Source organism: Castor canadensis, chromosome 7 (assembly GCF_047511655.1).
Source record: "Castor canadensis chromosome 7, mCasCan1.hap1v2, whole genome shotgun sequence".
In the NCBI taxonomy this organism is placed as follows: Eukaryota; Metazoa; Chordata; class Mammalia; order Rodentia; family Castoridae; genus Castor; species Castor canadensis.
The window spans coordinates 123,439,078-123,681,677 of NC_133392.1; the positions used below are offsets into that span (position 1 = coordinate 123,439,078).

Here is a 242,600-nt window from a genome sequence, read left to right on the forward strand (position 1 = left end):
TGAAATAGACAAATATTTACCATCCTCCAGACAAAGTTGTCAGCCCTGCTAAAGGCCTCCAGGGCCTAGAATTAAAGTGAACATTAAATTTTTTTTTTACTGGAATAGAAATGTATTAGTGTTCTTTATATCAAACAATGTGAAATCTCCTGCCCGTGAGCACCTACTATGTGCTGAGGCTTTCACCCAAATTCACCACAACCCTTAGGGTAGGGGTTGTGACCACCATTTTACAGATGAGAAAACTGAGACTTGTATGAGTGAAGTGACTTGCCAAAGGCCACAGGATGATGGTGGAGATGAGATTTGAACCTGATTCCCAGTGTAGGTTCTGGGTTGGAATCTCCTGTAGCCAGTGTGTCAGGATCCTCAGCTTAGTGGAAGAGACAGAAGTAGGAAGACAAACTTCTCTCCCCAGAGAACCTTGGGGACATTTTTACTTCATGAAATAGATACATGGGGCCCAGGCAGGGCTTGCACCTGAGTGAGTGGGACCCAGGAGTCTGGAGAAAGTGGTTTGAGTTGTAAGATTGCAGAGTGTCAGAGCTGGGTTGGGAGAGGTCCTAGAGTTCCTTGTTCAGATGGAGACCATGATCTGGCCCAATCCTGATATATCAGCTTGTACTGTGTATACAGGAGTCACATGACTTTGAACCCATTTTATAGATCAGGAAACTAAGGCTAGGAAGACTGACTTGTCCAACTACATGGCATGGAATGGCAGCCCCAGGACTTCAATAGAGCATCTCCAGGTCACACAGGTGAAGTGAATGCCATATTTCTGAGGCAGACCAAGATTCAGTCCTGGTGCTGTCAATGATTATTATATGACCTTGGGCAAGTTACTTAGAGTTCTGTACTTCTGTTTGTACCTCTGAAAAATTAATGTCATAATAACTTACCTTGAAGGGTTATTAGGTGGATGAAAAGAGTTAGTAGACATAAAGTACTCAGACTGTGCCTGACATAGAGCAAATGACAAATACTAGTAATCATTACTATCATTGTTGAGTTGTTTGTGTGCCAGTCACTTGTTCAGTAAAATTTCTGAAGCAGATGCTGCCAGTTCCATCCACCTGTGTCTGTGTTTACTGTTTCTGAGCATAATGGGCAGGCCAGAGGGACCAGGATATTAACATCACCACCACCGTCACCAAACCTGGGCCCTTTTCCCAGATCAGCTCTCAGCTGGTGGTGCTGGGCTGAGGGAGAGTACCCTAGCTTCCTTTCCCCCTTGGCTGGAATAACTGAGGGGCAGGAGTTCTAGACTGGATCCCAGAATGAGGTTCTAGTTACAGATGGCAGTAACTTATTGTTATTTTTTTTAATGCAAGCTTATTGGTGCCTTCTCACTTCTCCACGTGTTCTAGTGTTAACTGGGATAATTTTTCAAATCACCACCTGCACTTGACTCTTTGTTTTAGAATGTCCTTCCAGGGAAACCAAAACTAAGCCACTTCTTAATGTGTATCAGATCCTACTCATGGACTAATATGTATCAGATCCTATGTTGGATGGACTAGGCAGATGAGGTGGGGATGGGGAGATGATGGGAGTTTCTGGTGGGTAAATAGCATCTGCAAAGGCCCAGAGATGTGAGCAAACTATGCTTAGCAAAGGGTGAGGAGAGCAGTAAGCTGATCCCCAGGCCTCACCACCTCACAATTTCAATCTGTTTGGCCATGATGTGGACAGGCTTAGGAAAGATTCCTCCAATGCCAAGAGGAAGTCTCTGCCCAGTCAAACACCCAACTTAAATCATAGGACTTCCTGGCAAAGGGTGGGGTGTCTATTTGATTTTTTTCTGGAAGTCCCAAAGATATTCACCAATTTGAGGTTTTAACTAGTTGAACGTGATTATAAAACATTGCTTATTGCTGATGAGCCCCATTGTAGTGCCTGAAAGTTGTGAAGCTGCTGAAATTCTCTGGAATCAGGATGGAAGAAGGTTCAGCTGAGATCTAGAAATGATCTCTGCTCTGTGCCAAGGGTCAGGTTCCAGTCCAATTTCCTTTTCTCTCTGAACAAAACATTTCTTCCCTTATGTCCTTCCTCCAGGAAGAATCTCTTACTCTCTCTTTCATTCTTCCCAGGCCTCTGCAGCTCTTTTGGATGTTCATTCCCTTTGTCATTTTGTTCAGCAAACAGTCCTTGACCTTGTACTAAAGCTGGATTCTGTGCCAGGCCCTGTGGACTCAGAGATACCTCAGATGTATAGGTCTGTGCTCCATAGACTATTTCACTCTGGACAATGAGAAAGATGCATAAATGGGCAGTGGGTATGGGGTAAGGAAGATATCACAACAGAAAGTCAGAGGGATTGGTCAAATCTAGGGAAGAGGTCATGGAAAACATCTCAGAGCCAATAAAGTCTAATCCTTGGTCACCATGACTCCAATAAGACTTTGCATTTTAACTCTCTTGTACCTCAGGCAGAGCTTCTACCCTGGTCCACCATCCTGGGTGGAGACAGCCTTTGTTTACTCTTACATGGGCATCATTCCCAAACTTCCCTGTATCATTTCTCCCAAAGTTGTTCAAACCCCACTGCAGGAAGACTCCTGTTATTCCAGAATTTGAAGGTGGGTGTGCAGATTATATTCCCACAGTGACACTCACCAGACTTTAAGCCTAGAGCGGGACACACAGGCTTTACCCTTACTGAGCCATTGCATTAATTCTATACCCGCCACTCCTTTGCCAATGACTATAGGCAAGTCACCAACTTCTCTGAGCTTCATTATCTTCTTGTGTAAATTAGAGACATATTAACATATCTTTTAGCTCACTTAAAAGGTTAAGCTTAGTGCCTCTCAGGAATGCAGAAGGAAAAGGTGGCCCCATACCTGTCAACACCCAAATAGCTGTCTACCTCTGGCTTGGGATCCTCCCCGTAGAACTGTGTGGAAGCCTATTTTATCTGTTTTTTTGGTCTTCTCTCTCTAGACTGTCAGAGCCTTGATAGACCCCAAATTCATTGTGTGATATATTTTATACTCAGAATGTAAGATGGGTCCAGAGAAGTAGAGTGAAAGGCTCAGGGTCATACAGACGGGTGTCTGCGTGGTCCTTGCACCTGGTCTGATTAGGTCCCGGCTCAAATTTGTTAAAGCCTGGCAGACACTGACACATTCTAAAGCAACTGAATATTTCAATCAACCAATCTAATTCGAATCTCAGCTTCTCTTCACTAACTCTCACAAATTGTGATAATTTAGAATTTGTGAGCTGGCTGAACTTTACTTTTGCATTTTCCATGTAAAATCTTAGCAAAGGCAATTATTTCTGAAGGAAAAATTTCCATGGGGATGGTTAATTGATATTAACTATATTAACGTGATGCACCCATGGCAAAGATTAATATTGATTATTAGAAGTAAGTTATTCTAAGCATATCTTTGATAAGCAGCAGCAATAGGCACTTGTAGAGAATGGGGGCAGAACATATTTCCTCACTTCTATCCTGTAATTCACTATTTTATCTGTCAACTGGAATCTTTGAGCCCCTCCCCATAGCCTACTCATTCTAGTTGTTCCTTTCTCATGTGCTTTTAAATGGGACAGCCCCCTGCCTCTGCCAATTGCTGTGCCATTACTCATGTTGATGATTAAGGCAGAGAGGTGAGGAGAGATCTAGAGCCCAATCTTAGATTCCTTCACTGAATCTTTAGGTCCTTGGGCAGGTTATTGACCCTTTTCAAGCATTTCAGTGTCATTCAAGTCTCTTTTTACTCTGGCCCCACTTGCTTTCATAACCTCAGATCCCATATAAATTGCACACATCCCCTCAGCTCTAATCAAACATACTTACTTTCCATCCCAGGAACAAGCTGCATGCTCTCCTTCTTCCTTCTTTGCTATTAAAACCCCATGTATCTTACAAGATCCAAGTGAGAAACTCTTTTTCCTATAAAATTGGTTGTGAGTCTTCCCTTACCATCATTTTGGGGGCTTTTAATCACATTCTGTCTGACTTTAGAATTCCTGTAGACATGTCTTTTTTTCTAATACTAGATTGTAAGTGCTTTGAAGGCAGAGTCAGTGCTGTTTATACCCACATAAATTCACAGTGTAGACTCCAATCTACATAAATTCTCCACTGAAAGTGGAGGAGCTGAAATTCTTAATTGGGGGTTCTGAGGCAAAGCCCTCATGTGATGATTGATTTTATGTGTAAACTTGAATAGATTAATGATATTCATATAGCTAGTAACACATTGTTTCTGGATGTGTCTGTGAGGGTGTTTCTGGAAGAGATTAGCATTCGAATCAATAGACTGAAAAAGAAGGATCTTCCTTCAGTAATGTGCATGAGTATCAATCAATCTGTTGAGGGCGTAGAATAACAAAAGGGAGAAGAAGGGGAAATTCACTCTTTTTGAGTGGGACACCCATCTTCTCCTGCTCAAGGATATCAGAGCTCCCATTCTCAAGCTTTCAGACTCTGAATTACACCACCATCTTTCTGGCTTTCCAGTTTCCAGCAGCAGATCATGGGACTTCTTGGCTACCATAATCATGTGAGCCTATTCCCACCCATCTCACTCTACCTCTATATATCATCTCCATGTCTATATCTATGTCTATGTCTATGTCTGTCTCCTACTAGTTCTGTTTCTCTGTAGAATATTAACAGAGCCTGTCTGCATCCTATGAAATAGAAGAAAGAACCTCAGTTCCCCTGGATTTTAAATGCAGATAATATCCTGGGCTTTGTGTTATCTAGGAGGGTGAATCATAAACTGAAGAGTTATGAGATGGTTCTGGCCTTCTTGGGTGAAAAGGCAGGAAATTTGACAGTTTGGTAGCAGGCTTTTTTTTTAGGGACTTTCCCATGGAGTCTAACTCTGGATCTTGTGGATGTCTTGTCTCAGGAAAGCCCATTCCTGTACTTTAGAGATGGGCAGGGTTCTGAGGCTGTGTGGGGCCTCAGCTGGTTCCCAGTCAGCCTTTCATCCCATTGACATCCATTTTCCCAATCTTTTCATCCAGTGTCTACTTGGGAAATATCTATTGAATCCTACTATGTATGTTTCATGCACTGGGCTAGGCACCAGACACCAGTTTTGCCCTCCAGGAAGAGGCAGGCACTGAAACAGACAATAGCCCAGGGGATCTGAGAAATCACACTTCCTGCTTCTTGCTCTGTCTTGACAATGGATAGCATTAACTTATGGTAATATCTAAGGTCACATTTATTCTCTGGCCTTAGTTTTTGTTCTATACACAAAGTCATTGAGCTGGGTTAAATGGTCCTCTAGAAGTTATCTCCCAATACTCACCTCTTGATGACTTCATGCTCATGCTGCTGGTCATCATGCCAGTCCTCATAATATTTTCCATGTTCCCCAAAATGGCAGTCTTCCCTAGAGCACTAAGCTCCAACAGGCCGAGGCTTTGGCACTGGCAGGGGTTGACTCTGAAACTTCTACAGAGGTTCTAGGCCTTCTAGTAGTGTCTTAGTCCATGCAGGGCATGGCCAGGCCTGTGCTGGCCCCATTGCTTGCCTTCTTGTCTAATCATGGTGGAGCTGCTTCCTGTGAGCATTGTGCCAGGACCTGGGAGGACAATGGTGAGCAAGACCAGATACAGTTCATCCTGAGATAAGAGCTCAAGAGCAAGAAACATAGTCCTAGGAGAGCAAGTATAATGAGGATTGAAAAATGAGTTAAGCAGCATGAGATGATTATTGAGAGTTGTTTCTCAGAGAGCAATGAGTCTGGAAGCCACGTGGAAGTGGACTGAGGAACAAATAGGAATTGAAGAAGTAGAGGTGGCCAATGTGTATATCTTTTGTTCAGTGAGCAAGGTTAGAAGGAAACTTTTATTATTAGTTTTTTAACTGTACTGGGGTTTGAACTCAGGACTTTGCTTTTGCTAGGCAGGAGCTCTACCACTCCAGCAACATCACACATCCAGCTCTTTTTTTTGCTTTAAATATGTTTTGAATAGGGCCTCATATTTTTGCTGGGGCTGGTATGGACTGTGATCTTCCTCTTTACGCTTCCTGTGTAGCTGAGATTGCAGGCATTACCCACAGTTCCTGGCCCTACCTTTGAGGTCTATTATGGTAGGTGTTTTAAGAGAGGTTACAGTGCTTGCTTTGGCAGCACATATACTAAAATTGGAACGATACAGAGAAGATTAGCATGGCCCCTGAGCAAGGATGACATGCAAATTTGTGAAGGGTTCCATACTTTTAGCAATGCTAGGACTCTCCCTGTATAGCTATCCTTATCTCAACTATCAAAAATGCTTTGTCTTTCTTATTATTGTTTATACTCTCTCTTCAACAAAATTAGAGATAAGGGCAGAACAGTTTCAGCCTAGAAGTGAGGGGGTGGGGGGGAGAAATGGCCCAAACATTGTATGCACAGATGAATAAACAACAAAAAAGAAAGATTACAAAAAAGACCCACAGACATCATTTTTTTGGAATCCTTAGAACACTCTTGTGAGATAGGAGGGCCAGGTTTTACTCCCATTTGGCAGAGGAAAAAATATGGAGATCTAGAAAGATGCCATATCTTGAGTATTCACAATACAGCCAAGACTGGAACTGAAGTTCTAGAATCCTTGTCCTCCTTTGTTCCCAAAAGCCTGGCTGTTAATGGTTATCTGAATAAATAAGGATTGTTCTCAAGACTTCTTTAGTTCTTAGTTCTCTACGCAGTACTTTAAGATTCAGGACCATGGTCAGCACCCACACACCCTTCCATAAATGCTGAAGTGTGCCTAGAGCCTTAGCTTTTTTATACGTTGGTTTTCTCAATAAATATCAACTGAATATCTATTAAGTTTAAAGCACTCTGAGAGGTCCTGGAGAAACATACTGGAAAATGCCCTTAAGGAGCTCACAGACATGGACATGGAGTGACGCAGACATGGAAGACACAGACATGTGATATGTACCCAGGGGGAGTGAAATCATAAAAGGAAGGGGGAAAGGCAAAGGTTTCCTGGAGGAGACCCTGTCTGGGGTGAGTCTTGCAGAGAGCAGATGGCAGGCACTGAGGAATTACTGAAAGTTTTAAGCAGGAACATGACAAGGTCACATGTGTATTTAAGAATGGGTGGGGGGAGAGAGAAGAGACAGGCAATGATTCAGGAGACTGAGTAAGAAGGTGCTACCCCCAGCACATTCTAAGAGACATAGCTAAGTTTTAATCTTACCTGCAAGAGTGAATGGAAATATTTTGGACTTTACATGTTTGGGCATAGGCAATTTTAACTATCTTGACCAGCTGAAGCTGATATTGTGAGGGAATGTAGTTGCTGGTGGACAGGAAGAAAATGAAATGCAGAGAAAGAAGGAAGGAGGAGAATTTGATTTTGTTAAACAATCACCATGCATCAGCACCATGCTAGGTGCTTTCCCCATACTCTCATTTAATTCTCCATTATCGCAGGAAGTAAGTAGGTCCCCAGTTTTCACAAAAGGAAACTGAGGATCAGAGAGGTTAATGAACCCAAGACTGCGTGGCTCCAAATGCCTCCTGTTGCTTCCTTATGCATATGTTGTTTTGGTGAAGAATGCAGTGGAGACTCAGCTGACAAAGGAGGAGAAAAATGGCTCCTGGGCACCCACCTCATAAGTCCCCTGTTCACATATGAATGAATAATCACATTAAGCATTCTTTTCTCAGCTCTTAAGTCCAGGACCTTTAGAAGGCCACAGAAGGACTCGGTATCGGTGACATACTTCTGGCAGTGTGGGTTTTGCTTTTTCTTTACTAGTCCATGGTACCCTGTCTTGCAGAAAAGAGTGCTTCTCTGTTCAGGGATAAGAAGATAAGAGGTTGTATATTGGTGCCAATTGCTTGCTTTGACACCCCTGAGGTGCCCTTGGCCCCCAAGTTTTGGAGGCTGTGTCATTCTCGTTGGGGTTTTTGTAGCGGCTGTGGTGGCGTCTGCCGCAGAGCCTGAGGAAGCTTTATGGAGATGGTCACACTCCAGTGCCCAGCCTACTTGTTGGAACTTTCCAGAAATATTGCACTGCAGACATTTTCCACGCCGTTATGCTAATGGAATCGGGAAAAATCAATTGTCCTTAAGGAACAGGGGAATGAGACGTGCTGTAAATGCCACGGGATGAGTGATTGGTTGATTGCTTGCCGGCGATCGGGGCGCATCTCATCCCTACGTTATTCTGATGAATTTTTATGGCATGCCTCCTTTCTTGCTTGCTTTCTCCCTCCACTCCCCCCTTAGCTGGGGAAGGTTTATGGCTTGCAGCTTCTCAGTTGATTGAATGCAGCTGGCATTGTTGCAGCAGAGGACAAATAGGTACATTTGCTTTACAGGCTGAGAAAGTGGGTTTGGAGAAATTGCACCACCACAGTCCCTCTGCAACAAAGGCACTCTTAAAAATGCAGATATTTTTTATGAAATGACTTTACTCTCCTTCTTAGCTATCCCTAATCTTCCTATCAGAGGAAAGGGTCAAAAAAAAGAAAGAAAGAAAAGGTTGGGGGAAAGAAATGTATGGCTTGTGATTCTGCAGAAATCCATTTTTCATTCTTATCACAAAGGAAGCTAATGAAGCCATTTCATTAGTATTCATTTTAGGCCGATGTGATTTTCTCCTCTTTGTTACTACAAAAATAAATAAATAAACAGTCAATCTATGTCTGGGAAACTATCCATAAGGCAGCTTGGAGCAGAGGTCAGCGTTTTCTGGAGTGAGTGTGTACCGCATTCAGCAAGGGCCAAGAAAATGGATCCAGCTCAGCTAAGGGGCACCTGGGGTCGGGATGAGACCAGGTTTGTGTAGAGACAGGTCCCTTGGGTTTCAAAGCTGGTGTCCGGCTTGGCCGTGTCAGTTTATGGACTGGAGAAAGCAATCAGACAGTTTTCCACTGGGAGTTAGTTGCAGCTGGTACTCCCAGTGCCTAGCTGTTGGTCTGATGCTGGGGATTTCGGTTCTAACCAGGGCATCGGGGAGTTCCTTCATCGTTTTGTTCTTTCCTGTTTCTTCCTCAAGGTCAGCTAAGTCTTATTGAAGATTGGGAAATCTGATTGGTTGACAATCTGGGAGTGTTTGGGAAGAGGAGATTTGGGGACATTTGGGGACACAACTGTTATCTTCGTCCATCCAAAGGGGCACTGTGGACAGAGGAGTAGGCTTATTGTATTGGGCTCTGGAGGGCTGAATTAGGATTGGTGGGTCGAAGTGACAGAAAAGCAGAGAAATCTGTCAGATTTGTGATAAAATTTCAGATCAAGCATGTGCTGAATGTGTCCATAGGCAAGTTATTGATGTCTCTGAGCTTCTGCATCCACATTTGGAAGAGGAAGCAAATTAGAAAAAAAATCAAACTATTATTAGGTACCATAACTTACAGTGCTAAGAAATGGATATTAGTGATTCCTTTGCAGAGAAGAGGAAACCTCAATTCAGAGAGACAGAAGTAGTGCAACCTCTGGGAAACAGGGTTTCTGAGACCAGAGCTCTTTCCCTCCCCCAGTCAAGGGACTCTTTATTCAGCTGCTTCTTGGAACTGCTGTGAGGAGGAGGAAAGATATACCAGCCATAAACTTTTTGTTCCTGAATAATAATTTTTACCCAGTTCCCCTCAAATAACAAGTCCTTGGACATATTTCCATCTCCCTCCTTTACCATTCACAGAGGCAATGCCCCTTTTTACTCTCTGCACTTATTTCAGATGTTTCAGCAATTCCAGACTTGCCTTAACGTGCCAAGTCCTTTGATACTTTCTGTCTCTGGCTTGCACTACTGCCCCTCTGTGGAACATTCTCCTTTATCTTTTTCATTTGGAGAGTTCTTACTTACACTTTGACTCAGATGCCACCACCTCTGGGAGGACTTCCTGGACTCTGCACAGGACTTTTGTTCTCTTTGTGCTCTTCTTGGGTCACTGTGTACTTGTTTCTAGGTACTAGCAATACAAAGAACAGTGGGAATCATGGTGTCAGGCTGACCTGTATTCAGATCCCAGCACGTGTATGATTATGAGCAAGTTACCTAAACTCTTGAGGCTTGATTTCCTCTTTGATCAATGATGATAATGATAGTACTTGCCTCAGAAGGGTATTTGGAGACTCAGTGAAACTGTTTGTATTTTGCTCACTGCCTGGCATATAGGTGACCTTAAATAATATAAAAATAAATGAATGAAGTTTCTTTTTTGTTGGCTGGAAATCTTGAGAGAGACAATTGAGGACGCCCCCCGCCCTCTTTTTTTTCAGTTCCTTTACCCCTGTCCAGTTTCTCCTAGCTTTAGGTTTCCTCAGGTGTTCTGTGCATGATAATACCCAAATGTGCCAGGCAATTGGAGGCAAACCCAGGATAGAACCAGAGTGTCTGAGGCCCAGTACAGGGCTCTTTTTAATCCTTTCTCAACTAGTCAGGACAGGTAGCTTCCCAAGGACAGGGTTTACATTTTCTCCATTGATCTCCCTTGCTTTGCCTCCTATGGATCAGACCCTGCAGTGAGGTCTGTGAGGTGTCATGGGCTCACTGGAAGAATATCTGGAGTCCACTTCAATCCCTGCCTGTTGGTGTGACTTTAAGGCCTTTTCTCATCCATCATGGACTGATAACACTCCTGGTAGACCTACTGCACTGCGCTATGGTTAATGAGAGAGGAAGAGGAGGTTGCCTCATGATATGTGTGCATGAAGAGATTGCCTGCTTGTTGTGGTAGTTGTCGTTATTGCTTCTCAAAATAATAATAATAATAATAAAAAAGTCCCCATGGCCAAGGTCCTGGAGCCAGTCTGTTAGAGGAGATGGCTCTGCCCTTGAAAGCCACTCTCCTGGTCTGGCGTTTCCTGTGGGTAATTTGAAACTGGGGCTCAGAGAACTGAACTCCAGTTAATGGTTTTCAATAAAGAATTAAGTGCTACTCATCAGGCTGGCGCTGGGACCGGTTTCCCGGAAGGGGGAACATGGCGGGGGAGCAGTCGCATGCGTTTAGGGATGCGTTTGCGTTTTCCGGTCAGTTAAGCAGCCTGATGAAAAAGGGATAAGATCAGGCCACAGCAGCCAGAGGGCAGAGGGGGTGGGCCAAACCCTCTCCCTTCCCTCCCCCACAATCCCCGGGCTGCAGGGAGGGACTAATGGTTGCCATTAGCGCTAGATCAGCTGTTTCCACAGAAAGCCTGTCAGGCACCTGGCTAGCACCCCCTCCCTTGCAGCAGCCCCCAGGGAAAGGAATGCTGAAGCTTTTCTGACCGTGCTGCCTCCCACACCAGACACCACCATTAGAACAACCAAAGCTCTTGCTATCCGCTTTCTGACTAAAATGACTCCTTCAAGCTTTATCCACACCTCCAAAAGATTGCAATTTCTTTTATCACTTTTTTTTTCTTTTTCATGTGAGGTACATAGAAGTTAGGAAGGCTGCCCAGGGTCACACAGCTCCTGAGTACCATCTGAGCTTGAAGCACAGGCTCCAAAAGTCAGCAGGGGAGTCAGCAGGGGAGGGCCATTGGTGCCACCTCACAAACGAGGCTAGGGGCTTGTTGTACTGATGCCAGGTATTTGGCAGCAGGTATCAAAAGGCTTAAAAATGTTCATTCTGCATGCCCTCCTACTTCCTTTTCTAGGAACTTGCCCTAATTCTGCCAAAAGAAGACAATTTTAATTAAAGGAAAAGATTGATTATTTACATTATCAAGTGATAGGAAACATTTTCAGCATCTAACCTAACCATGGGAAAGGGTAAGTAAAGGCTGGTATTTACATTTGACACAGTCAGCAGCCATGAAAACTAAAGTTTATTTATTTATTTATTTTTGTGGTACTGGGGCTTGAACTCAGGGCCTATACCTTCAGTTACTCCATCAGCCCCCACCCTGCTTTTTGTGTGACGTGTTTTTTGAGATAGTGTCTTGCAGACTATATGCCCAAGCTGGCTTCCAACCACGATCCTCCTGACCTCTGCCTTCTGACTGGCTAGGATTATAGGCATGAGCCACCAGTGCCCAGCAAAACTAAAGTTTTTGAACGCAACATGGTAACCTGGAAAAATGCCTGTGATAAAATGACAAATAAGAAAAGAAGTAAGACCCAACTGTGTGAATCATAAAATCTCAAGTATGTTCCAAACTTGCAGGAAATATGCAAAATAATAGTTGTTATGTTAGGATGATGAAATTGTAGGTGTTTTCCTTTGTTTTTCTAAATTTCCACAATGTGTTGCTTCATTATAGTTAAACTGATGGACTTGTTCCATGATATTATTGGATGATCTAGGAAAGCTACACACTCTGTATGACTCTTAATCTTAATTAATTCTTAATCAGTATAATGTAGATAAACCTTTTTTTAGGATTGCTATATTTGATAAAATAAGAGACATAATGTACCTAGTCCAGTACCTGTGCCCTTTGATTAAGTGACATTAATTACTCCCTTGAGGCTTATTCCATTTCTCATATCTTGTTTTCTGACTTATTGAAGTTTGCACAGTGAGGATGAGACAGCCAGGTCCAAATCTGTAATCCAAGGTGGGAGAGATCTCAGAGTCAAGTGTAGATAAGTACATCTTCTATTGCCTGACACCATCCAAAAGAATGAAGGCCAGCACTTCCAAGGAAGGTCAACTGGACCCCAAGTCCTGAGACAGCTCTGAGATATGCTTTCTCCCAGGCCATGTCTGGGAAACATACCCAACTCAGCTATCCTCCGGAGGGCATCTCCCCAGAACTTTGGTGGGACATGGAGACTTGTGGATCTGATGCTGTCTGCTGGGCCCACCAGTCATCAATTTCCTCATCCATTTGTCTCATTTGCTCACTCACTCACACACTAAGTGAGTTGAGAGTCTGCTGTAGTAGATTCTTACTGGTGTTGACTCTGTGTTTACGGGGGTTGGGAGTGGGTTCTGTACCAGGGGCTTTCACTTCTCTTAGCTTACTGAATTCTCACATCTGCTCAGGAAGAGGTTCACTGAGCAGGCATAATTGCAAAAAGCAAGGGACACAGGATTGTCTCCTCCTATAGTCAATCAGTTAGTCCCCTCACCCTGCCAGACACCCTTCGTGTGTCTCTATAGAATTCTGCTCCAGCCTTCAGTGTCAGTCACTCTCTCTGCCAGAGACCTCAGCAGAGCATCCCTGCTCTCCAGCCATCATTGCTTTCTTGTTGTTAGATTGCCCACCATGCACCCAACACACGGCCACTTCTTTCTGCTCCCCAGTGCTACTTTCTAACTTATGTTTGCATGCTCTTCCTGCTTCCTAGGATGCCCTCTCCTGCACAGCAAACTCTGACCTGTTCTCCAAAACCAGTTCAAATTCTCTCCTCTTTTGTTCTCTAGAAGATTTGCTGCCCTCCTCTGTGCTCACTCACTACAGCACTGCAGTAATTTCCCAGTTTGCTTCCTCTCAGGTCCACATATCCCTTAAGGGCAGCCCATGTCTTTTCATTTCTGTGCATCCAAAGCTCAGCTCAGAGAGCCTGGCTTAGGCAGGAGCCTGATGAGTGTTTGTTGAGTGAATTATGAATGACAGTGTGATCTCAGGGCCTCCACCTGGGAGAAACAACAGGGCTCTTTGACCTCTTGGGAATGGGAAGTTTTCTCAGCTGAATTCTCCTGACAGACACTTTTCAGCATTGCCAGCTGCTCATTCCCCAGAGGCTCTGTCTACTCAACTCCCTGACTGGTATAAGAACATTTGAACAAAAACCCAGCTAGCTGTGGGATTGCAGCCATCACTTAACAGAAAACTCACTCTGACAAAGCTTTGACCTGGCACCTGGGCCTACAGGAAGTCTGATGGTCTGGCCAAGCCACCTTATAACTCCATACCATGCTCTGCACCCTCAGACTCCTGGCTCCAGCCAGACTGAAATGTTCCCTGAAGGCATGTCATGATTCTTTTATGATTGCTTCTGCCTGAACTGTTGTCCACCTACCCACTCTTCTTTCTCTACACAGGGATTTCTCACTGGTTCTTCTGCCTGGTTCAGGTGTCACCTCTCTTTTGGGGGCCTCCCAGCCTCTGTGGTACCTCTGTCATTGAACTGTTCATGTTGGGTTACCATTATCTGTTTATTTTCCTACAAGCCTATGGGCTTTCTGATATAAGAGCTTGGTTAATCCACTTTGGTGTCTCTCATACCTGTGCTGGGTAAATTGATGGTTGGATACATATGTGGGTAAATTGTGCTGGGACCCTTCCTTCTTGCCTGAGTCAAAGCTAGGCCCTGACCCTGTGGATGAGGTGTAAGGGTGAGTGAGGGTCACAGTACAGTAGAAGACACTCCCAGTCCTCAGCCTGGCAGGGTAAGTCAAGCACACTATCCGTGCAGGGGAGCTAGGAACACTCTCCAGAGCAGTGATGGGTTGGAGACAGAACTGGGCTTCAGGACCAGCTGTGCTTCATACTGGCTCTGAGCTCTCTCTACACTTGTTGCCTGACCTCTAAATTGGGAACCACACTCCTGCCCAGTCTACTTAACAGAGTTATTATGAGGATCAAGAAATTCTGAAATTCTCTGTAAACTGTTTTTACTCTCCAGGGGAGAAAACTACAGTGTAGCATGGCAGTGCCCACTCAGAGGGGTGACAAAGCAGTCCAGGCCCTCCTTGTTAGAGGTGGCAGAATGGAGGTACCCGTTCTGGGTTAGATCCTGGGCTGGTCCAGAAAGAGGGGATACAGGGTCCAGGATGCATTGTATGAGGTTTCAGGCTCTCCTTTTCTCAGTATTTCTCTCTAGACTTAAATGACATTCTGGATTATCTTTAAAGTGCTAAAGAAAGAAAGAAATGAGAAAAAGCCCAGCTTGATAGAAGAGGGACAGCACTTAATTCTCTACCTTATCTATACAGTAGAGCAGGGTGAGAGCATACCTTTAAGCACTGATGTCTCTGTTCAGCTCAGAATCCTGCATTCCAGGACTCCAAGGCCATTGTCTGGCTAGTGTAGGGCTTATAGGATGCCATGTTAGTGGGACAGGGCCTACATCTGTGCTTGAAACCTGCATACTTGGCCTCACAGTTGATTAGCATCCTCTTTGCTGGGGTGGGTCAGACCAGACAGGGAGGCCAGCTGGAGAAGAGCTCCATAACCCAATTTGTTGTGCGGAGAAGCCAGTCTGTCTGGCAGGAGCTAATTGGAAAGCTGCTTCCTCTAAGCCTGGACCCAGGAGGGCTCTAGGCCTGGCTGGGCGGGGGCCCCTCAGCTAGTCCAACATCACTTAGTGCTTTGTGGGAGCCACTCCCAGCGGGAGAGCACTTAGCCCTGGTAATTGGCCAGGCAGGCTCATCATTAATTCATGCCAAATTGTATTTCTTGAGGAGGGGGGGAGAAAAAGAGAGAAGAGTGGGAGTAGATGGGAATAAATGGGTTTCTGAGGGAGGAGTCTATTTCAAGGGCTTGGTGAAGCAGCTTTGACTTGAGATAGAGAAGATCAGGGATTCATTTGCTAACATGCTCAAGTCACCTTAGGGGGTCGTGGTTTCCTAATCCATGCTAAGAGGCAATAACCCTCAACCTATCTATCTCAGAGGATGGCTGAGAGTCGAATCCAGATATGAGGCATGTGAGGTCTTCAGCTGTCATTTCGACAGGCTCAGGGGACAGTGAGCCATTTACATTTAATGTAATTTTTGATGTGGGTAGGTTTCAGTCTATCATCACTTGGATCAACAGAGTTTTTTAATGATTCCATTTTTACCTCTTTTGTTGGCTTATTGGCTCTTTGTTGTGTTATTTTGGTGGTTATTTTAGAGCTTATAGTATACATTTTCAAAGCCACATCTACCTTCAAGTGGTAGTGTAACATTTCACATATAGTATAAGAACTTTACAATAATATACCTCCATTTCTTCCTTCTTGATCTTTTTGACAGTTTTGTAACTTTAAAGTCAGCATAGTATTATTATTTTTTAAGGAGATTAATTTTCTTTAAGGAGATTTAAATAATAATTTTAAATTCATATACATTTGCCTATGTAGTTGCTGTTCCTGGTGTTCTTTATTCTATTATGAGGATTCATATTTCCATCTGGTTGTATTTTCTTTCTGACTGAAGGAAGGAAGGACTTCCTTCCATATTGTTTGTGGTTCTGCTGGTGATGGTTTCTTTTCACTTTTGCATGTTAGAAAAAGATTTATTCTGTCTTAATCTTGGAAAGATATTTTCACTGGGTATAGAATTCTAGATAGTCAGAGTTTCCTTTTTAGTCTTTAAAAATGCTGTTCCACTCTCTTCTGCCTTCTGTCATTTCTGACTAGAATTCTGTCAAAGATAAAAACCTTATCTTCATTTCTCTGGATATAATACTTCTTTTTTTTTTTTTTTTGATGGCTTTTAAGATTTTCTTTTTTCTTCTTGGTGGTACTGGAGTTTGAACTCAGGGCCTCACACTTCCTAGGTATTTTTGAGATGAGACCTCACAAACTATTTGCCCTGGCTAGCCTGAAACTGCAATCTTCCTGTCTCTACTTCCTGAGTAGTTTGGATTATAGGCATGAACCTGATTTTCTTTTATCATTAGTTTTGAGAAATTTATGATATACCTTTCTTTAATTTTTCTTGTGTTTGAGGCTCACTGAGCTTCCTGGATATATAAGTTTATAGTTTTCATCAGACTTAGAAAAAATTTCAGCCATATTTCTTCAAATGATTTTTCTGGCCCTCTCTTTTTTCAGTCTCTCTCTCTCTCTCTCTCCCTCTCATTTTGAACTCAGGGCCTTGTGCTTGCTAGGCAAGAGCGCTATCACTTGAGCCACTTACCGTTTTTGCTTTAGTTTTTTTCAGATAGGGTCTTGCATTTTTGCCTGGGCTAGCCTCAGACCATGATCCTCTTACCTGTGCCTTCTGAGTAGCTGGGATGACAGATGTGCATCATCATGCCTGGCTGGAAGGCAAGCCCTATTCTTGTTACTATTTTGCTGTAAGTAAACGTTCCCAGGGAGGCAAGAAATGGGGACCTCTTAAAGAAAGTAGCTTGTATCTCTAAGCCTATGGGATACAATGGTGTGGGATTCCCAGAGCAGGGTACAGCAAGGTTTGGTAGGCAGAGTAGAGGCCAAAAATGAAGAAGCCAAGGTTCCAAGCCCTAAAATGTCCTTGATTCTCCTGCTCTTCATAATCATTAGGACAGAGTCCAAAACTACTGTCATGTTGTTCAGAACTCTTCCAAATGCAGGCACCTTCAGATGGCTCCCCAGAGAAGAGAAAGGCACTCAGGAAAGAAGAAGATGAAGAGGGAAAGTCACACCTTGCCTAGAGTGCCATTGAATCTGAGGAGAGGAGAGCCTGATTTCTTAAACATTTTACCAACTGGAATCAGATATTAGTACAGGTACTTTGAGTATATTATTTAATTTAAAGATTTAGTTGATTTGGAACTCACTGATTCCAGACACAAACCTTAGCCCTGTTCTTAGACTGGGCTGCTTCTGTTTAGTGACTGAACCCTAACAGTAGTTCCAGATTAAGCTCTGATGCTAGGATGCATTGGTTCACATAAATAAAAGTAAAACTCATTCCATACATCCCATTCTCACTATAGTACATGTCTGAAGAGGTTTTGTGACTAGCAGGTTGGGGGGGGTCCCTTCTTTCTCTAGGTCTCAGTTTTCCCTTTTAAAATTTGAGCTGGACTAGTATAGGTGACTATATCACCTCCCTAAACTCTTAAACCAGTTCTGACTTCTGTATAAACTGGCTTGGATATCTCCAGTTCTCTCAGAGTCACAATGAGTTTGGATCTGGAAGGGATAAGAAATATGGGTAAGAAATCATTTTGCCCAGTTCCTTATAAATGAAATGCAATTAAAATGTTCTTTATGAAGAAATTCAAATGGCCAAAAACACATGAAAAAATGCTCACCATCTCTAGCCAGAAAGGAAATACACTAAGATTCCATCTCACCCCTGTTAGAATAGCCATCATCAAAAACACCACCAACAACATGTGTTGGCAAGGATGTGGGGAAAAAGGAACCCTCGTACACTGCTGGTGGGAATGCAAGCTGGTGCAACCACTCTGGAAAAAAATTTGAGGCTCCTTAAAAATCTTAACATAGACCTGCCATATGGTCCAGCAATCCCACTCCTGGAGATATACCCAAAGGAAAGCAGCACAGGTTACTCCAGAGGCACCTGCACACCCATGTTTATTGCAGTGTTATTCACAATAGCCAAGTTATGGAAATAACCAAGATGCCCCACTACTGATGAATAAATCAAGAAAATGTGGTATTTATACACAATGGAATTTTACTCAGCCATGAAGAAGAATGAAATGTTATCATTTGCAGGTAAATGGATGGAACTGGAGAACATCATTCTGAGCGAGGTTAGCCAGGCTCAGAAGACCAAAAATCGTATGTTCTCCCTCAAATGTAGACTTTAGATCTAGGGCAAATACAGCGATGTGGTTAGACTTGGATCACATGGCAAGGGGAGAGCACATACGGGAGATATAAGAATAGGTAGAAAACCCAAAACATGAAAGCGTTTGATGTCCCCACTCCAGAGGAACTAATACAGAAACCTTAAAGTGACAGAGGTTAAAATAATAAGGGGATCAGGAACCAGTGTAAAGTTCAGTTAGAGATGAATCAACATGGGTTGTAACATATGTGTACTTGAAAGCAATGCTAGGAATCTTTCTGTATAACGATCCTTAACAGCTAGCAAAAATGCTTTGTCTTTCTTATTATGCTTATGTCTTTTCTTCAACAAAATTACAGATAAGGGCAGAACAGGTTCTGCCTGGAAGTGAGGGGGGAGAGATTGAAGGAGGGGGGTAGGGGGACGAAATGACCCAAACAATGTATGCACATGTGAATAAATGAATAATAAAATAAAATAAAATGTTCTTTATGTTATATTGTTGTTTGTATATAATTTGGTAATTTATTTAATCATTCAACAAATGTTTAATGCCCACCTACCCTTTGCCAGGCACTATTCTAGTTATTAGGGATAAATAAGTATAAAGATAATAATCCCCACCTTTGTGGACCTTACAAATCCTAATATCACTAGGAATAAATAAAATAATTAATTATAACAAATAATATTGATATGTGGTGTATGAAAGTAATCACTATTGTGCCTGACATATAGTAGATGCCCAAGTCCTCTTTCTGAGAAAGCCAAAGAAGCCATTTTGGGAAGCCCAATGAGGAGAATTTCATCAGATCCCTGATAGGGGAGTATATGGAATAGGAAAGACAAAGTTCAAGGTTGAAGATGGGGGAGATGCTTGGGAAAGGGCCAAGGCCTCCTCACTGACAAACCTATGCAGTGGCTACGGGGAGAACCCACAGAATTTCAGGGCAGGCAGAGAGAAGTTGTATCAGTACCATGGAGAGGTCCAGGGAGGCCAACCTCTGAACAGGCTTCCTGAAGCAAAGGAGGGCCCTGGCTGATTTACCTGGCCAACTCAACTCCAAGCCAGATGATGACTCTGTCCTAAATTTAAGCAAAGCTGCTATCTGAATATGATTCTTAAAATTATAAGTTAAGCCACCCTGCTTCACCTCTTTTGCTTTTGGAGTAGTTGTCAGAATCTTGTAACAAGGAAATATCTAGAATTCTTATATGAAGACCTCGGTTTGAATTTTAATTCTATCACTAACTAGTTGTGTGTCTTTGAACAGACTGGTTAGTTTATCATTTATACAGTGAGGACAATGATTCTTATTCATAGTGGTGTTGTAAGGACTAAGTAGGATAGAGTAGTGCCTGCCTGCAACATAGAAGCTGTCTTGCAACCCTTTGTTGAGGGGTGAGCAACATCTCTGGCAATATCAGGGCCTTTCTGGAGGGATTAAAGCATTAGACTTCAGCCTAGAAAAGGAAGAGAGGACATTCTAGGTAGAAAGAACAGCAGGAATAAAGGCATGGAGGCAGGAAAGTGGATGGCTTGGCCAGGAAATAGAGAATAGTTTAATGAGACTGAAGCTAGTCAGCTGCCACTTTTGCTCTGAGGCCTCATGCACCGCTATTTTCAGTGCAGAGCACCCTGTTGAACCTCTAGACTTTATTTCTAGCCAGCCTATTGTGCATCTCAGTTGAAAATTCTACCCACATCTCTCACCTACCTTTCCAAAACAGAATCCATCACTTTTCCTCCTTGCACAGCATGTCAGAGGAAGAAGGGAGCCCTGTGAATGGTATTAAATTGGTGAAAGTTTTCCCAGAGATCATGGTGACCTTATTCTTCTTTCCAACTAAGCAGAAAATAAGAATGGCTTAACTTTTTTTTTTCCATTTTTCTTTTATTATTCATATGTGCATACAAGGCTTGGGTCATTTCTCCCCCCTGCCCCCACCCCCTCCCTTACCACCCACTCGGCCCCCTCCCTCTCCCCCCCACCCCCTCAATACCCAGCAGAAACTATTTTGCCCTTATCTCTAATTTTGTTGAAGAGAGAGTATAAGCAATAATAGGAAGGAACAAGGGTTTTTGCTGGTTGAGATAAGGATAGCTATACAGGGCATTGACTCACATTGATTTCCTGTGCGTGGGTGTTACCTTCTAGGTTAATTCTTTTTGATCTAACCTTTTCTCTAGTTCCTGTTCCCCTTTTCCTATTGGCCTCAGTTGCTTTAAGGTATCTGCTTTAGTTTCTCTGCGTTGAGGGCAACAAATGCTAGCTAGTTTTTTAGGTGTCTTACCTATCCTCACCCCTCCCTTGTGTGCTCTCGCTTTTATCATGTGCTCAAAGTCCAATCCCATTGTTGTGTTTGCCCTTGATCTAATGTCCACATATGAGGGAGAACATACGATTTTTGGTCTTTTGAGCCAGGCTAACCTCACTCAGAATGATGTTCTCCAATTCCATCCATTTACCAGCGAATGATAACATTTCGTTCTTCTTCATGGCTGCATAAAATTCCATTGTGTATAGATACCACATTTTCTTAATCCATTCGTCAGTGCTGGGGCATCTTGGCTGTTTCCATAACTTGGCTATTGTGAATAGTGCCGCAATAAACATGGATGTGCAGGTGCCTCTGGAGTAACAGTCTTTTGGGTATATCCCCAAGAGTGGTATTGCTGGATCAAATGGTAGATCGATGTCCAGCTTTTTAAGTAGCCTCCAAATTTTTTTCCAGAGTGGTTGTACTAGTCTACATTCCCACCAACAGTGTAAGAGGGTTCCTTTTTCCCCGCATCCTCGCCAACACCTGTTGTTGGTGGTGTTGCTGATGATGGCTATTCTAACAGGGGTGAGGTGGAATCTTAGCGTGGTTTTAATTTGCATTTCCTTTATTGCTAGAGATGGTGAGCATTTTTTCATGTGTTTTCTGGCCATTTGAATTTCTCCTTTTGAGAAAGTTCTGTTTAGTTCACGTGCCCATTTCTTTATTGGTTCATTAGTTTTGGGAGAATTTAGTTTTTTAAGTTCCCTGTATATTCTGGTTATCAGTCCTTTGTCTGATATATAGTTGGCAAATATTTTCTCCCACTCTGTGGGTGTTCTCTTCAGTTTAGATACCATTTCTTTTGATGAACAGAAGCTTTTTAGTTTTATGAGGTCCCGTTTATCTATGCTATCTCTTAGTTGCTGTGCTGCTGGGGTTTCATTGAGAAAGTTCTTACCTATACCTACTAACTCCAGAGTATTTCCTACTCTTTCTTGTATCAACTTAAGAGTTTGGGGTCTGATATTAAGATCCTTGATCCATTTTGAGTTAATCTTGGTATAGGGTGATAAACATGGATCTAGTTTCAGTTTTTTGCAGACTGCTAACCAGTTTTCCCAGCAGTTTTTGTTGAAGAGGCTGCTATTTCTCCATCGTATATTTTTAGCTCCTTTGTCAAAGATAAGTTGCTTATAGTTGTGTGGCTTCATATCTGGATCCTCTAAGGAATGGCTTAACTTAAAGCATGAGATAATTGGGTTAGAGAAGGAAGGACTTCCAAGATCATAGACAGTAAGGGACCCATGAGGACTGTTCAAAGGAGATCATCCAATTCTCTCCAGCTGGAATATTCTTTTGCTTTGTCACTATTTAGTCACTATTGTAATAACTGAATTATTAATATCCTTTTAACAACACTTTACATTTGTTTTACAGCTTGTAAAAGTTCCTAATTTGATCTTAATCACCATTCTAGGATGTTATCAAGGTAAGGATTATTAACTCATTCTCCCTTTTTCCCTTATTTTAAACTTGGAGAAACTAAAATTGCCAGCCAGCCATGGAAGTGATGCAATTGGCAAGAAATCAAATGTGTAACTAGGAACAAAACTCTGTCTCCAGCTTTTTCTGAGACCTATGCTTTTTTCTAGTACAACACCAGCTATCAGTGGAGAACAATGGTGGTGGCAGCAGCAACAGGAGTTGAATATATGACTAAATGTCTATAGAGTCCTCCTTCACGGTGTTAGTTGTCAGAGGCAGTGGGAGAATAAAGACCTGACCTCATGGAATACAAGAGTTTCAGTTCAAAGTTCCAGGGCTAAGCCATTAGAAGGGAGCAAGGGCCCGATGCTATATCAGTGCCAATCAAGAGAACTGGAAATAGGTTTCTCACATGGTCTAGGACTTGGCAGTTTACAAAGCCGTTTTGTGCCCCCTCCCTCATTTGATATGCTCCCACCACCCTGGGAGGAGAGATGACCATGAGGAGACTCAGAGAGGCTTGTGGATGTGCCTGAAGCCACTCATCGATGATTAAGGTGGGGTCTGAATTGGCTTCTCTGGTCTTTTGGTCTAAACTCTTTCTCTCTTTCTGCTATATCCCAGCTGCCTCTGTGTCTGGCCAGACCCGAAAAACAAATCTTGTAATTGAGTTGGAATGTGGGTGCTGGGCCCCGGAGACAATGTTTCCTGCTTTTCAATCTGTTCTTAATTTATTAAAGTGATGAAATAAGGAAGAGGCCCAGAAGGGGTGGATGTTTTCCATCAGTGAGTCAGGGGAACGTGCAGAGGCAGAAGGTCAGGAGGAAGCCGCCGTTGCTCCAGCAGCTTCACCACCCTGGCAAAGCCCACGCAGACATGCTGGGTGGGGTGGATCTTCTTTGAGCTCCTCTAAAAGAGAAATAAGCCAAGCAACAACAGTCTATAGGGGACTCTCCCCCTCTCTGTAATGTTACCTCTGCCTGCCTGAACACTTTCCTCTTGTCTGACAAATGTCCAGAGTCCTGAAAAGAGCTCTAGGGAGGATGGGAAAGGCTTAGCTCAGCCCAAGGGGCAGAGGGAAGGCTTTTTAGAGGAGGAGGCATTGAAACCTGAGACTTGAAGGTGAAGAGACATTACTTGGGAAAAGGGAGGAGAGGAGAGGAAAGCACTTTCTAGGTTGAGGAAACAGCAGGCTAAAGGTCTAGAGGTGTGTGAGAGAGTGGCTAGAACCAGCGGGGTAGAGAAATGAGGCTGGACAGTTGTGGGGTTGGCAGTGTTTATGGCCTGGAGGGTCTTCCGAGTCAGATAGACAGGTCAGGTTTCTTTTGAGGAAGGGGTTTAGTTGTTAGCTTAATTTCTTTAGCTATACATAGAAAATGGATTGCAGGGGGGAGTGACAGCCCAAGACAAGGAGTAATGGAAATGCTGGAGAGTCGATGAAGCCTGAGAGGGGCAGTGGGAGTGGGGATATCGAGGCAGAGAGATGGAGGTTGGGGGCTGTACCCTGCTAAGCAACTGGACAATTTAATACATGATGATTAGATGGTGAGTGTGGTAAGGAATAGGAAGGAGCTGGCTTGGCCCAGGCCTTGGTGGACTTGGCTCAGGTGGCCACTACTGACCCAGTTATCTGTGTACAGAATATTTAAGGACTACATTCTGTAATTGTCATTGCTACCCAAACTGTTTGCTTTTCATCTGTGTTAGGATTCTCTAAAGAAACAACCAAATGGGATATGTAGCAAGCCATCTATCTATCTATCTATCTATCTATCTATCTATCTATCTATCTATCTATATCTATCTATCATCTATCTATCTACTTATCTAAATATACACACATATGGAATTGGCTAATGCATTTATGGAGGCTGCAAGCTGGAGACCCAGGAAAGCCAGTATTGACATTCCAGTCCAAGTTCAAAGGCCTGAGGATCGTGGGAGCCATAGTGAAAATCCTAGTCCAATGGGAGGAGAAGTCTGATGTCCTACCTGACGCAGGCAAGCAGGAAGGGGGCAAATCCTTCCTTCCTCTGCTTTTTGCAGAGGCCATCAACAGATTAAATGATGCCTGCCCACACTGGGGAGGGCAATCTATTGTTCTGAGTCCACTGATTCAAAAGCTAATCTCATACAGAAACACTTTCACACCAAAACCATTTTCACCTCCAGAAATAACATTTCATTTGGGCCCAATTCAGTAGACACATAAAATTAAACATCATAACCTCTATTAGGCAAAATCTTTTCTGTATCAGGCACAGTGATGATTCAGAACAAGACCTTGTCTTTTGAGTGAGGTGACATCACATAAGCAGTGATGACCACATCGTGACAAGGCTGGGACAAAGGGGTTACAGAAGCCCAGAGAGGGCACTTGAAGAGGTTGAGAATCAGGGGATGTTTCCTGAAGGAGTTGACTACTGAATGAATTATTGAAACCTATTGGGAGTTATCCAGGCGGTTATGGGAGAACAGACTATTCCAAGGACAGAAAGAGGAGAGAGCATGGTATGATCAGAAGGAGGTATACAGGTGGAGCCAGATATGGGAAGAAGGAGAAAGGCAGGGCTGGGCTCTCCTGGCCTGGCTCTTTGCGCATTCTGTTCTTCCAATTTAGATGCTTTCTCTTGTTCACTTTAAATTTGCAAGCTTCAAATTTGATTTGAGACCCCCTGCCTGGTCACAAGTAATTTGTTAAGGACCTACTAAGTGCTCTTTACACAATTCATTTCATCAATTCATCAAGATATGCCTGTTATGTCAGCAGTTCAGTTCAGGTCTATATATGTCTTGTCCCTGAAAATATGGAGATAAGTCAAATATTGTCCTTTTCTTGGGTAGCTTACATTGTAGTGGGAAGGTACATGGATCAATAGGTATTTTCAATAAAAGTAATATTGGATGCTATTATCTCAATTTTGCAGAAAAGGAATTCAGACCTTCATTTATTAACTGACTTCCCAGTGTCATGGGCATAGTGAGCAGAATTCACCTCTGTTGGAGTTGAAGTCAGTCCTCTGCTCTTTGCTCTGGTCAACCCCCAGAACCCTTTTCATGGGTGTAGAAGTAAGGAGATGCTGGTTGATTTGACTTATCCTGGTACTTGGATACTAGCTCAGTGAAAAAAAGATCCATATTGTGAAGTAGTACTGCAGAGACAGAGAGCTTGGGCAGGGGATGGGGACTAGCATTTAGGAAGTGCCTGCCATGTGTCTGCCTGGTTCTGATGCAGTTCCACTTCCCAGCTGGGTGCCCTTGCCTCTGTTCTTCCCACACCCTTCCATTACCCTGGCTCCTTTCGGCCATTGAATACTCACTTGTCTGCTTTCCTGTGCTTGATTGATTTGGAATCTTCAGAGCTCAGAATGGTGTATGAATAGTAATCAGAGTTTAGTAACCTTGAATTGGATTAATCACATTCTTATTAATTTCCACATGCTCTTACACAGGGTGTACAGTTGTCTCTGTGAGGTTTCTATGTGTTAAGTCTGTGATTAGCCATGCAAGTTCACCATAGTTAGCCTGGTGCGTGTGTATTTGATGTACAGGGCCTGGTATTGACTTTTTGCACATTTCATATAAGGCCATTCCCACTCCTCTGAGCCCTAGATGTCCTTGCCACACCAGCACCTTACTGCAAACAGCCCTCTTTCTCTCTCCTAGAAATACATTTCTGGGTAACTCATGTCATTTAGCCATGATTAACACACTTCTGAACACCCTGGGGTTGGAGTCTGGTCTCTTGATGCATATCTAGTGTCTGCATTTGCCAGCTGAGCTCCCCAGCTCTGTAACTACTGACAATGACAATGGCTCCACCTTGGCTCTGAAGGTGAGTGGGCAGTAAACTGTCAAACTGCACTCAAACTCCTGCATTGGCCCTAGCCCCCAAATACTCCAGCTTGTTTACAGGTTCTTTAAGGGGCTAGACATATGGGGGAAAGAGATGGAAAGGTGGGGGTTCAGAAATCATGATCTTCAGAGTTAGTGATTTCTGAGTGTATACAAAAGTCTTTCCCTCAACCCCAAGCTGATCATGGTGTTTTAATGACTCAAAATCATGAATATTAAACTGAGGGAAAGTTGACAGTATTTAAATGAGCATCATTAAGAGACACATAAATTAACAGGATTTTTAGTTCTTGTGGAACTGCCGTTTCAATGTTAATTAAACAACCGGAGTGCTCGGGCGCTTTTGCAACAAACTGTCCCCAAAGTGTGCTGCAGAATATCATTATGGGTGGCTGCCTTGCTGTTTAATTATTTCCAAGTTGATTTTTTTCCATTGCTGCAGTAGTTTTGTGCTTGTCTTGCATTTGGAAAAGGTGATGAGGCTGAACCTCTGAGGAGGTTGCCAGTGTGATCTCTGTCAGTCCCATGGTGAAGCAATGTTGTCTTTTCATGCTGGCCTTCTGGGAAGGAAGCCTCAAATGAACCCTTGGGTTCCTTAACAGACTACTCCATGGCTGTTAGGAGGTAGATGAGGTCACTTAGTTGCAGATAAGGTCACTTTTAGAAAGTTGGGAGATTGAAACTATTCCAGGAATGGGGTAGGAGGGATAAAAGAGAATGATGTAGTGTGTGAATTCATCTGTGATATATTGCAAGACTTTTGTAAATGTCACAATGTACTCCCAGTATAACAATAAAAAAATAAATAGGAGAGAAAGTTGGGGGAGGTTCTGAGTTTGAATGGAGCCCTGAGATGTAGAGGGAAAGGCAAAAGTCCTCAGAGTAGGTGAGGACAGCCTCTGTAGCTACGCTCAGTAGTTTGAGGGTGGAGGAGCAGGCTGCCTGCAATCTGCTCTGTATTTCTTTGGCCCTAGGTAAGTAACCTTGGGGAATTCCCTTCCCCTCTGATGTCAGTCTCTTTAACTACAGACTAGATTATGTACTATCAAAGGGGGCAAGATTGCCCCAAAAGGGTGAAAAGTGGTTTTGGGGTGTCTTTATGAAAAACACTTACATTTTTTAAATGTGCAAAATACAGGTATGCATAGAGTACATAAATGGATACATAGTGTGTGTGTGTGTTACATAAGCAGACAGTATATTTGTCATATTAAAATTTCATAAGGGGGAGAATTGGCAGGAAAAATAAAAGATTCTTTAGGTAGGCAACAATGAAAAAAGATCGAGAGACATTGAATGAGTGAACTCTAGGAGCTTCATGTGTGAAGAAAATATACTGTGTGGTAGCTGGATGGTCACAACCCAGGAATACAGATGTGGTCTCCATTATCACCAGTATGAACTTGGCTGGGCTCTTACTTCTCCTGGGCCTCAGGGACTAGATCAAATGGAACTCAGAAGCCAGTGAAGCAGCCTGATAGAGGAGGATGAAGTCTTGGGTCTATAGTGGGTGACAAATGCCAAGAGTGTAGCTTCTGGAACAAGCCTGCTGGCATCAAAATTCGACTCAAGCACTTATAAGCTATGTAAATGTGGGTGAGTTTTTAACCCCATTAGTACAGTGGGGTTAGGAACAGTACCTCATAAAGTTTTTGTGAGGACTAAGGTAGTAGGAATGAAGAAAAAATTAATAAGGCCTCATAGATAGTAAGTTCTTAGCACTGAAATACTCACTGGTCTTGATATTTGTTTTATTGTTACTGAGTGGGTCAGTGAGGTGCTTTGGGTTGAGGTTTCATGGTTCACACCTGACATATTTCTGGGCTCCATAATGTTCTGTACATATTTTTTTTCTCTGCTAGAATGTCTTTCTGCCTGTGCCTGATGGTAAACTCCTACTCATCCCTGAAGTCCTTTCTCATTGATCACTTCTCTGTATAGCCTTCCTTGACCTCCTTGATAAGCTTGCGTGATCTCCCCTGAGCTCCCACATGGTGTACCTCCCTTGCAGTGGTCTTCCTCCTTCATTTCTGCTCTTTATTTTTGCATTGTTTTCCTGCATTTGTCCCTCCTTCACCTCTAGGTGTTTGCCCAAACGAAACTTTTTTCATGAGATCTTCTCTGACCATCCAATTTAAAATTACTCCCCAAGACATTGGCTGTCCCTCCTTTATTTTTTTCTTATACATGTTGTTTGTGGTCTACACCCTCACTAGAATAGCATGCATTCAGATCTGTTTTGGTCACTGTTGCAACCCCAACATGTAGAAGAGCAATGCACATAGGAGACAATGTTTATTAAACAAATAAATGAATGAAGTGGGCTTCTTTCTTACAGCATCTCATGCTATGTATGGAAATATTGGTGAGACCAGCTTGCTACCAGATGGTGCTTTGATGAGTGACCTAAGACTAGCTGAATACTACTAGGACAAATTCTCCCTTTCTCCCCCTGTTCCCCTGAATGTTTCCAGGGATATTCTTGCACAGGGTGAGGACTGGAAAATCAACCAGAAGATCAAGATAAGCTTTACTTTCAATTAAGGTTTTCATTTCAAGCCCCAACATCTAGAACATGAAGGAGCTGAGATGGACCACTGGATACATTTCTTGCTCCCAGGCACGAGAGGGCTGCATTTCCCCAGACTACAACAGGCCACTGATGCTCAAATCCAGATCTCATATCTTCCTGCTGATTCAAGGAGATACTAAGCTAATGCCCAGGAAAGTGGAGGAAAAGGAAGAGAGTGAGTGCTTTCTCCTATGCCTAGGGCTAAGCTGACCCACTTGCCTGGAGAGACCCTTCAAGGAGAGGTATGTGGACAAACAGCTTTTCTTTTATGATACTTTAAGATTACTTTATTCATTCTACAATCCCAAGAGTGGATTTAGAGTAATGTTCCTAATACAATGTGAAATGGAAAAAAGGGAAAAGATATAAAACTATTTATCCATAGCTATCTATGTGTGTCTGTATGTGTGTGCACTAGAATGAAAGCCAATCAAATGCTTCTCAGAGTTGTACTTGTCCACTGAGTTGTGCATCAAGGCACCTGTGGTGGGGCCCACAGGAGATTTAGCCACAGAAAATCACATGGAACTGGTAAGTTGATATCAAGCTTTGGCTGATGGAGTAGAGCCTCTAACGTCTTTAGAATGGTGTCCACCTGAGGAGGGAACACAGTGTGAAGAGACAATAGCGCTGGTCTTTTCTAGGAAGGGTCAAAGTCTGGGTCTGGAGAGGAACTGGGATTTCCTTTCTTTTGTTCTTGACCTTTTGACTGGGCCCAGGTTTGCCCACTGGGGATCCCAAGTTCAGAGAGCTTCCTGTCAGGGGTGCAACTGTCATCTTTCAAAAATACTTTTAGATCAATTGATATTTACTTAACCTTAGGGCTTGGGAAGCCTTTGAAAGTCAGAACCCCAAAGACAAAAAATCATAAAGGAATAGATTAATAATGCTACAAAAATTTTAGACATAATTCTTATCAAACTGTTCAAATTACTTGTTTAAGATGTTTTCTGTATTAGACTGTAAAAGCCTTTGGGCCAAGTGCTGTGTGTACTTTTTCCACTGTTATTTGATCTCTGCTATGTAGGAGAAGGTGCTCAGTAAATAATAACACATAATAAATCAAGTGAGTGTACCATGTTTCCAGGTTTATTATGGTTATGAGGAATAATTTAATTAACAAAAATAACAAAAATGTTCTTTGGAATGTTCTTCATTCTTTCTTTCTTGCACATGCTAGGACTAGAAAAATGTTCATAGCCTTAGAGTAGATTGGAAGAATGGCAGCAATACTTTATAAATTCAACCATCAAGAGGTAAGAGGTGGAGTGCATTTTAGGTTGGCTTTATGATTTGCTTTGACCACTAAATAAGTGATTTTTTTCTCTTCTCTCTTTTTTTGCAGTGCTGGGGATCAAACCTAGGACTTTGCACATAGTAGGCAATCACTACCACTGAGCTACTACAAACTACCACAAGCACATCCTCAACTCAATTATATAATATATATATATTATATAATTTGGCAGTACTAGAATTTGAATTTAGGGTCTTGCACTTGCTAGGCAGATGCTCTATCTCTTGAGCCATGCTTCTAGCCCTGTTTGCATTGGTTATTTTTGAGATAGTATCACTGTATGCCTGGGCTGGCCTGGACTATGGTCTTCCTATTTATGCCTCCTGCCTAGCTGGGATGATAGGTGCCTGACACTGCACCTAGCTTTTATTGATCGAGATGGGGTCTTGAGAACTTTTTCTTGGGCTGTCCCAATCCTCCCCTTTTCCACCTCCAGAATAGCTAGGATTACAGGTGTGAGCTATCATGCCAGGCCAATAAGTGATATTTCTAAGTCTAGGTCAAGAGACCTTGCAACTTCCTCTTTTGTTTTTCCTGTAACAATGAAATTACCACATGTGACAAAGCCCAGGTCAGCCTGTTAGATGACAAAAGACACATGGGTCATCTGATCCCTATCACTTCCAGCTGACAATCAGTAGAGCTTCCTAGCTGAACTATAGCTGTACATAGACATGATCCCAGCCAAGGTCAGCAGGAGGACCACCCACCTGAGGGAAACTTAAATTACCAATCTACAGAATCATGAGTTAAATAAGTGGTTGTGTTAAGCCACTGAGTTTTGGATGAACTGTTGCACAGAAATAGAAGACTAGTAAAGATGTTCAGGAGTATATTCAGTACTAATTAGAAGGTGTTTCATCGTATACCTTGCCAATAAAGACACAATTAAAATAACCAAACAAAGCTCACCAGAAAATGTTGTGTAATGTCTGTCATGGTGTAGGAGCAACATTTTCAAGAACCATGCTGAGTAGGTATTTCCACACCGGTAGCTGTCCAAGGGAGAGATTGCTGAAACTTGGTGGTGGTGGTTCTGTGTTGGTGGTAATGTCTGTCAAGGTCCAAAAGTTTCTCCAGTTCTTAAGGTGACATCTGCACAACTCTTTTTCATTGGCTTCAAACGGGCTTTGCTAACATCTTAATGTCATTGCAACTCTCATGGCAAAAAAGAATTCCCAATACATGAAAAATATTCAGGATTCTTCTTCGTGATTTGATCCCAGTATATTTTCTTGTTCTCTCATGTCATACCACCATCTCATACATACTATACTATATAGACCATTCCTAGTGGTCCAAACACCCTGCTCTTTCATGCTTCTGTGTCTTCATATATGTGCTGTCTACCTGGAGCCCTTCTGTATTGGGTGAAACCCCTCTAAAGCACAATTGGACAAATTCTATCTTCTTGGGAAACTTCCTTCATTAGATGACCATGCTCAGGTTGTGTCTGAGCTCCCAGATCTGGATGACAACATGTTGGTGCAATATGAACACTCTTCTCATTATCTCCTCTCCTAAACTTGCCTCCTCTCCACTTGCAAACAGAGTCTCCATCTAATTCTTATTTGGAGGTCAAATCCCCAGTTCATGACTTGTAACAGAGAGTAGGAACTCAAAACTATTTTTTAAATACATAAATAACAAATAGTGATATTTGAATAGGGGTTTGCATCATTGTCTCATATTAGATAGTCTCATTAGCACTACTTTCCAAATAAGGAATGTGAGGCTCAGAACAATTAAATGACTTGTTGGAGGTTTCAGTGAGAAACAAGGAGACAAAAATCAGGTCTTTTGAATTTCAAAGCTCAGAATGTGTAATACCTGAATAGTAATACATTCATGCATTCACTGTGCAATATTTACTTGTGACCTCCTTTGCAAGGCCTGTTCTTGGATTCCCCCACTTTCCCAAGCAGGTTGCAAACCTCCATTTTTCTGCCTTTTTCTTAACTTACTGTCCTTGGGAAGTCTTCATTGAATACAGGTTGGGTTAAGAACTTTATCTCTCTGTTCCTACCAACTCCTATCTTCCCACTGTGCTGTGAGCAATTTGAGGGTTACTCATAGTCTTTTTGTAATCCCCATAAGATTAAATTCATATCTGGTTGGGGCTGAGTGAGGGGCCATGTGAATGAAGGAGCTTGGTCAGCAGAGGACAGATTATGAAGGGACTTCTTAAGTCTATGAAGGGACTTGTGCTTTGTCCTGAAGACAGCCAGGATCCAGAGAAGGGTCTTAAGTAGGCTTAAAAGAAAATGAGAATAGATAGTCAATGAGGCTCAGGAAACAACACACAAAAGGACCATCTAGCAGAGTGTGTTGATGCTCCACACGTGTTCCCTTAGATGCCCACCTCCACTCCATGTGCTTCCAGTGGCACCATGATTTTTCCTTTATGGACAGTCCTTGGGATATTGGACACTAGCACAGGCAGCCAGAGTGTCCAGGAATTTTCTAATGACTGACTGTGAGGTGGTTGGAAGGGAGAGTGAAAGCTTAGCTTCATGACCTATACTACAGAGTTCCTGTTCAGGCCAGGTTTAAGCCCGCTTTCTGTGGGACTTTTGCCTAAGGTCATACCCTTGTTTGGCTCCTCCCTCTTCCTGTCCTGCTTTCTCTAGTCACTAACTGCTTTTTTCTGGAATCATTTTCTTAATAAATCACTTGCATGTGAATCTCCATCTTGGGGATTGCTCTGAAGAGACCAAACTTAGACACATACATGGAGACAAACCGTGATGTACAAATGAGATACAAACTGTGCTCATACCCCCAAACAGTGACTGGGATACACATATTATTTCTTCTCCACATTCTTGGGTTGTGAACTGACCCAGGGGCTAAAGACCCCAGTGAGAATTGATCAGTCCCATGAAGCTGAGTCAAACTCATTCATTCTCCTTTATCCATGAGAGATTTTTGTGATCCTTCCCATCTCCTGTTGTCCTGTATCACAACACTTTTGTTTCCTCAAGCACATAGACACACATACATGTGTGCATGCAAACAGACATACATACACATCCCAGGTGATGAAGTCTGGAATTGATTTAAGAACTTTTCATTTTGGGTGAAATCATGAGTCTCCAGATTTCGTCTATCACAACTCTTAATAATTGGTAGAGTAGCCAGGTGCTGGTGGCTCATGCCTGCAATTCCATCTACTTGGGAGACTGAGATTGGGAAGATCGCTGGTCCAGACCAGCCCAAGCAGAAAAAGTTCATGAGACCCCATTTCAACAGAAAAAAGATTGGCATGGTTGTGTATGCTGTGTAATCCCAGCTATGGAGAGAAGCATAAAATAGGATTGTGGTCCAGGCTGGCCTGGGCAAAATGTGAGACCCTATCTCCAAAATAACCAGAGCAGAAAGGGTTGGAGGTGTGGCTCAAGTGGTAGAGTACATGCCTAGCAAGCATGATGCCTTTATTTCAAACACCAGTAATACCAAAAAAAAAAAAAAAAGGTAATTTCAGTTTATTATTTCTTTGACTAGATTATGGAATATTTCAGTAGAGACTAAGTCTAAAACATGAATCCCATTGCCACAAAAATAAACTGAGTCATAATCCGGACCACAACTTAGCCTGGTTCTGGATAGAGGCTAGTCCTGGACTTCAGATCTCAACTGAGTCCTCATCTTGGCCATAAGACTGAGTGATCCTGTTCTCAGTCAGAGCTCTGATCCTAGCCACAGACGGAGATTGCACCTTGACCCTGGTCTGAATCTTGATTACATCCCTGATCCCTGAACTTGGTCCCAGGCTGAGGTCTGATCTTAGTCATATATTGGATGGTAAATCTGACCCTATACTGAGTCCTAATTTGGATTATAGACTAGGCCTGGATCCATCTAATATGCCTATTAGTTCACAAGGGGCTCAGTCCAGATAACATTTCTGCTATTTAAATGACACGTTGTCCACATGCTTACCTCTTTTTCTTTTATGTTTTTCAGCTTCATGCCTCTATTAGAGCTGAAATATTTCTAGGGCATTGATGCTCCTTCATCTGGAACAGGGTGGAGCCTCCATAGGCTGCTGACTAGAGCTGGCTTACCAAGTGACCATGCTCCATTGAGGATGCTGAACCAGTAAGATCAGATCATAGATTGACTTCCCAACTTCCTCTACTCTGGCCACCTCTGTGATCAAAGGATATTTGAGAAAAGATTTGTCTTTATACATGAAACAGAATCCCAGGTACATGAATCTTCTTGTCTTTAACCAGAAGTTGGAGAAGTTAAGAAGATGAGGACAAAGAAACCAGGAAAGAGAACTTTTGCTTTTCCAGGCAGAAAATTAATTATAAAATCAGATTGTGTTGCCAGAATTGTTTATATCTGTGTTTTAAGGAATTTGCCATTTTCTGAATCTAATAGACGGAGCAGTCAGAGCTTGACTGCTACAACAGTTTTTAACTTGTTTGGAAATTAGTCCAAATAATGAAGAAATGCTTTTCAATACAACGTGAAGGTAATACAATTGGCACATCTTCTTTTAAACACCACCACCGCACTTCTCAATGTTGAATAATTAAAGAAACACATCTGTCAGAAACAGGTTGTGCACCTCTGGTTTGGGGGAATGCCACTTTTAAGGGTATACTACTAGTACCTAATGAGACTTCATACTCCAACACTCTGGTGTCTTTGTCACTTTTGCCCTTCAAAATAGACCTGGAAGTCAAGCAGGTAACCTTATCTTCCATTTCTGAGGGGGAAGTGAGTCAGGTTCAAGAGCCTGCGGTAACTTACCAAGCACACAGCTGAGCTGGTGCTCTCTGCACCCCCCCTATGCTGCCTTTCTGGGCTTGGTAAACCAGACAGTTTCTGCCTTAACAAAAAATAGGCAAATGGCTTTGCCTGGCAACTCATGGGTTTTGGACAAAGCAATCTGAAGTGTTAATGGTGATTAATGAGGTGGACCAAGTCCATACATTATAACTGAATAGTCTGTTTTCATCTGCCTATCTGCCCCCGTTTCACCATCACTGGCTGATCTTGTACATATTGCTTTTCCTCCTCAGCAAATAGGGATAATATCTGCCTCACTGATTGCATTGAAAATTAAGTGTGTTGTTAGTGTGTTAACAAGTAGTTATGAATTAGTGAATTAGTGGTTGTGAAGTGTGAAGACTGGTGAAAACCAAGATGCTGTTAGATACCTATGACCATGCTGGGTGTCCTGTAAGTCCCTGAGCTGTGCCTTCTGTTGTCATCTTCAGGATGAGATATAGCTCTGAGGGTGGAGGAGTCCCAGAATAATGGTCCTCAGTGAGTGTCTGAGCTTTGAGAAGTTGCATCATAAAGTTTGAAAAGGTGTCTTAAGCTCACTATGAAGGAACGAGGGTCACTTCTTGTTCTGCTCTTTCTTCCATGGGAAATTTCAATGGATTGAGGATGATGTGGTAGGACAGGCTTGCTTATTGAAGGTAAGTTTTTTTTTTTTTTTTAAGAGAGAGACAGGGTCTGGCCCCAAATTCAAGTAGCTGAGACTGTGGGAGTATACTACTGGGCCTGGTGATGTTGAATTTTAATTTTTTTCTCCAAATCTTGAGAGGTGGAGCAGATTTTAGAAATCAAAGAGCAGAGGGAAGGACTTCTAGAGAGAATCAGCAGCCCAAGCAAAGGTGCAGAGGTGCTAAGGTTGGAGTGGGGGGGTGAGACCAGGTTGGACTAAGGAAGTTAACTTATCCTTCTGACACTCAGGAGCCATTGAAGAGTTCAGAGAGGAAGAGTGGCATCTGTTGATTTTCTGTTAAGCACTTTACATATTTTAGCCATTTAAACCCATAAGGTAGATTTCATCATGCCCATTTTATATATTGAAAAGCTGAAATTCAGAAAGGCAGAAGTTGCTATAGTCACACATCTGGGAAGGATGACGGCCAGGACTTAAGGCCAGTTCTAAATAATTTCAGAACCTTTGCTCTTTATAGCATGAGCTGCCTCCCAGTGCAAACTGGTGTATGCCCAAGTGGGCAATTGTGAGGTCAAGTTCCTGGGGGTGAGTACCTTAGTGTGAGGCAGAATGGGAGACCGGAACTGCCATCTCCAAATTTCCTCTGATCTTCCTAGCAGAAGGCTCACAAGCCTTCAATCCTAGGTGTGCAAGACAGAATTCACCCTTACTTTCTCTTATCTTCTCATTCCTGCTGCTCTACTGGCTTCCCCCAAAACTTCCAGTCTATTATACAGTCTTTTTATGGTCCTCCAAGACATCTAAGGACAGCCCCTTCAATGACTGGGACTGTCCTGGTAAATGATTTGCATGTATCGCTCACAGTTGAGCAGTGGTGGAGCTGGGCTAGAATCCAGAAAGTTAGTGATTTTTACAATGTCCTGTTCTCATGCCTAGCACCATCCCTAGCACTTAGTAAGTGCTCAGTGAGTAGTACTCTTTCCTTTTTCTGCAAAAGCCAATGTCTACCCCTCTGGGGTTTGAAAGGGCATTCATTCTCCCTTCCCTTTGGAGACAGCTCTTGTCACTAGCCAGATTTTGTCCTTTTCTGGAGTAGGAGGGTTTAGGCTACTCCATATGTGCCTTTTAAGCTCTGGAGACTATGATCCAAGGGTCTGGCCCCAATAGGAAGAGAGTGGCCCAGCCTCAGTTCCAGTAGCCTCTTTGAAGAGGGAGGCCCTGGCTGCTTTGCATGTGGGATGAGGGCTCCTCTGGTCAATTTGCTTTCACTAATGTCAGGTCCCGCAGCATGGTCGTTGGTTGCGTAGCAACTGGCTGAGCAGCGCAGCAGAGGTGGCCATGCATAAAAGATGACACATGATGGTGGGGTGCAGGGTGACGATTTGCAAATTTAGATACAGTCACAGCAGGAATATGAACTGGGCACTCGACAGGCATGGGGGTAGGTGGCTTTCTTTGTCTCCTCCCATCTCATTCAGAAAGCCAGCTTTCCACTGTAATTGATAGAAGTCTGGGGAACCAAGCAGAAGTGGGGGAGGGGAGGCATGGCTACAGTCCGCGGAAAATTAGGGGCAGGGCTGGTGGGGGATGAAAGGGGTAAAGGAAAGAAACATGTATGGACAACAATGCCAACATTGACAAACAGAAGCCTCAAGGCACCCTAAGGATCCTTCTCAGACAGCTTGGCTCTCCATGGTTTCCTGTCCCCTGGGAGGAAGGCTGATGAAAGCAGTAGTCTGAACATCCTTTTGTGCCATAGGGTCTTCTCTATGTCACTCCTTACAGTTGCAGGGAGATGAAGTGTGCTGGGTGTCTCCAGGTCTGGGTTCAAGTCCTAGTTTTTTTGTTTGTTTGTTTGTTTGTTTTTGAGGCTGAGAGTCCTGAGAGTCATGATGCAACCTGGGCTGGCCTCAAACTCTCTATGTAGCCCAGGTTGGCCTTGAATTGCTATCTTCCTCGCTTAGCCTCTCAAGTACTGGAATTACAATAGTGTACCCACCATGCCTGGCTTCAAGTCCTACTTTTGCTACTTCCTGATACTGGAGACTTTGACAAGTGACTTTAAAATACGTTCAGTTCAATCCATCTAATACCAACTGAGCACCCACTGGGAGCCAAGTACTGACCTAGGGGCTGGGGACATAATGTTATAAAATACACTCCCTGATCCTGAAACACTCTTGGTGTGGTAGGAGAAACAGATGTTGACATGGTGAAATTATTATCTGATGCACTAAGTGCAGAGATAGACAGACTAGGTGACTTCTGCTCTGAGTTTGAAAGGTAATGAGATGACTGGCCAGGAAAGCAATTGATCCCAAATGCTTATTTCACAGAGGAGAGGCAGACAGAAAAGAGGGGCAGCAATGAATAGGGCAATCAGGATTCTGAGGTTCTGATGAGACAGGCGGTGTCATGGTGGTCTCATGAACAGAGAAAGACTCCTTCAGGAAGAGCTGGTCTGAGAAAAACTCCTGTACAAATATCACTTTTAATTATGAACTCTACAAGGGCAGGGACTTTTTGTCCTGAGTGGTAGCAAGAGTGCCTGGTACAGGCAGATCCCTGTTGAATAGTTGCTGAATGAATGAATTCTCACTTGCTCAGGGGTTTGAGACTCCATTTTATTTGCTGCTCCCAAAGTGTCTGATATGAATATTATATTCCCATTTTTCAGATAAGAAAAGCTCAGAGTGGAGCAGAAATTTGTTTGAATCACTCTCAGCATCAGATCTTATATCATGTTTTGATTAGGCCTGCCACGCCCTTGTGCCTTCATATGTAGGACTTCTGTTCTGGAGTAAATTGTAGGTAACTCTGACAATGACAAGAGACAGCATTACTGATGTAGGAAAAGTGGTTTCCCTAATGCTCCATCACACTGTATCATCATTCTTGAGGACCATATAGGAATTCAAATCCCAAATCTGCCACTTATTTGCTAGATGACCTTGAGTAAATAATTCTTGTCTCCATTTCTCAGTTTCCTTCTCTGTAAAACAAGGTCACTAATAGTATTCACTTTATGGAACTATTGTGAGAACTAAGTAAATTAATACATGAGAAATGCTTAGGATAGTGCATGACATATGGTAAGTGCTCGGTAAAGGTTTGATGTTATTAGAAGAGCACAATAATTATTATTGGTTCAGAGAAGAGGAACATAATCCAGGCTGGGATAGGAGTTAGAAGATGGAAGGTGGGAAAAGCCTCCTAAAGGATTCCGTAATGTGAGTTGAGTGTAGAAAGATGCAGGAGGTAGTCAGGTCTGTTCCAGACAAAGTGGAGCAATAGGTACTAAACTTTGACGGCTCTAATCCTTACTTAGCAGGTGAGGAATCCAAGGTGCAGAGAGGGTAACTTCCCCGCTGAAGGCTGAGCAGCAGCAGCAGCAGGGCTAGGCGGGTCTCCAGGACCATTGCTTGAGGAGAGAGGAAAGCTCTGACACCTCAGGGTGTAGGGCTGATGACGAACATGGCCTCATGTCTTCTGGGTTGGGCTCTGTCTGGAGGGCATAAGGAAGGAAAAAGGTGGGAAGACAAGGGGGGTCCTTTCCATTGTCCAGGGGATCAAAGAGGAAGCTGGGTTCTATTTGACCTTTGAACTTCCATTGGGGGAAAGGGGAGCAGTGACCCTCGGGGGAGTTAGTAAAGCTGGTACTTTGAACCTCTGGCAGCTGAGGGGCTCACTGAGCTACTGAGCAAATGAGTTAAGCCCTGGCCTCTGAAGAGGATGAGCCATGTGCATTATTTATTGAGCTGGAATCTGAATATAGTAGTTCAGGCTGGATCTGTTTTAGGTCTGACAGGTTTCCAGAAGAGACAGGCACCTCCACAGGCTACCCCCCTGCCCCAGCACCAAGGCCGGGCCTTGGTGTACTTCCAATAGCCTTTATATCTTTATGTGCTCTGGCACCTGTGATAGGCTGAGTAAGGGGGGCCCTCATCCAGGGTGAGGCCTTGACTGACTAAAGCCTAAGAAAGTTGGTCCTGGACTTTTTCCTAAGGTAGTCTCTGGTTGCTTCTGGGAGATGTGAATCAGAGGCCAAGGAGCCTGGTAGCTTTGTGGGGCCAATTGCTGCAATCCTACGTCTGAGGATTCAAATCCCTACTCCGGGACTGGAAGTTTGGCTCAGGTGGTAGTGCTCCTGTTTTGCAAGTGTGAAGTCCTGAGTTCAAACTCTAGTCCCACCCCCAAAAAACAAACAAACAAACAAACAAAACAAAGACAAAAAGCAAGATTGTATTAGTGGGTCTGTCTGAGGGGACTACAGGAGATGGGAGAGGGAAAGAAAATGTTAGAGAGAATGAAAATATAGAAAAACCCATCTATATGTGAATATAATATAATTCAACACGGGAAGCTGTTGAATATTAGGGGAACATGGAGATAGAGAAAGAGTAAGTAATGGGGAGTTAATTTGATTAAAGCATGATATATAAAGGCCTGAAGTGCCAAGGTGAAGCCCCCTTGGACTATCAGTACACACTTAAAAAACTGAAGGACAGGAGGACAAAACAGGTCTTTTCTGGGTAGGTATCGGTGGGAGGGAGGTAGGCATAAAGAAAGAGTGGATGAGGGTAAATGGATGAGATGTATTTCATATTCATATATGAAAATAGAAGTTGAAATTGTTTTAAGAATGGAGGAGGGGAAGGAGGGAGAACGATGGAGGGGGTAAATCTAACTAAGATATATTGTAAGTACATATGTAAATATCACAATATATCTCCCTGTACAACTATTGTATGCTAATAATAAAAAAACCAAAAATCTTGCTCTGCCTCCTCCTGGGTGTGTGACTTTGTCTAAGTTACTTAGCCTTTCTTCTTTTCTTCATCAGTAAAATGGGGGTGGTAATGGCAGCAACTTCAGGATTATTTAGAACGTTAAATGAGTCCGTGCATGCAAAACATTTGGCAAATGAATGAGCTGACATAAGGAAATGTTCGACAAATGTTTACTACTTAGTAGGGTCTCAACCTCCAACCCAAATCTGTAAAAAGAATGTTATGCTTTCTGCTGATGATCTGACCTTCCTTCTAAGCCTCTTCTCCTCCCCTTACTCATTAGTGGGAGAAATAGTTCTGGCCACGATAAAATTCTGGCTATTTTTAAGTGTCAGAGGCTACACATTACTCCATCTTTCTCTTGGAATTCCTTCTGGAAGATTCTCAACTTTAGTCAGACTGGGCAAAGCTCATTCACTTGGAGAAGTAAAAGAGATACCTTCCAATTTCCAAAATATTGCCTCTGTTACTCTTTTATTATAATGGCAATGTAGGCATCTCCCTACAGGTTGCAGTTTGCCTCATGCTCAGAGGCCAGAACAAGGTATGGACTATGCTGGAGTGGGCTCCTCAAGAGCACCTGCCTACATTTGCAAAGGCAGCTGGTCCCAAAAGCCCTCCAGAGAGCACCTCTCATCCCTCCACTGGTCTCAGGGGCACACATCACTGCTGTGCCCTGTGCCAGGTGAACCTCTGCCCCCTCAGATCCCAGCCACCTGATTTCAATGGCAGCTCTGTGTAGTCTGCAAAGCATTATTCAGGGACTTCTGCCAAAAATAGTTAGCAGAGAAAAGCTGCAGCTCCAGAGGCTTGTGTTATATTTCTTTATTGAAAAAAAAGCACAGACCAAGAAAACCACTCTCTTCTCCTTCTGGAGACTCCTCTGATTAGCATCCACATGTCTCTTTCCTCCCACCCATAGATCCAGACTTGCTGTCATATGGACAGCACCAGGGCCCCTGCAAGAATAGCTTCAAGGGTGTTACTCACAGGTGCCACCTCTGGCCCTGGCCTGGACTCTGAGGAATCAGTGTGCAGCTACCTGGGACTCCCAGCCTGAACACTGTCCCTGAATCTGTGCTTACAGCTCTGGCCTGGACAGTGGCTGGAGGAGCTCTGGACCACCAAAGGACAGAATGATTGGCACAAGAGTTTAGGTGGATATGTAAGCTGGTTTGAGGTGCCCTCTAGCAAGTTACTAAACCTCTGTGCCTCAGTTTCCCTGCCCTAAAATGGGAATCATGCTAGACCACATACAGTAATTATAGGAATTAAATGGATTGAACAGTTTGATTTTTAAAAAGCTTTCAGAACAGTCTCTGACATGTAGCACATGCTATGTAAATGTTTGTTAAATAAATAAAATTTGAAGGTCATAACATTAAGTAGTACTGACTCACAGAGCAGGAAAGTGGTTTCCATTGAATTCCTCTTTAATTCTACCTGATGGCATCAGGAGGTGCCTACCATTTGCTTTTGCAATGTATGTCTTGACTTCCTCTCTGTCTCTTGCTTTTTTCTTGAATAAGGGAAGGCTCAGACACTGAATCCTCAAAGAAAAGAGCTCCTTGAAAGGCAATTTTCAGAATTTCTTTGGGGAGTTTCTCTCCCAGTTTGTGTCCTACATGGGCCTAGCCTAGCCAAAGCCACCTGCACAGTACCCAGTACATGTGGTCCAGCTCTCTAGACACCCCCAGACTGGTGCCTTTTATGATTCTGCCACCATATAGGTCTCTCTCCCCTTACTCTCTCTTTCTTCCTCTTTTAATCTTCCTGCCTGGCAGAGTGGCTGTAAATTACCACATTAATTTTTAAATCAAGCCAAGTTGCATAGTAACACAACAGCTTCCATCCAGACCTGAAAAGATTCATTAGGAAGTTGATTCGCTAAGTGCCCTCAACTTACTCCTTCAAAAGAACAGCTGCATTTACCCAATTCTGATAGCTCTCCAGGGGCAGAGCTGCAAGTAGCTGTGATCCTGATGCTGGGGCTGCCAGAGTAAGTCCTTGAGCAGGTGGGGTGGTCAAGTTGGGAAATTCCAGGCACAGTAGAGAGTAGCATTTGAGAGGACATCAGAAGCCTGTGAACATCAGTGAGGGGATGCTGGTCTGCCTGTCTCCCTTGAGAACTCCTGGGTGCTGATTCTGTTTGTTCTACTTGTGATCTGACTGTTTAAATCTTCTGGGAGAGGTAACTGTAATGGTTTAAGATTGACTGTTTATGCTGAATTGTGCCTCTAAGGACAAAAGGCAGGGGACACAGGGTGACCTAACTTCTTTATGTCAAGGAAAACACTGAGAACCAGGGAGAATATTTCATGGGTGAAAGGTTTCAGTAAATATTTATTTATAAGGCTCAAGTAATTTTCAATGTAAATTCTCTCCAATAGGGTATTGCTTAGAAGCCTCTATATTCTCACGTAAAGAATGCAGGCAATAATGCCTTCTCTCAGGGTTACTGCGAGGCCTGGATGGTATAATGGATATAGAGGATTTATCATAGGGCCTGGCATTAAGTTAGTTCTCTGTGTCCATCATGATGGTTGTGATGATTCAGTGACCACATTTCTGTCAACAGCACCACTATTCTTCCATCCACTTCCCCGCCCCCGACCTTAGTACTCCCTCATTCAGCTAGCAAGCACCTCTGTCACCACCTCATCTTCTTCCCTTTGTCCTAGTGAGGCTGTTGTTACCTTTCATTTGAACACCTGAAGCAGCTTCCTAATTGATGTTTCTACCCCAACCAAAACCGAGGAGGGCAAGTGACTCCATTTCCTCTCCTGCTTCTCTCACTTCCCTGTAAGTAGTAGTGATTAAGGTTGAGGCTCTGGGGTGGTTAAAACTCCATGGAAGACAGACGTAGAGTCTGATCAGGACCTGTTGCTCACTAGCCATGTGGTATTAGGCAAGGGATTTGACTTCTCTTAGCCTGTGTTTCCTCATCTGTAAAGTAGTGCTATGCTTCTCACCACATGCAAGATTATATATGAGGTTAAATAAGATTATGTTTGTAAATGTTTAGCTCATGCCTCACTCAGAGGATATGCTTGGTAAGTGTAGCTGTTCCATTAATTTTCCTGGACCTTGTGCTGGGCTTTGAGGCCCTGAGCTGAGCAAGACTCAAGCCATGCCCTCGAAGTGCTCACTATAGATGGGAGAGATGGCTGGCTGAACAAACAGCTATAACTGAAGGTTCCACAGGAGGATGTAAGGAGCGTTTCAAGAAGGCTTCCTGGAGGAAGCTGCACAGTGACCAGCAACCTGGGCCATGTGGCATTGCAAGATGGCCACAATCAGAGGTACTTACTCCTCTTCTAAATACACCCTGATGCTGAGACCCAAGCCCAAGTTTCCTGCAGAAATCTGAAGAGTTATGTAGCCAGAAGTCAGTGGCCCTGCCAGTTATACCCATGAAATCTTGGGAGAAGATTTAAAAATTTTATTTTTTGGAATATTAGCCTACATTAATAATATGAAAGGATTTCATTGTGATAACTCCATACATGCATACAGTGCACTTTGAACAAGTTCACCTCCTCCATTACATTTTTTTATTTGAGAAAATATTTTGAGTAGACATGTATTTATTTCTTTTATGTACTTTGCATGATTTAATTTAAATGAGAAAAGCAGTACTAACAATAGCTGACATCCTTAAAGACCTACTACGTGCCAGGCTCTAATTTCTTTTTATATATTATCTATGTGATCCTCAGATAATCTTGTGAGGTTTATATGACTGTTTTTTCCCCCTGTGTGCCCTTAAGTGTGACTGTTGATTTTCCATTTGCTAATGAAACAGAAGCTCAGAGAGGTCATGGAACTCAGGATCATCCTGACTCCACAAGATCTGTCTAATGCCACATTCTCAAGGTCACCACCATACTAGGTCTCCTGGTACCTGGAGATCCAGTTTGCAGATGGGAAAACCAAGGCTCAACGAGGTGGCTATTGTTTGGAAAGGGAGTTGCAGGGTGGGCAGTGCTGCAGGACTTGCAGTGTCTCTGGGGAAAATCGAGGAAGTGGCAGGTAGGGAGGGTCACCCTCCCAGGAAGAGCACCAAGGTGCTGCCTGTCCTGCAAGAGCATCCTCCTCAACCTGCCTTTTGGTAATGCCTAATTGTGGGGTAGCAATTTCCTAGCAGTTTTCTGTGTCTGTTAAAACCACATCAGGGCTGTGTGAAGCCTCTCCTAGCAGTTGCCCAAAGGCAAAGTCCTCTTAACGGCATTTGTATTTGCATTACACACTCCTGCAGCCTGAGGTGATGAAGGCACCCTCATTTTAATTTGGCAGAAATTAATAAGTCTGAGTGGAGAGACATCACACATTGGCTGAACATGGCATTGTCACCCCATCTAATTTGTTAGACAATACAGTCCTACTGCAGCTTCCAGTGTCGCCAAGGAAAAGTAAACACATGTATATTAATGACTTTAAAAGATTTCCGTTTACCCATGCATGGCTCTTTCTTTTTATTCTGCATATCATCAGATCAATAATTAATCCCCATACATTTTAATGACTGGAGTTTTCACTTACAATTGTTTTTCATAATTTTGCATTTATGTTTGACAAGTTCAGGAACTTGTTCCATTTGAAAAGGGAGAAGGAAAGTTAGAGATGGTTCTTCTTGGGCTGTGGTGTTCCACATATACAAGAGCAGTGGAGAGATCAGCTGAGGGGAGCTCACTGAAAATCTAGGTGGGGTAGTCTCTTGACCTGCTGTGGTCTAAGGATTCAAAACTCAGGGATGTGTGTGTTGGGGTTTGGAGCAGGGGGTTGGATTCTTCATTATTTATTGTTTAACAATTTTTGTAATTAGCAATAGTCCCTGTTAGAAAGGTGGACTACTGGGGAACTGTTTCACATGCTGATACCAAAGTGTCTTCAAGAGGTATTTTGCCAATGATGAAATAGCCATTGTTATCAATGACAACACTAACGCAAGGCCATAGTAACTGGGGGAAATGTGTGTGGAGGTGGGGATAACATATGAGAACTCTGTATTTTCTACTCACTTTTCTATAAACCTGAATAAAATCTTTGAAAAAGAGATATTTCAGTCTTACACACTTTTATCTGAGCCTTTTTTGGTCCTTCAGGACAAGCTATTGTCACAGTAGTGGTGGGAGGGCACCTGCTTTACACCAGGTCCTTTCTATGTTGGCATTATACCCACGATGATGTCCAGCTGATATCATGCCATTTTATAGAAGAGCATCTATAGGTCACCCTGGCACACAGCCAAGAAGGCCCTGAGCTGTGATTTGCCTGACTAAGTTGTCTCAGAACCTGTCTCTGTGCCTTTTGACCCTTGCCCTTTCACACCCATGAAAGTCTTTCCGTTTGACTCAGCCATGAGTAATTTCTTCCAGGAAGCCTCCCCTGGCTCCTCAGGTTTCCTCTCTGGTCTCTACAGCACTGTGCTCCCTTCTGTCATGGTACTGAACTATATACTCACTATGGGTGTGCTTGTCAATGCGCCATCTATACACCAGTGGGCTGTCATCATCTGTTTTCATGCTGTCTCCCCCTTTGGAATCTGGGCTTCTCAGGGTGAGGTTGCTATCTTATTTATCTTGTGTTTTCAGGCCTGAAAAATAAATATTTGCAGGAGAAAGGAAGGGAGGGAAGGAGGAGAGATGTGGGGAAAGAATAAAATACACGAAAATAAAGCACATTCTAAAGTTTTAGTCTTTCTCAATAGAACATATTCAGGGTGAGTGGAGAAGCTTCATTTCTCTTCCCCATCTTCTTATTTTTAAGATTGTGAAGGTTTATTTGTTATTAAATACATGTTATTTTAAAATAAACTAGATGCTCTGAGCAAAACAAAGAAGGCTATGACATGGCTTTTGTTTTCTTAGACTTTATAATGGAGCTTGAGAGACAGAAATACTGGGTGTGTTAAATCACTAAAAGAAAGAGCTTATGATTCAGAAGGGTGGAGAATGGGAAACTTAGTTATTAAGCATCTGCCGCAGGCCAGGAGCTGAATTATGTGTTTTACATACATTACTTTGTCCAATCCTCACACATGTGTGTTGGGTACAACAGCACCCCTCAGGAGAATGAGGCTCAGGTTGGGAGGAACAAAAGAACTAGCTGTAAAGGAATATGGACTCAGGTTTTTCAGATTACCAAAGTTTGTTCTCAGTCAAGTTTCCAAATGAATACTCAACACAAAGTTTATGAGTTCCTAAGGGTTATAAAGGCAGGAAAAAGATACTCTGTTGGTTGCATCTTTGGGCCATGAACTACCTTGAAGCCGGTTGAGGGCTTTTGGGCTCAGCTTATAGTGAGTGGGCTCTGGAATTAAGCTCAAAGCTGAGCCTTACACATTGGATGACTGCTGAGAGCCCTTTGCCTCATAGCCTCCTTTTTGGTATTGGTCCAATAGATACTTGTTTCAGTTTCTCTGATGGATTTTTGGTGTCCTAGAAAGGCCTCAGCCTTGCCTTCAGCCTCTTTGGCTGACACCTTGATCCTATAACTGGGAATTGCTTTGAGCAGAAAGAGCAATGTTGTGTCAGTCAGTGTTCAATTGTGAAGTGCGCCCTCAGTATTTCAGAGAGACTTAGCTACAAAGCTATCAGTTGGGCAGGAGAGCAAATGGGTAAAAAAAGAAAGGGGGGGGTGCTCCCCAGAGATTAGTTACTGCACAGAAGTCATTATTGCAGAAGTAAAAGGGGAGAATGTAGGCTGCACCTCTAGAGATATCCTTGGAATTGATGTTAGTACAGTTCCTAGAATCCAAGAGTCTACACTCCTGCAGATGACAGAAGCCTAACATGGGTTTAGTTTTCTTCCTGCCATCTATGGCTCATGTGTTTTCCAACTGCAAAATCAGACTGAAACCCAGATGGCATGAAAGTCTGTGAAATGTAGTTCTTAGGTTTCTAACCCTGATTGCACATGGAGAACAATCAACCACATCCAGCTCAGGATGGAAAGAGCAGAAGCTTGACAATCAGATAGCTTCAGGTTCAAATCTTGGCTTTGCCTTAATGGGTATTTCAGAAAATTAATTAACTCCTTCTGACTTAATTTTCTCATCTGTAAAATGGGAGTAACACCACCTTCATTGAGTGCTGTGAGGCTTGAGCTGATCCATACAAAGAAATACGGTTCTATCCACAGTAAGTAAGGTATTGGTGTCAGTCATGTTTTACACAGTTCACTGCCCATTCTTATACACACAAATCATTTGTTTCTTGAACTGTTCATCTTTTTTCTTAACCATCATGTGTCAATGCCTAGGTTACTAGCTTTTAAAAATGACCCAAATCCTGGAATAGTTTCCCACCTACTCTGCTCTGAAGTGGGATCCTACCCAAGCTGTTTTTTTTCCTGACTCTTCACCTCAGTTCCCTGGTGATTCCAAGAAAGTTAACAAGATTTGAGTAGAAGTAGAATGTGTCCATTATGTGCTCACACTTGTGATTTCCTTGGCAACCATTAAGGTTGGGATTTTTGATTCTATTTCTTAGATGAGCAAACTGAGGCCTAAAGCTGTTTTAGATTCAGGCAACCTACCTTCTGTTGGCTACCGTCTCCTGTGTCTGGTGCCCCACGGTACAAGTTGGATGGCAGGATGGCTTGGGTGGTGCTCAGCTCCTTTCAGCATGTTTCCTGTGTGCCCACGACATGTGGGCATGTAGCCAGTAGCCAGGCAGCCATTGCCAAGCCCATGCAGTCTGGAGTTGGCTCACGAGACTCACGCAGCTAGGAGGGGGCTGGTAGCAGGAAGAGGATGGTGTGAGAAAAGAACATCTCATGCTCCCCTTGCCCACGCATGAGCCGCTCCTGGAGAAGTTGGATCCAGCCACTTTATTCTACTTTCTGGCTCTTAAAATGGGTTGGTCCCAATCCAATCCTATTTCACATGGGTTTATCAAATATCTGCACAGATGGGTCAGGCCCAGGGGCTGGCCTGGAGGAGCTCACAGTCTGGGGAGGGAGATACAGAACTGCAAAGATGACACTGTTGGGTCAGTGCCATGTCAAGGAGGCATAGGAGTTGTAGGAACACAGAAAAGGAGCTTGCTTGGGGATCTTGGAAGGCATCTGAGGAGAAGTAACTACTGAGTAAGTCTTGAAGAAAGTGGAGGAGCTGGACTGATGAAGTTGGGGATGGTGATTCAGAAGAGGGATCAGACTATGCAAAAGCCATTTAGGAAACTAGAAAGGCTCAGGCAGCTGACATATGAGGGCAAAAGCAATTGTGGCAAATATTAAGGTTGTGGTAGGTAGGAAAGGGCTGAATTATATAGGTCTTCTGAGTTATGTCTAAGAGCCTTGACTTCATTCTGGGGACAATGGACAGCCACTGATGTTTTTTAAGCAGGGAAGTGATATTCTAGGTCTAATGTTCAGAAAGAGCATTTTGGGGCCAGAGTGGAGCAAGAGAGGACTCAACAGAAGATATAGAGGCCACTGAGGAGGGGGCTATTGCTATGTCTGGAGAGAATGATGATGGCCTGGACTGAGATAGTGGTACAAGGAATGGAGAAATGGTGAATAGTTCATTCACCAGGCATTTAGGAAGTCGAAGCAACCAATGCAATAAGAGTAATTATGCAGATAACACAAAAGAACTCTTGTCATATACCACAAGAGTTAAGTGAATGAATGAATGAATTTTGAAAAAAATCATTCTCTGTAGAGAGGTTAGCCTGTGTAGAGAGAAGAGCCCTGAGGCATTATTTAAAAAACAAAACAAAACTATATCCTGGTGTAAAAGCGTATAACATTCAAGGTTATATAACTTGTAAGTGGTGGAGTTAGGATTTGAACTTGAGTGTAGCTCCAGAGTCTGAGCTTTCACACTGCCTCTTTAGGTCATAGTGCTTGGTGACTGATTAAGTATGGAGGGCAAAGCTCAGGAAGAAGGCTAGCAGGACTACCAGTTTCCACAGAAGCTCATATTATGCTGCGCATTTCAGCAGGGCCAGGGAAAAGCTGCAGGAAGATGAAGGAAACACAGCTGTATTCACTGCAGCTGATGGCTGCCTGAGCTGCTTCCGACCAGCTTTTTGTCCTCACCTTTTCTGGAATCCCGTGGAAGCCTTCCTCAGGACCATCAGACCTGGGAGTTTAGGTTAGCAAAATTTCTTCCCCACGGAGTACCGAGGACACACCGATGCTTCAGACATGGCCCCTGTCATTGACAGTTTGCTGGGAGCATCCCTGTTTCCTCTCTCTTTCATATCTAATATGGCCTATTCATTAGCATTCTTTAAACTATCCATAGCGAAGGACCTTTTATTTTTTCATTTGTATCTCGTGGACCAATAGTTTTGTAGAACACAGTAAAATGTCTCAGCAATATCAAATTGCTATAAAGGTTTCTATGTCCTTGCTTCCCTCTCTTCCTTTTTGTACTTGCCTTGCTGTGGACTGGTGGCTCATAGGTCAACCCCAATTCCCACTCCCTGTTGAGCACTGCTCAACTCTCTCCAATTTCACTGCCACCATTCTGGACCAAGCCAGGACTTGTGTAGAAGTCTCCTAAATGGTCCACACTTATCCACTCTGGTCTTCCCCATCCCATCCTGGGTTAGAGGGCTGAAGGCATTCTCTAACTCATAAACCTTTGTCATGTCCTCTTCAAGGACTTCCTATTATCTTCGTGGTGGCTTATGAGAGGCTTACTCCTACTTTTTACTTCCTATTTCAACTCACTTTCCTCCTCATTTGCACACACCAGGATTTTACTCATGTGAATGACTTTTTGTTTTTTGACTTGGGGCCTCACTATGTAATTTACACCCTCAAACTTAGGATTCTCCTACCTTTACCTCACAGGTGCTGGGATTATAGACCAGTGCCACCATACCAGGATATAGTTTTGTTTTGTTTTTAAAATAATGAACATGCACTCTCATGCCTCAGGGCTCTTACAAGGCTGTCCTCTCCATTTTAGAATGCATTTAAAAAAATTAATTAGTTCATTCATTCATTCATTTGTTCACTTAACCGTCGCAGTACATCCATTGTAAGGGAAAAATCGTGCTAAGCATGGAACTGCACAGATGAAGATCTAGCTGCTCTCACTTAGGATAAAGAGAAAGAGACAAAGTAAATTGACAAAGACCACATAGTGGAGCAGAGCAGTTACAAACGGAAGCACAGGGATGGTATGACTCTGCTGGGCTCAGGACAGGCTGGTTGGAGTAGACAACACTCGAACAAACCACTAAGGAATCATTCAGAGTTACAGGCAACTGTAAAGATGGGCTGAAGAATGGTGATCTGGGACAAGGAATTGCCTTTGTCGGGAAGGGGAGAAAGGAAGAGTAGGAGTTTCCCTCATTGCCCAGCTAGGTTTATCAGTCTATAGACCAAGTCTTAGGCACACAGCGGTGGTGTTAGACATCCCATACATAAGTACATACCTAGAGACTTACATATACACAGATGTAAAAGCATACATGGAGAACTTCCAAAGCATTATGCTGAGTGATGGGATTCAAACACAAAAGATCATACATTATGTATTCCATTTATATAAAATATCCAGAATAGGTAAATTCATAGAGGCAGGAGGCAGATTAGTGGTCACCAGGAATGGGGGCAGGAAGAGGAATGAGGAGTGACTCCTTAGTGGGGCCACAGCTTCCTTCTGGGAAGATGAAAATGTCTTGAAACTAGATGGAAGTGATAGTTGTAAAACATTGTGAATGTATAAGTGCTACTGAACTGTGTACATAAAATGGTTAATTTATGTAAAATTACCTTAGTTAAAAATATGGAAACCCATAGATATATTTGTTTAGCAAATATCTACTGAGTGCCTGGCATGTTTAAGCCCTGTATAAACACCAAAGATTCAGAGGTAGTTCCTGCCCCTAAATGTCCCATCCCTCTGAATAGAAAGATATATGTCTACACAAATACAACACAAGATGTTGCCTCATGAAAATTATTCATTTATTTATTCATTAAAGCAATATCTATTGGGCACCTACTATGTGTCAAGCAGTAGGTCAGATGCTGGAACTCTAAGAATGAACAAATAGACATAATTAGTGCTCTTATGGTTTGTGAGTACAAACACACAATCACCTACAGATGCAAGCCCAGACTGAAGTACATAAACACACACATACTAAAACAAGGGCACAGCCAGACTCCACCAGGTAACTATGTGTTGAGTGAAAGAAATGAGCAATAACACACAGACAAGCAAGCATAGCCTCTGATTCTCCTGCCACATATGTACACTTCCTCACACAATCAGTGGGAATTCCAGTAAAAGTCAGATTAAAACTGGTTTGGGGTTTCAGTGCCTTCTCAGGAGAGGGGAATAAATAGGTCTCAGTAGAAAGGCCTGGAGCATTGAGGAAAAAAAAAGTCTCCAAGTCTCACTTAAGTGATTTTTGGCAGAAATCAAATTAACGGCAAGACTATGGACTGCTGACAAGGTGCTCCATCATACTCTGCTGTGTGAATGTGTTTCTTCTACATGTTGTTTTCATTAGCACTTCATTTGATAATGATAAATGGCATTTTCATTTGAAAGGAAAATATTAAAAAGTTCTGATTTGCAAGAGCAAGTTAGAATAAATGATATTATTATGTCCTGTCACTTGTTCAGCTCAGAGAAAAATAGTAATAATGATAATAAAAAACCCCAACAGCTTTCCCTGCTGAAGAAACACAAGCATTTTATTTCTCCAGTGGGCCATTTTCTCGCCATCAAATCTGTCCTTGACACAGAGACTGCTGAAAGGCAATGGTTTTGGAAGGTGGAGGAGAAATTGTAGAGACGTCAAAGACCATCAGGAGAGAAAGACCTTGGGAAGTCTTGTGGGCTAGCAGGGGGAAGAATTAATCACTGGCTGAAACTCTGGTGGGGCCTGGTAAGTGCTTTCTTGCCTTTGGGTGGAATTTTAGATTTTTCCATAGTTTATAGGAGTCTGGCCTCTTATGAGCTTACTTTAAGGACTCCAGGATTATTATGATAGTTGATGATGTCACTGCTTAAGAGCTATTAAAGGATTCCCCATCACCTACAGGATAAAATCCCAACTCCTTATCCTGGCATCCAGGTGACTTTGTTTCTGCCTCCATCCTCAACTACACCCCCACCCTTACCTTAGGCTCCAGTTATGCTGAACTTTGTACTTGAATATGCTTCCTCTTTTACCCAAGTGCTATGCAGAACCCCTTGATCACTCCTTGGGTGAACTACTCATTCCAAGATCTGGGTCAAGCTGGATGAGATCTTGTTTGAATCATCCTCTGGAAGGGCTTTCCTTCATTGGTTTCCAAATCTTATTTTTACTTACCCATCATGGACATAAATACATGGAATAACCTGATGCAAACAAAAGACTGCAAATCATTGACAGACTAGGGCAGATGGTGTGAGCAGGTGCCACAAAAGGGAACATGAGGGCTATAGCTGGCTCCAGGGGCTACCTTATCCTATGACCCATCACACTTTTTTGTTCAGGTCTAAATTTCTACCCATTTCCTGACTTTAGACTTCAAGATTCTGTAGCTTAAGGAGTGGTCTGTATTCTCTCAGTGCTTCCAGGTCCACCACAGGATCTGCTCAAAGTAAACACTAACCAGAACTAACAAGCGGGTGAATGATGGCACAATGATCTCTCTGAGAAGGATGGTCGTCCAAACTCATACAGAAGTTGTGAAGGCTCAGGCCTGGGGAGAGTGGATGTTTGAATGACTTTTTAACTAGTATTTCTTCATATCAATAATGTAACCTTTCTTTTCCCTAAAGGTGAATCAGAGTCAAATAAGCTTATTTGAAAGCCTGGCACATCTCAGCAAGGGTCGATGGCATTAGCATGCATTGGGAGATTTCCAATGTCTGGCCTTACCCCAGGTGATTGATGAATCTCCCTCCTGTCTCCTTTGCTGCAGCAGGAACATGGTGTGAAAGGAAAGGGATGAGTGTCTGCTGCCTCTGGAGTGACAGTGTGTCAAGGTCAGTGACCATGGCAATAATTCAAGACTTTGAGGCTGTCCTTTTTTCCTAATCACTGGACCGTTTGCCCATCTACTGCCTCATTAGATGCCCAACAAGAACATCAGAAGGAGGCAATTCAACTACCATGAGTTGGGCACCTACTAAGTGTCAAACACCTTATTGGGTGCTACTGGTAGGAGAATTATGTTTTTTCCCATTTTATAGATGAAGAGAATGAGTTTCAGAGCAGGTAAGGGCCTTGCCTAAGGTCACACAGATGACTAGTAGATGAAGTAAATTCTGTCTTGCTTTGATCTAGGTTAATGGTCTCCCTTCCTTAGAGCAAGACATCCTTGAACATCGTAGGGCAGTCAGACCTGGAATGGGTGCTGGTGGAGAGAAAGGGCTGAATGAATTGTGAAAATTGGGATGGAGGGTGCAGTGTGCTTCCTGTCTGACACTGAAGCCCAGTTATTTTGACTTTAGCCTCCTCCCCGCTCATTGCACACTCTAGGCATGCCATTCCTAAGGCAGGCTCTGCACATGCTTCGCCTCAGTAAACCCTCTTGTGTGACAGACCATCTCTTGATTCTGTCAAGATTCCCACTATCCTTTAGGATCCAGCTCTATCCAAGCTCCTCGAAGAAAGCTGCCAGCTGCATTCGTTTGTTGTCCCCACAGCCTTGTGAACCCTCAGGATATGGACCTCTAATTCCATCTTGGATTATGCCCCTCACATAACAGGTACTGAGTAAGTGTGTATGTAATTACAACCATCATGGCATATTCATCATGATTAACATTGTAATTCTTAAATTATTTGTCTGAAGTGGTGTTTCCCTACTGACTTTGAATTGCCTTCTCCTTTGAGAATCCACTGCTGGAAGCCATGGACTCTTCTGCCACAAATGCACAGAGAGAAGTCACATTTTATGCAGGAATTATGTTCTAAAGATAGTGTGTGAAGCAAAAATCACACAGAGTCAATTACCTTTGAAGATCCTTTGTTCTCCTGCAAGTTCAGAGTACATAGTTCTGCATCTACATAGTAGTTAGTTGGTTTACATTTAAGACCACATTGTATGAAAAAGGCTTTCTTTAAATAATAGAAGATTTCAGCACAGCATAAAGCTTACCTATAAGAGGTGGGAGGGCACTCATATTGAAGGCTCAGTAGATCTCTACCTGGACATAGACTTAGAATCATCTTCAAAGGGCTCATGATCTCAAAGCTCAGGTATGGGACTCAATATTTAATAATTACAAAGTCCTTAGCATACTTATGCTCATTTAAATGCTCAAAATTGAAATGGGTACCCTACTTTATAGAGGAAATTGAGACTCAGGTAAAATGACTTTCGGTTCAAAGAGCTGACTTTCTCATCTGATGATTTTGTCCAAAGCCTCCCCTACTCCACAGTCTTTGATGACTGCTGTGAGGAGCTGGACTGATCCTTTATCTACTTGCTGATGGAGTAAGAGGGTGTATGACCTTAAATTAGTTACCTCATCTCATCTGAAACTCAGAAGGTCTTTTTTTCAAAATAAAGATAATACTATTTACCTGACAGTGTCCTTGTAGGATTAAATTGTAGGATTAAATGAGCTATTATATGTGAAACTGCCTGGCAGGGTGCCTGGGACATTACAGGGGCTCCTCAGGGTTAACTTTTCTTCCACCTTTCTGCTGACACTGACACTCTCCCAGGAAATCAAACCAAGAAAAGTCTTTCTCTGCATTATTGTTGAAGTCCTCTCAATGGCAACTGGGCCTGCTCAGCGTCATCTCTGACCTCCAATGGTCTTCACAGTGCTGAAGTCTTGGACAAAACTGCTTACAAAGATGCAAACACCTTTCCTTGTGTCTGAAATTTCTGAGGTCTTCAATGCCATTTATTGAAAGAGAGTGGAGAACAGAGGAGCAAGAACCACCAGGTCTTTCCCATGGCAAATTTTGTGTGACTTTGGACAATTTAAGATATGTTTATGGAGACACAAAGGTTTTCCATTCATTTCTTCCAGTCTTCCCAAGCTGTTCACAAGTCTGTATTCAAACTAGATGCTCATTTTACTTAAAGCAAAATCACAAATATTCTAGGGCCTTTGAAGCCCTATCACTTAGTCCAGCTGGGTAACCATCACCAGGTAATTCAGTAGACATTTAATACAGGAAACTAGTTATGAAGATGTTAGAAGAGCTGAAAGTGTAACCAAGACAAGGCGACCCTGAGATTAGAAAACACAGGGGTCTCTGCTTCCCCTAGGAATGCAAGAATAAGGAGAGGAGACCATGCTACTAGAGCCCAAAAGTAGGAACTGTCCTATCAGAGTTGCTCCAGTTGGAACTGGAGCTACAGAGAACTGTGGCCCCTGTGGAAGATACCCCTGGGAACAAGGAGAGAGAAGATATGCCTGCTTTTCTGTAATCTACTGTTAGTACGTCCGTTGGTCAAACCTAGACAGAAGCCAGAGAGCAAGAGAGCAGTACAGAGAAAGGGAGAATGAATGTGAGAGGAAAGTAGTCAATGGGGGTGCAAAGACTTTCAGGATATTGTGCATCCAGTCCCCCATTATCTCTCTGGACTCAGGTCCAACAAATCACTTCTCACTCACTTGGCCCCAGAACAGTGGCCTCCTCTTTGGCCCCTGCAGGCCTTTCTATTTGCTATTTTTTCCATCTGGAGTTCATCCACCATATTTTCACATGGCTTCTTTCTCTGCTTGTATCTCTTTCTGAATGATACCTTCTCTGCTCATCTTACTCAAAGTTGCACGTGCTTCTCCAAGGCCCTCCTTCCCACTTTATTCTTCTCTCTAGCTTTGTGACTATTGGACAGTCTATGCTGTCTACTCCGTTTCGCTAGAATTTGAGCTCCAGGAGGGCAGAAATCTTTGTCTGCTTTGTTTATTGCTGTAGCCCCAGTGCTTAGAACAGTGTCTGGCAAATAGTAGATACTCAACAAACATTTCTTTTTAAAATTTTATTCATATGTACATACAATGTTTGGGTCATTTCTCCCCCCTTCCCCCCACCCCCTCCCTTAACCACCCCACCTCCACCCTCCCCCCACCCCCTAGCTTCCAGGTAGAAACTATTTTGCCCTTATCTTTAATTTTGTTGAAGGGAGAGTATAAGCAATAATAGGAAGGACCAAGGGTTTTTGCTAGTTGAGATAAGGATAGCTATACAGGGCGTTGACTCACATTGCTTTCCTGTACATGTGTGTTACCTTCTAAATTAATTCTTCTCGAATTAACCTTTTCTCTAGTTCCTGGTCCCCTTCTCCTATTGGCCTCTGTCAATTTAAAGTATCTGCATTAGTTTCTCTGTGTTGAGGGCAACAAATGCTATCTAGTTTTTTGGGTGTCTTACCTATCCCCATACCTCCCTTGTGTTCTCTCGCTTTATCATCAACAAACATTTCTTGAATAAATAAATAGCTGAATCAAGATCCAAACACCCTCTTCACTTTTGTTCATTTGTTCATTCAACAAACACAAGTGTGAAGGATGGATTGAAGGAGGCAGTGTAAGGAGACATGTTGAATTAGGATACCCTTCTCATCTCTGGGCCTCTCTTTCCCTTCCAGCCCCAGCATTCTGTAAATCAATAGCATTTTTCTGGCAGAACTACATAGAAGGTAACATTAATCTTTTTCTTAATCAGAGATTCCTATTTCTGCACATGACTTGTCAGGGGAACTTTCCTCTGATGATCACACGATGCGGGAACTTGTCACATCTTCCATCTCCAGGAACGTCCTCATCTGAAACTGAAAGGTAAATATTTCAGTTGTGAGTCTCTTTGTCATGACTCAAATAATTTTAAAATTGCTTAGATGTCTTTGCCTAACAATGTTCAGATTGTTCTAATGCAGGGGAAAACGGTAGTTTTAGACATAGTAATATTGATAGCAGCTAGTAATTTCCATGTACTTTGCACAGTTATTGGCTGTGCGAAGATTATCAAGGAGAACTCTTCACTGTCTAAAAAGGCACTATATGTCGAGGGCCTAGCATGGTGCCGGGTAGTACACAATCCTCACTGGATGATGACTTTTGCTATAATTATTGTCATGGAGTTGAGTTGGAAAATAGTCACACTTCTTTCCTGGATAATGTCATCAGGGATTTCAACTCAAAGGGATTTTCTTCTCAGTAGATCTCTTTGGACACCAGGACATTGAAAGAGTATCAGGAACTTTGTAAGGCAGAAAAGAGGAGAAGGATTGGAAAACTGTCAAGGAGGGTTTACAATTGGGAGACAATGGACAGATAGGCCAGAGTTGGTACAATACCTCCCCATTCATCTATGGTGTCTTCAGGAGAATCACCCTCCACCCCTGTTCACAATCAATTCCCTATAGAGCTGGAAAGGCAATATTTTATGCTGTAAATGGGAGTCAACACAATGGTAAGAGAAGGAACAGGGTATTTCCATGAGTCTTTAAAAGGTCAAAGAAAGATGTTTTAAAAAACTACATATTGAATCAAGCACACATTTTATTTTTCTATCATTATTATTCAGTCCCAAATAAAAGAAACTAATATAATAAGCAATTATTAGCGTCTAAAAGACTATAGTTTATGTAATTATTTTTATTGTCTCCTTGAGGCCAGGGAGTTTTGTTTTGTTAATTGCTTAACCACAACATCTAGAACCGTGTTGAGTAAGTAGTAAGTCCCTCCATAGTATTTGTTGAGTGGGCGACTAGACCAATCTAGTCTGGGTAAAGGACAGGAGAACAAATGAACTCTGGTCAAGAGAAAAGCTAGAATAGCCCTGAGGTCTGGAAAGTGGGTGCAATAGTGGTAGGGGTGGCAACGGGAAAGAAGTGGGACAAGGTTGCAGAGATTGGAGGAGTGGACAGATCTTGGAAGATTTGCATGGCAGGCCAGGCATTTTGGCCAAGGGCCTGAGGCCCTGAAGAGACACTGAAGATTTTAAGCTGGAATGAGGGTTGCTTGGATATCTTTTATAAGTCTCTTTCTCTTTGGAGACTTTCCAAGTTTCTTTTGTGTCTTTTTATTTGATGAGCCCAATCTTCCTTGAGAGTTCTCTGGCTAGCAAGAGTCTTTCAGCAAGTGAAAGGGTCCCTGTTATCTGCTCTTCCCGTCTTCAAATTCAACTCAACCTAATTTAAGTCCACATTCCTTTTGTAATTAAACCCAAACTCCAGCTAAATTAGGCAAATATTTAAACATGACAACTCAAGAAGATTTTAGTAATTGCGTGATGAAGATGTCAGATCTTTGTCATTGTAGCATGAAGGCCAGCAGGAAGTCACTTCAAGAGATTTTAATAATGTGTGTAATTCTAGATATGCATAAAGATGATGACACCTGGATGCCAGTCTTAGAGAGGATTGGTTTGGTGTGCATAGATACAAACACATATATGTATATTAATAAAACACTTTATATGTAATAACAACTATTTATTAAGCCCCTGTTAATTTCAGGCAATGCCCTAGATGCTGGGGCCAGGGCGTCAGTGTTTATAGTCCAAGTTCTCACATCAAGTGCTCTTCAGTTTAGTAAGGAAGAGTTGACATATGCCCATGAAATCATCACAACAAAGACTGATGTCTTTATAGAACATTTTCTCATTTAACTGTCAACAGCAATCTATTGAGGTTAATATTTTAATTTCCATTTTTCAAGACAAGGAAATCTGCTGTTGTGTGGTCAGTAAGTGGTGAAGTCAGGATTTGAGCTCTTTCCACAGTTTTTGTATCTGTGTATGTGTGGGGTGGGGTTAGGAGAAGAGAAGGCACATGGAGTATCAGGCAGGAGTTCTTAGAAAAGATGAAGGAGCAACTGGAAAATTGAAAACAGGCTAAGATGGAGAATGGGCAAATTGGAGGGGTAGAATTGATGGTCTGCTATAAAAGCAGGCAGATCACCAAATTCCAGGAGTGTAGGGCCTTTATTTTAATGAAAGCAGAGCTTAGGTGTTGAGTTGCAGTGGAACTCCAGCCTGTCTATCCAGTCAAGGGAGCACCTTAAAAATAGCATTGCCCAGGAGGAGGTCCTTATGAAACTAGTCCAGATGTCAGGCAAGAGTTAGACAAGAGAAGGAAAGACCATAAATAACAACTGTACCCCTGTAAGCATTTAATGATTCCATGGGAGCTGCACACAGATCCATTCCACTATCACTGGCACTAACCGCATGTCACACCCATACCTCTCCATGGGTATAATCCATTCACTCTGTTATCTACAGAGATGCCCCTTACCTTCTCCTTTCAGGTTCCTTCCTGCACCCTTATATTTGGCCATATGACTTGCTTTAATTAGTTACACAAGTGGAAGTAATACATGCTGTGGTGAAAGTAAAACAGAATCTCTATAATCTTGGGCTTCTTGTGAATACAATGAGCAAGACCTCCTTAGTGATACACAATGGATATCTAATGAGAAATAAACTTTCATTGTTTTAAGTCATTAAGACTTTAGATTTTTTTGTTACTGAACCATAGCTGAGCTAATACTAACTGATGCAAACTTCAAGTTGTGGACAAACCCGCTCCTATGTCAGGTACAGTCTCTCTGGTTCACCCAATTACCCATCTATCAATTTACCCATTCATTTATTTAGTAAAGATTTATTAAGCCTCAACTGTGTACCAGCATTTTTTTTTTTAACTAGTTCCTGGGGATATAGCAATGAACAAGGTCAGTCTCCTACCCTGGTAAATTTTACTTTCTGCTGTGACAAACAGAAATTCTCTCTTTGTCTCTCTAAATATGTCTATACCTACAGATATGACAATGGTAGTAGGAGAGGTGTTGAGAGGTGGTCAGATTTGGGGTTACCTTCGAAAGTAGTTTGCTGATTGACTGATGGACTAGATGTGGGAAATAAAAGAAAAATCACTAATTCTGGGATCATATCACTGTCTCTGATGCCCATGCCCAAACCATCTTCATGATCGCCAACCCCAGTCACAAGGCTGAGGAGCCTGCCACCTTAGCTCTTGCTGTCCTTCTTAGGGAGCTGCTGCATCCATACCCCTTTTTTCTTTGCTGTCCTTGATTTTCTGGGTTTTGGGTGGTTTATGTCTGCTGTTACCTCTTCCCTTATTTGTAGACTCCCTCACACTTTTCCCAAGATGTCATTCTTCTTGGGCTTCTGATGAGAACCCATACTGATGCCAGTGAAGAGGGACAGTACAGACACCACTGCAAACCTAGAGAAAACTTCTAGAAAGAATCCCTAGGGAGAATTTCTAAGAAAGCTCTCAGCAAGGAGCAAGTGCTTGTGAGCAGTTGACTCTCCTGGCTCTCAAGCTCCCAGGAACTTCTGGATGACCAATTTATCCTTTAAAGAATTTGGGAGCCCATTGCTGGTGGCTCACATCTGTAATTCTAGCTACTTGGGAAGCTGAGATTGGGAGGATTGCAGTTTCAGGCCAGCCCAGGCAAAACAAAGTTCATGAAACCCCATCTCAATGAAGTGTGGGGGGGGAGAAGTTTGGCATGGTGGTACATGCCTGTTAACCCAGCTCCAGTGGGAAGTGTAAAATAGGAGTATTAGAGTCCAGGCCGGCCTGGGAAAAAAACAAGACCCTATCTCCAAAATAACCAGAGTAAAAAGGGTTGGAATTATGGCTCAAGTGGTAGAGTGCCTGCTCAGCAAGCCCTGAATTCAAACTCCTACAGTACTTAATCCCGGGACTCAACTGATCCTCCTGGGACTTCAGGTGCACACTGCCACGCCCACCTCTAGAGAGTCTTACTGTTTGATTGGATGTGGGTGGTAAGTGAAACGAGGAGTCAAGAGTAATACCCAGGTAAGTGGGATAATCCAAGGTGTCACTCCCTGAAATGAGAATACAAAAGGAAGCAAAGATTGTAGAGGGAAGATATGGGGTTCTGTTTGGACCTAGTGAGTCTACAATACTTGTTTCCATCCAGTTGAAGAGATCTAATGGGTACCTGGATACACAGCTCCAAAGGTCCAGGTTGGAGCTATAGATTTGTCCTTCAGAATATAAATTATATTTAAAGTCATGGGCTTGGGTAAAATCCCTCAGGGATTTTATACCCAAGAATTTGTCTTGAGGGAACATGGGAGTTTAGAGGGAAGAGGATGGGGATCCAGGGAGGTGGATTTGTTTTTGAGACGGAAGAGGTCTGAGCACACTGTAAGAAGAAAGACAAATGGGAGAGGCTGAAGGATTTCATTCATTCCCATATTCAGTTACCTGTGCACCTCTCACTAATGCAGAATAAATTCCTCCCTTTTATTTAACTAAGCAGACATTTTTGGGCACCCACCAAGTGCCCTGTCATAGACTCTGATTCCTGTTCTAAACTCTGAAGGTAGGGAAACAGCCCACTATGCTGCAAGTTCTGTATCAGAACCCAGGGCTTACAGTGTGTGAGGAGCTTCTTCTGAGGTCATCTTCTGAGGTTTTGGTTGGCAGAAGTAAGTCTTGCTAAGTCTTGGCATAGGACTATGGTTGATAGAGGGAGGCTTGTTCCAACCACAGTGTCTGCTCTCTGGGTCACCTATTGAGAGACAGTTACACTATGTTATATGAGGCCAAATACAAGTAGTTACTAGAACGTTAAATTAGAATAACCCATCCACTTTATTTAGTTTGTTTTGTTCAACCCAGAGTAAAACCCTGGATTGGACCAAGAGAGTGGACCTCTTTAGTTCTTGGCTTCGTTTAAAGGTGCAGACTTTACAATCTGGAGGAGTATCTGTTCCCTCAAAATGTAAGACTCCCTGTGGTCATTCTTGTTTAGTTTTTTTATAACCTGAAGGTCCATTTGAAAATAGGCCCTGAGCAGGTCTCTGTAGTATCACCTGACTTTCAAATCCTTCATAACAGTTCAGAATCATTCATGGCAATTAACTTTATTCACCTGATTCTGATCAACATCTGATCCACCTGGCTACTTGTTCATCTTTTCTAATCTTCAATGTGAAACTTCCCATTTTCCCACATAGGTACTTTGCTCAATGCCCCTCATTTAGTTCCCTGAAGACTTGGAACCTCTCATTCCTGTTGCCTTCATGGGTAGGCCTCTCCCTGGCTTTGACCTGGTCCTAAAAGAGGAAATAGGTGGCTTGTGAGAGGAAATTAGACAAGAAGCCAGAAACATATTCAGTAGCTTAAACACTGAGAAAGATCAGATATTAGAGCTTTCTTATTAGAATAAGGCTTAAAAATTATACTTTATTATTCATAGAGTATTTAATTCCTTATTGCTAGAACCTGGCACAGTTTCAGTCAGTGTTTATAGCTCAAGGATCTTAGTTCCTTTTCCCTTTCTTGGACTTCTCTTTAATTTCTAGGACCAATCCTCACTTGTAGAGAGACTTGAGATACTTTATCCATCCATATCTGTCCCTCCCTCCATCCATCTACCATTTACTAAATATTTTTTTAGTATGTCTATGTGCCTAGCACATTTCTTGGGCTTTAATGATAGATTAAAAAAAAAAAAACATAGCTCCTACTCTCATGGAGCTTAGTTTTGTGGAGAAGTCAGTGTTAACTAATACTCCTCTGTGGTAGGCACTCCAACCTAGTTGTCACAGGTCCACATGGTCTGGAAAGAGCACTAAGTATTCCTTGTTTGGAGGGGAGGTCTGGATTGAATGCCCACCTCTGCTAATCAGGCTTCAATGTGGGGTCTTGTTTGCCCCATCCTGTTTGGTAACCATCATGATGCACCAGTCCCTTCCCAGTCATGGGTCCTCCCCTATTCTTGGCTTCCTCTTTTCAGAGACCTATCTTGATCATTAGAGGAAGGCCTGGGGTCCTGTTTCCAGCTGCCAGTTCTCCCAAATGACCAAGTTCCACTGGGAGATTCTCTGACCCCTCCCACTAGCTACATCTCACATTTCTGACTCCTTTATCCCACCGTTGCCATTCCCCTTGACTCCTAAGAGTTCTACATCTGTCACTGGTGTCACCTCAGCATACATCTCTTAAACATCTCAAAGTGGACAGCTCTAGCTGCGGCCTGTACTCATGAAAGGCAGTCATAATTATTGCTACTTCTCTGAGCTCCCAGACCTATTCCTGGGCCAGGCCTGACCACATTAACATGTAAAAATCTATTATTTTTCCTCAGCTGCCTCAACATCCTTTTAGCAGCCCTAAGCAGCTGTATGAAGATGGAAGAAGAGCTGCCACTACTGTCCTGACCACCCTGAGTAGATGGTGCTGGCTTGGAACTCCAGTGTGGCTCATGTTAGTCACCCAGGTAGATGGGCCAGCTGCCTAATTCAGACCCCTAATCCTTTTACAACCCTTTTTGGAGCCTGACTGCTGAGCAGCAATGATTGAAATTTCACTAAGGTTTATTTTAACTCTCCTTGCATATAGCAATGAGGGCCAGAAAGTCTCAACAGAAGGAGGAGATGGGGTGAGAGTTAATGACAGAGGCAGGAGTGAGGATGGGCAGAGCCTTGGTGGATTTAGCAGGCCAGAACTCTGAGTTACGCTTAGCACTTTAGTATTTAGCACTTAGTGCTTTCCTGTTAATAGGTTACTTCTCAACCTTCCTTCTCAAACACCAGTAACTTAGCTAGAATCTTGGCTGGAAACCCTCAGGCATCACTAGGATGTGACAGTGAATCAGCTATTGGCCATGCTAACCATTTTAACATTTTTACAAGCAAACTATTTCTAGCTTTTCTTTTTGCTTGGTCCTTGTCTTTAACAATCTAAAACAACTTTCAAATTTTGGCAATGACACCTCTGAAGGTCCCTGACTAAGTTCATTTGAACCTCAAGACTGCATCAGGAAAAAATGGTTATCTTCCATTGTAGGTGTGGAGTTCAGAAAGGGAGCAATACTTGCTAAAGATCACATAGCTTAAACCTGGCAGAAGAGGGATCCAAACCCTCAGCTTTTAGCACTACTCCACATTCTTTATTTAGAAAGTTGACATCACAAATGAAGCCAGTGACCTTACAATAACATACATACTTCTTCCTAGGGTCCACAAAAGCTGGCATGATCTGGTCCCTGAACCACTCTCCATCATCAGTGCCCCTCTTCTCTCATTCTTCTTTTGTCTCTCTGGCCATTTTTGTTGTTGTTGTTGTTGTTTTGTTTTCTAGAACACCCGAAGTTCTTAGCTACCTCTGGGATTTTGCATCAACATTTTTTTCCTGGCACTTTTCATGATGGCTTCTTCTGATCTTTCAATCTGATTTCAAGGTTATTTTCTCAGGATAGGACTATACCCTGTTTAAGTAGAGCCCTGTTATTTTCTTCCATAGCAGCTTCCTAGCCTTTATCACAGTCAGCAATTATTTTACTTATTAAATGAGTATAAATGATGAATGACTTGATACCCAGGTAATTCAATTAATGTAATGATTCCTTTATTCAACAAGCATTTATCGAATATCTACTGAATGCAGGCACTCTTCCCAGGAGCTAAGGTTATAGCAGTGAGCAAAACAGACACAAATCTCTTCACCATGCAGTCTTTTTAGGGGATAGAATTAAAAGTGGAGTTAAGTGGAGTTCCAAGGGTTTTGGCTTGAACAATTGGAAGGATGGGAGACATGAGAGACCAAAAAAGATTTTTTTTGGCAAGTTAAGAGTGAGATGCCCTTTAGACAGTCAGTTAGAGATGTCAACTAAGCAATAGAATATATTGGTCTCCAGAGTTCAGGAGAGAGGTCTGGGATGTAATATATATTTGGGAGACATCTGAGCATTAATTATATTAATGAGAGAGACGTAGTTATATAAAAGGTCTAAGAACTCAGCCCCCAACATTTAGAGAGAGGAGGAAACTGAGGGATGGCCAGAAAGGCAGGAAGGATATAAGGAGACCTGGAATCAGGGAGAGAGGCTTTTTCAGGAGAAGAGAGTGATTGGGTGAATCGGATGCTGCTATAATGTTGAGTATGAAACTTGGCCTTTGGATATAGAAGTGGGAGGATCACTGGTGATCTTGACAATATCAGTTTGGGGAGAGAAGGATAGCAGTAAATCTCATCAGAAAGAGTTCAAAGTAGAATGGTGAAGAAAAACTGAACAGTGATGATCGCTATACTTCTAAAAAGTTACCTTGTTGAGGGAGGTGAGAAATGGGATATTAGTCAGAACTATGGTAAACAGTTTTTTTTTAATATGGGAGAATAAGAGTAGGTATGTTTATGGGAATGACCTAGTAGAGAGGGAAAATCTGATGATGTGGGTTCTTGAGTAGATGAGGGAGTGAGTTCTAATACACAGGTGGAAGAATTGGCAATGAATGCTTATCCATAGTAATAGAGAAGGTAGATGTGTGGGCTAGTGAGAGTTCTCTTCTGCTTGCTTTGATTTTCTCAGTGAAAGAAGAAACAGAGTCTTCAGTTGAGAACTAAGATGAGGAAGTGTGGGAGGATATAAATAAGACAGGAAAATAAGAGAGAAGAAGAGGGAATTAACTAGAAAAATATGGTGTGAGCTTCAGGCAATTTCACGGCCCATGTGAAGCTTGTGGTCACTAATTTAAAGAGAGCGTGAAGCTGGTAACTGAGGCTCGTGCTTTTAATCCCAGCTACTTGGGAGGCAGAGATCAGGAGGATCAAGGTTTGAGACCAGCTGGGGAAAAAAGTTAGCAAGGCTCCATCTTAACCAATAAACTGGGCATGGTGGTATATGTCTGTAGTCCCAGGTAATTAGGAGTCACAAGTAGGAGGATCGTAGTCCAAGGCCTACTCAGACAAAAATGTGAGACCCTACTTAAAAAATAACTAAAGCAAGAAGGGCTGGGGATTTGGCTTAAATGGTAGAGTGGTTAGCAAGTGCAAGGCCCTGAGTTCACACCTGAGTACTGAGTACTACCAAAAAAAATAAAGGAAGTGTGGTCAGCATGACTTTTTTTTCCATGTGTGTTCAGCTGAGGTGCAGGCACAGAGAAGGAGACTGAGCTTTGTTTAGACAAACCAGTACAGCAAAGCAAGGGAAGACTGAGATATGTATGTTTTATATAAAATTTTAACTGGGGGAAGGGAGGTGAGGACACAGTGTGTGAAAGAGGCAGTAAAAAGGGAGTTGAAGATCACAGGGGTGTTGAAGGTTGTTTTGTGATAGGAAGTAGGCAGTGACAAGGGGCTGCTTGAAATTGAAAGTAAAGTGTTAAGGAGTAACTGAGGTGGAAGGAGGACTAAATGTTGGGAAACTTTGATGTTGGAAGAAGCACCTATGTGCACACTGAAACCATCAAGAATTATGACTGATGTAGTTTGGGAGAGAATCTTAGTGTGGGGTGTATTTATGGGAAATAAGGTATGTATCTGGCACACAGTGGGTTCTCAATCAACACTGTTTAGTCATTTACTTGCTTAATATTTGGTCAGGACTCTGGGGCTTCTCCCTTGGTTACTTCCCAAGCAGAGCTTCTTGGAGTGTTGTGGGTTGCATTAGGGGTTGGGTGGGAGGCAAATCTGGAGGATGAGCCAGGCCCCAAGGGCATGTGCAGGTTCCTATTGCTGCTGCTGCCCCATAGCCAAAGGCCAGGTCCTTTATCAGACTAATGGCTGGCCTTCCACCAGAGCCACATGCCTTTAGTTCAGAAGTGGCAGTGGCAGATGGCAAAAAGTAGGTGGATGGAGGCATCTGCAACTGATCCCACAATCGCTGTATTAATGAGGTCCCATGCCCACTTTCTTTTCTGGGGCATGTCAGACAACAGTAGCTTCTTTTGCTGGGATAGTGTGTGTGTATGTGTGTGTGTGTGTGTGTGTGTGTGTGTGTGTGTGTGTGTGTGTGTATGTGAGGGGGGGGTGTATTTTTTTGGCAATGAAAGCTCAGAACCTGATGGAAAACTTCCCCTGCCTTCCAGTCCTCCCTCCCCTGGCTCCTGTACTAGTTCTGATGCACTCTGGAGTCTCGAGCTGTCCTGGCATCTCTTCTAGGGTTAGACTAATGAAGTAAATCTAAAGCGGTCCTTCTCTTGCATTTATGGGTGGGAAAACTGAGGCCTGGAGAATTTAGTCATTGTGAAGTAGGAAGCTCAGGACTCCATACACATTCCATGCCCTCCTGGTGTCTAGCTGCATTTCTGGGTTGACATAGACCCCATGAATAAGAACTTGGATTATTCATATTTCAGGTTCAGACATACATAAACATATCTTTTAGGCATTGAGGTTATGGGGTTATAGGCTGTTGGAAGCCAGACTATAATGAGGACCAGGAGTCTCCTGAGAGAAACATCACCATAAGTGAGAAAAGAGTAGGGTACAGAGGACCAGAGTAATCAATAGGTTTGACATTAAAGAGCACTAGTTGTGGAAGGAGGAGGAGGAGGCAGCTGTAGGTAAAGCTCTTCTTAGCCTGCTCTGCCCTGGTCCTGCTGGTGAATCCAAAAAACTATTTCACTAAATCTTTATGGATCCAAGCACCATGTGGTAGGACTATTTCTCATCCATGAAAGTTAGATAAAAGGGAGTGCATCCTTAATGGTGAGCAAGAGTGGGAAAGCAAGCAAGGGAGTGGGAGAGAGACACAGAAGCTGCTGAGATGGTCTAGTAGTGTGACAAGCAGGGGCCAAGATGCCAAGGAGCACTGAGTCAGGAGGTCAGGGTTTCTGGATGGGGGCTCCCAAGGAGCCTTAGGTGTATGGCGGCTCCCAAGGAGCCTTAGGTGTATGGCAGACTGATGCAGGCAGTGGTAAGGCAATGACAGTCTGGAGTCAGGTGAAGTGAAGCTCCTGGAAGTGGAGACACATGGAGGGCATTGGACAACTGAGGGCACAGGCAATGGCTAAGCAGGACAGAGTAATAATCGGACTTAAATCAGTGAGGCAAATTTGTGTAAACTTTTACATACAGCAGCACACATACGAGAGCATTCATATGGAACAAGGGAGAGAGACGGACTGTTGGGGGTCAGAGACAAATGCCTTGGGAGGTCTGTAAGCCTGGGGCCCCACCTGACTTGCTCTGAGAGTAAAGGAAATAAAGTGAGCACATCAATTAAAAATGTATTTATTGTTTAGCAAGTTCTAGAGTAAGGAGTATATTCTTCTCATGTAATAGGAGATCCAAAGGATACAACACAGGCCTTCTGTAGCAGCTTAGAGATGCCATTGAGGATGTTGGCTCCTCATGTATTTCAACTCTGCATCAATGCTTTTTGGCTGTTGTCTTCATGGCTGCAATATGACACCTACAGCTCTAGATGTTGCATCAGCATTCCAGGTGAGAAGGGAGAGGGAATGGATGGCAATGGCAAAGGGAAAACAGTGTGTCAGCTAAGTTTGCTCCCTTTTCAAGAACTTTCCAGGAAGACTCATCAGGGACTTCTTACATCTCACTGCCAGAGTTGTGTGATGTGGTCATTTCTAGGGAATCCAAAAGATGTTTTGTAGCTAGGCAGTAAGGAAGGAGGAGGATGGAATGAATTTGAGAAATTTTTAAGGAGATAAAGTTGGCAGGATTTGGTAATTGATTGGATGATTGGGAGGGAGAGGGGAGGATAGGGGCAGTTTAGGAAGAGTCCTGAGTTTCCCACTGTTAGTTGAGATATGGAACACAAGAGAAGGAACAGGTACAAAGGTTACAACTTATTTAAACCACACAGGAAATTGGTGGGACTTGAACCCAGGAACTGGGACTTAAATTCAGTTTTCCTGGGCCACTCCTATTTCCATTACCCTAGGTACACTTCAACCTCTTCCCTCTGGAGCCCAGAATTATAGGTCACTGATAGTGATTTTCCTCCCCAGGGATAATGGTAATATGATGATGGCATTTTGCCATCATTCTGAAGGTCCCTATGTGATCAGGGTGTATAAGGGACCCATGTTTTCACTGTTTCCAGGTGGTAAGGGAGGGCCTGGACTGAATATTAGCTTCTCCCCACAAGTATTCTTTCTCTAACCCTTGTTGTATGTTGATATATTAGTTTCTTGTTGCTGCTGTAACAAACCACCACAAATTAAGTGATTTAAAACAGCACAACTTTATCCCTTTCACAGTTCTAGAGGTAAGAAGCCTAAAATCAAGGTGTTAACAGATCTGAATTCGTTCTGGACTTTTCAGGGGGAAATCTATTTCCTTGATCTTTTCAGTTTCTAGAGGCAGCCTGCATTCTTTGCTCATGGACTCTTCCTCACATACTATACCTTTGTTTTCAGCATCTCCTGCTTCTGACACTGATCCTCTCACTTCCTTATAAGGATCCTTGTAGCTACCTTGGGTCCACCCAGGTAATTCATGATCATCTCTCCATTTCCAGAATCCTTAACTGAATCACATTTGCAAAGTTCCTTTAGCCATTTAAGGTAATAACAGGGTCCAAATGACTGTGCTCTCCCCAAATCCATAAATTCAGTCTAATCCCTAATGTGGTGGTACTAAGAAGTGGAGATTTAAGGAGGTGATTGTGTCATGAGGGATCGACCCTTAGGAGTGGGATGAGTGCCTTTAAAAAAGAGGCCTGAGGAAGCTTGTTTACCTTTTCACCAAGAAGGTACCATCTATGAGGCAGACAGCAGGGCCTCACCAGATAGTGAATCTACTGGCACCTTGATCTGAGACTTCCTGGCCTCCAGAAATGTGAGCAGTAAATTTCTGTTATTTATTAATTACCCAATCTAAAATATTTTGTTATGGCAGCCCAAATAGTCTAAAGCAAGTAACATATTCACAGGTTCAGGGAGTAGAATACGATAATCTTTAGGGGGTATTATTTAGACTACCATAACTAAGCACTTTCATTGACATGCTTTATGTGCCCAGCCTTCTGCTGCTGATGAGTAGAACACAGTTCTTGCTCTTGATGAATTTACAATTTAGGAGAGAAGGCATAGAAGTAGAGAAGTAGGAAGCAAATTACTCTATAGGGTAAGAGAGGCATTTAGAACCCAAGAGTGGTGGTGTCACCTGGTCTTGAAAGAGAGAGAGAGAGAGAGAGAGAGAACACAGACACATTGGGGTCCTATTATTTCCTTCAAGGGAATATTCCTAATGACCTAAAGACCTCTCACCAGGTCCAGTAGCATTTCTCTGTTGACTAAAACTCCAAAAACATGGGTCTTTGGGGGATGTTTAAAATCAAAACTAGGTCCATGGCATCAGTAGGATACAGACCCTGGAGTCAGGCACTTGGGTTCCAGTCCTAGCCAGCTCCTCAGTAGCTGTGGGAACTTGAAAGCTCCTAGTTTGCCAAATACCCTTGGGGAACTTTGAAGACCTCATTCACCTCTGCGTCAGCCATGGCTGTAAGAACCATTATCCCTAAACATGGGTTGGACATTTTGAAAGTTGGCCTGTCCAGCTTCAATGAGACTCAGATGGCCTTGTCAAGCATCATGGACTGTATCTTGTGCAAGGAGAACCCTGGCCTCAGCTATGCCTAGAGGCACATGAACCTGAGCATTGATATTTGCCACTCTGACACCTTCATCTACCCCCACAGAGCATAGCTGCATTCTCAACTGGGAGGACATGGAGAACATCTGGTGCTTCATCTTGGAGAAACACAGTAGGAGCAGGAATCTCTTCCCCTGTCACCCCTACCTCCTCCTGATGGTCACAGAGTGCCCTCTGTGGGTTCCTGGATTATGTTAGAGTTACTTAATGTTCCCTCATTGCTCCTGGTTGACTAGATGAAGATGTCCTGTATGCCTCAGGTCTGCTGACCGGTGAGATAGTCGACTCTGGCTATGGCCCAATCTGCATGCAGCCCTTCTGCCTTGGCCACCCCTTGCCCTTCAGTGGGAAGACGCTGGAGTTCACCAGCCAGGATCTCTCCTCCTATCTTGTCAAGAGTCTCTTTAAGGAGGATTGTAACTGGCACAATCTGTTCCAGCTGGAGCTGGTCCCAGAGACTCAGGTGAGCTAGTGCTATGTGCTTCATAACCTGCTCTAGGCCCTGGACTTCCACCAGAACCTGCCCAAAGGCTCAGATGAGAGCAACACCTCCATGGAGTTGACAACTATGCAGCGGTAGGCCCCTGATGTGTTCTTCATACCTGCAAAAGGCCCAGTATCTCCCAGGCCAGTGAGGCCTTCAGGCAATAGCTGCTCATGTCCCATGTGATGACCTGTGTGTGGGGGGGGACAGCCTCCACCCCCCACTTCACCAAGCACCTGTATAAGAGGCTGACCTCAGGTCACTTCTCCACTAAGGCTACCATATGGGTGACCAGCAACCGAAGCTTCAGTATCCTGCTAGATGCACCTGTTGTGGGTCACCTACAGGTCTGAGTAGATGCCCAGAGAGAAGTATGTTGAGGGCATGTGGAATCTATCAGCGGGCTCCTAGCTCCTGAACCCAGGTGGATTAATTTCAGTGAATGGCTTGGGCAGGAATGGTAGTGGATAGTTATTAGCCTTGGAATTCTGAGGTCAGCAGGGATTGTTTTGTGTTTTATGGTTTTTATCTTGTGTCAAGAGTGGGATCCAATCCAAGGGAAGACCAGCTTTCATTCCTGGAAACATTGCAGGGAACACTTTTTCTAGGGTGCTGTGTCATTGGGGTAGGAGTGACCCTCTGCCATATCCTTGCCTAATATTCTCTAGTTTTCAAGATCTTTGGGATATTCATTTTCAGTTGAGTGGATTTTAACTGGGGCCAGAAAACCTGGGCATAGCAGCTCATGACTGAACTCCCAGTTATCTGGGAAGTGGAGATAGGAGGATGATGGTTTGAGGACAACCAAGACAAAGTTAGTGCAAGGCACAATCTGAAAAACAAACTAAAAAGGACTGTGGATGTGGCTCAAGTGGTGGGGGACTTGCTTCAAATGTGTGAGTCCTCTACAGCAAAGAAAAAAAAAGGATGGAACCTCCTGATAGGCTCCCAGTTAGTTTGATTGGGAGATTGGGAGGGAAGATATGGGGACAGTTGAAGTTTCTGGTCCTATAGGCCTTTCCTGGCCAGGGAAGTCCTTTTTGTTGCAAGAGATCCTGGAGCACCGCCCCATCCGTGCCAGGGGATTGTTTTATATGTGCAAAAAGCCCACTTGTTTGGAATTAAAAAAAACTCAAGCTATAGCAACCACTATTTGTATATAACTTCACTAAAATTAACCATCATCATGATTAAGAGAAGATTTACTGGCTGGGACACACACCATTCCCATTACTCTTTTTTATGTTTAGGTTTTTTTTTTGAGATAGGGTGACTACGTAGCGTAGCCCAGGTTGACCTAGAACTCACTATGCAGCTTAGGCTGACCTTGAATTTGTGCATCACCATGCCTGGCTCCCATTACTTTTTTCCCCCACTGCTTTTAATTATGGTAAAGATCAAAATCCTTTCTGTGGCTTACAAGAGACTTGATGGTCTGTTCCCTGCTACCCTCTCACTCCAGCACCATTTCCTCCCTCTACAGCTGAGTCACAGTTCCTTCCAGCATCTCAGTTGGGCCTCGTTCTCCCCTTCACTCTGGCTCTTTGCACATGCTGTTGTCCCTGAGGTAGGACACTGTCTTCAGCCTTCAGAGATCAGCTCAGATGCCACAGTCTCAAAATAATGGCTACATTATTTTCCACATGCCTTGTCTTTGTAATAAAATGCTACATTTCCATTTTGTTTGTGTATGGTATTACAACCCACTACACAGTGTTACATACAAAAAAGGTGCAAGGAAAAAAACCCAGCAAACTGGTCATGTCTAATACCATGTCACTAGCTCAGTGCCTGGCATATGGCAGGCGTTGGATTGGAACTAGACTTCTTCGTGCCTGTTTCTGTTAGATGTGAGATGGGGTTTATGTTATGTGCCTGTTAGGATTGTTCTGAGAACTCAGGGGCAATAAAAGGTGTGAAAAGGATGCTCAGAGGTGCCATCATCTCTTGGGGACACCCATGGGGCTAGATCCAAGGGCAGCTTACCTTCCTGTCTTATCCTCACTTCTTTAAATCTCCGTGACTTTTTAGACCTGTCAACGATCTAATTTTATTTTTAAACACTGTTGGGCAACAGTGTTTAAAAACCATCACTGTTAGTTTTTCTTTGTCAATTCCCTTCTAAAACAATGTTATTGGTTCTGTCTTCTCATTTAAGATTTGGGGAGGGGTTTAGCCCCAGGCATAAGACATTAAAGTAATTTCCCTCTTTCCTTATATAACAGGACTCATATTCACCTTAAATTGAAGTGAGGACAGTTTGGTAATTGTTTTGGTTTTAGTTATGAACGAATTGGCTGGTCTCAGGGGTCAGACAGCCTTACGTTTGAATTCTTGCTTTGCCACCAACTTTCTTGCACAAAATACTGAGTGTCTTTTTGTGCAGTGTAAAAGATGGATGATACCTCTCTCTCAGTAGGATTAAATACATGTATAGTGTGCAGACTTTCACATGCTAGTGCTGTCCCTAGAAACAATTTCTTACATTTCAAGGGCTTTGCTGGAAACTCTTTGAAATAATTACACGGCATACTGGTGTGGCATCTAAGTCCACTTTGCATTTGAACCACTAGTAGATTAAGCTGAACTTGCGTAGGAAAACCTTCTGGTAATTAACCTGGGGTTGGGTGATTTTAAGCCAATTTTCATTCTGCAGCAGAAACAAAAAAGATGACACCACAGCAATGCTATCTCTTTAATTGAAAGAACACTTTTATGTTCTCAGGTCTATTTTAGTCTTAAGTGCCGATTATGCATCATTCTCTCCTGTTAACAGACACTTCTGTAAGTGATCTACACAGAAAGAAATATGATTCTTACATAAATACTGTACCACGAGAAATTATCTTATTACCTAATATGCCAAAAAGCTAATAAGATTAAGAAACAGTACAAGTCATTTTTGGACAATATTAAAACTTGATTTTAGCTTGTGGAAATAAAATGTAATTTCCTTTTATTATTCTCTTCCTCAGGTAGAACAAAAGCAGTGAAGGGTGTAAGGATATTATACAGTTGTATTCTATGAGCTCTTGTTAAGGATGTAGGAAGGATCCAGGTAGGATGGCCTCGAATTAAGATTTTAATGACACCCATTTAGAAAACACATTCTTTCTATTAATGATATTCTGTCATGTATGGTTGTTGAATAACATGTGAAAGTAAAAGAAGTTTCTTACTCAGTTGTACAAATATTGACTTCTGTGTATTTGCGTGTATATGACCATTAAGGAATAAATGCATATATAGTAACTATAGAACTAAGGAAAAAAATTTAAAGGGATAACCATTTCCTGAATTATGTACTGTAAAAAGTGACTGTGCCAAATTTTGACAAGGTTAAGATATTCACAAAGTATCAGCCCCACAAACTGTGTGAGTTTCAAATGTAGTTTTAAACCTTGTTCTCTGGGGGCTAAATGTCTTATTTACAAATGAACAAATAAGGATTGATTTTGATGAAAGAAATTGGAACAACTCAAGTTGACAATACTTTGGGCTGTAATTATCATTTGATCAGTGTTTAATCTTTCGTAATAGAGGTAAGTAAGGGTTTTGATGCTGGTTTTGATGGTTATAGACACAAGCACTTTTTTTTACACTTTTCTTTCTCATCACTGTTGACAGAAATAACACTAAGAAAATGCTGTCAGCCTTCTATGACACACAATTTTTCATCCAAGCAAAACAGAATGTACCTAGGACCTCAAAGAAATTTAATAATATTTGCATTCTTGTGATTTGCTAATCTTTCCTACAAACACCTACAGAAACTATATGTGCTTGTCTGGAGATTAAAGATAACAGGCTATGCTTGCAACAAGATGACTTTTTTTTTATTAGATGTTAGGCAGACACATTGTGGCAATATTGGGAACTGTGTCATGAGTGTGTATGTAGAATATTCTTTTATGGATATTTTAAGGACTTATTTAAAGACTTAAATCTATTTGTGAAACTTTCCAGATAGATCTGTTGGAAGATGGGAATGAACAAGATGAACTAGAAAGAGTCCAACAACTTCTAATGTTCCAAAATAATGTATCCGTCCACATAAAGTCCACTGAGATGATCCTTATCAGGAGCAGAGGTAGTGGTGAGTGGTAACCATCACAGGTTTGGCAGCAATGGTTTTAGGCTCTACAAACATGTTTGTGAAACTGTATTGTCCCTGGGGGTGACTGTTTGAATGCTCATTTTTCTGTAGAAAAGAAATGCAGGGGCTTGTCTTTAAGAGGAAACTAAAAGAAGAACCTCTGAGTTTCAATATGTGAGGTTCAGGCTGACTTAGAGGTTTAATATTTAGCTTGGTTAATTAAATCCCATTCTATGCCTTGAATTTAATTATCCCAACCAATGTGGTAATTTAATATAATAATAAAAAAGGGGTTAATGAGAAATGGAAATATTCATCTGGATCAGTGGGGGCATTTCTTCTTGAAGTGTCAGTTTATAGATGGTGATGTTTTATAGGGTATTATGAATTTTCAATTAGTGAGAAAATGAAAACCAAAGACAGACAGTAGATCATCAATGAGAGATTGCATTAGGAAATCACTAAAAAGCTCGTTCTGTAAAGTTCAGGGCATATTTTAATATGACTTCATGATAAGGTAGGCAGCTTTCTCCTTCCTAGGTTGAGCTTAAATCATGTTCTGTCTACACTGTGTGAATAAATCCTTGTTTAGGTTTATTACTCAGATGTAAGAAAGTCAAATATCTGTGACTTCTAAACAACAGCAAGTGCAACAATAAAAAGGTGACCTTTCTTATTTTACTGTCACTTTTCAATACAAATCTTCTGCTTCCTTCAAACTGCACATATTCTGCAATCTCAACACTGAGGAGCTGTGCAGTGGAATCAGACTCAGATTTAAGTCCAGCTGGAAACTTGTGGGTTGTTTTAAGGTACTTAATCGCACTGAGCCTTGGTCTTGTCGTCTGTGAAATGAGGATAATGCTATCTGCTTTTCTCAGATTGCTTAGAGGATAAAGTAAGAATGTAGGGGACACCACGCAGCCTGCCTGATACATAATAGATACTTTACAAATGGTGACTCCTTGTCCTCTGAATAAATCACAAGTATACTTATAAATGAATAACAGACACTAACATGTCATAACACCACAAGGAATGCCAAGTGTTCTGGCTTATCAACCAGGACAGTGCTCCTCAAACTTGAAAGCACCAGTGACTCACCTGGGGAATCTGGTTAAATATAGATTTGCATTCAGCCTGAGATTCAGCATTTCTCACAGGCTTCCAAATGAGGCCACACTTTCAGTAGCATGGAGCTAGAGCAATGACATCTGGGTACTGAGTTGACTTTGAGAGACTGGGTTAAGTTGCAAAACAGAATTTTACTCTCTTTTTTTTTTTTCCTGGTTTAATGATAAAAATGTCAGGGAAATCTGCAGATGATACAGAAAAAAAGTTTGAATGAAAATTTGGGAAGCTCAAATTCATTCTACACACTTTCATTTATTGTCTGGACAGATAAAGTACAAATAATTCAAACACAACAAGATTATGAAAAAAACCATTTACAATACTTTCCCTCAGAAATCATCTAAACTAGCAAGATTAACATGAAGTCATTCATTTATAACTAAAGTATACAACTGCCTGGTCCTAAGATTTTTTTTTTCCTTTTTTTTTCCCCCAGATTGAACACATTATAGAGAAGATTTTTTTGGTGTGCCTTTCCCATTAATGCTTAGCAAATGCATCAAAACTTTGCCAGCAAACTGCATTCATTATTAGCAGGTGACATAAAAAGTTTTCCCTGAATGTTGAACGAGTGTTCTCTGAACTGAAATCTGGTGTTTTTTTTTTTTTTTTCCAAAACCAAAAAGAAGAAAAAAAAAAAAACCAGAAAAAAATTTAAAGGAGGAGTCTATGATGCAGCCTTGGTTTTCATTATCTGTCTACCACTACAACGACTACCACAAAGTTTGCCTCTTCGGTGTGAAAACAACAGTCCTGTCTACATGCACTTAATGGGTTCAGCATGGGAAAAAACGCACAAAATAAGCACAAGTTATAAATAACCATAACGTTTTATTACCATTAAGACTAAACTTGTATTGAAAAGATTTTTATAACAAGACAAGAAAAGCAATAGCAAATTTAACTATCAACTAGATTATGCATAGCGAGTAACTGTTTCTATTACCCAGGGAAGAGCATGAACTCTTGTATTTTTTTTGTTTTGTTTTTGTTTTAAATATATAACCATACAAAGCACAAACATACTAAAATGATCAGTGCACTGGACGTGGGAGAGTGCTCCCGCAGTCATTTTGTTCCCTTAGCTCAGTTTTGTTTTCCCCAATCTGAATTACATTAAAAATAAAGACCCAGTTGTTTTTATTTTTCTACTGTGCAGTAAGAAAAAATATTCACAACAAACATGACAATATTTCAAACAATAGTTCTACACAAGTTACCTTGATACCTCTTTAACTGTCACTTAAATATCATAAGAAAACATTTTAAGACATATACAAACAAAACTAGCCAAGTGTTACAACTTAATAATAAATTAACCCAAAGGAAAAAATAACTTTATATATATATATATATTTATATTATATATACACATACACACACAACAGAATGACACAATAATATGCTTCTTCCCATAGTTTAAGTAAACAAATAAGTAGTCTAGCCAATCTAGCTATATTTGATCTCGGCCATAGGCATCATCACATCGGCGATTAAATAAATAAGTGTTTCAAGCAACATAAACAGTGTTTCAAATGTACCAACACAGCCCAATTCTATCAGCATGGGCTACAAAGTGAATTTGAAAATTGCTTAATGAATTTAAAGCAAATGTATCTTTTGTTTTCCTCTCCTAAACACATTACATTTAACTATGATACTAAGATATGTAAATAATTTCGTAGCACCTACTGCTCAAACTAAGGAAGTTTTAGATCAAAAGGAAAATTAATCTTTTAAATTTTTGTTCTGCTGACATCCCATACTGATGACTTAAAGAAAAACTGTCTTTCAACTCATCTCCTTGCTTTTGGGTTTTGACTGTGGGGAACTGTGGTACCCTGGGTAGAACGAACACTCCTTTCCCCTAGTAATTAATAATTTTTATTATTATTACATGCTATGAAAAGATATGAAGATCATCTGTTTATAGCCCATCCTTCAAAAAACAGTCTACGAATCCAGTTTAAAACACACATCTTGATCTCTAAAAAGTTACCAGTGCAGTATGAACGCGACAAAGTTGTCAATTTCCCCTAAATTAGCCAGTCAAAATATTTTTTTCTCAAATCCAGATTCTCTTGTAAAAATTCTTTATATTTTATAAAAATAGATTTTTCTTGAAACCCATTTTCAGCAAAGAGACCACCTCTTTGGCAACAATGTTAATGTTATTAAATTGTTAATGTCATCAGGTATCCCCCTTTCCCCCATCCCCTAACAGAAGACTGTTTTAGTTCACATGTTATAAAAGAAAAAAGGAAAAATAAAAAACTTTGCAAAAGTTTTTTTTTTCATTTTTACAATTTTTTAATTTTCCTCTTTAATTTGTGTGGGGTTTTCTTTTTTTAAACCAATCTGATTGGATCAACACTTTGACAAAAAAGAAAAATCTTTTTTTCCTTTCTTTGAATCCCATTACTTTGTAAAAATTGTTTTTATTATTTTTTTTTTGTTTTTTGTTTTTCTTCTTCAAATGAGCGAATGGTCATCTTAAAAAGACCCACCTTCAAGGAAGGTAGTAAAGTTAGCTGGCTGGGTAAAAATCCCTGCACATCGCTATCTATGTATATTATATTCAACAACAACAGCTATGAAAGAACATTCAATGCATCAAAGGTATTTTTTTTCTTTTTTTCTAAGCATTATAAAATCCTTTCCTGGTACACCTCAGGATAATCCAATGTTTTAATACTTAGGCAACACTGGCTTATAAAGTCCATGGTTGTATATAAGCCTCGAAAGGTTTGTTTCTCTCTCTTTTGTGTATGGGTGTGTGCGCGCGTGTGTTTTGTTCGTATATATTTATATATATATTTTAATCAGTAAGGACGGGAAATTCAGGACTTGTGGGCTTTGTTGGTTTTAAAGGAAACTTGCAACACTCTGTCTCCCAGGCGATACCCATTGAGGCTGGCGATGGCCATGGCTGCCTCGTCGTAGTTGGTCATGGTGACAAAGCCAAATCCCTTGCACTTATTGGTGTTGAAGTCACGAATGACCTTGACGTTGTTCACTGCGCCAAAGGGGCCAAAGAGCTGCCAGAGGACACTCTCGTCGGAATCAGGAGACAGGTTGTAGACGAAGATGCACCAGCCTGTTCCTGTGTGACCAGGGATGTTCATTCCCACAAGGCTTGTCATCCCATCAATGGTGATCGGGGAGAACCTGGCGGGACAAGCAGAAGGGGGGACTGGTCCAGACATCAGTCTGACCACGGATGACACACAGATGCACAGACACAGACATGGGGCAAAGGGCTGAGTGAGTGTTTGCAGGAGAGTCTTCAGGGTTTAAAAACCAAAATGCAAAAGCTAACATCTGTGGCATTTCTTCTGATGGGAATGGCTAGACAGTTGAGGCATGTACATGCCAAGAGAAAGGCTAGGTCAATTCCTAAAAGCCACGAGGGATTCCCAAAGCAAGATTTTATCATGGTTCTGTCACAGTATCTGCTCATCTGCTATCTCACCTTGACCCTACCCCACCTCCACAAGAGACTGAGCTTTTGGGGGAAGGGACTCTTCTGTTTATTCATTCAGCAGAGTACATACAGGAATCTCATGGACATAGTGACACAGAAAACACTCGATAAATATTCACTGATGGAGTAAGTGAGTAACTAGTTGATGTGAATGCTTGGAAAATGTCATCTGATTTTTTTCTTGGGCAGGTTAGGGGAGGGTTCTAGAATTTCTCAAGTGTACCATCTTTGCAGTCCCTTGACTTAAAGAGCTCTCAATATTACTAAGGATGGAGACACATGAGAATGGACAGACATGTCTTGTTATTATTCAGGTGAGTGGTTCATGTTCACTTAGCCTTTATTCAAAAGGGTTCCCCCACAAAACTTGAGCGACAATGATAGAGATACACAACTTCTTGATTCTATATTATCTGGAATTTATTTCTAAGCATCACTGGAACAAAATTTCAAGTGGTCTGTACATTTATATGTCTTGAACTGCTGTGCATTAGAAAAGCATAAAAATGCTATTTGCCCTGTTATAACAACTCAGAAGTCTTCTGTTTTTGTGTAATTTTGAAAGGAAAAAAAATAATCCTTCAGGTTCTATTCACTATCTGATAAAATAATGTGCTATCTGTGATAGATGCATCAAAAGAATTAATTAGGATACCAGTACCTACAACAGAACTAAATTTGTTAGTATTCTGTTTAGGACTGAATTTAAACAGGGATTTTTGACCCTATACACTGATTAGTAGCTTGCTTTTCATTTAGTTGAGTTTTTTTGGGGGGAAAAAGAGAAAGCAAAAACTCAGGAAGAACATGGGATAAAGTGTAAGCTAGGATCCTTTAAAAAAAATAAGCAAACATTCTTAGGGATTTGGAAACTTATTAAAGAATAGTTCTGTATCTAGCTAAAATTTAGATTATTAAATTGCTGCTAAAGATACGACATGTAACAACTCAAAACACATTACTTTTGCTACTATTCACTAAGTCCATCTTTCCTCTTGTTTAAAACCAACCAAACCAAAACAAAAAGTAATCATAGAACATATTCTTAGAAGGGCAAATGCAAGTTTAATTGCTATTTTTATTATTTCTAAAGACTGCCTTCCCAATGATTTCTCCCATTGGGAACTCATATACATAGAGAAATGTTAAGTATTTACTATAAGGCCAAGGTCAGAGCCAGCAAAGAGGTTTTAAACAGGATTTCCACTCTAATTGATGATGATTACCTAGAGCACTTAGGCAGAAAGGATTCCAGACCCAAATCTGAGTTCAATATGAAAAGAGAATCCTATTATCATCTAGTGCTGTCTACTCTGTGTCAGGCAGTAGAGGAGGTAGCAGCTTGCATGCCGAAGCTACGCCTTCCTGGTCTCACCTGTGTTATAAGTGTCACTCTTTTTGTAACACTTGAGGCTACCTCACTAGTCAGAGAGCAGCAAGGGATGGGACAGAGCTAGGAAAGATGTAGAATGCCTGGAAACAGGCAAGCAGTGTGTTAGACATGTGAAGATAATTCACAGTTGTCGTCACTGGTGCTGGGATTGAGATTCAAGAGGCTGGTGCTCTGCTAGTAAAGTCTGCAGTCAAGTTACTCCCTCCACTGTGCACTAGTTTGCAGAGTGAGGGTCCTTACCATGCATGCCTAGGAGGTGAAAGAATTGCCTAGACTCGGGAGTTTATGAGGACTATTAAAGACCACATCTCTTTCCCTCTTTCTCTTGGAAGAAGGGGAATTAAAGTATGCAGCTCCACTGAGCAAGAAGATGAAGACGCAACATTCCTAGCAGCGTAGTGGAGCTTACCAAAAGCGCATATGGGAATCTAACAGACACAGTGACATAGCACACCGAACTTCCTGAGATTCAGATTTCAGATTGGGTCTGGAATACCCTTGTGATTGTACTCACAAAGTCCCTGAACCCTTGACCCTGTTTGAGCCCCCAGCCCCATGAAAAGGCTTTAAATGAAAGAAACTGCAAGTTTATAGCCCACATACATATGTAACCAAGGGAAGAGTTATAATAACTGTCAAAACCTGTAACAAAAGAAACCCCTGGTTGAGGTGCACACAGATGTATGTTATTCTCGGAGGTGTGCTCAGAGATGCACACCAAAGTAGTGACCAGAGTCAGAAAGCCATCCATGCATTAATTCATGCTTTGGCCAGGGCTGGTAGTCCAAAATCTAATTTTTCCACTGAAAATTGCAAGATTGTCAGCCACGATTAGCAAAATGTTCTAATTTTGATTTGTTGGAATCTGCCCTCTTATCTGATTCTTGGCATTGCTAATGTAAAACAGTTGCTCTGCAACTTTGCAAAATCAGCCAGCAGAGAGTCAGAGCTTTCTCCCTCAGGGAAGCCATTCAGAGAACTACATTATCAAGGGCTTGGTAGCTGTGGCACCTGAACCATAGGAGAAGCCCACCTGCAAATAAAAGAAAAAGTGAAACACACAAATACATTTGTGTGCCCTAAAAGAAACAAAATTAACTGAGGTCTAAAATTAAAATTAAGAATTTGACATGCTGGTGGAAGAAAAAGGAAGAATTTAAAAAAAAAGTAAAGTTAGTGAATTAAAAAAAAAAATCTAGCCCCAGTCTGTGCCAACACGGACATCTGGCAATCTGTGGAGTTTTAATTACCTCTTTACGCCATAGGCCATATTAAGCAAATTGTCCAGCCTGCAAAGAGAAGGAGGGTCTCTGGGTTAATGCCTCACAGATGGCAAGATCACTCAATGGAACTATTAATAAGAATGCTCCATTTTCAGAGAAGAAAAGCTCCACAACTTTCCCCACTGCTAGGAAGTCTATCCACCGGTAGTTCCCCCTTTCCTGCCTCCAACTGCAAGTAATTCATGTTCAGGTCAATGCTAGAGTTTAAAGCAAGTGTCTAATGAATCCCCCTCATTCTTTCAAGGTCTGAATTAATTCCACTCCCCCCCACCCGACCTCTCAGAACATTTGTGTGGGTTTTATTTTATATTGTGTGTGAAATTGTTAAAGGGGGGGAGCTTCTTAAATTGTTCACCTTTTACTATAATTGAACTTGTGAATAAAGGTCTCTGTTCCAGATTAAAACACATGAGCACACAATATGCATCAGAACGGATCTTTTCTGTTAGTCTCGTTACATTAACTAAATCTTACCACACACATTTTGGGGGGGCGGGCAGGGAGTGTTTGTGGGTTAAAAAAATTTTTTTTTAAAAACGTCTTACTATTTACAGCTCCAAAGCACCTCCTGGCAAACTGTCATTATGTTATAATCTTCCTCACGTTCACTACCTTACTTGGGGCCAAGCTAGTCACACCATGGGGCAGCAGTAACCATAGTTTCCACCATTAGCAACCTGCTGGAGAGGCTTTTTACATAAATACTGCATGTGCTTTCACACAAAATAAAAATTAGATGACTTGGACTCTTCATGAAGTTATTAACCATTTCAGAGTCACCGGGCATAGGAGGACAAATGACGATTTTTCTCCTCACTGTAGCCAGATGGACCGTTACTATTCTAGATAGAAAGGCCTACTATTTTCCATGTGAAATCTGACACAGAGAAAAGCCCTTTCATTAAAGGGAAGCTGGGATGTGGGTGGAATAAAATAATTGTTTATAATTTACTACAGGTAGGTCAAGACTGTGCTTATCTTTAGCACAACAGAGGACAGTTAAGGTTGTATTGCCTTCATGGGAGAAACCTGCCTTTCAGAAATGTCCCAGAAGGGACATGCCCCACTGTACCAGGGGCTTCCTGGGGGGGTGGGTACCTGAAGATAACACTAGCGAGGCTTGAATTAAATCTTCCTCCTTGTCTTCCCAGAATGTGCTGACTTAAGAGCGCAAAGTTAAGATTACTCTTTTGGGTTCCCTCCCCTGGAACCCAAAAGAACTACCTGGGAAAAAAGCTACTTCCTCTGATAAGAATCTGCCTCCTGGTCTACTCTTTATACTAAAAGCCACTGTCCAGCCTAAAGTCTAAGCTGCTAAATGTAGTCACTTATTTGCGATTAACTCTTGTGAAACAGAACCTTCTTGTTTGGTTAAATATAGAAATTTTGTTTCTACCAAAGAATCACAAGTTTAACCAAACAGTCACAGTAGTAAGCTGGAAGGGAGCTTGGAAGAGCTTCTGGTTGACCCTCTCCTTTCATAGGAGGGGAACCTGAGGCTCCAGGCGAGTTTCACACAGAAGTTACTGGGGACAGCGGCTCTAAGCCTTGCTCCATCCTTCAGAGCCATGGGCTTCCCTGGTCCTTGCCCTGCTCTGTACTCATGGAACAGGCTCCCTCCTCTGCAGGTGTGCCTACCTGAACCTCTGGGCCTGGTGGTGTAGTGGACCAGGGTAACGCCGGTTGGGGGACTGGTACAACTGGGAAAGCAGGGCCTGGCTGGACTTCTGGCTGGGGTTGTTGGCAAACTTCACAGTAATCGGTTCTGTAGCACCGCTAGGCTTCTGGCCATTCAGCCCTTTGATGGCTTCTTCTGCCTCGATCCTCTTATCGAATCGGATGAATCCCACCCCTCTAGACACTCCTGGGGAAAGAGAAAGAGGCTTTGTAAAGAGTGAACAAACCAAACTGGTAAATATCTCTGGGAAAGATGAGTGGGGTCTCATGAGTATTTTGTGAAGAATTAGCCCACCTCTGGGGCCGGGGCTGATCCTGGCTCCCTGAATATCTCTCACCCCCCAAAATGTACCTGCAAGCATTTCTGTCAACGTGACTCTGGACGGATTCATCCCACATACAGAGAACGGGGACCTCTTGTACTTGTCCCCTCCAGCCCTCCACTACTGCTCTGCTCAGCCCTCATCTCTCTTAAATTACTGTGACTGATCACCTACCATCCAGTTTCTAGTTCTTCAGTGTATCTCCACACCTAGAAAATTACCTCTGACCACATTGCACCCTTGGAAACATCTTCTATACCTCTTTTGTACCTTGTAAATATAACTTGTGCCTCATACCTATTCTTCACTGTCTCAAACAGATTAAGAAACAAGCAAACAAAACTCACAAAATATCTTTCCCTAGCTCTTTGTTATATGCAAAGACTTCTTGGCACAGCATTCAAAGTCCTTGGTAATCTGGCCTCATCCCCACATACGAATCACCCTGACATGCCTGACATTCCTTGAACAGGCTGTGTTCTACCTCAACTCTGCCTTGGGATGTGCTGTCCTCTCTACCCTCCATTTTGCCAGGTAAATTTGAGTCATCCTCTAAACTCCTGTTTAGACATTTCTTCCTCCATGGAACCTTTCCAACAATCACAACCAGGCATGGTGTGCCTTCTCCCGAGCTCTCATAGGGCACTAGATAGTCTCTATGAGGTATCTGGCACATTGGAGCCCTGTAAGGGCAAGGACTGTGTTTTCTTCATTCTTGGTCCTTAATGCACAGTGTCTGCACAGTGTCTAGGGCAGACCCAAGTTCAGTGAGAGCTGAACTTTGCATGAATCAAATGATAAACATGTGTGTGCTAAAATACTCTTAGGGAATGAGTTGTAAATTGGGGGTAGGCAAACACACCTTGTCATTACAAATGCAACCCCAGGTACCTTACATTTTTTACTGAGATGTAGTGTTTGGCTGTCTTTATTATGGACAGAGAACTCCAGTACCAGAGCCTCGGTTTGTATCCCTGCCCTGTGACTAGCTAGCTGGTGGGAAGTCAGATATCTCACTTTGGATCCATTTCCTGATGTGTGGAATAAGATCATTTGAAGTTCCTTCTAACTCTATAATGCTATGAACTGGAGCTAGAGCTATATATCTAGGTTTTCACATAGAAAAATGATGTTACTGGTTGAAGGCTGAACGAGACTTTGAATGTCATATAGTCCCACTCTCAAGCTGATCCCCAAATCCTCTGTTGCAACCCTGACAAGTAGTTTGTCTGCTGCTGGAGCAATTCCCATGGTGGAGAACTCTGACTTCTCAAGATGGCCCATTTTAAACTGGGGCAGTTGACTGATAAGAAATCTTTCTCTCAAGTCAGAAATCTACCTATTTGTGGCCCATATCCACCACCTTCAGCAACCACTAGCCTACTCCTGTGGGTAACAGGGCCCTGATACTCGAGGAAAGAAATTACAGAGAAACACTTAACCTGTGACTTGATCAACCAGGATTCGTGAGGTGATGATACGACCATATTGCGAGAAAAGCTGCTCCAGCTCCTTCTGGGTCATGGTTTTGGGAAGGCCGCTAACATAGAGGTTAGCATCCCTGATTGAGGCCGAGCTTGGACGGGCATATGAGACCTAGGAGAAGGTAAGAGGAGCTAAATGTATTACAGGTACTCATGCTCCGAGTAGAGACTGAGGCAACCATAAGATGACAGCCCCTTGTCTGTCCTTATGACTCATGGTGTCAGTTTAAGTCACTCAATAGTTCATAGTTTGAACTACTCTTGTAATAGTATAAGAACTAGGAGAACAGCAATAGAGGGACAAAAGGAGAGTTGATGATAACTTAAAACAAACATAGAGATAAGGGTCTCCAAGTGCAGAACAAAATAGCTACTGTGTGGCAGCTGTTAAATGCAGAACTACCCACGCATGAAGTTCTGAAGATTTACCTCCTGAATGTGGGTGTATAGATGATTTACTGTATCCAACACATAATAATCTTTGAATAAATCAAAAAAAACCCCTATGCTATGAAATTCTGTTCTGCACATTTCTCTCCTTGCCACCCTTCCTACCCTCATTCCATTCTTGAAAACATAAAAGTGATCAGGTTCTCTGCAAGATTTTTTATGTCCCTCCTTTGTATTGCTCCAATCTGTTCCTATAAGGTCTGTTCTCACTGAACGACAAAGTGCTGATGAAATGGGGCTGAATGAACATCTGCTTGAAAACTGGATATGTGACCTTATCGTCACATCTACAAGGACCAGTTGACTCTAACTTTGAGACAGTACAGGTAAAACCACAAGAAACAAAATGGAGGCCTGGTGGACAGGAGGTAGGGGTTGGGCAGTTGGGAGAGAGAAGAGCGCCTCACCGATGGTTATAATAAGTTCGACTTTGTAAATTTGTCCTCTCAGATCTCTCAATGCTTTTTTTCTCCCCAAAAAGCTAACACAGAAGTGTAAACAGATCTGAAATTCCATCTGCAAGAAGCCAAATCTTTAGCAGTATACATAAGCAAAGCAAACCCCAGCAGTCATTAATTTTAGACTTTCATTTACTTATTTATTTATTTTTTTAAAGAAAATAACATCAGACGTTTGAAATATAATTTACAGCTAGTCTAACAAAAGCACTTTCCTGCAAAAGCTATTTCTGGGGCAGTTAGGGCTCAGAATAGATGATGAAAACAGTCATTTCAGAGCACATCTGACAACGTTGGACAGAAAGGACCTATATGCCTTAGTATTTTTCTGTAGGGAGTTTTATTTAATCTATATAACCAATTTACAAGATTTGGTAAGGCTGGGAAAGGGGCAGCAGGGAGAGAGAAAAAAGAGAGGAAGTGGGGTGGGGAATGCATGTGCGTGTATGCAAAAGGAATTACATGTTAAACTGCACCTTTGGCATTAACAACTAAACATTCAATAGCAAAGTGGGCCTTGCTTCTGGGACCTTCAGAGGAGAGAATGGGTGTAGCAAAGTGGTTGAAGGATGAATAGACCCCTCACTCATGGCCCACTCTTCCTTTGTATGACAGAACGCCAGGTCCCTTTATGAGTCTCACACCTAAAAATAGATGTTGACTCGACAGAAAATGATGTGAATGACTAATCTGCCTCCCTGGCCTCCCTCCTGCTGATGGAGTGAGGCAGCTGCCTACCATGTCTACATCTTCTGGAGACCCACGGGCATCCTGGGAGGCCTCTGTAGACTCCACTTCTTCTCAGCACACAGCTAAGAGGCAGAGGGGGCTCTGTGTGTGCTTTTGGGGCGTGGATCTGAGGGGCCAAGAACCCCACTGACTGCCTGGGCAGGGCTTTACTCCATAGAAGATTCTCCTTCTCTTGTGCTCTAAAGGACAAAGTCTTTCAGGTTATAATCTAGCAGAACTATTTTTCAGGCAAGGGAAGGAGTGGTAGAGAGAAGGAAATACCACAGTGACAGTTCCATAATAATGAGGGTCACTTATTTTACTCTGCCAATTATTGACAAATTACATGAACGACATTTGTGTTTCCCCAAAACATGTCTTCCCACCTGTATGCCTTTGCTCATGGGAAGATTTTTTCCACCTACTTATTCAGGTCCAAATCTTACTCCTATGGCTCAAATGCCACCATCTCTTGATAGCCTTCTCTGACATTGCCTCCTCCTAAAAATCTCCTTAGCATTAAGCTCAATGAAGCAATGAACCATGGTACTTAACCCATTCTGACCTTAACTCACCACCTCTCTATCTGCCTCCTTAAGGTCAGGGTTGTATGCGTGTGTATGTGTGTGTGTGTGACTCATCTCTGTGGCTCTAGCTCTCAGCACAGAGCCTGATACCTGGCTCTGAAAAAAAAAAGAATGAACACCCACAGCTCATGATGAATGATGCTGGCATTAATGGCTCTTTGGAGTTAACTATAGCTTGGTTCTTCCACTAATGTGGATCACTGAGAACCAAGTACCCAGAGTCATACTTGTGTCTCTCTGCTAAGCTAAGAGTTGAGGAACAGGATGCCTCCTCCCTCCAGTGTCTGGGGTTGGAAGGACTGCAAGAAGATTGTTCTAGAATTAGAAATCTCTCCTCTCAGTAGACATTTCCTGAGAATCTGCTAGGAATCGGGCATAGTGCTGTATGCTGTGGACACAGCAAGAGCCAGACATGGTCTTTTGCTCTAAAGAACCTCAAAGATCAACAGAGACCTCATAGGAGCTCAATAAATATAGGTTGAGGTGGAAGAATGGATGGGTAGGTATATAGATCAATTATCACAAAGCTACAAGATGTGTGCTTTGCCAGGGATATGTATGGGTGTGACTCCAACACAGAGCAGAGATGCATCAAGGGTTAATAGGACCAGGAAGAAGACAGAGCTGAAATGAGACTGGTGGTGAGACAGGTGGTGGTGTCATCAGGGAATAGTGCATGGTTAATTATCTTACCATGTTGTAAGGACAAATGAGGTGACAAAGGTCAAAGGGTTTGAGGAAGTGCCTGGCATTGGGAATTTATTACTATCCAATAAATGCATAATACATAGTAATGACTTCAATTTCCATTAGTTCTGGGCAGCCAGAGCTGGGGTACGGAGATGAGCAGATTGAGGGCAGTGCCTGCTAGTGAAAAGGAGCTGGCATTGGAAAGTCAATGACACAACCAAAACCATTTCCCCAAAACATAATTCTGACAGAAGCAGAATCTCAGCCAAGAGAGATACTGTGACAGATTCCCAGAGACAGACTCTAGCCACAGGGCTGTAAAACTCCCAACGACAAATAGTATCTCAGTCATTCTATCCCAAGACTGATTCCTGCATAGTTTTTCTCCTCTATTTGAATTCTTAAGCCATTTCTCTTTTAGTCCCCATGTATAAGAAGCCTGTAAGGGTAGGAGTGGGCAAGAAATGACAAAAGAGAACTTTTTCCACATTCAATATAAACATGCTCATCCCTGTATCTAAAATTTTCAAGTTTCCATATACATTTATTAATTCCAATTGAAGGACTGTAGGTGTCATGCCCTTTGTTAGACTGAAAAGTTTCCAAAAAATTGCCAACTTTCAGCCCCTGCAAAGGGTCTGGCATTGCTGGCATTTTAACACTCCCTGAGTCAGTAGCCTAGAGCCCACGGCTCCCAGTGCTACGACCAGTGCCTGGAGAATTATCTTGCTTTGGACCATCAGGCTCCAGCTCATTTCATTCACCCAGAATCTCTGATGACAAGATTGGCATTTCTAGGCCAGCACAGATCTTGGTGTGGATTTCAGAATCAGTTGAGAGTTAAGAAACCACTCTTCTCTCTGAGCAAAGGTGGCCCAAAGGCAGGTGACTGTGAATGGCTGGCTTTACAGATGATCTTGACAAAATTTTCAGTTCTCCCCATCCCTGTCAGCTCTCAGTCTCCCCACTCCCTATAAGAATGACATTATAGCAACAAGCTTATAAACCTTAACTGTGAGTGGGCTCCAGTACACACTAGCTATGAAACCTTGGGCAAGTAATTTGATCTCAATAAGTCTCAATTCCTTTTCTGGTAAAAAGGGGAAGGCAATTCTCCTTTGATTGGCTATCATAAAGAATTTAGAAAATGTTTTGATGTATCTTGCACACATCTATAACTTAGTAGACTCCTAGTAAATATTATCATGTGATGAGTCATATAGGCATTTGTGGGCCAGTCTGGGAATCTAGCTTCCTTTGGGATATACCCTCCAATTTTACCAAACAAACATACAAACTTCTGGAATGCTGCCAGCAGACATCTGTAGAGACATTGTCCTTTGCCACTCTGGTGGGGTCTGGACCATCTTTCAACACTTCACTGTCACGAGAGTCCTCTAACATATTCTCACAGATCCCATTGTCTCACATTCACAAAGTACATGGTGTTTTCCAAAGTGACGTCCCAAGGGATTCTTACAAGATGGGTAAGGTAGCCAATGTCATTCTTCGCAGACGGGGGAACAAGACCAGGGCTGGGGGCTGCCTCTCCCCACACAACACCCACATGTGCCTTTACCTGGTCGTAGCATGTGGGGGTCACAGCATGGCCTAGGGAACGATGTTTCCTGAATCATCTAGCAATACCTCCTGCCCCTTCTCTGACCACCATGACAGTGAGAAAGGAGAGGGCAAGGAAAACAAGGTTAAGTCATGATCTTAGAGCTACGTAGATAAAATGAGAGGAAAAGGCATCCTTCTTAGTTCTGGAAAGGTGCTCCCTTAGGAAACCTAGTCTCATCTCAGGGGTCAGATGACAGCTCATTCCTTTGTCCCTTTCCTGAACACTTGCTGTGTGCCAGGGCAGGATGAGTGCTGGGAGTGTCTCTGTTTCAAGGATCCCACATTCTAGTGAGGGAAGCAAGCAAGGAAATGAAGTGTGAAATACAGAAGGCTATTGCTTGGGGAGTGAAGGTGTGTGGAACACTCATTTCTCACTTCTGGTGTTTTCCTCCATATGGAGGGAGACCCTGGAGTAAGGCCTTTTTCTAGTTCTTTTCTTGGGGAGATGGAGTAACCACACTAAATGGAGGCTTCAATGAAAGAAATGGGCAGGTGAGGCTCAGATGTTGCCTGTTCCTCCCTTTTGGGAGCCAAATACCAGCCAGAAGCACAAACTCTGTCCCAGGTTCTAAGGTCTATGAGAACAGGCCTTGCTCTAATTTAGAAAGGCCTGTGGGGTCCAGAGCACTTGTGAGAGGATGTGTCAGTCTGTCAAAGTGTGGAGTTTAGTGTAGGAAGCTCATTGAGTCCATATAATTAATCTAAGCCTTAATTAGTAATAAAGATGACTATAGGATTCCACAAATTTTTTTCTTTTGTCTTACCTCTTGATTGGTTTATAACTTAAGATATGGACAATAGTGATGTCATTTGTTGGGCCCCTTTGGATTACAATAATGACATGACCTTTGGACATCTTTATGAGCTAGGTTTTACATTCACAAAACCACCAAGGTCTATAACCACATTTCATAGTAACTGGAGCCAAAGGTGACAAACATAACATTGATGATCCCAGTAGTACTATCTCTAAAATCTACTTCACAAAACTTAGTGCTAGAAGTAGCCTCAAAAGTTTAGGGCAGGATCAAGATAGCCAGCTGTCTAACTTCTACATTTCCAAGGATAGGAAACTCATTACCACATAAGGCATCCTACACTATTACTAGTCATCACTGATTGCTGGAACATTCTTTCTTCTACATCTCAGGAACATCTTTCCTGTTATTTTCACCCTTTGTATTGTGGGTCTCTTTGACAGGTGCTAGAGTATCAGATAACTGTATTTTGAAACAGACCACCTCAAAGTAGTTCTTGTTTATGCTACTTTAACTTAAATTGAGATCTCCTTCTAGAACAGAATAGGATATGGAGGTTAAGAGGGAGGGTTTTGGGGTTGGAGAGATGTGGGTGTGAATCCTGTCCATTTTCTAGGTGTGTGACCTTGGGGTAGGTCACTTAAACTTCTGAGCTCCATCACTTGAATAACAGAGTTTAGAAACTCTCTAAAAGAGCTGATTGTATGTAGGATTCCTAGACACAATGTCTGGTGCAAGTGCTCAATGAACAGTGGTTTTGACATGGTTGCTATGCAATCAGGCCTTATGCTAGACATGGGGTGCAGAGATGAATACAACAATCCCTGACATGTAGGACTATTAGTCTAGCAGAGGAGATACATACAAACCCATTATTTCAGGATATTAGGCTGCATATTTCTCCCAGTCTGTTGTGACACCCTACTCTCTAAGTGAATACAAACTCCCCAGAGCAGGCTGGTTCCTGGGGAACACTCATTCTAAAGAGACCAGGAGAGTGGGAGCAGAAATCAGACTCTGGCTTCTAGGAGCAAGCCCTCCCAGGGACCTATAATCCCACCTCTGGGAGAAGAGAGAGCAGAAAGCCAGCTGGCTCCTGGAAACAAAGCTTTGATTGCGAGGATTGGTTTACCTCTATGCCTGTGGCTGCAGCCCTACCCATAGGCAGGACAGGTGTCTGCTTTTGAGGCCTCACTCTTTATACTCCTCCTCACCTGCCACCCGATACCTGCTATTCTAAAGGAAAATTGGGCAAAACCTGAAGGTAATATTTCTAATACATTTGAATTGTGCCACTTTTCCTTGTTCAGAACTTTCCAATGGTTCTTTAACACCATGAAGTAGAAGTCCAAACCTGGGCATTCAAAGTCCTCTGGTACCTGGTCCAACCTCTTACCTCCTGATAACCTCTTTGAGTACCCTATGCTTCAGTTCAAACAAAAATAATCAAACTTTTCTGAGCAAGTGCTGAAGTTTTCTACTTCCACCTCTTTGTTCTTGCTGTTTATCATGATGGCAAAATGAATTTCTGACCATCCTCCCAGACCTAGTTGTCTCCTCCATTAGGCCCAGGTACAAATAACTGCTCTTTTCTTGGACTCTCCTAGAGAGGCATGTCTCAATGGCAGCAGGTCTCACACTTTGCCTCCCACGATAGTCATCTGTCCTAATACTTCACCTGCCCTATTGGGCTGCATATCCTTACCATCTCCACACACCTACTCTGGCATCTAGTCTTAAAGCCTTACTAGAGCAGCAGCTTATAAATGTTCTTTGAATTGAAATGAAATGTATAATACACATTATGCAGTGGATTTTAGTTTCTTTCCTAGCAGCTGACTCTGATGTAGAAAATAAACTAGAAAGAACCATGGAGTTAAAGACTATCCAAGAGTATCACAAGAGAATCTGATACATAGAAGGCCTGGTGGGCATTTTTTTTTTAAGAAAAAAATGTGGTGATAGACTTATATGCCTTGTACTTTGTTTTTGTCACAAAATCCACCAAATTATCAAAAGAGCTTGATAGTGTGAGGCTCTTGTCACACTAGTGGCCCCCGAATAGAAGAGAGGTGCTAAAGATTTCATGTCCTGATCTTAGACACAGAGCCCCATTCAGAATTCACTAAACACTCATGGCTCCTGCTTTTAGAAAGACTGGTAAGACTATTGTGACCACCTTACAGCACCATAATACTTCCAGCATGCCGAGTTTTTGTACATGTTGTCTTAGTAAGACTCAAATTCATTCTTTACTCTCCTGTGCATCTCTGAAACATGTGGATGGAAAGTCTTCCCCTCTCTTCATGTAGTTTTCCCCTTAGGGGTTCATCTTCATCCTGGGAGAATTTCTTGAGCACTTACTACAAGCCATGATTACCTACAGATGAGGTATCATTTGTTTCATTTTTCAGATGACAAACTCAGGCTCAGTGAGATCAACTACTTGCTCAAGGTCACACGGCTGAACTGAGAGACAAACCGAGATATGACTCAAAGTTCTGGGATCTTTCCACTGTGCCACAGTAACCTGGGGCAGTGAAACAAAAACTATATTCTTGGCACAAATTCTTACTTTTTTTGGAAAGGTACCCAGTTGGAATGATCATGCTGTAATGCTTTATTATACTTTTAGAGCAGGAAAGAACCATATTGCAGATGAAGAAATGCATCTAGAGAAGTAAAGTTGCCCAAGGTCATTCATAGTAGTTTTTGACAGAGCTGGGCCTTGACTCTCCACTTTAACTTAGAGCTCTTTTTTGGGGTTGGTGGTGGAACTGGGGTTTGAACTCAGGACTTCATGTGCAAAGCAGACACTCTACTATTTGAACCCTATCTCCAGTCCCTTAGAGCTCTTTTGAATGGACAAAAGGAGGGAAGGTGAGAGGGGAGTGGTACTCAATGATAGACCAGACATCCTGCCCCGAGGCTGCAGGAGAACTGATTCTTTAATACCCAGGGCCACTGATGTTCTAAGCCAGCACCGTCCCACAGAACTTTCTGAGATCAGGAAAATGTTCTATATCTGTACTGATAAATAGCTACATGTGACTACTGACTAAACGTGCTTAGTGTAACCATGGAATTGAATTTTTATTAAATTTTAATTAATTCAAATTCAAATATAAGTAACCACATGGGGCTAGTGGCTATCACACCCAACAGAGCAGCTCTAGATCCAGAAACACCACAAAGTTAGAGCATCTCAGAGCTAGAAAGGATATTTAGGATCATTTAGTTAGAATTCATTCTGGGACAGGAATTCCTTCTACATCATCCCTAGTGATTCTTTCTGAATGGCTCTGGTGAGGAGGGAATCACTGTCATCCAAGGAAAACATTTTACTTTGATGGTTCCATAGGTTTTCTTCCCAGATTCCTGAGATATAGGACTGAACTAATGCCTAGTGTCACTGCAGAATTTTCTTTTCAAGAGAATGGAAAAACAACCACTGTAGAGTATATGGATGCTGAATCCACTTTGCCATCCTTGTCACTTGCCTTTTTTTTTTAAACATGGAGCTGAGAATGGGACTCAAGACACAAGGCTGACCAGAGTGGAAAAGAAAGGATCTATTTCTTGTGGTCTGGAGTCATAATCTTAAGATAGCTAAGGGGGTGTTGATTTTTTTTTTAAAGGAGCTCATATCATACTGTTGGCTTCTTTTATGCTTGCAGATGGCTAAAGCCCCCAGGCCCCATTCCGTGCATGTATGAAAATCCAAGTGTCCTCCTAGCCTGTACCTGTCCAGTTTTCTTTTGTAATACAGATATAGGATACTGAGATGACCTTTAAGTACTGGTATCCTGTCAACTTCACTGGGCTGAGGGAGCAGGAAAACTGTATTTCTATCTCTCCAAGGCTTGACCCGTATATATTTGAGATTATTCACCCAAAGTTAACAGGGCACTGGGAAACAGAGTAGCCAAACACAGTTCTCACAAAACAGAAAGAGAGAGCACTTGGTATAATTGCAGTAAATGGATCTCCAGTTTCTGGGAATTCAGCGATCCAGTTGCCCCTGCTGACCTTGGCAGGAAGAGCTGCTGCACTGGCTGTGTGTGTGTGTGTGTGTATGTAAAGGGGGGGAGAATACCTTTTTATTATTAATAAGGTGGAGGGAGGCAGGTCATTATTTCTGGGTGGGGTGATATCCGTCAGCAAAAAATGATCTGTTAACTCTCCGGGAAGCATTAAGAGCTGTGATAGGAGAAATAATTGCTTATACCAAGTGCAAAGAAAAGATACTTCAGCGGAATGGATGCCTTTAGCAAGGCAGGTGGACAGCGGGAGAAGAAGGGGGAGGGAGGAAGCCTGGCTGTCCATGACCCCTGGCAAAAGAAAGAACTGGGAGGGGCAAACTGGAACTTGCAAAGCTCAAATGTGGAGAGATCTCCCTGAGGCATTGTTAGTGCTAGAAGAATAATAAAGTGAAAATAGAGAAATGAATAAGCAGCACTATAACAAGAAAGGTGGAATAAACTGTGAAGGAGGGTTTTCCTTCTGAAAAGCCTTCACTCACACACCTTCCCCTTCTCTAGTCCTGCTTCCTGGAGGATTGGGCTGTGCCTAATGATAAAGTGTCTTTCTCATGCTCCCACCCCATTACCTGACCAAGTGGTAGGCACTCTGGGAACAGGGGAGAGGGTTACTCAGAGTGGCAGAGACCTAGTCTGGAAATCACTCACACCCCTAGTTTGCACAAGGGCTGTGCTTTGGATGTGTTTTACATCATCATATTTCTATCATTTGAGTAATAGCTTAATGCAATTATTAGAAAAAGAAAAGTCAAAAAAATTTGTATAATTTTTATACTGGCTGATAATACCTTACAATAAGTATTTGGTTTATTCCAAACCATTTAGAAATAAGCATGTCTTGCCTTACTTTTAAAATGAGCAAAACAGCTCTTAAGAGAGTTGATGGAAACCAATGTCAGAGGCTGACAAAGCTTGCAATAGTAGCCTGCAATCTGCTAGATTCATTGTCAAACACTCTACATGGCAAGCCATCGACAGATGAACCTTCTTGGAAACTTACCTCAACCAGACTGCTCCCCCACTCATATCTTGCACAGCTCCCTATCTCCCTGGCAACATCAGTGGGAACCTCTGCAGCCCCTTGGCTACCCCCATTAAATTCTTTGCATGTCTGTGTTCCCCCTGAGGAGGAGCTTCCAGAGGTAGAGCAAGTGAGACCACTTCCCCAATCCTGCTGTTCACACTTAGGTTGAAACCCAAACCAGGTGTTCTATCACTCTGAAAGGCTTAGTGGGAGTGATATCAAGCCTTCACATTCCACTTGGACCATTTTTTTCTGAAAGTTCTCAGTGTAGGTTGAGCATCAATCCAACCAAACCTTTGATAAACATACTCCTCTTTTGAAAGCCTCACCAAACCTAATTTCTTTTCTTTTTTTTCATTCTTCTTCTTCTTTTTAAGCCCAAGGTTGGGTCTTGCTATGTTGCCTAGGCTGACCTCAAACTCACAATCCTCCTGCCTCAGCCTCCCAAGCGGATACCTGGGATTATAGTAATGCAACACAAAACCCTGTACTAGGTTTTTTTTTTTTTGTCCTTAATTAATATGGCAACAAGCTGAACCAAAGGTAACTGGATTCAACAGACTGCTTCTTAGTAAGAGGCTAAAATTACAGTGTAAATTCAGAAGCTGCTCTTTTAGAGCCCAGGAGAGGGTCAGAGCTGGAATAGGCATTGGGTGTGAGGTCAAGGAGAATCACAGAAACATTTTCCAGAATCCATAACCTTTTTCCCCAATGCTTCTAAGAGTGTAAAGTGATCCTTTTTGGAAACAACAACAACAACAAAACCGAAAAAGGTAACAAACAGCTCCCCAAAGCCCTTAATGGGGCAAATCATCTCCACTGGGCTTAGGGTTGAAACATTAAGAAATGACCCACTTTCCTAAATGGGGCTCTAGTCTTCTGTGTCAGGCCCATGGTCCATACCCTATGGCACTCTGACACATGGATGGGAGAATTTCCAGGGCACTGCCATCTCTGGTTCACCTAAATCCTAGGAATTAGCACAGAGCCTAGAAGTAAAGGCCCAAGAAGAATTTATTTGAAGTCAGATGTGTTGCCAAGTTAATGGCAGAAGCCCTGAACCATAAGTTTGTTCACTGATAAATCTAGAGGAACCAGGTAATTAATTTGTTTGCCTTTTATATCTCCTACCCATGCCAGGGAGTGTAACCTCTGTGTGTGTGAGATTCCCTCCAACTACATACCCCTCACAGAATGCATGTGTCACTGAACAAACAGGTAGTATGACATTCCAACACTTAAGATCTACTGCCAGGGAGTTATTTTTAAAACTTATTTTAAACTCCAAATATTACTTACCAACCATGTGATCCTGGGTATATGCCTCTTAATTTCTTTGGGCCTCAGTTTTCTCATTAATATAAAGGAGCTAAGAGCACCTTCTTATAGGGCTATTTAGGAATCAAAGCTGATGTGTGTAAAGCACTAAGTCCCAGGAATAGTTCAAAGATTAAACAATAACAAGCACGTAGAAGGATTACAGTAGTATTGGACACAGTGTATATATACTCAATGTAATATTACTAATTATTATTATTGTTTCCTGTCAAGCTTATGCTTACATATTAAGCAGCTCTTTTCTGGTAGAATCATTTACAGGCCCTTTGTATCCTAATTCCACCTCAGCTCCTAGCCAGCTGTTGACTCTGGACAAGTCACATCACCTGTCTAAGCCTGATCTCCAAGATTAGGGATAGGAATCTTCTTCCACTAAAGAGGTTATAATGCAAAGAACAACTCCTCTGGAGTCACATTTACAAGTACTCACTGGGGGTGTGGAGATGCATCATGCCCTTTCTTTGTTTTGTTTGGTCTTGCCCTCCACATGCCCTCAGTATTCATATACTGTCACCTTATATCCTCCTTAATAAAGATAAATGGATTTTTTTGTTGACAGGAAACCATCTTTCATGGAGAACTCCTGCTAGTCACAGGGTAATGAGCCATTCACTGCCAATTGGCAAATCAATGTTTGCATATTCAAATTTGAGTTCAAGATTTGCAAACTGACTGCACAAAGCTCTACTATTAAGTTTTGTTTGGTCTTCCTTTATAATGTTTTAAATTTTTTGAGTTAGTTTCCAGCATTGAAAAATTGGGAGACTTATTAAAAAAAATTCTAGATTGCAGTTTCTATTGAACAAATGGAAGGTATGGTGACAATCTTAATTTAAACAATCCTCCTCCTCCTTCTCCCATTCCACTTCTTTTTTGTCAGTAGCAGCAGCCACAGTAGAAGAGCTGCCTTCTTTACCCCAGTCACCACCACATTCACAGGGCTTTCCAGAACCATCCCGAACCTAACTATTAATCATTAGCCTTCACAGTTTAGGAATTAACTCTTGATTTGCCTGCATCTGTTTTGTGCATCACACTTAAAGTAGTGTGTTTTGTAGGAAGCACTCCTGAAATGTTTCAGGAATGTGCAAAGGAGGGTCAAACTTGATCAAAGTTTGCAAATATGTACTAGATGGTTCCAAAGACATCTCTGTAATGCATGCGTTCAAAAAAGATTTTTTTTTTACAGATTGGCAAGTTATCTATTCCTTCATGGGAGTAAGAGCAAAGAGATAAATCTCATGTCACTTATCAAAGCAAACTGAAGCAGAAGAAGTAAACACTGGCCTGAAAGGCAAAAAAGCAATTTTAAGAAATTAATAAATGATGAGACTATTAACAGCACAAGAAAAGGGTTTGCTTTTTCTTCCTTTTAATATGATTTTTACCTTAAACACTGTGTCCCTTTAGGAAAGGAAAGAAAAGTTAATAAAGGAACCTATCACTCAAACTTAATTTTTAGTATGGCAAATAAACTGCTTTAATGAAAGGGCTAAAATCCCCACGTTTGCACATTAAATTTTCATTCGTAGTAGAGAATAGAAATTATTGATTCAGCCACGGCATCATGCATTTTGAATCCTACAGTGCCTCAGAAGCCCACATTTCCGCTGGGTACAAATGTGTTGGCAGCATTTTGATGCAGGGGGAGCCCAGGGTGGGTGGAAGGGTGCAGAAAGGGATATAGATAAGGGAAGGAGGCATGCTGGCTCTTCACAGAACAGAAATAATCAATGTTCCTTGTCTCTAAGAGCCACTTAGATAAAGCATCTGATGGTATGATGGCCAGGAGTTGCATTCTGAGACCAGAAAAACTAGGTCCTGTCAGTCTTGTGGGAAACCCTGGGGGCCTTATGGAATACTCAAAAAAAAAAAAAAAAGGCAGAATTGATGGCTAATGTTTTCATCTCAAACCCTTGGAGAAGAGTTTGGGTTTCAAGAAAACTGTAGCAGAAATAAAAGTATCTCAGTTCAAGGTCAGTGTGTTCGTCAAGGGAAGAATAAACGTCTGACATTCTAATGCTGAACTGGTTAGCAAAGAAAAATCAATCGAACACACTATCTCAACCTGGTATGTCCTTATCAAACAGTCAGGTGACAGGAGAAACCTTTCTTTACTTAAAGCATGAAAATAGGTATGTTTTTCCTTTAAAAGAAATTAATCTTCCTTGTCTCTCAGAGGGCTACCCCATAATTAAACAACTCTTATTTCCCCCTTAGAGAATTCGTAGGAACTGATTCTAAGCTTAGATAGAGGCAGCTTGAGTCAGGCCCATTTTGGGGTCTCTGTATTCCATAGACTGTAGGAGATCAGGCAAAGCTAAACTCAACTGCAAAAGTAAAGGTGCTTAAACAAGAATGATAATCACCCATATATTCCAAAAAGAGAAAGGTTTTATTTTGTTTCTTTTGTTTTTGTTTTGATTACCTTCCAGCTAAATTATCTTATACCTGCAGTCTTTTCTGTTAGTCTGGATGTTGGAAAAGTAGCTTTGTTGCACTAAAAAGTTCTGATTTTGTGTTTTCAGATGCTGAAAGCTGGTGCCATCTATAGATTTCCATTCTGGGAGAGGTTTCTCTTTTGTCCTACTTTGCGTCAGACCTGCTGTTGTGAAGATAAGAGCGCCCAGGAGACACTTCCCTGTGGCTTAATAGGCTATGAAGGATGGGACTCATTAATCTGCTGGCAGCCACCCCTAAACAGGACGCTGCCTGGAGGTGGGGGAAGAAGGGGAAGGGAGCAGGCAGCTCCATCCAGGGGACCACCTTCTTCTAAAGGAGCTCATACATGAGATTTGAAGGAAAACACGACAATCCAGCCACAGAAACCTACATCTCTTGGAGGAGAAGGCTCTGGGCTACTGTTTTCATTTTTGACTTAAAATGATTACTCCTGAGATATTACCTGCCCACCTGATTATTTTCAAATTGCTAGAATGACTATTTCTTTCACTCCTGTCCCTTTTAGATTAGTGTGTTTATTTATAATTGGCTTTCCCTTTTCAATTCTCCACTAGGAGGCTTCTTACTACCTTTAGGTAAAGCCAAGCTACTCAACCTGGCACTTAAGGTCTCCTGACTTGGCCTTGCCTACCTCCCCATCCTCATCTCCTCATCACCTGCCATGCACACTTAGGCTACACTGGAACAGTGTTTTCTTGCCTCAGCTTTTTCCCTTGGCTTGCTTGCTTCTGGTCATCTTTGCAGAATCAGGATGACAGGCCCTCTTTGTGAGGTTTTAAATCCCAGACATCATATCTGCCTTCTAGGTTGTCTCTGGGTCCCTTTCCTCCACTCACCCTCACCCCAGTGTTTTGTAATAATCTGTATCTCCTACTTAGTACAACGGATGGTAAATGTTCTTTGAATAAATACAGAAACCCACTTCTGGCTCCCACATTGCCTATTTATATTAGATTCAAGGAATGAAATTTAACCAGGGCCTCCTGAATCAGAAGCCAATATATCACCTCTTACCTTTATGGTTTTGGTCTGGAGTCTGAGTCCATTTAAAGTGTTGATGGCTTTCTCTGCATCCTTTGGATCAATATAGTTAACAAATCCATACCCTAAACTCTGTCCTGTGGAAACATTAAAAAAAGAGAGAGAAAGAAAGAGACAGAAAGAGAGAGAAAGTTCTCAGTATTTTTATAGAGGCAACACTCCCCATTGTAGTGAGTCAAAACCCCACTTTACACCAGGGTTTATCCCTGGGTGAGAGGTTTTCAATTTTTCCATCTCTCACTGGGTGGCCTTTAAATTCACAGGAACTGCCTGGCTAGGTGCCCCTGTACATCCACACTAGGTATTCACTTATCCACATAATCAGGAAGAGGCAGGACAGGGTAGTAGGAAGAGAGCAGGTGTACTTTGTTAGAAGATACTTGAATTGGAGTTGTGGGACATTTCCTATTGGCCATGTGACTTTAGAGAGAAGTAATTTATTAATTGCTTTTGCATTGCTGGGGGTCACACCCAGGGCTGTGCACATGCTAGGCAAGTGTTCTACTACTGAGCCACATCCCCGGCCTTGAGAGAAATCATTTATTGTTCTGCTCCCCCAGATCTCTTCCCTGGAGATAACACTTTCCTCAAACAGGTTTGAGAGAGTTAGTGAGATATGGAATATAAAATGCCTAACCAAGTACATTGCCTAGAACATAGTAGGTGCCCAACATAAAACAGTTACACTCTGCTCGGTCCTGTAAAACTGGGGCAAGCACTGGATGCAATAGCTGTGTCTCCTGTCTTGGCCATGTCAGCCACACCCACACTCAGAGGGATGTAGCAGGAGCTGAGCAGCAAACAGTAGACACATTTATAGTGAAGATGCAAGCATGGGCAGAATTTAAAGCAGTTGTTCAGATAATTCTTTGCCCTCATCATTTCCGGGAGCCAATAACAATGAAAAAGAAGGGTGGGGTTTTTATTGGAAAGAGCTGTGGAGCTCCTAACACCAAGAGGGAGTGCAAACATATTCTGCAAAGAGGATTTAACTATTTTGGGTGGAGATAGTCAACTTGTCTGCAAAGAGAGGGTAGCAAGTGACAGGGCTCCCCCCTAAGTGAAATAAAAATAATGTGCTTGCGATCATGCCACTGATTATAAATAGTCCATCAGCTCTGCCATGTGTCATCAGCCAGAAATATCATTAGGAAACTTTACATTTTTTGACGTACCCTTTAAGAAATACAGAGCTGTGATGGCTGTAAAACCACAAACTTTCCAGGCAGTATTATTGATTTGTGGGTGGCAGCAGAGCCGATGGGAAGGAAAATGACAGGACGTCACATGTCAGGATAGACTGATTACATAAAGCTGTCTTTGGAGTACTGGGGCCAGGACTGGGAGACAATACAGCAAAAAGCCTGCCATGTCCTGGTGACAGGAGTGCATTTCTGCAGCCAAAAAATCTTTCCAACAGCTTCTGTTTTGCTGGTAAATGTCTGTGTTTGTGTTGGTTGTAGGAGGGAACCTGGGAAAACAAGTGGGGTTCTGGATCAGAAAATGGGTGACTCTGTTATCCTTTATAGGATGGAAGCAAAGAGAATCAAGGTGAAACTTAACAGCATTTGTACCCCAAATGTATATTCTTTGTGTTTTGGAAGAACAAGGTTAGAATAGGAAAGACAGGCAAATTTTGCTAGACAGTCCTTTCACTGGACAGAATTAGTAACTGGAGAGGCAAGAGTACTGGGCACACTCCAACTTTTCTTTCCATCTCACTGTGTATGATGTGTGCGTGTGTGTGTGTGTGTCTGTGTGTGTGTGTGTGTGTGTGTGAGAGAGAGAGAGAGAGAGAGAGAGACAGAGAGAGAGAGAGAGAGAGAGAGAGATGCATGTATTATAAAACCCTGCCACATGTTCCAAGAAATTTCATTTTGCAAATATAAAAATACAAGAGACTAATTTCATTGGTTTAAAAATATCATTTATCCTAAATTTGGCTCCACCTCATCAAGCCTAACTAAATTCATCTAATTAAATCCATTTTCATCATGCAAATTTCTCATATTTACCTTGCACATAGGAGAAGTCTAAAAAATTGCTGTACTAAAATATTCTTATAATCACTTTTTAAAACAGTCATGCACCAAGTTGAACTGCTTAAAGGGCATTTTTTAAAGCAATTATGTCAATGATAAACCTTATGGATGAATTCTAGGAAACTGGTCACATGACCCATTTTCCAGCCCAACTTAATTTGTGCAAAATTAAAATAGAATATGAAAAATATAAGCAAAACATTACTTAACTGCAAATATTAGGCACTGAAAAAATTCCTTATTCATCATGGTGATGGGATATATGTGGAGGCATTTATCATGCAGAAGTGCATGTTCCCAATACCCTATCCTTCTCTCTAAAATTATTCATACATTGATGGAAATATAAAGTAAATATAGTGGGTATAATTTTTGCATTGCAAATTTTATCTGTTTGAGATCTTTGCTTTTGGAGGAAGGAAAACACATTCAGGCTCAGGGCCTAGGAATGTTCTGAAGGTCAGGTGAGGGAAAGGATCTGCCCAGCAAGATGTGTCATATCAACCAACTTGCCCAATCAGTCCCAAATCCACCAGTACCTCAGCTCCTGGCTATAATTAGCACTGCTGTGTTATCATCACTTGTCCTAGGTTTAGAGAGACTTCCTTTGGTATCAAGAATGAAGGTGCTTTTGGAAAAACTGAAAACCAAATGAATTTCAGAAAGAAGGAAAAAATGGAGATTCTCCTTGACACAAAATAATGAACTCTAAAACAGAACACTGCATTGTACAGGAGGACAGATATGGAAAAACCTGTCTGTGAATTGAAACATATGAGATAAACTAACTGCATAATGAAAGTACCTGTGGTTGGCCCAGTTCACAGACAGGCTTTCTTCAATGCTTCTTACCATCATAGGAGGAGTCCAGCTATGTCTAATAAAAAATACTCTGTGGATCCAAGTATTTTATTTTAAAGTGCTCTAGAGAAGATTGAATCCCTGGGTAGAAAGTATAAAAACCAAAACGTCATTTCTCTTAAGAACTGTTTTAGTTAGTGGGAGAGAGAAAAAGGAGGAAGAATTGTATGCTTTAATTTTGGTGGCCATATATTGATGGTGGGTTTTGGATCAGCAGTTTTGTATTTAAGTGTGCATGGAGAAATAGAGATGGAACACATTCACAAAGAATACCAATACTTTTTTGGGAGGACTGAGAGAGTTGCCATGCTGGGTGGGCCCAGGGGACTCAGTCTGAAGCCTAGAACTAAGTGTGTATGTATCCAAAATCCAGAAATACTAATTCTTTATCAGCAGTAATGAGATTTGAACATATATAGATATAGCCACAGCATTTTAAGAACAGAAAATGAAAACAAACTTAATTTTTCTTCCCAATTTATAAGTTTATTTTGATGGCAATTTGAACAAATAAAAAATGAAATCATCAAAATTATTTTTATTGAATTATCTTTGTTGAAGAAATAAGATATTATGAAATGAAGACTATTTTCAAAATTTTAAACTATGATAACTATCTGACTTCTTGAGTCCCACATGACCTACAGGCTTTAGAGCTGATCAGTCCCTAATAGTACTGTTCAGCTGGCAGGAGTGAGGGGTCCCCACTTATTACCATATACTGGCAGGGAAGAAAATGCATTGTTGGCAATTTGGGATAGAAACTTATAATTCAGAATGTAGTTTCCAAGAGAAAACTGTTATACATAATGGTTACATTTTAAAGCACTTCAGTATATTTTAGATTAAACAGGTTCTTGTTTTGAACAAGCTGTTCTTGAATCTGAACTTGAGTATTTTTGTTTATATAAAGCAAAGGCATGTGCACACACATACAAACATACAATGTGTCTTCCTACTATGATATGGCAACATCTCTATTCTGTTGTAATAAATTTTCTGTCTAATTTATCCCTTAGAAACAAAATGCTTCTGTTCACAAGAAGTAGCTTACAAGAGTTTGCATCCCTGCATACAGTAGGTACTCAACAAGTGCTCCATAAGGAAAAGAATCAATAAAAGCATTTGTACTAGTGCTCCGTTTCTGGGCAAATATGGCCAGATTGTTTTGTATATTTGGAGGAAGAAGGGGCAAAGTGGGAAGTATCTGAGGAATTTTGCATTTGTGAAGGAGGAGAACAGGACAGCAGTTGCCACTACAGACTGGGAAAGGAGATACAAAGGGGTGAGTTTGCCTCTAAACAGATCAGGTGAACAAAATCAGCCCTGCCCAAATTCCACAGTGACTCTGAGTTTACAAAATGCTTTCCCACTCATTCTTTTTACAACAACCCTGTGAGAGGAGATAATAATTTATAGATAAGCTCAGAAAAAATTGTAATTTTCACACTATCACAGGACTGAATCTCACTTTAGAACAGGGATAGACAACCTTTTAAAAAAATGTATAGGGTATGATAGTAAATAATTTAGGCTTCGTGGGTCCTACAGTCTGTCATGACAACTTTGCCATTGTGTGTCAGTCAGAGACTATATGAGAAAACAAGGAGTGTGGCTGTGGTCCAAGAAAGGTTTGTCTAAAAATCAGGAAATACAGCCAACTTGGCTCTTGGGCTATAGTTCAAGATCTCCTGGGCTAGCTCTTTTGGCTCCAAATTCTGTACTGTTTGCTATAATCATAGTTATCCCATTTAAACTAACATGTTATTAACAACTATTTTGAATACCTTGGAGACTTTTTTGAATCACTTAAAAAAAAGTAAATTATCTTGAGTAGTTCGTGATCAGCATTTTTGTTGTTTTCAATCTCTAAAAAATGTCCAGATCATAGCTGATTATATGCCCTCATTTTCCCAGGATTTTGGGTAGAAGTGTTTTCTCCCTTGCTATTAAGGTCCTGGGGATTATTCTCATGTTGACATCCTCATGGCCGACTGAAGCACCAGCAGAGAAGTAGGCTGGAAGGAACCTCGAATGTCTGCACTGCCAACCTGCACACTTGGCTCTTTCTCTCTTTAAAAACCACCATTCTCCAGAAACCTAACAGTTATTCCTTTCCTCTGCAAAGCCCCTGAGGGGGCAACCAGATGGGTAGTTGCTGTTGATGAAAACTCTTGAGTTGAGTAAGGAATTTTTTGGATGTTAGAATCCCTAGCTCAGGCTGAAATCCTGTTCTCAAAGCACATGATAAAATCCCCAGTCACCTCAAGATCACCTGCTTGTGATAAGTCATATACTAGTTCAACCCCAGCAACTCCAAATTCCAGGATGCACTCAATGCCATTCCCTGACTTCAATTGCCTCAAATCTGTCTACACACACCCAAAAGAGGACAGAGCGATCTGTGGTTGTGACTACTTATATAAATGTGTGTGGGGGTCAAAACTATACTCGCTGTATAACCTTGGTTAAGTCATTTAAGCTTCATCAGCCTGTTCCCTTATTTGGAAACCAGGGATAATCCTGTAATCCTCACAATCAAAGGATCACTATGAGGATTATTGTAACATGGGGACTAATAGCAGCTATAATTTATTCAGTGCCAATTTGTGCCAGGCACTGTGCTAAGTGGCTTAGTCATGTTACCTCATTTAATACTGTGTGAAATGGATATCAGTGGACCCACTGTGCAGATATAGAAAGTGGGATTTAAGAAATGGTAAAAGAACCTGCCCAAAGTCAACTAGCAAGTGGGCTCCAGGGTTAGGACTTGAATGAAGCCAGGTCTGAGTGCTAGCTCAGCTCAGGCTCCCACTCCACAGGGGCTGGTTCCAGTGCAAGTGCTCAGCAGAGTTCAGTGCAAGTTCAGCTCAGCAGGGTGAAAACACACTCACCCTGCATTGTGGGGTTCTAACCCTGACTGGAGTGCATTGGACTTCTGGAGCCGCCCCTATGGCTCTGCTCCCTCCCATCTTCTGGGGGTTTGACAGTGTTTTTGTTAATCTGAATCTTGGCTTTTCTCATGAAAGCCCAGTGTTTCTACCTGCCAATAGTTAGAAGACTTATTTTCTTTTGGTAGTTTACACAATTGTCTCAAACTAAGAATGGTTGAAAACCTTGAGACTCCAAATGTGTTCCTATACTAGCCACCTAGGGACTTGTAAAATATGCAGATTCTCAGGTCCCATCCCGGATCTTTTGAATCAGATTTTTTCAACAAGATCCCCTGGTGATTCAGATGCATGTAAAAGAGAAGAACTGCCGACCGAGAGTGGGTCAGATGGGAATCTAAATCTCAGTGCTTTTGCTTATTGCATATGACTGTGGCTAAGTGAAATTAACCTCCCTGAGCCTTGGGTTGGGGGAAGAGAACACATCCAACACATAGTAATGGAGAAGGGAAGCTCTGATGGGAAAGTCTCAGGCTTTCTTAACATCTGCTATTTCTTTTTGCTTCCACATTTTGCATTCCTACTTTGTCTCTTTCTGCTTCAGTATTCTCATCTGTAAAATGGCATTAATGTTACTTTCTTCAAGAGATTGTTAGGACTTTTAAACGTGATAATGCAGATAAAGTGTCTGGCCTATAACAGGTGCCCAGTAGGTGTTTGTTGGTTCCTTTTCCTTCTTCCTTCACTCCCATTAGATGCAGCCTTCCATTACTGTCTGGGTGGATGTTATCTCTTCTATGAAGCCTCAACCTCCTTGCAAGTGGAGAATGTTTCTGATACTTTTCTTTTACATCAGAGCACACGATATGCAATAGGTACATAGAACTGCCATCTGCTACATGCTAGACATATGGGCATGCTCCAAAATATTCCTGCCTTCAGGAGGCTTATTGTGTAAAAGGAAAAGACAGGTCTAAGAACTAATTATAGCCCAGAAAAACCAATAAACACATAGCAGAGATTTTTTTAAAAAGCTATATATAAGGACAGAGAGGTGTTGGAGACTGATTCTGACCAAGTAGAGCAAGGAAGGCTTCCTGTAAGAGGGGACATTTGAACTGAGCTTTGAAGAAGTAGTAGGACTTTAATAGAGTTCTACTATCAAAGTGATGACATTCCAACTTGAAGACTAAATCCAAGCACTAAATTTATTCTACAGATATTTATTGGTTATCTATTATATGCAAGGCATGGTTCTGCCCACTGGAAATGTAGAAGAAAACAAAACATACTTGGCTTTTGCCATCACCTAATTTGCCTTCTGACTGAGGGTAGAGGAGACAAGAACTATAGAAATGAAAGATATGGTTGTTAGACGATGGTGAGTTTTAGGGAGAAAATAAAGCAGAGATCAAGGAAACAACAGTGAGGAGTAGGGTTGCAAATTATTTTTGGGGGTGGGTCAGGTAAGGCCTCACTGCTAAGGTGACATGAAAGCAGAGGCCTGAGGGAAAGGAAGTAGACAGTCACCCTTATTTGAGGGAAAGGCATTCCAAGCAGAGGGAAACTCATGTGCAAAGGCCCTAAGGCACGAACATGCTTGTGCATTGAAGATATGGCACAAATAAATATAAGGGTCGTCCATCATCACAGTTGTCAAATTACTGAAAAGAGAAATGAGGCACCATGGTTTCTTTGAGTTGATTCTATAGTGTTACTGAGTAAGACACAAGGGAAGTGACTGCTCTCCTTCATTCAGTCTTGTGGGTCAGTTGAACACTCTTGCTAATACAACCTTTTAAAACTACCTGTTTATGTGTCTCTTTTTCTCAACAGACTGGAAGCAGCTTGATAACAAGATGATGTCTCATTGACTCGAAAGCGTAATGACATTGCTGGATATATGGCAAATGTGTGATGGGTGAATGAATGAACGAACATTATCGGTTCACACGCATATTTACAGACTGCTAACCAATCATGGTCTCCTATCTAGCAAACATAAAGGGACCATGGGGGAATAGCATTTTTTTTTTACCAGAGCCCCACTTTACCAGAAAAAGTAGGTAAGAGATATGGAACCAGAACCCATAAGACACACTCAAAAGATCTGTGGGCATTTAGTCCGAAAGGAGAGAAGATGCAAAGCCCATACTAATATTTGAAAGGCTGTCATGGGAAGGCATGGTGCACTTGCTCTGTGGCACCCTAAAGGAGAGAATAAGGATCAGGCAGAGGAAGAAAATGGACAAAATTTTGTCTTGATAAAATGAAGAACTTTCTAATAATGACTTTATAAGGGGATGAGCTACCTTGTGAAGTGTTAATGGCCCTTGACTTGAAATAGGCAAACAGAAGCCAGACCTATCATTTGTCAGGAGATGCTGGTGTGTTCAGCAAGATCGACCCATAAAATCACCTCCAATGGGAGGATTCAAAGGTTCTAATTTATATTTATCTTAGACCCAATGATCATAGCTAGTGTCAGTTTATTCTGATTTCTGAGAAAACAAAAATAGTAGGGAATATTTATTGAGTACTTACTTATTTACATCATTACTCAAATCTTTATAACTTTCTGAAGCAGGCATATTTTATCTGTACTTTACAGAGGGGGTGAGGAAACTAAGGCCCAGAAGAAGGCATACTTACTCTAGGGTGCATGGTTAGAGAATAGGAGCAAGTCCTATCTGATTTCAGAGTCAGTGTGCACTTTCTACTATGCATGGGATTCTTGAATATGTTCTAATTTGTAAGCACAATACCTGTTCTGACATAGCACAGCATGCCTGAGACTTTGAGAGAGCCTGGGTTTTCTAGTACTAAGTCCAAGTCCTTGTTCTTCCCATTTAATTCCAACGCATATCCTGAATGTCACACTCCCATCTTCCAGCTTGGTTGTGCATGTCAAACTGGATCTGATGCATTATAGATGCCAGTCTTGGAAAAGACCTTAGTATCAATCATCTTCAAATCCCTTCTACAGAACTGAGGACCAAGGAAGAAGCAAGGAGTTCATGGTCTAGCAGAAGTCAAATCCATGAATTAATAACGATAATAGGGTATTGTTTGGTATTATGATAGAAGGAAAGAGAGTTTTCTGGAGGATGTGATACTTGAATTGAGACTAATCTGAAAAGACTGACAAGAGCTAGCTAGGTAATAGGCAGACAAGGGCATAGGCAAACAAGCATACTCCAGAAGGAGGGGGAAGCTCGAGCACCTACCCTGTGAGGGGAGAGAACTATCCTGAAATTTACAGCATCACTTCCACAAGGCCACTGGTTATTGCTGTTAACCTGTACTGTCACTACCTTTTCTAAGTTGAACTATCTGAGATGTGTATACAAGATCTCCCCAAATCTCTGGCAAAGACTCAGGAATTTTTTAGGAATCTGAAATTTTGAGTGTCTCTATTTTCTATCAGCAACACTAGTGAAAAAACAAGACCTTGCCTTCCTTATTATACATTTCCAAAGTATATAAAATTATCTTGAGCCAGTCTTTTGTTATTTCCAGAGGCCACATTCTGGCTTCCTAAGAAGATGTCATTACTACTTACCATGTGGCATCAAGACTGCAACAAGCAAAGTGCCTGGCCCACAGCAGGTGTTCAATATAAGCTTGTTGAACTAAACATGCCTCTTAATGGACTGGGAAGTTCCTTAAAGGTGGAGGTATGGGTCTTATTAATCTTAGTGTGACCCATGCCTGGCATATAGTAGACTTTCAATAAATCTATGTTGAATGGATAAATGAATGAATTCAATAAACGAATGAATACTAACAAAAAAGGCCATCATTTTTGAATGTCAGTTACTATGCATGGTGCTTTAATACTATCATCTTATTCATTCCCTAAAATAACCCTTTAAGGTAGGCATTATTACTGGCATTTAAAATCAAGGGGACCAATGCCCAGAGGCTTAAGGTCTTCAAATGAGGCCACTCAGCTCCAAAGCCCACACAGGCTTTTAAATAGCATTTCCTGATTGCAGAGAGGATATCAACCAACTGCTCACACAGATGCCTCCCTACTAGGGTAGGGCACATGGAAATTCACAGAGTATATACACTCATTTCCTGAAAACAGAAAGGTACATTATGCAATAAAAAAAGCCAACTAACTAATTCTCAAAGAAGGTTTCTTTTTTTTTTTGAACTCCTTTTGGCTTGTCCCATAAAATAAGTTGCTCGAAATGACAGTTCTTCAAATATAAATTTCAATAATAAACCTCAACAAATGAAAAACTAAACCAATCCAAGACCTATTTTTCCTCTGTTGTACAAGAAAAGAATGGGAATTTATAAGATAAAAAGCCAATATCAAGTGCTTAGTTAAAAAAAAAAAACTGAAAGGAAAAAAAAATTCTAGGTAATGTCCTGGGGACAATAGAAGCCTTGGTGACAACTATCTCACCTTCAGTATTTATTGTACAAAAAGAAGGAATGTTCAGACTGATGACCCTGGGGCAATGAACAATTCTTAATTGAAGCAACATTAAATTAAGTTATGTTCAGAATACTCTTACAAGACAGGAAAGAATAGTCACACATTTAAAAATATTTTTAATGAGGGTTGAAACAAAAAGAGGAGGATTTTGGCAAACTCCCAGCTAGCCATAAAAAAATGAACCAGAATTTTTAATTCTTGGCTGCTTTATTCTCACATGGAATAAAAGTTTGGATGTCAGACAGAAAGATTTTCTACTCAGAGTAGATGCAAACCAACAGGTGATCCCAGAAATGCAGCTGACGTTAAAGACAACTGTTTAGCAACAAAGGAAGAAGAGATAGAAAAAACTATCAGGTTAATATTATTTATGTGCACTGTAATTAGCTTTTAGGCAAAATGAAATTTTCTGTGGGTGAAAAGAACTTCTGTAGTTAATACTAAGACAATGACTTCCAAATTCTTCCACCAGACAACGTTCTTATAAGGGGCATGTAGAGGCTCCTGCCACCATGTTGGGACCCAGATTAAATGAAATAAGTTACATGAGAGGCCTTGGCACAAAGTAATACTTCATAAATATTAACTGAATAGAAACCTATTAAAACTGCCTCTATTCAAAATAAGAGAAGATTCATAGTTCTTGTTGAAGGAGATGAGATAAATAATTTGTCTGTGCAGAGATAAATCAGGATGTCAAATGTTAGCTGAAGCAGGACTTTGAGAACCTCTGAAGTAAGAGCTTGGGGTTCTCTGGCTTTGAAACTGCCACTCACAGCTGTGTGAATTCAGAGACACATTCCTCTGTCCCTAGCATCAAGGAATTCATTAATAGTAAGATGCCAGGCATGAAGCTCACCATCACAATCTGATAGCTTAGTTCAATTCCAATAAATTTTAAGAAAGAAATCCTTCACCTCATGAAAAAGAAAAGAAAAAAAAACAAACTTAAAAAAAAAATCACCATTTATCTTGCAGGTAGGAACTGAGGTAAAAGAAGTAAAAACCCAAGAGCAAAAAGTACTTTCACAGAAATAGGTCTGCAGGGTAGGAACTGAGGAGGAAAGCCTTCTTTGATTTTCTGAAAAGCTAAAGGAATGTCAGGGAATAGGTACACCAACTAAGTATGCGTGGCCTCATTATGCTAGCCAAATACTTGATAGACATGAAAGTAAAGGATTGCCCAGAAATATGTGTGAGATCACAAGCTGAGAACACCTTCCAATGGCTCAGCTCTTGTAGGCAATGGAAAATGAAAAGCCATCATGATCATCAGGATACCAAATGACCCATGGGTTGAATCAGGCCTAGAATGTGCTCAATGCTCAATAACCTGCCAAAAAATGCCTAGTTTGTAATGGAACTCTGCTGAGCTAGAGAGAAGGATCCAAGTGATGCCATTTTGTTTCTCCTAGGAGTAGGTGAGACTTTCTCAGCACACCAAGGACTCCATTTACTCACCCATGAGCAGTAGGGGATCCTACCTCATTCTTAATAAAAGATAGTCAAGTAGGAACTGTCCCAAACTGCTTCCTTCTCACCCACCACCAAACATATCCCTCCTGGCTTGGAAAATGTAGTTTTCAAAAGGCCAGAAGAAAAAAGATTCCTTGGGGGAATGCTACAAATTCTACCATTTCCTCTAAGTTTCATAATGCATGTTAGCACAGACTCAGAGAAATAGTGAAAAAACAAACCCTATTTTGATTGGTTCACTTCATTTTCCAAACTCATTTTGTCACAGCATGTCCTTTAAAAATATATTACAGGTTAAACACTTTTGGGAAGGATTTTTTGATGGGATTCCCAAACAAATACTACTGAAACAGAACTGAATACTGTCTCAAAATGTAATTACCATAAGGTGACAGACCTGGTTCCTAGTGCTGAGCTACAGTTTCTGAGATAACAGAGGGGCCAGTAGAAAGTGAGGAGACAAAACAGAAAATACTTCTAAGTCTCTTCACTGGGACAGTCTGTGACTGTTTCTCAGAAGACATTACACAGTCTGGCTTCTGAGATAATCTAGACACAGGACAGTGACGCAGAGTGGGGAGGGGGGTCAGACATCCAAAGACATGTTTACATGTTGGTATAGGTTTACAAGTCTGTTTCTAGCTTACTAAATATCAGTGATCAGCATGCAATGAGCTGAAGAAGACTAAAGACCCAAGGGGAAAAATAAAACATAATTGTGTGTGGTTGAGCAGATACAGGAGCACACTCTTGTAGGTACACACATACAGACACACTTATGCACAGTATCTATACTGACATATGACTCTGGGAGGTAGTAGATAAAAATAAGGCTTTGGAGTCAACCAAGCATGGTTTCATGTTTGTTGTGCTATTTAGAACTGTGTGCCTTAACAAGTTACTTAACTTATCTGAACACATTTCCTCACTTGTAAAATAGGGCTAATAATATTTACACCACACAGAACTGCTATAAGAATTATATCACTACATGGTAGACGATTTTTCTGTGTACTTTAATATATTGATTCACAATAATTCTATCAATATTCCTATTTTAGGAATAAGAAAGCGCAGAGAGGGCAAGAATTTACCTGTTGCACAGCTAGTAAGTGGTAAGGCTTGGGTGCAGATGCAGGCAGTCTAGTTCTTAATCACTAGGGTGTCCTGCCTAGCACAGTGCTGGATTCCAGCCAATCCATGATATTCCTCTGGAAGAGACAGACACACTTACACAAATACACAGACACCCTACACCTTCTTTTCCTCTCTAGTTTTAAGAATCTGCTGCTTTTGCTATTAGTTTATTACATGGTGCAGTTCAAGTGGGCAGCACACGGAAATCAGCTTCACAAACACAAGGATCTTCTGTGGCTGCTCAAGGAACAGAAGAATAAATTCAACCCTGAGAAATGTTAGTTCACTCTGAACGATGACTCACAACCGCTATTTTCACAAACAGCCTGCTAATTAAACTTTCTTATGAACTCGGCTAACCATTTTTCCAATGCATGGAGGAAAAATTATTCATTATAGACCGGAATCCAAAATCTAATATTAACAGCACAAGCAGGATCTGTGGCATTGTAATTTGATCAGCTTGAGCATTAATAACAGTTAGACATTGATGTCTGAGAGAGTTAATCAGCTTTTGCTGAGATGTGCGTAGATAACTGAACAAAACATCTGGAAGTCAGACTAGAAAGCAAAAGGCAACTCACCACAGAGGGCTGACTGTTTGCCTTTCCCTCAAAAGTCCCCTGCTTACAATGTCCTATCTTCTGGGTGACCACAGAAATATCCTAAATTGGTGCATCATGTTAGAAACAGCTCATCTCATCTAATAACACTCAGGAAGGTGGGAAGAGCCAGTATTATTTATTATGCCCATTTTATTGGCAACAAACAGAGGCACAGAACAAATTGATCTGAAAGTCCTGCAGTTAGAGCTAGAATAAGAACCTGGTAGATCCTTCCATGTTATCATGTTGTCACTCACAAAAGGGTCTAGTATTAAAACAAACTTGAAAAGTATACTGACTTTTTCAAATATAGAATTAATGGCTCTCATATACAAGCTGCAACAAATACTAAAACTGGGACTTACTGTTGCTGTGAAGGGCCTTCACAGTATCACCAAGTTTGAACTCAGAACTACCATTTGAAGAAAGTAGGAGTAGGAGTTACCTTCTCCATGAACTATTGAGGAAATGGAGGTCCAAAAGAAATAAACTGACTTATATATTACTTAGGTAAATAAGTAATAGTACTTAGGTAAGTCTAAGTCATCTATTGAGCAGGGTAGGTGGGAGGGGACTTTCATTGACATCAGTCTCACTTCTGGCTAGTTCAAGACCTTGTGCTGGGTATTTATGACCAGAAAGTGTTTGGGGTGTGAGTGTGCTTTGTGAGTGTGGAGCTCTTGGGCACTGCTCTCTCCGTTTGGTGTGTCTCATTGGAAAGGCTCCATTGACTGGTGAGGGATACTGAGAAGAGCAAAGGTGGCTGGAAATTAGTTCTCATTTCCACTGTCAGGACCAGGAAATTACAGTGACATTTGAGGTTATGTTGGTCATCCACCTCAGGGTCCTGGGTCAGAACTCACTGTGGAAACCATCATCAGAAATATGGAAGCTGAGGACTGAATGAAATTCCTGCATGCCCAACCCTATTAGGAGAGGGACAACGGGAAGGGAAGACTGAAGAAATTCAAGCCAGTAATCACTTAGTTCAGGACAGCAGGCAAGGAAGATCTGCTTTGGAACCCCTCTTTTGGCACACTGTTTATAGATTACGCTAATAAAAACAGGGACTCCACTCTGGCAGCTTCTCTGTGTTACTATCTAATCTGTCCATAAAATCTAAGCCAATTAATCAAAAATGGATCTAGGTAGGAAAGAAGAAGAAAACTCCATGTATGTGTTTCAGGCTTCATAGCCCATCCTGTATTACATAGCTGCAATGTCTCCACAATCTGAGACTATTTATCCAGAAAAAGAGCTATGGTGAGGGTGGTAGGAAGTGGGGCAGTGGGGCTAAGCTCCTAGGTGCCATGTGAGAAAGAGATGAAGATTGTCATTATTCAATTTTCCTTCCTGTAAAGAAAACTCAGGCTAACTGGTCTGTTACTTCTCAGACAAGTTGCATTTAATTTACTAATTTTTATCTGGTCTCTTTTTACCATTGTAATCCATTTTCCTCTACCTTGTTCTTTAAAAATATATGAACCATTTTAACATTAGCTTGTTTCATATTATCTTATAAGCCAGCTCAGATCCTTTTTGGATAAAAGGCATGTAAGTAAATAAGAAGGAGAAAGCAAGACAGGAAATAAGCAGAGAAAAAAGAGAAGAAGAAAGAACAAGGAAAATAAGAAGTCACGTGTTCATGATTCTAACGATCTTTGGGCTGCCTCAACATGATGAAAGAAGTACTGAATAGAAAAGCCTCTGAAAACAAACACTAAGGGAAAATATCTGGGATTACTAAGTGTGTATTTCATACTTATACCAGCAGTAAAATGAGATGATGTCTGTGATGAGAATTACAGACTTTACCCTAACTAGCTGTATCCATTTTGCGTTGATGGGCCTTGCCTCTCACCAGACATTCAACTATAAAACAAGAGCCAAACAGAAAATCAAACTTATAAATCAGCAACAAATTGAAGTACATAGAAAGAGAGTCATTAAGCAAACCTCAGTGAGACAATGATTCTCAGATCATAGAGATCATGGGAAGTCTGCAAACTGCCAACTTCTTTCTGAGTTGGGTAGGGTTATTTATTAGCAAAGTAGAGGGAACACAGGCTTTAACATCCAGCAAACTTGGGTTCAAATCCCAGCGTCACCACTTATTAGCACGTATTCATTAGTCCTTGACAAGGTCCGTATTAGTCAGCATGGACTGCTCATAACAAAATATCTTGGTTGGACAGCTTAAAAAACAGAAATTAATTTTCTTACAGTCTGGAGACTGGAAGTCTGAGGTTAGGGTACTGGTATGGTTGGGTTCTGGTGTAGGCTGGTGTTCTGGTTTGTACATGGCTGCCTTCTTGTTTGGTATGTGCATGTAGAAAGAGAGTTCTGGTCTCTTCTTATATGGAAACTAGTTTTATTAGCTTCTACCCTTACGTGCTCAATTAACCATAATTACTTCTGCAGAGGCCCTGTTTCCAGTTACTTTGGGAGTTAAAATTTCAACATATGAATTTTGGGGAAACATAAACATTCACTCCTTAACAATGTTTCTAAAACTTGGCTCAGCTGCCTCCTCATCACAAACTTGTCTCCTACAGTCTAATTTCTGTCATGTTCAAGGTTCGTTCTTTAATATTTTCATTTCATCCTTTTTTCCTTTGAACATTCATAACTGATGTATATTTCACTTTCATTCAGAAGTCAGAGTGGCAAGGTAATAAAAAGACCATAGTCTGCAGTCAGACAGACCTAATCCCTCTGATTAATTCCAGCTGATTAATTCTAGACTTGGCTTCCTCATCTGCAAAATGGGGTAATAACCACTGATCAAGCAAAATTTAAAGCTGCAATGAAATTATATGTTTAATAGCCCTAGTAGTGTAGCTGACACACAGTAGGAATTCCATCCAATCTCCAACCTCACTGTATTTTTATGAATCCTTCTTTATGTTAGTTAGATTGTTTTAATCTGCTTATCTAGATATCAACATTACATAGTATACTATGTATTTTTTTCTTTGCCAATTTCCAAGAAGATAAGAATAGAAAGGTACTTCCTCAACTTAATAAAAGACATCTATGAAAAACTCACAGTTAACATCATAGTTAATGGTAAAAGAGAACTCAGAACATGTTGTTATGAATCCTTTTGTTCTATCTTTTCAATGACTTTAATAGCCAGAGACAGAGTTGGGCTTGGTGGTTCATGCTTATAATCCCAGCACTAGGATGGCTAAGGCAGGAGGACCGTGGGTCTGAGGCCAGCCCAGGCTGCATAGCAAGGTAAAGGCCAACCTAAGCTACATAGTTTGAGACCCATCTCAAAGAAAGCAACCAAACAAAAAAATAGCCAGGACCAACAAGGGTGGGATTCGGCCTTGGTGAAAAACAAAACAGAACAGCAAAGGTGGGTATGTTGTGATATGCATCATGAGCAGGTTACCTTTCCCTTCCAGACCTGTGGGTTGATGGAAGGTGCTATAATCTGTCCTGCCTTTCCTCACTCATTGCCCTTGTAGTAAGATATGGGCACAAACTTTGCCATATCTTTTTTTGGCTTCTTCACAGACCCTGACATAAACCTTAAGAAAGGGAGGAAAAGGAATATCATGTATTTGGTCTGAGAGAGTAGGCACTAAATAAATACCATTGGTTGAATGAAAATGTTTCACAAATGTAAAGGCCTCATACAAATATATGGTCTCTACCTGAATTTTACCTTTTCTCCAAACTAGGAATATCTTTTTCCATCAAAAATCAATTTTGGTACTGTAAAAAAAATGAAAAGGCAACATAACAGTCTTCAGTTCTTAGAAGGATAAAGACAGACACAGAGTTCATCAGTTAAGAGCAGTAAGGGGGATGCAGAATGGGGGGGTAGACTGAAGAAAGAAAGAAATAACCACTATCATACCTCTCAAAAGACAAGAAAAAAAATGAACTTCCCATTAACACATTTCAGAAAGCACTTTCCTCCTACCCTGAAGCTGATGAGTTACATTTTTAGATAATGTGTGGAAATTTCAATTTGACATTACCTTCCTGCTTAGTTCCTACACTCAATCAACCAGGCCATTCTACAGAGAAGGGGGGAGTATGCATGTGTGTGTGTGTGTGTGTGTGTGTGTGTGTGTGTGTGTGTGTGTTAAGGGAAAGAGTGGAGGCTGGGTGAACAGGGAATTGGTCTTATGAACCAAATAGTCAGCTAAAGCACAGAAATAGAAAATCCTTAAAATACCCAACCCTGATTCACATCCTAGGTAAAAATCCTTTGAGACATCTCTCCAGGGATATGAGAATACTTTCCTATGGTTATCCAAGTTCGGAAGCAGGTCAGAACCATCAGATTTGGAAGGAAAGATAAAAGGGAAGACAGCCAGGAGGCAAATGGAAAGTATACCTGGTCTATAATCCTGACTATTACTATCCTGGGAAAAACTTGTGTCAAAAGATGCATAATGTACCTGCACAAACCCTAAACCCCACAGCTCCACTCAACTCCCAAGTCCTAATTAGAAAGGATGGAAGGTCTCTGATTGCCCTTGATGGGTATGTAAGAGGCACATGATTACATGGTTTATTGTCTGCACTTAATGTTCTAACATTCTTCAAGTTCCCCTTAATAAGGCAGACCCCTATTCTACTATTTTGTAACTGCTGAATTTTCTCCACACCTAAAAGTTTTTAATTCACTTCCCCTACCAGTAACCAACCCCCTTCCTAAGTCAACAAGTCAAAACTCTTTTATTCATTGTGAAATATGTGTAACTGTGAGGAGGTGATAAACAAAATGACAGATGCAAATATGCCTGATTTTCCTCTGAATTCAGGAGACATATCACTGCACCAGCACATTTTCCAAATCAGAGCAAAATATGCTTTTACATGTTACTATTTCTTCTATTCTTTCTATTACTAACAAATACATGTCTAATATATAAGAAAGAAAAGTTCATTTGGCTAATTGATATCTTGGGATTTTCTTGGATATGCTTAATCTTGGCTAGGTTTTAACTATGCTTAAATCTAGCAGCTTCCATTCCAATACTGTGCTTGTAAAATAAAGAAAAGGTGAACATAGTGAAGGATATTTCAAGAAAGGAGAAAACTAGAAGCTAAAACCACTCCAAGCCTAGTCTTCCTTGTAATCAGTGATCTGTTTAATTAAAAATTTATTGTTTTAGCATTCTATTTTCTAAAACAAAAGATTTTGAGCTCTATGTTTTCCCTGTACTAAAAGTTTCATTCCCTTGGAATAGAATCTGAATATTAAGCTGAGAGAAGTCAGCTTAATATTTTTGGTGAAACTGCTATATATATAAAGAATACATCATACAATTCTCAATTGGTGAGACAGTGCTGGGTTCAAGACCTTCCTCCCACACTTGTAAGCTAAGTCACCTTGTGCAAGTCACTCAGTTGCTCCTATATTCAAATTTCTCCTGATCTCAGCACAATGCTTAGCATACTATAAGTGCTCATTAACACTGACTATTTTTATGATTCTTTAAGAAATCCCGATTCACAATTTAAAAGAGCTACTATATTTACGACATTTAATGTAGTGTCCAGAACACACATTAAGGCACACAAAACATACAAAAGTTTCTATTATTACTCTTATTTGTCTTTGCTAGATTCTATAAAAATTATGCTAATTAACTCATCTTATGACTGACTTCATATTTCAAGAGTGAATTCAAAGCATTTTTATATTAGGATTTTTCATCATTTATGGTTGTCTCAGAAGTACAACCAAATTCCCATAGTGCTCTTTTCAGTTCAGTTCCCTGAAAGTGTAGAGGTAACATAAAACAACTCACAACCGTCACCCTCCTGTCCTTCTTCCATCCAGCAGACTGTACTGTACACTGTGTCAACTCTCCTAGCCTGGAAGCTTTAATAGACACTCATCACTGTTGTGGTCCATGTTCCACATCTCACCAAGTGAGAGACACACAGGACGATTAGCACTTTTACAAATCTGAGAAAGAACAGAAGCTACCCCATGTCACCACATCAAAACTGAGTTGGTTTCTTTTTTAATTAGAGATGCAGATCCAGATACAAAAGTGGTGGCAAAGTACTCATGCTAACGTCCAGAGTGGTGGGTTTTTGTGTTTTTTTCTCCTTGTTTTCCTTTTTCTACTAAATGATGATATTAATTAAGCCAAAGACATATTATAAAGGGAAGAAAATGAAGAGATGGATTAGAAGTAGTGTTTAGGAAATGTCTTTGTCCATTGAAGTGTAACTCTAAGCAACATTTTAATTTGGGCATACTTAACTTCATCTGGCAATGCTGCTTCATATAGATCACTACTTTGAAGGAGGCACATTCCAGCTCTGTTTCCTTTGTCCAAAGCACAGAGGAATAAAAAATGCTTTTGTTCTTCAGCAGGAATTTTAGCTCTATTCCTTTGTCTTTCCTCTATCTAAATCTTAACCCCATCTTTCTAACCTTTTGCAATAGCTCCACAGATGCTACATTTCCCAACCACCCACGGCTCTCACGCCTGTCCATATACTGGTCTCTTGATATATTCAGTTGTGTTATCAACTCAAATCTCCCTTTAGAGCTCTCACTTGACCAAAATGGACAGAAAGCTATTCTTAAAAAACTACACTGAACAGGCACATGGAGAGTGACACCAAGTAAAAATGAGTTTCTTTTTTTTTTTTTATCACTGTGATATAAGTAATCACATAATGTGAATAGGCAGATCAAAACTGTTTATTGTCTTACACTGATTTTATTCTTTCTAGGAACTTTTCTCTGTCACTTCCCCCCTTTCTTTATTCCTTTTGGGGTGTGGTGGCAACAAGATAGACATTTATATAAAGGCAATTTAGCATTCCAGCTCAGCTGGTTTCAAAACATACCCTGAACCACCTAATCACGTCCTGGCTAAGTCATATGTTTCTTCCCCTAAAACACTAATGATACAGAAGTTTGGATTCAGTAAGGCAATCTCGTTGCTTACAAAACAAAAACAAAACGCAACAGGACAAGCAAAAATGGGAACCTATATCAATTCTCTGAAGTCCATGGGAACAATATAATTTCTACTAAGGGTTTAATGCTCTTTGCCTGAGTTTTTAGGTTGCAAGAATCCTATGGGCCACATGCCATTTCTCTCTTTCTAGCAGCAGAACCTGCAGGTGGATGAGGGAGAAAACCAAAGGACTTCACTTCTAATGCCATTGTGTGCCCATGGCTGCACACAGAAGCAACCTGGGATATGTGTTTTCTCTACTAGGCAGCCAGATTATTCTGATAAGCATCTTTTCCCAAATGGAAAATGAAAATTGAATGTCTCTGAGAAAATATTACTTAATAAGTAGAGAGATGTCCAAAAGCACTATAAGGGAATCTTAAACCTGGCACTTTCAGTAAATTTGCCTGTACCTGGAAGGAAGCTGCGGGTTGAGTTATGTCTCAATGGATGACAAATATTGTTATCTTTGCTTCCCTTTATACACAGGAGTCTCGCGTAAAGCCATGTGCATTAGGTAGACTCTCCAGAGGGCAGCCAGCAACCTCTACTCAGAGGAATGTGGTGTTGCTTTGAGTTTTAGGGAGAAGATTAAGTAGGAGTCTTCACCTTGTATGTGCTTCTGAATAAAATCATGGTTTTGAAAACTAGGGGTGACCCCTAAACTCCACAACCTGCTAATAACTGTTGCCTGTGAAGGTTACTTAGGCTTGATTAATTTCAGTTTCCTCATCTAAGAAAATGGATACTGTTCTCTGTGGTGAATGAAACAACAAGCACAACTAGCACAGAGCAAGTGCTTGCTAAATGGTGGTAATTATGTACCACATCACTTAAATCCATGCTCAGATTTCTTCTATGTATTCTCAAATGGAGTTCATCAACAACCTGCAGCCAGCGGGTGAGTCCAGCCTGCTGGCAACACAATCAACAGAGTCACTTCCTCTTAAGGGATCCGAACTTTGCAGAAGCTAGACCCATTATACTCTCTTAAGGGAGTGGTTTGGGGCTGGAAAATCTTAATCTTGAATTCTTATCTCTTTGTCACCTCCCACACCCCCAATCCTCCCACTGGATATTTAGAACTTCTTGTAAACTTCACAAGATCGAAATTCATTGAGATCTGTGGGAGGTGTTGGAGGAAAAGGGGGGAATGGGATGTTAAAAATCAGGGCAGCAAAAATACCTATGATGTCATTTACCCTGACTTCTGAACCACCAGCTGCAGGCTTTCCACTTGCCTGGTGTGATACCTCACCTTTCTCAGCCTGTGTTATGACTTAACCCCTCAATCAGACTTCAGAGGGTGTTCGTTAGTGCGATTCCCACTCCTTCCCCACCTCCCCACAACCGTCTCTCCCTCCTTCTCTGACTTTGAGTGCAGCCAATTAAACCTGAACAACGGGTGGATGGAGGAAATACTCTGCATCTATGGAATGGTACAGCAGGGACCAGTTTCACTGTTAATTTAAAATGCAAGAATTAATTAGGTAGTGTAAATGAAGAATTTAATAAGCACTCTTTACAACCACAAGTTCTACTTTTATTAAACACTGCTATCAATGAGGGCAAATATCTCTAGTCTTTCTATATTTCCCTGGCTCATTCCCATAAGTTCTCTCCAAATAAATTTTTTTGCCTGAATTAAAAAAATGCATAATTATAAATTTATGCCTGAATTGTATTTCTGCCTTCATCTCATAAACTTCTTCTTTAAGCTCAGATGTTACTGTATATCTCTGCTTGTGCTGGAGAGGGTACTAAACAAACCAAAGTTGACAATTTTGGTTTTGTATACCAAATTAAAGGCTGTCTTCGAAGCTGTCACTCCTATTCAAATCTACTCGGTGAACTACCAAATTAACATTCTTTCAGTAAAGGAATCTGCTTGTTTAAACATGTGTCTTTAGAAAACAAGGAACAACACCATGAATCAGTATTTCTTAAAAATCTCACTACCATTCTAAGAGAATACTTCTGAAAAGGTGATTAATAACATTCACTAACATAGCTGGCAGAATCCCTATTTAGAAGGTGAGACTAAACCCAGAATACATTTCCTATATAGGAGTGGGAGGAAGAACCATACTGTTGGCTGGTTTTAATTTGAGCTGAATTATCACCCCATTATAACAAAATTATTCAGGAATCTAAACATTGGCTCTCTGAAAGTATGGGCAATTCCGTTAAAGGATAGATGATTCAGTACTCTGGGATAAAATCATTAATGCCTGTCCCTATTTGGAGACCTTTATATAATTTTTCTGTCCTGGCCACTCTCCTTGAAACATGTTAGATGTACGTACAAAAATAACAAACTCCAGTTACTGAGAGATTCCTACCCAACTGGGCTGGGTGCAATACAGCTTATCTCTCATTTCACCCTAACAACACACCCTTTAGGATAAATATTATTTTCCAATTTTAAAGATGAGGAAATTGTGTTTGGAGGCTTATGTGACTACATTGTAGAGCAGTGTATTTTAGTTTTATGATTTTGCAAAGTATTTAACTTATAATTTACATATGAATTATGAGACTTAGAGAATGCATATATTTATATACATACATACACATTTTGGTCTCTGATTTAAAGTCAAAATAATGTATCTCCCTATTTTAATCATAGAGTTTCTTTTTCACAGATATAGGCCAGTCGTTTGTCAATTAAACCGTCCAGGGAAAGGGAAACCAAAGTCAACATTCTTTACTTATGAGCACTCAAATTTGATGTGAACGATTTCAGGAATGGAGTATCAGAGACAGCCAGCAGCCTTATTATGTGGCCCAACATTTTTCTAAGAAATATTCTCCCTTCCAATAAGCTCACAGGGAAATTTCCCTCTATAGAATTACTGTATCATTATCAGGCAACTATTAGGTCTTTAATGAACAGTTGCCAATTAGGAAACAATTAGAAGGTAAAAATCTTGAATATGTTGTATAGGGCATTGGCTCACTTTCAAGTAAAAAGTCCCTAACTTCTCAAAGAGTACCTTCAACACAAAGAAAATGAAACACCTCAAAGGCAGATCTTCATTAAGCATCTCCCTTCAATTGCAAAGTTGTTGTATTCTACAATAATCTACTATGTTTAGGGCATGTTTCTCCAATGAGTCATTGTGCCACATTCCACGAGTCCACCTGGGCTCCCTTTCAAACACTTGTCAAAACATGAGGAAGAATACTGGACACATACAAACCAGTGTTTGAGAGGAGAAGAAATGAATAAGAATTGGCATGGAGTATAGGGAGGGCAGAGGGAAGAACTGGGAACGTACAAGCAATAGGCACTGTGGCTGATTAAGAATGAATGAGGATAAAAATCAAAGCATCATTTCACATTAAGGTGAAGAACCTTGGAAATATTCATCTGCTTCCCAGTCCTCCCAGCTGTACTATGGCTTTATATGGTGCACACACATAGGTAATGTGAGTTTATGACTGTGTATCCATGCCATCCTTACATGATAGATACAAAATGAAGACATTCAGACACACCATCATGCATCTACATTTCAACTAAGTCTGCACATCCAATGGAACACTGTGAATCCCAAGACTGGAATACTGAAGAAGAGCATACCTGTAATTTTGTCTCTCACGAGTTTGCAGGATTCTATTTCACCAATGCTCCCAAAAAGACTCCTGAATTCCTCTTGGGTCATATTTTGGGGTAAATAGTTGACGATGAGGTTGGTTTTGCTATCATCTGTGGCTGCCCCTGTCTGCATGGGAGAAGGACAGTTTCTGTTGTTGCTGGAGGGTCCATTGCTTGTATTGGATGTTGGGCCATTTGACACCTGAGGCTCCATGGTGCTAATTATCTAAATAAAAAAATATAAAAAGAAGTCTTTTGAAATCTCAAAGACACAATGAATGTATCTTTTAATATTTTATTTTTTAAAGAAAGAGAACAAGATGAAGCAAGATGGAGTAAAAGAGACTAGGTTGTGAACACAGCCAATTTAGAAGCATGTTTTTAACCAAAATGTTAAACTCCCCTTGCTATTTTTAGGCCAGCCTGTAGATTTTGAACACAGACTAGAATGCAGTGGGAACTCTCCCATTATTTTGTTAATGAAAAGCTAATTCCTGTTTTCATTACACAATCACTCTCAGAAATGTATACTTAAGCCACACCAAATTATAATTAAAATGTAAAGTAATAATCATGATTAAAATTATAGTTCCATTAAAGCTGAAAAAGCTAAATATAGAGGGCTACAATCACATGATCAAATACAGTACCTGTTTATTAACTATCTCATAAAGTAAAATGACATTAAATTAAGTGGGACTGTTCCATATGAGAAGTGTTTAGATTTTCACCAATGCTTAAACACTGATCAAACTTCCAACTTCATAAGTACATTTTTGGGAGCTGCAAAAGTCATCTCATACTTTTATTTTTTTATCCAGCCATTCTGTTACTGTTTTTCCCAGACCTCTAATAAAACAAAAAAATATGAAGAAAAAGGTTTTCTAGGTTTCTACCTTAGGTCCAGTACAGCTGGAGGCTGTCTTCTTGGACACTATTCAAAAAGGATTTTCTCTGGATTTAAATTATTTAATTAACCAAAGATTTTCTCAGATGTGTGAACTGTCCCAGGCAGCATGCAGAGAAATTAAAAAAAAAAAAAGTGATTTTCTATCCTCAAGAGCATAAATCTAAAGAGGACCCAGATGGTGAAGAGTTGGTGGTAGAACAACAGGCATGTAAGAAGAGGAACAATTACTTCTGTCTACAGGACAAAGGGATTCAGGGAAAGTAGTGAGGACATGATACTAGAGTAAGATTTTAGAAGGAAAATCAGTGTTTAAGCATCATGAAGTCAGGTCACAAAGATACCTTATATGGGCTGACAAAACTGGAAAGTAAGAAAATCAAAGAGCTTGAGGTCACTTAAGGGAATAAAATCTAGTTAATTCGCTAATGTTTGAGATGAGGTCCAGAGATACCCAGTGACTTTGTTATTGCAGGAAAGTGAAGCAGAGTCTGGGCCTACACACAGGTTTCTTGGCCCCAGATGCAGCCCATCAGTCTCCCTTTTCCATTCTGTCTTGTTACTGTTCCCTAGTTGTCCAACATGACATGGCTTCCATCTCTTCTCAAACTATCATCAACTCCTTGGAAATAGATCCATGCTGTCCCACTCATTAGCTGTGGTGTCTGGCAAGAATTTAAACTCCAGGAGCCTCAATTTTCTTCATTAGAAAAGTGGGAATAATGCCACCCGCCTTGCAAAATGGTGAGATGGATCAGTGACATGACATATGTACAGGGGCTGAACAGTGGTGAAACATAACCACAATCACTGATATTTGTCACCTTCTATGATTTTTCTTACCTACTCCTCTGATAATAATTTTAGCTTCCATATTATTACCATTTGGTTGCTAAGAGAACTTTTTGATGGTAAGCATTTTCATTGAATATAACATGCATGTAGTAAAGTATATAAATCTTAAAGCTACAATTCAAAGTGAACACCCGAGTAACCGCTTTTCAAAACACAACACACAACATGACTAGCACCACAGAAATCTCCCCCTTGTCCTCTCACCTGTCATTTAAATCACCCTGCCCCACCAAAGTAGCCAATATTCTGACTTCTAACCCATAAATTTGCTTTATCTATTTTTGAACTTTATATATACAGAATTACACCATATGTACTCTTTGGTGCCTTTTAACAGCTATGAAGTGTAATCTATGTTGTTATATGTAATAATATGTTGTTCTCCACTGCTATAGAGAATTTCATTGTATAGAAGTACAGCATTTTATTTCATGGCGAACATCTCTTTTTTTCTAGTTTTGAACTATTATAGCTATTGCTGCTATGAGCATTATGTGTGTGTTTTGATACATACACGCATCTTGGCATCTTCCTAGGATTCTAGTGGTTGGGTCACAGGGTATATGTATGTTCAGCTTAAGCAGATACTGTCAACAGTTTTTCAAAATGGTTGTACCAATTTAAACTCCCACCAGCAGAGAATGAAAGTTGCAGCTGGTCCATATTCTCATCAATGTTGGGTTTTGTTTGTGCTTATTTTTTCATCGGCAGCAGAGTGATATGGGGGACAGTTTTTGAGTCAGGACAGCATCTACCTTAGAATTCCAGTTCTACCACTTATTAGCTATATGATCTCAGGCAGGTTGCTTCAATACTCTCAGCTTCACTGTCTTCTTTTGCAAAACTAGAATAAAGCTTGACATATAGTATTATCTTCAGGATGAGAGCACATGTATATGAAGTGTCCAGAAGATGGAGTGCCTAGAGGTGTCATACTATTTTCCTCATCGTACCCCACACAGGTGAGTGTTACTCTGCTTCTTCTTTTGATGGTCACACAAGGAAAATGAAACCAAAAGAAAAACTTGAAGTCTTGAGAAGAGCCAGGGAAATAAAGCAGATTGAGGAAGGTGGGGCATGTCCAAGGTTCTTTACCGTGATGTAAGTAACTTAAGTGGTTCCACTTTTCACATCACCAGCACTTTCTTCTTGGCTTCAGGTCAAACTGTAGGATTCCAGATGGCTGGTCCAGACAACAAGGAGAAAGCAGAAAGCTTATGAGAAGAATCTTAAATCAATCTCTCCTCAGGATTGATAGAAACTATACTCAGAAGGTCTATTCAGCTGCTCTGCTCTGCTCTGAAGGCAAAGGTCCAGGAAAAGAATGGGGGAGGGGGCATGCTAATGGAGATGAAGTTCCAGTGCATCAGCACAACTCTTGGCTGGGATGCAGGTTCCTGCTGGGCCAAGCCCTAGGTCCTCCTGGACCTGTGCTGCACCTCCCTTTGCTGTCCTCTTACTGCTTCTCTGAGTCAGGTGTCCAGACAACAATCACAGGAAGCACTGCCAACTCAGTAAGGAACTTGAAAATCAGAATTTACCCATTTCGGAGGACTGACCATCAGAATCTCTGAGCTGCCTAATCACTGCATTTTGATTTAGTGGCACCCTCCCTCCTAGCCACTCCCCCAACCAAAAAACCTGACCCACAATCTGTACAGCCTCTTTCTTGTTTGCCACATTTCTCATATTTCCTGTCATATAGCTCAATTCCCCACAGATACCTAGAAAATATCCTCTACTGAGGCAATGTTTTTTGTGCTAATGATGGAATATATAGAAGAATGTATGTCACACCTAAGGATGCTGAGATTCTGTGGGACTGAAGCTATTGAAAGTCATCTAACAGGTTCATCTTTTGTTCATTGAATGCTCACTTCAGACATGTGGTAAAAACCAGCCCTTGTCCATGTGAACATTTTACAGCTCTACCTGCTCCAGGTAGGAAGGCCTACAAAGTATCAAGGCTGCAGCAAAATAATTTCATTTCCCCCATCAGTTCTGGATTGCCTTATATCCCATGTGGGTTTCCTAATTTATGTTGACACCTTGAGTACAGCCCTATCTGTAGATTAGACAGCCCCAACTTGGTTCCATCCTTTGAGAAAGAGCATTAGATGCAATGTTTACCATTGAGCTACTTCAACAGACCATACCTATAAATCAGGTCGTGTCACTCTTGTGTAGTGGAGATGAAGCTCTCTCCTGTGCACATACATTGCATAGTTATCCTTTCATGTAGCCACAAAAAAACTCATGAAAATATATGCACCCAGAGTTTTCTCAATAAAAAAATGTACAGTCTGAAAGCTGACAAACGCTCATGAATGCATATATCACAAACATCATGTAATAAGATCCCTCACTGCTCTGAATGACCAGTCTTATGAATTCCAGAACGCAACACATGCTATAAAAAAACAATCAGAAGTTTAAAATTTCAGGATCTAATCTGACATGGAATGAACCAAGAGGATTTAAAAACATAACCTGCAAAATAAGAGAAGCTGCTAAGACATAAAGACACTGAATGCATGAGTCTGAAACTGCAACATTTTAAGGTTGCTAAAGACAGGACACCTGTGTTCTCTACTTGGGAACCAGAGCAGAGGAAGAGGAAGAGAAAATAAATGTTGGTGAAAAACACACCCTCCAATAAGCACAGAGGCTGGCTCAGCAAAATCAGAACACTTGCTTCCTCAGGCTAACGCCTTTGATATTCTAACAGCACTTTTTTTTTTTTGCAAATAAATATATCAGTTACTCAAGTGTGCATATGTACTTCAATGAAACATTCTGTGTGGGTCTCACAGCCAGCTTTGTAGCTGACCAGATTCCAAACTCCAAACTTGCCCTCTTTCCCTTTCCTGAGCAGCAATTAAGAAGAGAATTACAGCTGGCATCCAGGCTAGAGCATTGAGGTGGTTCAGTTGACTGCAAACTCTAATGGCTGCACAAACCGTTACATTAAATCTTCTATGCTCTCGTGATATATTTTAAGAAACATTGTACAGGCAGAAAATTTCAGGGATAAACTATTAGAGCAGTGCACAATTTGAGGCACTCAAATCCTGTCATTGTAAATGTCAATGGTTTGAATAACTAATTACTCACATTCAACACATTAACCTCACCCCTCCCACCTTTTTTCCAAAATATATAACAAAAGCAAGAGGGAAGGGCTCAGACATGCAGCTGCCAGATCATCACCAGGGCTGTTTATCTCTGCAGAGGGCTATATAGAGCACAGGCTGCACCAGCCTCTTTCTCATGGCACTCCTGGGGAGGGAGCCAACTTTCTCTGCCATGGCACTTCCCTCGCCACAATCCAGGTCTTTATGTCCACTCATGGTATCTGTAACTCTTCTTCCTTGATATGCTATGCCATATGCATATACAAAAGGGTTTATTTCCACCATGGCTAGATATGGGTATGTTAGATGAGTACAGATGGAAACCAAATGTGCCAGAAACTGTGCTATGACCTGAGAATATAGTTTATCTCACTGGGTCCACAGTGTGGGTACACAATAGGTATCAGAGGACATTAGGAGCTGAGAACCCAATCCCATAATATTAATGATGAGAAAACTGAGGACCAGAAGAAGAAAATGACTTGCCCAAGGAGTACATGCCCAAGTACATACTGCTCAGTAGAAGTAGACAGCCCTGGAGCCCAGGTCTACAGATTATCTCCCTTGGGTACTCTTGTGTCTTGGATAAAGATTTACTTTTTGGGGAGAAAGTTCTGAGGCATGGCCATATCACAGAAATGCACTTGAACAGATGTGTGGAGACATGTCTACCTTTAAAGCTTTTTATGGTTAGCACTTTGTAGCTTACAAATAATGGCTACTTGAGCTGTGAGATCCATGGTACAGAGATCACATCTCTTTTGTTTATTATAGTATCTATCCACTGCATGTAAAACAGGCCTCACAATCAGTAGCTGTGGATGAAAGATTGTTGAATGAATAAAAGTCCTTGCATGTCTAATAGCTTAGTGGATCATGTGAAATATAAGCCAATAAAATATTGATATCATCCCCATTTTTTGGAGATACTTGGATTTGAATTCAGGGCCTCATGTTTGCTAGGCAGGCACTCTACCACTTGAGCTGTGCCCCAAGCTATTTTGTAGCTAGGATCTCATGTTTTTGTTCAAACCTGGCCTCAGACTGTGATCCTTGAACTTATAACTCCCACATAGCTGGGATTAGAGACTTGAACAAATAAACCCATTTTGTTTGTTGAGATGCAGTCTTGCTAACTTTTTGCCTGGGCTAGCCTCAAACCTTGAGTAGCCACTGTGGCTGGCCCCCATTTTGTATATAACAAAAGAGGACAGAATAGGTAAGCCACCAGTCACTTATTGAGCAGCTATTATATACCAGGCGTACGTTTAGATATTATTTCAAAGACATATTTAAATTTTTTATTGTGGCAAAATATACAAACTATGAAATTTATCATATTAACTATTTTTAAGCATTATATTATTATTTTGGGCATTAAAAACAGCCATATTGTACAACTACTACTACCATCTAGCTCCAGAAATGTTTTCGTCTTACAAATCTGGCACTGTATACCCATTAAACAATAACTCACCACTCCCTCAACTCCCGGCTCCTGGCAACTAGCATTCCACTTTTTGTCTCTATTTCAAATTCATTCAAGCAGGAGGCTGACATTCTGGTCATCACGGACCCAGTCAGAGAATCTGTTGGATGCCTTGGCCCTTTCTCTCCAGAAGAACCAATCTATTGTCTCCAGATTGAAAGCCCTCAAACTAATCCTTCCCATTTAAGCCCATGATATTTTTGGAGCACTTCTGTGAAGATTACCACTCTTTCAACTTCTTGATAGGAACTTCTAGTACCCTGTCGTCTCACCCTACCTCCCGTCCACCCTATTTCCTATACCAATGTGGATGAGAACTGTGAGTGAAGCATGCTGATATCATGTAGCACCCATGGCCCTACAGGGTCCCTCCACCCTCACCTCAATTCCATTTAATAAATCATCAGGAGAAAGAGAATAGAACCTGGTGGTTCAGGGAAGCCTTTGGTCTTACTGGTATAAAAATGGTACCTGCCCTCACAGAACTGTTATGAAGACTGGGAGAGACAATATACATGAACACTCAGTACTACCTTCATTAGTAATCCCTCCACAGACATTGGTGATGACTGATAAATATTATTAGAAGAAAACAGGGAAAAAAGACTAAAACCCAATAAGTTGGAAACTAGATTGGGAGTTAATAAGAAAAGCCAAGAGTAGCAATATAATCAAAGGGCAAAAACTTTCCTTTTTTCCCAAATCACTTTTTATGTAATGTTTTACACTAAGAATTCATTCATTCATTAATTAAACAAACATTTGTTGCTGAAGGGTCCATATGTTAGAGGAAAAAGCACATCCTGTGGTCAGGAAACTCCTTAAAGTATATTAAGCAAGACCACTCTAAAATTGTAAAAGTGTACTTAATGACTAAAATACAAAAAGTGTACTTACAGCCCCTCTAACATTTCTTCCATCAGTTCATGAATTCCTTAAACCTCCCTCTATCTTTTACTCTTCGTAAGGCTTTAATTTGCCCACTTTTGAGGGAAAATCAGGCTAGAGTTACAAGACTGATGCTCCTTTTCACAAACGAGGACAGTCATTGTCTGAGGCTCCAGAGAGCCACATCAGAGTGATGCTGTAGTCACCTCATCAATCCTGCCAGTCATACCATATTGTGTCCCTGCTCCAATATTGTCCATAAAACAGCAGCCTGACAATAAACTATTGTTTTGCATTTCTGTATTTTAACCTAGTTTACACTATCAGTGTTTACTTCACAGGGGAAATAAAAGATTACAACCTGAGGTCATAGGAACCTGTACTGATGTAGAACTCACTACTGCCATTTGTCATTCAAGAGCCCAGTACAGGGCTTGTAGACCTATCACTGTGCTCTCAGAAATTTCAGCTTCTGGCTTTCTGGAAGAGGTGTGGTCTCACTGTTTAATTTATGCAAAAGGATCAAGCAGGAAGAACCATAGAAGGTTCCTTTTCCAAATACTCCCTGTCTTCTGTTTTCAAACCCCTTTACATGTCAACAGTCCCAGAAACTAGAAAGATGCTAAAGAAAGTGTACTGATTGCAGACATGTTTCATATGCATACATTTGACACATACACGTGTATCTTATTAAAAATTTTAAAGATGTTTTCTTTTACCATGTTGGAAGGACTTTTGAAAATTTATATATGAAAGCTAACCTTTATGTAATAAACAAGTGCTCCCAAGAGCATGAAGAATTATGTTTACTGAGGGCAGTCACTGAATTGAACATTAAAGAAATAGATTTAAATTATTCATGAGAACAAAAATAAAAGTCATAATTCTCTTTGTAGGCATTTCCCACTTAACCCTTATAAAATTCTGACATGTAGAATGTTAGACACTGGAGGAACAGCCTCAACTATTGCATCTCACCCTCCTTTCAAAAGCCTGAAAAACAAATCCCCAAAGTTAGAAAATTACACAGCAGGCACTGTGTTCCTGAAGACAGACATTATTTTTAGGAATAATTCTTCACTTCTCTTTTTGCTCCTTAAAAGATTCTAAAAATGTTCCTATGGCCCCCCAACTTCTTATTTCTTTAAAATTTCTTCTATTGGCTCATAAAATCCCTACTCTCCCCTCCTTATTTCAAGAAGCTTTAATTTGTTTCAGTCTCTTCAAGTTAGTGCTTTTTTTCCCCCCTAAATGCAGCACTTTCCTAGTTATGACTAAACTGTGAAGGAGACAAATGTTATTAATGAGGCCCAAGATAAGGGTCTGAGATTGATGATTAGATTACCTCAGGAAAAGGGAATTTGGGGCTATCACTCCTCCAACCAAATTACAGGTCACGATGACTCACAAAGACCACCAGACCAGGGGGTCCTGGCTGAACACTGGTCCCCTCAAACCTCTCATACTAAGTTTCTATAGATTCTGCTGGAAGGTAACTAGAAAACTCTAGAAAAAAAAATTAATTCTAACTGGGTTAAACACTCTGACAGCTTAATAATACCTTTGGGAAGATGCACAAATAACTTGAAACACCTATTTACTCTAGAAAGTTAGGTTGTAATAAATTCTCAGACAAGCGTATTCAACTCAACACAAGTTCACTGAATGGTATTATAGACCAAAGCATTGTTGTAGGACTTGGGAAACAAAAATAATTTGGTCCCTGCCAATACAAGGTTCAAAGTAGGAGGATAGTAGAGGAGGGTGGTAAACAAACAATTAATTTCAACCAAGTGTACACACTCTTTTTCTTTTTAAGCAACCCCTCCAAAGTTTCTCTAGTGACTCCCCGCTTCATCCAAAGCATGTAAATTGAATACACTCAGAAGAATCCTATGCTATCTTGATGCTGGTCTCCTTTCTGGTCTACATGACTCTGTCCTAAACAAATGGCTATTTGCAAGGAGGAGGGATGTTAGGGTATCCCTCCTCTGAAAGGGCATCTTCTTCAATGGAGATGAGTTACCAGGCATACCAAAAGTGTTCTCAGCAGAGATAGTCACAGCTTTTAAAAAAACAGGAGCCGCTGGAGAGAACAAGAGGCATCAATACTTAAAATAGCAAGGCCAGCATGGATATGAAGCATAATCAAAATTTAATTTCTCTCAGACGTTATTCTCAAATTCACAGAAACCCTAGTTTTTCATCTTCTTCCCCAGATACACTGCGCACATTTCCTCTCTTAAATAAATACTGGCCTCCTTTACATACTACAGTGTTTCTCTGGAGCTTCACTTTGAGCCTACAATAATTTCCTGGTGTGTCCCTCCTGGTGTGGTGCTGGCCTGGTTTTAGCAGACTTTTATGGCAAACTCTCTAGAACTGAGGGGTAGCTTGATCATCTAGATCATTGCAAAGTTGAGGGGACATTCCTTCATACCCCACAACTCAGTCCTCTTTTCCAAAATGGCCAATATATAATGACAATCTCAAACTTCCGAAAAGCTTTCTTTGTCAAAGTCACATTTGAAAGTCAAATATTTTCATTTTGATGTAAATACAATTTTGGTGGTCAAGTTCAAGGTTCCTGCAAAAATAATATCTCTAATAAAAATAAATAAATTAGAAAATCATTCCTTCTCATCCAAAGCCCTGCTGAACTCTGAATGTTTAATATGGATAAAAATAACCCAAATGCCTTATGATAAGCTATGGATACCTGTTGGGATGGGAACCAGTTGTGGTAGTAAATATGTTATCATCATTTTCCATACAAAGAGTAGATAATGAATCATTTGAAAAACTGCCCACAGACTGATTAAGTCGGATTTATCTTCTGATTAAATGCATAAGCAAGAGCCAATGGCACAATTCATGTAAACATAAGTATTGTATATTTATAAAATGCCTGGCTAGTGACTCAGCGTGAGCAAATTCATGGCAATTTAGCTGTAAAAAGGAAACACACCTCTAAATTTAAGGTTTATGTGTACACCTATTTTTTTTAGCAATCAATGTACAAATATATTTTTATTTTGAAAATCAATATTTGTTTTCTTAAGACAGATGGGATGAGGATAAGGTGAAGTGCACAGGGGACCAGAGAGAGTTAGTCTCTAGAAAAATCTGTGTTGAGCAACCTTCTCTTTTACAAGAGGAATTGTATAATGCCAACGGCTCTTCCAATTGTGCAATTCAAAAAAGAGTGGTTATTTGGGGAACTCCGAAGCTAAACACACTAAGTGAAATAAAATGGTTCTCAGCATCTCAGTCTATGTAGAAGTGACTATAGTAAATTATGCCCACAGACAATTCATGCAGGCTGAGTCTATCTGTGTGTTCATTTTTGAAAAGAGAAAGTTTAATGCTAAGTTTCCCCTTCATTGTTTTTCTTTCTTTCTTTCTTTTTAATATAAAAAAGACACACTAGAAAAAAGAACTTCTGACTTTACAGGAGAAGTTTATCCCTCATACCAACCTCTGAGAGCAAGATGGATACCCTTTTTCTGGGATACTCTCTGGGAAGGTAGAATGGGCAAGAATAAAAGAAGTGGGCTCTGCTAAATCAGTATTGGTGAGCAATTTGGATCCAGGAAAAGTTTTTTGCTTGTTTGTTTTTTGGTACAGCACCTTACCATGTAGCCTAGGCTGGCCTGAAATGTGCTATGCAGCCCAGGCTGCCCCTGAACTCAACATCTTCCTGTATGCTGGGATTATAGCTGTGCTGTATGCTGGGATTATAGCTGTGCATCACCGTGGCTGGCTGAAAAATATGTCTTTGAACATATTTAGCACAGAAAAGAGAAGTTCAAGAGTTGGAACTGTCACACTTTAAGTGCAGTAAAATAGCCATTCTTATCATTATGGGTAGAAAGATAAATTGGAACAAACTTTCTGTACTTTATGTTCCTATTCTTGGACCAAATAATCTACTCTGAAATTCAGAAAAGAATACAAAATTCTGTAGAATAAAAGTATATACAATCAAATATATCAATAATAATAATAAAACCCAGAAACAACCTAAGGGCCTGACGAAGTAGATGGGTGATGGTTAAACAATTTATTGTATGGTTTTATGACACAGTGTTCTGCAATTGCTAAAATTATGTTTATAATGAGTTTTTATAACAGGAGAAAATGTGTATGATCGAGGTAGAAAAAGAAGAGAAATAAAAGATTGATTATCTCAATTATATAAGCATGCATAGAGTAGGAGGGAAAAATAAAAACGCTAACAATAAATGGAAGGACTATAGTTGATTGTTATACTTGTCTCCATCTTTATTTTCTCACTTTTTGTCTTGTTTTTACAGTAACTATAGTACTTTTGTAATCTGAAAGGAAGTTATTTTTTAAAAAAGAAAATGACAAGTTCTTCAAACTAGTTAGGATCCACAGTATTAAAAATGATTCCTTCCCCTCCCCAGAGTCATCCTGCAGAATCTCTCATTGGCCACACTCTTTGTTCCTACATTACAGGACACATGGGAACGCAAATGAATAAAAATCACATGTCTTGAAGCAGTCTCTGGTTCGGTCTCCCTTTTGCCTAAATCACTGTGAATTTGCAAGGTTACAATCTTAAGTCTGCCTATCGCTTGGCAGCAAGCTTCATAAGGAGAGCAAGGAGAGGAGATGATTTATAAGAAAAACCATTCCCTGGATCAGGGAGTGAAGAGTACTGATCCATTCTAAAAGCTCCTGCTGACAAACTCTGATATTATGAGCATTCTGCACTTGGACAAAAGCTCCCACTTTCCTTAATTACATGGTTTGAGCAGGAGCCTGCTTTCAGGATCTGCCCAATCACACCACAGCCATTTATTTTCCCAACTGCAGCTGCCAAAATTTCCCTGATCTCTGTTCTGTGCTCAATCTTCAAGGACATCTTGTGAATGTATGACACTGTCAAGCGCATTCCACACCGTGCTTTATAAGATTTCTCTTTCTCTCCTGCATATGGAGATCCTCCTAATACATTATTTATTAAAAAATTTCATGAACAAGAAGCAAAGTACAGAGGGGAAAAAAGTTACAAGTATCAGAATATTTATTTGCTTGGGGGAAATTCTTTATTATGACAATGGACTACTACTACTCTCTGTCCTCTGTGTGGTGGGTTTGCTATTGTTTAAAGATACTGAATCTCATCATTCCTTGGATTCCCTCTTTTTAATACTGTTAGGAAAATGAGTGCCAAATCTGCAGCTCCCCGTGTAAACGGCATAGGACCTCACTGCAAACGTTCGTCTTTTTTTTTTTTAATGCAAACCTTACCTCTGCATTTATCTTATTTTTATTCTATTTCTTTAATGTTCTTTTTTAAAACCACTCCTGCCATATATATTTTATGATTTGGCTTGTAAAAACAGAATTTTATATTATAACAGAGAATAAATAAGTTAATACTTTTTATCTCCACAAGCAACCTTTCCCCCTTTTCAAAATCTGTTTTTAAAACCTCACTAATTGTGTAAAAGTCAAAATGGCATTTTTTAAATTCAGAAACAATGAGATTTAAAAAAATACATATAAAGCTTCAAAAATAGTTGTATTATAATTCAAAGTTCATTATATATAATTCTCAGGTAAGGCTATTTTAGGACTAATTTACTGTGTCTAGAGGAATAATCTGAATATGATACATGTATGTGAAACTAAGGTATTGAAAAGAGTTTTCTTCTTTGAGTAGAGTACCTTGTCCTTTCAAAGTACAGCTACAAAGTATTTTACTAGATAGACCCTTCTAACTCTAGATATATATTTTTATCCCAGAAAAGTAAAATAACAAACATTCACAATCATCTGTTGTCAAACAAGAGCAACCTCAAATTCCTTTAGTTGCAACTAAAGGAAGTTAGCAAGTTATGAAAGATGACATACAGTGCTTCATTTGAACAGTTCTTCATCACAGCTGAAGTTAGCTCTTAAGAGAAGAAAAGCAGTACAAAGGAACAAAAGTCAATTTAAGTTCCATAACATGAGAGGCCAGAAACCATTACATTAAATGTTAGGAATACAAAGGAGAAAGAGTTCCTGCCTGCAAATTAATAGTTAAATGAGTAGCTAATATATGTCATAAAAACGTGTTATAAATGTAGAATGACAGGAAAAAGTCTAGTCAAGAAATTGCTATTAACTGCTCCTAAAACTGCCAATAGAGAATGCATAATAAATGGTGGTAGATGTCTTCCTGAACATCACACAGCTTTGGAAAGTGGCTATTGTTATTTCTCCCATTTACAGATGTACAAGTGTGGCCACCATACATGACAGAGAAATGAGAATTTGGGGAATGTCCATCATTACTCAGCCAGAACTGCAACTTGAACACAAGTCTAAAATCAAATCTTGTGCCCTTTCCTAAACCTCTAAGTCTGAGGAAAGTTCCTGACAGCTTAAAATGCAGCCCACTAATCTTAGAGAGAACAAATCACCTAATCTGATGAAAACAATCTAGCCAGTGTATCTTCTATTAGTTGGGAAATACTGACAAATAAATACATGTTACAGATCTTAATTCAAAATTCTACATGGTATAGTGGAAATAGCACAAGGTCTGGAGTTGATCTGACCTGGATTTGAAAACCATTTCTAGCCTTGACCTTCATTTAGCCATTTGAGACTTTTTGAAGAATAATTCAAATTTACTCTTCTGGAAGATGTGACCAATTCTATTTGCCTTGTGAAGATTAAAAATAATGAATTTAGGTCACTGGTTCAGACCTTGGAACATAAACACTCAATACACATTCACTTCCTTTGTCCAAATCATAACATTCTGAAAATATGTGCCCAGTCAAATGTACTGCAGGTAGCAAAGGTGACTAATCTAAGAGCAGGAACATTTATCCTCAGGATTGAATTTCTAAAATAAAAAAAAAAACCCACTTAAAATATTAACTACTATTACCTATACTAGTAGCTATTTCCTTCATTTTCACCATGCTTCACATTCATTGATAAGTCCTCACAGTACACAGAAAAGGGGGAAGAGTTAAATGTACTCTACAAAGTAATTAACGATCTTTTTGATATTTACAAACACAATTTCTGATATCCTTTGCCCTTTCAAAAAACCCTCCACAGTGAATGGTTAAAGTTCAGTATTTCGAATGTAAATAAGTGCAGTCATTACAGTTTCTGATTTCCTATGAGGGAGACCCTCATATTTTCATGGGAAATTTCATATCATTGCCACTCTATACTGATAGCAAAGGGCACTTCTGGCTTTCTGTAAAGACCTGCTCAGGATGGAAGAGCAGGTGTTGTTCTTGTTCTGCCCTCCACATGGGCTGCTCTTTTCTTCCTGTGGACCCTGAGAAGCAGCTACACTGACAGAACGTGCAGCAAGATAATCTTCCAGGGCACCAGTCTGAAAGATGCGGTAGGGAGTATACAGATAACAGAAGAAATAAAGCCCCTACAAAACCCTTGCTTATAAAACAGGAATTCATTAAATTACAAGCTAGATTCAGGGGATTTTGCAAGCACATTCACCCTCATCATCCCATTAAATCTTCACAAAGACACAATTGTGGCAAGGGTGGTGTTCTCCCTTGATGTCGCTTTCATCTTACAGATAGCAAACTAAGGGTTAAAGAGCTAACAGAAGGTAAAACTCCTAGCCCCTGTTTGTGTGGTGCAGAGCTGGGATCTGAACTGTTGTCTCCCCTCACTGAAGCCCACCTTTCCCCACCACAAGTTCCACAAACCCTAGAAAACACATTCTAGGAAACATCCTTCTGACAACCAGAGCACACTGTCTCTACCTCTTACTCTGCACAAGCACTCCTCTTGGCCTGGAAAGCTCGCCTCTCTCTGCCATCAGGCTTGATATACCTTTCCCCAATCCTCTCTCAGCTTCCACCTCTACCTCTATTCCTAGTACACACTTCTGTTAAGACATTTACTTGAAAGCATCCTGACTTCCTTTATAACCAGGCTGTGAGCAACTTGAGGACAGGACTGTGCTTGATTCATTTGCAATCCCAGGGACCAGTAGAGACCTAGTGCAGAGTTACAGGTTTTGTTGGCAGCACAAATGAATGTACAGCAGGTTCTTAGAAATTGCTTTTGCAGCACTGAATCTGTACTTGGGCCCACAAGTTAGTTGAAAGCAGTATAAAAGCTTGTCATTCTTGTCTCCATTTTGTATCTGTCTTTGCTCTGAGCCATTCTCTCTGTAGTCACCTTGCAGCTACTTTGGAAGCCACCCAGGAAGGAAGGGCTGATGAATAAACAGCCTGTGATAGGAGACTGAAGCTACCCCCAATCCCTGCCAGGCAATAGTGACTTTCTTATTGTAATAAGGCCCTGCCTGACCAATCCTGATAATGAACAACTATAATACACCTCTGCCCACTGACCACACCTGTGACCAGGACTGTGTAATAATAATTATGTGCACTTCTCACTCCTTTGCCCCAATTCTTCCTCTACTTAAACTCATGTCTATACCCAGAAGGTGGGCTGAAGTGCACACTTTGCCTGGTCCCACGGCAAGCCTGTGTAATCGGCAAGCCTGTGTAATAAATCTTTCTCTGTCCTTCAACCTGTCTCTTTATTTGGTGTTATAGGGGTGAGTGGTGCACCTGACATGTTAGAATCCCTGAAGTTGGGCCTCTGGCTGAGGACTCCAGGTAGAAATGAATGGATGACACTAGGTCCTCACCTGCTTTCCACGGCCAAATCTCCTTTCCTTTCTGTTCCTCACCACTCTGCTCTCACAATAAACCTCTCTCTTATCTCTCCTCTTCAGAATCAATTTAAAAATAGGGGCACTTCATCCTTTTAAAGTTTATATTGCCCTTATCATTACCGTCTACCTTGACTGCTTTCAAATTGACCCCAAAGACTACATTTATAAGGCCAGAGGCCTCCCACTTTCCAGTTAAGGCCACATTTACAGCTTTGTTTCTTTATCTCTGTATTCCTTCCTCCCTGGATCTCCTCTGTTTCAGTCTTACACTCACAGTTCATTTTTACTTTGGATCTGAATCTGGCTGAAGTCTGTACCACTCTCTTGAGGTTGGGTCCCAGTGAACATTCCCACCTGTGAGAGAGTTTCTTTTTCTTTTTCATTTTTTGTTTTTGAGATCAAGTCTCACTATGTAGCTTAGGCTGGCTGGGAACTTGCTATGTAGTCCAGTACTGGAACTGCAGGTGTATTCCAAAATGCCCAGCTTGAAAATTTCTATAAGTTACACAAGCCAAAGCCAAAGAGGGGGGCTCTTAGCATTTTACTGCAACAACTATTAGATTTGGGCATGCCTGGATATTGTTTCTTTTAAATAAATGAATAAAGAATTATCATGTAATTATTCTTCATCCATTGAAATATATATTAAATACCTATTGCATAACATAACAGTTAAGTGTACAGGCACTAGAATCTTACTGTCTGAATTCAAGTTCCTATTTAGCTGTGTGACTTTGAACAAGTTACTTAACTACTCTGTGTGTCAGTTTTCTCAAGTATAACATGGGGCATGTTGATAGGTAATGTTGATAAACTCATAAGAATGTGGCAAAGATTAAATGTATTATTATTATTTTTAATAGATGACTGAATTCCATGGCACTAGATCCCAGCCTCCCCTCCTTGGGAGGTTAATAGACAGGCCTGCAAATAGACAAAGTTTCAAAATGCCACGAGGCAAGTCCATAATCAGAGCACCTTCTGCAGTAGGTTTTTTCCATGTCTTTGCATAGGTACCCACTGAAATGCTTCTCTTACCACTGTCTAATTAACCCTGACACTTTACAAAACTCCCTGGATCCTGTGTCACAGACAGACACAGCCTCAGTTCCCAACTCTCCCTCTGTCCTGGTACTCACCACTCCACGTTGAGTCTGGGTTTATCTGTCTGTCTCCCCACTGATTGGGAGCTCATTCAGAGTAGGGCCTGAATTTTGGATGACTTCTTGTTCCCAGCATGCAGCACACAAAAAGAATTCAACCAACACCCACTGAATGGATCAGTGATTCATCCAGATAAGGCAGGTGCAGGATGCTTGGAGAGTGTAGAGCAAGAATACAGGGACATGGAAGGACACTTTCTCTTCCCCAACCTCCTAGGCTCCTGGGCATGCCGAGGAATGTGTGGTTCTAAATTTTAATGTCTTTTTCTTAAGTCTTTTCTTCACTCTTTCTGCTCTGTTTATTTTAGATGAACACAGGCATCCAGATCAAAACAAATGTGAACCAGTGGCCAACGGGGTTAAATAAATTTTGAGAGAATAACAATACTATCATGCCATTAACAGCAAGAGGGAGAAAATATTTAGGGCTTCATCTAGGGCTCTGCACAAAAAAGTGTGCTGCCAAATGCTTGAAAACTCTTCTTTTCTTACTTGTGCTTGCTGAGGAGGTTTTTAAAAAGTAATTTTAAGTCTACACTTTGCTAATGGAAACAAAGGAGCTTGGGGATGAGAACTCTCTCTCTCTCAAATTTAATCTAATTTTATAAAATACCATACACAGTGGTAAGGGGAGATAAAAACATAGAAAGGCTTATATCCCTGTTTTAAAACAAATGTTTCCAGTCATTCATACTGGAACATCAATTGGTTTATTTACAATCCTAGTAAGAAGCCCTTCCCTGAATATTTTGGCCTATGAAAATAATGAAATTGTCCCTTTCCTTCACCCCCATTCAAAAGTAAATACTCCAATTTACTACAAGAAAGAGCTGAACTCCAAGCTATTACAAGATTTCAGACTCAAAAGCCCTTTTATCATGTGCTTTTCTTCACAGAGCCTCAGGCCTCGAAGGGCCTGTGACCCCAGGAGAACAGAGACAACACAGCTTTGTGATAGAGCCTGTCGGTTTTAGTCTCTATCATACTGATAAATCCAATCTTATTTTCCTTTGGCATCCACAATTCTTTCTGAGATGATATATCCTCAGTTTGAGATTATCTGCTCTATTTTTTGAAAGCTATGGAATGGGAAGTAGCTTTCATATTTTACTCTAAATCTTCTCTCCCTGTGAGTCCTGAAATAAATGACCAGTACCTAAAATGCACACCCAAAGTTGACTGAACTATTTTTTAAAAATCCTCCTTTCTTAACTGTTTACTATGTATCAGAACCTGAACTAGGCTTTTTGCATATGCTAAATTAATTATCTAAACAAGTCTCTGAGGAAGGTATTACTAAGTTCCATTTTATGGATAAGGAAACTGAGGCTCAGACAAGATAGTGGTTTTGTCAAGTCACTTCTCCACAAGTGGAGAAGGAAATAAAAACCCTACTTCTCAGACTTCCAAGTTGATGCTCTTTACCAGTATAATACTCTCATGGAAATGAATTCTATGATAACACCAACAGCTACAGCACTTTCTAGGTTCAGCCTTGCATACAAAACCATGGGAGATCTTACAGACTTACTTGACTAGACATCCTGGCTGACCTTGTCCTTAGCTGAATGATTGGCCAAATTTCTTGTGACCTTTTTGGGACATTTATCCCATTTCATAGTATAATACAGAGAAATGGGGAAAAGCCTTTCCCTCCTATGCTGTACTTCCTGGCCTATTTGCGAATTCATTCTATGTTGGGTTTTCCCAAGGCCCAGGTATTTTCAAACCAATTGTTTGATTTCCTGCTACTTTCCAGGGATTATCACTTCATCCCTAGTATAGGTAAGGCAAGCCTGTCACCTTAGAAGTCAGGAGTTGGACATTGGAAGCTCTGCTTGTCAGAAGAAGGCATTGATTGCTCCAACTTACCAGGTAGAAGCAAGACCCTGGCTGAATGATTGTGGCTCCATTGTGTGTCACAACAAGCGCACATCAGAGTCACTCTGTCAGCTATTGTCTCCTATTTTTAAAATAGCATTTCATCATGTGAAATTATAAAATATCACATAATGTATAATATCTACTATTCTCTATTCATTTACTCAATCTATTACCTGTCTTTCCCCTCTAGAACAAAAGCTCCATGAGGGCAAAGACTTGTCTTAGTCACTGCTATTACCTCCAGCATCTAGAACAGAGTCTGGCATGTATAGCAGACAGTCAGCAAATATTTGAAAAATGGTGCACAAATTAATATTGTATGATAATAATGATTGATGATCATTTTCAGTTTGTATGCCAACCACTGTTTTAAGTCTTTAACATACATTGGTCCACCAAATCCTCACAACAACCTCATTTACAGATAAAGAAATTGAGTCATAGGGAATAGCAGTGATTTTTTTTCAAGATCACAACTGAACCCAGGATTTGAACTCAGGCAATCTAGATCAAAAATCCCTACTAGTGACTACTAGGTTCAATGCCCTTTATTAGTACCTATCTTTTAAGGAATGAGTAATACAAAATAGGAGAAGGAACATGGATTTTGGAACCAAAGAGGCATTAGATTCCAAGTCTGATATTTTCTAACCATGTGACTTCACACAACTTACTTAAGCTACATAGTGCTCTTTCCTCAAAGTGGAAATAAAAATACCTGCTTCCCAGAGTTGCTGTGAGATTTAATGCGATAACCTAAGTAACATTCTTTTTGCAAAGCCTGACATATACACTATAAAGGGTTGCTATTATTGTGATGTACCACTGCTAACTGAATGGTACAGAAAGCAAATGACATAAAGAAGTCTAGAAGAACTACTGAGGAATTACAGGTGAGTCATGGCGATTAGGAAAAGTTTCATGTAAATAGACGCTCTTAAGATCTTCAGCTCTAAGTTACAGAACTGTAGTTGGTGAGAAATAGCAGTGTCAAAACTAGTCTTCATGACAAAGGGTCTTTGAGTCCAATAACCCACTTATAGGCTAGAGGACATGTGGTGGAAACATATCATGGACTACCTAACTGACATCAAACTGTATCATTCAAATGATTACTGTTCATCAGCTGGGTGCCAGGTGCAGAGATAAATCCAGTCCCAATTGTCAAGGCAGTGGTAAAACAGAGGCAAATCAACAATTGTTTATGCAGCGTGGAAGACCCAGGATGGAAGGACATTGTATATGCTAAGTTAATTATCTAAACAAGCCTCTGAGGAAGGTATTACTAAGTTCCATTTTACGGATAAGAAACTTATCCGCTAGTTGGAGCTAGCAGAGGAAGCTCCAACTCAGAGTGAGTTCAGGAAGCCTTACTGTGTGAAATGGAAACCTGTTTGTCTTATGAAATCAGGTGAGGGGAGAGAAGGATGCTGGAGACCACAGGATCAGTCTGTGCACAGTAGAGAACAGCAGCATGATGCAGGTCCACAGTGGAGTATGAGTGAAAGGTAGACAGCTGCCAGGACAGGAGGCTGGAAAGGAGAGCAAGCACCAGGCCATAAGGGAAGGCAGCTGGACTTGGTCCTGAGATACAAATTCATCAACTAGCCACCTTAGAGACTCAATCTCAACTGCATGCCTGTAGCAAATACACTGTTCCCTTATAATATGCAAACAAAACAGCACTGGGAGAGAAAAGAATGCAGTATTTTTTTTTCAGGCTTACTGATGAATTTTCTTTGGGGCCCTATTTTTGTCCTGAATAGATCACAGGAATTTTTAGCACTGTGATAGTATATCACTACCTCATGATACTGTTCCGCTTTTGTGTTCTAAAGTCATTTTTAAATTTAACTCTGTTCAGCAAATGTTACTCTCCCTTCCCCAGCACAATAGCCTGAACAACTTGGTAAATATTTGCTGAATTGGGCTGGATTCATTGAGTAATTATGGTGTAAGGTAGCAATGGGCCGATAGACAAGGTACCCAGAGGTAAGAGAAGATATGATGGGTGTCACAATACCCTTGTCCCAATAAACTTAAAACTCCAATGATACAACTGCGATATGTGCATGACAATAATATACATACCCCAAAGAAGACTCAGGGAGCTGCTTTCTCTCAGCAGTGCCTTTCCCAGGTGGTGAGAGTATGAATCCCACTTCTCACAGCACTTCCACCAGATACACAGGACTCTGCATCCTCAACTACTAAATTCTCAGAGATAACCACTTATCAGATGAACTTCAGTCCTCACAACCCTGAGAGGTAGGAATCAATTTGCAAATGTGTAAACTGAGGCCGATGTAACTTGCTTGAGGTTTTGAGGCTAGGAAGTGGCATAGTAAAAACAACAATTACAGCAGTAACAATTCTTCTTCTTATTTTCCATTCTAAGAAAGCCCATCCTCCATTTATCATTCTCTAAGCGTCTTTGCCACATGATTCTCTTTTCATACTAACATGGAAAATGTTCTCTCTGCCTGAATGGGACTTGAAGTTTACAATTTAAATTCATAAGCTCTTGTTGATTTTTCTCTACTGCCAGTTTTAGAAACTCAAAAGGCACCGAATAGCTTTAGGACAGATGGATCTGCACACATTGCAGGTAAGGATACCCATGCAACCAGGCACAGTAAAATATATACAGTGATTCTTTAGCACAAAGGTTCCCCAACACTTTCTCCACTCGCACCACAATTCCTATGTGAGGACTAATCCAACTCCAATTTAGTCCACAAAATCTTTATTGAATGTCTCCTACACACCAGGTGTTTTTCTCACTACTTCCAAAGTAAAACACGTGGTGAAAAGTACTCTGCACATGTCCTAAATCCTGCTGTGGTTCAACAATAGTATAATCCCAAGGGCAGCTAGTTACCCTCAAGGGCAGAGACCAAAGGCGCCACTTATCTAGATGAGGAGAGTGCTAACACATAGTAAGAATTTAAGCAAATTACTATGGAACTGAATAAATCTTTTTTTAATGTTTTTATTAGTCTATGAGAGTTACACAGGGGAGTTCGTTGTGACATTTTCATATATACATATACTGTACCCTAGTTTTATTCATTTCCTCCATTCTCCCTCTTCCCCTACCTACTTTCTCAAAACAACTTTGGCAGGCTGAATAAATCTTTTAATTTAGCTCTGGAATCAGATTTGGGTTCAAATCAAATCCTGGTCTAACCAAATACTGGTCATGTAACCTTAATGTACCTCTCAAAAATTTCTGTCAGCTCATCTATAATTAACATTCACCTCTTAAACTTGTTGTAAAGATTAAAAACGATTGTGCTTGTAAGGCACAGTGCCTGATTCACAGTAGGAGCTCAAAAACTGAATGCTAGTTAGTTCATTTTTATTATTGTTGTCATTATTATTCATGACTTTATAGGTTCATCTAGGTAGCATGGCCAAGAAGTAAGATTTGCTAGTTAGTACATATTTTGGTTAATGGACACCCACAACATATATCATGTGGACATCTTTAGTTTTCAAAGATTTAGGATATAAAACTTCATATTAAATCTAGATCACTTAGAAATTACTTTTCGTTTAATAATCTGGAAGACAGTAGTACAGATATTATTCTGTATAGTTCTGAAAAACATTAACTGTTAATTTTCCTTTGGCTAATGCAGAGCTCACTATCATCTAGAAGAGTGTTTTTCAAAGTTTTCCAGCCATGACCCAACAAAGTGAAAAAAGTAAGAAATATATTGAACACAGTAATTTCAAATTCCAATTCAGAACACTGGTAAATTATAAAAAAAAGTTTTGTTAAATAATACTTACCATTCACTAATATTTTCTTCTATTATATAATTCTACCCATTAGTTTAATTTTTTAAATGCTAGTCAAGACCCAGTAAAATAACTGGAGGTAAAACTAGAACCTGGCAATTTACCAATATTGTTACCCTGTCCTTGAGAGTATATCAGGATATATATACTTTCAATGGGTCCTCCATTAAGCCATGAAGTTGTATTAATTCTATTTTATATACTAAGAAACTGAAACTCAGAAAGATTAGATGACTTGGAATAAGCATACTCCCAACAAGTTGATGACAAATACAAGATAACATAAACCTTTCAACTCTGTAGCTCAGGCTCTTTAAAAAATAAACAAACCACTAACTCACCAAAACCACAATATGCTAACTCAATCCATTTCAATAAACACTTATTGAATACCTACTACATACCAGCATTTGACATGATCTCTGCCGTTCATGGCAAACAGACAACCAAATGAGACCTAACTCAGAAAAGTGAGATGACTTGGCACATGTATTAGGAAGTCTGAAGTGAGTACTTTTTATGGTGAAGTAAGTAAGTTTATTCCCCACCACTACCATGCTCTCTCTGGCTACCCATTATCCTTTTGGTAAGAAAATACATTGTATTTTCTTCTAATAGCACATTTGTTTACTGTCTGAAATAAAGTTGCTAACTTTCTGCTTTCTACTTTCCGTCCCTGTAATCCCAAAACAGTCCTTAATGTGACTTCACCTAAAAACATCAGCATCATAGCATCACCTTATGACCAAAAGGGTGTTCTAATGCCTATTTCCTTTAAATCACCGATTTCTAATTGAGAAACATCTTCAGAGTGACTTTAGTGATAGGCTGACTTAATAAAGACAGACCTTGGCCCTGCAAAACAATCAGGAACAACAGAACTCTGATTTAAGCTACCAATTAAAAGTCAAAACCAAATTAAAATACCCGAACCTTCCTAAATGGTCGCTTTTACTTCTGTAGCTTTATCTTTCCATAGCCTGTGAGCTTTCACACCAGAGTACTTACGATTTCTTGAGCAAGCCCTGTGAGTTCCCATCCTCTGCCTTTACATATACTATTCCCTTGAAATGGAATTCCCTCTCTTCCAACTTTTCTGCCTATCCTGCTTTTTTTCTCCACTTAAATAGCATTCCCTCCATGAAATGCTATTTCTTTTTCTCAACATAAAATGTAAACTCATCTGCCCAGACATTGTTCCCATTCTGCCTATTGTAGTCCTTACTCACTATTTTAGAATATATATTAAGTACTTAGACATTCTAGAAGACACCTAAAATATGGTTTACATGCAATAGAAGTGGAATACATTTTTGTTGATCAGACAATGTAAAAAATATTATTTTTTGCAGTACTGAGGATGAACTCAGGGCCTTGTGCTTGTTAGGCAAGCAGTTTACCACTTGAGCCATTCCCCTCAGCCCTTTTGATTTTAGTTTCTTTTTCAGATAGAATCTCACACTTTTTTTCTGGGTTAGCCTTAGATCATGATCTTCCTACCTCCACCTCTTGAGTTGCTGAGATTGTCGGCCTGTGCCATCATGCCTGGCAATCCACATTTAAAATTTTGATCTAGAAAAAGAATTACCTTTCTTTGTTTCTCCCAAGAAATGTAATTTTTGGTCAAGATGGACATGTTGCCAAATACTTTGGAGCGATGACTTCTGATATTGCTGAACTTGTAATCTTATACAAGTGGTTAAGCTCTATTTTCTATAAAAAGAGGCTAACAGTACCTGTCCTAATTACATTAAAGAGCTCAAACTGACACAGTAGGGCAAAAAATAATACCCCAAATGCCAAGTGAACATGAAGGATGATCTCCATGGTCACAGATCGTTCTAAGTAGAACTGTGCAAGAAATAACTGAAGTTCTAGAATGCAAACTTGTTCCTCTGTTCTTAGAACACTGACAAAACCTGCTAATTTAATAAGCGTACTGTTAAGATTAGACCAATTGCAAGCCTAATTTCCAAAATTCAATAACTGGAGATCTGTTTAAGAGTTCATACTGCCTGGCATGGTGGTGCAATCCTGTAATCCTAGCACTTATCAGGCAGAAGCAGGATGATCACGAGTATGAGGCCAGCCTGGGCTACAGAGTCCTGCTTCAAAACACAACAAAAACATAAGAAAGTGTCTTTACTATTGCTCTTCTAGGATTAAAATTTTTTTTTCTTGTTTTCACAAGAAATGAAACAAAAGAAGGAATTGAGGTTCAAGTACTGACTTATGCATGGATGAATTTTGAACTTTTAAATGATACAAATACCTATCTTGCAAGGAAGTTCACCTTCCCCCAACACCACCCATTTGCTTTCTTAAATCACTAGTTCAGTCATTTCTTTCTGGTCCTCCATTAATTGGTGTGAGATTTTCATAGATTACAATATAGAGAAATGTCTTCTATACCATGCTTTCTCCAAAATCAAGCCTGTCCCTTTTTTTGGGATGCTGGGTATGGAACCCGGGACCACCCATGCTAGGTATGCTAGGTGCTCAGTCACCCTTAGACCAAGTCCTCAATTTTACAGCTGTATATCTGCTCATACAAATATGTTCTAAAAAGCAACCAAATTCATTCAGACTGTTTGCACACCATGTACAAGGTGCAAACACATATGCCTGCCAAACACTTAGAAGATTCTGGTGACATCTTGAAATACATTCGCATGGAAAGGAGAGTTCAATTGTCTGTTTCATAGTAACTTTTTTTTTTTTTCAGGAAAAGTAGAGAGCCTACAAAATGGCACTTGTGGCAGGGGGTCAGGTCAACTTATAACGTAACCTTTAGTTTTGAGGATTAAACTGAAGAAATGATTCCCCTTCACATCCTGCCCAAGATGATATGAAGTGGAATAAAAAAACTGTGGCATTAAAATGATGTTTTAAGGATATGTTTTCAGTTTAAGTCTTGAACCCCTTGAGGAGCTGTTTGTATTATTTCTCTATCCTCATTTATAACAGCAACAGATCTCGATTTTGGGAAATTTGTGAATTTATTTTCTGTGCCTACTTATATACCCTTTCAGAGCCTTGGGAAAAAGATCTAAAATCAGGTTTGGCCTAACACCTGTTCAGACACTGCTCACAACCCCTTCCCAAGTGTGTGTCATCAACAACTACTATGTCAAGGTCTTTGTGGCAGTTTTCCTTTTTTCTCTTTATCATTTTTTCCTCAAGTGGGAGGATAATAAATAGAGGGACAGCATTCTACTCACATCCTGCACACCTCTTCAGTCAATCAGAACACTTCTAGAGCTGTTTGTACTGCCAAAGTCATCCATCATCCTGCCTCACCAAGCAGAAGAAGGAAAACTGATGGCAAGTTAGAAAATCTCATTAAGTCACTTTTTGCCTCAACCTCTTCACCACCCCTTGAAAAACAGAACTTCAAAATTCAGCCCATTGGTAAAACAAGAGGGATGGAGAAAAAAAGGCTGATATGGGGAAGGGGAAAAATAGCTCTAAAGTAAGTTGATTTCTGGGCAAAAGTCAAATAATTCACAAGTTACAAAATATATTCATTCTAGACAGCAAAATCAGGATATCAGTTAAGCTCAGCCCATTTTTATTTTGGTTTTGATCACTTCTAAAGTTCCTAACAGGCTCTTTCATGAAATTAAACAACACTGGTTAAATTAATTTTATCTTTACTTTTTTTCTTTTTTGATGACTAAATCTCAAGTTAATTCTAATTCCAAAGGAGATCATAGATGTACCTATGAAACCATAGGAGAATACAGAAAACTTAGAGCCATATAATTCCAGGGCAGAACTGAAGAATTGTCTATGTTAAAAACAAACAAACAAATAAAAAGCTACAATGTGTCAACTCTCTTGAGTGCTGGTAAGAAGATGGTACTTGATATCTCTTCCCAGGACATCTGGCAAGGGCAGATAGAACTCTTTCTGGGAGAGGGCTTTTGCTGAGAGACAAAAAGACTGATGAAGTGAAAGAGACCTAGTCCTCTGAATACCTTCTTCAATGCTTAGGTCTATATGACTGGTTTCCTCAAATACTATTCTCATCTGATCCTCACAGAAACCCAGTGAGTCAGGCATTATCACTCCATTTTAAAGATGCGGAAACTGAAGCTCAGACAGCTGAAATAAGTCATCCAAGATCATCCAGCTATAATTGGAAAAGTCAGGATTCTGACTAACTTTAAAGTCCTTTTGTTTTCCAATTTCTTTTACAGTCTTCCCAGAGGCTTGCCAGTATAAGCACACTATGAAAATCCTCTGATGCTTAGAGGCACCTGTGGTTCTGCAGCCTCTGACCTGGCCTTGCCAACAAAGGCATGGTAATAGTAGTATCTTGTAGGAATGAAAGTGATTTTCCAACATGTGGGAAAGTCAACATAATATGTTTTCAGCCCCATCTGCACACTGGTCCTCTGGGTCCTAATCACAATAACCAGGTTGATTTCAAAATTGGAACCTCTTCCATTATAGAGGCGATTAAAATACAATCAAGCGAGAATGTTATCCTCCCCTAAAGCCACCTAAAACAGAGCCATCTCCAAAATAAAACCAATTTACATATTTTAGCCCAAATTAAAAAGTAAAAGCTAAGGATTCCCTTTTAATATCCTGAATAATAAATGCACATTTATGTAAAGCTTCCTTTGGGGAACGGTTACTATGAGGACAACTTTCCCAATATTATTCACAAATATCACTTTTGTTTTGGTGTTACAGTAAGAATCTGGACTTGTGGGAATTGTACTGTCTGTACCCAGTGCATCAACAGAGATAATTAATGTTGAAGACATGTACAATATCCAAATTTTAGATATGTGGTTGGCTGCATTACAAAAAGAAACATAAGAAAGGATGAGTCAAATCTGGTCAAAATCACAAATTGCAGGGACTTAGTTGCTTACTCCATTTTAAGGGAGCACTTCCCTAATAAAAGTTTCATTAGCAAAGATTGCAAGTTCTCAGCCTTTCCACTACAGACTTTTAAATATCACTTAGAGCTAAAGTTTATCATTAGAGCTGGGTTTACTACTGCTGCATCTTCAAAAGGGGCAGTCCAAAAAAAAAAAAAAAAAGCTCAACACATCCTGTTATTTTTCATGTACAAATTAGAAAGCAAAACTTAAAAGGATTCAGATTCACAGCTTAGGAAAATACAGACTTCTTGATAAGTCTTTATATTGGCACACAAGGCAGCATACCAGGGATCATGGCTGTCACACACACACACACACACACACACACACACCCCACATACACAGAGTACATACTACCTAGACATGTATTACAAAATAATTCTATGTTTTCTATCTGCCCAAGGAGCTCCTGCTCATAACAGAGGAGAAGGAATTCAAAGAAGCATTTCTCTCAGATGCTGTGGCATGCCCTGTCCTCCTAGCTACCCAGGAGGCTGAGATTGGGGGGAATCACTTGAGTCCAGGAATTTGAAATCAGCCTGGGCAACATATAGCAAGACACCATTTCAAAAAAATAAAGTATTTCTGTCAGAAGCAAGGCATTCATGTTCTGTAAAATTAACAAGTTGCAGCCAAATTTCACAGGCTTCTGGCTGAAAGACAAGTTCCTTCCAACTGTCTGAGCTACTTTATCTTCCTGAGAGTGAACATCTGGATACATGGAATCTTACAGACAAAAATGTCCAGAAAAACTTTAATTTCTATCTTTTGCAGTCATTTTTAAGAATTAAGTATACAAAAGTTTTTCCACTCATGTACTTGGATGTTCCAATGGATCTTTGTTCATAATTTGACGCAGACTTCATTGTGTAATGACCAACCTTAAAATCCTCACCTCCACTTTATTCCCAATCACAGGGACTTATCTTTTAATTACCTTTTTGATCAGTGTTGAAAAAGAAACGGTGACCCTGAATTTCATGTTGCAAAGAAATGACATACTAAGTTCTCAACAAACATATCTCCAAACAGCAACGAATGACAGCCAGCCTCTACTATGAACACTGTTGGCAAAACAAGAGTAAACAAGAATAGAGGATAACTGATTCACAGAAGCAGGAATGCCACGAAAGTGCAGACAGAGGAAACCTCAGTAATGTGGTGTATTTTTCAGAATTTGCATCTTGGCTAGAATTGTTTCTCTGCTTCCTCATATCCTGAAAAAAGAACTAAACTTCCTATAGAAACAGTATTTAATTACATTTTTATAGTTTGAAATGAATAATTAAATATTTTAAATTCAAGATTAAATGTTATTTTTTCAAACTAAGAGTCCCAGGTAAATTATTTTTAGGACAGATCTATGCCATATTTTTTTCCATTAAAAATATCCCATATGCTGGTTTTGCATTTTACGTTTGTGGTTAAAAATAACAAAAATAAAAAATGCAAGCACAATTACAGCCTTATTTCTTCAACATTTTACTGCCTTCTCAACCCACATTCATTTAAGAACTCCTTTATGTGTCTCAGCACTTCTTGATTCTAAAAAAAAGAATCCCCCTTATTTAGGGGGAAAGTATCTCTGGTGTTTGCTACAACAATCTCAATAATGACCCCCCTAAGCTGGAACAGTGTCTTACACGGTAACACTAGCTACTTATCAATGACTAGCACAATGTCCTAATCCCCCAAAAAGGTTAGCGATCAATCAATACATAAGGTCCAGACAACAAGGAAAATGACAATAAAAATAACAACTCCCTGGCCAGGTGCAGTGGTTCAAGCCTGTAACCCTAGTTATTTGGAAGGTGGAGATGGGGAAGACTGCTGTTTGAGGCCAGCCAGAACATAAGCATGAGACCCTATTCAAAAAATACATACCTAAAGTCAAAAGCTTAGCAAGTGTGAGGCCCTGAGTTCAACTCCCCCCAATTTTTTTTTTGTAAAAAGTTAAAATAATAATGAGCCTCTTAAAGCAAAAATGGTCGGTCCTAAAATGGTCTGGGTGAAGGCAAAATCTCAGGGTTGGGGTAAGGAAGATAAGATGTGTGTGTGTGTGTGTGTGTATGTGTGTCTGTGAGAGAGACAGAGAGAGAGAGAGACAGAGAGACAGAGAGAGAGAGAGAACAATGAGCCTATTAGAAACACTGACAATACATATGTTATTTCTTAATGAATGTACAAGGACCAACATAAATATTACCATTAAGCAGAGAAGATGTGAACATCTAAATCATGTTAGCCCGCTGATTGCTTTCTTATTTTTGTCCTTTTGCAACAATTTCATTTTCAAAGCATTTGATTCCTAACACTGATGCTCCAAAGCTATTGTGAATACACCACCTGAATACTTAATGAATTAAACAACAAACAAAACTGCTCATCTTTGTGCCCCCCAGCTAGCATCCCAAACTGGATATAATTAAAGGTGTGAACAAGCAAGTAAGGAAGTAATGAACCTGAAAAGTCAAGATTCTGAGAAATCCTAGGGCATCCTGCACTGCACCAGTTCAAATTTATCACTCATTATCGTCTTATACCACAAAGACACAGGTTCACATGCTGGTACTTTTCTCTAACCCTGTCCTCCAGCCTTTTTCCTTTTTATTGCTAGATAACTAATTTAAGACAACCACTGCTTGTGACAACTCCTACCCACTCACTGGTCACTTTCTTTCTTAACTCCTTAGAAAGATACTGACCTATAAAAGCCCTCTACCCCTAAAGTATGTTGGGATTTCAAAAATCCAAGGATGATTTTAAACATTTACCATGAATACACACATATACTCACTCACAAAAACTTAGTAAACAAAGCACAAGATGCTAACATTGCCATTTTACCAATGGTAAGATTACATTTCAAATGGTCCAAAGAACAACCCTCCTACCACATACACACATTCTAATTTGAATCCAACCCTTTGATTGAAAGGGCAACGTCTAGCTCAGGATTTGCACACTTATAGTTCCTTGAGTGGTTGGTAAGAAAGGTCTGGATTCTAATGGAAGTCTGCAGGGTTTGGATATCTTTTTTGATGAATATTTGAAATTTCATATTTTTCTAATAAGAGAACTCTTGAAGTTAATGAAGAAAAGAAACTACTTCTTATGGGAAGCATTTCCATATATACATGCACATATACTTACAAATAAGTGTTTGCAATATTTGGTAACACCAAATAAGGAAAGCCTAAGACAGGTACAAGAATTCAGCAACACACACACACACACACACACACACACACACACACACACACACACAAGTCTCCCTCTCATTGCTTTACACATATCAATCAAATGCATGGAGGAATGGATAGTAGGCAATAAAAGGTTGACTTTACTTCCAAAAGGTGAATTGACCAACTCTGTAGAACATGGCCTGTTGACTAGAAGATAGTAAGATAAAAGCCTGAGAATGTTCATGTCCCTTTGTACCCCTCAAACTCCCAATGACATTGGAAACAAAATACTGCATTGCAGCATCTGCCAGCGCACACTCACATGTCTAGCTTTGGCTGGCCAGCTCACCAAAAAATGTACATATTAAACATCTAGGCATATAAATTAAGTGCCCGGTGGCCACAGATCACTGGAACTAATGAAAAAAATTTGTCAAGGCCAAAGTATTTCTGTCCATATATAATGACCTCTATCAAGACCGCCATTCCTTACTTGTGGTATACATAGATAATTTGTTTCATTTTTTGAAAAATTAACATAAGGTATTAAGATGTCAAGGGCTAAATGTAGCAGAGTATCTCTTCAAGGAAGGAGTAGTATTTTGTCTACATGTGGGAAGAGAATCCACCCAACAATAAGAAGATAGTATAAAGAGAAGAAATCAAACCAAAGAAAAGGATTTGCCCGGAGGAAACCCTCTCATTGTTCACAGTAACTCTAACTTGAGAAAAACACCTCAATTCATCCACAAATCCTTTTAGAAATACTTAACAAACACACACACATAGTGCCATTCACACAATTATTTCTAGATCTGAAATTTCAAGTTGATTATTCCCAATAGAAATTCTCAAATTAAAATATCTGAAGTCTCAAACACTCTTTGCAAGACTGAGTTTGGAACTAAAATGCATACACGAAGTTCTTTCTGTTTCTTTCTTTCTTTTTTAAAAAAAATTATACTATTACTGCCTCACAACAGTCTAGCCTTTCATCATATAACACTAATATTCAATGAGACAAGGACGGACTATAGGAAGAGAAAAAAGTTTTAAGGCTTTGCGCAAGCCACGGAACAGAAGCAAGCCCATCTACATCTGGCCAGCATGGCTTGAATGAGTGGCAGGAATGAATGGGACTAAGATCCAAATGAATGGTTAAGTTATTTGTTTGGTTTTTTGAAATGAAATATTAAAATCATCTCGTAAATCAATGATTCTCAAAGTATTTTTTCAGCTACTTTCCCACCTATGTTCATCTGACTCTATTAAAGATTTAAATATTAAATGATTTAGCCATTATATGACTATTATATATATGTATATACATGTATACATTCTGATCACTAAAACTGCAATGTAATCAGGTGTTTTTTGCAGAAATATTTCCAATTAGATTTTCACTTCTTAATAAATGCACAATCAGTCTTATGCTTCTGTAAAGGCACACCTCCATATGCAGGTAGTAGGCATTAATATTTTTTAAGACAAAGAAGCAAGAAAGGTCAGCGGCAGAACCACATGTCCTTTTTTTTTCTACAACCCCAGTCAAGAGAACAGTTCTTATGGAAATTATTTTCCCCTAGCTAAAAATTGCCAGAAAATAAAAAGAAAATTACACTAGAGATAATTAAAAAAAAAAACTACTCTATTTTCAAGGCAACATATGCTTATGTACTCAAGATATGAGACAAACGTTCAAATGCAGGACCAAAAATATAAGTTTATTTATTTTTACCTCCAGAGTTAAAACAAAAATATCATAATCCTTCAATAAGAAGACAAAACAAAAAAGAAGCATTTGCAAGGAAAAGAGAATGATGGTGGTGGTGGGGAGTGAGGTGGAGATCTGCAAAGTGAAGAGTAAAATGTAAGCGTACTTTCAATAAAGGCAATTACATTTCCTGACCTTGTAGTATATTTCAGTATTTTTTAGCCCCCTATTTTGGTATTTAAAATTAGCTACCTGATTATGTAGCTATATTGTCCCCTAGGAAGAAAACAACTGATCACCATTTTAGTTATTTTTACGCTACCCTTATTCACTCAAGTACTATATCTTTCAGTCCTTCTGATACCCACTATCACTGGGGAAAAGAGACGATTAGTAAAGCATGCTAATATAGAGAAAAAGCGAGATGCCCATCATCACCCAACACACTCATGGGTCCCACACATTCAGAGACACTAAAAAAAAAAAAAATTGGCTTTCACTCAGTTTATGCCATGACCAGACTAAATGCCTGATTGAAGACAGCAGTTGTGAGAGTGAAGCCTCATAGAGCCTCTGCCTGGAGGCATGGAGAGGGAAGGGAAGCAAAACGCTAGAATACAGCCCTTCGTTTATTATGTTTTAAAGTAATTTCTATTTGAGATGTAAAATGAGAGATACAATGAACTCTTCAGAACTATAGTATCGACATCTGATTTAGTAAAAATACCAGTATCACCTAACACAAAATAATTGCTTAGGGTAAATCTATTCTACTTATATTTTTCCTATGAATATTTGTTGGGAATTTCTAAGAAATCATTTACAGAACCTATCGACTGTGGGAGTTCACTATTATGCTTCCGTCAACTTCATTCAATATAATTTACATTTTTTTCAAATGGCCTCACAGGATTCCTTGCGATTTTTAGCACGTACAATTTCACAGCAGGGAAAGGAGGAGAGAGAGAGAGAGAGAGAGAGAGAGAGAGAGAGAGAGAGAGAGAGAGAGATGTCTTACCCTCCCTTCCCCCTCTCCTTCTCTCTGTTTTTTAAACAAACAAACAAAAAGAAAAACGGGAGACAGAACAGATGCTTAAAAATAGATTTCCAAAAATCACTGTAAACCGGAGTTAGAAATGTAATTAACACCTATTTATAAAGAATAATTAAAGTTGGGCTGGCCACAAAGAACAGCAAAGATAATCGAGGTCCTGTCTCTCCCCCCACCTTTTTTTTTTTTTTTTTACACTGTTTGCAGTGTGTTCTCATGATAGCCACCTGCTCCCTACTCGGCTTCTCCTCTGTTCGTTTCCCCGGCAACCTTTCATTGGGTTTTCCTCCCAGCTATCGCTTTCAGTTGGGCTGCTCGGTCTAATCTTATTTGTTTTACACCCATCAAAACAAGCAGCCAGACAAAGGCAATCCTCTAAGAATGGGAAAAAGACCACAGCTTTGTTATAACGTCTATGCACAGTGAAAAGTCCTCCTTTGCTTCTCTAGTGAAAAATAAGTGAGATGGATATGAATTTACACTGCCTCCCTCCGCCCCCAACCCTCCTGAAAGCTATTGCTGGTGAAAATTCAAAGTCAGAGTGGGCACTCCGACCATGCCATTTTATGCCCTATCTTCGGGGTCAACGTCAGGCAACAAGGGTGGCACTCAAGGAGTTTCCCTGCTTCTTTTTCCAGAAAAAGATGATGCTAAAAATAGATTTACTACTTCGGCAGAAAGGTTTTCCTTTTCCTCATCCACATCCAAAAGTCCTGTCTCACAACTGCATCTGCTGGTACTGAGTCTCACCTCCTCCACCCCTCGTTCCTCGTTCCTGCCTTCCCCACCACTCCTAGCATGAGACTGAAAAAGAAATGTGCCTTTAACTTTAACAGTCGTGTAATTCAGTTGAAGGCTCACAGAGGCGGTGGACACGCCAGCCAACAGTGACAGTGACATTGTGATTGTCAAAAAAGACACCAACCTTGCTTGGCTAAAATATGTGTTCGATGGAAGAGGCAGTGTTTGCCTTGTGTGCATGCAGTGCTATTATACTTGACGGTGGATTCTGGTTTTCAGAAAAAGAAATATTGATAAGCACACACACATACACACACACAGGATCAGAACAGTGATTTACGATGCACAGTCCACCATTATTACACACACACACACACACACACACACACACACACACACACGCATGGCTGGAACCTCCAAGCTGCCTTCCTTTTTTCACTTACCATCTTCAAGCCATTCCACTCCATCTGTGATCAGAAGAAGATGGACCCTCACACAGTGTGTCAAAAGCGGAAAGGAGCGTTATGTAAAAGCTGACATTCCTTCTTACAGAGCTGCTGCCCAGAGAAGGAAGCAACAACTCAACACGCCAGGCACCGCTACACATACAAGCCGCCTCCTCTTTTTTATGAGGTCATGACAGGAAACTCTTTGAAATACAAGATGCAGCATTTACTGAACCCAAATAAATCACTCTCTTTGCCGTTTTGACTGCACAGTCCCCCAAAACGCAACTGCCCATCTCAACGTTGAGCATCCAAGAGCTGCCTCTCGAGGTTTAAATCTCCAGCACCGAAATGGAGACATTCCTAACCCCGCTGCATCCACACCCAGTCCCACAAAACCCGGGCATGTAGACAAACCCCTTTTCTCTTACAAAAAGAAAACCTTTCTTTTGCCATACTGGTCTCAAGTAATATAATCTCTTTCAACAAACCAGCAATTATTTCAGCTCACCACCCCCCTCCGCCTTTATGTTCAAGGGAAAACTGACAACGACCTGTTAAAAATGACAATCTATTTTCCCACTGCTTTTCAATAAAAGGACCTACCGCACTCTACACAAAAGATATAGTAAATGTAGGAACCAAACAGCAGCAGAGAACTAAATTCTCGTGCAAGCATAAGACTGGTCAAGGTGTACATGTTGTCCTCCCTCCAGCAACACAAACAACAGATTATAAATCTAGTCATACCTACCATAACCATTCTTATTGGCAAATATTGGGTCTTGCAGAGCTTCGACTCTTCTCTTAATGTTTGCAAAGGTTTCAGAATATATATTTAAAATGACTACTATTATATATATATACATATATATGTATATAAATATATATATATATTTATTTAAAGATCCACAAACACAGTGTGGATGATTGTAAAGTAAATCAATTATTGGGGATGGGAGTGAGAGAGAAGGAAAAAAAAAAAAGAAAGAAGGAGCAGTGAGCTGAAACCCCCGATTCTAGGATGTAGATAAGAACAACTGAACAGAGCCTTGCTGAAATTGGCTCTAAGCTTCCCCTTTTTACATCCATTTATGGGACCATCTGTCAGCCGAAGCCAGAATCTGATTGGCTGGGGAAACGAAGAGAGGCGTTGCAACATCAGGTGCTATTTAAATTAGCTACTGCCAGATTGACGATGTTAATGATTTGGTGACCTCTACAACAACAGAGACCAGATTTCTGAACTGCTTCTTGTGTCTGGTAATTAAGGCCCGGCTGAAGCAACAACAGCCATGCTCGTATTTTTACCTTTCCCTCCTCCCAGTTCAAAAGTACTGTAACAACTGCAGGTCACCAGAGGATTGCAAACCTTAACTGTGGGAGTGTCCTTCCTTTCCCCTGTCCTAAGGGATGTACCATCAGATACTGACTGAGGGCTTTTCCAGTGTAGAGTATTTTCAACTACCTTATCTTTCCCGACAGTTGCTTTCTAGCGAAATGCATATTTAATGCTCTGCCTCTAGGCTTAAAGATACAACAAAAGCACTTTAATGTGCTAATACTTCTACATTTTAACTTTATTATTTCCTGATATTGCTGATTTCTAGTAAGTAGTGCTCCTTCTGCAGCTAACATGGCCAACATTTCAAAAGCATGCAAGTTTGGGGTGAAGCTTGCCCCGTGAACTAGGTTCATACCAGCTTGCCTCAGAAAACTACTTCCTAATAAACAAAAAAGAAAAAAATCTAGAGGGGTGGGGTAGCTGTCAGCCTCTACCTTTCTGCCTTCTGTCTGAGCTTTTCAAAACAGAGAATGATGAAGATTTATTTAAATGGATTTATTTCTCAAGTTGGATAGGAGCATGATCTGCATTTTAAAAGATCTACTAAATTATATTCCCCCTTTTGCTTTCCTTACTGTTATGAAGGTAAAGCATGCTTTTGAAATAAAACGGCTTTATTTCATTACCTGTGTAAAGCGCTCATCTTGTTTAACTGAATGAGCGATTTTGCTTCTCTCCTATAAAGGATGTCTTTTTCTTTAACCTCGTAAAAGATTTGCAGAAAGACATTTAGCAAGTGCATGGTGATGTGTATAGTTTGTCTGCCTATGTTATGCGTTTCATAACCTGTATGGTACCAAGCTGTCAGTAGTATGTTTTGTTGTTGTTGTTCTTGCTCTGGTTTGGTTTTTTAAAGTAGTGCCTAACAAGTTTATGCCTCTCACATATGCAAAAGTCAAACTATTTATTTAATCAATAATTTAATGAATTTGTTCCTCACTAAATATACAGAGGTGACATATTACCAAAGATAAAGTTCAACATTATCTTTCATCTTTGGCTGGAGTTGATAGCAAGATAGGGCTAAGGACAGTAGAAATACAGGCTGAGGAATATACTCTATTTTGGGGCTTCAAAGTCCAAGAATAAATGGGTTTATGAAAAATTGTTAGAAAAGAAACTTTTACATTTTTCAAGATTACAACTATTCTCTTTAAAATATAATTTTATGAACACACACATATATACATATATATGCTTTAAAAATACAAATACACTATAAAACAATGTATACTAGGTACACTATTAGACTTGATAATAAGTAAGTTCAGCTATTACAAATGAAAATACATGAAATAGAAAAGTAGAAATGTAGAAACTGCAATTCCTTCAAGTGGAACAACTTGAGTAAGTAAAATTTTAAAATAATTCCTTTAGCAAATGTACAATGAGTTCTATGAGTCACAATAGAAGTATACTATCTGCTGAACTGGGTATGAAGGATGAATTCATAGGTTAGGTGTTGTAAATGGCTAACAAATGTACATGGGGTGGTACTGTGCCCCAAATCAACAACAGAAACTCCGTGTGTGATATCAACAGTATCAAAATATTGTGAAAAGTAAGTATTAATACAATACTAACATACACACAAATAAAAACAGCTGGCTTGGAACAAAATATTTGCTTACTATCTCTGCAGGTTATAAAAGATGGAATTTTTAAAAAACCTTTTTCTCTCATCTATTCTAACCTCAGCACACTTAGTGAGTCATAAATTAACATTAGCTATGTCAGAAGATATTCTGTCTACTTTTCTGAAATAGAAATTGTATATTACAGTGTAAATAATTAGCTACCTTTCCTAGGCTAAAAAAAAACATGCATTTTGTATATTGATCACTTTTCCAAAAATATCCACTCTCAAGTCTTCAAAGGAATCCTCAAACAAATGCACAAATGTCCTCAGAGGCCTTTTCTCTAAAGACAAAAGCACAATCCTATTGTTGGGAAAAGTCAACCTTATTATCACATTTCCAATAGTACCATTCATCTTTCAGAGTGAGGGGCTGACCGCTACATCAGTGGTGTGACATTTGTAAAGCAACAGATTCTCAATATATTATCTCAAGAATCAGGCAGGCGAGTCTCCCAGTCATGCATGATTTTTTTTTTTTCACCACAATCCTCCAGCACCACAGAAAGAAACTTGTCTCACTCAAGCAGCTAAGGCAACCTAAAAATGATATCCCAGAGCTGTGGGGCTGCCAGCGCCACTGTATCCCTCTTACCATAAATGAGCAGTTTCTTGATTCATTAATAACAATTTCCCTTAAAAGAAGTAATCTCATATCAGTCAGCCCCTTGCCACCATGCACACATCCCAAAGGTTGCAGATATCTCAGCATCAGTCGCCGGCAGCCAGCTTTCCCACACAGAGTCCAGATGGACTGTACCAGAAGCCAATTCAGCGTTAATAACTGCCTACTCCGTGCAGTGGAGAAGCCTTACGTGGCACAATGGGCTAGGAAACAGCAGCCGGCTGAAACTGCAAATAATAATAATAATTTAAAAAACCAACCAAATTCTCCAAAAGCACCCAAAGGAAGGAACGGAAATGGAAGCATGATTTGTATTTCCTTGACTTCCATGAGGAAAAAAAAAAAATCCTTCACAAACATAGGAAATGAAGAGAAGGGGGGAAAAACAGATGCTGCCCAGAAAAAAGTGACAAAATATTACCTCATTATTTAACAAAGCAGCATTAAGCGTCCTGCTGATTTCAAACATCTTGCCACAGATTTTGTTTTAAGAGAAACAGATAGAATCCTTTGCAAAGCACTCCGTCTGCAAAGGGTTCTTCAATTTTCTTGTGCGCCACGGAACAGTCAATATATTATTTCCCTAGAGTTCGCACATTAAAACCTCTAGTCAGTGAGCTGAATTTTCCCCTTATCTCACACACAGTAGACTCCTGTTATATGTACTGCTCTCTTTGCAAAAGCAGCCTGCCCCAAACATGGCTGGTGTTTAAACTACTCTTTAAAGTAACAGTTCACTATATAACCACCAGGTGGGTAGAGTGCACAGATTCAAATGTACCATCTTAAAAGACTGTGTGTGTGTGTGTGTGTGTGTGTGTGTGTTTCTTTTCTTTTCTTTCTATTTTTTTTCCTCTTGGAATAGCTTTTGGATATAAGATATGACATGAGAAACGCCAGCATCCTAATAGGCAAGATTGTCCCTTACTATATCTTGTCTAAATAAATAAAATTCCTCCTCCTGGGTTAATGTGAGGAAACAAAACAAAATAACACACCACCAACCAATTCTAATACGAACTGTGAAGAATGAAACACAAACAAGCTTTGTTTCATTCAGCAAAGGATGGACAAGGAAAATATGACTAGCACAGCACAAGGGAGAAAACTAAAAATCCCATGAAAACATTTTCCTTTAGCAAAATGAGAAATATATCCACACGTGATGAAAACCCGATTCAAAAGTGTGCATGCAGAGGAAACACACACAAGATGGAGGCAAGAGTTTAAAGGTATAACTTTTCTTCTGAGTAAAACACTAGGTTTATTTGATATGGTCTCTACAGACAGGAAATAACCATAAGCTTAAAGGTAAAGACACTGAAAAAAGAAAAAAAAATCCTAAGTATCCCGTTTAAAAACACAATTATATGAATAGTTATAAACAACCATAACAGCAAACTAACCATGTATTTTTACCCAGGACTGTCCTCCCTTAAGATCTGGCTTGAATTGGAACATTTTTGTCATACACTATTTGGGATGTATAGCTAACCTGGTGTCTCCTTTGTACCACTAAGTTACAATTATTCTGCTCCTCTGCTAGGAATAAGGGGAATATCCCAAGTTGAAAACTCTATGTGATGGCAGAGGGGTATGCTAAAAAGATATAGAATCACCTAAACAAAAATAAATTACATAACTTATATTGTTGTATGGCTTGATTTTAAGGAGAATCTTATTACTTACAAAGCATGCATACACTACTCTATGTTCCCATGTGTCTAAAATGGAGACTAACCCATACTTATACCTGGGATTTTGTTTTCCTGACTGGACAAAATTAAAGCTCTGAACTTCCACATCCTCTTGTAAACACAGATGTTGACACTAGTATTTTTTCCAGGCCACCCAGGCAAATTTAGTTATATACAACAATGACCATCTCCTTCATCTTTAAGACATGTCTGCACCCCTTAATACCTTTTAACCTCCTTGCATATATTAAGTTTCAAGTGACAATTTTTAACTGGGGAGTGAGAAGGAGGAGTTGCTCTCATCAAATTCTGGTTGTATAAAATAAGCTAATTTGTACACTCACCATATGTCTTAAACACTAATTAAAAAATGTCACTTTCTTCAACATTAAAATGTAATCAGCCTAGTAAATAAAATATTCTCAAGTTTTCTTGCCTTGGTGATAATTTAAAAAGTGTTCATCTTAAGGTAACCACTTTATTTTGATTACCAAGGAAGACTTTTTATTTGAAAAGGGGAAAAGGAGATACTAGGGGCAGGGGAAAATGAGAGAAAAAACCATTATTGTATGTAGCTGCACAAAGGAAAATAAGATGAAGCGGGTTTTTAAGGACCCATAGTCTTGTTACCCTAAGGCAAGTACAGCCAATCAATACCACCCATTGATGGTCTACCATCTGCCATGTTACGCAGTGATGTGGCTAAACAGACCTGCTCCATATGACTGTAGCCGGCTCATTTTCAGTCGATTAGGGCAGTTCCAGAGCATTCACGTGCAACAGCACAAAACTCTAAGTCAGAATGAGCCTCTCTCTTCATACCAGTCCCTCCAAGCACAGCTGCGGACTTTTTCCTCCTGTTCTGGCTATCTGGATTACCTCTTCTTGCCCCTCAATTGAATTAGCAAAATGAGGTGGGAAGGTAGAGTGCAAACACACACACACACACACACACACACACAGATAATTGCTGGTCCTTCTTCACTGTCATGCAGAAATCGGGAATTCCATCTACTCTGCCCTAATATGATTATGACACACCATTTAAATAGCATCATCAGTGACTATGACCTGCCATTTTCCTATGGCTCAATTTCTTTTTATCCTTTCCATCATTCCTTGAAAAATAAGCTTAAACTTGTGGTATTTCTTTCTCTTGGGAAAATATAATCAGTCTGCCCAGACAATGGCATACTATATTTAAAGGCTTTGATAAAATGTAAAGCTTAAATTTCCTTTGTTGATTTGTGGTATTGGTTGTTTTGTCTTTTTTCCCCTGTAGAAACAGTAAACCAATTTTATAGGAAAATGGAAACATATCACAGAGGCAAGGAAGATGCATGAGACTGGCACAAAGGAGTCTACTGCAAGGATCAAAAATTCACTGTCGAATGTTCTCTTAGAGACACATGACCTGATATGTGATGCTTTTCTCCTTCCTAAGTACTATGTCTGCTACAGATTGTGGGAAAGAGCTAGATGAATGCTACTGAGTGGGGAAATGTGACAAATGGATGTTTAGTCTGCTTGAATTGCCAAGAGTTCACCTGTGCAGATAAACTGACCGAAGAGTAGATGCACACTTGATCTTCCCATGTGCCTTAAACCTGATGCTAAAGCAGCAACTGAAAGTAGGTTTCTTTCCAGAATCAATGTATGTTTGTTTTTTTCAAATATGCCTTTGATCTTACTCTTACAGCACTAGGATGTTGTTCTGGGAAAGAAAATTTGAAGGACAGAAAGTTTGCTTTATTTACAAAATTCTCAAAAAGGTAAATACACATTTATCTAAGCAATCTAATTTATGTGGAGTAACTGTATGAGCTTTTCGCTGATACATTCTTCATCACAATCCATGAAGCAGGGTCAATGTGACAATACACAGTGATTTCTGAAGATCCCTGTATTAAGGGACTTGGGGCCTTTTTATACTAGTTCAAAAGAGCCTTACAAAAAGTAGAACAAAAATACTAGACTAAATATAAATTTTTTAAAAATCTAAGTACACTGATGAGATGAAATATGGAGTAGCTAGTCATACCTTTAAAGGATATACTGCTTAATTAGCTCAATACAGTTTGGAAAATAAGTATGGGGTTATAAAAAATTCTGGACTAATTTATAATTCTGTAATTACCAATAAAGGAATAGATACAATAGATATAGAAAAAGGAGAAAGAGGAGGGGGAGAAGGAGAAGGAAAAAATGGAGGAGGAAGTAGAGGAGAGAGGAAGAAGAGGAAAAAGAAAGGGGGGGGGGAGAGGAGAGAGGAAGAAGTAGGGAAAAAAGAAATAAAGAAATAATAGGACTTATAAAGTGTGAATAAAATATGCTATCTTTTACCAGGAGTCTACTGCACTGGGAGTCTGACATACACAATGCTACTCAACATCACAGTAGTGACAATTGTTATACCTAAACGTGCTTCTAGAATGGTGTACTCCTTATTCAAAAGTAAGATCTCTCCTCCATTATGTCATAGAATAATATGCTTAGTAAAATACTTGTTGAATGAATAAGAAAGATAGATACAAACTAGAAGTGAACGGAATGGGATGTCGGAAGGCATGCTCAATTTTTCTCAACTGAAAAGACCAAGAGATTTCTTTGTAATGTGCTTTTAGCTAGGTATGTCCTCCAGATGTCTCATGTAATCTATCATTATGATCAGGCTGGAAATTCCAAGTGGAGGAGATACAAATGGTTAAAGCTGGAAAGCAAAAATTGCTGAAGGGCAAAATGAGAAACTGATTGAATTTCAAACCCTACCTCTTTTTCCAAATCTGGCAAAACACCTTAAATACAGTAGCAGCTCAACAGACACTGATTAAATTAACATCTTGTGCTCTCATTTCCCAGGAGTACTCATTTATGGAGAATGCTGAAGATCAATAATCCCACTCATCATCACCTCAAACACTGTCTGAAGGCCCATTTCATTTGATTTAACTAGGTCTAGCTGGACAACTCTTTAGGGGAAAATGGTATGTTAGGCTCTGTAAGCCTTAGTTTCCTCATCTGTAAAACACACACAATATTTCCCTTAAAGTTCATTGCAGGATTAAAGAGATATAGGCTTAGTGGAGACAGCACTCTACATAATAGCTGATAGCTTAGTAAATATGGAGAATGGAGGTACATAAATTAGTAATTGCTTCAAGATAATTCAGTCTTATTAAGGAAGATATGACTTTCAGAACAATTAGAGGATAATAAGATAATAAGCAAAAGCTGAATGGCCTGTTCCAGCTCTAATAAAAAAATACTTGCTGCAGATAAACATTTACTTAACCCTGTGAGTAAAGTTCAGTGCTAAAATCTTGATGTGGAGTAAAAAGAAATACAGGTCCTCACCTTCAAGGACCTTACAATTTGGTTGGTAAGGACCTTTCCTCTTTATGCATGAATTCTCATAGTGTAAGGAATAATGTGAAAGGATGAAATTAAAATTAGGTACCATAGTTGATAGTGAGGATGTCATCTGGAGCAACAGGGTAGAGCGTCATGGGAGAAGTTGCACTGAAGGCTAGTTTTCAAGAATGACAGCATTTCGCCAGGAAAGTTAGGATATTTCATATTAGAACAAAGCTGGGGGAGGGGGATGGCCAGTTCATCATAGCTGGACCTCCTCCTCCAAGAAATCATCTGAATCTATTCTAACCTTTTCCATTTTTTAGTAGTAAGTAGAGGAATATTATGATGCAATGATAGTGAAGGCAGATGTTTGTTTAACAAGTACTCTTACAAAAGGAACAATAATTAATATTTACTGAGTTGCTACTGTGTGTCAAACATGGCATGAGGTGGTTTGTCTATAAATCTCATTTAATCTCACAACTCTGAAGTTTCTAATAATGAAACTAAGGACTAGAATGTTTATATGGTTTTCTCAAGATCACAGAGTTAATAAGGCAAATTTAGGTTTCATACTTAACATATGCCCACACATTTTGACTATAACATATTACCTTATATAGAAAAGAGAAGAGCTAATGAAATTTGAGTCTTAATATATGTACTATTCTAAGCTTAAAAACTAACATTTAGAGTAATGTCATTGACTTCTACTTGTATTTAAAACGATAACAAATTAAAAATTAGCCTTGGTCTGCAATTATAGTATTCTGCCACCAGGTGATGACAGAATTTTGGTGGAACGCAAATTATAAAGGTCACACTTTGCCCACTATTATTTTTTGGTGTGTCTGAACACTGGAAGTGGATCAGGAAGTGCCTGCTTTTTGGATGAAATTGTCTACTAAAAGCCTAAGACATTAAAATTTCCAAATATATTCTAAATTTTATTTATCAAAAGTCAACTGTGAATATAATTCTAAACTTTAAACAATAATAATAACAGTAATAATCTTTAAACAATTATAGTACAGATTATATTCAATGAATTGTAGTTCACTGTTATTTTCACACTGTACTATGAGCTTGCATGGTATAAATTGTATGTTATTTCCTTATAACCCCCAGCACATAGAAAATCAGTACCTGGAATATACTGGTCACTCAATCAAAGAACACAAATTATTGATTCCAAATATTTTTGACAAACTTTGAATCAAAATGTTTAGTGTACAATTATTTGGTATTTATGCACTAATATATAGCTCTCTTTATCAAATCAACCTTAATGCTGGGTTATTATAAAAACCCTTTCTTGAGGTTTGTCATGAGTAGAAGCGTTACATCAGCAACCCATGGCTGTTTTTCTCTCAGTGCTCAGGCACTTTCCTTGTGCCTTAGCTATGAGTGTTCTACAGTCATAGAAGCCCTGCGTTATGTCCAGTTTACCTTTCCAACCTTCTTATACCCCCGAAAGGTTACTTCCTTTCCCTCTGAGATGTTAAAGAGAGCATGAGATGCAAGAGAAACATAATAGATAGCTGTCAGAAAGAGGCAACTCTCCACTTGACCCTTAATAGTTTTTCCTTTCTCTGACTCCGAAGCTGGGGGAATGATTTAACTACTTTTAAGCAGAAGAGTAAAGTTATACATTACTGCTGAGTAGCTCATTTGCCTTAGCAACCCCCTAGCAACAGCAGCTTCAAGTTCAAAATATCTCCTTGAAAAGGATCACATATTTAATGAAGATGAGGATTTTTTTAATGTAAGGGTTTTGAACAGATGTTGTAACATTACAATCCTCACAGCCTTGTTTGCTACAAATGCCTACTTCATGTTAACCTTTCTTTATGATATTCTGTGGTAACCAAAATGATGGTGGCCTCCTACAAAATTTCAGTCCCTGCAAAAGCTCTGGTCCTACTTTGAAATTATTTAAAAACGCATAACTTTTTAAAATAAAGTCACCATTAATCTTGGGTCACTACAAAAATTATACTTATGTGTAATTCTTTCAAGAGGGTTACTGATATTGACAGCACTATTCAATGCAACTATTGACTGAGAAGAGTGAATAGCGAAAATCAGTGTTTAAAACCTAAAGCAGGATTTTACAAAATACATTATATATAACCTAAGAGTCTTTGGACAGTTCAAAATAAAAGGATAAAAAATTCTAATTTTACCCCAAACTGGAACTTACTGATTTTATTATTTGATACCTACTGCTCCCACTTCATTATCCATAAAATAGATTATAGGATGAACAAGTAGCTATCACATTTGATTGTTTTGACATTGTCAGTAGAATGAGAATGTTTGCAAAAAGTATTGCTAGCTCAGAACCCTGTGAATGTAAATGTGTGTCACATATCTTATGCATAGTTTTAAAAACTCCCATTTTGTTTGAGAATTTTAAAATTCTTATGTCATTTTCAATCTTTCACAACTCAAATAATGTTCAAACTCTCATTTAAAATTTGTTCTTTATTGTTTGTTAGCACATGGGTACCTTGGGGTAGAAGGAAATAAAACACATAGGACTTAGTACAGCAATCTCAATGGACATCTTCATTATTAAAAACATTATCAAAAAAGACCACACAACCAATGTGTGACAATTCCAAGATAGGAGTAGTTAAAGAGAGATTTTTTCCCCCACATCAAGATGTGATATCAGTAGACAGCCAAACTGAACTATCTACCTATCACAATTTTTTACACATTTCCATGTGCAAGAGAACATGGATCAATAGCCTTAATATATAGCAGATACTCAATGTGGGTTCATAAAAGTAAGATCCATTTTAATTCACTAGGGAACATATGAGGAGATATGAGGAGACCTCCAGGACAGGTCTATCTCTGTCACTAACAACTCTAATAACTCTATGACCTTACCCAAATCACTTCTCCTCTCTAGATCAAGAATAAATAAATAAGAGTAAATAAGAAATGAAATCAGATGATTCCTGAAGTCTCAGTCAGCTTTATTATATCAGGGTCTATAAATAAGTAGTTTTTAATTAGCAAAAAAAATTGTAGTAATATTAATTCAGATTTTCAACTGAATTTACAGTGTGAAATGCTGGCAAAAAGGGAAACTAAAATTTTTAGGAGATTTTAAAATTTGTCTCAAATGAAGAGCCAGATTAGGTGTCATGTTCCTCCAGTATCTAGTCTGGTTACAAGAGTTTTTTTAATAAAATGCAGAACTGGAGATGGTTAAAATCCATTGAAATCATGTGCTTTTAAAAGGCTGGGACCCAGATCTTGATCAAGTCCAAAGGCACTCTTTGAACTTCAGTGTCATCCTGTTTAAAATGGAGACAAAAACAATAGTGTGATGGTGCAATGAAATAATCCATGTAAGGCGTATATTACAGGGTGCGATGTGCTGGTAGGTATCCAAAAGTGTTAACTATTTTCATATTCAGTTAAAATACATAACCGAATATTTTTATTTTTATAGGTCAAAAGCAGTCAAATATTGCCTATTTAGTATGGTTCAACTTTGTTTCTATTTACTTTCCTTGCCTAAAAATTCTTCAGATCCTTATTTTGTTTTATATCAAGTCTCTTTACTCACTATGACACTAAAAACTCTACAATTTGACTATTATTAATGTTTCCTAACTCCTCCTTTCCATAATCACAGTTCTAGACATGGCTGTCTGTTCCCCATAACACTTGGCCTTTTTACCCCATATCTTTGTTCCTGCTGATTCTTCCATCTGGAATGCCTTCTCCTCCTGGAAAATCATACTCCTCCTTCAAGGCCTTAGCCTCACTAGCAAAATTAGCTTCTTCATTATATGAGCTTTTATGAAAACTGCTTTTCCTGCCTCCACAAAATTCATGTTACAGTATTACACAGTTGTTTTCAGATCTGTCTCCCCACCTGTTTTCAAGGTACTTAAGGGCAAGGACTGTTCTTATTTGTCTTTGTTTCCTTCTTGCTGAGCACAGTGGCTGTCATGGTTGGTGCTTGGTAAATATTTGCTAAAGTAAAATGAATATATTCACATGGCAGACTGAGATATGGCCTCTCTTAGAAATACATGAAAAATAGATGAATCTCAAGGATGACTCAAAAAACTAACTTCATTTTTCTGATGTCAGACAATTCTACCTAAGAAAGTTCTTTTTTCCTCTAGAAATAGTCAAGGGACTAAAAACCAGAAACTAAAGTATAAACTGCTCTTCAAGACAATTCCCATTGAACTGAAGCTGTGGGCCTTTAACAGAGAAATATTTTATTGATAGAGATTGGAATGATGCAACCTTATTTAGTGAAGATAACATGGAGGGTTTGCACGTGGAATTTGTGATTCCATATGGAGAGGTCTTTAATCACTGAGAGCTCCAACAGGCCTGGAACAGGTCTGGAAGGCATGGAAGATAGGAGAATACTGTTGATATTGTGACTTGGTGTGTGAATTCATCTTCTGCCCGTATTCCTGTTACCTATGCAACCCAACCAGGACTTTAGAAAAACCCTTGGAGGTGCAAGTACTTAAATATTATTTAATATGTATATGTAAAATTATATATATATGTATATATATCTATGTGTATATATGCATCTCTCTCTCTCTCTCTTAGTTTAACAGGAGAGTGAGTTGCTCTGCATTATAGGAATATCAGGCTATTTAGCCAGTCTGTAACTCTAGTGGATTTATTTTCAAACTTTTTTCCAGCAAGCACTTTTCTCTAAGAGAATCTTATGAAAACTCTCAATATAGAAACAAATAAATTAGTGCTGCTTTTCTGATTGTGAGAAGAGTGAGACTCACAAAATATCCACCCCTCACCCACATAGTTCCTGGAGTACCTGCAGGAACTCAATAACCAGTGAGAAAACCAATCTGGTTCAGTCTAAACAATACTACACTAGGAAAAAAGTGAACTGTGAGTTAGAAGGCTTGGATTCTAGTAACATTGCTATCAACTAACTAACTGTATGGCTTTGGGAAAGTTCTAGAGTACCAATATTGGATTCAAGCCTCTTTGTCTATTGCGTCCAACCCAAAGCACTTGGCAACTGCTATTCAAGACCCCAAGTGCAAAGCCCCAGCAGTGTTGGCCCCCCAAGCATACAGGGTCACAGTGCTTGCTCCTTTCCTATTTTTTATCTACCTTAGCACTTCAAAATTTATCTACCTCCCTATCATTCTTTACTTACAGAAACAGAGTATAGTTAACAGTGGAGACACTCAAAGTTGATGACACAGGTTTCACAAGTACCCAGAAAGGGCTTGGAAAATAAACCTGGCATCTTGATCTTGCCTTGAATTATTATCATCAACATATCCTCACCTCCAGTTTTGATGAATGCCATCTACCAGCCACAGTGATCTTTCTAACATTCCAATCTAACCACATTGCTTCCTTGATTAATACCAATCAACACTTGCCCCTCTTCTGCTGACATTTTCAATTGCATGGTCTGTGAAAGGGTACCCAGCAGACCTCTACCCAACCACACAAATTTAAGGGATATTATTTCCTGACAAATGTGTGTATATCATAGATTTTATATAGATGTCTGTTTCTCCTAGAAAACTTGAGCTCTTTAAGGGTGGAGCTCGTATCTAATTCACAACAATGATTGAATAAACTAACGCATGCTATCTTCTCTTGACAAAGCTTCCAAACAACTGCTTTTCTTATTCTTAAGCTGCAGAAAGCTATAGGTAGCTCTATTTGCAATGTGCTTTCATGTAATACTGATATCCATTGAGCATTCACTGTGCCAGATATTACTCTTAACTCTTTATATTCACTAACTCACCTAAGATCAAATAAACCTATAAGGTAGGTACTATTACTGTTCTCAATGCACTGACAGATGAAGAAAACAAAGGCAGAGAGAGGATAAGTAACACCAACTATTTGACTAATTATAATCATTTAACATTTAGTGCTTACTATATTATTGTAGCAACTAACTGTGAGAAAGGCAGGATATATACAATCATTGCTCTGAACTAAGGGCCAAGAACAAGAGGATTTTGAGTATGAGTTATCTTGGGCTACATAGAAAGTTCCAGGCCAGCCTGGGATACACAGTGAGATCCTGTCTCAAAAAAAAAAAATCAAAAACAAAAACAAAATAAAGAAAGGCCATGTCTGGTGGGAATGCAAGATAGTACAACCACTCTGGAAAAAAATTTACAGGCTTCTTAAAAATCTAAACATAGATCTGCCATATGATCCAGCAATCCCACTGCTGGTGATATGCCCAAAAGAATGCGACACAGGTTACTCCAGAGGCACCTGCACACCCATGTTTATTGCAGTGCTATTCACAATAGCCAAGTTATGGAAACAGCCGAGATGCGCCCCCCTCCACTACTGACAAATGGATTAAGAAAATGTGGTATTTATACACAATGGAATTTTACTCAGCCATGAAGAAGGATAAAACCTTATCATTCGCAAGTGAATGGATGCAACTGGAGAACATCATCTTAAGCAAAGTTAGCCAGGCTCAGAAGACCAAGAATCGTAGTTCTCCCTCATATGCAAACTTTAGATCTAAGGCAAATATAGCAATATCGTTGGACTTGGGTCACATGCTAAGAGGAGAGAACATACGGGAGGTATGGAGATAGGTAAGAAACCAAAAACATGAAAGTGTTTGATGTCCATACTGCAGAGGAGCTAATACAGAAACCTTAAAGCAACAGAAGTCAATATGAGAAGGGGATCAGGAATTAGTGAAAAGATCAGTTAGAGATGAATCAATTTGGGTTTAACACACTTGTACATGGAAGCAATGTCAGGAATCTCTCTGTATAGCTATCCTTATCTCAACTAGCAAAAACACTTTGTCTTTCTTATTATTGCTTATGTTTTCTCTTCAACAAAATTAGGGATAAAGGCAAGTGAGGGAGGGTGGTGGGGAGATGGAAGGGGTGGGGGTAGGGGGGAGAAGTGGCCCAAATAATGTATGCACATGTGAATAAGTGAAAAAAAAAAAAGAAGCCAGAAGATATTCACATCTACTGAAGAAGTGTTGAATTCATGCTCCTAATATCTAGTAGTGGGGCTTTCTACATCAATACTTTCCTTGATTGACACTTGAGAGAAGAGGTCTCTCTTTATCTTAGCCTAATCTGGAAACCTTGGAGAGTGCTAGGAGTCTCTTTTAATTTCAAGGAGACAACAGACATAAACCAGGATTGTCCAATGTAAATAGGTCACATGGTCACATTATCTATGACCAAATTCACCTGATATCTACTTCTGGATTTCAACAGAAGGATGAGGACAAAGGAGGCAGGTACAACAATGGCCACCCTATTAAAGTCGTTCAAAAGGACATCAGTTCAGAGTCCTTGATCAAAATGTTCTGGTGTGGTTAACCTTGCCAATAAATTCAGCACAGTAATGTGTGGAGAGAATCCTATTGATATCAACGTCTTATAAGAATACCCTCTGGAGCTGCATTTATGGAAATAACATTTAGGCAAATAAAAATGTATTCCTATATGTGTCTTTTCATGAGCTTGTCTCTGTATCTGGAATATACTTCTGCTTAGTGAACACTTACTCATGCTTCACTATCAGATTCAATACTAATTACAATAAGTTAATTCAGCAATACTTATTAAGCACCTACTCTGTACCAGACACTGGGAATTCAAAAAACAAAGCACACAGAATATCTTGTTTTGGCAGTTCACACTGGAGTGGCTTCCCAATTTTCCCCAAATAGTGGCTTTGTATTTGAACCTGTTTCTCAGATTACTTTCTGCCTCATGATAATTGCCATCTCTACCTTCCACTCAAGACTGTAAGCTCTTTAAGGTCAAGAATATTTGTCTCTTCCATACCTGGCATGGTACTAATTTACCTAATTAAATGGAAGTCCACATTCTTTCCCTTTCATGAAGCCACAACCTCTTAACATTCCTTTGAGTTCACAGCTTGATTTATAAGTATCGTCAAGCAGTGCATTGGTACCCACAATGCCCTGTTGTCAACCTAGGGTTGGGGGGAATGCATCAGGATAAGACATGTTCAGAATCTTTGGGCATTTACAATCAGACTAGGGTGATCAGACTTACTGATGAAACCAAAGACAGAACAATACAAAAGGACACATAACTAAGGACTAAATAATGTGGGACAGACCCAAACAGCTCCCTAAATTCAGAGAATTAAGATAATACCACTTACCCAGGAACAAGGATATACACTCATATTGCTGAACATCCTCCTTTACTTTTAACTCACCAATTTCTAAAACATGCCAGAATATCCTACATAGGCCACATTCTCTCAAGTTTCTATGGCTTTGCACAAGCTGGTGCCTTGTCTGGGATACCTATTTATTCTTTGTGTGTCTGATGTCTACACATCTATATCATCTGGCTCAATTGTCACCTTTGTGACACCATTTCTGATCTTCTAGTGTGTCCAGATTTGCCTCTTTCCCACACACATACCCATCATATCCTATCTACACACTTACTTGTATCCATTGTTTATTTATTTATTTGTCTATCTCCCTTATTAAGTCTGTGAACTTTTCGAAGGCAAAGACCATGATTCATTTCTGTACATGCAGCACAATGCCTGGAGCAGAATTTGTGGACAGACATATGGATAAATAGATCAACAGATGGACAGAGTCAGTTACAATGAACTGGAGTGGCCAAAAAAGCATGCGTTGATATAACCTTGTATAGTGTAGTGCAAGAGTCTTGTGTAATATACAGAAAGTACAGAGGTTTGGGTACTAATAATACATTTGTGCCTCCCAGATTAATTCCAGTAAATTAATCTCTCTGGGCCTCAAGTAGTCTTATATATCAAATGGGGATATAGCATGAAATCCCTACCTTACATAATAATGAGTAGGAATTATAAAATGAGATGATAGAACTGAAAGTGCTTAGAAGAAAATGTTTCAATATAACACTATTTCATGGGAAATAGAATCAGTCACTATAATGTTACCTGGAGAGATTTTTAATGGAGGCCAGTACTTTTTTTTCTTTCTAAACTGACACAAAGCTGTGCTTTTCTAGGTCTGTTACAGAACAATAGGTGTTTGGAGTTTCTAGAATGAGTTCCTTTTTCTCTTGCTAGATGGGAGAAAGAGGATTTGTCCTCTTTATGGGCCTGGGGTTTCAACTCTCAAGGTCTAAACATTTTTGATGGCCTTGAACTAATTTTGGCCACCATCGACAGAATGGAAGTGGAAAAATCCCCACCACATCTGCCTTGTCAGGGGGTGGAAAAGAGAACTTTCTAAATAGCCTCATTATTGGTCCCAGCTGAATTCTGCTCCTGTTCCATGATGCCAGCAAAAGCATTTTTGTAAGATGCTGCCAGCATCAAAAGCAGATCCACTTACGGTTTCCTGTAAGCATATCTGCAATGGCAGAAGGTGGCGGGCAGCCAGGTGTGAGCGTGCGTGCTAAAAATCTCCAATACGTCAAGCTGGAAAAACAATTTATAAAATAAAATTCAACATTCTATTTCTACTCCAAGAACTCAGTTTAAGGCACAGGAAATTCAGCTGGGTAATTCGGCTCGATTTCTCTGTTGCTTTATTGAATCAGAGGAAAGAGAGAAAGGTTCAGTGCATTCTTCAAGCTTGAATTTCCTCCACTCTACCCCAGTAGGACTTTCAAACAAGGGAACACTGGAACCTGCTTACATACCTTTGGTGAAAGGGAGGTCACTCACTACTTTTCTAATAACTTCCCCAATTTTGGGTGAGATTTGATCATGAGGTAGATAGGTACTTCCACTGTCCACCAAATCCTGTTTCTTTTTCTGCCTGGCCACCCAGCTAGTGTACAGTGGGGCTGAGTGACTGAGTTCTCACAATGGAAAGCAGGTGAAAGTGATGTACAACACTTTTAAACCTGTCCTGTAAACAATTTCTGTATCATGCCCCACCTTTTTTCTCTCTCTCTCTTCCTTTGCCTACTGAGTAGATGCAGAGTGTATAAGGAAGAACGTTGAGCCCCCAAATAAGAATGGAGACCCTAGATGGGAAGGACTTGGGCCCAAAAATGATTATGTGGAGCACAGTCTCCTGTGGACTCATGCTGAACTGTGATATGAACAAGAGACAACCTGACCACATTAAACCACTGTGATTATAGGGTCGTTACAGAGATTTGCCCATTCTGACTAATGCATATTGTTAATTCAATTTTCTTCTTTCAAATAGCAATGCTAGAGTAGAGTAAGTGTGTTAGAGTTACTGTATTATCATCTCCCTTAGAAGACTTCGTGGCACATATTTGTATGAAATGCTTCAGAATTGCTCTGTCTACTACTGGCTCCTGAAAAATGAAAGACAGTAGTGTGAAAAGGAGGGGTAAGGGTATGGAAAGGAAGGAGAGGTAGTGAAGGTCACATTTTTTCAAGGATCAGTCTTCTTAAACAAGAGAATTTAATTTATCACTTAGAACAACCCAACCAGAATGACATAATCACCATTATAAACAGGAAGAAACAAGACACTCAGGCTGATGTACATAACCTGTGACTGAGCCTGTTTAACCTCTGCCACTCCCCAATAATTCATCACCAGAACCTTCCAATTGTTTCCCCTCCTGTTGGTAGACTTCCTCACAACCTCACCTGCCCCTCTCTCTCTTTTTTATTTTTATTTTTTGACAGAACTGGGATTTGAACTCAAGGCCTCACGTTTACTAAGCAGGTGCTCTCCTACTTAAGCCTTACCTCTAGCCCTTTTTTGCTTTTAGCAATTTTAAGGTAATTTCTGTTTTTTTTTTTCTTTTCCCAAAACCAACCTTGGACTGTGATTTTCCTACCTATGGCTTCCAGAATATCTGATATCACAGGGGTATACCATCATGCTTGGCTTATTGATTGAGATGGAAGCTTAATAACTTTTTGCCTGGGCTGGTCTGGAACTGTGGTCCTCTCGAGCTCTGCCTCCTGAGTAGGTAGGCTTATTGCCTGCCTCTCTTGATGCCCAAACACAAAACTAAGAATTTGTGTACTCCAAATGCCAGTCTTTCACATGACTCTTAAAACAAGCATATAAATTAAATCCCTTGGACATGTAGCTTCCCTATCTGGCTACTCTTCCACAGGTGGTCTTGGTAACCATATTCTCCTTGCACTTGGCCACATCCTTTCCACCCCTAGTGGGATGTACTGATTCCACACTCTCATACTAGTTTATAGGACTTTCCCTTCTGCTACATTGAGAATTCTGCAAGGGCAGGGACCATGCCTGGTTGTGCTTGAAAGGAATGCACTTATTTTCACAGGGCTCACAGTCACAGGACTGCTCAATTCCTTTGATCCGGAGATCTTAAGCCTTGCTTTGGGTCAGCATCATCAGCTGCGAAATGGGGCTATGACTGCTCCACAGAACAACTGCCAACCCTGAGTGGAACCAAATACAGTCATTTGAATGGATGTGAAGCATCACTGCCACTTGCCAAGGTTTAATGGATTATTTTGTTGTCTAGCATTTGGAGAACAGGGTCTGTGGGAGTACGTGAGAGGTGCTGACTGGCTATGTGGGTGGGTGCCCTTTCTTGTTTCCTGGTTTCTAGTGCCCTGAGTGCTTGAAGGAGCCTGTCTGTCTTTTGAGGGTGGAGGGATTTTGGTGGTTAGTGTTATGGAAGTAGCATTACCACTCTTCTAAGACCTGCAGGCTAGTGGTTAGCTTGTGTGTGTGTGTGTGTGTGTGTGTGTGTGTGTTTAGTTCAAGAACTTTGTAGGACTTGAAGTTGCACATTTTTAGATCTTACTTGGTTCAAGGTTGCATTGTTAAATATTTGTTTCCAATTTTGACATCAGATGAATCTATCAGTGCAAGGACACCAGCTCTGCAGTGGGGAGAATGAGAGGCTCAGAGTTTTGGGAGTGCTTGGGGAAGAGTTGGTCTATAGACAGAAGGCATGAACTGTAGGACTTCCTAAAAGGAGTCTGTGATTCATATCTTTTACAGAAATGTTAATGAATATTACTCAGAACGGCAAGGAAGACAAAACTGGCACAGTGATGCTGTTCCTATAATTAAGTAATTCCCAGAGCACAGAAATGAGTTCCCAGTTGAACAAAGGTTCTGGCCACAGTGACATCACAATATCCATACATCTTTCACACCTGATTCAACAGAGGACAGGACAGCTTCCATCTACCAGTTTCATTGTGAGCCAGGGTGTTTCTAATCAACAATAAGCTATTTCTTACAGTTAAAGCAATTGCTCTGAAGCACTCACAACTCAAATGCACAAAAGGTGCACAAAGCATAAAAGGCACTGTCAGAATGACTTTTCTAAACAAGAATAAACCTTGCAGTTTGGAAGTCTGATCTGGAAACTTTTTGTTGTTGTTTTGAGACAGGTTCTCAATTTGAAGTCCAGGCTGGTCTCAAACTTACTATGCTTCTACTTCTGGTTGTCAAGTGCTGAGATTACAGTCATGGTCCAGCTAGGCACCAAAATTTATTAAGACAATAAAACTTTTATATTAGTCAACTAGGGTCGCCATAATGAAATACCATAGACTTGGTGGCTTAAACAACAGAAATTTATTTTCTCACAGTTGTGGAGGCTGGACGTCTAAGGCTGGGGTGCCAGCACTGCCGAGTTTTTTCTTTTTATTATTCATTTATTCACATGTGCATACATTGTTTGGGTCATTTCTCCACCCTATCCCTGCCCCTACTCTTTCCCCCTGCCCTCCTCCCTTCCAAGGAGAACCTGTTCTGCGCTTTTCTCCAGTTCCGTTGAAGAGTACAAATAGGCAATAATAAGAAAGACATAGCATTTATGCTAGTTGAGATAAGGACAGCTATACAGAGAGATTCCTAGCATTGCTTTCATGTACAAATGTGTTTGATGAGAGTTTCCTGGCTTGCAGATGGCTGCTCTCTCCCCTGTCCTCACATGGTAGAGAGAAAGAACTCTTTCATCTTCTTCTTATAAGACCACAAATCCTATTAGATAAGTACCACTCCCTTATAACTTCATTTAACCTTAACTACCTTATAAAGGCCCTATCTCTAAATAGAGTCACATTAGAAGTTAGGGCTTCAACTTGAATTTTAGTCCACATCAGTTTTTCATGTAGAAAATACAGAGTCTGCTTCAGGTGATTACATTTTAAATCATGTCACTAAGGTAAAGTACAAAAATCAAAATATATTTATCTCAATGGGTTAGTTTAGTTAAGATTTCAAAAATATAACTATGATATGGTGTCTGTTTATAGCTGAAGTTGAGATTGTGAGGAAAGACATGGAAAATATATGGAGTGGAAAACATGAAAGGCAAGCATCTTTGCTCTGTCACTAACTAGCTGTGTCATTTTGTTTAAAACCCTAGCCCTCTCTGTATCTCTCTTTTCTCATTATACCAAGTTGGTTCAAGTGAGAACATACATTAATTTAAAAAAATGTTTCAGAATTCCATTTCTGGTTGACTGTTTCAGTGGTTAGGAGAAGAATCTCCTGCTCCAAAGAGGTCTTCTTAGGGAAAAAATGTATGATAAAAATAAATACCCTTAAACTGTGGGCTCATTGCTTTAATTTTAAGGCTAGAGTACAACTGACTCACTCTCTTCCTTGGTACTAGCATTCTCCCTGGAAAAATAAATGGGAACAATGAGAATTTCTCCTTTTAGCTAAAAAACAGCAGAGGCCAAGGAGTGACTTGAGGGACAAGAATGAAGGACTGGCCTTGGATCTGCGGAGTCCCTTAGACAATGCACTCACACTACAGCAGCCTCCATCCCTTCCAGAATATAATACACAACCTTCCTTCTCTGAAAAGCAAACAACAAAGGAACCCTGGCTACAATCCAATTATCTGGGGGATGCATCACTCCCATGATGGCAGGAAACGGGTTGGAGAGCTCATAGCAAGCAAAGCTCTGAAAATATATCTCTTATATAGGATATGTGCTTCTAGCTTTAGAACAATAATTCCAATGCAGAAAGTCACTGAACAATTTCCCAAGGATTCCCAAGATCTCTTAAGCCATAAAAAGCATCCTTATTATATTAGTATGCTAAGGGGTTCCTCTGCATACTATTCTAAGAGAGAGCAGGGAAAGCAAGGGGAGGGGGAAGGTGGATGATTCCTAGGAACTAAACAAAGAAATAGCTTTAAAACATTATAGAGTTCTACCTCATTTTGAAATCTATTTTCAAAAGCCAAATTGGAAAAATGTTTACACCAATTTTGGAGAAGGTGCTAAAGAGCCAGGTATTTACAACTCAAATGATGTCAATGTTCCTTTATATAAACCATGCTTATCAAACCATAAAATAACCAGGGGAAATATAAGTAACCATTTACTCAATCTTGGACGCTTTTAAACTTAAAACCAATTAAATAGGAAAAATTACTGATAGAATGGACTACCTATGCATTCAAAACTTCAGTAAGTTTAAAACAGTAAAAATGACAAGGAAAATAAGCTGGAAGAATATTTACCAAAGACGTAAAAAGGGATTACTGTTCTTGCCATTTAAAGCACTTGCATAAATGCATTATAAAACACATGAACAGCTACCCAAAAGAAGATCCACAACTGGTTAACAAACACATGTGAAAGCATCTATCCTCGTGACCAGTTTAAAAACATGTACATTAAAATAATGTTGATATGGGGTGATCTCGTATCTGTCTCTCCCTTCATTCCCTATAAACACAGTCAGATTGAAGAGCTTTTTATTGGATCAGGGTCTCAAAGGGCAAAGTTTTTACCATGCTATGCAGCATGAAATATTATCCATGTTTGAAGTATCTTTTAATTTGATACGTGAATAAAAATGGTACTTTGCCTGTCAAGAAGATGATACTGAAATGACTTTTGGACAAGTCAGTACCAGTTATGACAAGACATTCTTATTTTGCCCTGAACTGGTCTTTCATCACATTTGAATGTAGATATAGGGGGAAGAAGGCAAGGCACAATCCCATTTTTTAGACTCACAATACCTCTATGTGCAGCAAAAGGAATTCTTCATAAGGTCCAGCTTAGACTATAAGGGCAGCAAATAGAGTTGATCTGCATACCTCTGCTTGCCTGTGCTCTCTGTACTTATGTTCTACATGATCTCAATGGAAAAAAGGACTAGAAAAGGATTTGGGTGTCCTTGGAGCTCTGACCAAATGTCAACTTTATATCATCATTCTCTCATCACAGCAAATGTATAGAGCACCTACAATGTGCAAGCATTATTTCAGTCACCTATCAAAATAGCTTAGACTTTTAAAACTGATCATGCTGATAAGGACACAGGTAGCACCTTTACACAGTGCTTGAAGTTGTATATGTTTTTGGATGCGGGATTGAAATTTTTGCAGTAATATCAAGCAAGAGCCTTAAAAATGTTCTGACACTTTGACCCACTTTAACCTCTTTAAAACTATAATGATAGAGAAAGCATACCTATGGGCTCATGCTAGGCTGATGAAGATGAAGGTAACACATGGACATAATGAAAAGGTAAATAAAATAAACTATTGGTAATTTGTAACAAGTGCAATGAAGGAAATCCACAGGGGGCTAAGAAAGAGAACAGAACCTACTTGAGATAGGACATTCAGGTAAATCCTGAATCCTTTAGGTGGGACCTAGATGAAAACAAAAAACAAAAAACAAAAAACCTAACCATTTGAGAGATGAGGTATGAGTAGCTGAGGCTTAGAAAAGGGCCACTGCAAAGGGTCTGAGGCAAGAGCATTCTTGGCTTATTCAGGAACAGACCGAAGGCTAGTGCGGCTGGAGTGTGATATACAAGGAGGTATGCGATGAACACAGAGAGGGAGGCAGAGCCAGATAATATGGGGAAAATGCTCATGCCATTATGTTAAGTGAAAAAGAAAGGGTTGAAAATTGTATTCACAATATGATCTCAGCCACAAAATATTCATTAAAAAAGATCTGGAAGAAACATACTAGAATGTTAACAGTGGTTATGTGTGAGAGCACACACAGGCTTTGGAAGTAGGAAAAAGCAGAATGCCATCTCCAGGCTTCACAACCTACCACTTATTTAACCTTTGTAAGCCTTGGTCACCAAGTCTGCAAAATTAGATTTGTGTCATCTACCTGACAACAACGGCTGACACACAGCAAGCATGCCATACATCAAGAGTACTTTTTTATTATTACCACAATTACTCTTGGATAAAAGGATTATGGCCATCTTATTTTTACACTATTTTTTATTTTCCTAGATTTTTTTTTATCATTGAACATGTGTTTCTTTCATAATCAGAAAAACATGAACTTTATTTTAAAAAATATTTTGATGTCTAAAGCAAAATGAATTACACTGTGCTAAATCAAATACCTTTCCACTGCAACAAATGCATTTCCATGGGCGTACAAGGCTTTCAAGGTAGTCATGAACATTGAGGGCACTGCAACATTGATAAGGAATCTTTAGCAATAAAGGTTCAACTGTGCAAACACGCAGAGAGTCACAAGTAACTTGAAATATCAAACAAGTTGTTATTGACCTTTTAGGAGTAACAATAATGCCACAGGTTCTCTACAAAATATAAAATTAAGATATATGACTGTCAAGTTTGGGCCTAAAACAAACTTCAGAAGCTTTTATAAAATCACAGTTAGCATTCTCTTCTTTCTACTTCAATAAAATTGACTTTCAGATTTCCCAAAAACCAAGATGTTAGCGGCAATGCCCTGGAGAAATTCTTAATTTGCTAACTTACTTTCTGAAATATGGAATTTTCTCCTAAAATTTTATGTTTGCTAACAACAAAATTGACTAGTGGACCTAGAAAAGGCTGATGAGCCTTGGTGCCCACCTGCAGGTAGTTAGAAATCTACTCACCCAGTGAAAAGGAGGGAACTTTGAGTCAAACACAGTGCCCATAATCTTTTTTAATTTAAAAAAAATTTTTTTTGGCAGTACTGAGGTTTGAACTCAGGGTTTTGTGCTTGCTAGGTAGGCACTCTACTGTTTCAGCCATGTCCCTAGCCCTTTTTGTTCTGGAGATAGGGCCTCGTTTTTTGCTCAGCAAGGCCTGGACTGTAATACTCCTGTTTTACACTTCCTTCCTTCTGCAAAATATACAGGGATGATAGTGCATAGCATCATGACTAGATATTGGCTGATAGGGGGTCGTGAGCTTTTTGCCAGGGCTGGTCTCCAACCATGATGCTCCAGATCTCAGCCTCCTAAGTAGCTAGGATTATAAATGTAAGCCACTGATACCTGGCAGTACATAACCTTTTTAAGCTTCTAATTTTCTCACCTGTGAGCTACAGTACCTTGTTGAATTAGTAGAAATGTACCTAAGAAGCCCTGTAGAGTACCTGGTACCTATTAGTTACTCAAGAAATGATAGTCAGTAGTATTTCCTAAGAGAGGTTACTTCCTACTCAATGCCTTTCATCTTTCCCTCTCAAAATGTCCAAAATTCCAGGGTAACTTACATTCTGAAAGCTGGCTTTTCCTTGGTTCACTAGGCACAAGGCATAGCACATAGACAGTTGATTTGTGAATACACAGATAGGTACAGGCAGGTAGATGCAAAGAAAGGAAGGAGAGAGGGAAGAAGAAAGGAAAAGTCTCTTCCATAGTTATTGTTAAAATGCTTAATTCTAACCAGCAATCCTATGTCTGAAAATGAAGACCAATCCAAAATCAGTGCATGACAGCATTCTTTTTAGACAATAGTTTAGAATATCTGAAATTGTGACTTTATACAATATTGCCCTTTTTGTGAAAAGGTGTATGAAAGGTTCTATAATACCAGCCCCACTACAAGATGTGTGAGAGACACATCCATTAGAACCTCCCTGGTGTACTTATTAAACTACAGGCTCACTGAGTTCGAATCTGGAAAAGAGGCTCAGCAGTCAGCATTTTCACATAGTTCAGCTGGTGATCTTTGGCACTGTAACAGTCAACAGTTTAGGGGAAATAGAACTTATGTGCTCTTGCTTGATAGTATATTCTTCAGATTATGAAGCTAGTGAAGGCTGGTGTGCATGTGGTACTTCATCCACCAGGAAGCTCTCTTAATCACACATAGCTTTTCTCTGTGTACTGTTCATAACCTTTGCTTCAGGTATTTTGCATTCTTAAAGAACAATTTCATGTACCATGTACAAATGAATTCAGTTTGTGGGCATGTCTTGCTATACTCAAATTCTTTAAAAATCTGTAACTTTCTGCATATGGAAGCTTGATTAACCAGGACAATGAACAGTCCAGAACACTGGTCTCTCTCTCAACCTGGAGACATTATTGTATGATGTTTTCATGTATTTGTCATCTTTGGGCTCTTTTAGCACTTCCACAAGAGGGCAGTCAGGGGAAAGTTTTCCTATAGTTAGAAAGCCTACCCTTAGAAGCGCTTCTATTCTTTGAATCAAATGATATTCCTTGGTTTTTAAGATCCAGAACAAAAGTCAAATATAAGATAAACTAAGTCACTCCTTTAGTGATACATATAACTGAGTGTTGACTCTGAAGAATTTAAATTTTAAGTAAAAAAGCTTTCATACCACTTCTCCTTTTCTCTCTTTGCCTTGACCTCTCCAACAGGTCCACAGCTCATCCTGTGGTTCACTATCTGGGAGAAAAGGCAGCTCAGAATGGCAGGTGTTATTGTGGGGAAGCCAGGGAAGACCACCTGGTGGAGGTTGTATTTGAACTGAGATCTGAAGAATGCATCAGCAATGAGAAGTGCTACAGATGATAGTTCCGCAGGAAAGTGACACAATGGGACTCATGAATTAGAAATAGGCACATACATGTGCACACGCACATACACATATTTGAGAGAAATCATGATAATGGAATTCACAGAAAAATAGGTTGGTTACATCAGTGTGTGTGTGTGTGTGTGTGTGTGATCAACAAACATATTCCACCTTTGAACTCCCCTATGGTTATTTTCTATGAGCAGCTGGTCCCTGGTATTACTCTGAGTTGCTCAATATTCTTGATCTTTGGAGCATCATCTTTCCCATTTATGACTTTTGCCAAAGTATTCTGATGTCTGCACCTGACACGCCTACAGAACTGACTCCAGGGTCATTACAAAGTTGGGAATGCTGGGGCTAGCACTTACTTACATTTAATTAACCCCAAGGATGGGAATTGTTAATGTTAGTAATGTTTGAAGACTGCCTTTAGACTAGGAATTTCTCTAAGTCTATATGGAATATGAAGTGTGAAGATAGATAGATAGTCATGAAAGTGCTTCCAGCTGCTCTAAACATCCCGGATTAAGGTCAGAGATCATAACAGTCATTTCAGCGCAAAGGAAATCAAATCAAACCAACCCTAGACGTTTTAAAATAGGATGGCATAAGCACTTTTAAGACGAGATTAATAACTAAAGAGAGCAGGGGTAACGGTGTCTTTGGGGGAAGTGAGAGGAATAAAAACAAGGGTGTATACTGACTTCATGATTCTTACTGGAAGCTGTCAAGAAAATAGATTCAGCTCAGTCAAAGAAGTATTTACTCAGCTCCAATAATATTGCTATTAATATTAACAACAACAGTTAAAACCTAATACTTGTTTAGCACATTACAGTAGGCTCTCATGTGTATCATCTTTCCAATAACCCTATGAAGTCATTTCTTCAGGAGAGGCTCTGGTAAGCTCCCAGTTCTTCCTTCAGAACTAAAGGACTGAGTCCCCCAGAAAGTCCTACATTGACACCAGTTGTCAATTGCTTGCCTGGGAATTGTCTCTCACAAGGTCATTCCTTCTTTTTGATGTGACTATATCCAGTGACTGGTTAAGACATGGCATAAAGCCCCAGTACCCTCATCCAGAATCAGGACCATTTTGAAAGGCTATCTCAGTTTCAGAGCTGCTCATGGAGTAACCTGAGGCCTTCACTGCAGCCCCACTCTGCTTCTGTCTGGCCTTGTTTCCCTTCCTTTCCCTTCCCTTCCCTTGAACCAGTCCGCATCCCAGAACCTGCTTCCCAGGGAATCCAATCTATGACAAGTGTTATCTCTCTCTCTCTTTCTCTCTTTTTTTTTTTTCTTTTGACAGCACTAGGGTTTAAATTCAGGGCCTTGCACAGTTAGGTAAGTGCTCTACCACTTGAGCTATGCTACCAGACCTTATTATCTAAATTTTAAAGATGGAGAAACCAAACACCTTATATGGTAAATTAATTTCCTAGAGTTCACCTCTTGATGTGAGATGGATAATGACTAGAGCTTAGCCCTGACAGATGTTACTCAATGAATGCCAGTGAATTAAGACAGAAGGAAATGGAAAAAATGAATAAGGCACTAACCCATCTGAGTTCACAACAGAGTGAGCAACACAAACCCAAATAGCCATAACCAACAGAGGCATAGGTGGTAGGCATAAGAACAGAGAAGGAAGAGGGATGTCAGCCCTGATGACATTCCTGGAGACTTCAAAGAACACAGCCACCTTTTCCCTTTTACTTGCCCTACTTCTACCATAAATGAATGAGTAATCTCATTCATAAGAGGTCGGTGTTGATGGACTGTAGGATGAACTGACTGTTCCACTGGCTTTGGGATGAGTCCTCTATTTCCTTTGTTCAGTTCCAGTTCTCCCCAGTACTTACTCACTGGTAAGTAAGCTTCAATTCTGACATCTGTAAAATGGACCACTTAGCTAGCACAATTGTTAAGAGAACAATTTGTAAAACATTCATTATTCACTTTGGCATATGTCAGTACAGGGGTCAAGACTGACAGGATTTCATGTGGCTCATGCAGTGCTTCTTAGTTGTCACTCGCCCAACCACTTTTTATTGACTATTCACTTCTGCTTTGCACACTGATGTTATCTGACTGGTGCCTGAGGCATGTGTTTGATCTCTGTAATATCATTGTCACCAACACTGCAACATATATACACACATACAGATTATATATACATGTGCACACAGTATATGTTTATATATCACACACAGGCAGTGTTCTAAGCACTTTACAATTGTTATCCTATTTCATAGAAAAGGAAACTCAGGCACACAGAAGTTGCCCAAAAGGCCCTGCAGCTAGCATCAGAGCTGGGATTCAAACCATGGCAGGCTAGAAGGAAGGATAAGGTAACTGTAAGAGTTAATGACATACTGAAAATAAAACAAAACAGAAACCACAGCACATAGGAAGTACTGGATAAAAGTAAGCTATTATCATTAAGGGACAAATTAATAATGTACTCCCTTTTATTTGTACAGTATTTCATAACTCACACAGCATTTCCACAGTGAATAAGGGTAATGGTTAATTTATGTGTCAACCTGACTGGGCCACAGACTGCACAGATATCTTATCAAACATTATTCTGGGTGTGCCTGGAGAGGTGCTTTGAATAAGTATAATATTTGAATCAGAAGACTGAGTAAGTTTCCTAATTTGGGTGAGCATCATGCTAATCAGTTGAAGGCCTCAGCAGAACAAAAAGGCTGACTCTTCTGAGAATAAGAAAGAATTCCTTCTTCCTGCCTGAGTGCCTTATGCTAAGACTTCAGTTCTTTCCTGCCTCCAGCTTGAACTGGAATCTTGGGTCCTTAGGGGTCTCATTCTGCTAGTACTTGAACTGAACTGAACCTTCCTCTGCTTTCTGGGGTCTCCATCTTACTAACTGCATATGTAGGGATCGGTCATCCTCCATAATCCTGTGATCAAATCTCTTATAATAAACCCCAATCTCTCTTGCCTCGCTCCCCACACACATACAACTGATTCTTTTTCTCAGGAAAACCTTGACTCAAACAGGACATATTCTCACCTATCTACTCTCACAGATGAAGAGCTGAGGCTGAGGCTCAGAGACTGATGACAGGGACAGGTTACAATTTGTCTTCTCATCTTTCATCACCAGAACTCTCTTGAGTCCTGGTGATTGTATTTTCATTCACTCAATAAACATTTACCAAGCAATTGTGACAAGTCAAGCACAGAAACAAATAATTTTCAAACCTACCTCCCCTCTTTATTCCCTCTCCTCCTGGCTCTACCACTGCATAGTTTATCCTCCCTCCTACAGAGTATCAAAATCTCTAGACTCACCTCCCAGTCAGATCCTTATTAAACTTGATCACATTACTCTCACCTGAAATCCTTCATTACCTCTACATAACCTACATATACTCCAGCATGATACACTAAGTCCATTGTGGTCATACAGCTTCCCAGGCCTCCATATTCAGTCTCTCTTTTGCCTATAATGGCACTAAATGATGGGACCATGGCTAGAGCTTCTATTTCTTCCTCTATGAGACTCTTCAACAAAGAGGCCAGAGCATTTTAAAATAAATTAAATCTGTTGGGCACCAGTGGCTCATCCCTGTAATCCTAGCAACTCAGGAGGTAGATCAGGAGGGTTGCAGTTTGAAGCCAATCTGGGCAAATAGTTCTGCAAGACCCTATCTCGAAAAACCCTTAACAAAAATGGGGCTGGTGGAGTGGCTCAAGATGAAGGCCCTGAGTTTAAGCCCCAGTACTGCAAAAGGAAATAAATAAATAAATAAATAAATAAATAAATAAAATACATAAATTAAATCTTTGGATGCAATAAAATGAAAATGATGATACATGGTGGGTATATAGGAGCTTACTTTAAATTTCCTTTAACGTCACTTTATGTTTCAAAAATTTTCATCAGTGAAAATATGTATATGGGCACATGCCTATAATCCAAATACTTAGGAGGCTAAGGCAGGAGGACCATGAATTCTAGGCCTGCCTGAGCTACATAATGAGACTCTGTCTCAAAAAATTTTTTTCCATTATAAAATAAAAGGGAAAACAACAGTCTCTTCTCTGTTTAAGACCTTTCAATCACATTTTCTTGCACCTACAATATAATCCAAATTCCCTAAAATGTCACCAACACAGACTTAAATGATCTATTTCCACCTTCCTCTACAACCTGTTAAACATACCAAACTCTTCTCTGCCCAGGGCCTTTACACACACACAGCATTCCCCATCTGATAAGAGCTTCTTCCTATTGACTTTCTGGCTACTCCATTAGGTATCTGTTTAATATTCCTTTCTCATGAAGACCAAGTTCAAATTATGTTCAGTTCTCTTAGCATCTTATTATTTTCTTTCATAGCATTTAATATATCTGGAGATAGATGTTTATGCTTAACCTATTATTTATTCCTTTCTTTGTGCTAGATTATGAACTCCATGAGGTTTTGTTCATGCGTGTATTCCCAGTGTTTAGCACATTCAATTGCTTAATTAATGTCTATAAATCCCTCACAACTCAGCATCTTCCCTCCTCTGCTTTTCCTGTGCCTTCTATCTAGTTTGGCCTACTCTTCCCACACTCCCAATGTCTTTATCAGGCAAATTCCTATTCACCTTTAAGACAGCGATAACATGCTCCTCTTTCTCTATGGCTTTCTAGGTCACTCTACAGCTCCTGCAGCACTAAGTTCACCAGACTTCATCTTTTCCCTTCATCTTTTCTGGGAGCGCCTCAAGGTAACAGACTAGGTCCCTTTCATCACTGAGAACTTCTCAGTCAGCACAAAGACTGGCATATAACCAACCCAGTGAACAGGTGCCAAAAGGTTCCTAACCTAAAGACCAGAATCAGAAATGTAGACAATGCAAGCAGCATCTGGAAGTGTTCAATACATGGCATCAGGTATTGTCACTATTACTGTAGTACATTTTTATACATGATCTTCTTGTGAATGTTCTTTGAACCATCTTTTAATGTACTCAACAGATATTTTTTAAGTGCCTACTCCAGAGTGATACAACAAGAAGAGTTAAATAATGTACTGGTCAGAGATTAGCTCTTTAAAGAGCTCACAAGTGAAAAAAGATAAAAATATAAATAATTATAAAAACAAGTTCTAGGTATTATAAGAATCTGACTGGGCTTCAACCATAAACTAGAGAAACACAGTCCAGCTAGCCAGGCCATGCTACATTTATAGCCATGGTCCCGAGACCTTTGATCTTGAGCTTTACCAGTAAAACCTTTGCTAATATATGATCTGGACTGCTAGTCATCAAACTAACTCACCTCCCCTTACCTACCATGCTGGCGATCCAATCCACTATTCCTTGCATCATGCTGAGCCAAAATACCAGCTCACAGTCTTGTTCCTATGATCCACTGAAGATGCCCAGGCTACTGGAGGTGATAGGAGTCTTACATGGAAGTCCAGAGCTTACAGAATTTTCAAGATTCCAGGTTAGACCTCTACTTTTCTATCTTTGGTATCCCTTGTCTGTCTAGTTTAGTTATGGCCACCTTTATATTCAGGTAAAGTTCTTGGTGTTTTTCTTATCTACAAAACCACTACACCTCAAATTCCAATCAGTGACCAAAAGTTAACATTTCATGTTAGTGTTTCGTGTGTGTATGTGTGTGTGCATACTCACTAAAAGGTAAGAAGATTTTTGTCCTTAATTCCTTTTTCATAAATTTTTGAGAATATTATTGATCTTGAATTGAAATGGTTTTGCAAAGCATTTTAGCCAGGATCCTAATTTAGCATCTTGCCGACCACAACATCCAGAAATGATTTTTCACAAAAAGAGAGACATAGCTTTTATTACTTCGCTTTAAAAAAAATCAATAGAGCATTTGTGCTTGTATTAGAGATTAAAATAGTTCTTGCTTCACAATTATGATGAGTTTTTTTAATAATAAAGGAGACTTTGTCAAATAAACTTGACCCTACCCACAAAATTTTCAAATTTCTTAAAAGTTTAAAGATACAGAGGAAGGGAAATCATCAAATATGATTTTAAGGCCCTCCCTCAGTTTATATCCCGATTCCACTACATACTATGAGGGACTTGCAGAATGTTCCTTTCTTAGTAGAGAGAAATACCCTGTCTAGGTATTATAAAGTTCTATGAGGCTTGAGATAGACTGCGTGCCTGAGCAAAGGCTGAGTAGAATACACAGGTGAGGGTACCATCTACCTTGTAACTCAAGTCACAGGTTAAGGCATCCTTCACACAGAGAGGATTTCAAAATTTTATCACTGACTCAAGTGGCATAGGGGATGGATAAGAACTAAGCATGAATGCAAGTTATCTCTCCTCCCAAAAAAAGTTCACAGTCTGGCAGAGACAAAGATAATCTTAAAGAGTGACACCAAGCACAGACTTCATCTGCCATCTCAACTCCTCAACTTTCTAGCTGAGGTACTTTGGGAATGTATTTCATCTGTCAAAGCCTCAATTTTCCCACATGTAAAATGGGGATAATAATGGTCCCTATACCTTTTAGAGTTATGGGATGATTCAGATAAAAGATTAAATACAACATCTGGTATTTAGCAAGTTATTAACCTCCGAATAAGGATTATTACTTATGACATTGCCAGCAGTTAACTTAATACTGTTAATATGAATAATAATAGGTACAATTTGTTGACTACTTACTGGGTGCCAAACACTTTATATGCCTTTATATCAATTTATATGAATGCCACTTGATATAAACTGTCATTGCATGTATTCTCTCAACAGTTTTACAATAACCATTATGTAGGAAGCAACTCCTCCCAGTCCTATTTCCTTATTTATAGGCCTCATTTTACAGACAAGAAAACTGAAGTGCAGCAGAGGTAAAAGAACTTGATCAAAGTCATGCCAATAGTTAAGTATAGGCCATCAGTACCCCTTGTCTGTCCAGTTTGGTTATAGTCCTCAATGTTTCAGACAAAACTCTTGGTATTCTCTTGATCTATTCCAATTCAGTTTTCTCATCTTATCTTAGCTGCTTCTCTCAAGATCATTTTGAAACTACTGCAAGAGATAAGCTTGAACTTAACAATTCCTCACAAAAGACATCCACCTAGTCTAGTAGGAAATCATATTTATGGTAGACCTCAGTTTGACTGTAAGTCTCTGTAATCAAATTATCCAATGAATTTTTATTGTCTAAATTAGTAAAAATAAAAAATGCATAACCCAGGAAAAACAGTTGTTGCAAAGCTGATATTAAGAAGTATATCCATCTTTATGAAATGGATATTACCAGGCATGTTTACATCCTTGACGAGAAATACTGTTTGGTACATATGGTGTGGTAGGCACCATTGCAGGGGTTGACAACGCAAGGAAACTAGATAGACAAAGTCTCCGCCATCAGGACTTTACTTTCAAGAGAAAGAAACACAAACAAGTAAAATAAATTAAAATAGTAGTTAGTATAAGGAAAATGCAGCAGGTTAGGGGGATAGACAGAATAAGGGAGAACAAACTGAAAAAGAATATATGAAAACAATTCCATTTACAATAGCCTCAAACAAAATCAAATGCCTAGGTGTAAACCTAACAAAAGATGTGAACAACCTCTACAAGGAAAACTATAAACTTCTGAAGAAAGAGATTGAGGAAGACTATAGAAAGTGGAGAGATCTCCCATGCTCTTGGATTGATAGTATCCAACATAGTAAAAATGTCTGTACTCCCAAAAGTAATCTACATGTTTAATGCAATTCCCATCAAAATTCCAATGACATTCATTAAAGAGATTGAAAAATCTACCCTTAAATTTATATGGAAACACAAGAGGCCACGAATAGCCAAGGCAATACTCAGTCAAAAGAACAATGCTGGAGGTATCACGATACCCAACGTCAAACTATATTACAAAGCAATAACAATAAAAACAGCATGGTACTGGCACAAAAACAGACATGAAGACCAGTGGAACAGAATAGAGGACCCAGATATGAAGCCACACAACTATAACCAACTTGTCTTTGACAAAGGCGCTAAAAATATATGATGGAGAAAAAGCAGCCTCTTCAACAAAAACTGCTGGGAAAACTGGTTAGCAGTCTGCAAAAAACTGAAACTAGATCCATGTATATCACCCTATACCAAGATTAACTCAAAATGGATCAAGGATCTTAATATCAGACCCCAAACTCTAAAGTTGATACAGGAAAGAGTAGGAAATACTCTGGAATTAGTAGGTATAGGTAAGAACTTTCTCAACGGAACCCCAGTAGCACAACAACTAAGAGATAGCATAGATAAATGGGACTTCATAAAACTAAAAAGCTTCTGTTCATCAAAAGAAATGGTCTCTAAACTGAAGAGAACACCCACAGCGTGGGAGAAAATATTTGCCAGCTACACATCAGACAAAGGACTGATAACCAGAATATATAGGGAACTCGAAAAACTAAATTCTCCCAAAACTAATGAACCAATAAAGAAATGGGCAAGTGAACTAAATAGAACTTTCTCAAAAGAAGAAATTCAAATGGGCAAAAAACACGTGAAAAAATGCTCACCATCTCTAGCAATAAAGGAAATGCAAATAAAAACCACACTAAGATTCCACCTCACCCCTGTTAGAATAGCCATTATTAGCAACACCACCACCAACAGGTGTTGGCGAGGATGCGGGGAAAAAGGAACCCTCTTACACTGTTGGTGGGAATGGAAACTAGTACAACCACTCTGGAAAAAAATTTGGAGGCTACTTAAAAAGCTAAACATTGGTCTACCATTTGATCCAGCAATACCACTCTTGGGGATATACCCAAAAGTCTGTGACACAGGTTACTCCAGAGGCACCTGCACACCCATGTTTATTGCGGCACTATTCACAATAGCCAAGTTATGGAAACAGCCAAGATGCCCCACCACTGACGAATGGATTAAGAAAGTGTGGTATCTATACACAATGGAATTTTATGCAGCCATGAAGAAGAACGAAATGTTATCATTCGCTGGTAAATGGATGGAATTGGAGAACATCATTCTGAGTGAGGTTAGCCTGGCCCAAAAGACCAAAAATCATATGTTTTCCCTCATATGTGGACATTAGGTCAAGGGCAAACACAACAAGGTGATTGAACTTTGATCACATGATAAAGCGAGAACACACAAGGGAGGGGTGAGGATAGGTAAGACACCTAAAATTCTAGATAGCATTTGTTGCCCTCAACACAGAGAAACTAAAGCAGATACCTTAAAGCAACTGAGGCCAATAGGAAAAGGGGAACAGGTACTAGAGAAAAGGTTAGATCAAAAAGAATTAACCTAGAAGGTAACACACACACACAGAAAATTAATGTGAGTCAGCTCCCTGTATAGCTATCCTTATCTCAACTAGCAAAACCCTTGTTCCTTCCTATTATTGCTTATACTCTCTCTTCAACAAAATTAGAGTTAAGGGCAAAATAGTTTCTGCCGGGTATCGAGGGGGTGGGGGCGAGTGGGAGGGGGTGGAGTGGGTGGTAAGGGAGGGGATAGGGGCAGGAGGGAGAAATGACCCAAGCATTGTATGCACGTATGAATAATAAAAAAATAAAAATTAAAAAAAAAAGAAGAAGGGAAGGAAGGAGAGCCCTCCTAAACTAGAGACTAGAGGAGGCTATCAGCAGGGGTCCTTTGAACAAAGGTTTGAGCCAAGTTAGGCAGGAAGTCCCACGAGGGCCTGGGGGTGCAAGCAGAGTAGGATGATGCCAAGGAGCCATCTGGACATCCCATAACAAGAGCAAGAGAGTCAATGAGGCTGAAGGAGGTGAGCAAGAGCCAGTGATGACCCCAGGTTAGTCTGAGGCAGGTTAAGATCAGATAAGATAATGCTAGGTGTTGCAAGCTACAGTTAGGAATTTGGATTTAAAAAAAAGGAATATGAGTCTCATTTGTTCTACTAACAGTCTTATGGGGTATGTGATATTTACAGAGGAAAGAGTTGAGACCTAAAAAGGTTATATAATTTTATCTGCCCTTTGGAAACCTTACCATTTAGCTGTGGAGTTTTCATGCTCTATAGTATTGCTATCAAATGAAAGCATGGGCTAATTAAGAGGAAAATGAAAATGATGGGGAAGGAAGACCCACAGAGGAGCCCATCTGCCCACTCACATATCCCAGAAACCACTCTCAAAAAATATTAAATTAGCAGAATCCAAAAGATTCAGGAAAATAAATGCAGTCTTTGGCCCCCTCTGGCCTTTGTAATTTTATTGCATCTCCTGAAATCCAGAAACACTACCCAAGAATTGCTATCTCCTCCATTGTAGTAACCACAATTTACATCCCACATATCCTTCTATATACAACACTATTAACTGTGTCAAGAAAGCTCAGGAAAACAAGGAAGCCTGTTGCCTGGCAAATACAGAAATGGCGAGTACATCAATTCAGACCTAGTCTAGCTATTCCCTACAATAATTCTCTACTTAGCAAATCTGTCTAAAAGCAAAAAGTAACCACAGAATATCATAGAAGATATTAATTACTGCCCTGACACTAAAACATAAAGGTCTTAGGAATATTTAAAATACTTACACAATACCCGCAACTCACCTTCACCAGAAATTCATGAGGGTTAACCCCACGTAAGTTCCTGAGCGTAGGAAGAGGCCACAAAGGCAATCTAATACTCAGGTGAGAAATGTGGGTTCTGAAGTCAAACTGCCTGAGTTCAAAGGGTACTTATAAAGGTTTAATAGAAGGCACATAAAATACTTCGTGTAATAATCTACACTCTAAAAAATAAGCTTTTACTATTATTACTAATATTATTAAAGAAATTAGCCCCAGACCATATCCCAAGGATGGTGAGGTAAACAACATTACTAATTAAGAGGAATACTGGTAAACAGAGACACAAAAAACAAATTTCAAAGGTGTAGGGGAATCAAGAGCATGCATTCAAAAATACTTACTGAGCAATTACTCTGGGCCTAACAGATAACTTTTTCCAAAAAGGAGGGTCTATTCTGATTTTTCCATCCTTAGGTGAAATGGATTAATAATAACCCATCTTTCATCTCATAGGCATTTTCTCTTTCGAGAATCAGAATGGTAGAATACTATTTAAAACCATAGCTGTCTCAGCTGAATACTTGCAAGAAGATCCATGGATTTCACACAACCAGACATGCATGATGTTCAAAATTGCAATTCAAAAATCAACTCTTGATCACCTGCTGTATGCCAGACAGTGGGACAGGAATCAGGGATGACAGAAACATCATTCCTGTGTCCCTATGTAGTTCACAAGCAGTTAACTATGTTTCTTAAATTCAGTGCTACAAGTCCTTCTATGCTCTACACCCCTGAAGACTCTTACCATTTGTCCCAGGGTGGTCTTGTTTCCTCTTGACAAGTTTAATACTAAAAGATGGAGATATGCTTACTTTCCTGAGCTGTTATTCCCTTAGCCACCTCCAAACTAGTTAGACTGTATTATTCTCTTCCCTGAATGCCCTTCTTGTTCTCCCTTGTCTAGCTATGTCTAATGTTTACTGTCAGGATGGCTTTTATTTCTCAACTTCCATCCCTACATATCTTTGACCATTTACCTAAAACAACCTCTTTTTTTTTATTCTATTATTCACATGTGCATACATTGTTTGGGTCATTTCTCCCCCGTGTCCCCCTTGCCCCCCCTCTCCCACCTTCCCCCCTCAGTTCCAGGCAGGTAATGTTCTGCCTTTATCACTAGTTTTGTTGAAGAAAAGAGATAAGCCTAATAAGGAAGACAAAGTGTTTTTGCTAGTTGAGTTGAGGATAGCTATCCAGAAATATTCCTAGCATTGCTTTCATGTGCACATGTTATGACTCATGTTGATTCATCTCTAACTGATCTTTACCCTGGTTACTGATCCCCTTCTCATGATAACCTCTGTTGCTTTAAGGTTTCTGTATTAGCTCCTCTGCAGTGGGGACATCAAACACTTTTCATGTTTTGGATTCTCTACCTATATCACCCAAATGTGCTCTCCCCTTATCATGTGATCCAAGTCCAACCACATTGCTGCATTTGCCCTAGATCTAAAGTCCGCATATGAGGGAGAACATATGATTTTTGGTCTTCAGAGCTTGGCTGACCTCACTTAGAATGATATTCTCTAGTTCCATCCATTTACCTGCAAATGATAAGATTTCATTCTTCTTCATGGCTGAGTAAAATTCCATTGCATACAAGTACCACATTTTCTTGATTCATTCATCAATAGTGGGGCATCTTGGTTGTTTCCATAACTTGGCTATTGTGAATAGCACTGCAATAAACATGGGTGAGCAGGTGCCTCTGGAGTAATCTGTGTTGTATTTCTTTGGGTATATCCCCAGGAGTGGGATTGCTGGATCATATGGCAGGTCTATGTAAAACAACCTCTTTTTGTCTATTTACACTTACCTACTTTACTTTCCATATACCATTTAATGATCATCTGAAACTGTATTATTTTATATAATGGTTTATTAGCTTATTTATGTACACTATTGAAATGATAGCTGTGTCCACAGCACCTATCACAATGCTTGAATGTGGTAGATATTCAATCAATTTTTTGTCAGAATAAGTGATAGCACATATAAACCTTGGTCACTTTATCTACACCCTTCTGACTACATTTATTCCTTTTCAACATGGTAATGTTTTATGAAAAAGTACACCTTCTCTACATTGTTGGAAAGTCCTCGAGGATCCATGTCTACCTCACCTTTGTATCTTCTGGACACCCAAGGTAGATCATTTCTTGGTTAATATCTACTGAATGAATAAATATTGTGGTCCCTTGGTTAAAGCCTGCTGAATAAATAAATAATAGTTCCTTACTTACTTGTTCCTCTTCAGGCTTCTTAACCTTGACTTTGTCAAAATCTTACCTCAGTTTCAAAAATATGAACATATTTGATTGGTAACATGGAAAAGTGAAGGGCCATTTCAACCACATTTCTATTGCTTCTTTTAAGAGCTAATTACTTGGTCACCAAGCTTAAAGGTTGTTTTTTCTTTTTTCCCCTCCATCCATCTTGCTTGGAAGGGCTTTTTGCAAATATGTATCAATTTCTCTGTGGGGGCAGGGAGTCAATCCTAACTTTAAAAAATATGTACTCTTCCAGAGCTCACCAATCTTTGCTTGCTGTGGATACAAGCTATTTTTATCAGGTGATACTGTGATATCCCTTTCCAACACATGATATTCACTCTTTCAAGCTGTTCAGCACTGTTCTATTTGGTTTCATGTTACATCAATAAGACAGTTTGAGGGAAAAGGAAAAATGGGACATGTTATATTTAGTAGCACCCACTAAAACCCTAAATAAAAACTCTGAAATCTCCTAAGCTCCTTGGCTACTCATTTTACATCCAAGACCCTACCTACCAACCCAAGATCAGGACAAATATGAAATGTCCTTTTCCATAGAGAATTTAACTGAGAATCTTAATTACAGAAAGACGTTTTCAGAATCTCTAACACCTTAATGGGTTAAAGGACAAACATAAAATGTCATAGAACATGAAGGTCATAGAACAGTCAAACAATTATTCCACATATTTTGTATTTTCATAGCATTTTTACTCTGCTAATTATCAGCCTAATTATATTTTAAAATAATAAAACATATTGTTACACATCTGCACATGCTGAGTTCAAGGTAGCCATATTACAACTATGATAAGGAGTTGGCCAACAAGCTGTTAGATATAGAAGAACAAAGCTCCAGGTCATTTACGCTACAGTATCAATGTCCCTTTATATAGGTAGAATAACAAAACCATGAAAGTAAATAACATGACCCTTGAGGATTCAGGAGAGTAGTAAGATTACAAGAAAACATTATTATTGAATGTTAGCATTCAATGTGTGTTGGATGTGTGTTGGAAGATGTGCCTAAGATACTATCTAGCATATTGTAAGGGCCACAAAAATACTTGAATCACAGTCTCATCATAAAACTCAGTGGTTTACAAGTAAAAGGTCTTTGTAATCTATAAACTATAATAAAAGTATTGGTTTCTATATTTCTAGAAGGAATGCAAGAGTGGTGTGGTAGATCAGTTGCAAAACTGGCCAAGATCTTCGCCCTTCTTTCTATCCATACCCTCTGCAATGTGACTTTGCATATCTTTCTACAAAGATGTGCAATCTATTTCTCCACCCCTATTTCTGGACTGGCCTTGTGACTTACTTTGACCAATAAGCCGGGAATAGAAATCTCATTGAGTCCATTCTTGCTTATTTTCACTCGTTCTTGGAACTCTGCCTAACCATCATGTGGACAAGCTTTGGTTGTTGGAAGGAAGGAAGGAAGGAAGGAAGGAAGGAAGGAAAGAAGGAAGGAAGGAAGGGAGGGAAGAAGGGAGGGAGGAAGGGAGGAAGGGAGGGAAGAAGGGAGGGAGGAAGGGAGGAAGGGAGGAAGACAGGATGGGTGGAGCTCAGCCAAGGCCATCCTAGAATAGCCTATATGTGACAGCCCAGCCAGGATCACCAGAGTTGTCTACCTGCCGCAGACCTGAGTGCAAATGCTTGAATAAACTACTTAGGTCAAAAGAATAGTTAAGCTGACTTGTAGACAAATAAGCAACAATAAATACTATTTTAAACACTGAATTCTAGAGTGGTTAGTTATATATACTAACTATATATATAGTTATATATATATAGCACCCAGACTACCTTGAACCTAACAATGTGTGTGGCACTGTGCTAATAAGCACTTTATAGAAATTATTTCATTTACTTCTCATAACTTCATGCAGTAAATATTATCTCCATTTTATATTTCTACTTCCTGTATAGATGGGATTACAGGCATGAGGATATTTTTCTTAATCCAACAAATAAATAATTTTTTCCAGTTTCTCTAGCATAGATCGTCTGTTCTAATCTTTCCCTATACTTCTAGTTGCTCCAACTCAAAGGGTCATTGCCATCAACAATAATACTAACAACTGTGACTTCACTTGTTGATACATTTCCTCAACTGATCCTTACAATATAACCTTTAAGGTTTCTACTGTCATCTATATTTTAGAGAGGGAAGAAGAAAAGATGAGGAGTGAAGCTTAGGGAGACTAAGTCACCTCCTTAGACACCCAGTCTATGAGCAGCCTAGCTATACTGCAATTTCAGGTCTCATAGCTCCAGAACCTACACCTATGCTGCCTAGCTGCTCTACTGACCCTCAAGTTCTCCATATCTCCCTGTAGCTTAATTTTCAACCAAGTGTTTCACTTAGCAAACATCTAACAAATATTCCCTTTGTCTCCAAGCTCAGAACTGGCCTTTGAAAAAGGTTTCAAAGTAGTTAAATCCATATTCTCTTCCTTCAAGGAACTGAAACTAGTTGGGGATATAAGACTGAAATATACAAAAGTCAAAGGATATACAAACATGTATCCCAAAATGATGTTTCTGTCAATGATAGAGTACATATATGATGGTGGCCCCTTATGATTATAGTGGAGCTGAAAAATTCATCTTGCTCAGTGACATCATAGTCCTGGTGCAGCATATTAGTCGTGTGCTTGTGGTGATGTTGGTGTAAATAAGTCTACTGTGCTAACATTCATGTAAAAGCATAGAAATACATATGTAATATCAAGTACACAACACCTTGATAATGATAGTAGTGGCTATTTTGCTAGTGTCTGTATTTACTATCTATTTTATCATTATTTTAGAGGTGCTCCTACTTAAAAGAAAAAGTTAATTGTAAAACAGTATAGTGTGTTGTACTGGCAGCAGCCTCACATGTGTTTTCTGTGTTTTTTGTTTACATCTAGTGGCCACATTGAGTGATTGACATATATCAAGCTTAGGTTTGTGCAAGTACACTTAATGATGTTCACACAATTATGAAGCAACCTAATAACACATTTCTGGGAACATATTCCTGACATTAAGCAACACATGATTGAAATAAGAAATGAAATGTAAGAGGGTATTACTGATTGTCAAATGAATGGATAAGCAGTGCCATTCCAGAATTCAAAGGACAGTGAGAGAAAATGTGAGTTTGGATCTGTCTGGTAAGGCTTCACATTTGAGGGAATATAGGGGATGTACAGGATGGGAGATTCCCTGTGGGAACACAGTCTTTCATTGCCATAGGTGTATGATTTCTGTTATAGGGTTGTCATGGTGATTGTATTTTCAAGATATCCACATGAATATTTAAATCTTGTGGGTTTTAGTAAGGCCTATTCTTTACAGGAAAGCAAAAAGAATTCATGTGAGTGTTCCAACATATCCAAAAGTTGACAGAACTGGATCCTAGAATTCTGAATCAACTAATAATTCATGCCAATCAACAGATCCAGAAAGTAGATAATAAGTCTAGACCAGTTCCATGGGATAGGAAAGAGGATGGGAGAAAGAATCAAGAAGAAATTTAAGACTTGCATAATGCATGTCAGCAAGTGGTGGTGTACCTCTTAGAAATCAGGGAAAAATTAGCACAACTGCACTTGGGAAAATTCAACCAGTTTCATTACCAGTTTATTTTCTTTCTGTTCTCAGTATACAGGATCTGACACAGTCTAACTTCCCAGTTGCCACCTGAGTGCTTTAACTCTAACCATGGCCAACTACAAAGTAACACCTGCCGTTTCTCACATACATGCTTCTCCTTGTCTCTGAGACTTTGCACAGACTGTTCCTCCTACTGTATCTCTCAACTTCTCTATATACCCTACCCAATCTTGCCTCTCCATTTCCTTCAGCTAATTCTTTCTTTCCCTTCATTATCTATTTTACAAGTCATTTCAAGTTGAAAAGCAGAAAAACAGGGAGCCTAGAGGGTGAAAAATATCATAACTGAGGAAAGAGGCTAGTATAGTGGGCCTGAGGTTGGATGAGATCACTGGTTCCAAATATACTGAAAGGTTCACATTTAATAGTCTGAGAAAAGAAAGGCTGTGTGATAGAAAGTAAAATAACTCTGTCACTAAGATCCCAAGCTACAATGTTATGAGATCTTAATGGAAACAGGTACATGAGGAAATGCCTCACTAATGACTGCAAAGAAGACAGCATCTGAGACTCGGAGGTAGGACAAATGGCAACAGACTCCAAGTGACAGGAAGGAGGAAGAGCAGATCCTCCAAGAGGTTTTCTGGAAAGAGGGTGATTAGTCAGGGAGATAAACTAAACATGGAAAGACAGATCAGTGCAGTTTCTGATTTCAGAACAGGGATTTGGAGACAGTGGCCAGAGGAAGGTGATAAATCAACAGGTGACATCATCAGGTGTTTCCAACACTGGCAGGAGCATAATGAAAAAGTAAAGGCAGCTTTAATACAGTCAGTAAAACAACAGACAATGGTTAGGATTTTGGTAAAAAGAGAAGAAAAAAGGCAAAATGTGAGTAGCAAGACATAATATGATTATTTTAATAATAATAATATTCATCCTTTACAAATGGTTTGCTGAAGTACCAAAAATTCGTTAATAATATGCATTGTTTTGAGGGGAAAAATGGCTTTTGAGGATGCTCACAGAAATCTAAGAAAGGAGCAGAGCTCACAGCATGTCATTTGGTAGGTAGAAGAATATGGATACACTGGACTTCATAACAAACATTTAAAGAGACTCCACCTAGGATCTATGAACTGGAGTGGTATAGAGAACATTCAAGCTGTACTTGTTCAAAAATCAAATTTTCTTACCAGAATTAAAGCTCTTTGAGGATAGAAACTGTGTTTTTTGTTCATCACTATCTGAACTCTACCTAGTACTTTGCCTGACACACAGAAAGAACACCATAAAAATGTTAGTAGACTTAATAAACACATGTATATATGTAAGAATGTATGTATGTATGTATGTATGTATAAAAATATCAGATCAACATATTTATGTTACTGGAAAACAAGATTAAAAGTATCTGACCATGTTTAAACAAATATTTTAAAGAAATAGGAAAGCATCCTTGAATCTACATATTCTGACAATAGGAAATAAAATTTAGATACTGTTAAGCAAAAGGTGAAAATCATCTATGCTCACCATTCCCCTCCTGTGCATTCATTTCCAAACCTCTGTTCTGCTCACACCTTGGAGTGCTCTTAGTTTGGAAGTAAACAAGCTAATCAAACAAATGATCTCCTTCATTTATACAAAAACACTCCCTAAGCCCCATGAACTCTGTGTTTGGCACACAGACAGGTGGGCAAACATCAACCAAGGTGGATATAGTATGTAAGTACAGAGGGTTTCTATAAGAATGCAGAGCAGTCATGCCCAAGCAGAGTTTCTAGGATATAAAGGATAATTAATTGGATGAACAAGAATTCCATGCCTTAATAGTTAAGAATATGATAAAGAATACTGAAACTTATTTGGTTAAAAGATCTTGTGCACTTCCTCTGTGCCTAGTTTTCTTACCTACAAAATAAGGACAATAATAGTCCCTACCACTATCAGTTGCATGTTCTCAGAATCAGACACTGGGACAGAGTTAAGAGTGAAAGAGATTTATTGGTTTATTGTGAAAATATGGGAGAGAGAGAAGAACTGGAGAGAGATAGTCTCAGACCACAAAGCAGATCATACAAAGTCCCAGCCAACACAGTGGGGGAGATTTGGAACAAAAAGTTCCAATTACAGGAGTTCCTACATTGGGCAGAAACAGCCAGAACTGAGTATTCTGCATTCCCATGCTCAGTCAACTGGCTGGGGCTGCCCAGGAAAAGTACCCTAAAGACACACAGCTAGAAATTGTCATCCAACTGCAAACCCCGTGTGTTCCCTTGAAGGGAGATATGAATGGTGTGTCTCTATGGAGGTTGCATTACTCAATGGGGTTGAGAGGCTGTCATTAACTAATGTAGATAAAACATGTTAGTGCCCAGAACTTGGCATGTATCATGGAAGTATTTGGTGTAACTGTGGATTATCTATACAATTACATATAGCTTTGAAACTTGAGTCTATGTTAAGAATTATAAACTAAAATGACTATAGGGGCTAGGCTGGGAACTAAATGTGTACATTGACCCAAGTAAGATAAAAGGGAGTAAGGCAACCTATGGTTTTTGTAGCCTGCTTGGAGAGTACAGTACAAACTCTACCTGAAGATTAAAAACAATACCAAAGAAAATAGCCACTATTCAAGCCTTTCTATAACTCAAGCTTTGAAAAATAAAATTGTACATAACTTTATGAACAAACAGAAGCTAGTTTGAAAACGTATTCTCCATCACTTTCAGTCATTCATAGTTAAGCAGAGCCTCACATTGTCTCTCTTCTTTATAATCTATACTTATGAACATGGCCTTACTTTTTACTTTTGGTTTGATATTACAAATCTCAAGAGATACCAAGGAGAATATTGAGGTTTCTTTTGCATTTGGTTATTCAAATTTTTAATTTTAATGTGTAGAGATATTCTCTACTGCATATTAAATATGTGTCTATCTTCTCCCTCTCCAAAGAGGGAGAAATGAAAGAAAAGTGACCTTGAATGAGGAGTGGAGGATTTCCCGAATGGCAGCTAGAGGGAGGAAGCAGAAAGCATGCCTCCTAAACTGAAATCTTGGAGAGAAGCTGGAGACACACCTTGCAGGCAAGGCCACCAAGAAGAGGCAAAACTTTGACCCCTCCACACCTCCAGCCTGCGCAGAGCATCTCCACTTCACTTTAAATGGAGAAATCAAGAGGGCCCCTGGGCTGCCGCCAGTCGCCCACGCCCAGACGGCTTGGAAGACGTGGACCACAAGGTGAGCTAAGCGGTATGCAGTACTCCCACAGACAACCCTGGGCCAGATCAGCATAACCCCCTGGACAGACCAACCCCCACCAGGGGAAAAAAGAGAAACTGAGTAATAAGCAATAAGAACAAAGACACATAGCAAAGAGGGTGGAGTGTCCTGACCGCTGAAGAGGGGGGAGGGGACTCCTTACTGGAACTGTAAATAAACAAGCTGGGCCTGGCTGGAGAGGGTGGAAGCGGGGGCGCGCACCCAGCAACCAGGAGCAGGAAAGCTTGTGAGAGTGGTGGAGGGAGGAAAACTCCACAGAAGGGGGAAGACCCACCTCCCATGTGAGCTGTAAACAAACATGCTGGCCAGCAGGCAGGAGCAGCAGCACAGGGCCAGCAATCAGGAGCAGGAAAGCTTGTAAAAGTGGCAGTGGGAGGAAAACTCTACAGGAGAAGGGGGAAGACCCACTTCCCACAGGAACTGTAAATAAACACGCAGGCCTGAGAAAGTGGGTGCAGTGTCACCTCCCCCAGGGTGCTTGGAAAGGGGAAAGCTTGTAGCAGTGGCATCGTGCACAAAACTCAGAGTAAACAAAGCCTGCAGGGCCAGGTGAGTGCTAAGCTCACCCCAGAGATTTGCATAAATAACGCCTCCAGCTACAGCAGGCTACAGCAGCCTGCAGGCAAGCCACAGCTGCAGATAGCCATTCACACACCTGTCTCCAGACTCTTCTCTCTCCCTACCTTTAATGAGAAAACAACCGAACTACACCCTTATGCTGAAAAACTTACTGAAATGGTATTGCATTTGAACTTGGGACACTTTGTGGGTTTTTTTTTTTTTCTTATGTTACTCCTTTGATGAGACAACTACAGAACAACATCTGAGGCACCATCTCCAGGATTGGAGATTAAGACTGAAACTTCATTGCATTTGAACTTGGAGGGTTTTTTTTTTAATTTTATTTATTTTTAATTTTATATTTAATTTTATTTTTTATATATACATAGTTTTCTTTCATTTACTTATTTTTTATTTTTATTCTTATCTTTACTCTTTTTATTTTTTATTTTCAATCCTCTCTCTGTCTCTCTAATGCCTTTTCAGCTTATGGTTGATGAGTACACTGTCTCTCCCTGTTTATATCTTTGAAACATTTTTTGTTTGTTTCTTTGTTTTCCTTTTTTTTTCTACTTGATTATTTGTTTTTCCCTTTTCCTTTAACTTCTTTGCTTTCCATCCCTTCTCACCCTTCCATTCTAAATATCACTACTGCTATTACTACAGCCAGAAAATACTTCATTGCACACAGTACAGGAACAATAACAACACCAAGGGCAATAATGGGAAGACAGAAAAAACAGGGAAACCAGTTTCCCCACAGCAAAAAATTAGTACAGGAACCAGAGGGAAATGAAGAAAATAGATACTCAGATCCAGACTCCAACAAAACAAAGATAAACTATGCCAAAGAACCCAATGAAGCCCACAAGAATAATTTAAAAGAAGACATACTACAGGTACTCAGTGAGAATTTTATAGAGATGATACTGGATACGGTCAACCAAAATGTACAGGTATACTCAAGAAATTCCAAGACAACAAAAATAGAGAATTTGAAAAAGCAAAAGAAGAAATAAACCATAGAAGCACTGTATAAACACCAAAGTGAAACAGAGAACAATATTAATAAAGAGATAAATGAACTCAGGACAAAAATAGACAACATTAAACAGGAAACGACCCAGGCTATGGAAAACCTCAGAAAAAAGAATGAAACATAATTGAAAAACAAAATGGAAGGCCAATACAGCAGAACAAAACATCATTTGCTGGTAAATGGATGGAATTGAAGAACATCATTCTGAGTGAGGTTAGCCTGGCCCAAAAGACCAAAAATCATATGTTCTCCCTCATATGTGGACATTAGGTCAAGGGCAAACACAACAAGGTGATTGAACTTTGATCACAAGATAAAAGCGAGAGTACACAAGGGAGATATGAGGATAAGTAAGACACCTAAAAAATTAGTTAGCATTTGTTGCCCTCAACGCAGAGAAACTAAAGCAGATACCTTAAAAGCAACTGAGGCCAATAGGAGAAGGGGACCAGGAACTAGAGAAAAGGTTAGATCAAAAAGAATTAACCTAGAAGGTAACACACATGCACAGGAAATTAATGTGAGTCAACTCCCTGTATAGCTATCCTTATCTTAACTAGCAAAAACCCTTGTTCCTTCCTATTATTGCTTATACTCTCTCTTCAACAAAATTAGAGATAAGGGCAAAATAGTTTCTGCTGGGTACTGAGGGGGTGGGGGGGAGAGGGAGGGGGCAGAGTGGGTAGTAAGGGAGGGAGTGGGGGCAGGGGGGAGAAGTGACCCAAGCATTGTATACACATATGAATAATAAAACAATAAAAATTAAAAAAAAAAAGATTGAGTTCTTCAGGTTCTGCCTGAGAGCCAGGCAGGGAGGGGGGGAGAGGGTGGGAGAGAGGGGAAGAGGGGAGAAATGACCCAAACAATGTACGCACATGTGAATAAATGTATAAAAAAAAGATTGAGTTCTTAACCCCCTTATCCTACCTCACTCTCTTACCATAGCTCTTGTAACCTTTATGGCTACTTTTAGTGTCTATCTCCCCCAATGACAGAGATAGTTGAGTTCTGTTCAGTGATGTATCTTAAGCACCTACAAATTGACATGGCCTATATTGGACACTCAGTAAATACTCATTGAATCAGTCAATTATCTCAGTCAGTTATATGATATGGTTTCATGAAGCTCAATAACATTAGCAATTTTTCTCAATGTAAATTTTAAAAGTCCAAAGAGGAATATATTTTAAATCTACTAGCCTTATTCTAACTATATTTTGTTCCAAAATTTTTACTTGTAGGTGAAAACTCATATAATTAATCCCATTATAATTAAATGCTAAAGCTCCAACATTTTATTAAAGAAAGCATGAAATCAAGCATAAGCTGGTACTATAGATAATAAGTGTTTGCAATTAACATACTGTGGATATACTATAGTATAACTATCATTATACTAATAAAATGTAAAAATTCCTGAAGCAACTGGAAACTCCATGGCAGCTACAATGTCAACACTAGACACTTTGCCAGTTATTCAGAGGCTGAGCAAATAAGCACACACTAATAGTAACACTCATAAATGCACTTGGAAGCCAATTTTGCACAACATAAGTTTAGAGGTTTTTAAATTCTTTTCTTTAGACAAAATATCATATTTCAACACATGAACTTGTGGAATAGAGATAAATTCAAACCATCAGGGGGAATAAACCATGAAGTAGGTAGTTTAGATTATCTTAGTAAATTACAGCCAGGCTCTGATTTGAGTGAACAAAGGTTGTTTGTGCACCAAACTAGGATCCATAAATTCATGGCTTGACTATGTAGAAAATATGCTTCAAAGATTAGTATAATTATTTTGTTGCAGTGATACCTGGAAGGTCTAACTAAGAGCCCAAATGACAACTACATATGAAAATATCAAAGAGTGAATGTTGTTTTTGTAGAAAGTTAAATCTTCTATTATCACTATTGAGCCAAAAAGATTATGAAGTCCTGTTTGGTTATCTTTCTCCATCAATGAAGGACATGATTGTTAGTGGACCAGTCACAGATTAAACCCAGCTTGGACAATGACTCTAACTCTCCTTCAGTTGTAATTAGAGTCACACATAAAAGCTGTGTGTGTGTGTGTGTGTGTGTGTGTGTGTGTGTGTGTTGGTACAAGATAAGTATTTTTGTATTTCTCACTGAAGCAGCAAACTACAACCTTTAAATCCAAATTAAAGTGTTCCAAAACCATCAAAATCTGACCTGTCACATTTATTACATGTTCCACTATTTTGAAAGAACCAGTTTCACCTTTTAGTAAATACTCATACCATATGTTATGGGCTAAATTGTGTATCCCCCAAATTTGAAGCCCTAACCTTCAGTGTCTCAGAATGTGATTGTATTTTAAGATACAGTCTCTAAAGAGGTAATAAGATAAAATGAGGTCATACAAGCGGGCACTAATCCAATAGAACTGGTGTCCTTAAAGTAGAGGAAATTGGGACACAAAAGATCATATGAAGAGACAAAGAAAAGATGGTATCTATAAGTCAAGGAAAGAAGTCTCAAAACAACTCTGCCAACATCTTGATCTTCAACTTTTAGCATCTAGAACTGTGAGGAAATGAATTTCTCACGTTTAAGCCACCTATTATGGCTTAAATATTTGTTATGGCAGCCCTAGCAAGCCTGGTCAATTCATCTCATTATGTTGTCACATCAAAAGAAGAAGGCATTTAAAAAAATCCAGTTCCCAATTACAAAAAAAAAAGAGAAAAACTGTCAATGACTGCCTCATTTATGTAATACTATGAGTGAGTAAATATATATATATATTTTTTTTTTTTTTTGGCAGTACGGGGGTTTGAACCTAGAGCCTCGTGCTTGCTAAGCAAGTACTCTACCACTTGTGCTACACCACCAGCTCTTTTGTTTGTATTTTGTTTTTAAGATAGGATCACTAATTTTTCCTGGGATGGCCTCAAACTTGTGATTCTCCTGTCTTTGCCTCCCAAGAACCTTGAATCACAGGCATGTGCCATTACCTGGCCCTAAATGGATACATCTTTGCTCTTCATAAACACTTTTACTTTAATTATTTGTAGTTTTTGCCAATATTTCCGAGGATTAAAGCTAAAATGTTTATGATCAGTTATGGTTGGAAAAATGACATTTTATTTTTAACATTTTATTAATAATTATTGGCTTGTTGCTACTTCAAAAACTTTCCACAGAATCTTTATGGTGAATTGATATTAAAATCAATCAACTGATTTTTGATCTACAAAAGAAGGATGACCATGAACATATTAATTTTAATAGCAACAACTAGCATGTATCCATTTTACCATGCTCTGTGATAAAAGCACTTTACATATCTCACTTAACTGCACACAATGCAATGAATTTACTGAAAGCAGGAAAGAGATGCAAAATTGGTGACTTCAGGAATTGTCTTTACTGGATAGATATATTATGTAAATGAGCACTGCTAGATCAAATAAAGCAATTAATGTGGTTTGTTTAAAAAGCTACTAATAAAAACTAATACTATATTTAGGTTCCAAATTAGATATAATCTTGGCATAAGCCAATCAATCATTGTCCAGGGATGGGAACTCCTGATATCAACCTGAAAAATGAAATCACCTTCTTTCTAAATTTCCTATGACTCCACATGAACTTCTGAAAATGTGCCCTTATGCAGAGGGGCCTCTGGAAGTGAATCACTACTTTATTCAGAATTATGCCTCCCAAAGGCATTTACCTATCACATCTGGAGGTTAATTTTTTTAATTAAGGTTTTAAAGATATAATGCACATGTAATCAATTGCACAGATGAGTTTGACCAACAGGTACACTTTGTAGGCAACATCCCAATCAAGATATAGCATATTTCAGTCACCTCCTTTGTACCCCTTTGGAGTCAATCCCCTACCTCAACCATGGATAGCTATTTTTATACAGATGTAGTAGCAGTGATGGCAACAGCTACTATTTGTTTGGTTAACAAACAATAGGAGTTTTACTGAGTGTCTACATGGCAGTCTCTGTGTGTGTGTGTGTGTGTGTGTATATATATATATATGGTATTCTCTCTTTATACATACACACACATATATAGGTATGTATGTATGCATGTATGTATGTATGTATGTATATAGTATTCTATTTGATTCCCATATCAACTTTGTTAGGTTGGTATTCTATCCATCTATCTATAGAGGAAAAGGAAAAACAAACAGAACCAAGAAATTAATTGTGCCGTCACATACCTACAGAGCGGTGAGGTCACACCTGAACCAGGAATATCTGAATCAGAATCTCTCATGCAAAATTATATTCCCTCTACACAAATGTTAAAAGAGTTTTCTGTTAGCTCAAAACACACACAAACTACAGGAATTAGTGAGGTCACCCCATCTAACCCATAATCTCACCTCTACTATAATCTATACCCAAGTACCTTATCTTAACAAGCAAGCAAAGGTTTTCAGACTAACACTAATGATAAGTAAAGAGGATTACTGACAAGTTCTTCAACTAAAAACCTGCATGTCAATCCCTCACATATTCATAAAGTAATTAGGAAAGGGAGAAAAAATCTTCTATACAAGTAGGAGTGTCACAACTCCATCAGCCTCCAGGATTTTGTTAGTGCTTTAAAAAAAATGAGTAGAAACTCAACCATGGACTTGCTCTTGGTCAACACTACAAGCCACAGACCACCTTACCAAAGAACTTCAAGGGCAGGCTCCTTGCCGCACTGTACTGTCACTTCCTTCAGGAAGCACAGAGGCAAACACCTGGATTGAAACTTTTGATTCCTTGTTACATTAATTTTATTCAGTGTTTTAAATTCAGCCCACTCACATTTACAAAACACTTCACACAGCCTACTCTCATGAATGGAGCTCCATTCACATCACACTTTAAACATCAAACTTCTCTGAAATGACTGAGGTTAAAGCTTGTTCAGTGTCAATTTGCAAGTATTATAAAATATGAAAAACCAGGCACACAAATGCAGAAGGGTAATATGAGGGAGTCTCTTCAAGTGGCTCTACTAAAAATAAGGTAACTAGGTAAGGGACATGGTTGGGCTTTCAGCAACCCATAGAGCTCAGGACAAACTAACTGTGCTGTGGAGGTGGGTATTTAATCGCGTGGAGGGAAGATTTTATGAGAATTACCGCCCATGAGTAGTATCAGCTAACAGCTTGGGATCAATATGACTCATTCTCCACCCCCCAAACCTAGAGTCGTTTTCTAGAAACCCCTCCTCTCCATTTCCCTGTGGTCTCCTTAAGTTTGTTAACATATATTGGGAGCGAGGAAGCTCTGTCTCATTCGAAACAAATTCGTCTCTGGCAGGTTCAAGACTTTAGAACGTGTGTTTACTAAATCCTAAATATATGACAAGCCCCAGCCCAAAGTGAGACATTACAACACACAAATATGCCCTACCCAACACCTGAGCCTATTTCCCTTTGCTAAATAAAACAAGAGCACTGATTAGTGTAGCATAATCTCCCTCTCAATCTCATCTAGAAATATCCCAGGTCCCAAGTCCGCAGCGGGCTGTGCTGGAGAAAAGGCAACGAGGGTGCTGTTCTCCCTGTGTGACAATTAGCGAGAACCACACATACTGAGGGCCCGCAGGGATCAGCGCCCGCCCGCCCAGCACCCTGGGGCCCCGCTGCCCCAAGTCGTTCCGACTTTTTGACGCCACCAGTTCATTAGTAAAGCCACCTCTAGACCGGCTCGGAGGGGAGTGGCGCAGGGCGGCGGGGTCATCTGCCACGGGGACGAGAGGACAACAGACCCAAGTTTCAGTGATGGCCCCTGGGGACGGGAAAGTCTCAGGAGCTCAGCTAGGCGTGACCGGGAACCCCGCGGGGACAGAGCAGCCAGATGGGCAGGGAAGGGGGCTGCCAGGAGCCCGGGGTCAGGGCTGCAAGGGCCCTTCCCTTTCCTCCAGATTGGGGTGTCCAAGCTGGGCGCGCGAGAGGCAGGTCGCGGCCACGTGGCCGGGCGGCCGCGGGCACGGATGACAATGGGCGGGGCGCTGTGCGCACTGCGGGAGCTACAGCGCGGCTACCTGGTTCTTGAGGTGCATCTTCCCAGCGGCGCAGTCCGGCAGGAGGCAGTGGAGCCAGGCAGGGCGCGGCGAGCTGGAGGACCTCCGCAGAGTCGCACCAGCTGGCTCGCAGGCTGGCTTGCCTGCCCACCTCAGCCACCTCCGCCGCCACCTCCAGGGGGCGCCTTACGCAGAAACTGAGGATGGATCACCCGGAGGCAGGTTCGGTTGGTGACCCTGGTGCATATTTCAAGTGCACCACAACACCGTCTGGACCCCTGTTATTGCTAAAACATGATGATAGGTATGGAAGTTTATGTGACCAAATTGGGATGCTTAGGAAAAAAAAAAAAAAACTTTCCTTTTGGATGAAGGGACATTAGGAAAGTGGCCTATTGCTGGCAGGGAATGTAGACACGTTAAGTGGATTCTTCAAGCTGTGTTTGACTGTTTGGCCTCTAAGATAAACCTATCAAAAGTAAAGTGAGAATTGGAGACAATGATTGACATCAGTAATTCCCACACAAAATGACCAGACTTTTGTGCAAATTTCAGTTAAAAATGTTTGTTGGCGTGAATGATTTGGGAGAGCCCTTCAGTTACACTGTGGCCTCCTAAACCATACCAAATGTTTGCAGAGTATTACCCTATGCTAGGTAATGAGATGACCATTAAGCATGGGAAAGTGGCTTCTTTGACCCTTCCCATTATTATAAAACTCCCATTTTCAGAGCTCCGAAACTCAAAGTTGGATTGTTAAGAATATTTGGTACTAAAGAAAATCTACCTTGACTCAAAATACAGGAAATACTGGTATGAGTAAGAATTGCTTGATTAAGGTAAGTTTAGTATCAAGTATTAAAATAGAAATATTAAGATCATTTTACCCAATGCCTTTATAGATAAAAGTTGTGAGGTCCAGAGATGACCTAACTTGGGTCACAAGGGATTCCAAAAGAAACATTGTACACATTCTCCTAACTCTTAGCCTATTGCTTTTCTTTACATTTCTCAGCATTCTCCAGTTCTCCCTACTTTTAGGAGTTGGACAAAATCCAGAACTTCAAAGAGGAGGCCTAGGTAGTGAAAGGATTTGGGAAGACAAATAGAACAAATTGGAGGTTGGTTCCACTATAATAACAGCTATTAGTTATTGACACTATATGCCAAGCTCTATGCACTTTCCATCATTTATGTCATTCAGTCCAAGTTTTAGAGGATTTAATTCTTAGTGTAGCCTTAAAATTGAACAATCACTGACAGCTATAAAAGCTGTTTTCCTACAGTCTCTGTTGGCTATATAGTACAAAAGAGTTTTGTTCTTGAGCAGATGGGGATATCCTAACTCAAAATTCTGCTAACTTATATTCTTGACTTAGAAGTTCCACTTTCATAAATTTATCCTAAGGAAATAATCACTAAAGTGTTCAAAGATTTGGCTCTTTGTTTCCTGTAGTGAGTGATCTTTGAAATATGAAAAAAATTGGAGAAAAGTATTTAATGGTCAACAAATGGGATTGATCATACAATGAAATCTTCTGGAGACATTAAGAATGATATAATGAATATTTATCAACATGGAAATATGTTCACAATATATTTCAAAGTAAGAAAAGCAGGTCAAAAAATTGTATGCTCAGAATGATTCTGTTTTTGAAAATGCAACTGGTTATTTTGTAAGGTGGTATTGTGAATGAGTTTTATTTCTCTCTCTTTTGCTTATCTAAATCTTAAAAATCAACAGTAAATGTTTATTATTTTGGAATTAACTCACGTTTGTTTTAATGTATCACTATCTCTGATTATTATCAAAATGCCCACGATGAGCAAAGCATTGTGGCAAGGGCCAGCAGTCAAAAGTTCAATGCCAATGCAATTTAGCACAGTAAAGAACATAGCCTTAACCACTTCAGCTAGGGTATTAATCAGAAGGAGGTTCAAATCTCAGCTTTGCCCTTTTTAAGATATGTCAGCTTGAACAAGTTACTTGGTCTTTCTTTTTTTTTTTTTTTAAATTACAATGTTGGTTGTTGTCTCTGCCTTCTTCATAACTGCTTTTTTGTTGGCACTAGGGTTTGAACTCAAAGTCTCACACTTGCAAGACAGGCACTCTACCATGTGAGCCACTCTACCAGCCCTTACTTGGTCTTTCTAAAGCCTGAAAACAATAATGATAGTAATAACTGACATTTATTAGGAATTGACTTTGAATTAGCCAATGGGCTAAACACTCTGTACCGTCTCATCTCTACCTAACTGATAAGGAAACTGAAGCTTAAATGAAGTTAATGAAGTTAAATAAGCTGCCTAAGTTTATAACTAAATTCATCATGGTGTGGTTGTGAGGATTACAGGCAAGGAGGCATTGACTCTCTTAGCCTAATATATATCACTGCTAGATATATACATACGTATAAACTTAAAGCATGTTGCTTTTAGTGATTCAGACACAACTCTTGCAAGTTTTACTTTTCATAACCATTTTAATACTCAATTCACCTCTCCAGGGAATATTAATTTGGCTAGTTAGTGTGGTAGGTAACAGCCTGGTCTCTAAAATCTATCTTGGTTCAAATTCTAACTCTACCACTAGTACATTGTGATTTGGAGTCAGGTACTTAACTTCTTTGTGCCTCAGTTTTCTCAATTGTAAAATGGGTATAATATTAGAACTAGTTTTATGGAGGTTGTTCTCAGGACTTAATGAGTTAACACATAGAAAACCATAAGAATAGTGCCAGGTATACTTACACTTTTAAAAATGATTACACCTTTTCACAAATTTTGAGTTCTTTGCCACACTCTAATGTAAAGATTATAGTCCATGTTCTTTATACTGATATATGAACATAATGTTAAAAGCTTATGTAAATGCACAACCTGTTAGGAGTCACAGTAGGAAGTTGTCCCTATTTAAAAGAAACCCATGTAGCATTTACATATGCTCATATTACTAAAACAGAAGTTAAATCCAGAAAACTACATACAAAGATTACTAATCCTTTCAGTCTTCACTTTTTCAAAGTCAGTTCAGCTTCAAAATAAGGAATCTGGAATATATTGGACTTTTTTGTACATTTTATTCATTGCATTCAATGATTCAATCTATTTCGTGGATTTATTTATTTATTCTAAAGCCTGTTGAAAAATTCCACATAGAGATAAAAAATACATCTCAAATTTCATAATTTCTGTTTGTATTATTGTTATTTCAGAAGTAATCTAAGAAAGGTATTAGAATCAAATATGTCAAAGTGATATCACTAATGAAACAGTGCATCATTAAGAGCAAATCTCACCCCTCATATTATTAATGTACACTAATTAAAAACATAATAAAACTATTCAAAAAGAGAAAATTGCCAGAAAATTAAGAACCATCCAGCAGGAATAAAAACCTTGTCTCATCAATTGAAAATATCTTTTAGAATAAATCATATATACATTCTACATACATATATATCAAATTAAAGTATTAATTTTATCAGCATGGTATTAGTTAGCTTAAAATAAATGTTTGGAATTATGTTAAAATCTATAGCATTAATTTATCTTTCCTCTCAATATTAGTCATAAATAGAATCTGTGATAATTTTATAATTACTAGTCATATGTGTCTCTAGAATAGTCAACTTCATATAATAAAAATATTAGTAAAAGCATGTATAAACTTACTTTCTTCCTTTGAAAGGCAATTCCTGTATTAAGGACAGTATTATTTTTCTTTAAAAATACAGAATCTTTACACAAAGGCATTGCAAGCTCATTGTGCACCTTAATTATAAGGGCACCTGTGTTGCTTTGTTTATCTGGTTGGTTGGACCTGAGGATTTGATTTGCCACACTCCTCCCCTGTCCCGCCCCATTTCTTTCTTAATGAGAACAACTTAACAATAGGATCCATACAACCACCCCAGCTCAAATAATGAATGGTGAAGAGCAGAACTATTAGGTGTTACCAGTGGAACTTGTTTCCTCAATCTTTATGTAAAGGGCTAAAACTCAAGTTTTGGAAGCATAGACGTAGCAGATAGATCAATTTTAAACATAGGAGAGATTTCAGAGCATGGGAGCCCCCACCCTCAACACTGCCCAGGTCCTCCCTGGGGAGGCAGTGTAATATTAGATGGAGTCAGATGAATCCCACCTGAGCTATTCTGGAACAATGTAATCTTTGGCAAGCTCCTTTATCTCTCTGAGCCTCAGTTTCTGTAAGATAGAGATGATAGCACTTATTCCATAGGCTGTTATGAAAATGTAATTTTTAACATTAGTAGAAAAAATATGTAAAGTGACTACTTAATGCAAATTGCTTCTCTTTACCCTTTCACCTCTGCATGGGGTATACTCAAAATAGGTTCCAACTATGCACAGTTATAGAACAATAAAGATGTGTGAAGTTTTGGATATTTGAGGGATTTGAGAATTTGATGTAAAATGCATTTTCATTAATCAGCTTTCATTATCAGCATCTCCTGAAAAGGAACAAAAGGAGCCCCAGCCATTCATCAGATGTTCACCGAGTACCTACTAGGTCTAGGTCTCATAATACCCACAGATGGTAAAGTTGTCTTCTGTTCTTGAGATGATCCCAGCTTGAGGGGACAGTAGGCAAGGGACTAACGGTAACAATGCTGGATAGTAAGTACTAAGAAAGAAAGAAACACAAGGGATTTGTAGAGCTCATAGTAGGGATATCCAAAGCAGCCTAGGACTGCTAGAAGGAGAGAGTGGAGGGGACAGTTCCAGGAAAGTCCTGGGTCAGGGGAGGGAAATTAGTTCCAGAATTGAGTTTTGAAGAAGCAGGAGTTAGAAAGACAACATCAAAGCTTGATAAAGGTGTCTATTTAAAAGACCTGTTCTTAGCTGTGAAGTAAATGTCAGAATGAGGCTATATTGTGATTTTGTTGATGATTATGGGTATAACAGAATTTGTGCATTCTCTAATGTTTCATCACATGAGATTTTAATGGGAACAATGAATAAGTACTGTTTTCAAATAAGCCTGTGAACATATGTTCGGAAACATTTGATTAGAGCCTTTACTCTAACAGTTTTAACTATTCTCAGTTGCTCCTTAGCAGTTGCAGTTTGCACTTAATAGATTAGATAATTAATTGCTTCAGAGTAAAAAATAACCTGGCCAATCATGACATGCTGGAAATGATAAGAAAAAGAGAACTCAGTCTTCACATGGGTTTTAGTGGTAGAAAGGACCTAAGAGATCGTTGATATCATTCTCATCATTTTACTGATGAGGAAAGTCAGGTTCAGAGAATCCCAGGGTTTTCCCCAAGTTAACATAACCTAGAAGTTGCTGATACAGGAATAAAGCCCATTCGGCAATGGCTGCTGGGTATTTCCAACTTGCTGACATAATAACAAGAATCTCTGAATACTGAGATTTTATTGGTATTTTAAACCCAATATTTATCCCTTGAATCCTTTTGGAACACAGCAGAGAAAAAATACTTTTAAAAAGTAAATGTTTATGGTCACCAATGAATGAAGAAACAGTATTCACAGAGAACTTCTTTCATTGGCTTGTTAATGTATTGCTTTCAAAGTTAACTTTATATATCTTTCAGATTTTGTTCCTAAGATTCTTCTCTAGGGGTTTGTTTTAACTCAGTTTGATTTGGCAAATATTTACTGAGTCTTTGTGATAGGCAAGGCAAATCTTTTTCTGTTTCATTCTGGATGTCAGGCTTCATGAAGATCTATGTCATGCTAGGAAAGAACATAGGCTTGAGAGTCAAATAGATGCAGGTTCCAATCCAAGCTCACAAACTAACTGTCTCTAGGATATTGGGCAAGTTCCCTACTTCCCTTATCTGTAAAATGGGTGTGTGAATATAACCTACCTTAAAGGGTTGTTCTGTGAATTAAATGAAGTGAAATAAGTTTATGGAATTCATTCATTCATGGGCATTTGGGCTGAAGATTATTCATATTCATTATCAGCATTCTGTTAAAGGTGTCGCTGTGTTTTGTTAATTTCAGTTTGTTTGTCTGTCTAGAATATGAGCTTTTTGTGTTTGGAAACTGACTTATTCATCTACACAATCCCAATTCTCAGCAAAGAGCACATCTACTTCTTGAGGTGTCCTAATTTCCCCCATCTCTTTCTTTACTTTTAGCATGTCTCACTGGGAATCTTTTCCCTCTATTGCATTGCCTCCTCTTAAAATCAGACAGATCTTATAAGGTTTGTCTCAGACACCACCTCCAGAAAGTTTTTCCCAATATATCATCTTTCTCTTTTAAAGCTCCAAGGTATTTTATTGGTATTCCTTTGCAGGCACATTGATTTTGCAGTCAACTTAATTACTGAACATTCTATATTTATCCAGTAACGTACTGCCCACTTCACTGATGGTTCATATATACCTAATATACCTAATGATCCATATATACCTAATGATCCTGACTTTTCAGGTGAAGCAACTGAGGCTCTGAAAGGTTAGGTGACTTTGCCCAAAGACACACAGCTAGAAGACAGAAGGACCATGATTCATGCCTAGGTCAGTGTTCTCATGCTGAACTGTGTTGCTTTTACAAATGCTTTAGAGCTGGGTGTAATGGTACACACCTATAATTCTAGCACTTGAGAGGCTGAAGCAGGAGGATCATGAATTCAAGTCTAGCCTAGACTACGTAGTGAGACACTGTTATAGATAGATATGTAGATAGGTAGATAGTTAGATAGATAGATAGATGATAGATGATAGATAGATAGATAGATAGATAAAATAAATGCTTTGAACTTTTTTTCGTTGTGTAAATAATTTGCCCCGTTTTGTAAGTTCTTGGTGAACAAGGGCTATTTCTCTCATTTTTATGTCTTCCCTAATATCTAGCCCACCCTCTTGAACACAGTGAAAGCAACAAAAGAAACTGAAAGTAAAATACTGATTTATGGATCTTAGGAAACACCTATAAGGCAGCAGGAGGACTCACCCTTCCACTCCCATTTCCCTCTCATGACTCAAGGGACCCACCTGCCAAGGGGCTCACAACTGACTCTTGCAGGAGCAGGTGGTAATTCATACAACCTCATTAACAATCCTTGGGGCTCCTGCACTAATTACAGTGGGGCTTTACCTATATCCAGATCCACAATTCAATAGCTTCTTTTTTTAACCCATCATGGTGGGATCTAGGAGAAGGAGCAGACAGAGATCTAATGTTCTCCTATTTTACCGCATGCCCTCTCTCAGTGTTCCCAAGGAAAAGAAACTGTCAGAAAGTAAGAAAATACATTAAATTAAAAATTGTGATTCACGTCTCACAGTTTATCTGATCCTCAGCTAGGTAAACTTCATAACTTTAAAAATAAAGGCAAATCTAAAAGCAAAGAAAATCTACCAAATTATTACTGATCATGGTAGAATAGGCATTCTCTTCCCAAGCTATGCAGTTCCCACGATACTTCAGGAGCTGTAAAACATTTCTTCCTTCCTAAGTCATCTCCCAAGAAGGGAGACCTAGGCCCCATGAAGTTCAGTTTAGTTTTGTTTAATGTCTTTTTTTTTTTCATTTCAATTTGAACTTCTTGCAGTTGTAGCTCAATTATCTCCTGTAAACCTCACTCTTAGCAGTGGTTAACACAAATTAATTATAGGAATGTTTGATGCATGATAATCTAGTTTAGGATTACTCAAATTTTTAAAAAACTTATACCTTAGGTAAAAAATATAATTTACATTTTCTCTCTGTCTCTGTCTATATTTGACTCTCATGGAAACAAAAATTCTATGAAACTATCCTTAACTATCTGCAATGCACTCTGATATTTTCTATGCAAACTCACACTATCCTATTATTTTATTTCTTTTAAATGTTGATTATGAGCCAATAAAGTGATTTAAGACTGTAATACTAAGGAATTCCAAATTCAACTTGAATCATATTAGATTAGGTATAGGAACTATACCTTATTTTGTACATGTTCATTTATTCACTATTATGGGTTTTTCTCTTTTCATGTGTTAAGTAAGGGCATAAATTAAAAATAAATACATTGGGAGAAATTCTTTGCACAGAACAGACAATAACTCTCTTCTATAGGGTCTCAGAGTATTTAAAGTTGATCTCTTTGCCTTGGAAACACCATTTAAGCTTGGAGTTGAAATGAATCCTTCTTACCAATAAAGAGTTCCCAAAATGTTTGTGTCCATTCTTTCCTGAGCCACAAGGTAGTAATAATGCAAGACATGTTTAAACTACTTTTGCTGAAAAGCACTGATTCTTTACTTGGGCCCATGAACAGTGTCTCCAATTTGTCCCTGTTGTCCTTTGCTCTGAGCCATTCTTCTCCTGCAGCCACTTTGGAATCAAAGGAGGACAGGAATGATCTATAACATTTTTATGACAAGGGACTGAAACTTCCTCTAAGGAACAGAAGTCTTGTAGGGCAGACCACTCCTCCAAATGAGGACAATTACCTATAATGATGAAGATGTAGGAGTAATCATCTCATGGGAACCAGATTGCCCCCAGCAAGTGATGACAGTGATAACTTCTCTGGAACCCTTCTCGGGAACCCTCAGACTGAGATAAGGTCAACCAGAACACATTTGTGACTGTGACTATTTATACATAGCTTTTGTCTGTTGCCCCTAATTCTTTGTTTATTTAAAGCTAGGTACCCCAAAGATGACCAAAGATGGGCTGAATACTTGCTTACTCCTCCTCTTCCCACCTTCTCTTCCCTTCATCATCTCTTTATTTGGCATGTAGTGGCAAGTGACCTACCTGGTATGTGGAAACCCAGGAGTTTGGTCCTGGGTTCCAAAACTCTAGTCTCAATCTTTTGTACTCATGCTTTCCATGTAGCATTGTTGATGGGAATAAGCCTAAATGTTCAATTCTAGGGGATTTTTTCTCAGCAGGTTGTACACAAGCATCTGCCCTCTCTATTTGTTCATTGCAGGTCTTTAGTATTTCATTATAGCATTGAGGGTTAGAAAATACAAAGTTTGGAAAGAAGGTGCATCTGCCAGTTCTGGCTTTACCACTTTCTAATTTCATTGTGCCTACATTTACTCTTCCTGTACCTCCCTCATCTCCTGCTTAGCTTGCTGGCTGCTGTGGCCTCTTCGGGCCTCCCTGCACCTTCTTCTGCCCCTGAAATCTATTCCTACAGCAGCCTGGATAAATCCTTTAAAAATGTGTCTACTTTACCATTCAAAACCTTTCAATGCTTTTTGCTTGTTTATTGTTATCATTAGGCTACAGACCCAAATCCCTTTGATCTGCATGTGCTGACACACCTCCCACCTCACTATCCTTCCTGGTCTGTACTCTACTTTCAGTTCCTTGAAAGTGCCATCAACCCCTCTACCACAGGAATTTTGCATATTCTATCTCCTTTGTTTGGAAATGTGCTTCCTTTTTGTTCTTCTGTTTGGTTAATGGCTACCTTTCTTTTCAGCTTAGTCATCAGTCATCACTTTCTTAGGGAAATCTACCCTTTTCTAAGTCACTTTGTAAAATTATTTTCATAGTTTTATCTTATTTTGGTCATTCCTTGTTTAATCATCATGTCTTTACTCTCCCTCCTTTCCTCTCTCTCTCATTCATAGCTTGCTGTGTTTAATTAGGTTGTTTCTTGTGCATCTAATTTACCTTATCTCTATTTGTCTTTTTTATGGATAATGAAACTGATATTCAGCAAGATTAAATAACTCATCTAAGGTCATATAGCTAGTTTGTGGTAAATTTATAATTTGAATCCAAATCTTCCTAGTTCTAAAAGTATTATTCTGTCTGTATACAGAATTGCCTGTGACTAAATAAGCATTTAACCTTTGTGAAGTCTTTGTTGTTGCTAAAAACAAAATTATCTTAGTAGTTTGTTAGCCAAGTGCTAAATTTTTCTCCTTGATAGCGTAAAAAAATTTTTTTAGGAGGATAATATTGGCGTTTGAACCCAGAGTCTTGTGCTAGGCAAGTGCTCTACCACTTGAGCCATATTCCAGCCCTTTTTGCTTTAGTTTATTTTTCAGATAGGGTCTTGCATTTTTTGCCAGGGGCTGGACTCATGTGATCTTCCTACCTTGGTCTCCCAAGTACCTGGGATTATAGGCATATAATACCATATCCAGGCTTGGGTGGTTTTTTTTTTTGTTGTTGTTATTTTGTTTTGCTAACTTTTTGCCTCAGGGTGGCTTGAAACATGATCCTCCCATTCCAGCCTTCCATGTAGCTGGCATTATAAGACTGTGTGTGCCAGCATACCCAGCCCTGAATATGCAAATTATTTTATTTCTTTTTGTGCAGTGCTGGGGATTGAACTCAGCCTTGCAGATGCTAGATGAACACTCTACCACTGAGCTACAACCCTAGCCTAATATGTGAATACTTTTCATAGAGAAGATAACAAGAATTGTGTATTCACATAATTAAAAATTTTTAAAAATTTCTATTTCCACACAGTTTTCTTTTAGAAGAAAATAATTAATGGTTTAGTTTAATCCATTAATTGTTTGTATCAGATTTCACTATGTGTGTTTGCATGCTTACTGTGTCTTTATTCTGCTTCAGAGAAGTTTGTTTAGGAAAGGTTGAATCAGAAGTTTGAGATACAAAGATTTAGATACCTTGGCTGCACCGTATTGCTAAGGATTAGGGAAATGCAGTTGTAAACCAAGTAAGTTGTTTTTTTTTTTAACTTTTTCATGTTTTCTTTTTTTTCTATTCATTACAGCAACTTTATTATCAGTTTGAAACAGATTTGTTGTAAGGAAGTAAATTGTAGATTTCGCTTTGATTCTGATGTCTCCCTGAACTTCAAAGGTAATATTCCCTCAGAGAGAAGATTTGGATTCTAATTTTTTTAATCTCGGAAAATTATACAGGCAACATATTTGAAATTGTATGGTGGAAAATTCTAAAAGAAGAAATGAATGTATGAGCTTCCCTTTTTAAAAAAGTGCTGAAAAGAACGAAGGCAGGCAAAAACAGGAATATAGGAAGACAGCTCCCCCCCAAAGCATTCAAGAGTGAAAAATGAATAAAGTGAACATTTTTTTTCCTTTAAGGTAAAAATTATCTGCAAGGGAAAACAGGAACTGACCCTGATTTTTGAGACAAGAGATAGAAAACTACTCTTTTTGTAGTTTGTCTTCTAAAAAGGAGTGAACTTATACTAGTTCTTTAAAAACATTGTTTAACGCCAACATTCCCTATTGCTAATGACCACCTTCTGTCCCATGGAAATGTTGCTTTATTTGATATAAAGAAAACCAAAGTGGGGCTCTGGAGTATAACTGTCTACTCCTGAAGTGTGAACTGCAAACAGTGACTTCCTCTAAAGAATATGGTATGGAAAGAGGAAAAAAAATAACTTCATAGTGGAGAAACTTGACAAATACTACCTCAGCCAGGAGGTCAAGATCACATTAAATCATAAGTCATGTTTATAGTATGTACCCTTGATATGAAGTGATCAACACAATACCTTACCTCTGCGAGATTCCTCTCCAAAGCTCATAGCCCCAGTTTAATTATGAGAAAAACATCAGATACAGTCTAATTGACAGACATTCTATAAAACACTTGAGCAGTACTCTTTAAATCTGTCAATGTCATCAAAAACAAATATAGTCAGAGAAAATGTCATAACCTAGGAAGACATGTCAACTAAATGTAATGTAGTATTTTGCATTGGGTCTTGAAAAAGGAAGTGTACCTTAGGTAAAACTAAGGATATCTGATTAAACCCTGGACTTTAGTTAATAATACTCTATCAACATTGGTTAATTAATTGTAACAAATGTGACAAACTAATATTAGATGTTAATAACAGGAAAAACTGAGTGGGAGGTAAATTGGAATTCTATACTACCTTCTCAAATTTTCTACAAATTTATAACTATTCTAAAAAGTAAAATCCATTTAAAAAATCCAATAAATAAAAATGTTTTTCAGGTCATTTGAAGAGCTTCCACAAGAATTTGAGAGAACACAGAAACAATGAGTGTTGTAGCATAAGCTCTAACATTTACTCAGTGGTTTCTGGTTTAGGAAATATCTTAACGTACCATCTCATTTAATTTCAAAACAATTGAGTGATATAGATACAGTTAGTTAGTCTCATTTTATAGTTAAGAAAATTGGAGTTTAGGCAGTTGAAATGACTTGCAAGGAATTAAAAGCAGATCTGAGATTAGTTTTAATGATTTTTCTACCACACTCTATTTACCTCTATATTTATTGTTTCTAAACATTAGCAACAGAATGGGCAATAACAGTATCAGAGTTTAATGGTTGGTGAACACAGACCAAGTGAATAACTCCTAAACATTTTCCCACTATTTGCAAACAAACGAACAACAAACAAACAAACAAACCAAAAAAAATTTATCTAAGCTCTTCATCTAAGCTTTGGTTAGCTGCATCATATCAGAAAAACACAATAAATTATATTTGCCTGTTACAGCAAGGATACAGAGTATGTTGCCATTAGGCTGAATGGTAATGTGCATGGTTGGTAGTTTACTTCTTACCAGGTAGCTTTATTTTTAAATTCTGAGCACTTTAAAAATATGACCTTTACTCAAGGATGGAAACATCTCATTTGACTTTTAAGAGTGTTCTGATAATAGATGGTGTTCTGTATTTTGAACTGGGGAAGTGTTCAAAGACCAGCCATGGGTTGGGGATCATTTACAAAGCAATCCAGCTGTAGTGGCCATATGCTACTCCATCTGCCTGTATTGTGTGGGTATTGTTCTGCTATGTTCCAAAATCTGCCCATTCTTGCTTTTGGATTACAGACTCCTTGGAGCGTGCATGTGTTTTTTTTTTGTTGTTGTTGTTTTGATCATCTTACCTGCTATAAAGTAATACCTACTCTTTTTCCCTTCCAAATACAGAGGACATGTGGTTTTTAAATTGGCAAATGTAGCAGCATTAAAATATGCATATGAGAAATTGTATCTTCAGCAATCAATTTTTTGGGGTATTTTTGAGGTGAGGATTACCACTTAAAACATTTGCAAAGACATATGTAGCAACAACAGCAATTACTAGATATTATTGAATACAGGTACTGTGAAATGAATTAACAATGTGGAATCTGTCTTTCACCTCGTTAGAGAAGCTGGCTTATAAGTATAGATATTGTTGAATGTGCTAAAAGGCAGTTGTTCTTAGTCTTTGCTAGATCTTGTTGGAGAGTGGGTGTGGGAGAAGGGCAGACAGTGTACATACAAAGAATTTTGAGGTTGAGGGCTCCCCCACTAAGTGTTATGTTGATCATCTCTGGGGTTACTGAGAAAGAGGATGTTTTTAGTACTTTTGGTACTCAAGATTATTCCGAAACTGTACTCAGTCTTCCATCTTCTCTTGTTCACTTTACTGTTGTCATTTCTGATCACCTGTAGTTTCCTAAGTATTCAAGCTGTGTTTTCTCTTACTTGACACTCCTCACATCTCTTACTGTTTCTTTGAGCTAGGAAACCTTCTCTTTATCCCTACTTGTCCTTCAAAACTTAGCTCACATTTTACCTTTCTCTAAGGAATCTCTTTTGAACTTACCGTTTCAACTCCAAATTTAGATTAGGTGTTCCTTCTTTGTACTACCCAGATATCTGTTCATAAAGCTATCATAACATTTGTTTCTTCATTCATTTATTCAATCAATCATTTGAAAATACTTATGAAATAAGTGCCAGAAGTTTTTCTAGCTATTGGAGATATAGCAGAGCAAAAAAATATATAAGGTTCTTATTCTCACTGAGCTTACAATTGGAAGGACAGATAATAAATAAGTAGACAAATAACCTTCAACAGCAATACTGGAAATTTAGGTTCATTGGCATCATAACCTGGAAATCTCTTCTGAAACTGTCGTTCCATTTCTACCATGCAGAATTACTGCAAATTTTCTTATTCTTTTAAGCATGGAAAATGAGGTTCTGTGGCCTCTGTTTAATCTTCAACAAGTCAGCAACAACCTTGTTTGACTTGCTAGAATTTTGTGTCACCTAAGAAAGTCAAATCTTAATGACCCTGGGGAATGGGTATTTCTGAGCCCTTTTGCTCCAACTCTCTTATTTTACTTACTCAATCAGTTTAAACAATGAAAACATCTTATGTTATTAAAATAAACAAGGTTTCTGTACACTACTTCCATAAAGAAATAGCAGCTAAGGACAAGAGCACTGGGAAAGAAAACAGAAGATTTTGACCTGTTTGTTCGTAAAGTTACAAAGAACCCAGTTCACATCACAGACCTGAAGTCCATACCCTTCTCTTCCAGTGGAAATAAAGTGTTGAAAACAAGTTCCCCTTTTTATCTACAGGTGCCCCATCTGTGACAAGTATACTCAGCTTTTCTATTTTTAAATCAAACTTCTCAAATTTCTTCTAGGCAGATGGTGAAGGTCTATTAGTTCATCTGACCTGGTTAATTGGGAAAAACATTTTTTTCTGTAAATATCACAGCCAGAGTGTTGATGGGGTATCATGTGACAGGTACTTGCACTGAGCCAGTGGGAGCAAAACAGAGATGAGGTCTTTAGGAAAAAAATTTGTATGTTTCAAGAGCCTTGAGAAGTTCAAACAAACCAGGGAAGGGATCAGGATGGTGAAAGGTACATGCACAAGGATGTTCACCGAAGCATTGTTTATAGCAAAAAAAGATAGGACTCAGCCTACATATCCAAGAAGGAAATGGTTTAATTAGTTATGATGTATCCTAAGATGGATATTGTACAGCCACAAGAATGATGTCTTCAAAAAATACTTAATGATCTGAGAAAATCCTCATATATTAACTAACTTTAAGTGATGATGCTAAGGCATAAACAGCACATAAATATATCAATTAAAAAATAAATTTACATATGGATATAATGCTTTTTCTAGTCCCATCTCTACCAGAGTCTCTAGATACTCTAGGGTCACTGAGGTCCGATCCTTCTTTGACTACCCTCTCTTGTTAATTTTACCCCAATTAAAAAAAAACTACATAAAGTTTACAAAGTATCTCTTAGCAAGGAATGTGAGAAACAGTGTGGGGGAAACAGACATTGGAATTCACCATCTTTAGCAGTCTCTCATATGAAAAAATGGAAGCTTTTCAGGCTTCAGCCTTCAAAATGAGGGTTGGAATTCTTATTTTTGGGACTGTTTTTCCTTTTCAATTACCTGACTTTTACTCCTTAGCTTCATTTCCTTCCAAATCCCCAAAAGCCATGAGTCCTCAAGAGTCTCTCCTTAGAAACTGTACTCGTCATCTCAGTAGAAGGATAATCTTCTCTGTATATTTCTGGTTTGGGCCAGCATTTTCTCATCTCCTATTCTCTTGGCTGTTGCTTCCTCTTAAGAGAAGGGTATGATTGTTGAAACCTCTTTAGATCACCCAAGATATAATCACATCTCACCAGTGGGTGGAGGTGGGCACTCATAGTTCTTAGAGACAATTAAGATCTACTAAGGACAGCCTTTACCTTCTATTGTCTTGCACTTGTCCTCCTTCCTTTTTTGAGCAGTAGTTCCTGGCATTACTGTGCTAAGAAGTCAGTCATTGGTGCTCTCCTGAGTCTGGTTTTTATTTCAAATCCACAAGTTATCTGTCAATGGCTGCTCCTTCATGCTACCCAGAAAAGTAGTGTCAGTGCCTATTAAATTCTTTTTGATGGCATGACATCATGATTGAAAGATAGGAGCTAGTATACTCAGTCAAAAGAACAATGCTGGAGGTATCACAATACCTGACTTCAAACTATATTACAAAGCAATAACAATAAAAACAGCATGGTACGGGCACAAAAACAGACATGAAGACCAGTGGAACAGAATAGAGGACCCAGATATGAAGCCACACAACTATAATCAACTTGTCTTTGACAAAGGTGCTAAAAATATATGATGGAGAAATAGCAGCCTCTTCAACAAAAACTCCTGGGAAAACTGGTTAGCAGTCTGCAAAAAACTGAAACTAGATCCATGTATATCACCCTATACCAATATTAACTCAAAATGGATCAAGGATCTTAATATCAGACCCCAAACTCTAAAGTTGATATAGGAAAGAGTAGGAAATACTCTGGAGTTAGTAGGTATAGGTAAGAACTTTCTCAATGAAACCCCAGCAGCACAACTAAGAGATAGCATAGATAAATGGGACTTCATAAAACTAAAAAGCTCTGCTCAGCAAAAGAAATGGTCTCTAAACTGAAGAGAACACCCACAGAGTGGGAGAAAATATTTGCCAGCTACACATCAGACAAAGCACTGATAACCAGAATATGTAGGGAACTTAAAAACTAAATTCTCCCAAAAACTAATGAACCAATAAAGAAATGGGCAAGTGAACTAACTAAGCAGAACTTTCTCAAAAGAAGAAATTCAAATGGCCAAAAAACACATGAAAAAATGCTCACCATCTCTAGCAATAAAGGAAATGCAAATTAAAACCACACTAAGATTCCACCTCACCCCTGTTAGAATAGCCATTATTAGCAACACCACCACCAACAGGTGTTGGCGAGGATGCGGGGAAAAAGGAACCCTCTTACACTGTTGGTGGGAATGTAAACTAGTACAACCACTCTGGAAAAAAAATTGGAGGCTACTTAAAAAGCTAAACATTGATCCACCATTTGATCCAGCAATACCACTCTTGGGGATATACCCAAAAGACGTGACACAAGTTACTCCAGAGGCACCTGCACACCCATGTTTATTGCAGCACTATTCACAACAGCCAAGTTATGGAAACAGCCAAGATGCCCCACCACTGACGAATGGATTAAGAAAATGTGGTATCTATACACAATGGAATTTTATGCAGCCATGAAGAAGAACAAAATGTTATCATTCGCTGGTAAATGATGGATTTGGAGAACATCATTCTGAGTGAGGTTAGCCTGGCCCAAAAGACCAAAAATCGTATGTTCTCCCTCATATGCAGACATTAGATCAAGGGCAAACACAACAATGGGATTGGACTTTGAGCACATGATAAAAGCGAGAGCACACAAGGGAGGTGTGAAGATAGGTAAGACACCTAAAAAATTAGCTAGCATTTGTTGCCCTTAATGCAGAGAAACTAAAGCAGACACCTTAAAAACAACTGAGGCCAATAGGAGAAGGGGAACAGGAACTAGAGAAAAGGTTAGATCAAAAAGAATTAACCTAGAAGGTAACACACATGCACAGGAAATTAATGTGAGTCAACTCCCTGTATAGCTATCCTTATCTTAACTAGCAAAAACCCCTGTTCCTTCCTATTATTGCTTATACTCTCTCTTCAACAAAATTAGAGATAAGGGCAAAATAGTTTCTGCCGGGTATCGAGGGGGTGGGGGGAGAGGGAGGAGGGGGAGTGGGTGGTAAGGGAGGGGGTGGGGGCAGGGGGAGAAATGACCCAAGTGTTGTATGCACATATGAATAATAAAACAATAAAAAAAAGCATCGAAATAGAAACAAATATGCAACTAAGAGGATCAAAAAAAAAAAAAGGAAAAAAGAGATAGGAGCTAGTAAGGGGACAAATTTCCTCAAGTCAAGCCAATGTCAGGTTTGACCCATTCAGCTATGATTCAGCTCCCCATTATTGATGTAATACTCTGCCCAAGAAGTTAGGCTGCTTTTTTTTTTCCTGGTGCTGGGGCTTGAACCCTGGGCCTCATCTTGAGCCCCTCTGCCAGCCCTTTTTGTTTGATAGTTTTTTTCGAGATAGGGTCTCTTGAACTATTTGCCTGAACCTCGATCCTCCTGATCTCTGTCTCCTGAGTAGCTAGGATTACAGGAGTTAGCCACAGCACCTGGCTTCACTTATATGGTAGATAATAGTTGAGAATTTGATATTTGAAAGGCTGGAAGGTATGAATCAAGAGCATGCTCTTTGAAATCAACTCTGGCTTCAAATCTTAACTCTATCACTTCTGTACTGTTGTAACAGGCAGCTTATTTAACCTCACTCTGTTTCCTCTTGCAGTCTCAGTCTCCTGTTACTAAAATAGTGATAAAACCTGTCTCACAGCGGAGTTATGAGAGAGAAAGAAGAAAATGTACATAAGATGCTTGGTACAGACCAGGTATTTATTAAATAGCAGTAGTTATTCTTGTAAATTATTGACAGTCTTAAGCCTGATATGGTAACATGAAGAAAAATGGTTAGAATGGGGTTGTACTCATGAACTGAAAGAACATATTTCTTTTTTTCCTCCATTTTAATTTTTTTGGTGGAACTGGGGTTTGAATTCAGAGCCTCACACTTGCTAGGCAGGTGCTTCATCACTTGAGCCATGCCACCAGCCCCAAGAACATATTTCTTGAAAAATATCTTCAACATAAAATAAAATACCTGAAGAAAATCACATGCACAAATGTAAATCTTCATGAGTTTTTACCAGGCAAGCATTGTCGTAACTACCAAGCAGCTAACAGAGCTTCCCTAGTAGGCCTAACTGTGTGTTTATGGTTTTATCACCCAAATGTGTGTCCATGAATACTATAGTCAAGCTCGTTGGAGAGAGAGAGATGTAAGAAAATAAGTTAAAATGCAAGTGATAAATACAAGGAAATATATACAAGTTAGAGTAGTATACTACAAGGCCACCGAGTCCAGAGATGGCCTGGATTTATATCATAACTCTGTCAACTGGTAGCTTTTGAACTTGACCATGTTCAACTTTTTTGTTTACATATGAATTTTAGAATGTTTTTCTAGTTCTGTGAAGAATGTCATTGGTATTTTGATGAGGAATGTTTTGAATTTATAAATAGTTTTGGATAGTGTTGACATTTTAACATTACTTTTTCCAATTCAACACAATACTGGATGCTCCTTACCAAAAGTAATGACTCAGGCAAAAGAAATAAGATATTAGGAGAAGGGAGAAAACAATGACTCTTTTACTGTTGATTATTCTGATAGGTTGAGAAAACCTGAAACAATGAACAAGCTATTAGAAAATATGGGCATTCACTGAATTTTCCAATTATATTAACTTACAAATATCATATCTACCTGAGCAAAGCAAAAAGAAAAAGGACAGAACTTAAGATACCATTTACTATGACACCTGAAAGAATTACATTTTTAGTAACATTGTCAGGAGAGACCGCTCCAATAATGTAACATTTGAGATGAGACCCAAAAGAAGTGAGTCAGTCAGGCAGAAAGAGGAACATTCTGGGCAAAAGAAACTACAAGGACAAATAACTTTGCACTGTTCCTTCTAACATCGGAATATTTTCCTTTCTTTTCAGCCCAGCCATATCTTAGCATTTTAAATATTTTATCTAGCCTTTCTATGTGTCATTTAATAAAGAAGACCCTCTTCATCAGCATAGTAAGTTGTGCTTAGCCATGTTCATCTTTAAATTCTTTATTTTTAATATTCGATATGTGCCTCCTAGATCTCTCTATGTAATTAAGGTCCCTTCCCAGGTGGCAAACTGTTGGTTTCTAGTTGTATCTTCACAGGGTAGAAAGAGAGCTAGTTTGTTCTCTGGCCTTTCCTTATAAGGGCAGTACTCCCATTCACAAGCACCTAATTCTTCCCATCCACATGACCTAATTCCCTTCCTAAGGCTCTACCCCCAAATGCTGTCACACTGGAATATGATTTCACATATGAATTTTGGGGGAATGCAAATATAAGTAATTGATTATGCCATTAAATATTTCTGGGATACCCTTTCAGGTAGTCAAAAGGTCTGGGGAAAAGGCAAATAAAACTACCTGCTCCTTAGTTTAGTATTACTTTTTATTCCCCTCTTTTTCAAGTTCTCATCCTTGGTCTGTTAGGTTACCAGCCTTACTTATATTTGCCTTCATAAGTGAATTTTCCACTTTTACTTAATACATTTTCATATTGACAACATGGTTTTAGTGTTTTGGGTATATAACTAGGGAGTAGAATTATTAAGTCATATGATAAGCATATGCATAACTTCATAAAAATGCTGAATTGCTTTCTAATGTGTGCAGTTTTGCATTTCTACTAGCAATATGTGAGAGTTCTAATTGTTTTGCCTCCTAACTAATATTTGTTATTTTTAGTCTTTTTAATTTTTAACAATTTTAGTGTGTCATAGTGGTATCTCATTGTGATTTATATTTCTTTGATGAGTAATGATGTTGAGCCTCTTCTCACATTTCTTTTTTTTTTTGTATTTGCTTATCTTGTTATTCAATTCTTTTGTCCATAATTGGATTGTTTGCCTTCTTAACATTGAGTTATGAGTGTTCATTATATAGTCTAGATACTAGTGTTTAAAAGTAGATATAGGTATTATAAATATTTTCTCTCAGTTTATAGCAAGTCTCCATATTCTTTTCCCCCTCCCCCTCTCATCATATTCTTTACAGTTAATTTTGAACAGCAGAAGTTTTTAATTTTGATGAAGTCTGAGTTATCTTTTTTTTTTTTTTTTTTTGAGCTATGATCTCACCATGTAGCCCAGGCTGGCCACTCTCTTATGATCCTCCTGCCTTAGCCTCTGGAGTGATAGGATTATAGGCATGTGCCAACATGCCTGGTGATTTTTTTCTTTTATAGTTCATATGTTTTTGTGTCCTCAAAATTCTGCCTAATTGAAGTCACAAAAGTTTTTGCTGATGTTTTCATCTAGAGATTTTGTGACTTTCAAAGTTTTACTGAGGTTTCAGGTCAATGATTCATTTTGAGTTAATGTTTTTATATTGTGCAAGGTAATGGTCCAAGTTTATTTTTTGCATCTAGATAACCAAATTTTCTAGTTCCTTATATTGAAAAAGTTATTTTTTCCCATTTAAACACCTTTTCCCATTTGTCAAAAATCAATTTGCCATATGCAAAAAAATTTGCATATATAGCAAAATTTGCCGTACATAGCATCTTCCTGAATGCTATTCTGATCAATTGATCTATATGTCTAATTACTAATCAGCTAATTACTTGCTGATTTTAGTTTTTCAAGTCCTGGGACTGAAATACAGGGTCTAGTGCTCTACTTACTTGAGCCCTGGCCCCCAGCCTTTTTTCTTTTTGTTTCTTTCCTTCCTTCTTTTTTTTTGGTCTGTGTTTACTTTGTTTTTGACATAAGGTTTCACTAGTACTAGCTTTTCTTGGGCTGGCCTTGAACTTGTGATGGTCTCCCTCTGCCTCTGCCTAGAAGGAGTTACAGGTATGCAACACCACATCAGCTACTTGCTGTTTTGGTAACTATAGCATTATAGTAAGTCTTGAAACCAAGTAGTGTGAGTCCTCCAAATCATTTTTTCTCTTATAAATTCTTTTGACTTTTTTAGTTTGCTTCCATTTCGCTGTTTTAAATCATCTTTTCATTTTAAATTAAATTTGTTATTTAATTATATGGATTTTGATTGAGATTGCATTGAATTATCTAATGAAACTTTCTGTGATGGAAATATTCTTTATCTGTTTTGTTCAATATTGTAGCTACTAGCAAGATGTAGCTATTGAGAATTTGGAAGTTGGATAGTGTGAACAAGGAAGAGAAATTTTAATTTAATTTAATTTCAATTTAAACTACTACTCGTGTCTAGTGGCTATTTATTGAATAGAACAACTAAATATAAGTTTTAGAATTGGTATTTCAACAATATTTTGTTTTCTGATCCATAAACATGGTATATAACTTCATGTATGTACCAGTTAGCTTTCTGTTATTATAACAAATACCTGAGATAATCAACTTATAAAGAGAAAAAGGTTATTTCAGTCCCCTGTTTTAGAGGTTTAAGTCCCTGATCAGGTAGAACCACTGCTTTTAGGTCCCTGATGGGGTGTCAGATGGCAATGGTGAGGAGCATGTGGTGAACCAAATTATTCACCTCATGACTGGCCAGGAAGCAAAAGAGAGGAAAAGGAGAACTGGCATTCCACTCTCTTCTTTTTTTTCTTTTCCATTTGTTTGAAAATGTAGTATTCACATTATTTTTTAAAATTATATCAACCATTTTCTTTTCTTTTTAGAAATATATTATTGTTTTACTGGGGGTACATTGTGTCATTTACAAAAGTTCTTATAGTATATCATAGTTGAATTCACCCTCTCCATCATTCTCCTTTATCCTCTCTCCCCCCATTCCTGGAATAGTTTCAACATGTCTCATTTCTTTTATTTTCATACATGAGTACATAATATTTCCATTACATTCAGCCTCCTTCTTTAAGAGTGTGCCCTAAGCTGCATGTGGTGATGGACACCCAAACTTCTAGTGCTTAGGAGGCCTTTGCAGGAGGATCATGAGTTCAAGGCCATTCTGAGTTACATAGTGAGACTCTGTGTCAAAAAACCAAGGGCAGGGGATGTAACTCAAGTACTGCATTTGCTTAACATGCACAAAGTCCTGGGACTTGATTCCCAGCACTGTAAAAAAAGAAGTGTGTGCTTAATGGCCAGACCTCCTACTAGATGTAGCAATGCATTTAGGTCTTTAATTTCTCTCAAAAATAGTTTCTGAGAAGACAGATGAGATTGCAAGTAGTTTATTAGTCACATATATTCATAAATCAGGAGAGAATGACATTGCACACAATGCTGGGTCATACAGGGGTTGCATTCAGGAACAGAGGAAACAATCAGAGGCAGTATGAAACAGCCTTTGTAGTCTCAGAACTGTTGGGTGTCCTGCTCCCTGCTCTGGTGGAAGACATAAATATTTTGTCTGAATTATTCTGTGGGTTATCAGAGAATTTAAACCCCCTACTCAGGAATAACAGGAACTACACCTGATCTGTTTGATAAGGAAGATTGCTTGGCTAAGGAACCTTATCTTTGGGAGGAGAGTTGGGAGGAGTGACTTGTATTTAGGCTATCCTGGCTCTCTTGCTTTTTCTAGACATGAAGACATGAAGTTGAGGCCTTACAGCATAAGCTTGAAGTGATTTATTATTAAGTATGAGATTACTTGCCTTCTTGATGAAAAGACCCCTCTCATTATATAATGTTTCCTTTCAACTTGTTTAATAACATCTCTGTTCTGTGTCTACTTGGATATTAAGCTAGTTTTTTGGGGGGTATGTGTCTTTGTATGGTGTTTTTTTTCTTTCTTTTACTTTAACCCATATACATATTTATATTTATATTGAGCTTCTTGTATACAGCATAGAGTTGTATCTTGCTTTAAAAAAATTCTGTGTTAATTTTTGCATTTTAATTAGTGTTTGAACCTGCACTGTTCAAGATGATAATAGCTATACATGTCTATTAAGAAGCTGAAATATAGCTAATGTAGATTGAAAAGTACGATAAGTATAAAATACATAGATTTCAAAGACTTAGTATAAAAAGGATATAAAATATCCCAATATAGTTTTATACTAATTGTATCTTGAAATGATAGTATTTTGGATAAATTGGGTTAAATAAAAATGTCTTACTAAAACTAATTTCAGGGAGGGGGTGGGGGGAGAGTGGAGAAATGACCCAAGCATTGTATGCACATATGAATAAAAAAAAAAAACTAATTTCACCTGTTTCATTGTATTTTTAAAATTGGCTATAAGAAAATTTAAATTACATGTTTATTTGCACTGTCATTCATATTATATTTGTACTAGACAGCACTGATTAAGACTATTTACATATACTATAATTACTATATTGATATTAATGGATTTAAATTAATCACCTTGCTTTTATTTTCTATTGATTAAATTTATTAAATATTTCTATTTTTCTCTATTTGTTAAGTATTTCTTAAAGACATAATGAAGACTTCAACAAATGGAAAGGTGTGTCCTTGGTTAGGAGGACTCAATAGCATAAAAATTTTTTTCCTGATCTACAAGTTTACTATAATTCTAATAAAAATGCTAGCAGGATTAGTACTTTATTTTTTTGACTAGACAAGGTGATTTTAAATTTTATATGAAGAAAGTAGATATGAATAGCTTGTTTATTATTAAAGTGTGGCATAATTAGTGTATCCTAAGAATGTAAATATTGGATATGCTCTGGTAAAGTGGATATAGCTGGAAGAGGAAATAAGAATGAGGCTTGGAAAGAAGTTTATTTTACTCACAGGTCCCACTGGGGTGATCACAGTATGCATGCATGGGTATACCAGGTTTTTGTCAAATGGCAGAAGACAAGAAAGAGGGGGATTCCTAGACCAAAGCCTTTCTTGGATTTCTGTGGGTAAGGCAGGGTAGGGCAGAATAAACAACTTAGGTTTGCTGTCCTACTCTGTTTCCTGCTGCTGTAACAAGAGCACCACAGACTGGTAAATAACAAACAATAGAAGTTTATTTATCTTGCCTTTCTGGAGAATGGTTGTTCCAAGAGGAAGGGCCTTCCTGCTACATTGTAGCATTATGGAAGTGAAAGCAATCAGGCATGAGGCAGAGAAAAGAGATTGTGTTGAATTTATTCTTTTTATTAGGAGCACACTTCTACAATGACTAAACCACTCTAGTGACAATCACATCAATCTCTTCTTAATCAACTCTTAAAAGTTCTACTTGTTAATACTATTCCATTAAATTTCATACAAATCATAGAAATTGGTTAGTTTCAATAATTCTCGTTGATTTTGGCTGTAGATGTAGTTTCTAGTTGCTTAGTAGCTGGCCCTGGAATGATTTAAGCCAGGGGTAATATTAGCTTGGCATATGAGAGTTACATAAGGAGGTAGTTGAGGCTATATACTCAGGATTGGGTGGTGTGTATAAGAAAAATGTGCTCCTAATGGTGGAATCCTTTGCTTTCTCTAAGAATTGGCTAGCCTTGCTAGGGGAAATTTTTCCTAGGCTAGCATGCTTAAGATGTCAAATTACAATAAAATACAGAATAAAAAAACATGATTAATACAAAGTAGGACTAATCCTACCAGGTATTATAAAGCATCATAAAAACCTTAATAATCACAGGTTGATATGAGAAATGAATTAATAGATATATTAATAAATAGAATAGAAAGCACAGAAGTCATCACAAACACTAGAATTAAATATATTATTAAGTTGATATCTCAAATCAATGGGAAAAGAATGTTTTCTTCTCAAAAATTGTTAGGGAAATAGGAGAGCCATATGGAAAAAAAATTTGGTCTATATTTCCATGCTTACACCACTGTAAGTTCCATATGGATCAAAGATATAAATGTAAAATATGAAACCCTAAGAGATTAAGAAGAAATCCTCAAATAATTCTTTTACAGCTTTAGCAAAGGGTAGTATTGTTAAAAAAACTAAATGTAGAAGCCAAGTAAATAAACACTGATAACATTTCTAGATGACCAAAAGTAGACACATATGACAAATTGGATTAAAAAGTGTTTTCCCTTCTCTTCTCCCCATCTTACTTTTCATCTGACTGACTCCCCTCCTTGTTATGGTTTAATTATGAAGGTTCCCCACAGCCTCATATACTGAACACTTGGTCCCCAGGTGGTGATACTACATTGGAAGATGATGGAAACTAGAAGGTAGACCCATGCTGGGTGAAGTATCAATGGGGGAGTGCCTTTGAAGATTTTTCCTGGTCAAGTCCCTTTCTCTTGCTCTGCTCCTTATCTACCATGAGGTGAGCTGCTTTGCACTACCACCTGCTCCTCACCATGATAGTCATCCTTGCCTCTGGCTTACAGAAATGGAAACAACTAACCATGCACTGAAACCTCTGAAACCATTAGCAGCAAATCTTTCTAAACTCATTCTAGTCTTTCCTCCTTTAAATTGTTTACCTTAGGTATTTGGACACTGGGATGAAAACCTGACCAACCCACCTCTCATCTTTTATACTCAGCTCAAATGGCATTTCCTCCAGAAATTCCTCTCTGGGCACCTATACTTTTCTGAGCATGCACGTATCACTATTCTTACTATATCATTTGGAAATTGTAAATTGGTTTTGTGCATGTTAATCTTTAATTCCAAATTAGCTTATAAACATTAAAGATATGGTATTTTTTTTTTTTCAGTACTGTGGTTTAAAGTCAGGGCCTACATCTTGAGCCACTCCACCAGCTCTTTTTTGTGATGGGTTTTTTTGAGATACGGTTTTTTTGAGATAGGGTTTTGTGAACTATTTGCCTGGGCTGGCTTTGAACTGTGATCCTCCTGATCAATGCCTCTTGAAAAGTTACGATTACAGGTGTGAGCCACTGGCACCTGGCTAAGACATGGTATTTTTAATATGAAAATTACACGAAATAACATTGATGAATTTCTTAGCACCATTCCAGTCTTCCCTGATTCTGCTACTTTTTGACCGTGACTTCGTGTAAGTCACTTAAATTCTCTGAGCCCAACTTTCATCTTCTACACCAGATGATATTAATATCAACTTTATAATGTTGCTTTGAGAAGAAAGTGAGTTTGTGCACGTAAAAATGTGATTATAACTTGAATATTTCTCTCATCTCATACTGCATGTAATTCAGTGGCCAGGCACACAGAAAGTGTCATTTTAATAAATGTTTATAGAAGGAGTGAGTGAATCCCACAGGGACTATTTTGTTTGAAGCAAGGCACCATGACTCTGTAGTGGGTGGGAGCTATTTGTGGATACAGAGACCACAAGAAGTCCCCAGGGAAGGCAGACCTCCCAGGGACACTCTGAATGATATCTTGGGGAAACTAATTCCTAGGAGCCTATGTGGGGGGATGTTTCTATTCCACTCCTCATGCTGTGTTATTTCACACAACAAAAAAGGAAGCCTCTCAGGACTCCAGTAAGGAATGAAGGCGTCTGTAATCCCTCCTGCACTGCTTCCTGAGGAGTAGCTGACACATGAACTGAATCCAGTACTGTCAACCAGCTAACTTCCCAGGCATTTCATCGTTGCCCAGTTAGCATTTGTTTATCAACCTGTCTAAGAGAACATTCTGCAGTGATGGAATATTCTATATATATGCTATCCAATATGGTAGCCACTTAACCACATGGGACTAGGAACACTTGAAAGGTGGCTAGTGTGACTAAATAACTGTTTTAAGTTTTATTTAAAATTAAAATTTAACAATACAGTTCTATCCTGTGTTTTACTTACCTCTTTCTGTCAGTATCTGCAGTGTGGCTCAGAATAGGCATCAAGGGATGTTTAGTGATTATTGGAAACATGTTAGGAGTTTTTAAAATTTCAATTTACTCAGTTTATATTCGTCAAACGCAGTTTCATCCATTACCCCGTTTGTGACTTAGAACAACTCTTTGTGGTAGGCAGGGCCTTTGTCTCAGTTTGTTGGAAAAGAAAACAGAGGCTCAATGAATTTGAGTGATTTGCCCAGATTTTAAAGCTATAATAAGGTCAGAGTCTTGGTGGAATCCAGATCTTTCTCTCTCTTTTTTTTCCCCATCTCCCTATATGCAATGAAGTTTCTCTGTTCTCCTCAACCCGTAAGTGACCCCTTCCACAATGAAATCCCCACAAATGTCATAGCCTTCACTTGTCATCAGGATTGTGAAAAGCATGTGTATGTTCATCTTGATGGTTGCATGGACATATTGTGTATTTTAAACTGCTCAAATGTAAAAGATATTTCTGATGGCTTTTTATCATCAGGATCTTTTAAAAAACAACTAATCCCGATAGTAACTCCTATAGAGGATTCTTATGTTACCCACACCTTTTCTCTGATTTTAGTAGACAATTCCATGCATGCTGCCAGCATTTTACCTCAAAGGTTTTCTGGTCTCTCTGCTTTTCTGCCTTAAGGCTTTCTCTCAGACTCTATGAGTCTACTCAGCTCTGGGCAATATAACCAAGAAACATGAGATTTCAAGCTAAGAGATCAAGAGTAACCTTCTACCAATGGGGATGGAAATTAGAAGATAAATGCCTCAGCTTCCTCCTTCAGTGAGACAATAGTTAAGGCAAATTTTACAGTTTGTTAGAGGGTCTCCAGTGAGACTAAACATAGCTGTATACTAAAGTGATTAGCTCCATAACACATTTTTCTTAACTTTTCCCTCTTTCATTATCTCCATTTGTTTCCTCTCAGATTCCTAGGATCTCAGGCTCTGCTTTTGGAGAACCCAAGTGAAGACACTATCTTCACTCTTTAGAGACAAGTTTTCCTTGTGTCATTTGTGCTAAGCTATTGATGTCTTGCAGTTTCTTGCAGATCACCCACACTTCTGTTCCTTGGCTTGTGGGGTCCCTC

General features: G+C 39.7%; 1 protein-coding gene, 1 non-coding gene and 1 pseudogene across 6 annotated transcripts; 2 read left to right on the forward strand and 1 right to left on the reverse strand.

The window, feature by feature from the left end:
• Positions 1-6,094: 6,094 nt before the first annotated feature.
• Positions 6,095-6,201, forward strand: LOC141425136 (U6 spliceosomal RNA). The gene has a single exon (XR_012450228.1). It is a non-coding gene; the product is annotated as a U6 spliceosomal RNA (small nuclear RNA).
• Positions 6,202-70,155: 63,954 nt separating this feature from the next.
• Positions 70,156-70,892, forward strand: LOC141424882 (actin-like protein 8 pseudogene; annotated as a pseudogene).
• Positions 70,893-76,258: 5,366 nt separating this feature from the next.
• Elavl4 (ELAV like RNA binding protein 4) lies at positions 76,259-214,663 on the reverse strand. 5 transcript variants are annotated; one of them, XM_074080178.1, is made up of 7 exons: positions 214,537-214,663; positions 124,876-125,116; positions 100,845-100,948; positions 85,629-85,782; positions 83,825-84,050; positions 82,154-82,192; positions 76,259-79,236 (listed from the first exon to the last, which is right to left on the reverse strand). In XM_074080178.1, the coding sequence occupies exons 1-7, from the start codon at positions 214,552-214,554 to the stop codon at positions 78,867-78,869; spliced, it is 1,152 nt and encodes a 383-aa protein (XP_073936279.1). In that variant the 5' UTR covers positions 214,555-214,663; the 3' UTR covers positions 76,259-78,866. The 5 variants fall into 5 exon arrangements, with proteins under 5 accessions (XP_073936279.1, XP_073936278.1, XP_073936280.1 ...); XM_074080177.1 differs by lacking the exon at positions 214,537-214,663 and adding an exon at positions 163,787-164,003; XM_074080179.1 differs by lacking the exon at positions 214,537-214,663 and adding an exon at positions 163,787-163,997 and having other exon boundaries at positions 76,259-79,194.
• Between the last annotated feature and the right edge of the window lie 27,937 nt (positions 214,664-242,600).

Coding starts and splice junctions, on each gene's coding strand:
- Elavl4 (XM_074080177.1), bottom strand. CDS start 163,834: ATGTTTGAAATCAGCAGGACGCTTAATGCTGCTTTGTTAAATAATGAG. Junction 100,949..124,875: donor CGTGAGAGACAAAATTACAG/GTATGCTCTTCT, acceptor ATGTTTCCACAG/GACAGAGTTTAGGGTATGGA. Junction 84,051..85,628: donor CCTGGTTGATCAAGTCACAG/GTTAAGTGTTTC, acceptor CTCTTTCCCCAG/GAGTGTCTAGAGGGGTGGGA.